General features: G+C 40.0%; 5 protein-coding genes and 1 long non-coding RNA gene across 20 annotated transcripts; 4 read left to right on the top strand and 2 right to left on the bottom strand.

Moving 5' to 3' along the window:
• Window positions 1-3,160: 3,160 nt before the first annotated feature.
• On the top strand, window positions 3,161-14,354 carry PSMA6 (proteasome 20S subunit alpha 6). Its single transcript, XM_039552742.1, has 7 exons — window positions 3,161-3,323; window positions 7,369-7,463; window positions 8,254-8,335; window positions 8,594-8,749; window positions 11,670-11,848; window positions 12,488-12,582; window positions 14,145-14,354. The coding sequence occupies exons 1-7, from the start codon at window positions 3,248-3,250 to the stop codon at window positions 14,200-14,202; spliced, it is 741 nt and encodes a 246-aa protein (XP_039408676.1). The 5' UTR covers window positions 3,161-3,247; the 3' UTR covers window positions 14,203-14,354.
• Window positions 14,355-42,920: 28,566 nt separating this feature from the next.
• Window positions 42,921-46,612, bottom strand: NFKBIA (NFKB inhibitor alpha). Its single transcript, XM_039553096.1, has 6 exons — window positions 46,251-46,612; window positions 45,821-45,929; window positions 45,108-45,318; window positions 44,534-44,622; window positions 44,154-44,414; window positions 42,921-43,674 (listed from the first exon to the last, which is right to left on the bottom strand). Exons 1-6 carry the CDS (start codon window positions 46,472-46,474, stop codon window positions 43,627-43,629), a joined length of 942 nt encoding a protein of 313 aa, XP_039409030.1. The 5' UTR covers window positions 46,475-46,612; the 3' UTR covers window positions 42,921-43,626.
• An 11,463-nt stretch (window positions 46,613-58,075) lies between these two features.
• On the top strand, window positions 58,076-64,024 carry LOC120410111. The gene is made up of 3 exons (XR_005602069.1): window positions 58,076-58,795; window positions 60,315-60,537; window positions 60,694-64,024. It is a non-coding gene; the product is annotated as an uncharacterized LOC120410111 (long non-coding RNA).
• A 23,911-nt stretch (window positions 64,025-87,935) lies between these two features.
• Window positions 87,936-92,859, top strand: INSM2 (INSM transcriptional repressor 2). The gene is made up of 2 exons (XM_039552245.1): window positions 87,936-88,011; window positions 88,076-92,859. The coding sequence occupies exons 1-2, from the start codon at window positions 87,936-87,938 to the stop codon at window positions 89,686-89,688; spliced, it is 1,689 nt and encodes a 562-aa protein (XP_039408179.1). The 3' UTR covers window positions 89,689-92,859.
• Window positions 91,792-222,625, bottom strand: RALGAPA1 (Ral GTPase activating protein catalytic subunit alpha 1). 15 transcript variants are annotated; one of them, XM_019280370.2, is made up of 43 exons: window positions 222,387-222,492; window positions 211,149-211,259; window positions 210,571-210,620; window positions 209,098-209,155; window positions 208,412-208,455; window positions 207,345-207,522; window positions 205,655-205,770; window positions 203,600-203,738; window positions 197,326-197,534; window positions 196,732-196,971; window positions 194,351-194,539; window positions 193,748-193,885; window positions 191,365-191,513; window positions 190,003-190,132; window positions 189,069-189,306; window positions 186,695-186,856; window positions 182,413-182,553; window positions 174,689-176,260; window positions 172,641-172,765; window positions 170,340-170,556; window positions 169,017-169,193; window positions 165,608-165,760; window positions 163,915-164,108; window positions 163,692-163,790; window positions 163,423-163,578; window positions 161,852-161,980; window positions 160,731-160,856; window positions 159,485-159,543; window positions 157,371-157,479; window positions 153,866-153,976; window positions 152,818-152,886; window positions 151,409-151,543; window positions 150,484-150,667; window positions 141,919-142,783; window positions 140,411-140,482; window positions 139,338-139,461; window positions 137,531-137,686; window positions 126,886-127,044; window positions 124,851-124,978; window positions 104,843-104,967; window positions 104,182-104,212; window positions 95,099-95,101; window positions 91,792-93,148 (listed from the first exon to the last, which is right to left on the bottom strand). In XM_019280370.2, the coding sequence occupies exons 1-41, from the start codon at window positions 222,490-222,492 to the stop codon at window positions 104,205-104,207; spliced, it is 7,650 nt and encodes a 2,549-aa protein (XP_019135915.1). In that variant the 3' UTR covers window positions 91,792-93,148; window positions 95,099-95,101; window positions 104,182-104,204. The 15 variants fall into 15 exon arrangements, with proteins under 15 accessions (XP_019135915.1, XP_019135889.1, XP_019135884.1 ...); XM_019280344.2 differs by lacking the exons at window positions 95,099-95,101; window positions 104,182-104,212 and adding an exon at window positions 104,387-104,389; XM_019280339.2 differs by lacking the exons at window positions 95,099-95,101; window positions 104,182-104,212 and adding an exon at window positions 94,729-94,843.
• Window positions 222,626-231,198: 8,573 nt separating this feature from the next.
• Window positions 231,199-253,971, top strand: BRMS1L (BRMS1 like transcriptional repressor). The gene is made up of 10 exons (XM_039552731.1): window positions 231,199-231,411; window positions 237,108-237,198; window positions 240,638-240,765; window positions 243,445-243,524; window positions 246,637-246,733; window positions 247,112-247,195; window positions 248,555-248,619; window positions 250,096-250,135; window positions 250,843-250,969; window positions 252,421-253,971. The coding sequence occupies exons 1-10, from the start codon at window positions 231,276-231,278 to the stop codon at window positions 252,542-252,544; spliced, it is 972 nt and encodes a 323-aa protein (XP_039408665.1). The 5' UTR covers window positions 231,199-231,275; the 3' UTR covers window positions 252,545-253,971.
• Window positions 253,972-288,358: the final 34,387 nt, after the last annotated feature.

Here is a 288,358-nt window from a genome sequence, read left to right as displayed (position 1 = left end):
TAAGTCAGAGAACTGCCACATCTCCTTTAAAGTGGAAATACTCCTTTCAAATTAGGTGTCTGCTCCTGTACAGGACTGCTTAGTTAGTAGCTACTGCTCTGTACGAGGCTGCCTCACCCTCTGTATGAAGTTCTGCATGGCATGAGCTGCTGTGAATCAGCGCTGTTACAGTCCTTGTTTGGTACTAGCTCTGATGGTCATGCAGCCCAAAGCAATGCAGAGCTGGGTCTTAAAAATTTCTTTTGGCTAGGTCAGAATTGGCATTGTTACACTCAACTAGCACCATTGCACAAGTACTGGAACCTGTGTGGGAGTGGGGTTCAAATGTCAGGCTGCAGAAGCTGGGTCCCTGCAGCAGCTCTGCCTTAGGTCAGCCCTAGCTGAGCAGAAACTTCACCTTCAGGATATCCATTTCATTGCCAGACATGTTCATCTGTTAAAGTTTGTATTTTACCTCACCCTGGTCATTAACAGACATGCATAATATCCATATATAACTGTAATAAATGCATCCTCTACTTCCTTTTTACTGAGGACATGTCCCTAATCAATCACATGGGTTTCACCTCAAAAACTGTTCGTACAAAGATACCGTAATGCCTCCTAAATAATAACAACACTTCCTAAATACACATTACTAGTATATTTAGGGAATGATGGAACGGAATATGGAATTTACAGTTGGAAGGTGTTACAACATTGGTGTCAGATTTGTGACTTCTTTTTTCTATGTTTGCTGATAATACACTTCTCTATAGATCCTTGCAGGGAATTAATGGCCTGTCTGGAACCAGAGGGGAAATATTAGTGATGAACATACAGACTTTATCAGCTGTATACCTGTTACATACATGCACATGGTATCCAGAGGCTCAGTTCTGACTGAGGTTAATTGTTTTAATTTTATTTAAGACTCTGTGAAATAACATTTTTGTGTTGCTCTAAGTCTTCAAATTTCAGATCACTGAAATATGGCATTTCAAGATAACAATGAATATGAGGATTTGCTTCTAAGTATCTAAAAGGAATTCTGAGGGTTTCACTGGCAATAAAAATTAATGTGAGAGCCAAACCAAAGCCAATAGCTAATAGCAGATCTATTTGACAGCTATTGCTGTTTATATAGTGGTACAGTAAAAATTCAAGGTAACTTATTACACAGATGGGTTCATGCTGAATGCCAGAAAGGCAACTCTTCCAAACAGCACAGCAATTGGTACCCCCAGATAGACACTGACTGCCATTTACTACCATACTGAGTGAGAACGGGAATCAGAAGGAATGTGCCCTTAGCTTAGCTTGCTGTGTGCCATGGAGACAGAGACACGCTGGCAAAATAGAGTTGAGAAGGACTGAACTGATTCAGCCTGCACTCCAGCTGTTATCACCTCCAAGACTCCCCACTTAATACTTACCGTGTTAAAAAGACTGTGAGAACAGCTTTCCTCAGGATCCTACAACACAGAATTTGACTGCATATGGTTGATCAGAAGTGATTAATGTTAAACCACAACCATGTGATTGCTCTTCTGAAACAATGCTGTACTCTGGAAGCTATGTCCTGAAAGTAGCATGACTTCCACTCCATCATGTCCATGGTATTGAGCAACTATTACTCTTTCCTTTATCTAATTCAAATATTGAGTCTTTTATTCCAAACTTAAGGATTTTCTTGATTACTATTTGGCAATCAAGCTGAATGCTTGATACTTACTTCAATTTTCTCATCCCCTTTTTCTCAAGGGAAAAAAAATCATTCTAGAGAATAAAAGCTTTGTAGATGGAAGAACTGTAAAGGTAGGGATCATCATCTTGGAGAAACTAGTCTTAAGAGACAGAGGTCATAAGAATCACAAGTGTTCTGGAGGGAATGCCTAGGGATCCATTGTTGGCTCTGTCAGTACAAAAGCATCAAATGGTACTGGCAGATAGCAGGTTCAGATAAAAGGTGAGGTTTCAGACAAAACCACACAACATGTTGTTACACTGAGCAACTCTTTGCCATGGCATGTCTTGGATTCAAGAAGTTCATGGGGGTTCAAGGGGAGACCAGCAAGTGCATGAAGGGGAACCAGCAAGGGTTACTAAATAAACAGACACTATCCCTGCCTTGGAAAGTCCCTCCAGATGGTTGGAAAATGGGAGAGGATTCAGGGAGTGTACCATTAAAGGATCTCTCTAATCTGAATACCTTGGGTATCCCCCCTTTGGCCACATTTGGAGACGCAGCATTGGATAAGACGGGCTCCGTGTCTGACCCAGCGGACGTGGTCATACATTTTCACGTTCTCTGTGTTCCAGTGCTTGCATTACACCTTTGAACGTTTCATGTGTGCCCACAAAGTCCTTCCCTAATGAAAGGGACCAACTCTGAGTCTTGTAATACATAGTGGGATATTATTCTCCCATAGTATTAACAAACAAAGAGAAGTATTTTGAAAAATTTGAGAATGCAGACTTTTAATGTGTGGCATACACAAAATCCACCTTTTATCTGTTATTTCAACAAAGAATAAACTCACCTAATAATTTTTAAATAGAGGTGTGGATACCAGAACGAAACTTTTCCAACTCCTTTAATGAGCAACTTTAAAAAAATGCCTTCCCACAAAGAGTAGGGGAATTCCAAGATGTTGAAAGGCAAAAAGAGCATACATTCACGAGTTTAAATTTGGGGAATTTCCCTTTGCACTGGACACCGACAAAAAGTCTTTTAAACATCGCATTATAACGCAGCTGCGGCAACAACTACCTATGACTATCTCAAACAAGTTTTTTTAAGTATTCGTTTTAAAGTCATTCTCATTGAAGAGGACAGGTGGAAATACTTAGTTTGGAACTTAAGGAGGGGTTTTGTTTTCTTTTATCCAGTGTTGATGGATGCCGCGATGATACTTTTATTCCGTTTCCTGCTGTTTCCGTGCGCATTTCCTGAGGCACGTCCGACGGGCTTTCAGGTTTCCATGAATCAGAAGCACCCGCGGAGCCGGACAGCCGCACCCGCTGCTGACCCAGCTCCGCACTGCGCCCGCCACGGGCGGGCCGGGCCGCGACGCGGCGGCCGCGGGGCTCGGGCATGCGCAGCGCCGGGGCCGGAGCGTGACGGTGCGGAAGCGGCGCGCGCCTCCGCGCCTGCGCGGGGTGGGCGCGTGACCCGGAAGCGCTCCGGCGGTGCCTGCGGCTGCGGCGGGGCCCTGCACGCGGACAGCTCCCCCCGGCCGCGCGCCGCTCCCGCGCCGCTCCCGCCATGTCCCGCGGCTCCAGCGCCGGGTTCGACCGGCACATCACCATCTTCTCGCCCGAGGGCCGCCTCTACCAAGTCGGTGCGTGTCCGGGCCCGCGGGGCCGCCGCCGAATTGCCCCGTCACGGGCCCGGCCTGCCCGCGCCCCGGCCCGCGCCCCCGCCGCTCCCCGCCGAGCGGGGCTGTGGCCAGCTCGGGAAAGCTCCGCCGAGCCCGGCAGCCTGTGTGGAGGGGGGAGACGCGGCCCCTCCCGTGGCTCGGGAGTCTCGGTTCCCACCTGGCCTGGTCCCGCGGTGTGTGGGAGAAGCCTGGTGGGAGCGTGGAGCAGCGGCGGTCCCGGTCGTGCCGGCGTGGGGCCCGGGGAAGGGGTCCTCGCATGAGATAAGGAAAACTTAGAGCCGTGGTGGGCTCCCTCAAGTGTCCCCCGCCACGGGGAGCGACCTCCTCTGAGTCCTCGGTGTTTGATTTCAGATGCTTGGAGACCAAACTTGCAGCTATCCAGAGGCGTTTATTCCCCCTTACGTGTTTCTTTCAGTGAATCTTGCCAGGCCTCGGAGCGCTGTGTTTTGGGATCTGGGAACTATGATAGCTGTTTGAAATGGGATTTGAACTGCCTCAAACCCTGCATGCCAGAGTGACAAAGTCAGTTCTTGGATGTAACTCATGCGCTTTCTTGTTAGACCTGAATGCCGTGTCTTCTGTGCACTGTGGCCTGTGAGATAGCAGCAAGCATCCTTTGTTTTCAGGTTCCTTGGAAAAATCTGAAGCCAAGCTTCAGCTCCTTCTGTAGGCCTCTGTTATTCCTGTTTTTGCAGTGCACCAGGTTGTACGGAAGCACATCCTGGTGCTCCTTGTGTAGAATGCTTGATGACAGCACAGTTCAGCTCACAGTCTGGCAGGACAGTAGTTTGAGAGTGTTTCTGGAGGATCCTCACAACAGGGACAGATGAACTGTTTTGCAGCATCATCCAGATGCTGTCTTCCCCAGCTGCAGTGGCTTCACTGCACATCCACTGCATGCTATGTCCTTACATCTGTTTGTTCTCCAGGAAAGGAGAGATCTTTTTTGCTGGGACCGGATTGCATGAATTGCCCGTGGCAGCCATACAGTTTTTCTGTGACTGCCCTTGAGTTTTTCTCAGGAAGAAGCCTGTGTGGATTAGGCCTCGTGGACAGGTGGCCCAGTCTTGAGCAGTCCTTTCTGCAAGGAAGAATTAGGAAAGTGCCTGTGTGTAGGTGTCTGTACACAGACAGAAAGTTACCTGTACTAGATACCTGCATATGGGTGCTGTCATATATCTGGAGCATGTATAATGCTTGCAAGCAGCTTGCATGGTGAGCCTTATACATAGGGGTGGTAGGGACAGCCCTTCCTCACACAGGGTGTCAGTGGTTCTGTCACAGAAGAGGCCAGGTCTCCAACCTTCCGCTGCCATTAAAACAGGCTGGTTGGTCTGCATCACTTTTCGCTGTCTCTGTCACTGTACTACTCGTTGGGAATGGTTTCTGCATTCTGTAGCAGAGAGGAAACCAAGCCTTGGTTTTCTACCTCTGGGATATATTTAGCCATTAGGTTAATGTATGAGAAGTGTGTAGTACCTCCATACCTCTTAATAGTGTCGTAGAAACAAGTATCTGCATGTGTATTTGAGAGCTTCTGCACACAGTCTGAAGCTGTCTTAAAGCTATTTTAAGTACCTATGTGCTATAGGAAGAAAAATATGTAGATGTGCATAGTTAACTTCAAGCAAGAATGAGCTCACTTTGCCTGCAGCCAGGCTGGTAACTCGGACGGACGTGGTGCCACATGGGTGTTGCTGTTTCCCAGCATCTAGCCTCAGGCAGAAATCTCATGTTTGCTTGCAGTCAAATGTCCAGGTCTAGGTGGTTTTGTTTTATCTTTGTCCCTGTGCTGGATTAAGATTAGCTGGGGGCTCTCAAGGATGAGCATGGACATGTGCTGCTTTAAGACTGCCTTAAAACTTGAGGCAATTCTGGAATTTCTGGAATTTGGCAGTATGGGAACAGAGATTTCCAGCATAGTGATATTGGACTGAAATGCCTATACTTTGTCTTAGGTCTGTCTTCTGCTTTCAAAGCTCAGAAAACTCATGTGCCTTTGAAGTGATCTCATATCAGAAAACAGTTATTTCACATTACTGTGGTTAAAATCCCTCAGAGCATCAGTGTTCTCCTGCTACCTGTTAGTTTCTATTTTCAAAGGTGATGTTTCTTCTAAGTGGAGTTTTGGGAGGTGAAGAAAATTACTGCAGTCAAATTTCTGACTGTTGTGATGTATTCAGGGAACTGCAAGGGGCTGCTGTTTTGAGAGAGATTGTCTGCAGTGCTATTGAAATACTTACATAGCAGTAAACAGACTTAAAACAGCAGTAGCAACTTGGACTTGTTACATTGTAAGAGCCACTTCACCTTTTGGCATGTTTCTTTGAAAACGAGGTGATAATAGTACCTAATGGCCAGAAGGGACTGCAGTTTAGCAAGCCTGGATATTGATAGTTGTGAGCAAAAACTAGTTTGTGAGGGCACCTATTCCTGCTGCCACCTAAGTGTCACAGAACCACAGAATGGCTGAGATTAGGACGGACCTCTGGAGATGAGCAGGTCCCAAGCCCCTGCCCAAGGAGGCCCACCCAGAGCTGGATGCCCAGGACTGCATCCAGATGGGTTGTGAGTAGTACAGGCAACCTGTGCCAGTGCTCAGTCACCATCACAGTAAAAACATATTTTCAGGTGTTTAGGTGGACCCTCCTGTGTTGCAGTTTGTTCCAGTCGCCTCTGAATTGGTCCTGTCACTGGGCATCACTGAAAAAAGGCTGGCTCTGTCCATGTGCTTTACACCCTCCTTTCAGGTGTTTGTACAGACAAATAGACAAGTGTTGCAAAGCCCGGGCTTGGGGCTTCAAGCATGACCAGTTTGTGGGCAGTGCTGCCTCATGCCTCACTGGGTTTTGTGCTTTGCTGTAGTCTGGCACTGATCATCCCAGGTGAGCAGAGTTCTACAGAGGGAAAGGGAGACCATCCTTTATGGCACGTTTGGGTAACCAGTAAATGCTCTGATGTCTGAGAGTAGTAAATACTGTGCCATAAATACAGAACAGTGAGCCCTTCCTTAACACTGACTCAGCAGATTGAATATTAAGATGAAAGATTTGACTTTTTTTCATCTTCAGATTATTACTCTTCTGTTGTGCAATCCCTTCCATAGATCTGAGTGCAGCTTTGAAAACAGACAAGTTTCTTGCTCCCATTATTTTAAGATAGTTTTAGCAATTTGCTATGCTGTTTGTAGACATGTTCTAAATTCTGGGTTCACATGCATAGCTAACAAAAAAATTCACCTACTTTTAGCTGCTGTCTGAAACTTGCCACTCACTTAGGAAGTTCTGAATGTTTATCAAATATCGCCAGGCAAACAGTTTTTAAAGTTGTTGTTCCTAAGGCTTTTGAAATCATTAATCAAGGGAAATTTTTTTCATGGATCATTTCATGATCATTACCTCAGTGTTTGCTTCTTAATCCTTACATGAATAAATTCTTCTTAATATTTACATGAATAAAACACTGTTTAGTTGGCATCTGTGTAGCTTTCATTATAAAAAGCAAATAAAAGCATTGTAGTGTTTGAATGTCAAGTCAGAAAATATGCTAGTAAGGTTAAAACCTGTCTCCTTTGCCTCCTGTGTCATCATATCAGTTTCCATCTATATCAGTAGATTAGAAGAGAAGTTTATATCCTTTAAAATACTAAACTCCATGTCAAAAATCCTGTAAGAATTTATGCTTACTGTACATTAAGGTTGGACAATTTTGATCAAGTTCAGAATAGCCTTTTTGTTCTAAAAGTTATTCTGTTATTGTTAAGCTTGAACTGAACAAAAAATCAAATTATAAGAAACATTTGAAGGAAGCAGTGGCAGTGGTTTTGTGAAGAGAGTCAATGCACATTGTACTAAAGACCGTAAGGATACAAAGTACTGCACAAGTATTAAAGTATTAAAAAGGCCATAAGTTGGCGAGATTCATGTGTTGGGGGAAGGTGTGTCAGAGTTTATTTTACTAGTGTCTCTGACACAAGTTTTTTACTAACATTTATATATTTTTCTAGAATATGCGTTTAAGGCCATAAACCAAGGTGGACTTACATCTGTAGCTGTTCGTGGGAAAGATTCTGCAGTAATTGTAACACAGAAGAAAGTACCTGTAAGTAGTCTGTTTTTGAGGGGAAGTCTGGAAGGAGAGGAAAAAAAACGTGGGGGTGAGACTCAGCAATACTGATATTATACTTATTAGCACTGATATATATAGCTGTTTGAACTGAATATCTAATTATCATTCTGCTTTTTACGAGTTCTAGCTCCATGTAGTGCTCAACTGTACATTTTCTCACGAAGTACTGCAATATTGCTTTTCTCTGTAGTTGTTGAAGGGGTAAAGCTAAAATAGAAGTTGCTCCTGCTGAATTGAGCGTGCATTCATTGCTCTGGCTTGTAAGCGCTGAGCTGTCCATAACCAGTTCCCTGATTTCTTTAATTCCTGCTGAGAAAATGTTATACCAATAGCATGTAGAACAGGTTTTAATGAGTGTTTCAGCTCAGTGATGATGTACTGTTGATAAAGTGGGGAAATTCTTTTATGTTTGAAGGCCAGCATGCAATAAGAGAGCAAGCTTTTGTATGTGGGTTCTCAAAGTTTCTTCAGAGAGAAGAGGACTGTGCTGTTGATCATGTTCTTGATCTTATCCTTCTCCAGATACTGTGGTTTTAATCTTCCCCGTTCTCCAATGTCTTCCTTCTCATGCCTACAGCAGTAAAAAGTGGAAAGCCTGAAAGACAGTTTTTAGCTGCTATGGGTCCTTTTGGGCCTTTCTGTAAAAAACAGAGCATTCAGAGTTTGTCTTGGTGTTTTTTTTCTTTTTTTTTTCTTTTTTGTCTTTTTTCTTTTTACTTCAAGGACAGTGTTTGCTATTACATTATTTCTGTTTCCCCTTTAGGACAAGTTATTGGATTCCAGCACAGTGACTCATTTATTCAAGATTACTGAAAATATTGGCTGTGTGATGACAGGAATGACAGGTATTTAATTCACCATCTTTTTTAAGTATCTAAAATATGTCAGATTTTTTATGTAGTTTACCAGCGTTACATCATATAAAATAAATAAGTGCTCTAGGAGATTTGTTCCACTCAGTCTGGTTTTGGAGAACTTACCTACTTCTAATGGATATATTTAAAGACAATGTAAAGTTGGACCTGGAATTTATATTCTCAGGCAATGCTAGAAATAAACATGGTACATGTTCAGTGAAATTAATATTAGTTCTTTCTGTCTAGCTGACAGCAGATCCCAGGTGCAGAGAGCCCGCTATGAGGCTGCTAACTGGAAGTACAAGTATGGATATGACATCCCTGTGGATATGCTGTGTAAAAGGATTGCAGATATTTCTCAGGTCTATACACAGAATGCTGAAATGAGGCCCCTTGGTTGCTGTAAGTATAGTGTATGAAAATCATCTTTTCTGTTTCTTGTCTAAGTTTGCAAATTTGTATATAAGAAATTCTCACCCATTTTCAAAATGAATAACTGAGGGAGTAAGAGGGCTGAACAGGTGAATGAGAAAGCAGTGTTTTAAGTCTTGAATTGGAGCAATGATGTTACCATTGACTCAGCATTTGAGATGATGTAGCCTCTCTGACACTATTTCACATTAGTCTTTGGGGACTGATCTGTTCACACTGCAGTGATGTCTGTGAGCGGGAGATGATCTTTATAACCCTGTCTGTTTGTGGTGGTTTGACTCTGGATGGATGCCAAGTGTCTGCCAAAGCCTCTCCATCACTCTCTTCCTCAGCTGGACATGGAAGAGAAAAAATACCATGAAAGGCTTGTGGGTCAAGATAAGGGCAGGGAGGGATCACCCACCAATTACCACCATGGGCGAAACAGACTTGCCTTGGGGAAATTAATTGCATTTATTAACAAGCAAATAAAAATAGGATACTGAGCAGTAAAACCAGATCTTCAAAACAACTTCCTGCTGCCTCCTTCACAGATTTAACTTTTTTCCTGATTGTCTAGCTCTCCCACAGTAGCACAGGGAGATGGGAATGGGGTCTGTGGTCAGTTTGTAGCACATTGTTTCTGCTGCTACTTCCTCCTCAGAGGGAGGACTCCTCACACTCTTCCCCTGCTCCAATGTGTCTCCCACGGGAGACAGTCCTCCATGAACTTCTCCAAAGTGAGTCCTTCCCATAGGCTGCAGTTGTGTTTTCAGACTGCTCCAGGAAGGAGTCCACCTTACGTGGGGTGCAGTCCTTCAGGAACAGGCTGCTCCAATGTGGGCTCCTTTCGCCACAGCACCACACAGGTTTCACATGGGGCCACAGCCTCCTTCAGGCATCCACGTGCTCCAGCATGGGCTCCTCCAGGGGCTGCAGGTGGATGTATCTCCACCATGGATGTCTGTAGGCTTCAGGGGCAGAGCTTCCTCACCATGGTCTTCTCCACAGGCTGCAGGGGAATCTCAGCTCTGGCGGTTCCTTCCCTCCTTCATTTGCCTCAGTGTCTGCAGAGTTGTTCCTTTCACATGTTCTCACTCCTCTCTTCTTTGTCTGCAATCTCCTTCTTTTTTATTTCTTAAATACATTATCCTGGAGGCACTATCACCATTGTGGATGTGCTTAGCCTCAGCCAGCAGCAGGTTGGCCTTGGAACCAGCTGGCTTTGGCTCCTTTGGACATAGGGGAAGCTTCTGGCAGCTTCTCACAGAAGCCAGCCCTGTAGTCCTCTCACTACCAAGACCTTGCCATGCAAGCCCAATACACTGGGTAAACATCACTGTTAAAAGAGAGATGCAGAGTGCAATTATCCTTGTGCAGGTTTTGTGGCTTTTTTATCTAAGTAGTATGTATAGGACAGATCTGCATAATTTTTGATCCTAACTTAGCCATCATATATATAATGTAGAGAAAAAGTGCCTAAAAATATTTCCCTTGCAAATATTTCTACATGTCTTGTTTTATAGCAAGCTTAAAAAAAAGTTGTGTGTTGAGTCATTTTTTGTAGATATTCCTGGTCATCTGTGTGTTCTGCGGTTGGTTCTGAGTTGTTTTTTCTCTTATGTTTGGCTGTAAGCAAATTATAACTGTGCTGTTAGGCTGTTCAGGAACTGAGGTAAAAGACTTAACAGGTTTCCTCAATTACTTTTTCATTAAACATTCTGTCTGGGTTTCTTTTTGGTTGGTTGGATTTTGGTGATTTTTTTTTTTCCTTTTAAGGAGAATAGTTTCAGAATTGATGAATCACTTCTTGTAATCATAGTAGGCCCTAAGACTTGTGACTAAAGAAGCAACATTCAGGGTTGCACCACAGTTTCCATGATGGGGCAATTTTCCTATGCTTGTGTGCTTGTAGTTTTCAGGAAGGATTGTTTTTTTCTTCCCTTGGCAATTCCCATGCCTTGATACTACTGGAAATTTCTTTTTTAAAATACATGAATAAAAATATATTTTTCTTAACTTCCCTTAGCCTTTTTTGAAAATATGAGGGGATTTTTTTTCTATTGTATTGCTGCTCAGAAGTTTATCAGCTCTAACTACTAGTTAAAAGTTACACAAGTGTAAATAATTGAAAACCATTACTTTGTTCTGTTTTGGGTTTTCATTGCAAGTATTGCTTTTGACTTATTTTTTTAATATGCATATTGAGACAATGCAGCTGTAAATCAAGAAGTGAGGGTGAACATAGGTGCATCTCAGTGACGTGGTCAGTTTGTGTTACTTGAAAACTATCCAGCTTCCAAGCACTTAGTCAGATGGTCTTCAAAGACTCAGTTATGTCCTGATGTTTCCAGTTTTCATTTCAGATTTTTTTTAATTTAAAGAGGAAAAGGTATGCAATGCAGTGTTTTTCAGGATTACAAACAAGAAAGATAAATTTGGTCTTTTAATATTTCTATTAGTTTCAGCATGTTTGTGAAGTTGCTTTCTAGAAAAAGACATGGTAATAGAACTATTGTTTACACTTTTGTGTCATATAACACAATGTGATGTGAGCTGTGGCTGGGTAAACTTTGTATCAGGATTAAACTGTTGTATTTCCTGACTTTGTGGTTCTCTACACACTGAGCATGGCAAAAACATTTGTATGTTTAGTGAATAGCCTTCTTTGGGAATGACGGAAACACAGTGTCTGCTAAAAGGAGTTGCACACCTGGTAATGTGATGTTGGTAAGAAATGGCAAATTAGGGATAAAAAGGAAATCACAGCTCCAGGTACGGGACTGATTCCCAAAGATGAACTGCTGTGCCTGCATGTTTTTTCGCAGAGAGCGGTATCCATTCTGTTCTTCAGGTGAATTAAATTGCTAAAGTTGGGGAAATAAATAAATTAACAAATTTTCTCTTCAAGGTATGATTTTGATTGGTATTGATGAAGAACACGGCCCTCAGGTATACAAGTGTGATCCAGCAGGTTACTATTGTGGATTCAAGGCCACAGCTGCAGGAGTTAAACAGACAGAGTCAACCAGCTTTCTTGAAAAGAAAGTAAAGAAGAAATTTGACTGGACATATGAACAAACAGTAGAGGTAGGCCAGCAGAAGGAAATGAAAATTTGTTAAAAGTATTTTTAATGAATATGCTGCATGTAGGCTTGCAATGTAGAGAAATGCAGTTAGGCATTTCCTCTTTTCCTACAGTTCTGTATTGCTGCCAGAGCAAATATAGCTATTCCGACCAGAAAATCGCTTGAAAGTATTCTCCAAGTGTTTGAATAGTCATCTAATCTGCTTTTTTTGCTTTAGGTTAGCTGAAGCAGATTCTATAATTGTAGCACTCCCACTATAGCTAATGTTTGGTTACTACAGTGCTTGATTTTGAGGATACCAGTATGACTTAACTTTTAGTAACATTTAAAACAATCTTCGTATTAGAAGGCATTTCAGACAGTATCTTTGCATGATAAAATGATTTGGTTTCGTTGTGTTTTTTCTGCTATGAAAACATGTCCCTTTGCTTTTTGTAGATTGGGCCTTTTAGGGAAATGGCTGGAGAGGGACTGTATTCTGTAGCAAGGGGAAACTATTTGGAACTTCTAAGCTGAGATTTTGAAGTGAAAGGAAATAACTTTAAACCAGAAGGAAGGGTAGTTGTTAATGCTATGTCTATTAAGAAAAAAAAGCCTTAGTGCTTTCTTTTTAATGATAGGGGGTTTTGTCATCTTTCAGACAGCAATAACATGCCTGTCTACTGTACTATCCATTGATTTCAAGCCTTCAGAAATAGAAGTTGGTGTAGTCACAGTGGAAAATCCTAAGTTCAGGTAAGTGGTCAGTGTTGATAAAATTTGGTGTGTTTCTCTGGTTATGTGCAATTAGTTTTACCTTCTTGTGTAACTGTAAATTGAGAAAAAGAGATAAATTTCAGAGGTTGAAATTTTGAAGGGTTTTTCACTTGTAACTCTTCAAAATGTGTAGGGGTGGAAAACATTGTCTAAAAAAACCCCCACAGTTTTAAAATATGTGACATGGGTAAAGGATTTAGTAGAGAAAAGTGTTCTCTTTCATTTCTTAAAAGGATATTGTTTCCTCTGGTGATTGAAATGTAGTTACATCTGGTGTAGAAGTGTTTTCATGCTTAGAAGCATAAAAATTGTTTGTAGTATTGGTATCTGGAGTCCACTCCCAAATCATAGTAATGCTAACTAATGCAGTAAAGTCTGGTTTATATTATGGAATATTTACAAGTCACTTAAATTCTTTAATCCTTTTCTAAATCGAATCTTTAAAGTATTCTTGCTCATCTTTTAATTGCTAGCATTTCTGAACATCTAAAATGTAGTCAGTAGATCATGGATTTGTATGGTTTGAAATACTGTATTTAAATTTGGTAAGATTAAAAGATCATGGATTTAAAAAATCACTAGTGATTTGAAAATGGCTGAACTATTTACTTTCTGAGTATGCTGCATTCCCATCTAGCATGAAAGCAAGGCACCTGCTATTTCTTCCCTCCTCCATTATTGCCTGCAGTGCACTGTGTGCACCAAAATTGCTTTGTCAGTGTATCAAGATACCTGGAAGGCTTCCTGCTGAGGGCAGGAAGGCTTCACATGGGATACAGTGTACTTGGCAGCCTTCTCACAACACAGTCTATAGCTGCAGAAGTATGAATTAATTGTGGGAGAAAAAGTTGGGGGGATTTTTTTATAATGCAAAAGAACCCTCCAAGTTTGGCTTACCTAAAGTTTAGGTAAGTCTGGCTTGCTGCAGAGGGATTCAGTTATTTCTGCTTTAGTCTTTTATTGTTTGTTTGTTTTTTTTTTTTTTAAAGAAAGAGAGGAACAGTTAAATGGGGGACAGAGTCCTCTGTTAGTGTAGTCTAACTACTTGGTAAGTGGGGATTGAAGAGAGGCTTCAAGCATTTGGGGTCCACAGGTTCAATCTTTTAAGTGCTTGCTTCCTAACGTTTTTAAGGTTGACACGGTGGTGATGGCTGGTTTTGCATTTGGTGGTGTGTGCTGAGGACAACAGAACAGCTCAGTGTTTGTGAGAAAGCACACAGGAGCTGCATGACCCCTTTCCTACTGCCACTCAAGGGTCAAGTGCTACCTTCTCACTAGGTCTCAACTTGCAAATGCATTACTCACAAAGAATTATTTGTTCATTTTCTATCATTTGTTACCTCCTTAATCTCTAGTGCCTTTGATTCTTCCTTTATTTTTCAAAAGAATTGGAATGTCAGCCTGTGGCCCTGGCAGCAGGGCTTTAAAGGGCAGAAAGATGCATTGCTGTAAAACTTATTTGTATAGATATTAGGTTGTAATATTGGAGCTTAAGGGAAAGAATCATTTAAGCTATTCAAGATTTCTTTTTGTTCTTTCAGGATCCTTACAGAAGCAGAGATTGATGTGCACCTTGTAGCTCTGGCAGAGAGAGACTAATTAGCGTTCCTGTTTCCATTGTCTGTGCTTCTGGCCAGGATGTTTGGTGAAAAGAAAACATTTAATAATGGTTTTAGATTATGGGTGGAAAACAGTGTTCGCTATATGATGTATTTTACTCTGTACAAATAAAACAGAGGTTTTTGAAATTCTTGGTGTCTTCTTTTAATGTTATTTTTTAAACTTCCAATTCTATGAAATTGTCATAAAAATGCTTGATGACTTTTAGTGTTTCTGCGATACTTGCTTGCCTTTTAATTGTATTTTTAAAGAAATTTTATACTCTGATCTGTATTTTTCATCTGAGCTATTTGGCTCCTCATGTAGAATTAATATCAGGTTTTGTGGTGTGTGTGTCTTGAGATAATTCTTACATTCACATTCATTCTCTCCATGGCCTGATGTTGAAAGCCTTACAACATTACTGGTTTAATTGCGGGGAGGTTAGGAAGACCTTACTTGCTCAGGTTTATATGAGGATATAGTGCAAAAGCTGAAGGAAAAAGCTTGAGCTGTGAGTCCCAGTCCTTTGGACTAATTTATTGGGAGTGCATGTAGTGCATTTAAGAGATGTCTTCTATAATTAAACAGCTCTAACCTGACATTTATTTAGGGAAAATATTCTATATGTAGTGTACTTTGGGATTTTGGCTGTTAGTCACCTACCAGGTTTTGAGGCTTTGGGCAGTGCCAGAAGCAATGTTTGGGCTAGATGGGGCCAAGACAAAGTCCATCAATGGCAGTGTTGATGCTGGGAAGCAACTCCCCTTGCTCCTGCAGAGGTTTTGGGTTTGGAGATGAGACTGCAAAAACTGCAGTGAAGAAAAATGCCTTTTTGTTTTGCTTCAGTTGAAGAGGTTCCAGCCTCAGCAGTAAATAGGGAGATGATGAAGTTGTGAGGGAGGAGGCACTGAGGAGAAGGGGAAGATTACCAGGTAGTTTTAGCTGTTGCACACGAGTCTCCTTGAAAGAATGCCAAGCTAATGTAACTTCTTACCTTCATTCCTCTGCTGTGCTTTTCCCATATTGGCTTTAATTATTCCAAAATTCTCTGATTTTTTTCAATGCATTTGGGAAAGGCCTTGTAAGTTGTCAGAAACTGGTTAATTTTTTTCTTTGTGCTTTACAGTTAAAGCCCCTTGAAAGTGTATTTTTCAAGTTCATTGTAGCAAAGAAGATGCAATTCTGTGTTTGGTGGCTTTAATAAAAGATAATGCTAACCTTATGTGATAACTGAGTTGAGGAGATTTGGATGTATAGTGGATTGTTGACTTCACAAAGCTACTTGGGTTTCTATTCGTGCCTCCAAATTTCATCTTCCCTCATGTCAGATAGTGTAGTGTAGATGGTAAGATAAGCACCCCTGCTTCTGGTTTTGGGTTGGTTATCTGAGAATTCTGTGTGGGTTTGTGCAACAGTTGGCACATTTGTGCAACTAATGGCACATTCAGAAAGATCTGTGTTGTTTCAGCTGCCAGTGATGGCTGTGTTTCTGAAAACCTGTAGGGCCTTTCTTCCTAATACTCCAGTTGTATAACAACCTGGAACTTGAGTAGGCTTAGGTCATGGTTTAGTCTGCCACAAAATACCATCCACTGGTAGTTTGTTCTTGATCAGCTTTAATAATGTATAGAATACTTCACTAATGACTTCTTGAACAAAAATTAAAGGGAAGATGGTAATCGGTGATCCATATGACTAGAGCATATTTGCATAGTATTCAGTATCAAAATTCCCTGCAAGTCCTTTAATTCTAAATTTTGGAGCTTGTATGGGGTTGTATAACACAAGTGGTGGTTCTGAGAGCAGTGAGTGTTTGTTCATACCTTGCCTGTTTTGCAACGCAGAACATCCTGTCTTGAGTTCAGAGATGATGAAATAAGCTGTCTACAATATATTGATGGTGAACGTTGCCTTTTTTTATAAGGAAAGTTAAAGTCACAGCAATTGAAATGGCATTTTTGCTAGTATTTTGCCCTGTAGAGAAAATTCATGGTTCTCTTTTCATATTAAGAATGGAGAAAAGTCAAAGCTTTTTGTTACTGAAGAGAAGGCTGCAATGCAGCTGGGCATACCTGACTGAATGGGAAACCCCCGTGTATCACACATAACACATAATTACATTCTTCACTCCCTGGAGCAGATATCACCTGCAACCAAGCTGTACAGCTGTGGCCGGTGCTGAGCTGTACCTGGTATCACCTGCTGTTCCAAACCTGGCACTTCCAAAGAAACTGGAGTATGTGTGGTATGGTCATGGTGCTTCTAGTTTGGGTAGAGCTTATCAAGAGCGATACCAGACTGGGGATTGCTCCAGGTATTTGTGGTTTGTTGTGCCAGTGCGGAAAACTGACAGATGCAGTTCCAGTGTGAACGCACAAGTAAGTAGTTAAACAGGAATAGGATCAAGTTTTATTTGCATACCAGACCCACGTCAGTGTTACCTGTACTAAATTTGAACTGGCTCTGCACAGCCTGGTAACTGTCCACATTACAATACCAGTGTTCTTTATCTGTGGTGTAGTGTAAACATGCAAATGCCAGGTACATGCAGTCAGCTTAGGTAAATCAGTATTTACTGAACTCTGAAAATCATCTGGATTTCTTATGAGTAACCTCCCTCCCCCCACGCAAGTGGGGCCTCAAAGACAGTAATGGTATGTATTATAAACAGAAGTAGCTCAATGGGGAGCCAGCTGCTCACCCATCCCAGGATATGTTTGTCCAGCTGTATGCTGGAACATTTTGTCCAGAAGGATCCTGTGACAGGCAGTATCGAAAGCTTTACTGAAATCCAAAAGAATTGTATCACCTGGCTTCCCCTGATCAACTGGGTGAGTCACCTTGTCATAAAAGGAAATCAGGTGTGACAAGCAGGACTTTCCTCTCATGAAGCTGTGTTGGCTGTGACCAGTGACTGTGTCCTTTAGGTGTTCAAAAGCGTTTTCCCAGGGGACCTTACTAACTAGTTTTCTGAGCAGCCTGACATCTGCTCTCCTCATGTCTAGAGTTTAAGTTTGCTGGCACTTCTCCTCATGTCAACACAGATTTTAGACTGTTGCTTCATGGTCACTGTGGCCAATCTCCACTCATAAGACCCTCTCTTAACACACAACAATCCTGTTAAGGCAGGCAGTAGTGAACCTCTGTGGGATTTCAGATATGTCTTAAGAGCATATGTGGTCCTGCGTAATGCACAATGTTTTGCCGTATCTTTTCACTGTAAAGCTGATGACAGTCTAAGGACGGGTAGATGGGGAGTTCAGATGGAGCGAGTACATATAGATAAAACAATTTTAATGACATGGAATAATATGCAGCATTCTTCTCTACCTTCTCTGTCCTGTTTTGCATTAAATCAATGTCCAGGTTTATCAAATAAGAAATATTTCGGTTCAGCACACATTGTTGAAAGTAAGATGAAAGAACTAGGTCTGTCATTTTCTAGCATCTGAAGAAAAAAGTACAAAACTTTCTCATGTTTTTCCCCTGACACAGAAGCAAAGCCTGCTATTTTGAGTTCTGTAAAACAGCAGCCTTACTGGGTCATGAGACCAAGTTTTGTAAAGCATATTCATGACAGTATTCATGTTTTCTTCTAGGAAAAAGGCTACACTATCAGGGTAGTAATGGTAGGGGCATTGCTTTTCATTTTGTAATCAGTGGATTTTTGCTTTTTCAGATGGGAATTTTTACTTGTTCCAGCCAGTTCTTGCTAGTAACAATTTGTTCTGTTCTGTTGTTTTGCTGTAACCCAAACAACTTGGAAACAATGCAAGACATCCTGTGGTTCAGGATCTGTTGGAACAGTGAAGCTCTCATGCCCAAACTAAAACAAGTATCATCACATGCTTATGCAAAGCTGTTTAAAATAGTCTGGACTCTGTTTGTTTATTGTGGTTCTCATATTTTAGAAAACCCCATGAAACATTTTAACCTGTCCTTTGTAGTATATCTATATAGATAAACTTGCATTTTTAAGTGACTGTCAAAACCCTCAGTTATTAGCAGTATTTGCTGCTCTTCACTCGGATTTTCTTAGGAGTCATCTTTTCTGTAGTGATAGTCTTACCTATGTCACCATCTTCTATGAAAATTCTGTGCTGCAATGTTAAAAATGGCAGCTCTAATGTACTTCGCTATAAACCTGATGAATAAATAGAGCCAGCATATCACTAAGTCAAAATCCAGCTAACTGCTTGGCAGAATTGAGTCATCTTCCAAGTAGTGTGTGCTTCCACTTTTTGGGGTTAGTGCTTTTCTCCTGGTTCTTTTTAGAACCTGCCAGCCCTGGCTGATCTTCCTGGGACTGCAGATGCACTACATGGCCATCTTCTACCTGTCATTGTGGCTTAGCTGATACGTTCATTGAACCACAAGCCTCTGGAATGAAGTTTTCTATCTGAGTCTTTAGCAGCATAGTATGCAGTGCAGATTAGCATACGCAAGCCAAGACTTCATTTTTTTTGCCAGCGAATTGTGTTTGTTTCCTCTTCCAGAAAACTGACTCTTGTGACACCCAGTGGCATAGAGAGTTGTGAACATAAGGTATTAATCCTTTATGAGATTCCTTAGACTAGAAGGCAAGCCTCTCTCAAGTTAGAGAGTCAAATTTGCGAGCTGATGGAGAAAAATGGCATGAATGTGCATGGACTGGGATTGCATGAGCATGAATAGGGATGCCATTCAGTGGCGTCTCATGTTGCTGTGATGCTTGCAGGTGTGCTCAATCTCCCTGTTGTTTTTTTTTTTGTTTGTTTGGTTTTTTTTCCAGCTCTTCCTTCAGCAAGCACTGGTGCTTATTTGCATTTGTAAAGAGCCATTCTCTTTACTTAATTGATGGGAAACATTGGGTATTTTCGTTCAATTCTCTGTTGCATAAGTGACCTGAATCGTCTTGCTCTGGGATCAAATTGGCTGTAGTGCAGGTGTAAAAGAGGGAAGAGGGAAATGGGATTGCACTGCCTCTGTGTTAAGCCACTGAGAAACCACAGCCTGCATCACCAAAGGAACAGGAGTTTCCATAGCTCGTAATCTCCCTGGCTAGTCTTTGACTTAAACCTATATGATGACACCTGGCTCACCAGAGTTGTGTTTGCCTTTGTCAGCAGGTGACTCGAGCCTTCACTTGGGCAGCATCAAGACTACTCCCATTTCCTCTGAGGAAGGTTTCTCTGGGGACAGTGCTGTTACAGCAGCTCCTCAGTTCCTCTGTTTCTGTAACAACTGTGTAGCCCAGAAATTTCCAGGGTTACCCAGGGAACCTGATATGGAAACAAGCTCATGTTTAAAAGAAACAAAACAACAAAACTGAGCCGGAGCAATAGCTCAGTGTGGACACTGATTTAACCTTGATACCGGTCCTGCAATAATAGTACCAGCACAGGGGGCAGTGCAGCACAGGATCCATAAGCAGGGTCTGGTTAAAATGGTGGCACACCTGGTAGGAGTGACAGTCAAAATTCTGCCTTGTAAGTAAATATTTTCTCCGGGGAAAGATGGGATATTAGTTCTCAGAATCCATAGAAACCTCCTTCATGAAATCTAACTGGAAGCTGAGATGGTTGGCTAGGCAGGGGTTCTCTCTGGGCAGTGCACCGTTAGGTCATTTAGGAAGCCAGAATTTTCAACAAGGTATCAAGAAAACCTGCAGCAAGCTGGCTGCCAGAGGGGACAGCAGCTGCCTTGCATTGGGTTTTAGCACAAAGGGGAAGGGCAGCCTTTCTTTATTTTCCTTTTCTGTCGCTGTCCCTTAAACCACTTGTAGCCTTGCATACCTTTAGGGCATTGTGAAGAAATGTATTTGGATTGAATGTTAGCCTAGTTTCAGTTAACAGTATTTGAAAATGCCTGCTGACAGAAAAAAAAACCAAAAAATGTTTCTCATCTAAGGATGTGGTGAACCTTGAAAATAGGCTACCACGTTAGCTTAGTTATTCACTGCCCCTGAAGGTAACAGGAAGCAGGCTGAGGATTGCTGGAGTCAAAGCTGTTAGCAGAAAGGATGGGAGAGAAGGGAGGATTTTCAGTGATGATCAGGAAGGCTGCCTGACTTGCCACAAGGTAGTGGCAAGTTGCCTGAAACCTCAATCTCCAGTGGATATTTTTCAGCCTGCAGCTCCAGGTTGCTGCGCCTGGTGGGTGTCTGCATGCATGAAATGTTTGTTGAATGCTTATTAAAAGATTAGGTGATGATGTTCCCCATTTCTGTCTCCAGGAGAAGTTTCTATTACTAACCTCGCTTACCTAGTAACCAAGCAAGTAAATAAAGTACAAAATAGTGTAGAATTGGCTTTGGAGGTGCAAAAATAGTTATATCCCATGGGTGACAAGAGTACTTACCAGGAAGTAATTTTTTTAACTTTTTTTCCTACTTAGAGTACCTTGCACTGACACCTACATCTTTCTCACTCCAATGCAGGAAACAGACCTGGGCTCTTGTGTAGGTAGGTAGTTCATCAGGGGACATCTGTATGAAGTGCCTTAATGCTCTGCAAGTTCAAAGTCAGGAGTTACAGAGGTGGGCTGCAAAGTAAGTCTGGATGGGGAAGAAAAAAACCAAACCCAGATGGTGTGAATGTCCTGGTATGCAGGTAAGGAAAAGAGAACAAGGTTGTTGAAAAAAGGAAGATAACAAAAGAAATTAATGATAAGTAGCATTACAAGTGGTCTGTATTACATGAATGAAGTAGCAAAGGCCAATTTCAAGAGGGGAATTTAGTTACTAATAGAGAAAAAGAGAATAGAATGGATTTTTCTGCTCACTGATGCTGGACATATTGATAAATAAAAGCATGTGCAATGCATCAGCAGGGCAATTGAGAAACTGCTTCTGTTGATGAAGTACATATTTGCAAAATGATGTTACACTCTTTATTTCAAATGCAGATAATAACGAGTGTGTGATGCTTTCCCACTTTGGTAGCAAATCAAAACACATACCACAACATTACACAGACACTTGTGCTTTGTAACAAGAATCAACATGTGTGGATAGATACCTGCTGTAATCCAGCTCTGCTGGGAACAGGGAGCTTTCAAAGGTGCTGGAAAGACCAAGATGTGCTGCAAGTGCAGAGTGGGCAAAGAGCCTTGTTTGAGCTTCTAGGCTCAGGTGCATGACATTAGGCTCTTGGTGTGAGCAGGGCACAGGGCCACAGAGTCAGAAACAGCTGCCTTCAGCCGCTGCTTGGTCTCACACTGCCTTTGTGCTAGCACTGGCATCCATGTGAATGCAAGCTGACACTGCTCAGGAGGCCCTTCTGGGCCAGTACTCATCCCTTTGCTGCAGGATTAACTTTTGTCTCAGCTCAGCTCACTGGCTCATCACACAGTTGCATGGGCTCCAATGCTCTTAGAACAGAGAGGGATAAGATCTTGAGGAAACAGGGAGGGTAGGACCCAGTTAGCACAGGCTGCTGTTTTATCATCCTGTCAGAGTGCAAAAAGCACACCCCTCGATTTGGTTGTGCCACATACTGTGGGTTGCTACGGTTATATTGTGTTGGTATTTGAAATATTTTCAGATGGATTGTTTCCTAGGAGAATAAACAATTGCTTTTTGCCAACATCACGCACATCACTAGCTCAGGGCACTCTCTAGCACTAAAGCACAACCCTCCAGATGGTGCTTCAGCCACTCTGTAGGTGCCGCCCCATTCACAGCCATACAAAGAGCGTGAAACTCCTTATGCATGTGCTTCGTTCAGTTTGCGAAAAACCGGTGTTTTGAAAGGGCTGCATTTAAGAGCTGTGGTTGCTGCCTGGAATTGCTCCAGCTGGTGAAAGTCTCCAGCTCCCTCCCTTTGGTCTTGACAAATACTGTGGAGCTGCTGAGACAGGTTAGTTGTGCTGCCTAGTGTGTTGTTTTCTGCTCTCCCATAATGTTCTGACTCGGATGTACCTTAAGGTCTGTTGAAAATAAATAAATGAAATACAGCAAAACTGTATTGTATTGTATTGTACATCTATGCTGAAAGATAGGCATCTAACACAACTAGTATTTACAATAACTGAACAAAACCTGGGCACTCAGTTTTGCACATCTCTTGGTTTCTAGAGCTGGGAAAGAAAACAGCATTGTCCTCAGTAAGCAGGGTCATGTGAGGATAGCTGAGCTAGAAAGGAAGCCAACCCAAGCACTGCTGTGCTCTCACAAGCCTTCTGCCACGGGCTGTGGGAGAGGATTCAGAACAGCATTAAATATAGTTGCAGCAGAACCTGCCTGGCTAGTTTCTCCTGGATTTGTGCTTTGAAATTTTCATTGAAAATGTCCTTGCATGGTGCAGTCTCACCAATAATAGCAGTGGGGTGGACATGTCTCCACCAGCCCCTGAGTCCTGGCTGCTCACCCTGGGGCAGGTGGGTCCACAGGACTTGGTGGTTTATTAACTCCCCTACAGCTACAGCCTCTCATCTCTGCTGGTTTCTGAAGACCTTCTGCCACTGTTAACAGTGAGAAATATTGCTACCCTTCATTCTTTTCTCTTCTTAATTTTAAATTATGATTATTCCAACCATTTTTTAACATGTTTAGGGAGTGGACTCTGCAAACTGGCCAACTTCTAGAAACAATTTTCAGTTGTCTTTAAAAACCTTTCATGCTCGGGTCACAGGCATGTTTTAAGATCTGAGAGAACGGATCAGTTCTCTTTTCTGGAGACAAAAATGATGAGAAGTTCTGCTGGAAGTAAATTACAAAAACCAGGATAAGGATAATTTGAAATTTGTTAAATCACTGCTAGTCCTAATCCTGTCCCCTCCAACTTCCATTTACTTAGCAGTTAATTACTCCTCTACCAACCTGGGGAGAAACATTTTAAGGTAATTTTCCCCACCCCCAGTTGCTCTGAGGCCCACCCTGAAAGAAGCAGGGAGAACCTGGGCTTGTTTTTATTCGTACACACCTACGGCACCAGGCTCCACCCTGGAGGGAATTCCCACGCTTGGTAATTGCACTTCGCAGCATGCCAGCAAACATTCAACTAGCTCCGGGTTGAGCTTGATTCCAGATCCTGTAAATACAGTGGAAATCTCCACGAACATGCATGGCCTTTTCAGAGTCCTTCCCCCTCTGAAGATTTTCTATGCTGGTGCCTGTGACTCTCCTGCAGCCCAGCCAAGCTGTATCTGCTCAGCACAGAGAACTACCATGGCCTTTGCGGCTGCCTTGGGACAGTGTGGTTTCCTTGGTTTTTTTTCCCTTCCATACAGTGAATAATGGGGTTTCCTCTGATAGGACTAGACTGGTCTGGTCTATGCTTTTACCTCTTGTGGGCAGATGGGCAGTGACATCTTTCCATCTGTAGCTCAAACCTAATTGCTTTTCAAATACCACAGTGCAGATAATGGCAAAATTCCCTGCAGATGATATGAGTGGCCCAGAAGCAAATGAGGCAGGAGATGGTTTGTGTGCCTCTTGCAGCTTACAGGATCCCACCTGGCTTGTGAGGGCCTGCCCGGTGATTGCCGTGGGCTGCCCACGGTGGGGACGTGGCCACAGCCTCAACTGGGATCTCAACTACTGGCTCAGCAAGGAGAAGTAAAGGTACCAAAACCCCCTCCTGGTTTCCCTGTTCCCAGACTTCTCCTCCATTCAAAAGTACCGTGTTTAAAGGCAGTGTCATAGGCTGGGAACCCCCTGTCTTGCACAGTTTCCTTCCGCTTTTCTTCTTCCTGAAACGCAGTGCCTTTGTCATCTCACAACCACACAGTGTCCTCTGAGCAACAAAAAGGGAGAGCACTCGGTGCGGCTCCATTCACGATAGCCTCTGCAGACTCGCCTCCCCGGGAGACCCTTCTGGTATGAGGAGGAGGGAGAAATCCTCCTTTTATCCTCCACCGCTCTGTCAGGACAACAGACAGTGCCTCTGGGCACAAGCAGCTTGTAAAACCCACAAAATTTCAAACTTTTTGGGCCAAAATGTTCTTGGTTTTAGGCAGATAAGGAGCAAGGGAAAACAAACTCAGCATGTAAATGGAGAAGAGGTGCTGTACAACCAGCACTTAACAGCATTTTAAACTTTAGTAGAAATATTATTTTCACAAAGAGGAAAATCCCTTTAAATACCACAAAACCCCTCAAGCCTGATTAGTCATCTGCGGGATCTGGAGAATTAGGACTAGAATCCTTGGTTCTCCTCCCCCTGCTTTCAGCAGGACAGGGACAAGGCATTACTGTGGACTGTGTGAAATAGTTCATTCTAGCAAAGTGCATTTGCCCCTCTTCTAGAGGTCAGGGATTATTTGCTCACTGCTGAAGGCATCTGCTTTAGCCACAGTGCCGATTACCTTCCTCTAGAAATCCCCCTGAGGAGAAGCTGAGTAAGCTGAACCAGTGGATGCTGAGGCCGTGGCAATACTTTCCTCCTAAAGCAGCTGTTGCCACATAGAACCAATCAGAAGAAAAAAAGGACAAAAAAAACATTTAAAAAAAGGAAGGGAGGAGAAACATGCCCAGGGAAATGTTATGTTACCAAGGTCTCTTGCTGTGTTCAGCTGCAAGGCAAAGCTGGCTGAAAAAATGGGAGGAATGTGCCTTGTTTTCACATAAGGACTGCAGACCATCCATCCTATAGTTCCCATGGGATTGGTTTTCATCCTTTTTTCCTAAATAACCAATCCAACTTACAGATGTGTGTGTTTTCCACCCAGGTCCTGCAGGCTTGTTGGAAACATCCTCAAATGTTTCCTCCTCCAGGCAAATGAGTGGGGGAGATCCCAACTGACACTTGGACTAGGGGAAGACAGCTCTGCTCAGCTCATGGACCAAACCTTCTGCTTCTGCAGTGCTTCAGAGCAGCAGAGTGCTACAGGGGTGTTAAAGGGGACTAGGATGGGGAGCACAGCTGATTGTCACTGACCTTCCAATCAGCATGTGGCCCTCTGAGGCTGTACACTCAGTAGAACTCAGGCCCCAACAGTGTTTTCCACTTTAATCACTATGAAAGTGGGTGAGAATAGCCTTAGAGAAGTTCATATGAACCAGAAAATGGCATAAGGCACTTTATGTGCCCTATTAAGCTGTGAGTGATTTTCACCTCACCCGCCTGGAGACACCTCAGTGCAGTGGGCATGGGAGAATCCTCCTCCTGGCCAGGCAGCTTGGTCCCAGCTTGGACTGAGAGCAGTGGAGGACACTGCCTGCTTGCACTAGGGAAGTGAGAAACTCTTCAATAAGAGCCATCAGGTGCACTGTGTTTTCTTTGGTCTGGATGATTCCCCAGAAAACCACAGTCCAGGCCAAATGAGTGGCTTGGCGCCGGCTCTGGCACGGCTCTGCTGCTGTAGTCTTCCATGGGAGCTGCAACAGCAGCTCTCCCAGCTCCTGCAGCAGCCAGGCACACACAAAGCAAAAAAAAAAAAGAAAAAGAGAGTGAGGTCAGAAATTCTCCCCAGTCTCTTCCTTCCAAACCCAGGAACAGGAGTTTTTCATTGCAAGTTACCATGGGAAACACTCCACTTTCTGAGAAAAAAAAACCAAACACCTAAAAGCAAGCAAACAAACAAAAAACTTTAAAAAAAAATTTAATTATCTGTGTGGCACACCCATTTACACTGAAATACAGTACATCCAGGTAGAAATTGCATCAGCTTGATCCAGGTGTAATTTTGCTGTGATGATAGTTATTTCAGGCAAAGTCTTCGTCTGTCCCTCTCTGCCCTGATCTTCTTTGGCTGCCTGACAATTGCCTTTCCCCATGTTCAGTTTCTGTGTTTCTGCTCCCAACCCTGACCCTCACTGAGAAGCTTTTCTGTGTTCTCATAGCTGTTGTGGGCAATGTCATGTAGTAAATTTCAAAACCAGGTTTTGTCTGGCTGCTTCATGGCAACTCCACACTGGCATTTGATTTTGGTCCTTCAAAGTGGGATCCTCTCCCATTTCAGTATTTGGATCTTTCTCCTCATAGCTCTTCTGCTGTGCCTGTGTTCAGTGCAGCATGTTACCAGTTACAGCGACTTCACGGCAAATCCACCCCGTAGCTCTCTGCATTCAAAGGAAATGGAATAAAGAAGGGACCGTCCGCTCAGATGTGACATAAAGCGTCCATGAAGCAGAGAAGAACAATCAGCTCAAACACTTCCCTTGCTGGCTTAGAGTGGAAGTGGTGAAGCTCTCCTTGATGAGCAGCAACAGGTCATGAGAGCTGAGTCACCAAGACACCTACCTGTCAGCAGGTGATTTGGGACATGTCAGCTGTCTCTCAGAGGGCCCACGTGGGATGGCACGTGCTGCTCACATTGCAAAGATTTAACTGTGCACAAGTTACTGAGGAAATGGAAGGTGGCTGTCACACCACAGTTAACATAAGAAGTGAAGGGAGCCCTGCATATAATGCAGGACAGGTACTTTTACTTTCAGCACTGGTTTTGTTTATACAGCCTGGGTGGAGGCAGGAACCCCACCAAAACAAGCTTGCAAAAGGAACATTTCATTTGTGGAAGGAACATGGAATTTCCCAAGGTAAGAGCAGCAGGTTTAAGTGACTGCATTTCCGTCAAGCAGCTGGCATCCTTTCCAGTGCCCCACCTCCTCCTCTCCAGCCTTGCTTCCTTGCAGGCTGAGGGCAGCTGTGGCTCCTCTGGCTCACAGCCAGCCCTGGAGCTCAGTGCCTGCCTACCTGGAGCCAGGCCTGTTTTCAAGGTGAGCCCTTGTACGTGAGTAGGGGTAACACCTGTGCACTGAGACAGCTGTGCTGCTCCTCCCCTCTCCTCTCCTCCCTGATGCTGGGTGGCCCCAGGGCCTGCAGGGGGCTGAAAATTGATTCTTCCATTTGCCATGGTAAAGCACTGAGAGGCAGCAGACTCTTCTCATTCTTTTGATTTTCTGTATTTCAGTAGGGCATACACTTGGTCGTGCAAGTTGCCATTTTCCCTTACAGTTTCTCATGGCAGCCCCATGTCCCAGCATGGGCAACATCTATTTCCCTGGTGTTCTCCTGACCTTGATTGCTCACTGGAGGGGGCCCCTCTCCTACCTCCAACCTGCTCTGTGCTCCCAAGTAATCCTACTGGCTTCTCTTGCTCATTCCCATGATAAGCCTTCAAGGCCCTCTCTGTCTTCTTAGATCGAAATTGCACAAACCCTACCTCTCCTTTCCTCTAGGCTCAGCAAAAGCCTCTTTGCCTGCTGCTAGGAAGACTTGCTGCTCCTGCCTGCCCTGGCAATTTGGTGGATTTCTAGGAGGGTTTTCTTTCATGGTTTGGGCCACAAGGACTTTTATTCTTCTAGACCCAGCTCTGGAAGAGGTTTTCAGTCTCCCTGCTCTCACTTACCCCTCCCACTGGAGGTTGATCCCCCTCAGATGGCTGGTGGAGTAATTAGAGTGAAATTCCCTGTGCTTGCTTTGGGCAAAATTATACAGGTTAATTTAAATTAAGGCGCCCTGGCTGGTTCTGTCTGAACCGAACTAGGGGAAAGCTCGTGCAATCCTCTCTGCCAGCTGTGATATGAGTGCTGTGGCAGCCAGGCAGACCAGGGTTGTCAGCTCTTCCACCTGCAAAGCTGGGGCTGAGCAAGCCATGTCCTGTGTTGCTCTTCTCCAAACGGGGCCAAAACCAGCCCAGCTCTGTGCTAAGCAGAGGTGCTCAGCTGGTTAGCTAAGGAGGTTGGCTGGAAGCACTAGCCACAGGTTCTGCTAAAATATCTGCCTATCCTAACATCCAGACTCCTGAGTCGGCTGGAGCTGGCTGTTTCCTCAGGTCCGGTGTGAACAGCACTGGCTTTCACAGCCTTCCTCTTTTCCTCCTGAAATATGCCAAAGGTAACACTCTGCCAGGTGAACATAATAAATTTCCAGCTAGGGAATCCACATGAGAAAGGGGTTTTTCTTGTCCTGCAGTGCAAAGGCTGCCAGGCACATTTCCATGCAAATGAGGCCTGACCCCCAGACAGGAGAGTGGGAAGAGGGGCCATGCAGTCTCCTTTTCTTCTCTAATGCCAGAGATTCAGGACAGTGGCATAGCGTCAGGGACAGAGTGCAAGAGTGTGGGATTAAGTTGCTTGGCCAGGAGGGAATAAAGATCCAGCAGTCCTTGAGTGGGCCCATTGAAAGGTCCTGCCCTTGGGTGAGGCATGCATCCACGCAGATCCCTGGCTGTTCAGGGGCTTCCAAGCCAAGAGAGAAGCCACTAGTGAGTTGTACACACTACAGGAGCTATGGAGCTGCTGAGCACAGGCTTTCCAGGTGCTGGCTTTGGATACAGGCTTTGGATAGAGGCTTTCACAGCCTATCAGCATCCCAATGTAGGGTTTTAAACCTCTCTTGGGATCCATGCTCAAGTGCTGATTTCCACTACTGGACAGAAAGTAATTCTTCTTGAAGCTGGGATGAAATAGCTGCTGTATTCCTGTGGCACTTTAGAATGCACTTCTGGAGGCCCTGCAGCATGAGCCCTGGCTGGGACTGGATTATATTGTTCCTAGTTCTCCTGCTGTTGGGTAGTTAAGATAGACACCAACATGGGCAGAAGCATCGCCCTGCACAGGCCTGAACTACTAGTTGCCTAAGAGCCCAAGCGATGGTGAGGTTATTTATATCCCTGCCTTTCCAGCACTGGTCATGGCTGAAGACAACACACCAGCCTGGAAAGACCTCTGGGCTGGTGATTGGGGTGGCCTTACTAAGTGTCAAACTCAGCCTGTTGCTCAGTGAGTTGTTTTCTTCATGTAACCCTGACACAGCTTGCAATAGCCTGTCTGGCAAATCGATTGCAGCACAGAGAGCAATGTGAGCAGCTCCTTCAGTGGCTCCATGTGGGCCCAAGGTTGATCACTCCTGGCATTAATTATGGGTTTGCTCAACTCTGAGGATGAGGCCTCTGTTTTGCAGTATAATCACAGGAGCTCAGATGGCCACAAGCACAGCTTTGATTCTCACATTGAGCAAGCATTCAGAGAACATGTGCAGCTGCTGCAGTGCCCGACAGGTAAACGTGCTGGGGCTGACGGAGGTGAGCGACCTTGGAACCTGTCACCACATCCTGGATGCTGAGGATGTTGTAATATCTCCTGCCAGGGGCTTCCCTGCTTGTGTAACTCCTGGCAGCCCCTTCCTGCAGAGCGGTCTCTGGTGGCCAGTAGAGGCTGCCAGCTCCTGTGGCAAGGCTTCTAGGAACAGGCCAGTTTATCACCTCCAAGTTGTTAAATTTAATCAAACAAAACACAAGAGTTCAGTGAGCTGAGAAACCTACTTTGCACAGGAACTTGTGTGATCAGAGTGCCAGCTGTCAGAAGGCTGGGAGAAAGAGGGAGATCACTGGGATTGAAACAGCAAAAGCATACCCTGGGAGCTGTGTCTCCTTCTAGGTAACTCCGCAGGCTGGATGGATGCCTGTCTCCAAGCATTACTGTGTGGCTGGAGTGTGTCCCTACAGGTGTTCCAAGAGCTGTAACTAGCCCGACAGTCTGTGGTGTAGGGAGGAGGTGACTTTATTCTGGTGATAGAAAGGTTCAGGGGCAGGGGAATTCCCAGCTTTTCATGTCATTTGAGTTTGGATGGCTGCAAATTTTTGACAACAAAGAAAGCTGTGCCAAAGTTAATGACAAGCTATTCCACACACAGACCACCCTGCTGAATTAGTCGAAAGTTTCTATCCAAACCAGGGCTCAGTCCATCCTTGGCAGGCTATGTGCAGGGGAGGATTCCTCTGACCTTTTCCCTGGACGAGATCCACTGAGCACAGACCAGTAACCCTGAGCTGACATTGAGCAACCCCAGCAAAACAGCAGCTGTGTCCAGTCACCTGAGTGTTTGGAAATCCTGGACTCTTGATTGCAGAAAGTGCAGCGGATGTGCCCTGGCTGTACCGGGCAGACTGTCCCCTCATGTGCTGGAGGTCCCAAGACTGTAACCTGCCAAGCTTACCACATGCATGCAGCTTCTCCCAGCACGGCAACCTTTCTGTCAGGCCAGGAAACCCCAAACAGAAATAGGGCAACCCCTGCCTGCCCAAGCACCTTGCTGGGATTTCTCCCTAGCAATGCACTGTGGGCTTTTTGCAACAAACTATGACCCAGTCACATGCTTCGCCTGGCCGCAGAGCCCGAGCCTTGTACTCGATCCACCTTTTCAGGCAGCATGCAGAGGCAGGCCCAGCAGCATGCCTGGCTGCCAGCTGCGGGGGCAAGGGCTGCAGCTCCCGGATGCTTTGGCAGGGAGCCATGGCTGACATGCTGGGCAGCCTGCCCTAGAAGATCTTCACGTTTAGTCAGGCAGGAGCAGGCTGAAGTGGTGGGGGGAGTGTTAGTGTAGAGTTCAACTCCAGCTCTTCATGCCAGTGTCACCTAAGCCTTGCTCAAAGCACATCTAGATTAAAAATGCTGGATTCTTCTAGCAAGATATCTATTCCTCTCCTAAGGGGCTGCATGCATGGAGAGTTGTGGTTATGCATTTTCTAGTAGATGAGAGAGGGTCAAAATATTCCAGCTGCTTCCCCCTGCTCTCTGTCCTTCTATGCAGTATGGGTTTCTGCTCCCTGTATTACAGTACCTTGGAGCAAGCCTTGCTCAGTTATTCTGTTACGGGAAAGGGACAGTCTGCTGTCCTAGGGTGTGCTTCTTTCTGCGTGCCTCAGATCAGGGGGACAAAAGCAGAGGCCACGGAAAACATTCTTCACAGAACAGATCTGTCATGACCTCTGATCTTGAGTAACCTCCTTTGCCCTGCTGTGCTGGCCAGCCTGAGGCTGGATGTGCACCTCTGGCCTTGACATTTCCCTTTGCTTGTGTGGCAGCCCCTTGCTCTATATTCTGGGCAGCAGATGTGCTCAGTGGACTCCTGCAAGCTGGCAGGTACACAAAAGTGAGGTGATGCAATGCTTATCATTGCCATGCTTACACCTTTCCAAGGAGCTGGTCTTTTATCACCCAGCTCAACATCCCATTGCCCTTTTACCTCTGTACACACAGAGAAGTTCTCTGTAAGGAGGAACTGGATTGTCTGGAAAGTATCCTGCGATTCACTCTGCCAGCTGGTTCTGGACAACTGCTCTGTGTGGCTCTGCACTTGCTAAGATGTGGTAAACAAATCTCCAAGGAGTAGCTTGAAAGAGAGGTGGGCTTTTTCAGTAGATATAGCTAAGTGCAGGGAAGGAGAGCACAGCAGGGACCTGAGATGGAAAGGAAACAGGAAGACCTGTCACTGCTTTATGTGTTTCACTCTCAGAGCAGCAGTCTTCTGTACTTCCCTTAAAAGAAAGAAAAGGCAAAGATGATTCACGTCCCATTCCCCAGCTCAGCCTTGAAGCAGCATCAGTGTGACTAAGGTCCTTGCTGCATCATTTCTTTCTCCATCTGATGCCGAGAAGGTTGTAGCAGGGCAGATTGTGATTAAGTGGAATTTCTCAATGTTGAAAGACATTCGAGATTTGTCCCGGTGATTAATAAAATTACTTGGGGGGCCATAGGAAAATTTGATCCTATACATTTTTTTCTGAAGAGCATGAACCCTTTGAAAGTCCCATGTGTGAAAGCTTCGAGAACAGCATTTGCATGGGGTGCCTCTGCCAGCAAAGCTGAGCAAAGGTGAAACCTGTCATACCGCAGGGCCCCTGCCAGCAAGAAATCCTCCTGAATTTCCACATACCTCTGGTTACTGGAGTCCACAGCCTTTTACCTTACCTTACTGCACACCACTGGAGGAAGTCTGCTAATTTAGTAGAGCCTAAAGCATGTGAGGGAGGCCCAGTGCACAGACAACAGCCCAAATCTTGCCAGTCCCAGCAAAAGTCAGAGTGGGTATGTTTGCAGCTGCTTTAACACTGTAGCTGATGGCTTTACCAGCTCATATTCCTCATGGCTCTGCAGAGGAGAGGACAGGCAGCGCATATGCTCCAGGCAGCATCTGCCCTGGGGAGCACCTGCTCTGCAAACACCTATTTAAAGGCAGTCCCTGCCCTGGGGAGCTTGCAGCCCAAAGCTTGGGCAGAGAAGCTGCAGGCCAGAAGCTTGTGTGGGCTGTGACTCCATGTCCTACAGCAACATTCTGTGTCTGCTGGTTTGTGGTGCCCCAAGGTGCACATGTAGCCTGCCTGGGTGAGGAGCAGCCGAGCTGGATGGGGTGGCAGTGGCTTTACCCAGTCACACACACGATGAACAGCAGAGATGGAGCCAGACCCTGTCTGTGCCACTTGTTACTAGAAGGTGCTTTGGAGAAAAGGTGATATTTTACTTTCTCATTGTCCTCAGTGCTTTTAAGGAGCAGACAGAGTCCTCCTATGCTGCAGCATAAATCACCGACTAGCTGTACCTCATTTTTCCCATTGGAGACTTAGAACATTTGTACTGTGAGTATTTTAAATGGCGAACACCACATTCGGTCAGACTCTGCTGTTATTGCAATTCCTAATTTACATTACTGGCTGTTTGCTAGCAAAAACATTTCTTTCCCTCTCCCTCATTCCTTTGGTATTGATCAGCCTGATCTGTCCTGGCTTCTCAAAGGGAGGTTTTCTCTCAAGACATCTGCAGCCCCAGTTGGCAGATGCTGGAAGCATACAGCTCTCGCGGAGGCCCCTTCTGGGGACTCTCAAAACTGTGCCAGCAGCGTGTCTGGCATTGTACATGAGTTCTGTGAGGTGCTGCCTACAGACAGAGGGCCCAGCAGGTTGCCAGTTAGCAAAAGGGAGATGCTCTGGATTTATGCAGGAGCAAGTTCATTAGGGATATGATTACAGCTCTGCAAGAAATGATTTAGCTATCAGCTGTAAGAGGGAGAGAGATACTGATGTAGCTGCTGCACTGCATAGGAGAAGAATCATACCATCTGCAGCTTGATGCAGCCCATGCCACAGACATACAGTTCAAACAATTTCCTCTTCCTTCTGCACTTCTTGTAAGGCAGCCATGTGTGTCAAGCTCTCACTTTCAAGGGCAGATCTTCAGTACGTATTTTGATCCTGTCTGAGCAGGAGTCAAAAAAAAGCCAGCTAGCGTTGATGGGATAAAGGCACTTCACTTTGCAGCCAGGGGAGCAGTCAGCCATTGCAGCAAAATTCACATCAATCATAAGTCATAACCATACATTTCAGGGACCACAGGGCTAAGCAGGTTCCCTGCTGAAGCTTTGATGCCTTGCAGATATTTGCATGTATCACCACTGCTTCTTTTTCTAACCTCTGCTTCATAAAAAAAGTTAAAATGAAATTCCATGCAAAGCAGCCCCATCACTATGCCAGCTTGCACTTTCCTTTCTGAAGAGCTCTTGGAGGCTCAGTTCAGGGGAGGTGAGCTGCTCCATTCACTGGAGATTAAAAGCAGGAGGAGCCTCTCTGCTTTAACCCTTTAAAGGGGACATTTTGCAGTGCTTGCTCTCATTTTGAAGCTTGCTTGCTTCTGAATGTCATGACTGCTTACATCCACTATGTGGGTCGTGCCCTGAAATCTGGATTTCCACCCTCCAGTGACAGACTGATGAGGTTCATTGGGACCATACTCTACACATTTCACAGATCTCAGACATCTTGTCTTTGACTTCCTACTGTGGTTTACTGAGGCCACTCCTCTATGGCTAGTGGAATACAGCTTGGAGTGCCAGGTACTGGAGGGGACTGCCTGCCCTGACCACAGGCTTTGATGTCAGGAGCACTTGTATCCAATGGCTGGTCCTGTATGCAGACTCAGCTGCCACCAGGAGCAAACAGCAACTGGGCCCAGCTGCAAATTCAGTGAAGCATGTGTCATAGCACTGCTCTTTGGGCTAAGTAGTTACTGAAATGTGATAAAAAGTCTGTCCTGTCATTAGGGCATATTTGCTTTTCATTTCACCCTGAAAATACCTCTTTGTGACGGCATGCAGCAGTATGCATCCATTCTCTCCTCTGGCTGGGCCAGGTCCAGACCCAGCCTGGGTTAAAAGCCCTCCATCTCCCTGCAGCAGCAACAGGCAGGCATGGGGGAAGGAGGGGACACTGAGAGGCAGGATCATTTGTGCCATTGCCAGCACCCTGCCCAGCAGCAGCATCCTCACTTACTCACCTGCACACCTCAGCTCAGGCAGAAGGCCAGCCATGGCCTAAAGGGAGGCTGCTCCCAAGTTGTTTTCTTGGTGTCTTCGGAGACAGGACTCAGAACCTCTGGGGACTGGAGATGAAGATGATACTTCATGTGCCATTTAGCAAAATTATTCATAAGTCTACACAGACCTGCCTTTATCCTGTGCTTACAAGGAACATGCAATTTCTATTGACAGCATTCAAGGGCCCAGCCGTAAATTCAGTGAAGCAGAGTAGCTACAGAGACAACATTTTTCTTACAGTGATGTTGAGAAGCCATCTGTGGTGGTGTTTCATGACGAATGTGCTTATAACACCAGGGACTTGCCTCCAGGAAGAGGACACACTGAGCTGCACATGCTTTGTTGCTGAATGAAAGCATCCACATGGGAAATACCTAACACTCCCTAGGTGATGTACATTGGCATCACACCATCGGTCTCCAGATATGGTCTGTCATGGGCAAAATATCTGGTGGCAGGACACTGGTTGGTGTCAGAATCAGCATCAGTTTACCATCCAAAGTCTGTACACTTGACACAGATTGCTTTGCAGCCCCAAAACCTTCAGCATAAAAGTGTCCTCAGGATCAATTTTGAAAATATCACCTCCAATGAGCTGAGTTTTCTTCCTGGTATATTTAGAGCAGCCAAAAGGTAGAGTCAATGGTTAGAGGGAATAGGATGAACATGTGTGAAGGGGGCTAGATGCTGTGAGGGTGAGAGAAAGCAGAGCCAAGCAGACCTGATGGAAGGCTGCTAGCTCTAAGGCGAAATGAAGATCTGCCCCATTGCAAGCATGAGGAGTTTAATAGCTATTATATAGATGGTAATTGGATGCAAATTTGAGGGTTGGCTTTTCAGAGATGTCATGGTAAGCCCCAGGATGGAGGTATGCCCAGTTCACATGACTCAGGAAAAGAGTGGGAGAGGACGGAAATTCTGCTATGTCACAATCGCAAAAGCTTAGGAGAAAACATTTTTCAGGTGAGTGAGAAAACAAACATCTGAAGTTTCCAATGAATAAGGAAAAAAAATGAAATAAATTCTTGTTTTCTGAGTGTAAAGAAGTAATCTCTTTCACTTTACAAGTTCTCAATATGGTTTTAGTCTTACATATTTTTTAAAAAATTCATTGTTTCTAACTGAAACAAAGAGCAAAACATCTGACAGGAGGAAAAGTGCCAGCAAAACCTCAACATGAGGAGAGCAGACTTCAGGCTGGTCAGGGAATTAGCAAGCAAGGTCCCCATGGAAAATGTTTTTGCAGGTGCTGGGGTCCATCAGTGCTGGTCACTTTTTAAGCACTACCTCCTAAGGGCACAGGGGCAGGCAATAGCAGAAGTTAAGGAGGTAAGGCAGAAGTCCAGCTTGGCTGAACAGGAATCTTCCCTTGGAAATAAGGGAAAAAAAGGAAGGTGAATGCCCAGTGGAAGCAAGGTCAAGTGACATGGGAAGAATACAGAGATATTGCTTGCCACCATAGGGAGAAAATTCATGCAGCCAAAGCTCAACTGGAGTTGAAGCCAGAACTGTGGGGGACAATAAAAACAGATTTTCAAATATGATAATGGCAAAAGCAGCACTGGAACAGGCTCCCCAGGGCAGTGGTCACAGCACCAAGCCTGATAGAGTTCAAGAAGTGTTTGGACAACAGTGTGACTCTTGGGGATGTTCCTGTACAGGGCCAGGAGTTGATGATCCTTATGGGTCCCTTCCAATTCAGCATATTCTGTGGTTCTGTGATTTCCTTTGCAAAACAGAATAAAAAAAGGCTATTTTGAATCATTCTACTTGTTCTTCTGATTTTGAGCAGAAAATCTGGAGATATTGACACTCGTTCCCGGGATTCAGCTGCGCTCGCATCTTCTACACATACACACACGTCTTTGGAAGAAATGTCTATGGTCCTACTTGTGGCATGGAGCTGCCATGTGCTCTAAAGAGATGCTCTAATTTTGTACGGTGCATGGATGCAGCTCAGTCCTCAGCCTTCTGCCCCTCAGTACAGCTGTTTTTAGGGAGAGGCTTCCCAGAGCACCATGTCTAGGTAGGCTTGCTTGGTCATGCCACCATATGCCTGGAACTGCTCATGGAAGGAACCCAACTGCCAAGTAAATGGCCTGGTTTCCCTCTTCTGCTTTGTGTGGACTTCTCTGAAAAAGGAAACAGAATTATCGGTTCCTTACTTTATGAGTCCCTCAGATACAGGAGTGTCTTGTGGAGGGAAGTGGGTGATCTGGTCACCTTGGCAGTCCAGCTGTGTGGAGAAGAGAAACTGGCTTTTTGTGTCATCACCCAGGGCAGGAAGGCAGTCCTGGAGTCCTGGCCTTCCCTGGACCAGCTCACCTCCCTTCCTCTGGGACAGAGTAAGAGGAGAGGACGCTGTGGGGAAACCTTTGAGGCCATGATGACGTTTTGCCTTTTCTTTTACACCCCTTTTATATAACTTTTTATAATTTTTTGTATTCTTAGTGGTTTTTAGCCTACATTCTTAGACTTATTTGTCAAGCTAGGAGACCAAACATCTTAGAAGCCTTGTAGTTAGGGATCAGAAAGCCCCAGACACCAAGGTCCTCTCCAGAACACATTTTGTAAACTAAGATAGAACCATCCAGGGGAAGGTTCCTCGGGGAGAGGGGCTCACTGGAGCCTCTCACTGGGGAATCTTTGATAGATATGCTAATTAATAAGACCTATAAGGTTCTAGCCGATCTATCGGGTGTGTGCATTGCAGGGTGCATTTCGGTGCATTCCACCTGGGCGTGGTGCACCTAAGGATCCTTAAAATAAATACCAAGGTAAAATCCCTTTTACCCTTCTAACCGTGTTTGATTCTTGATTTTAAGATCAAGAAAAGGCATCACCTGAAGCATTTCTGCATGAAAAGTGCTATGGTTGATCTAGGCTGTGAAGGGAATGAGACTGCCTCCACAGTGGACCTTATCTGCTGTTGTTGGTGGTGTCCCACCTAGCTTTTGCACCCTGGTGGCACTGCTGCCTTCTTGCCATTTTAGTTGCTGAACATGCCCTTGTTTTGTTTGATTGCCTGTTTGAACCTGGCTGACTGCAGCTGAAGCCTACCAGCCTCCCACACAGCTATAGGGCTAACCCTGTTTCCACCTCGTTATTCCAGTTTCCATAGGTCTGAGTGCTGTCTGCAAGAGTGGTTATCAAGGCAGGAGACATGGCGGTTTGAGAGCTATCCCCTCCCATGGTGGGGTAGTCCAGCAGACCAGCACCAGGTGCTTCAGCTTGCTACTGCACAGGCAGGAGCATGAAGAGGTCTGGGGTGGATGGACAGACAGAAGGTGTTGGGTACTCTATTGATTTTCTGTTTTATTCTAGCAGCCTAGTTCATAGACTGTTAGAGAAGAGGTGGAGATCAAGTGTGCTCAAGGGTCAGAGGGCGTTTGAATCCCCTGCCTTGGGAGTGTTTTCCCCAAGCTATGCTTGGCACAGCCTGGGGTAAGGAGCCTCCATGCAGCTTGGGGGAGGGCTTGTTTGTTTGTTTGCTAGGGTAAAACGTCTCAGAGAAGGTGCTGCCAGGGGTCAGATCTAAGTTTTTGGAAGAAATCCAGAAACATCAGCCTTGACGCACACTGGAATGGAAACCCATTCACTTAGAAAAAAAGGAAAGAAAAGAGTGCTTTCATTCTGTGTGCTGCACAGGCTGGGCAGCCATCCTTACCGACTTTCAGTCCTCCTCAGCTCACTATGCATGCACTTTGACTGAGACGTGGTGTGTCCTTCGCCGAAGCAGAGAGGAAAAACACCACACGGGTCCTCCCAGGCTGCAGGAGCAAACACCGTGGCCCGGCTCTCTTTTCCCACTGGTCCGTGCTCCTCGGGGGGGCTGCCTCTCACTTGACCCCGGGCACTCCCTGATGAGAACAAAGCGTTGCTGAAGCAGAGCAGCAGCACTCAGAGTCTTCTGCAGGGCCTTGGGAAACTCCCTCCTTCAAGCTACTGAAATCCAGGAGTAATAATTAACCAAGCTAAGTGTTGCACTGTAATTGTAGCTGTGTGCCCTTCAAGGTGTGCATGCATGTTAAAAAATATTTGTGTTTTAAGGCTCTTTCTTGAACCATACACGTGCTCACATTGTGCTTTCAGCTGGAGAGATGACAAGCTTCCCTTGAAAGATGCACAGGAAAATTAATCTGAAGTAGCTAAAACTGTGAATGGGAAAAGGATTTAATTTAAAGGGGTGCAGGCTTGTTCCTTCAGAGCAAGGAAGCCCCTGGGGCTGGTGGTGGGCAGGTAAGAGGCTGCATTTCTGCAGCTGGAGAGGCAGTGGAGCCCGGTGCTGTGGTTCATGGCCACTGTAACAGGGGAAAACTGCAGAAAGGAGTGAACGGGGAAAATCCCAGCTCTCTTCTGACAGGACTGGAAAGTCCTGTTTGGAAAATTGGATGAGGAGACAGTCCTGGGAAAATTTGAGCACTGGATCATGGCAAGGGCAGGCAATCAAACCTCCAGTGTATCAGGGGGAGTTTCTGTTTCAATCTCTCTGGACTTAAACTTCTTGCATTATGGCCTGATAAGTGTGTCAGTATTTAAAGGAAACCTTTTGTTCCTGTTAATGCTTCAAAGAAGGGACAAGGAGGTGAGTGATGCCAGAGCTGTGACAGGCAGTTGCTGGAGAAGGGAAGAGGCTGTGCAGCAGCTGTCCAGCTCACATTTTCTGTCCCAGCTGGCATGAGGGGACAGGACTTTCCTGTTCCCTCATCTCTCGGGATATTGTGCAGTTCCCACTCTTCAGCAAAGCGCTGGTGCTGGGAGCACTGCAATGCTGGAAAAAGCCCTTCCTCCACCCCCCTGAAGTGAGGGTAGCCATTTGTCCGGGGAGAGATTCTTTCCTGCCACACCTGCACTCTCTTCTTTTGCAATTCTCACTTCTAGGAACAACCAGATGCTTAATTATTTTCACAGTTCAGCTTCCAAAGAAAAATATGTGATTCTTGATATGTGCTGGGCCTCTGCCTGGCCCAGAGTCCATCATCATTGAAGATTTCCCATTAAAACAAATCACAAATGATACTTGTCCTCCCCCCTGGAGATCACAGTGTCTTTCCTTGGTTTTTTCTTCTGGATTCACCTTTTCCTTTACTCATCCAACCATTTTGCTCACCCAAATCTGAATGGAAGCTGTGGGACAAAGTCAGCAGCAGTGAGGCTGCCACTCTTAGGCATAAGCTAAGGGTCCTGGTGGCCTCACTGCCTTCTGGTGCATCAGGTCCTTGCAGGAAGACAGTTAGATGTCTCCACCAGCTGCATGCAGGACACATGGTTGATAAACACTGTCTGTTGGCCCCTGCCTTAACCTATAGTTCTTGGTGCGTAAAATGCTAAGCAGTCAATAGGGACCCCTTCCTAATGTCAAAAGGCTGAAGGAGGAGGAGAAGACAGTAAGGCTAAGGCCTCTAAGTTAGACCTCTCTCTGTTTAGGGAGCAGACACACCAACGTCTACACGTCAAACAGCTCACACAGCCCAAGCTGGGTGCAAGGAGCGTGCTGCACTATAACCCAAGAGTGGCAGAACAAGCAGGTGGGAAAGGATGGTGAAAGGGGTCTGCTCATGACTGCAGATAGGCTGGTGCTGGAGCCAGCACGAAGCCTCCCTAGGTGTGGGGTTGCCTTTTGCCCTCGCTTTTTACACTTTCCAAAGCTGCAGGGAATGGAAGAGAAAGGCTCCAAATTACTGGGGGAAAAATCAGGCCTTGGGCTCTGCTGTCCAACATCACCACCCTGGCAGTCCATATTTTATCTGTCACCACCGTAAGGTTCTTGACAAGTCCAGGGCTGATGCTGAGAAGGTTGAAAGGCATGGAAGGTGGCATCTTGGTTGTGGTTTGGATGAGAAAGGCCTTCAGTGAGCAGGAATGCAAGGAGGAAGAGGAGGGTGTGGGAGGAAATGAGGAGTTTTGTTCTTTGTCTGTAATACAAGGAAGTATGGGAATATCCCTGTGGGATTATCAAAGAGATTTACAAGAATGGGCAGCAGGGAAAGGCTGGAAACAAAATGTAACTTCATGCTGTGTAATGTAATGACGGGTGAATGAGCTGGTGTTGCAGGTGAAAAGGGTGGGGGGGGGCATGCGGAAAGGGAGGAAGGGAAAAAAGAACAGGCAGAGGCAGATATGAATGCCAAAGGCAATAAAAGCAGAGGACACAGGCATGGCATGGGCTGACAAAAGTGAGGAGGCTAATGGAGAGAGGGCCAGTTAGGAAACTAAATCTGAACTTCACAGGACCTTGATCTGCAGCAGCATGGATGCTCTTGAAGCTTGCAGAGGCACACAGGGCACATGGCAAAGGTGCTGAATGTGAATTTTGAACCCTGGACCAGTGTGAGGAGGCACTGGTAGAAACAAGAACAAGCTAGTGGGCTCTGCAAATAGGAGCCATGCTGAATAAGGAAAAAGTGATACTGGAAGAACAAATGCATAAGGAGCTCTTGCTCTGTCTCCTACAAATGAGACCATGCAACCTATCTGCCAGAATGCCAAGAAGACAGTATGAACGCAGGTCATCACCAAAACCACTCTCAGAAGATCTTTCTAAAGGCATGGGTGTGGAAAGGGCAGAGGCAGGGTGGACATGCAGCAGTTAAGGGCACATGTTCAAAACTGGGGGTGCCAGGGGGCTGTCCTAAAGTGGACAGTAGTCCCATATCATCTAGTGGACAGGCAAAGCTCTCCAATGAGTAATCCTGCATTAGCAATGCACAAATACACAACATGTCCCAACCTATTTTGCTAACAAACACACGTTCTCACATTGATCTCTGTCCTACTTGCTCTGCTCACGTTCCTCTGCGTTATGTTACATGGTTACTTTTGCATGACGGGTGGAGGCAAACAGTAGCAAAACCAGCATGTGGTATTTCAGCAATGATTTGTTTAGCTGCAGACTTCCTCGTACAGTAGAACATTTGCTTAATTTATTAAGTCATTGCAGAATTCTTGTAAGATTATAGCAGTGCCTTTCTAGATACTTTGTCTAAATACTGCAATGGGCAGCAGAGAATGTACCACTGCCTCTGAAACTACTCAGCCAGCCTGGTACTACTGATAACTGCATTTTTCTCCATCCCTCTGGCCTTCAAATGAGAAGTATTTGCCTTCAGATGGTATCTATTTAAATATTTGCATACCTGGTCCAGCTATGTACCCAAGGACTTTTAGACCACTGATAGCTATAGCTGGTGAATGCCTCTGCAGGGCCTTGACAGCATTTCCAGCTCTTGTTCTGCAAGGGGAAACTGAAATGTAGCAAGGCGAACACTGCAGTTTCTATTTCCAGCCGTGGAAGCACTTTGTATTCTTTGCTGGTGAAAAACCTGTAGCAGCAAGTGAGCAAACTCCCACAGTCACTGCTCCCAGCTCAGGTTTAATGGCTGGTCAGAGTGCAAGGTGAGTTCCCAACAAGAAAAAAGCTTTGGCAGATTCTCATCCAGCCCCACACCTGGAAAATGCAGCTTTGCAATGCACATGTGGCCAAGTCTGCCAGAAGGAAGTTTCAGTGCATATACCTGGGGTATGCTCATGCAATGAGAGTGGAAGTGAAATAAAAATTACTCAGGATGACAATTTTATATAATCCTTTCCACAGTGGCTTTTGGCTCCCATGCAAATTAGGAAACACACAGGCAGCTGGGGTGTTCTTCCTCATACCAGCAAACCCTCCTTAGAGCAGGTTGTGCGCCAAGAGCCCCTTGGGAGGAGCAGGGCAGAAAAAGGAATGGGTGTCCCTGTGCAACCTGGGGCCACAGTGTTCTCCAACAGCCTGAGCTGGGCCAGGTGCCAGCAGCACAGAATTCCCCTGGCCAACACTCCTGGCAGAGCTCCATCATCCTGCGTCAGCAGCTTTGCTGCTCCCTGTCTCCATCCAGGAGGTATGGCACACACAGGGCATGGTCACCTTTTACACAACCCACCCTTTACACAGACACAGAACAGGCTAAAATGTCTGTGGCTAAAAGTAGTCCAGCACTGTGATGCACTGCCACCAGATAATGAGGTGGAGCAGAGGATTTGGGCAAAGTGATTCTGTTTGCCTGAATGCTGGAGAGAAACTTGACGAGTAACTGAAGCAGTTAAAGCCACACCTTCATTGCTATGAACTGGACAAGAGCTGTAGCTCCTGCAGTGGGGACTCCCCCCGCCTAAATTTCAGGGGTGAGAGGCAGCAGCACGTTTTCACAGGACGTGTTCCCTCTTCTCACAGAAATCCCCTCTGGAAATTCCAAAGGAGTCAGAGTTCAAACCAAAGCTGGGCCAGGTGATGAACAAGAGGTGAGCAGACACAGGGCTGTGCTGCAAGCCTCCAACCTCCCCCGGCAAGAGTTGTGAAGTATTGGAGCTGGAACAAAAGGTGCCATGAGGGCAGGTGGGTGGGTGCTGCCAAAAACAGCCTAAAACCCCCTCTCTAGTGGGTGGTCAGCCTGGTGCTGGAAGAGAGGGGGAATCCCAGCCCCATGATCCCCCTGCTGCAGCGGGTGCAGGAAACACCACCTACGTCTGCTTCCAAAATTAGCTGCAGCAGAAGGGCTGAGAGCTACAAGCTGCTTAGGTGTCTTACCACTGCTAAAGTGAATCACCTAAAACCCCTGAGACTGTGATCCCAATTGGCTACTAGGTGTTAAACGTTTCTTAAAAAGCAAACCAGATAGATTCCCACAATCTCAGGGAGGTAGGCAATGAACCATTTCACAGACTAGGTATGGTAATCTGACTTTTTTTTAATAAATACATATCTCACATGTACCAAAATAATTATAAACAAAAAATGTACACTATTTACACAATATACAGTTGCTAAAAAGTGTAGCAATTATGACACACATGGTGTGAAACACACTTTTCCAATGCCCACAGTTAACATTATTGCTACTTTTGCCTAAGAGCCAAGAGGACATCAGTCCCTTGGTCTGACTCCTCCACCTGGGATGGCCCACTGAGAGCAGCTGAGGTCAGTCAGAAAGGACAGGGACTGCCACCAGCCCAATGCAAATGAATGCAGAGTCTCTGAAAAGGGGTGTTGGCATGAGTCCACCTTGCCATGAAAGGACACTTGCTCCATGTAGTACTTAATGCCACAAGAGAGCCTCCTGTAATGAGCAGGTTGGATGTGCAGTCTGTTACCTTCACAGGGCTGAGAAGATTGGCTATGTGGCTCTTTATCAGGTGGTGTGAATAATCACAGGTCTGTACTGATGTTACACATCCCACTCCTCTATTTAAACACAAGGCAGATCCTGGAACTGTCCTGTTAGAATCATGTGCTCCTTCTCCTCGCTGGGCAGCGTAGTACTTCCCTCCTCTTTTTTCTCTCCACATTGTGACTTTCTTTTTAAATGAAGAAAGTCAGTTCTTCTTCTATACATATACATGTATACAGTCACTTCTTTTCAGAGAAAGCTCTGCTTTAAAATGTCAGCTGTCGTCCTCCAATAAGGCAATCATCATATATAAGCTGCAAAAAAAACCCCAAAACACTGTTAATGCAAAAATATTACTTAAAGTATCATATCCACTCTGGGATAACAGCCAAATTCTGCATGCCCAGACTTCAGCAGTGTATAAAATTTCTACACCAAAATGGTTACATATGCCATTTAATGCAGAACTCAGAAAAACAAATTCTAGGGAGGAGAAAACCACCCACTAACTTGAATTTTCTCTGATGAATTTCTGTGTCAGCCACAGAATGGTGTCCAGAGAACCATGTCGCATGAAGTTAACTCCATTCCCTCATGTTATTTTTTACATTTTATTCCTACTCTGTTTATATGCTTGCTCCATCTGCCATTTTGCTGATTGTTGATAGCATAATCTTTTGTATACCTGTCTGTTATACAGCCAGAGGGGCGTGCTATCAGAGTGACACCAAAAAATACCCTGCACAGGACAAGATTTTCCCATTCTCTTGTAAAGATGAGAACTGCTACTTACTTCATCCTCTGTGAACTCCGGCTCCGATTCACTGCTCTCTTCATCCTCGCTTTCTGGCAACATCTGCAGGTCAGCTGTGGTCAGCTGCTTCAGCTGTTCCTGTATGCTTGAGTTGTCTCTTCCCCATGTGAGTTGATAGGGGGAATAGCCCTGATAGGTCACTTTGTTCACATCTGCCCCATGTTTCACCAAAAGCGACACTAGGTCTGAATTCTGCAGATCGACTGCCAAATGTAGTGCTGTTCTGCCATTGCATGGCTCCTGTGTGAAAATAGCGTAAGGTTCGGCATGTTAGGAGAGGCAGAGCCATTGTCAGATCATCATTGATTCTTAAGACTACAAAGCACCACTCAGTTAAATTCATGGTAAAAGTTACATACCTGTGCATTTACATCGGCTCCCAAGGACAGCAGATACTCAACAATACCCAAGTATCCTTGAATAGATGCCAAATGAAGACATGTATGTCCTGAAACACAAAGGGAAAACTTCAGTAACTCTAACTCAATGCCTCATCAGTATTAAAAGTCAAGATGATAGGCCAGGATGGTATCTAAATTTGCAATTCATTCACAGCAAAAGGGTGTTTTCCAGAAGAACTTTCCAGCTTCCAGTATGAATAAAAGGGCTGGATTTTGAGAAGATTTCTTGAAGGCTTTATTCCAGTGTTTGAGTGCAACTTATTACAACCAAAAAAAGGAGGAGCAGGGCAAAGGCACTCACTAAAAATGCAAAATTTAAAGCCATGAGAGACTATGATCAACAGTGGGAAGGCCTACAAGACAATGGCATTTTAGAAGAGTCAGACACTGCTGTATGCTTTGGGCTCCTCAACTCTCAAATGGGGCATAATAATCCTTCTCCACCTCTCCAGGGACCTTTGAGATCTACCAGAGACCAACCCTATCCTCAGCACAGCACACCAAGATGAACTGTTCAGGAGTGTGCCCATACCATTGTAGTTGGTTGCCTGCAGGACAGCGAGGAGGTGGTGTGGCTGGCAGTACTGCGTGAGCACGCTGACGCTCCTGAGGGAGCCCTGCTGGCAGGCAATGTGCAGGGGGGTGTTTCCTCGGAAGTCCCTGATTTCCAGGTCGCATCCGGCCTTCAGAAGATGCTCAGCAATTTCAGGCTGATCAGTTATCACTGCCAGGTGAAGAGGAGTCTGCAAGCGTAAGAGCAAAAGCAGACTGTAAGTTACACCACGAACTTGGCAGCAACATCTAGACAGCACACCTCTTGACCACTTGGTGATTTGTGCCAAATCACGAAAGCACGCCCCATAATCTCAGTTCTTTGTGCTTCCCAAGCTGTTGTATAGTTGCCCATTCATCTGGAAGTGATGCACTTCGGGCTCTCTGGATAAACCAACAGTCAATTGGTATGAAGGGTATCATTAACATCTCCATAAAGAGGGATGCAACCCATTGCATCATATTTGAAAAATGTGGGCGTTAAATGCCACTCTCTCGGGGGAGAGGAAGCATTGTACCAACACCGGCTGGAGCCAGCTGGGGACTTTCCTAAACGCAGGCTTTGATTCAATTGATTCCATCAATAAAACAAAAAAAAAAAATTAAAGGGACTTTTTGGAGGGAATTCCCCAGAGGGACTGTGTGGGTGTGGCAGGGGCTGATCCGGATTTGGGGCTATCGAGGTGAAAGTACCTGGCTGAGGTTATTCTGGAAGTTCAGGAAAGCCCGGTCACCGGCTGCCTGCTGGATCACCTCCAGGCTCAGGGCTTTTTCCTCGTGAATAATGGCCAAGTGGAGAAAACTGCAGGGGGGAGAAAAGGAGTAATGAAGCGACACGCGTTAACCCCCCCGACGCTGCGTTCAGCCCCGCGCGCGGCGGGCCGGGCCGGGTCACGCGCGGCTGTCGCAAGCCGGGGCTTTCGGCGCGGCCGGGGCTTTCCGCGGCCGCGGGAGCCGCCTCTGCCTGGCGCCGCTCCAGGGACTTTCCGCACCCCCTCCCTTCCCTCCCGGCGCGGCCCAGCCCGGCGCCGCCCCGCCGGCAGCACATCCTGTCCCGGACTGGTCGTGCCGAGTTCCCAACCGTGTCCAAGCCACCCGTGCCCCGTCTTCGACCCTCACTTACGTGTCCCCGTCCTCCGTCAGCTGCTGTGCCCAGGCGGGCGGCTCGCGAGGCTGCAGCCGTATGTCCTCCAGCTCCTTCACCAGCTGCCGGTACTCCTCCTCCTTCATGGAGTCCAGGCCACTGTCGTGGCGGTCGTCGAGCGGGAAGGCGCCCTGACGCTCCTTCTTGGGGTGCTCGTAGCCGTCCATGGCGGGCGGCTCGGCGGCGCGGCGAGCGCTGATCATGGCGGCGGAGCGGCGGGCACTGCGAGTGAGCGGCGGCGGCGGCGGCGCCTCGCATATACAGCGCGGCCGGGGGATTTCTGCGGGGGAGGAGCCGCCGAGGACGGGAATTTCCAGCCAGTCAAAGCCCGACCGACGGGTCTAGTCCTGCTCGGCGCCGAGGGCGCTGGCAGGGAGGGCGGAGCGGCTCGGGCCGCCCAGAAGGGGCGTCGGAGGGGCGGGAAGAGGTCAGGCCGGGAGAGAACTTGGCGTTTTTCCAGGCGGGAAGTACTCGCTTCCCCGGCGTGCCCGTCGGTACTTCCCTGCCGCGCCCCGGGGGGTTTTCCCTGCCCTGCCCGGTCCTGGGGCTCCCGATGCCTTCTCCCCGGCGGGGTCCCACGCCACCTCGGGTCCTTGCGCGCTGCGGGGCCCCTCGAAGGCCGAGGAGCGCCTCAGTGCTGGGCACTGCTGGCCCTGATTGCACCCTGCATTCCCCCGACATTCTGTCAATTTCGTAAGAGGGGCTGCAGGATCACAGAATCAGAATAATTTGGGTTGGAAGGGTCCTATAAAGAAGATTTTTTTTCCTGTCTTGCAACTGTTTCTGGCCTCACTGAGTGTCTGCGCGTTTTTCCTGCTTTGGTCATTTTCCCATGGGATGGCATTCCTTTGAACAAGAATTTAGGAGAAAATAAAGGCCCGTCTAGACCAACCAGCCTGCCATGAGCAGGGACATCTTCAACTGGATGCCCCATCCAACCTGACCTTTAATTTTTCCAGGGATGGGGCATCCACCACCTTTCTGGGCAATCTGTAACTGTTTCACCACCCTCGTTGTAAAAAATCTTCTTCCTTATATCTAATCTAAATTGACCTTCCTTCTGATTGAAACCCTTGTCTTATGGCAACAGGCCCAGCTAAAAAGCCTGTCCCCATCTGTTTTTATAGACTGCTTTCAAGCACTGCAAGGCCCCAGTATGGTCCTCACAGGTGTCTCTGGCCAGAGGGCCAGGCCGTAAGCATTAACACTCTTAGAAGCTTCATCACCCACGAGGTGCAGTGTAGCACACCACCTCTTTCTTCCACAATCTGCACAATGACAGATCCCTGAGCTTGTGAGGATCATTTTGAAGTCTGATGAGAGGGACCACCTTAGGAGTCATTAAGCAGCACTCATTAGAAACAAGCTTTATAACAAGCCCAGGGCAGCGAAGTCCTTCTAAAATGTCAGGGAATCAAATACCACCAGAGCGAAGCTGAGGCTGCTACTGCATCAGTACACTGTGTCTGCCCTGCTTGGCGGGGAGTGTCACTTGGAGAGATTCAGGCAGTATTGCACATGATGGATGTTACGCTGCCACAACGCCTGCAAGTGTACAGGTGTTGCCTGAGCATTTAGAGGATTTTGCATCTCTGGTGTGTAAGTTTTCGCTCTGTTTCAGTGCCGTGGGACCAGTACTGTGAGAATTCTGAGCCACTCCTGTATATCCAGTTCTGGTCCAGGACTGGACAAGCCTCTTTCAAAGGGTACATATCTGTAACAGAACAAATGTTTTAAAGAAGAAATTACATCTTCAGCCATTATTCTTACTTTCTCTGGCCGTTCCTAGTGACGCTTCTCTGCCTTTTTTTTACTGCTGTCATGCCATCTGTGGGAAATAAAGACTGGATAAATGCAGGATCCCACATGGATAAAAGGCATTGTCTGTCTGCAGGGCTGACAGCACTGAATTTTTTCCTGGTGAATTTTTGCTTCTGCTTCTCAGATGTAGGGGATTCCCAGGAAGAATTTTTCTTCTCTTGCAACTATTGCTGGCCTCGCTGAGTAACAGTGTCTGTGCTTTTTTTCCTTTTGTCATTTTCCCATGGGATGGCATCCCTTTGAACAAGAACTTATGAGAAAATCCAAAGATGAAAGGAAGAGCCAGAGGAGAGGAAGAATGCCTGGCTTTCTGTGAGCAGATGTTTCTAATTTTCAGCCCAGCTGTGCCATTCCTGGGCTTCTTTTCAGTGTTCATCACTTGGCCTGGGACAACCCAGTGGTGCTTTTGGGCAGTTTTAGAAAAAAGCCATACAAGTCTTTCTTTTTTAAGTTAAAGGTTATGAAAGTTTTGTAAGCTTTTTGAAACAGTTCCCCGTTTTTAATGTAAATTGGCAGGGGAAATTTAATTAACAAATTAATCTCCTCCTATCTGCTTCTCTGCAAAAAAGGACGATGTGAGTTGAAAAGCAAGCTCCTGCTCTGCCTAGCAGGGGAATGAGCCCAGCAAGGACCTTGCTGTCTGCAGTTGGGATTTTGCTAGAACCACACAGACGTTGAACTTGGAAACTTCTGTCCTAGCTGTGATGGCTGGAAATTGAGTTCAGCAAAAGGTATTCTTTGCCTCCTTCTATAAGTGACCTCCAGCTGCTCTCACAGGCCATCACAGGACTATTTTTAGCAAGCATTTGCCAGCAGCAGCCTCTTTTCAGAGGCACATGAGATGCTTTTATTTTGTGTGTGTTTTAACTTGGCAGTACTGCAGCCAGTTGTAGGTGGCAGAAAGGTGATGGAAAATGTTTTCTGGATGGAAAGTCATGCTGAGGCCAGCCCACTTCCTGCCCCAGGGAGATGCTGTTGCTCTGCAGCCTGGCCCTAGGCATCATGGGGGGGCCAAGACATGGGCCAGTAACCCTGGGTGTTAGGAAGCCAAAAGCACAGCTCAAGAAGGGATTTAGCCCTAAAACCATAAGTAAAGCAGCAGCCAGCTGCAGATGCAGGGGCAAATGGAGCCCTCATAATGATAAAGCAAATAAAGCTGCTGTCTTCTCTGCAACTCCTCATAGTTAGCATAGTCGTTGTACAATATTTGCCTGAAGGTATGACGTATAGAAGACAGCATAAAGCAAAGGTTTTGGAGTGGTGAAGGTCATCGGTGCTGCTTTGCGCTGTTGAAGTACTGTCCTTTTTCTTTTTTTTTTTGAAAACCATCACATTCTAGCAGTTTTTCTGTACAATTTTCTATATGGTCCACAAGAGGAAAAAAATAGAAAGAAACAAACCCAGATTTTGGGATATAGGGTGGAGCCTATCACAACCCTAGTTTCCTGTGTGGCCTCTCACCTAAGTGTTGCAGTTCTGGGAAGCTCAGACATGCCTCCCAGGGCATGGAGCAGCTGTACCTATCCAGGGACAGGGGTTGGCCCTGCTGAAACAGGAGCAAAATTTCATGAACACTGCAGTCATCTGTGCCAACCTGAACCTTCTTTGTCTGCTTGTGTATTCTGGTTTAATACCTCTGCTATGTCTGCATTAATTTCACAAGAGTGTTTTCTGTGCTTACCATCTTGAGAGGAGATTATCATTCTCTGCATTTTTAATTTGGGATTATGTTAACAGTCTCTGCTGCCTGGTCCAGCAGGCACTTCAAGGCCAATGGACTACCTAAAAGTTACTTTAACAATGTAAAAGACTGTAACCATGGGAGGTGGTTTTGCACCTGATACCTAAGAGCTAGGTTTTGCAAAAGTCTCCTCCACTTTAAGTCCTTGAGCACTCAATTGGCAAGGCTGTGCTGCTGCAGGGATGTCATGTTTGTTTTTATTCTACCTTGCAGAAAGCAACTGGCAAGGCTCCTAGAAGCAGCCTCAAGTGTCTGAATACTGAAAATGGGCAGTAGGGTTTTAATCAGTTTTAAAAGTACGTGAAGAATTCTTGTGCTGCTTCCTCCAGCAAACACATTAAATTGTAATTTTCTGATTGCCACGCTAATCATGACAACCGTCTAGTGCTGTTGATTTACCAGAGTTGGTCCCTCAACTTCATCCTTTCGTGATTGCTGCTGCAGATACCCATTAACTGTTTCCTCTCATTTAATCTCGAAGATTGTACATGGCTCCCAGTAAATGTACCAGGGAAACAGCATCCAGCAAGATCTTGGCCCAGGATGTTAAAGCCAAAAGCAAAGCAAATCAGTGAAGTAGACCTGCTGTCTGTACATGTATGTGCACATGCAGATACGCCTTGGAATAGGACTCTGGTTTGTTGCTTCAAAAGTCTATGGACTCTGCTAGTGCAAGGGAAGTCAGGGGACACTTGACATTGTCATTCTGATAATATTTTGCAGTTAAAATCCACATATCTCAGTTTCCCATTTACAGCTGCTACAGTCAGCTCCAAACAATTAGTCTGGTGGTAAATAAGGAAAATGTATTTCCCTCCTGCTTTCGAATAGTAATATAAGTAACTAATTTGAAAGCTTTAAAAAAACCAGTCAAATGAGAGAACAGAAAGTTATGCAAAGTCCATTTTTGTCAGCCAGGATGAGGGCCAAAGGTAGCCACATGTGCCATGTGGCCTGTATCCCTACCTCCTCAAACCTTTTTATCAGAGGTTATTATGGGATGGTCATATACTCCAAAGAACAGAATGGTGGATGCAGTAGGAAGCATTTCTGCACCTTATTTAAGCTGATATAATATCCAAGGAAATAGTGCACAGGGTAATTTTTGGCCCGTAAAGCCAAGGTCCAAATTAGGGCATTTAAAGTCCTACCCACGTGCCACGGACACAAAAATAGAGTTAGCTGCAGTGTCCTGACCAGAGTCTAATGGATCTAGAGTTCTGGTTGTCTACACTAGTCTGTTTTTATTTTTTGGCTGCAGCTTATTTTTGGCATGTCTTAAACTGACATATTGCATCCTTGGGAAGGTCTGTATTTCTCTGTGTGAACTGTGGGCTGTTTGCTTATCAGTTGGCATTTCTGGGGATACTTAGGGATGTGATATACTATATCAATTTAAACTGCTTTTGTTGTTATGCCTTAAGGGTAAATATAAGTCAAGTAATTTGAAATTTGCTACCACTTGGAAGACAAGTTTTCTCTGGCATCATTCCCATTTTTCATGCGGAAGCTTTGTTAAAGCATGTTGCTCAAAAAGCTTTAAGCCGATGCTCACTGCCTGATGCAGCAAAGCTTGCTGCCGCACGTGTTTCATGTAGGAGAAAAGAATCTTGGGGAGGGAGAAGAGAAGTAAAGGCAGGTCTCTTGAGCTTGTTTTACTACTTCCCCTCCAGCAATAACATTGCTCCCCATCAGTACAGCTCCCTATGTGGTTTGCAGACAGAGTGGAAGCACCTGATGTGGAAAATATGAACTGGGACCATGCTAATAATTAAAAAGGGACTTTCCCTCTGCAGACAGCTGTGACATTTGGTAATGTTACAGTCTCTAGTTCTTCCCAGAAAGTGGGGACATTGCAAAGGTGGAGAGGGCAGAACAGTGGGACCATGCAGAAAACTGAGCTGGTGAGCATTTGGGAGGGATAGCTAAGTGGCACTCACCTGGCAGAGTGGTCAAGGTTGTGCAGAGGGGAGAGCTACTTTCCTTTCTGTTTGGATTACAGAGAAAGTCAAAACTGGATCTGGATATAAATTTCTCTGTGGTACTAGATGGTATTTTGAGCAAACTAGGGACCTTAACAGAGTTACTCCAGGACTGTCAGAGCCTGGCTGCGTATGGGCAGTGAGAGCTGTCTGTTTCAGCATGTGGTTTGCTCTGAACCCCTAATGCTCCTGTGCAGCCTCTGTGCCTAAAGTTGGTGGGTGCAAATAATCCTGGATAAACATAAAAAGCCAGCACACTGCTCCTCTGTGCACAGTGGGAGCCCAGTGCAGCAGACGGGCACACGGCAAGCCTCAATTAGAAGCTGAACTGCATGTGGGCCCAGGGATTTCCCTGGGGACGGATGTGGCAAACACAGGGGCTAATGAACTGAGTGCTGTAGCTGTGTGTCTGAGCTAGCAGGGGAGCTGCCAGGAGAGGAAGCAGGAAACACTAGACAATACTAACGGCATAACCCTGAGAGGAAAAACCCACAACAACAGAAGATGAACTTTGGGCTGTGTGCTTCCTGAAAAAACCCAGGGACTGCCAGCCAAGGGACTGTCGGGGTCAGCTCCTCCTGTGCACACCCTCTTTGGAGGAAGGCAGGCTTTTTGCTCTCTCTGCCTTCTGTTGGTGAAAGTCCTCTGGAGTCGCACAGCCTGGCAGACTGCATGGCTCCGGGTGTGGTATCCCCAATCTACCATCCACGAATTGCCTGAGGCTGGCAAGGGGCGTCGGCAGCAGCTGCTGCTGAGATAGCTCTTAAGAGGGGCTTGGCTGTTAGATATCTCAGTGCAAAACACCCATCTGGGTGTTCTGGTGCTCTGCTCGGGAAGTTCCCAAGGTTTTAACCTAAGTTTTTTCTGGCATAGTTGTGAGCTGTGCTCAGAGCTGGATCATTGGCTGTGTCATCAGGGAGCATGCAGCATTGTCCAAGGGCTGGATGTGCTTCTGGTGCCATGTCCTGGTCCAGTCCATCCTTCTTCTAGGCGAACAAATGGCTGTTGAAGAGAGTGGGACTGCAGCACGTGGGGTATCAGAGCTATTCTTTGCAGGAGAGCAAGCTGGGAGAAAATCTTCAAAGGAGAGCAAAGAGCTAGACTGCATTTAAAGAAGTGTTAGGTGGTCTGATTTACACACAGAGAGGCTAAAGGCAGGCTGAGAGAGGTTAAATATGTCCCATGTTCTGCATGCTCTGAGTATTGCCTGCAGTCCCAGGACAGAGGTTCTCTAAACCAGGTTATAAAAAAATCCTAATTTTCTTGCACAGCTCTCGTTCCCTCTCATTTTCATGCAGCCAACTGTTTACTCTGAGCATGACCTCTCCCAGGGCAGGTGATGACTGGCAGCAATTTCGGGGCCACCATCACATGTGGGAGCCAGGAAATGAGCTGTGCCATCCTGTGGTACTGCTTCACTTCTGCTGCCCAGGCAGTGGTCAGAAGGTGGCTGTTTCTGCCGGTCCTGTGGTACCCGAGCTGCATGTAGAAAAGGGGAACTGGAAGTAACACTGCATCTTACAGAGTGGGCTGGGATCAGTGGTTCATTATTGAAGCTGTATTGGGAAGAGGGAGCAGATGGAGATTGCAATGCAGATTTTCTAGCCTCTATGGAGTTTAAATTTATCTCTCTCCAAGGCCATATCCATTTCTGGGGTAACTTTTAATTTAGCATATGCCTTTTAGGGCTCTGATTTCTTTGGATTTCATGGAAGTTATTTACTAACTTATGGTTGTAGTATTTCCCAGACAGAAATATCTCTCCAGGATAAGCTCCTGCCTTTCTTGGAAAGATAGTTCATGCATTGCAGTAAAGTCAGTTCTTCTATTAATCCCCCATCCTGTGCGCATGTTGTGGTGACATCTGGAGGGCCTGCCCATGGCATAGCCCTGAGGGCACATGGTGCTGGCCATCCCTAGATGTTCAGCAATCCTGTATAAATGGTGGAAACTAGTCCTCGAGCTCTTCCCAGACCAAATGACTGAGCAGGCAAAAATACAACTTGCTTGGGAAAACACTGACCTCTGGTAACAGGCTTAGGGTCATGGGCTTGGTTTTATGCTTAAGTCAGGAAGAGTTGTGGAGGCTCTGAAACACATTTGTGGGAAAGTCAGCAAGGGAAGTGAGGTGGGAGGGAGTGATTTTCCCCAGAGCACTAAAGAAAATCTCCATCAGCCTCTCTTTGAAACAACTGTTTGACTGTCACACTCTTTAATTCTTCTTCCTGACCTCACAGACGCAAACCCTTTTCTTGTCTGCATCCTCTGCCTCCCAAAGCCCAGCATCCCACTATTGCACCTACCAGCTGGCAGTTCTTTGGCCCTGCAGACCTGGGAGATAGAAATCATCACAGTCAAAGTGCCCTTGGATCCCAGGAGCCTGCAGGAACTCTTGCTGCTGGAACAGTGGTCTGCCCATTTGGGCTTTTCCAGAGAGCTCCAGGTGGGAAAACTTTAACATCAGTTCTGATCTCTCTACATTGTCATGGTGCTGTACAGGCAGAACCTTACCTGTGACCTTCTGAATGTGGTGAAGGACACTGTGGGAAGACACCCATGATCAAGCCCAGAGCTTCACCACTGCATGAGCCCTCCCATGTAGGCAGGCACTGTTGCAGGGCAGGGGCTCAGCCTGGCTTTGGGGGAGTGGGGTGAGCCTCTCTGTGGAGGAGGGGCAGGAGGGTAGCATGAGCAGGGTCTTAGCTCATGGGGCAAGGGTGGAGTGTGCTTAAGAGGGTGGAGTAGGAAATAGCTTACTGGGCTGTTGCACTGCTGCCCTCACAAGGTGGCACCCTCTCAAGTGGAGTTTGGAAGGAACCCCTTTCAGCTCAGTTTAGCTCAGGTTTTTTTAATCCTTTTGAGGTGAGCTGCTGTGAGAAATCACACCACATATGATCAAGCATGCATTGGCAGAGGCAGGAACATTTCCCAAATGGTGTCTTCCCTAAGGACCATCCAGAGGCACCAAAATGCATTGTCTTACAGGAAGGATGGAGCCCCTGGGAGGTGGATTGGGCAGATAAAAGCCTTCTCCTTGGGAGCCCAACTGCACATTAGTTTCAGCTGCATCATCAAAGTGAGGCATTCAATAAAAACAATTAGCTGAGGAAATATCACTAAACAGTAATAATTATCCAAACGTCCTAGCATTGACCATTTCAATGACTAAATCAACACAATCAATTGTGTTAATGAATGCTAATTCAAATCTAATAACTTTCTGGTTTATTTGATTATGTATAAAGAATTGACCTGCAGTGTTTGGACAGGATAGGGTAGCAGACCAGCCAGATGCTTGGTCACCTGTCTACCCTGTGGACTCTGTGAATGTGTGATCCCCAACCTGGCAACAGCACACAGCAGTGTCCCCTGCTTAGTCTGCAGAGCAGTAGAAGAGTGCTTAGATGATGTCTAGGTACATCATCTGGGCAGGCAGCTTTCTTGGACTTCAGAGAGACTTATGCCCACACAGAAATGTGGTGAAGCCTCTCAGGAGAAGCTACATTCTCCTTTCTGCCTCCTTGCCTTAAGGGTCTCACAGGGGTCTGAATTTCCTAAACTGGGTGACTGGACAAAGTCACACAACCACCAGATATCCATGTTGTCTGCCTGGGAACAAAGGGGTATGGAGGGAATTCATGCTTAAAAATGACAATTACAGTTTCAGTCAAGAACTTGTAATTCATGTTGGAAACTGACCCTCTGGCTCAGGTTTTTACTCTCTCCTCCTGACCTCGTCACTGGTACCTAGGCTCTGGAGGCACACAGGTCTTCCCTGAAGTGCTTCATGTTCTGGATGGACCGTGATCATTGTTCATTTTATTATGCATAGATGTTGTTTTGTTGTGTCTAGACATTGGTATGATGCTTGCCACCGCAGTATCTAGAAATTATGGATGTTATAGATCCAGTGGGATTCAGCTTGGTGCTGGAATTGCCCTCACGCTTCCCTTAAAGGTGCAGTGAGCTCCTCCATCCCCACTGCCAGCACACCAACCCTTCTTAGTCCATACTTGTAAGTTCTTGGAAGAGATTCATTCAGAAAAGTTTGCTCTTTATTAGCATTTCAAGAACGAAATCAGCAAAGGTACCAAGAAAGCAGCCTGCCCTGAAAACTGATGCCTGTTATACTATTTTCACATGGCTGTAGAAATTGTTACGTTTAGCTGTCCTGCTCTGCAAAGGCAGGAAGGAGTGAGTGTGTCTGGCATAGGGATCAGTGATGCACTTTTGCAACATGGTGGCTAAAACCCAGCACCTCTGAGGTGGGCAGCTGTCAGGCTGTGCTCATGCCGCTCACGCTGATGCTCTGTCCACTGAACCACACTTTTGCCTCAGGTGAAAAGCAGTGCAGGCACCAACAAGGTGAATTTCTCCTGCTGCCTGCTATCTGTTCTCACTCTGGCATTGAAGGGTTTTCTAAGTGGGGCTAACAGGCAGGTGAATCACTACAATGTGCTGCAGCAGGTTTGGCTCTGTCCCTCTTGCACTCACCATCCACAGGTCTAGCAGTGGGAACAGGAGCCATTCCAGGGAGCTGGGAACCTTTGCCATCAGCTGAGGGAGTCTGGCTATGCTGTTTTTAGGAGCAGCCCTTGTACCACAAGGACAGGGCTTCTTGGCTTGTTTGCTAGTATTAACATTCATTTGCTCTCTGAAACAGTCTTGGTTAATTTTTTTTTTTAGGTCATTCTGTGTAACATAATCATATTGGAGTAGAATTCTTCTGCCTAATCAAATGAAACTTCATGTAGTTAGTTTGTCCTTAGCATTTACTAATGAATGTGGTTGTGAGGATTTGGTTTCTCACATGGTTAATAGGAAGGCATTTAGATAATTACAGCTGTCTAGTGTCTTTCCACTGCTAATCGCTTTTACTGCCTGGCTCATTTCCAGACCAGCAAGTGAAACGCTGGCACACATTTGTGCAGGGAAACTGGCCCTGTGGTTATATATTGCTGTATTCCTGGTATGATGGTTTGTAGGTGTGAAGTCAGTTCCCAGCTCCAACCTAAATTTCATATGAGCTTCAGAAAATCGCAGCCATGCTGTGATCCTGCTTTCCCGCTTGTCTACACCATGCTAGGTCACGTAGTCCAGCGCTCCCTCCCCGACACTGGCCAACTGAAGACACTCAGAGAAGAAAAATATAAGCAAATATGTAATGGTCCCAGTCCTGGACTGTGCATCTAGCTTCCAGAGCTTTAGGAGCTTTCCATGTACCTTTGTTTAGAAGCTGCAGTGAATTTCTCTAATCCCTTGCTGGACTTTGCCACATCTTTGATCTCCATGACATCCTGTGACAATGATGCTGAACAGAAAACTGCACCAAAAATCCTTGGTGTTTGTTTTAAAACTAGTAGGTGGTATTTTAATTGAGAAAAATCAATACTTCTGTTCAGTGAAACAGGGAATGAGATTTTGTTCATCACCTTTTTAGGGCACCTGTGATGTGACTGAGCTGTCACCACCCTCTGCTGTCTCCTTTCCAAGCTTCAGCTTGTCCTGCTTCTATCCTGGTTATTTTTTTCTCAAATGAGAACATTTCCATACCTAGTTACCTTTTACAGACCCAATTTTTTTTTTTTCTGGCTATCATTTTAATACAGAGTGCAAACTGTAGTTAAGAAGGATTTACAGAAAGCTAAAGCGATGTTTTCTGTTTTTTTCTCTGTTTAGTCATATTAATTCTGGTAATTCTTCCTGGTGTTTTGCCCACTATGGAGCCTTCATCTCAGGTATCTGTCATGGCTCTGAAATTAATTTCCTAGTGAAACCAGTTCATTTAAAGTCTGTGGCACATATAGATTTTCCCCCTCAGGTTTTGTATAGTGTATTTGTTCATGTGGAATTTAATGCAAAATCTACCTTCTTATTGCTGTGCTACATGACATTATGAAATGTCTGTACTTTTTAGCTGTAGTTTAATCTTTTCTGAATAATTCTGTATCAACTGCAGCCTTTGCTGCTTTGCCCTTCTCTTCTTTTACTTAGATCATTTATGGATGTGGTAAACGACTTAGCATTGTTTTCTTTAAAGACAAGATCTGGGGGAGGAAACATGCTGTTACATAAGCTAAGTGAAGTGTGTTACAGTGATGATTACGGTAGTGATAATTCTCATAACCTTATTTGTCACTGCTCTGTCCTTTGATAGTTATCTTGTTGCTAGCAAACAGTTCAGTAGCTGTTTGGAACAGTACTACCTTCTTAGGAGCTAAATGTGTCAAGGGGTTTCTGCCAGCAGGAGAGGTTTCTGTACTGGTAAGATGAAGAGAACCAGGAGGAAGCCATTTTTGGCCAATATTAAATTAAAATTAGGAGCTGTGACTACTGGTCTGGGAGAGATGAGGGACCCTCAGAAACTCTAGCATCCCTCCCAGCATCCACTCCTCAGTTTATTATGACGGCATTTAATTTTAATTAACACATTTTCGTTTCTTTTCGTTTCGTTTCGGTTAGTTTAGTTTAGTTTAGTTTATCATTACTTCCCCCTCGTCCTTTCCTGGTTACTCCCCCCAGGGTTTTAGTGCAGGACCCCTCTCCGTCCCGCTCCTCCCCCGGTGGCGGAGTGGGGGAAAAGAGGAAGGCGAAGGGGAAGGGGAAAAGGGAAAGAGGCAGGAGAAGGGGAAAGCGCCTCCCCCCCGCCGCCGCAGCCCGGCGGAAGGAGCTTGTCCGGCCGGCGCAGCGCTGCTCTCGCCGCCGCTGTCCCCGCCGCTCGCCCCTTCCCTTGCGAAGCTCAGGGGAGGGCTGAGGGCGGTGCTGGGTTTCCCTCTAGTGGTGCCTGAGCTCTGCAGAGGGATGCAGTGTCCCTTCCAAGAGGCCGTCGCTGCTTGGCAGGAGTGGCCGGGTTAGGAGCTCGCCGAGCTCACCTTTCCAGAGGTACCCGATCCATGAAGATGGGGATATGTCTTCAGGCGAACAGCTCTGGCTTTATAGCAAAAACGGTACAGCCGTGTTTCCTCCATTAAGCTCCCAAGGTATGTCTTTACGAAAGACGCTTCTTCTCTCCTTGACCATGTAAAGTCAGCGTTCTTGTTGCTTTCTTGTTCGATAACGACACTGTTTGGTGCAGTCCAAGTCTGCTGGCATTTGGCACAGCATTCATGGCACAGCTAAAAAGCTTGTTTCCAGGAATCTGTATCCGGATGAGTTAGGATGCTGAAGCATCAAGCTTATTCCTGGTCACCTGATGCCTCTTTGGGGAAGTCCCTGTCAGGTTGTGTGACTCTCTCAGTGATTTGCTGCTATCTGGTATTACAAGCAACAGGCAGAAATTGGTAAAAATAACAGTAGAATTGTTGAAAATAACCACACTTTAAGTCTTCAGAAAACAAAGCATTAAACATATGAGAACTGAGGTAAAAAGCCTTGTATGGACAGGAAACTCTTCAGAGATACTCACAGTTTATCACAGAATATTCTGAGTTGGAAGTGACCCACAAGGATCGTTGAGTCCAACTCTTAATCTCTAGCCACTGCATAAACATACAGTAATCTCCTTCTCCACAGCTACTTGCAGGGCCTTCAAGTTTTCTCAAGATGTTCTGGGTAAGGGATTTTCATATTCTTTGAAAAATATCCCATGTCTCAAGGCAGTTGCAGGTGGATAGCTAAATCCTCCAGCTCCTCGTAGATCTAATATAAATGGCATCAGTGAGTGAATTGCAGAGATCCTGAATGGCAACAGCTCAGAGCAATACAGAGCATGCTGGCTTGAGCCCAAGGGTGGGGTGTCCTGCCTGGAGGGTGTCCTGCCCAAGGATGGGGTACCCTATGCCCACCTTCCTGAGAAGTTTGGAGTTACTCTGAGCAAACATCATGCCTGCTCCTCACTGCCTATTCACTGGGAATGCTAGAAAGCTCAATGCAGATATTTTTAACTTGTCCTGTTCACCATTAACCAAACCAAACACTTGGGAGGAGCAAGGTGCAGGACCTGCTGACCCAAGCCTTCAGGTGTGTCTGCATTGCATCATTACCTTGTGCCTCTATGTCACTGTGTTTCAGAGTAAACCTCTCTCCCCTTGCTCAGTCTGACCACATTCTCTTCTGAGACAGGCAAGACTGTTGAGGCAATGCCACCTGTTGTTGACCCTCATTTGACCATCTTGGCACCTGCATACTGGCAATACCACTTGCATTCTCCAGCACAGCCGTTGGCCTTGCTTGCTGCTTGTATTTCCTGCTAACCTGTTATCTTCCTCCCTCTCAGTCCCTTCAGCAGCAGCTGCTAGAAGCCATTACAGGGCTGCACTCTTCTCATCGTAAGTGGGTCTTGTAATGAGAAAAGGAAACGTTGTTTTGTTCCTTGACATCTGGTAGGGGAAACAGGTGATTCTTCTGATTATTGCCCTTAAAATGAATAAGCTTATATTAAGGATGCTTTAAAATGTTATTAGTGTGTTCAAGTAGCAATGTTAATAGTTAATTCATAATATTAATATCAATAATATTATGCCTTTTAAATATTATTATGATTATTGTATTGTCTTGTAGGAACAGCTTTAAAGGTTCTTCATTGGCTTTTAGTTAAGGCAAAGCACTAGCACTGGGAACGGCAGAGCAGTGACTGTGGATGTGCATCCAGCTCTGGGTGGGATACGATCATGGGGCTTGGGCAGGACTCAGACACTTCAGTTCAAAGCTGTGATGATGAAAGCTGCCCCACAATGATTATCTGACCCCGGCCTGAAGTCTGTGAATGCTACACTTCCATGTGGTGAGGAACTTCAGCTGCAGTGTGTCCAGTGTTTCAGCCCCCATGCAGACCCATGGTTCTGGGCATCTTCAGCCCATTATCCTACAGGGCCTGGCTGGAGTGGGCTTGGTATACTGGTGATTTCCTTGGAAACAACCTCTGCTCTCCTTTTTTCAGCAGGTCAGTGGCTATCGCACTGAGGACCTGGGTTGCATCCCTCCCTTCCAATGTGTCTTGGAAGCAGCTAGGCCAGTGAGCCGCTCATCACACACCTTTGGCAAGGTGCTGCTTCGTGTAGGCTCTTCAAAGTTTCTTTTGTTGTGGAAAAAGGAGCAACTGGGGAAAGATTTATGCAGAAGACGTGGTGTCAGCTCCAGTCCCTGGACACAGCTACTCAGTGGCTATTTCATGGGAAAGATAAACTTTCATTGGAGCTTGGCCTGAAGCCCTGGATGTCCTGCTCTCCAGGCGAGCACTCCTATTTCTTCACCGTCTTTCACAATCTCCTGAAGATGCTGAATGTTTGCAAGAGTTCAAAAGTGAATGAATGGAAAGGCCAATATATTAAATCTATTAAATAAAATGACACCACTCAGGAATTGCCTGAGCCAAAGAGGGCTGTTGAGAGAACATTTAGAGACAGTACCACTTTATGCTCTCCTGTTTCTATATTTTTCTCCAAGCAGCTGTTTTTGGCCACTGTAGGAGACAAAATACAAGATTAGATTGACTTTCAACAAGTAAAAAGGATATTTTTATAAAAATATACATCTATGAAATATGAATTATAAAATATAAAATGCATGTATATTTACAAAGGTACACAGGCCTTTTCTGTGCTGTCTTGATAGCATTTTACAAAATCGCAAGTTTTTTGTGAATGAGTTTTGGGCACTGACTCCAGTTGTATGAGAAAGCTTAAAATTAACCAGTAATAAAGTAATGAAAATGAGAATAACATTAAGGTTGCAAAGTTAAGCACTTAGAAGGAAGAAAGTGCCAAAACAAAGGGACTTGTACTCTTAGGATTGTAATTCTTTGAAAATTCCCAGTGTGATGCCCTGCTGTGTGTATTCGGAGATAGACTTGCTTTACACAGTAATACTCTATTTTTATTAGGCTTCCTCCCTGGTTTATATCACAGTGTGGAGGGTGACTAGCATTGAATAAGAGCACAGAGTGAAGGAGAGAGTAGCATGCAGAGTCCTACCTCCTCCTTCTGCCTGCAGGAGCTCATGGGCAGAGAGAGGAGCTGCTGGTGAACACTGACAATGGTCACCAAGTGCCATGAGATGGTCACCCAGTGCCCCTGAGGGCGTGCCAGTGTGATGTTGGATGTCTTCAGTGAAATCACATTTTTCAACAGAGGGTTTACATGGCTGCTTGTTCTGGGTGCTGACTGAGGGCACTTGGTGCTTAGCTGTAGAAATGTTTGTCCCACCTCACCTCCGGTGAGCTAAAGCTGTGCATGTCTGACAGCCCCACTTATTACTGGTGAAATTTCTATGTCAGGGCCTAGTTCTAAATTTTCTTTTCACCAGAAGCAGGATTAGCTCATAGTATACATAGGTACATACTTCAAAGAATGTATTTTTTTTATGGCAGTGTCCATGCAGACGTTTGTAGTTAGGTACTTTACTATAAAAATAACATGAGAACAAGTGTTTTGATACCAACAGCACCAATAACCAGGAAGTTATCTGATGCTTTACATGCAAGTACATGTAAAGGGTGAAAATTGGATGTTTTAGTATAAGAATTTTTCTGCTGTGATCAGATATGCATATACAGATAGCTTGTCATGCTGGTAACCTGATAAACCTGAGCAGACAACAACTGATACAAAGATGGTCTGTCCTCTAACAAATGAGCAGTATTTGTGGTGTGTAATACTGCAACAATGAGCAGTGATGGGTAATCCCTCTGCCCAGGACCTCCCTGGCCTTCTGGGCAGATGCTCTTGCAGACTTAGGCACTTGAAAGTGGAATCTGCTCTTCCTTAACCCCCAAATTTTCATGAGCCACAATGTTTTTTTCTTCCTGTTATCTCTCATAATTTTTTCAGTTCTTTCTTTGACTCCGGTAACGCTTCCACTTGCCTTAGCAGTTGCCTTTCTGCCTCAAATGTAACTTTTTTTCTATTGATCATGTTTGTCAGCATTTCCCATCTCCATCTCTTCTGCTCAGGTCGCATTTCCTCACTAGTGGCACTGTTGTTCTTTGGGGTGATGTTAGGGCTTAGGGCTGTGTTAGGAATGCCAAATGTCACTATGCCTGTACAGAATTCTTGGCCCGCAGTAAAACTAGGAGTTTCCTTAGGGACACTGATGATGTGGAAAAAATCAGAGACTAAGGATGGGTTTGTCCTGCTTGGGCTGAGTTGTTCAAGGGCCACAGAGAGACCAAAAAAAGCTGTCCAAAATGTCTCCAGGCTATGGTGAATTGCCCCTGAAAGTTATTGTCACATGAAAGGTGCTTTTTTCCCCAAAAAACTCCAAGCAACAAAAACCTAACTTTTTTCATAACCTATTAAAGGATGACTGAGAGTTAAGGAAAAGACTGTATTTTTCTAACACATTGTCACAGTTGTGCCTTGCCTGAGAACACCAGTCTGTGAAAAAATACACCTGCAACTCAGCCTGAAAATTGCCTCCCAACAGTTAATGAAAGTATCACTTTCCTCCGGGATGCGGTTAAAATATAATTAAGGTTATGTCACTTTGGAGGAGTTCGTTGGTGACATGGTGGGTAAAGGGAGGCAAGGCTGTGGAGATGAAATGTGCTGGAAATTAGCATGAGGTATTATGTACTTATATCAGTCTTTAGTGTGTCCTGGCAGTTTGTCATGAGAGAAGCTATTGAAGGAGGTGATGCTTTGACTGTGATAGCGTGAAAATGTGCAATGAACAGGAGGGCAGGTATGATGGGGAATTTTCTAGAGTATTTGGTCTAAACTTAATATAAACAGATTATTAGGGGTGGGGGGAAATGTGACTAAATAACTGTTGGCATCCTTTATTGGTGTGGAAGCATGAGAGAACTTCCCCTTGAAGTGAAAAGAGATATTTCTAAAGTAACAGCATCTGAAGTGTAATCTGCTCAGATTTTGTTACTTCCCAACATGTCTAGAGGTTACAGTAGAGACTGCATCAAAAAGAGTAGTCTTTTACTCTTCATTTTTATTGTCCATTTTTATAATTAAAATTGGAAACTGTCATTTAGCAGCAAATTTAAAATAAAAAGAATGTAACTTTCACAAAGTCCTCAAAGAAAACAAAAAATCGTATAGGTGTTGACACATCCTATCATCAGGTTTAGAAGGTAAATACCAGAAAAACGATTGTTATCAGGTGTGAATTAACATACAGTGAGTTTTCTCACAACTGAAGAAGGTGACAGATATAACATATGCATTAATAAAAGTCCAAATGGAAGCTATGGCCATAATTAGAAATGGTACTTGAAGAAATGCTATTGATTCCAGGAATTGAATTTAATTTGATGGCTTTTACTGTAATTAACACAATTGTTTGTATCAGCATAGATCTCTTAACATTATTATCTAAGTTGACAAATTATAAAATTAAATGTTCATTTAAGATGTAATTCAAAACTTTTAAACGTTTTCTTGAGTCAATGGATCTCAGTTAATTTCCTTAAAGCTAAAGGACCTATTTTTTTTTTCTGCCAGTTTTCTGCAAATGAAGCTACTCCTGATTTATATCAATGCTGCAATGAAAGCAACATATACAAAGGAAACATTCACAGGTTCTGATGAGCTCTTGACAGCCCCTATTGCGTATACTTTGCAAGCTTGAAAGGTATTTTTTTCGTAGCATTAGATTTTAATGGTACTGAATGTAACGAGCACATATAATAACAATAATTCACTTTTCTTGTGTTTTCCCATTTACCTTGTCATATGTCTGCTAGATGCAGGGTCTGGTTCTCTTCTGTTTTACACCTGTTTTACCCAAGAGCTGTTTATTTTGATGCAGTTACTCCTGATTTAGACCTGTGTATATGAATCTGTTATCTGCAAGAGGTAAATTAATGCTTTTAATCAAGACCACTCTTCTGCCTACTCATCAACATCAAAGCCTAGACATGCTATTAGTTATTGAGAAAGGAAGCACAGTGTGAGTAAGCAGCCCTCAGCTATCTCTGGATCCCCATTACCAGAATTTTAGCACCATTACCTCAAAACCATGAATACTTTTATCCTCACGGTCACTTGGAAAGGCTATATATCCCCATTTTACAGACCAAAGCTACAAAAGGACGCAGAATTTGGACAGAAATAAGGTGCCTAAATCCCAATGTAATCCTTAAGACCATTTTGAGCAGCTGCTACTTAAAGTCTCCCTACTTTGAAGGTAGCTCTCTTGTGGATCCCACATACCCGAAGATTTTTTTTTTGCCCATACATTGATGGACCCTGATCTTGTCAGGTCATAGCAGCTACCTGTTCTAAGCTTTGCTCTGTCAGAAAGTGGCCTCAGCAGGATTCTCTCCACAGCAGGCTGAATCTGCCACCATGTACTTAGAGTGCGCTGAAATCCTCAAGACAGATTTCACATTCAACACCACTGGTGTCACTTTTTTTTTCTTTCTCTTTAGTCAGATACAGAAAGCTCTGGCAGCCTTATCACTGGGCTTATTTGATCATTGAATGAATAGATCCGTCATGCAGGATGTAGGTGAGAGAGCAGCAGGCCATTTGGGAGGATTCAGGTCTGTCTGTGCATGCTTTCAGTTAAGTCCCCATGCCAAGAGCTAAAAAGTAGGACTTCCCAGTTTACTAAGATCTGTTAATTTCACTGAGGCCTGGTGAAGATGCAGTGCATCACCTGTTTCCACATGCCATCCACTTTGGTGGAATCAAGCCACTCTGCTGAGCTTGTTTCCTCAGAGATGGGTAAGAAATGTGGGGCTTCATGCTAGATTCCTTGTAGTCTGGGTAAAAGATTCCTGTAGGCAGCCAAGCTGTAGGGTACTGTACAGAACAACTGTTGAATGAAGTTGTATGAGCCATTCTTGGGAGCAGGGACTGGAACAGGTGGTTAGATTTTCCTCTGGTTTTCTTAGACACCAGCCAACAAAGCTGATCACTCTCTTCCCCCTTCTCTGTGAGTATTTTAATAATTCAAGAGCAGTGACTTCTTTCATACAGAAGGATTGGAGAGTGCCCCAATACAACTAACTCTCATCAGATGGTGAGGGACACTTAGAAAGGGGATGTGTGGACACTCCTTGGACAGATAAAAGAATTGGGTCTGCTTTTCTGTGTCTTGGGTGCATGTGATAAACTGTTGTATGAGGGTGTAAAATATGGTGTAATGCATTACAGAAGCTCATAATCCCTTTTTTGTTTTTCCAAGTACATGGCTAACAAGCCTAGCTTAAGAAGAGGACATAGGTCTCTGAATCAAAAGTGAGCAATGGCACTTACGTGCAACGCAGTGCCAGCATGCCCAAGTCCTAAGGAAGGTTGGAGGTTACCATGTAGCAGCTACTACAATGTTCATTGGCCCCCTTAGGTGTGTCCCTGCTCCCTGTGACAGCAGCTGTGAACCCAGCCGCGAATAGTCCTCGGCTCTGCAGGTGATGCTGGGCGCTCAGGTGAGGGCTGTGGCACCTGCCAGGGAAAGCTGGCGCCTGTGGGCTGGGCACTGCAGCGGGCAGCCTGCACGGTGGTGGCACCAGCAGTTCCCGGGTGCGCCGGGATTAATTAAGAAGCACATTCAAAAGTCATTTCGGCACTGCAAGATACAGATCGCGTATATCTAGCGGGATGGCGGGCCCACCCGCCGGGTCTGCCCCGCTCTCCAGCGCTCTGGTCATCTCCTTCCCTCTGGAGGGGGAACAGCCAGGGCAGTGGGACCCGCGCCGCCGGCCTTGGTGGGATGGCGAGAGGAACTCGGGGAAGGGCGGCGGAGCAGGGCGGGGAGGGACGGGGGCGGCTGGGCCGATGGCGATGGCGATGGCGATGGCGATGGCGATGGCGATGGCGATGGCGATGGCGATGGCGATGGCGATGCCGGAGCGGGGCCGCTGCCGTGTCCGAGTCAGGGGCGGAGGCGGCGGCGCAGCCCGCGGCTGCCCGGTGGAGCTGTCCCGCCCCGCGGTGCTGAAACACTCTCAAAGGCCTCAGTGCCGGCTCATCCCGGGCCGGCCCCTGCCCTGCTCACCACGGCTCCCCAGCAGGGACCAGCAAGTACTCGGGACGTGATGAACAAGGGCCAAGTAACTTTTTAAAATACACCGTCACACGTGTAGACTGCAGTCTCTTTTTATTTGCCGGCTGATTATAGCTGTAATTGCTTTGCTATTTATCTGTGAAGCATCTTGTTCCATATTGAGGATAACAACATTAGGAATCGTTGTGAAGAATTCTAATTAGTTAAACCCAAAACTTTAAATTTCATCCAGGCTGAGCAGTGAAATGCTCTGAGGCAATTATACATGCTAAGCTGCTGCCCTGAACAATATTCCTTACCAATGGCAACAGTAGAAGAGAAAATGTGGGAACAAATTGATAAGCAATTCAGCTATAGAATTATTTTAAGAAGATACCTAGAAAAGTGCACATTTTTCAAAACAAAGATCGTGGTCCAATACTGTTGTAATGTGAATTAATGAAAAATTAGCAGTAGTTTAAGAGAAAGCCAAAAGAGAAATAATTCTCTAAGTGTAAAAACGAAAAGCTGAACTCTAGCTTTACTTCTGCACGTGTGATTTTTCAGAGAAGTAATGAATAGAATTATAATTAATAATAATAAAGAGAATAACAAATTTCTATTAATGCCTATAAACACATCTTCCTTAATCAGATAATGACTAATAGAAGCATTCAGAAAGTAGTTAAGAGATATATTTTTTTTAAACCAAGTGGCTAAGAAATATAATCCTACTGTACCTTGGTAATTGTTAAAGGAAGGACCCATTATCATAATTATGTTTCTGGAACAAACATTATTTCAATGTGATAAAGGATGACATGACACTAAAGGTAAAGCCACAGCAGATGTTACATGAGTAACAAGACAATATGCCCACATTCTGGTAATTTCTCCCCCCCCCCCAGACATGTTCTCATTAATCTGTGATTAATAGGATTTGAGTATAGTAAATGATGTTGATCTATTGTCTGTCTTTGTCCCACACCATAGAGAGAGCAATTTGTCAGCTCAGCTTTTGTGTGACTATTTAATAGCAAAGAGGGGGAGAGAAAAGACGCTAATCTTCTAATTGGCATCTATAGAGAAAGGTCTAAGAACACTGCCTGCCTGGAAATAGCTGTGTGCAATTCCTATGCCTGCGAGGCTGAGGCAGACAGAGAGCTGCACCAGCCTGGGTACCCATGGAAAAGGAACAGAGTGTACCCATCACACAATGAGCCGCTGGCCAAAGGGAGAGTGGAGAGCAAGGTGCACCATAGAACAAGGTGCAATTGCTAACTCTTCCAAGTCTGTTATGTTGCAGCCTGTTATGTCAAGGGAGTACTTCTTGACTGGTATGACTTTATTAAAGACAGAAAGCTTCCTCCTTCCCAGAGCAGAAAGCAGAATGAGGCAGGGGAAAAACGGGGCAATGATGAAGACCAGAACAGTCCTCTCACCAGCAAAACTGGAATCAATGGAGAGAACACGAAGTGCCCAAACACCTTTCGAGATGTCAGGTGAACAATGGCTTTTTGCTAATATAGTGCCACTTCTAACCTAGCTGTCCTCCTCAGGTGCTAAGGTTACCTTATGAAATTACTGTCTTCAAATACAAATAATTTCACAATTAAGTCACTGGTCCCAATTCAACAAAACATGGAAGCTACTGCTTAAAACTAGTCATGAGGACAAGTACTTTGTCTTTCCCCCATCCTCAAGTATCTATTTTATGCCCTTCAAAAGGTCAGAATGAAGACTTGGGGTTTGGGTGCAGTTGAGGACTGGATCCCCCTGGCACATTTACATTTTATCAAAATGTGTAATGATTTCTTAAGTGGTGAACATAGACGAAGAGTTCCTTGTTCAGTTTAACCATCTGAGCCATTCTGACAGTACAATATTTAAGATAATGCAATAACTCTCTAAAAATATCATTTTTGAGACCTATGTAGTTTTTGTTTGTTTGTTTGTTTTTACAGGAGCAATTTAATGCACATTTCTTTTAGTAGTTTTGTCATTCCAGTGGATGAAACCAGTGAATTGCATCATGAAGGGTGGGACTACCTTAAATCAGCTTTATCACTTGGAAATTGTTCTGTGGACCTGCACATGAAGTTGTTTCCACCTATGTAACTCTTCAATGGATATAGCATAGAAATAGCATAGCATATAGCATGACTCTTTTTAATGCCAGTGCATAGAGTCAGGATTTAATGGAAACTGATGAAGGATAAAGATTGGATAAATAAATGTTTTGCTAAAGGAAAAATAAAACCACAGATAGAATTGAATTTGATTTAAAATGGAGAAGAGTGGAGGAAAAGCAATTGACAACACTGAGGTTAAAAAAAGGCTCTCGAAAGTGTGTGTTTAAGTTAACAGTATTTACTGCCAAATTACAAACAATCACATCTCTATTCAAAGCCACCAGAACCCACTGCTCAGGTGTATGAACAGCACTTTGGCATGTACTGCAGACATTGTGTTGACTGGTCTCTGCAGTGAAAACTGCTGCGATTTGGAGATCAGATGTGAGTGTGGGCAGGGACAAAGCAGGTGGGGCAATTTGTACCATCTTGTGTATGAATTTGCAAACCCAGAGCACTTCCCTGCTGCTTGGTGATGTTACTTGGCATGCTGAGCACAATTATCACCAAGCACAGAGTGTAACCCTTTTTCTGCCTTTGGGGGCGAGCACTGACATTTGTCCCCATTTCAGGCATTGCAGAGAGCATGCATCCAAACTATCCCTGTGGAAACACCCCAAAATTTTGCAGTGGAAAGAACTTCTTCAGTAGAGATGGTGGGGCTGTCCTGGATCTATTAATCCCACACTGGGGAGTACAGTGCCAAATCTGCCTGAGCCAGGGCCATATGAATCAGCTGAAGTGCAGTAGTATAGCTGTATCAGCATGAGTCTGTGCTCTAACTTGTCTTTCAGGGAGAGGAAAATGTCCATTTTGCTTCTGAACATGAACAAAATACCAGCCTGTCATGCAATGTAGATTTAAGGTCTGAAGCTTGGGGTCTCTCTGCCTTGTGCTCTGGTCTAGGTGAACCCTGATGTGACACTTGCTCTTTTTAGCTGCTTTGATCAAGCAAGAGATTTCATAATTCAGACCTGGAAGGTCTTGGGGCATGCCAAGACATATTTTGGACTAGCTGGTTGACTCCACCACCCTTCTCAATTCCCTTCACAGAGGAGAGAGGAGTCCTGCAGCCTGGTGGGACTCTACTCAACCAGTCTGTTTCCATACAAGTTTTCATAGATTTCCCTATAGTGATCACTGGGAGAAGAGGGGCAGAATGCACCCACCTTAACTCCAGCCTTCTGCCACCATTTGAAGATTTTCTTGGTGTCAGGACATAGTTCCACAAAAAAGCCCTCCAAGACTGCACACAACTCTCTGTGTGCAGGAATTGTGCAGGGACAGAGAAACCACGGGTAGCAAAAAAATGTAACTATTAGTTATACATTCCTTTTTAGAAGTTAGGGTGCTTTATCCTGCTCAAGATACAGTGAAAAATGTTCCAGCTCCTGGGAGTTTCAGTCTAAATCCACACACTTAGGGCAAGGTCAAACCTTATGTAACACTTTTGTACAAGTATACATTGTGGCCAGGTTCAAATACTGCAAGCTTCAGTTCTTTTTTAAAAATGACATTAGTTTTTGTTTTCTAAAGGTTCAGAGCTGTGAGAATGGGGAGGTTTGTTGATCTTGTAAGCAAATAAATAAGCAAAATGCCCCCAAATGCTTACTCTGAGTAAACTTGGAGGTGTTGGAAGGCTTCAGGTGGCCATCTGTGATCTGGGCTTCATCTGACAAAGCCCTCTGCATCAAGGCATGAATTTATTGCATCTGTCCATCACCACAGCTCATTATACGGAACATCAACTGTCACATATTTTCCAACATATTAATCTCTATCTAGGACATGAAGTTGTTGTGAGTGCTATTTGTTATTTGATATTTGATGCTCTCAGCCTGTTCAAAAAGCTGCTTAGTTAAGAAAGATCAAAATTCAGAGTGACATTTCTCTTTAAAAAAACCATTATTATAGAGACACCTGGACTGTTAAAATGCAAGAATACCATGAAAGTAACAAGTGTTATAAAATGTTATTTTAAAGCATGACCTGCTTCCTGCTCATCTCTTAACATCACTGTGCTTAGAGGAGGGAAAAGGCTGTATTTGAGACAGTTATCTCCTAGGCAGGCAATAGCGTCTGGTGATATTAAAATGTCATCAAATGAAAATATATGCAACAGTGTCCACTCATTTGAATATGAAATGCAAAGACAATCCAAGGCAGACAACTGCTTGTTTAGAGTGATATCTGGATACAAAGGCTGGATCATCAATAATAGATAAAGGTTTTTGCTTGTTGTAAATTAGAGGTAGGATGGGCATTGTAGTTTTGTGTTTTAATTATTTATCACATTAGCAAGGCTGGCTTTTACAAAGCACCATGCAGAGTAAAAATGTAAAATACAAAGTGAGAAGAATTAATTTTATAATCTGACACTAGAATAAAGCATCCAAGCCCTCTATCAACTACTCTGAAAATCAGATAGTAACATTCTGGTAGTTCTGTCAAAGTCAAATACAGAAGCAATTGTTAAGTGTTGATAGGCAGTGGATAGAAGGTGTAATCCACTGGGAAGGTTTTGATCCAAAATGAAACAGTTTCCTACCCCTGCTACTCAGGCAGAAATCTAATTACTCTCTTTTGATCTCTATGGAGAGGTAAACCAAAGAGTTATAGGTTATGGACAGTTTTATTGATTTTTACCTCAGAAATCAACAAGTGCAGGCTTTACACTTTACACATACTTGCTTAGCTGGTGATAGGATCAAATATTTCAAACTGGCTTTCCCTGCTACCAAGTCAATAAGCCTTTTAGTTGTTTTGTTCAAGTTGCACTGTAGATGTTAATATTACAGAACTTTTTTGCACTTAAATGCTTTGGGGGAAAAGATTGCCAGGTTTATATTTGGGCATTTTAAACAAAAATTGAAGCATTTTTTTTCCATCTTCTTATTTCTCTCTTGCAAGACTGCATTGTTGTATTACGGCTGTAACTGGACAAGCAGTTGTATTTTTAGCTCTGCATGTGAGAAAAGGATCTTAATTATAGAGGCAGCAGAACCACAGTCTAAACAGAAGTGAGTGCCAGTTTCTGGAGATTTAGCATCCCTTCCATTGACAAGGTAGAAAAGGACAACAGCAATTCAGCTGGTAACAGCAGCTAAAACCATTTCTGGAGCACTCACAGGACATTTCTAAGGTGGTCTTGGAGTGCAAAGGAGGAGAAGGCTTTCTGTTTCTGGAATCTCCAGTGCACCTTTGAGAAATCAGATACAAACTTCTCGGTTTGTATTCTAGCATTGACATATACCTTGGTCCTTTGTCCTGTCTCTGTGGGTGCAAACATTTCCACAAATGCCCACTCTCATCAACTACAGCTTATGGAAACATTTAATCTTCAAAAATGCTAGCCCTTCTTCTCCAAGCTACTTCCTGTAAATCCTAGGCAATTTTGCAGGATGAGTTCAGACATGGGCTGAAATGATGAAGGAGAGAGAATTCCTTGTTTTTTGTGAAGACCCTCTTATGGGCCTTTTTGATTAAGTGTAAATGTGTGTGAAAGATTCCACAGATAGTCTTACCTAAAACTTTGGCATGCAGTCATATCCTCAATCCAGCCAACAGGAGTTGTGCTATTAAGCTAAAAGATGTCAAGATTTCATGCCACCTTTTTGGAGGTATCATTAGTTTCGGTCTGTTGTTAATTCTACATATTCATGGAATCTAATCAGTCTCCAAGAATGTGCATCAAGTCAGGGTCTGCTTGTTCATATACATGAAAAAGCCAGTTGTTCTCATTTAACTCCAGTGTCAGAGCCGCAGGCACAGACACAGAGCCTGGGATGAGTGTAGCTTTGTGATTATTTTGATAGCTTCTCTTCTTCGTGTCCTGGGAGATAAGGCTGTTTCTCCCACAGCTGCACTTTTTCCTGAATGACTGACAACCCCTTTAGAGGAGATCACCCCCTTTTTGTGCCCTTTCACTCACTCGGAGGTTATCAGCTAAAACTGCACTCAGCATTCAATCACATGTTTCCCCTGTGGCTGTAACTCCTGTTAACACAATTAACCTTCTGATGGGAACATAAAATGAATCTAGGGAGGGAAAAAGAGCAGAAATACATTCCCATGTTAAGGATTAAATGGCCTTAGTGCTTATAGCAGTGTTTTTTCACCTCTCTCTCTTCCACAACATTGTGTGTAAGGGGCTGTTAGCAGGAAGCCGCCTGTCACAAAATTCTTCCTAGTAATCCCAGCAGCTCTTATTTTATCAGTGGGTTCTTTGGTTTTTTTGTTGTTCTAATTTTAAGGTTAATGGAAAGTATTATGGAACACAAAAATACATAGACAAATAAATACAAATTTGTATTTATTTGTGTTTTGGTTTGCTTACCTGCCTTGCCCTCTCCCCCCCCCCAAAAAAAAATCAAAATCGAAATCTGAAAGATTGTTTGTCAGCCAACACTCCCCTTTTCTTTGGCAGAGGGGAATGCTGGGGACAAATAATACCTGTCTTCTTTTGGGTGCCTTTTTCTATGGCAGCATTTTAAAATGATAAACAAACCCATTGTATATTCATGTTTGTTCTCGTTTCCTGGCTGTGTTTCTGTGCTGAGCTCTGTATAACTCTGTATGTGTCCCCCAGGTTTGCATAAACACAATAAGTGGCCAAGGCTAGCTGTTAAGGTGTGCCTGCACTCCTCCTCTGTTGGTTGAATGAGTTTTATGCAATGGCTCTGGTGACAGATCTAGGGGACTTTCATCATTGCAGTATCATGTATTTATCATGCAAGTGCCAGATTTGTATTTTCAGCACCATTCTCAGAGGCAGAAGTAATTGCTTAAACAGTAACTAAAGCAGGCAGAGAAAGACAACAAGCCACTCCTTAATCTGTAATTCTTACAGATTTTTGTACATTGTGATGCAATGGATAATATTATATGCACATTATAGAAAGAAATGGACAAGGCAAGATAATTATATTTTTGGGACAGACTTCAATAATGTCCAGTCTGGCTTGTATGTTGTTATATTCCCAAGTTTCTTCCTCAGTTCCTTGTTACAATCCTGTTCCCCAAGTAGGGGGTTAGGGGATGATCCGTATGTGTGTGGACTTTACAGGGTTGCTACTGTAGGTTTGTAAAAGCATCATGAGGCTAAACCTTATGTTGAAAACACCACAGTTAATAATGTTGAAATGTGTCCCCGGCAAAATAACAGAAAGTCTTTGCAGCTAGACACAAGTGCCTTGTGCTGCTGAACAAGAGCCAAGGGAACGCTGTGGAACTGCCAGTTTGCAGGTGAAGCTGCTATAGGGCTTGCAAAAGAAAAGCAAGGAAACACAGCTGATGGGAAAAGGAAAATGCAAGGATACCAGCTGAAAACTAAAGACTGGGCTAATTTTCACTGTAGTTTTTTATCTCTGTTTCATACCTTTTTTCCCTTTTCGGTTCAGATGCGTTAGTTGCTCACCTATCCTTGTCCTGACAATTGATTGTTGCATCCATGGGAGATTGCTGGCATGAAGAAAACACTCAGAGTAATTAAAGTGAGGAAGGCTGATGTCAGGATTGCTTCTCCCTTTCAAAAGAACTACAAAGTTCACCAGAAAACAGTTTTGTTTGAAAGCAAACTTCATTCCAGTGGATGCAGTATCCAACTGACCCAACTGAAACACAGCTTATTGTAGTCCTGTAGCAATGGAGCAGAACTGTGGAGCTCTGTGGTGATCACCCTTAAGGTAAGGATACAGCACAAGAATTGCAAATAGAAAGACCAAAAGGGTGAGGCAAGGTTAATAACATTGTGTGCCTGGCTCACACCAGGATGCTGTGGCTCGCTTTTCACGAGATACCAGTTAGCCATTGTCCTTCCCCACACAACTGCCCCAGTCCTCATCTTCTTACACGTTTCTGCTGCTGTATCTTCAGAGGACACAGAACCTGTGTGTGGTTGGGGGGGGTTGCCAACAAGTTGCATTGTGTGACAGGGCAAGGGCTGCACCCAGGATACGGGATGCAGAAATGCTTTCTGCTGGGCTGAGCCAGCTGGGAAGCCCATAACCAGCATGGTGGTGGGTCGAGGGCAATGTCATCAGCTTGGGCTTTCTCACTGGGGAGAGAGACATGGATGTAAACTGAATGGCTGTACAAATGTGAATGCAGGACATACCAAGCAGCTCTTATCCTCCCAAAAGACATGTGTGCTGGGGTGTTATGTAAATCTTGAAAGGATATAGCCTCCAGCTCATCCCATTGTTGAAAAGGATTAAGCCTCTGCAAGTGCTGGGCACTTAGGGATTATGGTTCAGCATCCAGAGAGGGATGCACCCGGACTGACTCGCGGTGTTTAAGGGCTTTATGCCTTCACTGAACACCTACAGCTGTTAGGATTTCTTTTCAGAGAATTCACAGAATGTCTGGGTTGGAAGAGACGTTCAAGATTATCGAGTCCAACCCATGCCCTAGTACCTCAACTAGATCATGGCATCAAGTCCCATATCCAGTCTTTTTTTAAACACATCCAGGGATGGTGATTCCACCACCTCCCCAGGCAGTCCATTTCAGCACTTTATCACCCTTTCTGTAAAAAACTTTTTCCTAGTATCCAACCTATGTTTCCCTTGACGCAGCTTGAGACTGTGCCCTCTCGTTCTGCCTGGTTTCTGGAAATGTCAGGACAGATACTCTTAATTTCCCCATATCCTGTTGAAATGCAGATCATCATGAACTCTCTTTCCCTGGATCCACACACAGGTGTGCTCCTAAAAAGCAGTATTTGAGACATGGCATCATGTCTTCTCTGCTAAACTTGGTCACCTTTATGCAGAGCAGCTACCATCTGTGTTCTCCTTCACTGCCTGAGACCCACAGCTATACCAGGTAGATGCGTCACCAATCCTCTCCCAGAACAGCCTCACTGTATTTTACAGTCCACAGCACTTCAGGTTCCTTCTTCATATAAAAGTTCAGTGTTGTGGTCCAGCCCTTGGGAATTAGTGTCTGAGCAGGCTCTGCACTGCAGGGGTGATGGGGTTATCAGTCCTTCTGATGGGGCTGGAGCAGTCACTGACTGGTGGGAGGGCTTGTGCATCCCTACATAATACATCAAACCTCTGGTGTGGCAGCTTCTTAGAAGAGGAGATAAATTTTTCAGTGCCCCATGTGCCTCTGTGCAGGGCTCTGTCATTCCACACACCAGGGGTCTGCTTACCAGCATCAGGGGACTCAAGCAACAGTGGAGAAGGTTAGGCTTGGTTATTCTGAAACATGTGATCTGCTTAACACAACTGTAGGCTTTTGTAAAGGAGTCTTCTCATAAAGACCTTGGAGAAAAAAAAAAAAAGAAGAGCTTAACTGGGAAATTTACTGAAACAGTTCTGTAATATAGATTATTTCCTCTTTCTCATCTTCTTCAGGTGGAAGTCGTGGGACAACCTCCTGCACCAGTGACTACGAGAAAGTTATACCTTCACTTCATCTTCTTTTTCATTGAGATGAACTTGTTCCGTTCCATCTCCAGAGTGTAACTGAGGCTGTATGATTTAGGCTGTCCACTGCTGTCTTACACTCTGCATTCAACAGCTCAGAGTCACAGTGGACATCAGTGACAAGTGGTGTCTCTCAAGGGTCTGTATTGGGACCAGTGTTATTTAATATCTTCATTAATGACAGAGATGACGGGTTCAAGTGCACCCTCAGCCAATTCACAGATGTGTGTTATTAACAATTAACAGCTGAGTGCTGCTGTTAAAGCACCTGAAGGATGGGATGCCATCCAGAGGGACCTGGACAAACTCAAGAAGCGAATCTCAGGGGAGATCTCATAAGGTTTAACAAGAGCCAGTGCAAGGTGCTGTGCCTGGGTTGGGGCAACCCCTGGTATCAACCCAGGCTGGGGATGAACAGATGGAGAGCAGCCCTGCCCAGAAGGACTTGGGGGTGCTGCTGGGTGAGAGGCTGGACATGACCCAGCCATGGGCACTGGCAGCCCAGAGAGCCAAGTGTGTCCTGGGCTGCATCCAGAGCAGCGTGGGCAGCAGGGAGAGGGAGGGGATTCTGCCCCTCTGCTCTGCTCTGGTGAGACCCCACCTGCAGTGCTGCATCCAGCTCTGGGGTCTCAGCACAGGAAGGACATGGACCTGCTGCAGCAAGTCCAGAGAAGGCCACCAAGATGATTTCAGGGATGGAACACCTCTCCTATTAATGAAAGTCTGAGAGAATTGGAATTGTTCAGCCAGGAAAAGAGAAGGCTTTGGGGTGACCTAACTGTGGCCTTCCAGTACCTGAAGGGAGCCTACAAGAAAGATGGAGAGAGACTTTGTACAAGGGCATGTGATGACAGGGCAAGAAGGAACGACCTCAAACTAAAAGAGAGTGGATTTAGATTAGACATTAGGAATAATTCTGTACTGTGAGAGTGGTGAGGCACTGGAACACATTGCCCAAAGAAATAGTGGGTGCCCCATCTTTGGAAGTGTTCAAGGCCAGGTTGGATGGAGCTCTGAGCAACCTGGTGCAGTGGAAGGTGTCCCTGCCTGTGGCACGGGGTTTGCAACGAGGTGATATTTAAGGTCATTTCCAACCCAGGCCATTCTAGGACTCCATGATTATCTAGTTTTGCTCATCTGAGCTGAAGCTCAGAAAACAATAGAGAAAACAAGGGAAGATGCTACTAGTGTTGAAACTGCTGTTTCAAAACATCTGCTGTTCTCCATTTTTCTTGGCTTCTGCTTCCCGCCCCTTTCATTCCAGAATCTCTTGACAAAACAGAAGTAAAATCCACTGGTCTGTATTTCAGAAAGTAGTCTTTAAACTTTCAAGCATGGTAGACATTTTCATCTGTATTTTCCATGCACAAAAACTGCAGTGGAAAAATATCAGAGCAAAATTAGCAGTGTGTGCCTGGAGGTCCCTTTGAAAAAAATGGATCCATTCAAAACTATATTTCACCCTTAGTCCTAAATAACTGGTTTATGTTCCAGGTGAATTTCTGCAGCAATTTGCAGTTCTACTTTTTCAATTATCCATTTTCCCCCTATTGAGATCTTATTAATTTCCATTTACTTCTGCAAAGTCTTTTTTCCTGTTCGTGGTGCCATTATGCCTTTCCTGACTATTTCTTTGAAATTAAGTGCTTGGTTCTTTATCTTTTCATCATTAATTACTGATGTCTTTTTGACCTCTGCTTTGTAAGCGGCCATGTCATATTTCTATTTCCTATCTTTTAGGCTTGTTTAAGACTTTTTTTTTTTTCTTTAACAACCTGCTCTGAATAGCTTTGTTCTTGTTTTTCAGTCATTTCCCAGAATGGCCACATAGCCGAACCTTTGCCCTCCTCTCTTGTTTTTCATCTTGTCTCTACTCTATCAATGGCCTAGTTAAAAATGTATTTTACAGCTCACTGAGGCCAAACTTCACTCCATTTTTAGAATTATGCTGATTATAATCTCAAAACCCTTTTGCTATGACTGTGCGCCAGTTAGAACCTCTCTTTTGAGGGGCAGATGTAGTTAGATGTGAACAGAAGGGGGTGCTGCTTTTAGACTTGGGGTTTGGTTTAGAAGAACATGAACAGAAGCCATGAATGTTGGATTAGTGAAATGTTAGTTTAAATGGCTGAGGACTTCCTCCTCTGTAAAGGTTGTGAACCCTTTTTTTTTGCAAGCTCTTCAGTGAGATGGGTGATACTTTGGTACTTCAGGAAGACTCAAACCTGTCGTTAGGTATCAAAATTATTTCTTGGACTGGTTCCACATATACCATTTCACCATGCCTTATAGTGGCATTTTCATTTGCTTCCTCCTTCTTAATCATTCTCCAAGGTTTGTTTTTTTTTTTTTTTTATTTTATAATTGGAAATATTCAAATAGTTCATAAATTATTTTCCTGTCTTTGCCAAATCTCCCATTAGCGTCAGTGGAATCTCATTAAGCAGGCAAGGTTAGACTCTATCATCGCCTCTCAGTATTCCTTTCTCGAGGAGTGATGGCAAGGAAGGAAGGCCATCTGTTTTTTTCAAAACTGTAAGAGTGCTGGGCCTTGTTGCTGAAATATATGTAATATATGTGTAAGGGGAGACATGATACAGGCAGGCATTTGCTGTCATTTTGTTCTTTTAAATAAATAACTGAGTATAATGAGTCTCAGCCACAGAATGAATATAATGAACCTCCAAAAAAGATGTTGTCTGAGAGCAATATTTACCACTGACGAAGGGATTGTTACAGAAACGAGAATTGTTTAGACGTTAGTGGGTGAGGTAAGAATCTATTAAAGGAATTAAAAGTAAAGATGACTCATCACACATTTCTGCTTATTTGTAAGAGACACATGAAAGGCAGGGATTTCAAAACATTTGTATTAGAAAAACATCCATAACAAAGCCCCCAATTTAATTTTTCAGTCTCACGGGCTTCAAAAGAAGATGTGACTTTTCCACATTTGCCTTGAAAAACACACAGCACTGGAAACTAGAAAAGGCTTGCTTTACTCTGCTACATTTCATTTTTAGACTGGTCACCTATAGGTGATATTTACACAATTTTTTTCTCTGCAAAAATCTAGAAACTGTTTTTGTTGCTTTGAGAGTGAGGTTTCTGACATGTCTCAAAGGGGAAAGTGCTTCTCCTGCAGCTGTGCCGAGGCTCCTGCAGCTTGCCGAGGAAAGCCTGCCTCACCTCCTGCTCACCACTCGCTCCCACGGACGCTCCACTTCTCCAGACAACCCAGTGCTCTCCCTGCTAAGAAAATCCAGCTGGAACAGGCATCTAGGAAGTCAATCAGCTCTCTGTGTTTTGCTTTCCCTGTCGTGGGCAGGAGATCCTTGCAATGGGGTAGTGTAACGATTTAGGCACAATACAACAGGGCCAGGCTTTTATGAGATTATGTGGGTACTGGAGCAAAGTCTCACAGCACAGCTGTGGTAGAAAATCGGTCTTAAAGTGTTTTTCATAGCAAGATACAGATAATATTGATAATATAATATAATATAATATAATATAATATAATATAATTACAGAATTTTTATGGGTACCTTTGCTATAGGAGGATAATAGACAACACAGGAACAAAAGCAAGAAAGAGTGAAAGAAGTGAAAGCATAGGAGAATGTGTACCTAAAGAAGCAAGCTGTTGGCCAGTGCAGTGACTATGTTGGGGAAAAAAGGAGTTACAGTTCAGCAGGTCTCAATCTCTTTCATTGTACAACTTAAGTTCTGCTAAACAATATTATTTCAGATGTGTCCGGCAAATCCATCATCTATTACAACAGCCCTTGAGAAGGAACTGGCTAGTACGAGCTCCTGCTATTTTGACAGGGCAGTCAGTAAAGTCCTGACGTGGTGCAAAGTGGCAATAATTTGCCTAGCACGGGAGAGGTACCTCAAGGACCAAACACACTTGTAAGGCTGTGCAGCAGTTGAGAAAGAGGGAGCCAGGGAGGAGAAGGAAGAGTGTGACCTGGCTGCTCCCCAGGTGAGACGGAGCCACTTGACCGAGCACTGCTGGGGAGAGTGGCAACACTGCTGCAGCTCCTCTCCCTTCCTCAGTTCCTGACTTGGCAGAGCCTGGTGAAACTGAGCAGCAATGGGCAGAGCCCTGCAGCTCTCGGACTTGGAGGAGAAGTGCCACACATCCAGGAAAATTAAGCTGTGCTGAGCTCAGGACCGCAGGGTCAGTGTCAAACTCCTGCCAGACTTCTCCAGTCTGCCCAATGGGCTCATTCCTGAGGATGAGAAGGGTAGGCAGGGGGAGAGAGGACAAAAGGGGCAAGAAGGTTCTGAGATCTCACATCCTTCTTTGAAAGATGCTCTTGGATCTAGCAAGGTCAGCAGAAAGTGAAGGGAGCTACTTCGGGTTGTGGAAGCATCCTCCCCATGCCGTGAAACAGCACCATGTCCTGCATGGGCTGGGTACAGTAGGCACTAAAACACCAACTGGCTTCTGGGGACTTTGCTTTTTAGGAAAGGGTGATCCCTTTCTGATGTGTAACTTCATGGGGAAAAAAAAGAAAATAATTCTCATTTTGAGAATTAAGAAAAACTGTTTATTTTAATGACACTTTTTCTCTTTACTGCATACCACTTAAAAATGCCAAACTACATTTTTCCTCCCACTTAAAGGTACAATAGGCCATATAAGCATAAACCGGACATAGGACATTTCAACCCAGGAACCAACTGTTTTCAGATTCATCATGCTCTAAGAAAAATGCCTTTATCCTAAGAAATACCACCTAGCCATGGGAGTCTCTGCCATGTTTGTTACAACACACAATACTTATTTTATAAGTCCTAACTCTGACATTCTTTGTTTAGATTTTCATTTCTGATACAGTTCTGTTTGTCTCTTTCAACTGACCATATCATGCTTCTGTTTAACTGTCTATTTATAGTCGTAAGAGGAATAAACATATAAAATAAATGCATCTTGATGCATAGCTGTGCAGCAGTACAGATGTTTTATTAATGAAAATGAATCCAGCTTTTTGTAAGTCATGGCAGCAATATAACGTATCATTGTTTGCTTCTCTGCTAGATGGTCCCTGCTGTTTTTACATAGAAATTCCTGTAATACTTAAAGGACATCTGGAAGAATTCAGCCAATTAATCGAATTCACGCAGGAGCTAGGCTAATGGCTGTCTGAAAGGCAGATTACATTAAATCAAACTTGCAATATGAATGAAAGTACTTAATCATACATGCAACATTCATTGGACGTGGCACAGCAAGTGTTTTGATTACTTTAATGAAAGATCAGGTAAAGTGCATCAACTGAACAGATTGAAGAGACAGCATGCTTACAAATGTTTGATTATGTTGACTATCAACAGAAACAGTGCCAGTAATTTATAGCAAAACATATTTGGAGGAGGAGGAGGAGAATAGAGCTGGTGAACTTGGGAGGCAAAGTGAAATTTAGGCCTTGCCTCCAAGCACTTTAATTAATATTTAGGATAGAAAGACTTTAATCAAATGTCACAAAAGAAGCACAACAAATGTAAGTGGAGAATCCTGCATGGCAGCTGCTAGGGATCATTATGTTAGCGGTACTTGGAGCCTGATGCTGGTTTTAAGTCCCCTCTCCTGGCTTTGGAGTAAAGAGGGCTAAGTCCTAAATGGAAAAAATATTTTCAAAACAATGAGATACATGCGCGATGATTTTGGCTTGGTGCTGCTTTTCCCCTGGGTTCTGCTGGAGACATCCTCCAGTCACCACTGCCCTTGCCTTCTATGCAGGCACTGGCACCCAGAGAGGGGAGGGAAGCTGAAGAGGAGCTTTGGCTGTGGATCATCCTGAAGCAGTGATGCATTTTCCCTTTTCCTACCTCATCAGCCAGCAGAGCATTTTGTCATTGCCCTGCAGGGTTGCCCATGGGTGTTCACCCACAAAAAACAAAAGGGGAGAGTCTCCATCCTGACACACCTGCCAAGAGCCAGCGCTGCAACCTCGCCTCTCTGAACCTTCGTGCACAGCGGGCATTTGCCAGGTCTCATTTGTGGATGAACAAGGTGGCTGGGCTCACAAGCTGGAGGTGCCCTGTCAGGAAAGGGCAGCAGGTCTCTGGCTCAGTGCTGCCTTTCCTTTGCCCTTCTCTGTCACAATCCCTGCAAAGAGATGGATTGCTATTTCCTTTTGGGAGCTATCATCCTCCTTGTTGCTTTTCTGAGATGCAGGCACCCAGCTCAGATGTGGTTTATTTCCCTGTAATGCAATTTTCCAGCTTGCTTCTTCTGGGTGCTGCTCTGCCCAGCTGTTTCTAGGCAGCTTTCTTTGTTGGTTTGCTTGTCTTCTCCCACCCCCGCCACTGGTTTTCTCTATCAGCATCTCCCATGCTCCATCTGCCCCTTGGCAATTGTTGCTGGCAGTGGTGGCTCCTGCACTGCCATCTATCTGCTTTGCAGTGGCCAGGCCATACCTCCACCGTATTCCACAACAAATCCTGCCATTCCTTTGCATAGGCAAGCAAAGATGCAGTAGCATACTTCTGTCAGGAAGTGCCTCCACTTCTGGCAGGAAAAGGACCTGGGAATTTGGTGTGACTGAAGAAAATGGAGGGAGAAATAGGGTATCATGGAGTAGGGATGGCAGAAAACTCTGGGGAATTGCCTGTTGCACCTCTGAGTCAGAGGAACTTTATTGAATAAGGGGGCCTTAGAGCAGGGGCATGAAAGAATTATTGGGGTTGGGGGGGAAAGAAAAAAAAGGTAAATATTTTCCTGAGGGCTCAGCTCCCTGCACCACATCCCTGCAGAACTAAATATGCTCCAGTGCTAGAACAAGAGCAGGATGAAGTGTGACCGTAACAAAATTAAGTATTTGTGGCTGTGATTCATCTGGTGCTGATCTCTGCTCTCTGAAAGCTTCCTAGATTGAGCCCTTTTGGGAAATTAGGCAACCAGCATGTTTCTCTGTCCTGCCTAAACTTTACTGGAGGCAGGCATGGAGTTTCCCAGCCCAGCATGCAGCAGAGGCATCCCTCAGAAACTTCATTTCTCCCACCCTCCTGCTGTCTTGTCTTCTGGTCTCTTCAGTTGTTGCTCTCTTTGCCTACAGAACCATCCACCTGTCAGCACACACACCTGCACCGAGCGCAGCTGGGACTCGGCCTCCCTGAAAGCCACTACTGATATCCACGTAATTAATAACCACTGCTTTCTGGACTAGGAGATCTTTTTTTCAATGAGTTGCAACATATAATGATGCTTGTAGGGAACAGACTGCTGAGCATCTCATGCCAAAAGAAGCCAAATCTTCCTATTTATGACATGGTCAGATCAATACGTAACTCCATTGCAGGCAAATTTGGCAAATGGCGAATGGCTTCAGCCTGTGGGGTATGAGCTGAAATGAGCTGAAATCTGTAATGAAGTAACAGAAGTCATAATGGTCCCATCGAGTCTCCTGTAACTTTTTTAGGTTTGGGACCATCAATCTGCTCCCTGGAGAGGACCTGGTTTCCCTGCAATGGGCTAATGCAGGTGGAGGTGGGGAAGAACCAAACCATGAGATTGTTCCTTTGGCCCTTATGCAGCTGCTCACTTACGGAGTAGGGACAGGAGCTGTGGCACCACTGTCCTCCCAGTATCACCGTAGTGATGGGTGATGTGATGTGACCAGTTCACAGCAGCACTTCATTTGCGGAAAAAGAGGAAGGTTAAATGTTTTCATAGTGTCTTCAAAACCCTTCAAATCCCTCTAACCCAAGTACCTTCACAGAACAGTGTTTTCTACTTTCCCTTACAGAAAGGTTTTTGTTAATATTTGAGCAATGAAGAAAACCTAGCAGCTGTTAGCATCATTTTCCTCTTGAAGCAGATTGTCCTTAGGTAAAACAAAACACAATTAAGATACTAGCAAGGTCAGTTATATTAGACAATCCATATCCTCATAATGCAGGTATTTCCTTCAACGTCTGTCACCAGCATCAAATCTCCAACCACAGCAAGATAATTGGCAGCCTTGTTCTAGGGGGAAGATGAAATGACTTGTGTTGCCACCAAAACCAGCCTGGATTTTGTTTAAGTGCTGGAGCCTGGGGGTGGTATCGCTCATCTAGCTGTATTGCTGGAGAGTCATGTATCAAGGACAGGCTTCTGAGGCAGCTTCTGTCTCTCTCCTATTTACTGCTCCATTAATTACAAACCAGATGTCAGGGCAAGATTTAAAAGTCAACTTTATTTGAAATCCTGCAATATAAAAACTCAACCACAACCATTTCTTTTTGTGGTGGGGAGAGGAAACATGAAGGAGAGAAATGCTCTTTAATCCTTTGCTTATAGTTCTTTTCTATTTTATTTTTAACTCTTATTTAAGTTGTGGTTATTTTTTTCTTTTACTAAGTGGCAAAAGGGATTTCTCTTTTTCTTTCTGTCAGCTCAGCCCCCAGAAGAGTTTTTAGGGTTTTCTCTGAGAACCAGACCTCACCCAAGACCTTCTCTCTGCCAGCTGGCATTTCTGTCATACATTCCTCTTGCTGTTTATGCCCCAAGACTGTTCAGAAACATAAATGCAGCTGCCCACTTGCTTGACAATGTGTCATTCGTGGACCATTGAGGTGCAGACCTCCTCTTCAGTGTCTGCACTCCAGGTGTCCAGGAGCTGCTGGAGACATGGCTGGGGCTGAAAGCAATGGGATCCCTGCCTCACAGGTAGAAATGTCAGTCCCTGGACAGCTGGGATGTACAAGGACCTGGGCGATGAGCTTCTAGTGCCAAACTCTGGAGCATCCTGGGCAATCAGATGGAGCATCCCCCAGAGTCACACAATCATGGAATCGATTACGTTGAAAAAGACCTTTAAGAGTTCAACCATTAACCCAGCACTGACAAGCCCACCACTAAACCATGTCCCTAAAAGAAGGCACCAACAGGGAAAGGTATCTAGAGGAATCTGAAGATTGTCCTCACTTTGGAAGGTCCCCAAGAGGTTGGCCCAGCCATCACTGATTCTGATTGCTGAATCTTGACAAGGTTGAATGGGGCCCTCAGGCTTATTTCAGCAGCAAAGTTATGAATAAGGTACAAGTCCCTTCACACAAAATGAGAAACTTTGGCAGAAAGGGGGGCAGAGCAGTGGTGCTGTACTACTCTTGCTTCCATTCCCTAGCACACCAACATTCAGCCTCATCCAGAGAGGAGGGAATGGACTGAGGAAGCAAAAGATGTCAGAGGAGGAACTGGCTCCTTTTGTTTTCACCCTGCCAGTTCCCCACTAGCTACTGCATTTTTCCACTAGAAGTTTGATTTCCTATTTACTGCGGGATTAACCCTTTGGTTAATCTCAGGTCATACAAGGATGACTCTCATGTAAGCAGCCAACGCTGAATCAAGGCCAACCTGATTTTAGCAGACTGTGGAGAACACAGCGTAAGGACAGAAGCAACAACATCATTCAGCTCCTTGCTTAGAAAAGCTTTGACCTTAAATAAAGTTCCCCTGTTGTATCATGTCCAGGAGGGTGAGGTGCTGTACTCTCAGCTATGTGATGGGACTAATGGAATGTAACAAGAGAGAGTAAAAAAAAATCCAGCAAATTTACAGAGGATTTGGGGGTGTGTCCACAAAACTGTTAGCTATTCTTATAAATTATCTGAATTTTCTAATTGTAAAATTTCTGGTAGGAGTAAAGGATGATGGCAAGAAGATAAACCCATGTAACAGTTTGGAAAGCTTAGAAGCTGTGAGAGTCAGGTGTAATGCCAGTCACTACAGTTACATTCTCTTGTAAATGTGGGATGGAGGGGAAATAATCCGTAATCACAGAATAATGACCCTTCTGAGTGGGAGCCAGGGCACTGGGAGTCAGCACTGGCACAGAGACAGCCTGGGACAACCAGTATGTTTATTGAGAGAAATGAGTCACAAGGTGGCTGAACTGACTTGAATCCACCAATTTTGCTGGGGTTTTTTGTCAGACATCTGTGGGCACTGGCACATGCTGCAGCAAGACCAAGCACGGAATGATGGGTTCTACAGCTAGGTCCCACCTTAGAAACTGATCATAAACTAGAGGCAAGTTTAGAAAGCTACAAGAGGGCCGTGCTGGAGGGCACTGTGAGCAAAGGGGAGGCACAGACGGGCCCCAAATCACAGGGAAGAGCCAAGAAGGGACAGCAGGAGGGACAGCAGCTGAGGAGATGGAGCAGCAATTCCATGTCTGTGACTGCAGGCTACTCCCCAAGTCTTCCCATGATGTCTGGGCCACGTCAGATGATGACACTGGGGGCCTGGAGAAACTCCCTGATGCAACTCCAGCCTACGGCTTTTACTGGAAAAATGTTTGGAGTTTCAGCACTCAGTACACCTGCTTTCCAACTGGCACTCTACCTCCCACTACTCCTGTGTAGGAAAAGGCATTGTTGGATTCCTCACCTCTTAGGACTAGGAACTGAACTGGACATTCCAGAACCGGACATTCCTACTACAAACTATTTTTGCAATGTGGCAAAAGCAAATGAAAGGTTAATGGGAACATTACAAGGGGAAACTGAAAGAACTATTTCCATATTGCTTTGAGGAACAGTTGATCTGTAACGAGAGATCCAGTTATTCAGTGAGAAATGTAGCTGGGAAGTCCAGCTACAAAGGTAAAAAATGTTGGGCAAAAATCAAGCAGCCAGTGGAGTGACCTAACTGCATGAAAGCATGGCTCATTGGTCCCAATTACAGTGGTTTGTACTAACAAAAGGTGATCTCTAGCCTGCAGAGTCTATAATCTAATCTGAGATTCAGTGCAACCATGAAAATGGAGGAAAATGGGAGAGTAATGTAAAACATGATTAAGACTTTGCTAAGCAAATATAATCAGAGCACTTACACAGAGAAGTGGTTGAGTGTTTTGAGCAGGTGGGGCGAGTTCTGGTCTTGCATGAGGGCTTCATACCTTTCTTCCACTTCTGGAAAGCCCCTCGAACCAGAGGTGCTGTTTCTCCCTTTCTCCTGGTGCTGTCTACTTCCTCCGGCCAGGCGATGTTTCCAGCAGGGTGAGTCCGACCGTCCTACTGTGGCAAGGGCTGTCTGTCCCTGGGCAGGAATGGAGCGAGCCTTTAGCGCGGTCATTTCCAATGGCACGCCATCCCGTGTGTACCGCGGGCAGCAGGTCTGCGGGCGGGACAGCACCGTCCTGCCCCCAAACCCAGGCTCGGGCTCATGGGCGGTCCAACAGGAGATGCTGGTACCGCGCCGTGGGGCCGGAGGGGCTGTTGAGACCCCGCTGCTAGCGCGCTTCATTCTCCTAAAAAGGCGATCAGTGCTTTAGCAAACACGACTCCTGCCGTGCTCCAGGGGCGCACCAGCTGCCACCAGGCTCATGGCACCCTTGAACGGGCCGGGAGGTGCATCGGGGCGGGGTGAGGGGAGGCTCGGGCGCTTTTGCAGTTTGCTGTACCACACCTCAGTCTTGCCTCCCCCGGGCTCGGGAGGCTGCCCGCGGGTGAGGCTGCCGAGGAACCAGTCATGGCCACTACGCAGAGCCGTGATTTAGCATTTTATGCGGCGGTGGCAGCCCTGATCTTGCATTGGGAGCGCGCCGCAATATCGGAGTTTTCTGGCTACTTCTGGGAAAACTCCTGATGTGGCTGTGCAGAAGGACGGGGCCAGTTCCCAGCTCTGGCTCCCTTCAGCAGAAGGGCGTGCGGGGCGGTCCGTGCGGCTCCGGCGGCGGATGAAGGCACCGGCACGAACACCCACGACAGACGCTCCTGCCCGAGCCCCGTCCGGCGCCTCGGCCGACGGGCAGAGCCCGTGACCCACCTCGGGGTCTCCCCCATCTCGGAGCCATTCCCGGCCCCACATCTCACCCAGTCCCGCAGGGCGTCGCGGTGTGCACTCTCCGAGACACCCCGCCCGTCCCCGCAGCCCGAGCGCGGCCGCCCCGGCGGCCGAACCCCGGCCCCGCTCCGGCCACCGCCCCCCGCCGCCAGCGCCGGCCCCAACTCCTCATTGGCCGCGGCCGCCGGAGGGCGGATGACGCCCGGGCGGGAGCGGGTGCCGGGGGTATAAAGGCCGGGCGGGCTGGCGGTGCCGTGCTCCCGCTGCCCCGCGATGCCGCGCGGCTTCCTCGTCAAGCGCAGCCGGCGCCCCGGCGGCTCCTACCGGGCGCGCCCGAGGGAGCGGGACCGGGACCCTCCGCCCGCCCCGCCGCCCCGCCGCCCGCTGGCGGGGACAGCCCCGCCGCTAGACAGGTAGAGGAGGAGAAGGGAGCCGTCGCCGCTTGCCCCGCGACGTGGCCCCCCGGCGGCGGCTGTGGCAGCTCCGGGCTTACCCCGCCGGAGGGTCCGGCCGCCTGGGGGGCGACGGGGCCGTGCAGCGCGGCGGGGCCGCGGGCGGCTCTCTTCGAGCGGTGTCTCAGCTCCCCCGCCTCCGCCGAGTCCTTCCCCCTGGCCGCGTCCTTCCCGCCCGCCGAGAAGCTGCTGCTGCAGCCGCGCACGCCGCTGCCCGCCCCGCTTCTGCCGTCGGTGCCCGCGCTGAAGCGGCCGTCTCGGGCCAAGGCGCCGGCCAAGAAGGGCAAGGCCACGCGGAAGCTGAGCTTCGCCGACGAGGTGACCACCTCGCCTGTGCTGGGGCTGCGCATCAAAGAGGAGGGGCCCGAGGGCCGGCCGGGGCCGCCGCCGGGGCGCACGCCGCTGGGCGAGTTCATCTGCCAGCTGTGCAAGGAGCAGTACGCGGACCCGCTGGCGCTGGCCCAGCACCGCTGCTCCCGCATCGTGCGCGTCGAGTACCGCTGTCCCGAGTGCCACAAGATCTTCAGTTGTCCCGCCAACCTGGCCTCGCACCGCCCGCTGGCACAAGCCACGTCCCGGCCCCAGCACCGAAGGCGCCGCCTCCGCCCCGCCGGGCAAGGAGAACAGCCCGAGCGGCGGCCCCGCGGCCCCGCCGCACCCCAGCCACCGCCGCCGACTCGTCAGCACCGCGGCGGCGCGGACAGCGCCGGCGGCGCTCCGGCCGCCTCCGGCTCCGGCCCCGGCCTAGCTCACCGCGGTGCTCCCGGTCCGGGTGGCGGCCCCGGCGGGGAGGCGTTCGCCTGCCCCTGCTGCCAAAAGCGGTTCCGGCGGCAGGCTTACCTCCGCAAGCACCTGGGCACCCACGGGGCAGCGCGGCCTGCCGCCTTCGGCCCGCCGGAGCGCGGGCCCCTCACCTTCGCCTGCCACCTCTGCGGCGCCCGCTTTCCCTCGGCGGACATCAGGGACAAGCACCGGCTGTGGCACGCCGTGCGGGAGGAGCTGCTTCTGCCGCCGCCGCCCGCCGGGGTGCCCGAGAGCGGCGCGGCGGGCGGCGAGCGGCAGGGCTTCCCTTGCAAGCACTGCCCCGCCACCTTCTTCAGCGCGCCCGGGCTGGCGCGGCACGCCAGCAAGTGCCACCCGCCGGAGAGCAGGCAGGTCCTGCTGCTCCAGGTGCCCGTCCGGCCGGGCTGCTAGGCCCGCGGCCGCCCCGGTGGGACTGCTCCGAGAGCCCGGGCTAGCCGAGCGAGCCCTGGCCACGCTGTAATTCCTATGGAAAGTCGCGGCTCTCACGGCTACGACGTCGGAGGAGCCGCCCGGTGACTCCCGCCCGCCTTCCCCGGCCGGTGGGTAGCGACGCGGGCACGGCGGCGTGTTCAGCCCACGGGCGGCACTGCCGGCAGCGCTCTCGCCGAGCCCCGCGATGGAGGGAGCGCCGCGCAGCCCCCCTGACACCGGGGCGGCCGCCGGCACGGCCCCGGGCTGGCGGCAGCAGGCGAGGAGCCCCGCCAGCGTCTGCCGGGAGGCGAGCAATGCCGAGGCGTCGGGTGGCGGTCCACCGCCAGTACATCTTCCGTAGCGACGGATAGAAGTTCAGCTGTATATAGGGTATCTAAAGAGAGGAATTATTTTTCGTGAGAAAAGGAGCCTGATCTAGTGACCTTGTTTTAATAGCCTTAGCCCCCGAGCTTCAACATTCGTGAGGTGTTTTGTTTGCTGTACTCTGTACTAATATAGCCGAGAAGGTAAATGTTCATACTGTCAGTGTCAAGTCATATAATAGCTAGCAAAACGTATGGGAAATTAATCGTGCTGTCTGCTTAATTGAAATACGAGGTGTTGATCTTCTATGGCTTCTCCTGCTTACTCTGTGTCTCTGTACTCTAGCAACCGTGAGGTAGGCAAAACACACATCTCTGGCAGCTGGCCGTTCCAAAAGCTGCTCCGCTCTGTTAGTGGCTTGTTAGTGCGGCACCGACAGTAGCCAGAAGGGCAGTTCAGTCTCACCAGGCTGGGCAGCGTGTGGCTCTGCCAGCCCCTGCATCGCAGGCAGGCGAAAAGGACCCTGTGTGCGGCTCGCCTTTTCAGCCGGCCTCCAACCCCTCTCCTGTGAGCTGCGCTTTCGATGTGAGCTCCTCCGAGTCTTGTGAACAGCTGAAATTAGGACATGAAGCAGTCTTTAGACATGTTCCTAAAGCGCAGGTGACAGGCTACCTTCCTTCTCCCTAATGACACCTACTTTTAGCAAAGCGACCCGCGGTGTGTATTCTTCTGGCTTTGACAGTGCTCTGGCCAAATGCTTTGAAATGCTTTGAATTTACCAGCTACTGACACCTCAGCCAGTATTTGTTTGTTTATTTATTTACTTACTTAATTTCTCCATGAGTGCTTGTTTCTAAATGTGATTGCAGATGAGGCTAAAAATAAGGGCAAGAAAATTCAATAAAAGATTTAAAACAAAGCTCATGCCTTTCTTGAATTCAGCAGGGCAAAGTGGGTCAGCTGGTGATTTCTGAAGAACCAAATTGATCCCGGTCGTAGTCTTTGTTCTAACACTCTCTCAAATGAGCACACAAAATATTTCAACCTCTTGATTAGCATCATCTAAAGCAATTATTTCTGTAGTTTCATATTTTGCTACACACAACAAAAGATGTATCATGCCCAAAGGCTGCAAGCAAGCGGTAAGTGATTTATGTTAAATGTGCTTCATGGACTTTGTCATTTTAGTTCCAGAACCTGGACAAATGAGTGAATACACTATAACCTAATGCAGCCAAGATTTGGTTTCTGACAAAGGAGGCTAAACTTGCAACTCACTAATATGCCAAAAATAAAGCATGTTATTTTAAGCTGTGCATTTTTCCATCGATTGTTGGCAAAAGAGACTTAGGTAAAAATGCCTGTTTATACAATTAAATGTTTGCCCCTGGAGAAAGTCACTATGCTTTTTTTTTAAAATCATGGTTCCTCTTTCTCCCCTTGTGTAGTCCAAGATGAAGGGCTCCAGACCACACAAACGTGGTGATTATTAACTGCTCCAACAATTAGCACTTGAACAACCAGCCTGCAGGAGGGAACGGCCTGTGCTTTGTATTACCTGCAGAGCTACGTGCAATGTATCTGCTAGATCTGGGGGAAAGCTTTCAGTTGTGCATTCTTGCAAAATTGTGTGTACTTTTTAATACAAATGAAAACTGTGTATTGCATTTAACTGGTCCATGTGCATGTAATACACAATTCTTCTATAAACTGGACTAAGAATCTAATCAGTGAGGTGAATGACTAATATACAAAAGGTGGTAAGAATAATTTTATTGGATTATTAAATAGCATGTCTTCTCTTCAACCATTACAAATTTGTAGATACTACATGAATGACAATACATAATTTCTTTTTTGTTGCCCGTATGATATATTTACACATGCAGTTAGTACCGATGCCATGCTACATTTTGTTAACAGCATTTTGTTGTTTACTAGATTCAAAATGTGAGCATTTCATTTTCTGTAGGAAAATACCTCTAGGTGGGTGGAACTCGTGTACTAATCTGCGCTCAGAAGGTTGAAATTATTAACATTTCAGGCCAGGCTCCCGGAGCATGTTCCCTTTTCTTCCTTAGTACCCATCATCACAGCAATGAATTTCTATCAGGAAAGTGTTTGTTTTAAATTTTTTTTTAATGTAAGAAAAAAGAATATACATCTAGATGGAGCAGCCTAATGATAACGGCTAAAACTCATGAAACTCAATGGCATTTACTGTCGATACCACTTGGAAAAGCAAACATTACAAAAATATTTGGAAGCCAAGCATAAGTAGGATTTCAGCACAGTGATTTTTTTTTCTGGCATAGATTATCTGCAGAGTTATGAAATGATAACATCGCTTTATGATGAAAGAGTTGGTGCTATGAGCGAATTATTTCATTTGGATTCTGTAATGCTTGAAAGGCCATGGAACTATTTTATTCTCAACATAAATAATCTGTACACATCTTGTGACATTAACATTGTGACATCTGACAAAGACTTTACAAATGCAACTTCAATTTAAAATTGTACATTCATTTTCAAATTGTACATATTTCTTTCTTTCTTACACAGAAAATTGCAATGGGGCACAATAAATATACTGTAATCCAACTGCAGTCTCCAATTCCATACTGACTCAAGATCAACCAGAGTTAAAACCCAAAGTTAATCATCCATGATCATCCAAGAAGGTAAAAGGTGCAGGATACAAACTGCACTGCAGAGAAAAAAAAGGCAAACTGGAGTTTGATAAAAAAAAACAAAGCTAAGATATTAAAGTAAAATTCCAGTGTCACTGTTTAAAATAAACATACAGAAAAGGAGTATGCAGGGCATGGGCGCACACACATGAGACACATTATCCTTGCATGAAAGGTGTGAGCAGTAAAAAAACCCGAAAGGCGGTGAGTCACTGCGAGGAGGGTGGCCAGTTGCTGTTCACTAGAAAGCTGCAGGCATCTTGCCACTTAGGACTTGTTGGCTGAGCCAGAGGAGCGGCGCAGTTTCATGGACATGCGGCTCTTGCTAGTCCGAGGAGACATTGGAGAGGCTAAGTCTGTTCCATCCACCTGTGCTGTTGCTGCTGCTGGAGTTTCTCCCAGCTGAGTCTCTGGGCAGAAGCCTGCAGAGGACAGCAAGAACCAGACGGGTCAGTGCTGCCTTCTGCATTTGCAGCACAGGATCTCTTAGCAAGGAGCAGAGAGGAATTTCAGTGCTGCTGTCACTGCCACAGCATCTCCTAGCCCTTTACCAGCTGTGGTTGATGATATTGCTCATGGAATTAGCAAATGCTACAAATCTACCTCTAGAGAAAAGATGACTCCAGAAACCACTGAGCTATGGGACTGCAGAACCCCCTCGGCTCTGAGCAACTGAGGCAGCACTGAAGTGGGAAACGTTCTCCCGCTAACCAGGAAAACAAACAGCTCCAGTTCCCTTGCAGGGATGGGGAATCATTAGTCAAACCACAACCCAGAAGAATCCAGTCTTTAATGAGAACATGAAGGTTAACAGCTCATTGCACATGAAGGGAGCTCTAGGAATGCTGCTGAAGAGGTGGAGTGAATTGGGGGCCAACTGAGAGAGCAAAACATCTTCTCCCATCCCAACTTTAGTTGGTGCTTCAAAAGACAAATTTCTACAGGGCCCACAAGGCAGAAGCTTGAACAGATTGTACTAAGTGGATGCACTATACGTTAACGTTTCTTTGTAAAAGGAACAAGATGAATTTGAGACAATGATGTGTAATTCATTAGCCCAGTGAGCTACACTCCAGTGGCCCCAAAGTCCTCATTGCAAGGGGACAAGGCTCTTTCCTACAAACAGCCTGTCTCCAAATCTTCTTCCACAGAAGTACAAAAGGAAAAGGAGAAAATATGAAATCAAAATTACATTCTCCTTCCCATAACACAGAAAATTAATACTATGAATTCCCATCCATAAAACTAAACTGCATTTTCATTAGCCATTTACAGAAACTGACAGTGTGATTGAACTCAACTACCTCAGTTGACTCTGAAGGCTTCTGACCCATATAAATTAGAGACAGAAGCCTAGTCCTGCAGGTGTCAATGGGGAAACCCCTGTGGACTGAAGTAAGCCAGAAATCACTTGCTATTTCTTCCACATCATGCTATTAACTGGTAATTTTTTTAAAATAATAATGCAATAATCAGAACTGAAGGTCTCTCTGCCTCAGTATACGTTTCACATACAAAGGGTGCAAAAGTCATTCAAACCTGGTCATGATTTATTTTGAAAAAGTCCTCTAAAATCGAATGAGGTCATAAGGTAAGAAGCCTAGGAGCACATTTAAAAGATTGTTATAAACCTGTGGTATTTAGCAACCTGGCTGTTTTCCTCACCTGGTCCCTCACCTGCCTGCTCCAGAGCAACAGCATGGTACTTTCTATCTTCAAACTGACACGACCCATCAGAGTGACAGGGGAGAGAAAGGGCTGTTATTTGTTCCCCAGCTGGTGACAGTAATTTTGTTCATGAACTAGGTACTTCACTGCCAAACAATCTGGAAAAGCATGATAATGCCTGACTCACTGCGCCTTATAGAAAAAGGCAAGCAGGGAAACATGCATTTGCATTTTCTGAAATTCTATCTTGTTCTGATTTTACAAGAAATTAAAGCATTTCAAATGGTGGAAATTAGAGAATAGAAAATAACCGTTGTTGTTTTGCACAGCATACCATTCACAGCTAGCGTGAAAGACCTTCCGTTTCAAGCCTTTGCCCTTTACCTTGATGTGGCCAATGCTTTCTAGTGGAGGTTTTGGAAGGAGAAGAAATATCACAGCATTTCTTTCTTTGTTGAGAATGAAGAAGTGATGAGGAAGGAGGAGTGGAAAGAAGTGAGGAAGGGGGAGGAGAAAAGATAAAAGATAACAGGTGTGAGACATGAGACACGAACCGCAGAGATTGAAGGGTATTAACAGATGAGCACAGAAAACGGAATTTCGAATTTCATTATGCAATTGCTGCTCATGCTACAGGTTAAAGAGAGTGATGAGTTAGTTATGTGCAATGAAGCAACAGCTCTGAAATCCAGCATCATACTTACCAACTAAGCATTACAAGAAAAAAAAGGAAGGGAGAGAGAAAGAAAAGAATTCTATAACATTATCCAGATCCAGCAACCTTATTAATAGCGACTGAGATACATCCTAAACACTGTCTGAAATGCTTGCTTAACATCTGTGAAAACAGCTAAATACTCACACACATACACACAGTTGAGAAGGAAAAACAAATGGCAACTTGATATATGGCTTCTGCTCCCCAGCTGTTTCACCAAATATTTTAAAATTATAGCCAGTCTTAACATGAGACTCCTGAAATCATGTAAAGAAGAAAAAGCAGCTAGTTTTAAGCTAGTTAGTCTGCATTGAAGGGTTAAACCCTAGTGTGAAATTTTATCATGTGCTGTTGGATAAAGAAAACCTCAGTCTGCCCTATTATTTCAATTAAAGTATTATTCCAGTCGTACCTTAAAATTTTGTTTCTGATTCCTGCAGACAAAAGCACAAATTCACATTTAACCACATTTTTTTAAAGAAACTTAGAGCCATTGAAGAACAGAAGTCATGTAAAGTGATTTTCACATCTGAACATACCACACCAGAAGAGTGAAGAATAACAGTACTTAAAATATATTTAAAGTCTGACAGAAATTAACAGATTAATTAGTAACTAAATTTCTTTGGATTTTAGATAAGCATATATATACATACATACGCTCATACACACATGTGGATATTAAACATGGTATATAAAAATTTTGCAGGTTTTGCTTCCCCTTCAGAGTTTTAAAATTTTCACTCTAAAATGCTATTATCTTTATCTCTCTCCACAATTGTCCTGGTTCTGGTCAGGACAGGGTTAATTTTTGCAGTAGCCAGGAGGAGGTATGGCTGGGACCTGGAGGTTATTCTGTACCACCTTGTGTCATTTTCTGGGGAAGGGCTCACTTCTGGGTCAGTGCAGTGTGGTGCAGGAAGTGGTTGGGTATTACTGGGAGGGGTGTTTGCTTCCTACATCAAATTGTTCACTTCTTTCTTGTACCCTCTGTCATTAGCACTGTTGTTGTTACTGTGTTTTCTCATCTCATTGCTGTTTCCAGTAAAGATAGTTCTTATCTCTCGAGCTTTACCTTTTATGCCTCCAATTCTCCTCTCCAGCCTGCTGAGGGGAAGGGGAGTGGGAGTGATGGAGCAGCACATGGTTTGGAGTGGTTTCAGTGGGAACACTGAATCGGAGAATACCATTCCTAAAACACAACAGCCTTCTTTGGTGCCCAGTGTGAGGCACAAAGGGTTGAGATAACAACAGATCTGCCCACAGTGAGTTGAAAACAAATTTTATCTAATCTGATTTGATTTGTTGTATTAGATCTAGATCTACTGGTCACAGTGTTGCTTGGTCTGCTCATGTGGGTGCGGTACCTAACCCTGTGCGTGTTTCTGTATATGCACTATGTGCTCATAGAGCAGGGAGAGGAATCAGGATTGCTTTGTTGCTGCGCTATGGGGTATCAGTTCATGACATGGTAAGATAAAGGGCAATGAGGGTAATTTGGGACGTGTATTCAGCATTGCTCTCCTATCCTTACTCAGGCACTAGCTCTGGGAGTCCATTAACAATCAAACCCAGTCTGTGGGAAGAACGGGGGGATGACTTTCCCCAGCTTTTCACCTCATTTTTCTCCTTCAGACCTGTTAAAACAGCTTTTGAGAATTTAGAATTCCTGCTGGATGTTAAGGAAAGCATGTCCTTGTTGCTAAGTCTGCCATATCTCCTCAGTGCAGTCTACACCGTGTTTAGAGTAGGTCAGGAGTCAGAGATTTCTAGGGAGGTCATTCAGAGATCTGCCCTGAGGGTGGATAGTCATGAGTGGATGGAACTTGGAGAAAATGTCCCCAGTTTTGGGGAAAATTCTTTGCTCCAATGGTTTGGCAGTTCACCTGCATGACCCTGATAAAGTGACAGAATATTTGCAAGGAGAATGCTGTGGCAGCTCCAAAGAGGAGCACTACAGAAGAAGTGTGTGCATCTACATGATGTACTTTTACAGCCAACTTCTCTACCCGGGCAGTGATGTCTTGCCATAGTTCAGTTGCTCAGATGGTTTCCTTTTGCACTGCCAATCGCTCTTTTTCCATCGTTCTAGCCACCCCCCAGAGCATTTGCCACCATCCATGAGTCAGTGTAGAGGCAGAATGCTGGCCATTCCTCTTGTTCAGTGACATGTGAAGCCAGCTGGATGGCTTTCAGCTCTGCACCCTGACTTGATCCACCTTGTCCCTCAATATCTTCTGTGACTTGCCATGTAGGACTCCATACATCACCCTTCCATTTTCGATGTATCCCTACAAAATGCTAGGAACCATCAATGAAGAGAGTGTATCCTTTTTCATTTTCTGGTAGCTGATAATATGGGGGGGTTGGAGTTGGGCTACTGAAGAACACTGCAACAATGGACAGGTGGATCAGGTTGCCAAGATTAAAGTGTCTCAGGTGGATCTGGACTGGCAACATAAGGGTGAATTATTTCTGACTTGGTGGGCCCGTAACACCTCAGGTCATGGGCTTGTGATTGAGTGGTGGACACTATATCCTAGGTTATCCGTAACTGTGAAACATGCACTGCAATCAGCCAGGCTAAATGGGTAAAGCCTCTTTGGTGTGGGGGACGATGGTTGAAATATAAATGTGATGAGGCCTGGCAGATTGATTACATCGTACTCCCACAAATCTGCCTAGGCAAGCGCCATGTGCTGACAATGGTGGAGGCAACCACTGGATGGCTGGAGACGCACCCTGTGCCTCATATCACTGGCCAGAACACCATCCTTGAAGAACAGCTAATGTGGTGACATAGCACCCCCAAAAGAATTGAGTTCGACAATGGGACTCATTTCAAAAATATCCTCATCGACACCTGGGCCAGCATGATATTGAATGGGTACATCACATTCTGTATCCTGCGCCAGTCTCTGGGAAAATGAAACAGTACAATGGACTATTAAAAACCACATTGAAAGCAACGGGTGGTGTGACCTTCAAACACTGGGATCTGCCTTCAGCACAGGCCCCCTGGTTAGTTAACACCAGAGGATCTACCTTGCTGGCCCTGCCCAATCAAAACCTCCCTGTACCTCCCTGTGGAGCACATGAGAAATGTGTTAGGGAAGACAGTTTGGATTAGTCCTGCCTCAAGCAAAGGCAAACCCATCCATGGGATTGTTTTTGCTCAAGGACCTGGGTGCACTTGATGGGTGATGCAGTGGAACAGGGAAACACAATGTGTACCTCCAGGGAGTTTGATTTTTGGGTCAGAACAGTCTGTAATATTGAATTGTACAAAAGTGGTTGCTGAATGACACTGCCACCGTATGCCAGAACTACCATGGACAATGAGTATGAACTGCACCAATTGTGAGCTCCTGGTGCAGCTTGCTTATTTGACAAGTGACAAATACCACCTGACAGCACACCAGCCCTCCTGCCCTGGAAGATATCTAGGACAGATTGAACCCACAGTCATTGACTAATGGAAGTCAACAGACACCTTGGAGGGATGGTCATTGACTATGGAAATGATACTCATGCTTACGCATATAGCTGGAAGGTGTAGGATCTGTGTATCAGCAAAGGATGATGGAGATGGTATAGAGTAAGGGGTGAAAAATGTCCTGGTTCTGGCCAGGACAGGGTTGATTTCTGCAGTAGCCAGAAGGGGGCATAGCCAGGACACATAGGTTATTCTAGATGACTTTTTCCAGGTATGGGGGAAGGGCTCGCTTCCAGATCAGTGTAGCATGGCAGAGGGAACAGTCGGGTATTGTTAGAGATGGGGTATGTCTGTGCCCATGTGAATTGTTTGCCTCTTTCTTGTACCTTCTGCTGCTGTTCATTTTCTTATCTCATTGCTGTTTCCAGTAAATTGTTGTTATCTCATCCCATGCCTTTTATGACTCCAGTTCTCCTCTCCAGCCCACCGAGGAGAGGGAGAGGGGGAGTGATCAAGTGGCACATGGTTTGGAGTGGTTTCAGTGGGAACACTGAATTGGAAAATACCATTCTTAAACCACAACAACAAAATACTTAGTTATCTAAAATATAAACATAGGGTTATATATGAAGGCTTTATGGACAAATGATGTGAAGCCAGAAAGTTCTATTAAAAAAATAAAATAGATATCTGTGGATTCTTAAGAGGCTGAAAAACATTAGGAAGTGATCCGTATTTTTCTCCTCTTAGGTTTGACAAGTGACAAATACCATAGTCTGATGAGCTATGATATTTTGGGGCCATAATGCAAAGCTACTTCAATTGCTTCTAAACTAGGAGGTGGGTCAACAAAGTTGAAATGCGACATTTTTCACACTCCATTTGAAAAATTTTAGAATCTTTTAATGATAGTATGTCGGTTATTTGACTCAGAAATTAACTATTTAAAATGGAATCCTAACTATACAAAGATTAAATTAGAAGTGAGGTGAGATGGAGGAATCTGGAGGTATCATAACATATGCACTGCCATGACTAATCTCGCTCATCAGTGCTGACTTTCCAAGGTGAAAAATTCACCAAGGAGAAGCCTGACAGGTTGCTGCATGGTAAAACTACTCTAAGCACTTCCAGCTTTATCACACATTGTTGTCTCGATCAGTGCAGTCCTGAGTGCTGTCTCTGAAAATGACCACAGAGTAAAATACAATTTGTGCATGTTGGTAAATTTTGATGGTCTTCTAAGATACTTCACCACGTCCCATCTGACCTTCAGGAAGAGGGCAATTATTTTTGTACAGCTTATGCCCTTCACCACTCTTACAAATTTCAGTCCAAATCTGGCCAGGTTGTCTGTCATGCTCAGCAGCTTTGCTAGAGTCAAGTCAATCAAGTCTCTCACTAATTTTGTGAAATGAGGAAAGGAAGTGAGAGCAGATTTAGAAAGACTGCAAAAGCAGCTGCAAAGCAAGGCAAAAAGGTGAGGAAGAGATGGTCTAAAGGCCTGAGAGACCAGAACTGGGTAGAAGAGAAAGAACTAAGAGGCATGAGAAAGAACACAGCAAAAAAGATTAAGTTTATGGCAAAACAGCAGCCAAGTCCAAGGCCAGTGAATAATGCTCTTCAGAACCTAGACTGAACCATGTGTGTTAGGTAAGCCTATTTCCCTCTGTCAGCCTACAGTGAAACCCACTGGCAAAATTCCCAGTCTTTCCACTACAGAAATTCAGGCAGAGCTAAGAGAGCTTACCATTCCTACCTACTACTGTCCTACCTCAGTCTGCAGGAAGTGGTGGTGCTAGAGGTTGCAGTTTGCTTATGTATCCTGTTAATCAGTGTTACAGAATTTGTTTTGCCCTATACTTTATAACAAAAATGGAAGTAATTACACAAGGCAAATGTCACAAGAAAATAAAGTCAAAAATTCAAAAACTAGGAAAAGTCAGGATTAAAATTTAGTTTTGTCCCCTTGTGTGTATGCATGGGATGCTCTTTAATTGAACAATCCTACTCTTTTTTTTTTCAGTAGATCCATTTCATTAAATGTAGGAAGTTGATCTGTTTGGGTTTCTAGCAGTCCACACCGAATTTACTGTCTCAAAATGCTGAGTGGACCTTCACCCAAGTAGTTGACTTTAGGACAATAGTTCAGAAATGCTTCAGCTGTTCCAATACGAATTCTGTGGAAAATGTCAGTAAGTTTTGAGCTTTTGCTCTGATTTGGAATAAAAAAAAGGCCTTCTTAAGTTTGGACTGGAGAAGAGATAATGAGAAATTCTTCCAACCCTGCCAGGCACAGAACCCTCACTTCTGTATTTCAGCTCCACTTCCAATCACAAACCACCACCACCACGTGTTACTCAGATCCTTCTACAGTGACAAAAGCACCATCATTCTCATCTGCGAAGGGGTAGTACAGGGACAAAAGGATTATTAGTTTCACCATTTTGCACCAAGGAAGCAGCGGAAGAAAATGCAAGCTGTTGAACTTGATCTTTAATTGTGCAATGCTAAAGCATCATTACCTCTACATTCTCCTGCTTCCCTGCCTGTATGGTGGCAACCCCACTTACTTTGGGAGTGGGGCAGCAGAACTGTTCTGAATGCAGGCTTGAAAATACAGGGATGATTGTTGGGGCCAAAAAGCCTGATGCTTTTGTCACAAGGAAAATACTACGATTAATGTAGAAGGGCCTCTTCTTTAGAAAATTTACTGTAAAAAGGTACTAGTCTTAGTAGGAAGAAAGGGAACAAAAGAAGACAGAAAAAACAAACCCAAGACATTTTAAAGATCAGAATCTTAGCATCATGAGGTCAATATGTTCTTCAATATAATTGAGCTTATCATTGACAGTTCCCTCAACCTATTCTGGTGTCACAGAGATCTGGTTCACTCAATATCTGCATAGGACGAGTTACTCTATTTAGCAGAGTATTTGCAGTTACTCAATTTAACAGGAACAGCACAAGGTAAAAAACACAGAGGCAACTGAATTGCATTCTGTGATTAAGTACAGGTAAATCTCAATTTCTTTAAATGTACACATTCACTACATTGGTCAGGTTCCCAAACATGGGAAGGTAGATTTGTCAGAAGCAAACTAAGCTTCTAGATAAAACAGCAGCTGCCACAATCACATTGTACTGAACGGTAGTCACAGAAAAAAGGAACAGCCTTTGCTGATGTCTGAGCCTTTGATAAAATAAGTCCATCTGAGAAAATACAGTTTGTTACTGAATGGCATGTTCTCTATTTGCTCTAATTCTCATAGCTCAAATGAAAAAAAAAGGCCAATGGGTCACAACAACAACAACAAAATGATAACACCTGGTGATGGGCTGTAGCAGCCTCATAGTTTGTAAGACCTACCTTAGATGAAAAAAGGTATAGAATATTTTATAAAATTAAACATATTCAGCAGTTGTAATCTTGGAGATCATGATCCAATAAAAGAATTAAGTCTGTAATATCTAAAATGTAGATTTTTTTCTTAGTCTCTTCTGGTCAATTATTTTTTATTAAAAGAAGCCCCATAAATAAATGAAATATTTTGTATTTAAAAAAAATGTAAAGTATTCTTAGAAGTTGGTTAGAAATTTTCAGATGACATGGACACATCTGGTAGGAAGCTTGCACAGTTTTGTCTGAGTCATCTTGAGGGTGATGAATGCATGTGGGTTCCCAGGCAGGACTACAGGACCACTCCTATGTGTAATCCTGGCATGGTTCAGTGCTCTGTACCTCCTTCAAGAAATTCACCTGTTGCAGGGGCCCTGGAAATTTAGGGGTATCTATTTTTTAACAGCACTGCTGGTGGACTCTTCTTGTGATCATTGGTCCATCAGAAATGTGGGTCATCTGCAGCAACGTAGCTCACAGATCTGCCTCTGCTAGAACTGGAAACCAGTGGTTTCCAGGCTAACCCCAAGCCCTGGGGTAACCTTTCTGGCAGGTGACTGCAGTGTTATTTTATACCTGCCTCAGGCTTTAGAATTTGTGCCCTCTAGAATCAGCTTGGAGGCAGATGGCTCCGTGCTACTCCAGGCACTCTGTCTGGAGCTCAGTATCAGAGTTCCAGGAGCCCCAGATGGAACAGGTGCCAGAGCACCTCCAGCTTCCCCGGGCTGAAATGAAAGCTGAGAGTCAGGCAGATGCAGGGCCAGGTTGAATCTGATGCTGGGTCACACTGTGCTGGCATGTCTGTCCTAGGAAGCTGCTGGCTGCTCCTGACACTGATGTCTCGGTCAGTTCCACTGCACAGTGCAAGGTCCAGAAGAATGTGGCTCCCAGGACAGGACATCGTGTTTCATGGTATGCAGACACACATGCAAGTGTGCAGATGTGAAACATATCACAAGCTCCTATTAATGAGATTCCTACAGAAAATTTATTAACTTTGATAGAAAGGTTAAGTTAAAATCAAGTTTCTAAAAAATCATAACCTCATTTCAGATCATGCTAGAAAATACCAAATTTAAAAGAATACAAGAATTGCCACTGTAGAGCAGTGTACTCTGGTGCACCAAACTAGCACAGAAAAGCAGCTTTGCTTCACCCTGAAAAAATGAGTTAGAGGAAGAGGGCAGAACGACTTGGCTTGGAATGAGACTTCTGAAAATGAATAGACAGAACTTCTACAAGTGCACTAGAATATAGAATATATACTATACAAAAAAGCCATACAAAAATGTCTGGTGCTGAATATTCACTAGGTCCATTAGGCAGGAAATGTGGCAAGGACTGGTATCCCTGGTTATTGTTTTTAATGTTTATTTGTTTTTAATGTTTATTTGTTTTTAATGTTTCTAGTTACAGATTTTTCATATTCAAATGTTTTCATACTTTAAATTATGTAACTAATTTTTATACTGCTTTAGTTAAATTACTTACTTTTAATTTTGTTTTCCTTTGGTCTCAGCTATTTCCACTAGCATAATTATACCACTTACTATACTTTGAAACTGCACCTCATTTCTAGTTATTGTTTATACTTTAAAGTAAAGGAGCCTCAACATTTTAACATCTCTCAGTCTTCTTTCTGTAGTCCTATAATAATTCTTGTATAATTTAGAATTGATTTCTGTATATAATTTTGGAATTGAAAAACAAATTTTCAGATAACAACTTGCCAAATTATTCTTACAAAATTTATTTAATTTAGATTTACAGTTTTTCCATGGAAGCACTTTGATTATCATTAAATAAGGTTTTTCTGAACAGGGAATTTCAAGTGTTACACATTTTTCTTCTCCATCTCTCCTAGGTTATCACTGCAGAATGTCTTACAACATGAATGAAAGACAGTACAGGGTACAAAACACACCACTGCCATCCAGTACTACTTGTTCATGCTGAGAAACAAAGGCCAACACAATAAAGTGTTACTCATTCAACAACTGTCTCTATCATTAGTTACCTTAATCCCAGAACCAGTGTTAGTGCTTCATGCAGACCTGAGGTTAGTAAAAGACTAAAACTTTTAGATGATGTAGTGGTCATTTTTCAATCAGTGTGAAATTCTTTTTAGTGTGAACAAGGGCAACAAGGAAAGTTTGCATACAATTTGGTTACAAGCTTAGTGCTCTAGTAAAAGTAAGAGGAACAAAGGGTTTTTTTGGACACTTTGTCTTACCTTCAGATAAACAGAACTGATATTTAATGATCTAAAAAGAGGGGAAATAAAATAATGAAATAATCATAAGGAGTTCAAGAAATGTCAGAACAGGAAGGCCTTGAGTTACTCATTTTCTTTTACCGATTTTCTTATTAGTAACAAAAAATGCAGTATCCTCTTATAAAACAGGTATTTTACTGGAAGGTAAAAATTACCTTAAAACCAACTTTGTGACTAATAACCTGGGAACAAAATTAAGATTGCGAGGCTCATATTTTCAGTTTAAAACCTTACATTCTAAACATGTAGCGAGCCTTGAAACTTTCTTATGAGGACGGTGTACCTAAAATGTTTCTACCTGAACTAGCCTAAATGCAAGAGTGCCAACGTTTCCATGCAGATTTTATACAGGGGATTGTGATAAAATTTGCTGCAAAAATACAGGATCCGGTTGCTATATTAAAGCATCTTGCCAAATCTTAATGCCAAGCATTGGCTCATGATGCCAGAAAATAGAATAAAGATTTAAAGTCAACTTTGCCCACATTCTCAAGCATGTATGTTCTTTCCAACTAATGGTAACTCTTCATGATGTGCAAAGGTCTGAATTTTAAGTCTTTATAAGTAAGGATACTGCATTTCAAGCAAAATTGTATAAGAACTGTTTGTTATTTCTTACCCGTCTCTGAGGGCAAATGGTGATAAGGTGCTGGACAGAAAACCTGAGCAGCAAAATCTTCAAATGTCGTAGGCTCTAGATGATGTTGAACAATTGTTTGCAGGTATCGTGCTCTCTCCTCATAACTGATTTAGCCAAGAATTAAGGATGAATTTATACCACGTACTGTAACTGCTAAATATCAGTATCTAGTAATTCAGAATTCTTGTTTTTGTTAAATATATATCATGCATTTCAGCAACTGTACACAGTTATTTTTAATTCTTTACATGACTGTGATATTGTCTGATGCATTGACATAATATTAAGTGTAAGATAAACATGATTAATGTAAGTCTTTTGATTCAACTGTACTTTTTTCATGTCTGATGCAAAATTTCCTGAAATTGTTTACAAACAACAGCAACTTAAATACTCTCTTAAGTAACTAATTTGCCTGTACTCTGGTCACAACTAAATATAAAAACATTTCAATTTTTAGGAGGTGTAGCATGAAACATACCTTAGCATTAACAAAATAAATGACTTTGCACTTTTCCATAATAAACAGCTTTCATAATCCCTAAACACGCACATACATGTTTAAGATAAATATAGTGAAATTTCAGTATTGGGAAAAACACCTTGTCAATTATGTCATTAAAACAAGTAAGAATATCTGTAAAGAATCCACAGGACCCTTAAATACTGGTTAACAGGGTGTTGGCAGGGTACTGACAGTAAAATACTGTACTTCTTTTTTCCTGTGTTCTCCCCCTCTAATATGACTGACAAGAGACTGGTATCTTGAAGTGTTGTTTTTGAAGAACCCTCTCCAGGCTTCTTGTTCCAGCAGGCCCAATTGTGCTGTTAGCACAGAGAGAGTGAGAAAAAGAGAGAATATTTCTGCTGTTCATGAAAGCAACTATGGAAATGGCTGTCAAAATGTAGAGCAGCAGGCAGCAACATACAATTATCAAGAAAAACTACCATGCTGACTTCATGTTGTATAGTTGCTCAACTGAGAAATCAGTTAACCTTTTCTCACACAACTTTCAGAGTCCTCCAGCTGGACTCAGTATGTTGAATGAGGGAAACCATCTCCAGTTATCTTACAGAAACACAGAATGATCAGAAATTTCCCCTGACATTTACACTTGTGCCCACTTTTTTTCCCATATTTTATTTGCAGATAGTGAGATAATTTTCTCCTTACATAGTTCTGTTTTCTGGAAAAATACCCCAAACAAATCAGCATGCTGTGGAGGAATGCACTCAAAATAGGTTTCTTTAAAGTTCTGGGGTTTGATTTCAGGTCTGCTGCTCTTTTTGGGGGAATCAGGGAGAGTGAGGAAACTACCTTTCTGACTCAATTTCACCACCTGTGAAATGGAGATAATACTCATCTTGCACATATTTTTTAGCAATCCAAACATAAAAACTGTATTACATGTGATAAACACTTTTAATTACTAGTGATAATGTTTAAAATAAATAATGACACCATTTTCAGTTATGATAAGCAATTAAATTCCCAACACCAAATTAAAGCTGGAAACAATAATCTTCATATTATCTTACAAAACTACACTTCTACAAATACAGAACTTTTCCTACTAAATTTTTTGCAGTTTTTCCTGTACAATATTTACTGTAGATTTTATAGTCTATCTAAATATGAAAAAAAATAGAGACTATATTATCTGGAAAAAAGTTCCAGTGAATAAAATTATTTCTGTCATATTTCCTTAGACCATAACTTGGTTACATAGTGAAACCGGGAAACAGTTTTCCCTCCAAAATCCATGCTCTGAATTATTTCTGAATCCAGAGACAGCTAAACCACAGCAGAAGCCTCAGTTTGGAGAAGCTTTAATAGAAGCACCGGGACAAGAGAAAATATAAAAATCTCCCATTGTATCGATTCTTAGGTTGGGGGATAAACACAGTATTGAGCCTGAACAGAGGACAGTAATATAGCACAGTTTTTAAGAGGCTATGTATAAGTGGTAGAGGATGAAACTGATGGTTGAAGTCCAAATAATACTACGTATCTCACAACTTGTTGAAAAGCACTTTTTTTTTCATTGGGGGAGATTCACAGCTGCTGAATTTTCTGCAGTTAATAGAGTCCTTTGATTCACAGCAGTGCCCCTTGCACAAAAAATACTGGCCTTTGTGTATTACCAGAAACTAATTTTCTATTTGGCTGAAAAGGGAAAAATGGGGTTATTGCTTCTCCCTCCTACAGAGCTTTTCATTATGCCTGATGCACTCAACTTCTAAGCTCTTCTGAGAAAAAAAAATAACTGAAGAGGCAAGAGGTAGAAAAATGAGCTTGTTAGCACATTAGAAGTGAAGTATCTTGGTGGGCCCTAGAAATTCCCAGTGGTGTGTTAACTTATCACTCTATGCATGCTGGCACTGATAGTCTCCCAATTGATCACTCTCTTTTCGCACCAAAGGTGCTGCCAGGAAGCAAAGGCTGAAGGCCCACAGGAGAACAGGCTGCTATCAAAACAAGCTGTTTTTAAAAGTCTGCTTGAATGGGTAAAATGTTTCATGAAAAAGTAGGGTAGAGACACCTACTTGCTTTTAAAATGCTCTACTTTCAGAGGTCTCTAAAGGAAACCTTTTAGTTTATCCTATTATATCCAAAGCTTATACACAAATAAGGCAAAATGAAGGAAAGTTACTGCTTTGAACATGACAAGGACATTCTCATTCTCCAGCCTTGGTATATATCTCCTAACCAAATACAGAAGTCTTGAGATAGATGCTGACTGAGGACAATAATGATGTTTTTGTTACCCAGTGAAGAGGATATGCTTGTATCAGTTCTAGAAGTCTAATTCAAATGCACACTTAGTACACCCAGAGTAAAGTAATTCAGCTAGCTGGGTTGCTGCTCATCCTAACAATCCACAAAACCATCTGCAGCTTGTTAAAAACAAAACCCACCTTAAAAACAAAACAAAAATCTGAGGCAAATGCTAAGTCCAAAGCTTGCTCTATTCTGCACTAAGAAATTACACACTCTCCTCGGAAGAACTCTGTTTCTGTATTAGAGACTGCATAGATGAGATACTTTTATGTTCTATACATTTATATTTTGAGAACATCCTAGTAATTTTGAAACTCCAATTCTGTATGCTTTTCTAGCTGAGATAATCTAGGGCTACACTGTATTTGAATGCAACTGTCTGCAAGAGTGACCATAAACCCACTGTAGCTAATTTCTACATTACTTCTAATAGGCTAGACATTTATTTCTTTAAAACACTGCTCTCTAGGAAAGACTTATTAGCACTTACCGATTGAGTGGCACATACAAACCCAATGGCTAGTAATAACAGCACAATGCAAGCTGTATCCTTACTTCGAGTGCATGTTGCCACTGGCATCAGCAATTAAGATGGAATGGGAAGGATGCATAGACAAACCAATGGAGAAAGACTGGCACAGAGAGTGACAAAACACTTAAACAACAGTGAGTATTTTGCTTCTGAAGAAGGTGCTAACTGGAACAAAACAGAATGGATAAAAATGTAAGATACACGTTAATTATACAGGCACTTGCCCAAATGTGTCAGCTAAAAACTTGCAGATTCATAACTGCAAAAAGCGTAACAAAAAAAATCTAATTACTTCATTATACTTTCTCAGAAGAAACTATTCTGAAAAATAGAATCAGTACCAGAAGGAATTAGGAATCATATCTTTACAGGTCACTCAGGTTGTAGTCACTCCAGGTAATATTTAATTTGCATTATGATCCCTTTTACTTATTCTCTAAATCTGTAATAATTTATATTAATAATTATCTGAAAAGATCTATTATCTGAAAATACTGTACTTTCCATTATTAGACCTGTTGACTTCCACTTGGGAACAAGCACTGAAAGCCTGGCTGTCAGATCACCTACTTCTGCCTAATCTTTCTGAAAAACTTCATCTCATGTCTTCACCTAATAGCTCTCCATCTCTGTTGATTGTATCACTTCCAAGATTCCTATGGCAAAATACATCTGCATCTAGCCATCTACCTGAACAAATTACCTAGGCTCTCACCTCACATCTAAGTTACTGCCATATCCTTTTCTCTGGCCTAAATAAATGCATTTTTAATCCTTTTATAACCTACTCAGAGAACTGCAGAATCCACTTTCTGGATATACTACTTAGATGGTGCATTCTCTCATATATTGCCACCAGTCTGCCACTCCCTAGCACAAATGCAGGCTACTGATTTGAACTTGATAGCCCACACCTATTCCATCAATTTTACCAAAACCACTTGCCTCCAGTCACTTAATGCAGTCACTCTCACCAATCTTGACATTTTTGGAAAGGCACTTTTGCACTTTCTTCTATGTGTCTTCTTACGTGTGGCATCAGGTCTCTGCAAGTGTCCACAAACAATCCCCTCCACAAACTCTCCCTTTGCTATGATTATTGATTTTTTACAATTTACTGTGTCATTTTGACTACAAATTTTCTTTCCATTCTTCTTTACACTTCTCAGTTTTAGAGCTGACTAAAATGCATTACAATAAATCTATCTAGTATTTTTTAGTTAAGGAGTGGATGCATGATTACTGCTACAGTCATTGATGGAATACCAATCCTAAAATGACATTAACCTGAGGCTGGAAAAAATGAAGAAAAAAAATAGTTTAAACATAGAATAAAATTTCCAAGACTTTATTCAAGGATATAGCACTTCACAACAATGTAATCTATTACCACAACTACTAAGTGTTAGATTCCCAAATGGGCTGGAGAAGAAATTCTACTGCCTGCTCCATAAACCATTTGATAACAAATGCTTCCTGAGCATGGACTGGAATCTGGGGACTCTTCTCTCCCAGAAAAGTATCATAATGATTAGACTACATAGATGAGCACTTTTCCTGTGATTCAGAAAAAATCTTACTTTATGAAACAACCCTTTCAGCAGTGTCAAAGTAAGACACTTTCATGAAAGCTTTATTCATAAATCTTCCCTCCTCATACTTGCGTATTTGTATATATGTGCAGTATACATGCGCAGTATACCATAATATTACTGTATATTGGTATGTAGATGCTTTGGTTCCAGAGCTAGGAAAAAATGACAAGGTTTTAATGATTGTCCTGATCTTACAAAAAAAGCTAGAACACATAATTCTAAATAGCAAGATGGATTTTTTCAGGTTAAATTACAAACTACTCTCAGAAATACATGTGCAGCTGCATCCCTGGCAGTTCCAACTGTTAGCAAAATCATCTAAGAAGTCAATATATATTGATATGATTGTGGAGAGTATGACTTTGTCAGCCAGGCATTTGGAAAATAATTTAAGACAAGCAGAAACTGAACTGCTGCTCCATCCTTATCTGGAAAATGAAAATCCTGCACCTAGAGATACGTTCTTGTAGGATCAATGGACACCTGCAACAGGTTTTTAATTGCACATATACACAATTTATATAAAAGAGTTTAACAATATTTTAAGAAAAGCTACGTAAAAAGGAACTCTCTTATTTACTACATTTTCCCCTTCAGCAAATTTAGAAGCACACATCATTTTTTATAGAAAAAAACCACCAAATCTGTAGTATTGTCAACATACAAAAGTGCTCGTGGGATAATAGGGACCAAAGTAAAAAAAGAAACAGTAAAGCACAGTGAATAGCATATGTCGGTATGAGATTTTAAATTTTTTGCTCTCTGGCCCAAAAAGGTGTGCAAACCTCAGAATTTATTTTATTTGGCACATTTTTCCTAGTAAATTTCAATTCCTGACATCAAAGTGTGAAAGGAGAATTGCCTCCCCTATAAAAATAACAAATACAGGTTAGGATCAAGATTTTAAGCTGAAAGGAAAACTTAGCCCCAGCAGAATTTGACTTCTACAGGAACACTGGACAAAACCCACACATCACAGAAATGGAATTTTTTTCTGGGAAATCTCACTCTAAAAGAAGAGACTGTGCAGTGGTTGTCAAACCAGCTGAACTCATACTGAGTCACAGCAATTTGTAGTCTTTGTTGGCTCTCAGAGTTAAGGATGTAAGTTGGGCTGCTATTGATCCAGTGCTGGAAGCCCTGCAAGTAGCTGCGTTTTGTATGTAGGTGGGTGATGAGTATCAACTGGCCACACTGAGAGGAACAGTTAAAGTTCTCTTATATTCTGAAAAGTTACTCTGTAGAAGTGGTATCATGGTGTTTCCCATTTATTGCATTTCAGTAATTTCCACATCTAGTTTGCACAGTATACAAATAAAGAGGGTTTTTTTCTTCCAGCTGTATCTTCTGTTTACTCAAGTCACCTTGATATCTCAAAGTCAGTCTGGGTTCTTTTTTTTCTTAACTACTACCAATATTGAAAATGGCAAATAAGTATTTAGCTAGGTACATCTGTTTAGGCAGCTATGCTCTAAATGAAAGAAGCTTCTGCACATACAACTGGACTTAGCCACAGCATGAATGATTCATAAGACAGAATTCAGTTAATTCTCTTAATCTCTCATGCAAGTTATTTAGGTTAAAGAGAAAAAAAAATTACTATGCTTGACACTACTAAACAGGTGAAAGAATTAAAAATTTTACAGTCTTTTAAGGTGATTTTTTCCAACTGAACCATATTTTCAAGACAGCTCTTTTGCAATAAAATGCAACAATATATTTTCTTACTCATAAAAATATGAGATAAACCTCAGAGAAATGAAAGGTGTATTTCAAAAGTAAACTTGTTGCATTTGGTGAAAACATTTTAAAACTTCACAAGGGGCTCTACTAATTATCCAAAATCAGTAATTTAGTAAGTAATGTATATGTTACAATCTACTAATTAATGCAGATATCTCTCTAATAAAATGAGAATGTATATGGAAAACAAGTAACAGACCAAGACTGTAGAATTTAAGCAAGCCTAAAATGTATTATCTAGTATATTAAACGACATTCTTTTTCAACTCCAGTTGTAACTGCGAAGGGCTTTTTGAAGCAATTTCTGAGGTATATTTCTTCATGAAGAGAATAAGGGAATATATAATAGATAAATCTATACAAACTAATCCCATCATTCCAGATATTGCAATTTGTTTCCAAAACATAGTTGCATCATTCTTTGAATAAATATAATGAAAATTACTTCTAATTTTTTACACTACTAAACAGTTAAATAAATCTGTGATAAATTAAGTATTATCAGGCACTTTTGCCATTTGGAGGAGTTTTTTGTTTAAGATTATTTATCTTGTAGTTAAAGGAGATAATTTACATTATATCTACTCCATGGTTATATGGTTAAAAGTCCTGCAAGGTAAGTGTAGGCTAGATAAAGTTGCAGCCATTGAGTGTTTCCAAGTCAATGGTATTGTTTTCTGCCTAGTTTACTAACACACTACATATTGAAAGGCATTGACTTTATTTGAATTTATGTAAGAATCTTCATTTTTACAGTGTGGGCAGTTTCAAAATTGCTAAATTACTGCAAGAAATTCTAATTGATGCTTGCATTTTCATTAAAAAACATTTAACATTCTGCAACACTGTCCTTCTAGGAAAATCCTTGTATTGTTTACTTTTATGTTGTTCCACCAGATCTTACAGCTTGCTAAATTCATCAGTGGTTTATAACATCTTCTAGGAAGAAAAAGCTGTGATTCATCAGTGCAGACAAAGCTGGGCTTTAATCCATTTCTATAACCATATTGCCAAGTCTATATTGTTTACATTGCGTCTCAATTAAGAGACAGGCAGGACACCTGGTACTTCTTTATCTAAGTCCCACGGGCTGCCAGATGACTCAAAATCCATAACAGGTGCTAAGGCAGTGTGAGTGGAGCACCATTAACACAAGCTGGAATTGGATAAAATTTGGATTGTGCTTAACCACTTAAAACACTCAATTATGAAATGAAAAATGTAACCACTCTGCACCAAGCTCCTTTACAGAAGGCTTATAAAGATATGTAGAATTAAAGTGCAAGTGAGCTGAACTTAAAATAAATTTTAATTTCAGTATATTCTTTAGAATATGAACTATATAAAAACCAATTATATAAAAAAGTTGGGGTTCTTTTTAAGAAAATCATATAAAAAGAAATACTGAATTGATTATAATTCTCTTCATCTGATTAGGCAGCAAAAATGACAAAAATTATGCTCAGACTTCTAGCAATTTCAAAGTTAAGGGGAAAAAAAATCAAAATAAATACTACTTATCAAATTCTTCAACTCTGTAGAACCCAGAAGTTATTTTATTTTAAGGACTTTGGCAAATGAAAGCATCTTATGGAAGGATTTAAAAACCAAGAAGTTCAAGTGAAAACCTGTATGACAGAAGATACGCCTTTGCACCGAAACATCCCACTGCAGATTTCTTTTCAGCAGTTTTTCATCTAAAGTGACTGAACTACATATTAAGCTTAGACTCTGACAGAACACACTGCATGAGAGAAAAAATGAGTATCAGAAATTTTACAGTGGACAATTACTTAAGAACTATCTGTATCTAAATGTGCAGTAATCCAATTAAGTTTCTATTTAATATTGTAATTATCAAGAACACAATATAGTGATTTTATTACCAGAGTAAGCAGCTACAAAGTACAGTAAACTGTCATTTAAGACAGTGTCAGAGTATCTATGATAAGCAGCACATTGGCTTAAACTAATGCACTATATGCCTCTAGGGAATGACAGGCTCAGAGACTGGGTTTTAACATCAGAATCTATCCATTAATCTCGACTTAAATATAATCTACTCTGCAGTAAGAGGAAGAATGGGCATTCAATGAATTATCTGTTTGAAATATAGCAGGAGCATACTAATACAAACATATAGCAGAAAGTACCAGTTTCGGTACCATTTACAGTGTATTGTTGGTTCTACAAACCATGAACTGCATTTTAACATGGAGTTAAAAAGGAAGATCAAATGGCTAGCAGGATTGGAAGGACAACACTATAACTCTGGCTGGGTGGCTAGATGAATGATGACAGTATTTAAAAATACTCCACTTGTCCATGTTTTAGTAACAGGCTATGGACATGAAAACAAAGCAGTGAAGAAAACCATGCTGAAGCCCATATGTAGGCAGAATTCCCATCCCGACTTAGAGGGAGGATTTGTCTTACTAATGTATCCAAGATGGGAATCAATGAATCTATAAGGTATGTTGTGCTAATTGTTTTGAAGCCCATTACAGCTGCCACTGCTTCAGGCTCTCTCTGGAGTGATGGAGCGCTGATCCTGTGGTCAGACAGAAGCGCTCACCTGGCAGCTGTGGGTTTGCAGGAGGCAGTAGGGGAGGCACAGGGCCACCAGCCATGGGACTGAAGTTTATTAAAGCTGTTGTACCAAACAGACCAACGAGAGATGTTAAGGTGTGGGCTGAAGTGATAACTGCAACAAACATGGAATACTACAGGCCAGAGGGGAACTGCAATCACACAAACTAACTCCTGATGTTGGGAGAGGGATTTATCCTCATTTTGACATCTGGCATTACATCAGTTTTAACTCAAGTAATTAAGGTTGATAGGTGTAAAGAACACAGAAGCAAAACTAGTTCTCTTCTCTCTGGTATTAGCATGAATGCTTAAGCTTACTGTTTTCATGCATTCAAATATTTAAATTTCTACTTTAAATACCTTCTCTGCAAATATAGACATATTAATTGATGAGAAAAACAGCAAGTGTCTTTTCATGAAGAAATCACTACAAACTGCAAAATTACACAAAAATTATATTAGTATTAAATACTGTCCAGTAAAAAAACTGCACATACAGGTACATGTTCATTTGCCATTCCACACTACTAGTAACAAAAGAAACTTCTCTAATGAGAAATTCTGTCATTAATTCCAATATGTCCTTTAATGAACTTTACAACTACCTTTTTAAAATTTTATAGTTAATGAGAAGGTTTTCTCTTTACCTTGGGTTGCTGCAGTACCAATAGCAGATAATCTACTTACAAGTCTCTATGGAGGGCAGCAAAGTCAAGTTTAAAAATCATTTTTAAAACTCAAAGTCAGGCTTCTATTTAAATAGAGAAAACAAATACGAATTTTCAGATATTTCTCTCTTTTTCTATTTTGAACAGCAATTAACAAAGCAGCCCCTTCGCCCTCCTCCCAAATGCTGTCAAGCTGTTGAGAGCAGTCTGCAGCACTACAATGGTACTATTGTGAACACAGCCTGGGCTTCCTTCCCACAGAGAGTTAAGTGGGCAGTTCCTGCTGCCCATGATTGGTGTCCAGTGAAACAATACTTAAGAGCCAGGTTTTATCAGTTCCACGCCAAAGAAGTGAAGCCAGGGAACCCAAGCCTTCATATCATGCTGAACCATATGCCAACCCTGCTGGCCCCTAAGGTTTATCACTAAGAATCAGGATCCATCGTGTCCCCTGTGAAATTTCACTTCACATACCTTCTGTGAAATGCATGGCTTTGCTGAAAACTGACCTTTTTCCACAATTGGCATGAACAGATGGATGGTAACTATGGTTTAGCAAGCCGAAATTAAGTGATTTTCTAATAGCATGCATTCTTCTGTGTTTGTGAGGAGAAGCATTCAGAAGGAGAGAGATGTATTTGTGACCCATGGATCTATTCAGATGCAGTTAATCGGCAATTAAACTATTTTCTCAATGTCTAGAAAGTATATTGAGATTAATTTGATTGGCCAGGCTATGATTAGGACTCATGTCCTTCAGACTGCCATATGGTAATTCCAATTACTGTAACACTAACTTTTAATCCTTGCTTTATGTTAGCTTATTCCATTTTCCTACTACGTCTGTGGCACATACGGAATAAACTAACCTTTGGTGTTATAATTTTGACCCTGGTGAATATTTTTACATGAAGTACATTCAATCTCCAGCTAGATATTTCCACATACCACCAGGTATTATATACAAGCCCTTTTTTCAGTAACTGAAATAACAGACCTGTAGGAGGACAAAGCCAACCAATGTGCTAGTTTCTACTAATCTATTTTTTTTTGGTACCTATCATCTTCTAATCTCTCTGTTGGCACTGGAAAGCATGCCCCAACTGTTTTGATTACCATATGCAGAATGATGCAGAAACAGTTTGCCAATATCTTATTCAACTCATCTGAAAACATTATCTCATGTCCATTACGGTTTTGCCAGTTTTGATTGTTATAAATAATCTCCCACATTTCCTACCAATTTAAATATCAGAATCAACCAAATGCAATGCCATATACTTATTTTTATATATACATGGGTTTTTGTGTTTTAACATACAAATATTGCAAGTTGTTTGCACATCCCTTATCTATTATGAGAATTTATAACAAGAAAGGATTAAATCAATACACAATGCTGGTTTTATGCAATGTAAAAACAGGGCTTAAATAGTTTAAAAACATTTCTTTCTTTACATCTTAGAAATATCAGGAAAAATTGTTTAATCTTCCAGGCTTTTATTCACAGACTTCTGAGAGGCATCAAATAAATCTGTATGAATTTTAACACCTTAAGGGGGCAAGAGCCATAACATTTTAACAAAGGGCTTTTGTTACCCCAAATATTTAATTAATTAATAAGGTTAAGTAGGTATTAACAAAAAACCTGTCACTTTGTGTTACACACAAGGCAATCAACTCTGTGTAACAATGGATTAGTTTATCTTTTTCATTCCAGTTTAAGAACTTGTAGCCTTCTCTCTGCAAATTTTTGTTTAAGAAAGGGATTTATAGACTTCTAAAACACATTTTATAATGAGCAATTTCACTACTAACTTTCAGCTTACAGTATACAAAAATTTTCTCCCTTAAAAATATGTTGTAACAAAGAAAAATTCCCTTCTGTCAAGTGATCTGTACTGACATATCCAGACTCAGAAGTTCTAGGAGGCTGATAAAGCACATCACTGCTTTTCAGGATAGCTCACTGTCCTCCTTCTATGCTAAAGGAGAATGCCACCAGCTTATTTTGTAGAGAAATCAGTAGAACCAATATTTCTCCTTCAGTTGGATGAATTATATTTATGAAAGAATGTAGAAGTAAAAGAATCTAGAATGTATTTTTCCAAACAGTACAAAAATATTTGAGTCTCCCCCACAACTGTCCACAACATTAACAGAGCACTCAGGTCTTTATAAGTGCAATTAATAGTATAAAACTACATTACTACAGTCAATCAGTTTTGCATACTTGGTATTTTGTGTTTTTACCACTTTGAGGAAAGTCCCATGCATTTCATTAGGGAAGAGTAGCTAATAAATAAAGTGGTACTACTAATTAAAATATGTTGTAGATATCTTGTGATAACAACAGCATTATTAAACCCATGCGCTTAAACTGCACCTCTTTAACATGTGCTTCAGGCCAGGCAGTTTCACCTCAGTGCCCGTCAAGGTCATGGAACAGATCTTTCTGGAAGCTATACTAAGACACATGGGAAATAAGGTGGTGATTTGAGACAGCCAACATGGCTGTCCTAAGGACTAATCATGTACAAATTTGGTGGCCTTCTACTACAGTGTTACAGCACTGGTGCATGAGGCAAGAGCAACTGATGTCATCTACCTGGATTTGTGCAAAGCATCTGACACTGTCTGACATGATATCCTTGTCTCTAAATTTGAGAGACATGGATCTGATGGATGGACCACTTGGTGGATCAGGAATTGTCTGGATGATCACACTCAAAGAGTTGTGACCAACAATACAATGTCACGCTTCCACTCACTCCTCAAATTAAAAATGCATGAAAACCAAGTGAAATTTTGTGAAATTATGTTCACTACATGAAAATGTAGCAAACGCAGCAGCTTGGTACACACATCTGCAAGTATTTCTCCAGCAGTTATTTGAAGTGTCTATATGACAAACACTAAGGCAAGAGTTTAAAAGCCTATCACAAATGCTGGCTCAATCAGTTGTCTCTAGTGGCTAAAATCAAAGGCATTTAAAGTGATGCTTTGGAATTATTCATTGCAAAACAATCCTATTCTTTCAACAGGTAACTAATAAATGATGGCTGAGAACAGGCTTGCACTACCTCTGAGGTCCAATTGTTACTCAGAACACTGCCTACTTTTGCTCCCTGGTGTTGCATTTTAACTCTAATTGCATGATCAAGCCAATAAATTGGACTCAGGGGACAAAAAACCCTACAAAAGTACCTACCCTGACAAAACCAGAGGTTTCAAGAAAATGCACTTCAAACAGAACTGAGGCAAGACGAGACAAGCAAAAGGAGAGGTATCAAGGCTTGAAAGACAGTCATTAATACTGACAGATTACTGTAATTCTGGCTGTCAAGGTGATCGATTTAAGCAGCATATGCCAATCAATACTCTTCTCATTTACTGAGCAGCATGAGATATATAGTTAGGCAAGATGTCCCTAAGACAGGATTTCAAACCATACTTAATGAACATAAATAGCACAATTTATGCTTTGGAATCTTAGCTCTTTTTTCATTTAGCCTTTTTTTAATTGGGCAAACTTCAACGTGATGTTATCCATACAAAAAATTTAGATTATCCTATTACACTGCATTGTCATTGTGTATACAATTCTTTTAGATAAGATATTTCAAACGGTACTAATTTTCTGTATAACATATTAAAACATTAATCTTGAGTGTGAACATTCTTAAATGCAGCAGTTATTTAACTACTGTGCATTTTGCTTTTTTTGGCATTAGTGGTTTGCCATTCTGAGCACTTTAGCCATTCATGGTCACACAAGTAACTTGGTATTATATCTTCCTGGTGTTTTCCCAGCAATTTTCCTTAAAACAGTCTCTTTTTGTTCAAAAATACTAGTGAAAACACAGGAAAATACATTAATTTGCTGTATTACTTCAGAGGAAAGGTAGTGTAAAGGTAATAAAGATATAGCTATTACAGGCATTGCAAGGAGACACACAGACACACACAAACACAATTCTATAGAGATATATACAGATACAAGACTTTCCTCTTATATTTAGGTTTCTTATCACGTGCAGAAAAATTGTTACATGACTCCTTGAAACTGAAATACCTGAACAGTCCATTTAAACAATCATATACTCGTACACGTCTTGGAAATCTTTGGTTTTTCATGTTGCATCATTGTATGCAGGCATTTCATTTATCAATCACATTTATAATTACTAAAATATCAAATAAGTTGTCAGCGGAACTAGGATTTGGGAGAACAGAATAACTGAGCAATTTGAAGTACAGGAAAGACTGAAAATCATATTCTGTACCTTATGATTCTTGCTTGAACTAGGAAAACAATTTCCACTGCTAAGCAGTAAAATAGGTTTCAGAAATAACTGTATTTTCTTGTGGAAAAAACAGCAGGGGTCATATGATGAACTCATCCATGGCTCTTACTTGAAATCATATCAGATAAGGCTACAATGGCAGGCATCAGGGATGGAATAAATATTCACTGAAATTCTGAAATTTTAAATTATTTGTATAAAATACATGAAGTAGTTTTTAAAAAGTTTATCAAGTGTTATTTTAATGTTATCTTCTCAGCTGTGATGACAGAAAAAAAAATGAGGAACAGCTATGTTAAAACCTTATTAAATGTCCTGTATCAAAAATATATCACCAGAAATACAGCAAACTTTGCAGTCTTGGCTTATGGCAGATGAAAAAAATTCTAAACCAGAAAATACTAGAAGAGCAACTATAATTTCATGCATTATTCCTTTCACTACACCAAAACTAAAAGAGTGAGCAATCCTTATGCCCCTCCCCTTTGATACACAGTTGTCATTGATGCAGTATCACTCTATTCACTTTTTTTCTTACAGATGCTCATGGAGCTTTAAGATAGAAAACTTATTGGAAGAAGGGAAACTGGCACTGCCAAAATCAGTGCTATCCAGTTTTAACTTCTAAGTTTCTGTACTAGTGAGAAATCTTCAAAATCCTCATAAGTTACAGTTTGAAAATGCAAATAAAACAAATATTCTTAATTAAGTGAAACAAATGTTGCCAGAAATCTGAAGAATACCCTTTTCTCACTGCATGTCATTAATAAAGAACACTTTCTTCACTTTTCCAGTGCCTGCAATTCTATCTTGAGGCAGGAGATGGTCAAGCAGGCACAACAGACAGCGACACTACCAGTTCTAATAAAACCCTTTCTTGGGGCAGTTGAGTATCACCTCAAGAAAAAAAGCTTTTTCTGAGCAATCAGTTTCTAATACAGAGCAAACTTTTAACAAACCACTCATAGACATTATTCATAAATAAGTTACTGCCTTGTCAGACACCACATGGGATTAATACCTTCCCTTTCTCTGGAAGACAACTGTCAAAAGATTAGTTACAATACATCAAGTACCAACTGATAAGTCATACAATATCAAGAAAGTTAGAAGGATGTCAAATTTTCAGTTTTGATAACAAAGATTAATTTATCTAATCATTCAGATTAAGATTTACTCTATAACATTTTTTAGATGGAATAATTAAAGCAGCATTATTTTTTTTTTTTTGCTATTTAAATTAATTGGTTTCATGTGACCAAAAAAAAATCTCCAAAAAGAAACACCAGTTCTTGGCAATAGGTCAAAGGCTGCAGATTATTAGAAAGAAGTGAAAATTATGCTATGATGATTACGGATAAAACAGTCATGCATTTTCCAGGTATTCTAAAATGTCTATAAATTTCAGATTTAAAAGATGTTAAAGAGGATTTCTTACTGTGTGTCTAGCTTCTTACTATGTGTCTTAGGTAGCCTCTGTAATAGGGGAATACTAACTAAGACAGAAAGCACAGTGTCTGAATTGCACTATCTGAAGTGTAGATAGTTTGGAATAATTGTTAACACTCCAGAATTTGTGTACAATGAAAAAAGTGACACTAATTGTTTCACAATTGCAATTTCACTCCCACAAGGTTTCTAGTATTTGTCCTGCTTTGTTGCAATAATTGTAAAAAGCTGAATCATTGAAGGTGCCTACCATGTCAAGATGTACCTCTTGGCATCTGGCTGACATCTGCTGTTTATTCAGGAAGTTCAAATAAAATTTTACATGAAGCCACAATTTCTAATGTTCCAAATATTTAGTATTGATCCATTTCCCACACATAGTTGATTCTGAATTCAGAATGTGACAAAGTGCTTGCTCTGAGACATAAGCCATGAATAAAACTATTCATACAAGAATTTCAATGCAATGTAGTAAATAAAGAATATTTAACAATCCCTAAATATTGGCCTTCTTCTCCATCTTAATGAAAATGTGATTGTTCTCAACATTTAGTTCCATTATTGCACCTGCATTTATGAGTGGTAGAAGTTTTCCTAGCATATATGCAGCTGGAGCATACTCAGGAGATAAGCATGCACTTCTTAAGACAATGGTAAATGCAATGAGAAGAAGAAACACATCAGCTATGAGACAGGGAGGGGGGTTACTGCTGCTTCACTAGCAAGACACCAAAAGTATTTTGTCTTTGTCACCTCCTTCTGTGTGCATGTGTGCCACCTGTTCCTGAGGGGCTACTAGTATGAGAGAGCCAGGCCACCAAAAATTATTGGGGGACCAGAGAACCCCTGAAGCAGAAACTAAAGCAAATTCTACACACCAAAGCAAAAACTCCACCCAAAATAGCAATATTCTCTTCACACAGCTGCAGCAGTGAGCGTGTCAAGAACCAAATAAAGAAGGACACCTGCCATGCATGACTAATGTTTGCCAAAGAATTTAGTAAATTTTTAATCTTAGAACATGACCATACGGAAACATATTATAGTATTCTGAGCAAACAATAAAACCACAGAGCAGATAAAACCTTTAAAAATCATTAACCAAATCAAACCTTCAAAGTGTTTTGCTATCTAAGTATCCTATCAGAAATGTCAAAATCATGTCAGAAAGAGGAAGCTGATTGACAGAATATGTCAGTCTCAGAAAGCTACTTCAGACTGTACAACACATACTCAAAGTTGGAGACGGCAGTAAGAGGGAGATGAGCAGAATTTCTGGTATCCATGCAACCATTATTATACCATTCACACATACTACCATTGCCACATTGTGATTAACAGACCAGCGCATTAAGGAAAAAGTTGCAATCAGGTTACGTGAAGAGGTCTGAATATCCCTGCTGATTACAAATGACAGATGATTTTTTCAGTCAGGTCTGCACTTAGAAAATGCACTGTTTCAGACGGTAGATAAGCTCTCCTTGGAAGTAGGAGGGCCAACCTCAGTGCCAATTTTTTCCCATCCCATACGCAAGCAAATCAACACAGTCTTTAATTAAGAGTTTACAGTGATCTGTCACCACAAGATCTACAATGTGATACTATAAACATTCTTCAAAAGTGGATAAGCATAGGCCTACATATATATCTTTAAGTCTGTACTACGTTAAAAAGTGCCCACCATGTATTACACAGCACCATAAAACAAACCACATACCTGCAGACAGAGAGATATCTGTACACTGATGCTGGCTTTCAAATTAACTATTTCTGCTGGTCTACTACTGTAATAAGAAGAGCTAATACAGAAATGTAGTGCCTGACATCTGTTTTGTTTGACAAGTCTCAAGTACTCTTGTGCCCTTAACATCCACATTCAACTGGATATCATCATCTGAGTTCCTAATAAGCTAACACTGCTCAGTATATTAGACACTCATAAGTAAATGAAGATCAGTTTCAAGAACATCATGTCCAGATTCTCTTTCACTGACACTGTTATGGTCCTGGACTTGTGCAAATCCTTGATCATCAGCTTCAGTTTTCCATTTCATGTACCTTTTGAAACATAGCTTTTTTGTTCCCTTTTCCCTCCCTCTTCAAATGTATTGTTTTCATCACTCTGAGAGCTCTTTTTCTTTGCTCTGGCAATACTCCAACATGAGGAAAGGCCACCTTGATTAGTGAATCCTGTCTGTCTTCTGCAAGAGACATTAATTCCAGTAGTGTCTCCAGAAAAGCTATTTAACCACAGACCATAAAATATGCCTGTTCCCCACACCCTTTAGTCGACTACAAACTTAAAAGCCAGTGGTGAACTGCTGCAGCCATAGCTAAAATATCCCGGAGGAAAAAAGCAGGGGACAATAAAGACAGTCCTTGATGTCTTCAGCTCTGTGCTATCGCAGGAACATAATTAGATTCAACTTTCAAATGTTCCTAGATAACAGACTATGTCCATGTTACAGGAAACATCCACCAGTCTTAGCCATTCTTGTATGAGGGAAATTCCTTCTTGGCCTCAAGTCTGGCCATAGGTTGAACACCAAGAGCATGTCCATGACATTTTTAATCAAGAGGTTTTTAAACTACTGAGACTTAGGCCAGACTTTGAAGTTAGCATTTTTTGCTGTTCTCCAGTGACACAACTGACTCCACCAGAGCCTAATTCAAGCCAGGAAAGTTTGAGGTTTTTTCTAATTTCACACCAAGCAAACAGCTTTTAAAGAACTTCCCACAACCCCATTTTAATTTTTAAATTATTACACCAAACAGTAAATCTAAGATTCTCCAAGCCAGGTGGAAAAAGAATTCCACTGACGACTCAACAAAGTTTAGTATTAGTGCCCAGCCAACTGGTACTTCGTAGGCTTACCAAGTGATGACATGAAACCCACCAACCAATGCTACCTAAAATCAGATACACATAATGCTTTCCACTTACCATGCTAACCATACTAGGAGACATATCAGCATTTTAATGGAGGCCACACTATGTCATAAATGACATACTGTGCTTTGATGCATATTAAGAAGTGCAATTTGGAAAACTGAATTAAAAACGCAGTGCACAGTTCTCTGGAACTGGCTGATTCCTAGACATTGAGCCGGCAAGCTACATCCAAGGAATTTAACAAACCTTTCATATTCTGTGAAGTTTAAACCTACAAGTCTGTGGGGTTCTTTTGGTACTGCAAGTTTACTGTTTCAAAGTAAATAGTTTTCCAATTGCTCATCACTATACATCAATATAATGCTCTAAACCATCACTTTTGATGGTTGTTGATGACGATAATACATTTTAAATTCTTTGACTGAGCTACTTGAGTAATGACAGAAAGATCGGACCTTTCCAAACATGAAAATACAATGAATCAACGTGTCATCTACAGAAATGGCACAAACGTCACTTAATGTGATCACATAAAACACATCCATCATTCATCTGTAAATCCATTTCATCATATCTAATCCAAAACTCTGCAAGTATTAACAGTCACCAATAGAAAAAACAGTATTTTAGCAACAATCTATCACATGACAAGTATTAGTATTTACAGCTTGGTTGGAAAATAAGCACAGAATTCTTTTGGATCAAAATTTAAACTTATCTTTCAATTTATGAAATACAAAAACTTCTTGTTGTTTTAACTAATAAGTATATAACAGAACTCAATCTTAAATAGGGAAAAGGGTATAAGTGACTGACTTACCTTATGTTTTTTAATTTATGGTTGATAAATCTATTCTTCCAAGAGCAGCCCCTCCAAAAATACAGTTACAACAACAACAACGAGACAGCCTTTTCTGACACATTTACAAAGACACTAACATGATTTCGACATCAACTTTGTATTCTGAGCTGAGTAACAAAATCTGTATGACAGAAGTTTAATAAACTTCTCGCCTTGAAGGAAAGCAGCATTCTTGGAACTCGAAAATAAAACTAAGTCACACTAATACTGGATAAATACCTAATATCTTAAGGAAAGAAGGATTATTAACATCATGATATTGCTATTTTAGAAAGACTACTCACAAAAAAATAATTTTGTTAACAAAAAGTGACAAGTTCATGTTATAAAACATTAGGAACAGGCAATTATTCAACACTTAATCTATTATTTATTTAATTTTAAAAAGGTGGTCTTCATCTGAATGCTCTTCTATGGGTTTAAGTTCCCTAAGGGCACCATCACAATTTAAATACAATATTTTCCCTATATTAATCTAAAAAAAAAAAAGAAAACATGAAGATAATATCTGTAGAGCTGCAAGGGAATGTATATGCCTTGGAAACCATTTGAGTGAAAGGATACAAGTTTTGGTATAATGGGATTAATGATTTCAATGCACGGCTTGCATTTATAGCTGTTGCACGAACCATAATAGGCAGAATTTTTCCATTCACAATAGCACCATCAAAGAGTGGACCAAAAAATGGAACCTGAATAAAAAATTAAGAAGTTCAACATAAAGTAAGATCGTAGCTATAACAATTAGCAATCAACATTAACAATAGAGCACTCAAATATATGTCTTTTTCCCTCCTCATTGCTAGATAATCAAACCAGTTATTGTGTTGCAAGTCAGACCTTTTCTCTTGTGGAAATATACAGCCATATAACTGCTTGATATCCTTGGCAACAGATACCACAGCATTTGAAAAAAATTAAGCAACTATTTGAATACTATGTCTCATCAAAGATCATTTCCAACATCTGCTGCAAAAGTCCTAGGAACAGTCATGCATATGATGTGTATGAAGTTGAAAGGCTAGATGATAATATTGTAGATGGTAGGAAGCAAAAGAAATAATTCAAATCTTAAAAAAATTTTTATCATGGCTCTAGTTCTTAACATGTCTATAAGGACCAACTTACATACAATTATTGGTGTATTGACCCTCACCTCCTATTTTCTCTTTTTTTCTTCTATCTGTTCTTCTTCCTTTCTACATTACCTAAACAAAAAGACTATAAAAGCCCTTTAGAGAAGAAATCCGTGGTGAATGTTTAACCTCTCTGAGGACTAACTGTAAAACCTTATTCGTGAGATCAGTGGAAAACCTCAATATTTAGTATAGCTAGCCCCCAAAAGGTGAACAGAACAGATAGATCTTATGTTTTGGCATCACATTTCTCTCTAATCAATCATCATTTTGCAATTATAAAAAAAAAAAACCAAAAAAGCATTCAGTATTAAGTATCTTCATTTCCTGTACATGTGAATAAAGTTCTGAAGCTGCTGACGTAAAGCAGGAGAAGAGCACCAAAATTTGTGCATCAGCTCAGCAAAGGGAGCAGAGTGTACACTCAATATTCTTCCTGCTAAGAGGAAACAAATGCTGCAAAGGAATTTTAGACCCCTGTATTATTTTTGCCATTAGTCATTTAACGTAGTTTTGAGAATACTGAAATCTAATGGAAGGCACTTTTTTCACATACAAGGACTTATTTTTGGGCTAATAATAATCCCTGTTTTCAGCAGTTTTTGCTTTCCTTCTTAACCTGCATGCTCCCAATAATAGAACTATTTGTACTTAAAGTAGTAAAAGAAAGAATATACTTATTAGTTAAAAACGTAAGTAATCCAACAGTAACAAGACTGATTATCATTTTGGGCCTATCAATAGATAGAGGCAATCATCATAAAGAGGTAATCCTATTTATGTCATACCTCATTTATTAATATTAGTGCTTGTAGTAACAGTTTTAATATTTAAAGTATAGAAATTCATGGCAAGTGACAGCACACACAGAAGTTAGGTAGTACAAAATACTCATGACTACTTTTACTCAGTCAGTGCTCACTACCCTAAACCACTGTTTTAAGAAGAGGGTCAGCACTGACATTTGAGGAACAGTCATTAGAAAGAATGTGTGTTCATATGCCTAAGGGCTGAATGGTCTTGCTTTACTGAACTCATCTCCAAATTCTTGTGTGGAGTTAAGAAGAAAGTAAAAAATAGGTTTGAGAGGAAAAAAGGGGGAATATGATGTGGATGGAGGAAGTTGGAACAGGCCATTATTCAACTACCTCAGTTATGTATCAAATTTGATAAAAGATTTGACAAGTTTACTGTAATATTTAAATTATTATGCAGAATATTCTAGCTTTGTTTCCAGAATATGTTGGTAGCAGATATACTTTACAGCATCAGGCCTTTGCAATTTCAAGTTACGTATTTTACTATGCACCGTACTCACTCAGCTCTTCCTTTTCCCTCCTACCACCACTGCAACTGTCTATCACCTTGTTCGATCAATCTATTATACCAAAACCTCCAATTCTAAACAAAACTCAGTTCATGTTAAACACATGAAAGGAACACAAAAGAAAACAAACTCTTACCTCAGGCTTTTTCATGATCTGGATACTGAACATATGGTTTTTCATGGGATAGATAACTATAAGAACATCACCAAATTCTGTTGGAATTATTCCTCTTCTATAATCTCGAGTATGTTCTGACCAGACAATGTGTACTTCATCATTTCCTAAATGTCTTAGCTGGAAAACCAGGGATAAAATGCCATCAATTTAAATATTCTTAATTAATATTCTATAGCCACACAGCTATATTAAATGTACATATTTTAAAAGGACAAACCCACTAAAAACACATGAAGAAAAATGAGTAAAATAAGCAAAGTACAGTACAGTTCTTTTACAATTTCAGTGTACTAGTTGAGAGTACTGGTTTGTGCTACAGATTTTTATACATTGGTGTTAATTTCCCTTTAATTTAACATATATGTGAATATCCATTTTCTGCTGAAAGCTAACATTTTGTTGATACTATCTCAAGAATGCAGAGTGGTTCAACCTGATTTACTAAAATGTGTTCAAGATTGCCATCACTGATAGGCAGAAAACTATTAAATTCTGTATGAACTCCTAAAGTATACGAATGAACATCTGTTTAAAAGCTACATATCTGAGAAGTTAACCTCATCATTCTAGCCAAATTCCAAAGTGCCTACCACAAACAAAAAGCTTTTAAAGGAGAATAGCTACTGCATTCTCCATAGCCCCCAGAATAACTAAGATAAATGCTCCTTTTCAATGAAATCTGTATACTTTTGTAAAATAACACCCTGCTCCCCCACAAACTACAGAATGGCTCTTGATCTGGCTCAGAATGGCTGAATGGGTTCCTCAAAATCCATGCTGTATCCTCAGATGTAATCATATAACCAGATTAAGGAATTCCTTGAACACTCTGGAATTATCCGCATTGAAGATCCAAAACACTCCTGATAAACATTATCATCTGACAACAAATATTCACATCATGGAGAGAGGCTTTATGTATACTGATCAAATACATTCAGATTATTAAATGGGAGATTCTTTCCAGTAAGGGCTACTTCTGAAAATTCAAACTTGAATATCTTTTTTATCTCCTAGTGCATCACTAGTTATTGACAAATGTCTTCACCCTCAGTTTTCAGCTTGTTTCCACAGCTTTAGGCAGGTGGAATTTGTCAAACAATTGCCTTGATATTATTCAAAGGACTGCACTGTGAACTGCTGCTAACAGGTAACATAAAATTCCAATCTGAGCACATACAAGAAGCTATTCTATATAAAAAGCCAACAATTTGCCATAGCACTTTCAGAACACAACTGCACTTTAAATAAAAGCAAAACACATGCACAGTCTTCAGAGAAATTTAATTGCAATTATTCACTTGTTTATTTTATGAAACCTCCTGGAATGCTACCTTTGTCTTATCGGAAAGCTTACACCAGTTGTCAGTAGCAGACTTAAAAAAAACAAAAAAAATGAAAAAAGGGAAAAAGAAGCTGTCTCGGCTCTTCTCTGTTAGCTTTAAATTGTATCAGACTGAAGAACGGGGTTGTATTTCTACAAAAAAAGGATTTTCTTCCATGTTGGACTAGGCAAAGGACAGGTGGCTTCAAAACCCTATCTCTTCTTTGATGCTCAACAAGTCATTTGTTTTGCCTGGACCAGACTGTACATACACCTACACTACAATGGCTGTGGTGCCTTTGAAGTCAGCTGTTCTTGCATCTTGTGTAGATGGCTGAATTATTTTGAACAACACTTAGTTAGGGATGCTCCTGCACCAACACTTAAACCAAACTCAGCAAAAGAATAGGTTATAACAACAGTCACTACACTGAGCTTTATTCTACTAGATTAGAATAAAGCCAGACAGCAACCTGAATGGCTGATGTGCAACATGCAAACAGCAGCTGCAGGAACCTTGGATAATACTTAACAATGACAAACATCATAAAAGAAAATTAACTGCAAAATTGAACCTCTCCTACCTTAGAATCATAGAATCATTTAGGCTGGAAAAGACCTCCAAAATCATGAAGTCCATCTGTTAATCTAACACTGCTAAGTCCATCACTAAACCATGTCACTAAGCACCACATCAATATTATCTTTTAAATAACTTAAGGGATGACAACTCCACCACTTCCCTGGGTAGCCTGTTCCAATATTTGACAACTCTTAAGAAGTTTTTCCTAATACCCAGTCTAAACTGCCCCTAGTGTAACTTGAGGCCATTTCCTCATCCTGTCTCTTGTTACTTGGGAGAGGAGACTGACCTCCACATCACTACAACCTCTTTTCCTGTAACTGTAGAAAGCAATAAAGTCAATAAGTACAGTAAGAGAGTGATATGAAGCACACTTAGTTGTTTTTTTCTTTCCTGGCTATAGCTTGGAGGACTTGATAAGATAAACTTCAAAATGCACAACAAAAAAACCCTCCAACCCCCCAAAATCACCAGAAAAGCAACTTCGCCTTCTAACCTTTTCATTTTGTAGCAAAGCATTAATTAAAGAAAGCTTGCACTGTGGCACCAGAACAGCCTCATCCATTGATTTTCATCAGGGTAGAGTTCTATCTTTTAAGTTTACACAAAGCTCAGCTTCACTTCAGTCTCCTCCAGCATTGCTGTCTAATAAATTGTTATCCTTGGCCTCCTCTCCTTTGGCCACAGTTAACCAATTTCTCTCTTCAGGCATGAGGTAATTTTTCAAATGGATCACAGATGTGATCCAAGTGGGGGAAATACATGCCAGGTTTTTGTTTTAAATTCAGCTCATTTCACTGTACTGGTTTCAAACATAGCCCAAGAAAACAACTTGTTGGCACCTTTTTTTAAAGCATGACAGGAGTGGAAAGCAGGGTTGTCACATCTCAAACTGGTTTTATCACCAGAGAAGTCAGTGAGGAATTGCACCTCAGATTAAAAAAAAAAATTCCCATTTTGCTTCCTCGGCGAAGTGATGGTCAAAATAGCTGTTGAAATACGACAATGATAAGGTATCAGGGATTGACTGGCTTGCACTTAGAGCAAGCAAAAAGCTCAAGGAGAACGAGGCTGCCTAGCCAAAGAGAAAGCATGAGGCAAATCAGTTTGGACATGAAGTGTTGTGGAATGTAAAAAACCCACATGATCTTGAGGGATGGCCATCTGGAGCACGGACTGAACTCATTGAACCAACTGCCAAAAAGCAGAACTGGCACCAATACACCATCACTGCACTGCACCATTCATAATTCAGCAGTATTGAACTATTTACTAAAGTAATTATTCCTCCTTTACTTGCCATCTTTGGACTCAGAGACAATAAACTCATAGACTGTTACAAACAAGTGATGGTGACAATGTACATGCCAAATAAATAGCTTTTAACTCCAGAACATATAGAGAGTTTAGATATTGCAGCTTCTTGAGGGCATCACTACCTCTGAATTGAATTTATCAGAGGTTGCCCCTGTGTACCTGTTACTGATACCTGCAGTTAATCAGATAGGACACGAGTTCTTGCACTTCTGTGAAAGCTACCCAGATGGAGCAGCACTACTGATGCATGCTTTCACATTAGACTGATACAGATTTTGCTGGGATAAAAGTGTACTGTGTGGTTATTTCAGCAGGATTACTGACAAGGGACACATATTTTTGGATGCCAAGTGTACCAAAGCCATCAGCAACTTTTCTTTCCAATTTCAAAGTTTACTTAATACTCATATATATGTGTGAGAATACATTCCAGGCTAAAACCAGAAACTTCTTTAGAGGAAAAAGAAAATGAATCAGATTATTTCAGAGTTCCAAGTCTTGTCAAATGTATTTCACCTCATGATTACTATCCAGAATGATCTGGCAAAGACCCAGTTTGAGTCAAATGTAGAATGGCATCTCTGTGACATGTAGTGGATTAAGAGTCAAAATCAGAGGGTGCAAGTAGGCGGATGATGGTATAAAGTATGAATGGTGGTATATAACAAAATGAAAAGTACTCAGGATCAAAACCTTGCTTCTATTATAGGTGGTCACATGACTGAAAAAAATAATAGACAAAAAACCAAGGTTGTGTGTTGCTGATTTAATATTTATGTTTGGAGAATAACTAAGTTCTAGATAAGTCATTCTGTTCTTTTTTCAAGATTAGATCAGAATCAGCTCTGACACTACTAACACAGTACTCCTTACTGCTTCTTTCAGATGTCCTCGCCTCGGTCAGCAAACAAAGCTTCTGAAAAAGCATGAATGGTGGTAACTTGAATCGTCAACAACACTCGATTCATGGAAGAGATCTGATACCTGAAATTGACTTGAAAAGCTTTCCTGGCTTACTTCATCTGCTAAGTTTTGCATAAACTTTTTAGAAAGAAGAATTTCAAATTTCTTCTCAATTTTTCACTTGAGGACCTTGAAATTCAGCAGCGCTAAACAACCAAGATCTCCTACAAGCACAGCAAACACTTTGAGAATCCATCATTCACTGTAATTATTACACCACATGAGAGCCAGGGCCTGACCTCTTTCAACTTTAACCTGGATTCTTTATTTCTTTGTATTGAATTGGAAGCATCCCAGAATTCAGTGCCCTGGACACAAGTAGGACAAAGATACTGAGCTACAACCACCTCTGCTCATTGAAACCTTAAGGACAGACAAAACCATGATTTCCCAAGAAGGTGTGGTCCCAGTGTTATCTAACAGAATAGGATTTAGTGCACACAGAATAGACAGCTGTCAAGACTGAGTTCTGTGTTAATGGTTATTCAAAACTCACCACCAGTTGTATTCACACTTATTTCCTGACCTTGCTTTCCTGAATTTACAACTTCTTATGTACATACATCACAGTAAGCCTAACAAAGGGCAAACCAGTAGCAGAGACATAAATCACTGCAGTAACATAAATAATAAAAAGTCCTAAAATAATGTTATACTTTGAGCAACTGATAATACACTGGAAACACCTGGAACTATAGGTTACACACCAGTATCCTAACACTCTAAATGCAGATCAAACTGCCCTAGAGAGTTTATTACCTAAGCACAAGACATGACACAAAATGGAGATGGACAAATGCAAAGAAGCTGTAAAAGGTGTTAAAGATTACGAAAATGTCATTTATATCAGCATTCTTCAAGAATGAAAGTGTCAAGACCAGAGAAAGGAAGGTTCAGCAACCAAAACAACACTTTACGATATAGAGAATAAATTTTAACTGTGTGTATGGAAAGGCTATGTTGGAAAAAATATTACGTGGGAAAAAGAAGAGTTGTAAGCACAGAATGAATGTAAGAATCCAGAAAGTGGACCAAATTAAAGATTATTTCAGGCTATGGGCACAAGTGACAGGCACAATGGTCATGTTATCTGTGATGATCTGGAAAGGTGGCAATGAGAAATAGATTAAGAGCTCTGTTTTAGCCATTTTAAACCTGAGCTGTCGGGAAGACAGCCCTGAGGAGATAAAAGAGAAAACAGATTTTTTTTTTCAGGCTTGGTTTGAAACTCTACTCCATTAGAACAAATATATAAAAATGACCGACTGTTAGGTTACCTGAAATTTCAAATTTAACTCAAAATACTTTAAAATATTCTTACTCTATAACCATCATCATGTGTCAGCTCTCCTAATACATTTATGTTAACTGAATACAAAAGAAATGTGAAATAAATATAACCAGGAGGGATGATCAAATCTAATTTTGATACATTAGTGTCATATGCTGTACATGTTACAATAGCAGCCAGACTTTAAACTAAGCTCCAGGCTATACTGAAATTTCCAAATGGCAGATTGTTCTAAGCGATACCAAGTATAATTGAAGTAATAAACGATAGTAAAAGCAAAGCACACTGTCAGGAAGAATTTAAGTATTTACTTTTTAAAATTAAATGAGTTAGGTTTGGAAAGGCAAGACAAGTGAAATAATGCAGGGCTCAATTTACAGAAAATTCCTTTTATTTATCTGTTACATTAACCCTTGAACTCTTGCCAAAATTACTGTAATTTCTAATACCCACTTACCTAAAGGAGGGAGAAAAAAAGCTATTATATTTTCTTCTGATAGAACAGCTAGCCTCAACTTCTTTCTTCTTCAAAAATGGAAGTGTTTATTACAAAAAGAACAAAAGCAGCAGAGATACATGAAGTAATGGCTTTATGCAGCTACTTTTGCCCATTAGATATTAACAGTACTACTGTCTACAGTCATGTACCATCCAGATGAATTTTTCACAAAACTTTGTCTCAATAACTATGGTGTGTTTGGGTATTTTGTTTGGTTTGGTTTTTTAGCAATATGTGTATATAATTGTAACTCAAAAAAATACTGTACTAGTAATTCACATCTATAAACCTTCAGGTACCCAATACATGTTAGCAACACAATAAAAAGCCATAAGTACTGGGAGCTGTAATGATTTTATGTGGTTAGGATCATGTCATGCACAACTTAGAATCGTGTAATACACCAAAAGCTCAAGATGAATTAGTATTCAATCATTAACATTACTACTTTTTATTTACATACTGTGTGTATAATATTCTCACTTACAATGCCTTCGCTTCTTTAGAAAGTTCCTCCTAAGGAAGGAGGAATTAGACAGGTGATTGCTCATTTATGTGCCTCTACAACCTTTCTCATTCTGTGAACTGAGTCTTCACATTATTTAGTCCTGATATTCTCTGCAAGCTTGCTCTTGTAAGCTTAGTGTAAATACTTTTTACTCTAACCTTTAATTGTAAGAAAACCAGAACAAATTGCATTATCAGCATTAAACCTTTGATTTAGTATTTGCAAATTAAATATTTTATATATGTATTTCAATGTTAAGTTCCTTTTCACAATCAGAAGTTTTTTATTGGTTCTTGAATTCATGTCTTTTTTTGCTCTTGTTCACATCTTCAGAAACAAATGCTTGTTAAGTGTATCAAAACACTTAAAAGTTGAATTTACTACTCTCTAAGAGTGATGGAAAATCAGTTTAAAAATGGCTTAGCCCCTGAAACAGCAGAATCTTGATTTTGCAGTGGCTCAACTGGCAGGAAGAAGTTTTGTTTTAATTTAATTTAATTTCCATTTATAAGAGGAACTATCATGTACCTCTAGGCACATTTACAATATAAAAACCAGCAGCCAAAGCCAACTACTGCAAGTTTGCTTGTTTTTCTCCCATTGAAAAAAAAGACAAAAAAATCACACTGAAGACCTGGAGAGAAGCTCAAATCTCGAATTTCTCTGAAGGTCATGAACAGTACATGCATTCAAAACAATTAGAACTGTTAGCACTCACATGGCTCTCAAATAATTTTGATAGTGTGTGTGAGCTGAACAGTATGTCATAAAATACAATCCTTTTGCTGATGTGGTGAGTCCAAGCAGCATGAGTAGTTGCAGAAATAGTAAATGAATTGAGACTGTTTTGTTACTCATGTCTCCTGATAGAACTTGCTAGTTTATCCCAAGATGTAAACTTCAGCTGATGTTTCTCTCAAGTTTAGGATGAATTTCTTAACATCTCTCTTTGCTGCTGGTTCTTTGATATCTATCTAATGCTTCTTCTCACGAAGTCTTTACTTGCAGAGTAGGAGCACTGAAAGTCCCACCCACTCTATCTCCTTTACTTAGCCTATCATCATTAAACATACACAAAATGAACACCTTTGAAACATGTTTCTATTAGATTGGAATGGGCCAAAAACTATTAGGGAAGGGAGGAGAGAAAGAGAGAGAGGCTCCCAAGCCCCTGTTCTTGGGAAAATGTGCTTAAAAATAACAAAACCAACATACTGAGGAAGAACAGAAAAGAAAGCCACAGAGAAATAAAGTAGCTTGATTAAACAGTCAATCAGTTGCTGAGCCACAAATATAATCTCAATCTATTGATACACGTATTGATATCCATATCAATTGATATCACTTATCCACTTCAATTCATATCATATCCACTTATTGATACACTTATTGATATCCATACAGATATTTCAAATTACTGACAAGTGACATTGTTGGTAAAGTAGGAGAGAAACAGGCCTGGGGCACACTGGAATTGTTAAGAAGCCCAGCTGACACAATTTTCACAAGCTGAGTCACAGGAAGCCTGGACCAGCACTGAACCTTGCCTGGCAAGAACAACTATATGTAGATGCAGGGTGCTCTGTGGTGGTGTATTCCTCCCTACCCCCTTGGACTGCACTGTCATTTTAGAAATGCTCGTTAGGCCTTGGCCTTGACAAACCACCTGGGCTAAGCTCCTCTTGAGCTGATCAGAAACAGAAATCACTGTCTTGTCCCAGGAACTTGTGCTATCTAATGAGCTTCTGTTTTTTAATGAACAACCTTGGAAACTTATTTTTCTTGAATACAGCCCAAGTGGAACTGGTAACTGAAGTTGTAATCGAACTTTCAAAGAAAGTTACCAACCCAAATTGTGGACAGAATGGAAAATTACTATGACTAAATTCAACTCCCTTGCAGCCCTATAAACAGCGGTGGGAAGTGAGACCCTTTGAGCTTTCCTGGACCACCAGTCAGCTGCAGCCAGCAATCTCCCTCTGAGTGACACACCTCTCAGAGGCAGCAAACTCTCAAGTTTGCTGTACTCAGAGGACCATTGGAGCCTGGGCTGATAACCCCCACTGCTCGAGGATCAACCCCTTCACTTGTTGAGAAGATGCAAAGGCATCTGACATGAGTAGTTCACTGAACTCAAGGGGAATTTTTTACAGGTATATAACTTCTACATAGTCCTTTAGATCTGTGTGCATGCAAGTGCAAATGTGCTATACCAACTGTACTATGAATGTTGCTCTTGGATTAAGTACTTTAGATTTGCAAGTAAGTTAGGCCTATAAGTGAGTTAGTGTTGTGCTATAGTAAATTCTATAGAATCTTTTGTTAAATTGTTTAAATTAAGCTATCGATGTTAGGTGCTGTTAAGTTTACATGCTGGTAAAAGCTTTAAGCCTAAACCATCATTCAAGTCTGGGGCTAAGCTTAGCAAGGGGGTCCAGTCCAAACCTTGTGACTCATTTGGAGGATCTTCCTCATTGCTTTTTATCCTTACCGTTTCCCATCCTTACCCTTTTTTCATCCCCAGCCTCCACATAGATCATACTTGGTTGATTTTAGTTTTAGATTGATTGATTTTACATTTTAGTCTGACTTTTCTCTGTGTGCTTTAACCATCCAGTAGGCAGTAGACCAAACCTTGCCAATGAACTGTGTCACACTTTTATTTGAATATTAAACCTGCTTTTGCTAATGCCTTTGCTGGTCATTCTTTGAGGTACCTAAAACACTCATTCACTATATGCTCCTAGAAACAGACAGGAGACCTTGTCTCTGTGTTCTGCTGAAGTCCATTGCATTATCAAATTATTCACTTTTAATTATTTTTCACTGTGGCCCATCTTCCCCCTTTTCAACACTCTGTAATGGTCTAATTCAAACAGATTACAAACAAACATTGTGAGGTTAATTACAAGCTGTATTTTATAAAACCAGGTTTTTGTTTAAAAAATATAGAAGCCAGTCAACTTAAACCCCCCACCAATGTTCTATACTAAAACAGTAGCAATAATTGAATTTTTAAATTAGTTATTTTTGCTATTAACCACTTTTATAAATAATTTAATAACCTAAGTATTACCCTGACTCTACTTCAGGAAATAAAGAACAGAAAGGATGCAGCATCATAGGCATACAAGCAAAAGCATTTTTAATTCAAACACCCCACACCAACCAAACCAACCTGAGATGAACAGTGAGAAGTTAGAATTCATAGTCAGTCTATAATAAGAACAATAATATTTTTTCTTCAAGTTGAACACAAAGAAAAAGAAGTCATTAATAATTTAAGCTTGCCAGAGGCATGGCTATTTCTCTCTTTACTAAATGTCTACCATCTAATTTAATTACAAGTATTAAAGTCCATGCTGAGGTCAACCAGCTTCAGTTCCTCCAATATTACACTTCAACCAGTGCTCATTAACGTGTCTAGTGAATGGATTAGCACATCTGAAGATGTATGTATGCAGGATGGGGGCACAGTCTAAGGATGGCTAATTGTTCATTTATAATAGGACACATGTTCAAGACTGTAACTTATTATTACTAATGTGGAATTTATTAAATTCTAAAGAAAAAAAATACCAATACAGAAACCCATTTTTTTCTTCATGCAGCTATAAGAGATCATATCACTGTTGAGCGTCTGTGCCTCCTCCAAGACAAAACACCTTATATACAATAAACATTGTCTTCATATTTTTAACTTTTTTTTTTTTAAAGGGAAGATTATGTTAATAACCAGCACACGACCCGTAAGTACATAAAAAGTCATCTCAGAAAGTACTCACCACATATACCTTAACGGGCATCCCAGGTTTCAAAAGTACTAAGATATCATTGGGATGTAATACTTTTTCTTCTACACCAACCATTACTTCCCTGCACTTTTCCCCACTTTACAATATGTTCCTGCCAACAGTTGCAATGGTGGTACAAATCACCAGTATGGTAAAATCAGAAATTGGTAGAGAATATACCAACTTAGCAGGTAAGGATGTTATGATATTTTATGGTGTTTTGTTGTTGAGTTGGATTTTTTTTTTAAAGTTATTGGATTTCCTTTGACTCTAATTTGTCTAGGTTTACTACCAAGAGAACACTATTTATTCAGAGACACCTACCTTTTTTGTTAAAGAGTCATCTGAATCAGAAGGCATTCTTGTTGACACATGGAACATTACTTCTACTGTTGAGGTAGCAAAATATGGAGTGGTCAATCCAGTGCTTTTGTTTTTTTGCAGTCCTCCCATAAAGCCACAATGATTTGTGAGATTTACCTAGAAATAAAGACCAGGAAACTTTACAAGAAAAAATTATCAGGTAATAAATAAACCCTTTATATGTTAAAATGCACTTTCAACTGAACTTTAAAAGTGAAGATCCTTTTCACAACAGTAGAGTTACGTTTTTTTTCTAAAAGAGCTCAGACTTGCTGACTAGAATGGAAATCAACTGCAGTGCACTAGCATTCTATATTCTGCGGTCACAACAGAAGCTACTGGAAGGATGAGGTTAGAGGAAAGGAAAGGTTGTGCAAATAATATTTACTGCATTATTCCCTGACCATTTGAGTGCGGTCACTTACATGTGCTTTCTGTATTTTTTAAAATTCTCTGATACTACGTCAACCTTGCCCTGAGCTCTGGAAAAACTCTGTGTAAGAGCCAGGTAATTTATTGCCTTCCATATATTTTTTTGAGAAATTTTCATTATGTGAATATGAAAAAAAATTCACATGAAACTAACTGATTAATTTGTAAGTAAGTTTGTAAGTCTTAGATATATGGAAAATAGTCTGACACTGAAGTAAGTAAGCATGTTTAATGTGCTGCTTCACCTTTAAAACAGTGACTACAGAAAGTTGTATTTCAGATGTGAATACATTTAATCTCTGCCCACATGGGATATATTCGGGTTTTTGATACTAAAGGATGCAGAATTTAATGTTAAGATGTTAAAATACTAGTTGTCTCATTATAGAATATTAATCCAAATTAGCAACTCTTTAACTAATAATGCCCAAGAGAATTAAACCACTAAAGAAGGATATTTGATGGTACTAATGTGGGGGTTTTTCTCCTGAATGTGGGAAATAAACATCTATGTTCATGAAAGTCAGCAGACTTGTAGCTATTTTCCTCTGTTCCTGTGGAAAAGTCACGAGTCATTATCCACACAGTTAATCTAATAGTGCCCTTTTATACCTAAGGAGTAAAGAAACACAAAGAACAAATAAGATAGACACTCATGTGGACACTCCTGATGAGCACAAGTCACAAGAGGAGCAAAAAACCTGCAGCTTCTTATACACTCAACCAGGACCAGAAGCCATTCAGTGCCAAATTGAACTTTACAGTAGTAATTAATCCTGTGCATTGGAAAGAAAGATGAAAAAAAGGAAATCCTTGTAACAGTATCAAACAAGTGACTAAAGAGCTGCAGGCCCACACAGATAATGGGGTACATCACAATATTTCTGACTGCTGGAAGAGAAGTAGAGTGGAGTGTGTGAACTGATACATGCCTGCAGTGGAAGGCAGGAAGAAGAGAGTATGTCAGAAGCTGCTTGTCTGTACTTTTTGAAGTCCCAAATCTGAGCAAAGTTCAAACTTCAATGGACTTAACACTTTACAAGCTAACAGGGAAATCAAGATGCCTTCTAATCAGTCCATGAAAGCCAAGTACAGGACTGCACATTAAAGAATTATCTTTGCCTGCACAAACTTTCTTCAATTGTTAAAAGCTTAAATTTAAATGGCTAGTATTGCTAATGAAACTAAAACAGGAATTCTTCTCTGAATCTCATTTTTAAACCACTGTATTTCAGTGCTTGTGAGTAATGCTGAAGAGCCAAAGACTTGTAATATATAAAGGGATCCGTAATTTTCTTTGTAAAAAAACCTAGGATAAAAACATTTTAATAAATACCTCCCAGCCAAGACCAGCTACAAAATCCTCATAGGCTTGACTTCCCCCAGTATTCGTAAGAATGGAGTGTTTATCTTCCTGTCCTTCAGCAACATAAAACACTGCAATCTTGTGTGTCTCTCGGCTGTAAAACAGAATGGTTACTGCATGACAGTGCCTTAACTAATATGAAATGAAAATATGCAAACAGTACACACAGAGCATGGCTTTCAAAGCATAGAAAATGCATAGTGGAATTACAGTACAACTATATGGCTTCTTTTTGGATGCCCTCTATATTTTCATATTCTCATTCTGTCTTTTCTAGTGTCCTCTTCTCTAGGGCCTTAAGTTTTGCTATACATGAGCAGCATTTACCCCTTTCACCACTTCTAAGATCCAGGATGGTGCTGGCTGTACCAATTGCTAATGGAATAGCTGGGCTTTTGACATGGGCAAAACCTGTCACATGGGCATTATACACACCGCACTGCCCATTAACAACAGCTTCTGAACACTGTGAAAATGCAACTTGTGCAACTGAATGAAGAATCTTTACATTTCTTTTAAAGATCATCATCATTTAAATGTCCTCTATTGACAGGTTGCTGTTAGACATTGGAACAAGTGGAGGTGGTTTCTCACACTTCTAAAACCTCCACGGGGTTTTGTTTCAACTTCTACAAAAACAAGTCAATTTTTAATTCTGTGCTACAATTCCCACTAGAGGTCTGTGTCTTCAAATACCGGGACCATTTGAAAAAGCCAAACAATCAACCAAAGCTTAAAACGTGGAGACTTTGATATATCAAAGTTTTAAAACAATTCAATCTTATGCATATAAAAATGCTCATAATTTTACGTTATTTTGAAATTTGTTTATCTCATAGTATTCTACATGCAGATTTCGACCCTACAAATAAAACCAATGCAACTTCAATGTAACAGAAAAAACTACAATACAATGCAAAATACATTAATAATTAAAAAAACTATTACAAAAGTCAGCTCAACTCTCACATCTATGCAATTAGTGCCATTTGAGTAAAAGCACACTTAAAACAAGTAAGTAGGCAGTCATTAAAAGAATTTACCATTGTCTTGAGTCCAAATTTCTGAGTTCTCGAAGTAACTTCTCATTTTTCTTCAGGAGATGAAAGCTCCTTCTAAACAGAGAAATTTGTAACTCTTTTATCACCTCTTCACTGATGGATACAGAACAGTACAAGAACAGTACAAGAACATATCCAGGTCCACTCAGGAACAGTCAACAAATGCTTCTGCCTTTTCAACAGTCCTTTGTTAATATTTAAAAATTAAGACATCTTTAAAAAAATATACAAGCAATTTTTCTTACTCCAGCAAATCTTCTATACTCATTACAGCCCTGAGTATAACTTCTGCTTCACTCCACTTTCTTCTGTCAACCTGTTGGATCTGACTAGGATCCATTTCTTCTCTGCAGAAGAACAGAACTCCCTTTGATGCATACATAAGCCTCACACTTTACTAGACCATAATATATATGCTTAGTGACAAAAGACACTCTCATTAATCTACTGTTGTAGGGAGTTGGTGCATTCAACACAGAACTTCTGCTATCCTGAACGGCACAGCAAAACTTAGCTCAGTGATCACCCAGCCAGTTTTAACAATTAAAGAAAAGACAAAACCAATATGTTAGAGCAAGAAAGACAGTTTTCATTTCTTTTCAACTGTGCTTAAGATGTTTCCCACAAAATGCTGTGGAATTAAGAGCAGTCCTGTCCAAAACCAGACTGCCTTGAGGAATGAAAGACCCAAATAAGAAGGGCTGTAACACCAACATTTTGTCTGATTCCAGTGATATCTCAGTGACACAGATTAGTTTTGTTTTACAGAATATCCATTTCCCTTCATAGTAGGAAAATATATCAATGATTCTAATATGGAATTTGACAGCAATGGCAAAAAAGTTCAGAAAGACCCATAAATGCTAGGATGCTAATATTTGTACATATCCACATGTATATGCAGACATGCACTTAACGACACCCACACAAAAATAATAATGTAAAGAGACATTATTTCTGTAATTGAACATGGCTTCTCTCCTGTTGTTCTAAACCATATTCAAACAATACTCAAGCACAGCCAGTGTTGAAATAAACACTAGAGGACACATCTTTCTCATTAGCTAACACACATGCAATGCTTTGAGGCTGCATGCAAGCATGCTTTTAGCAGACAAAGCAGCAGGACACTGTCCAGCGACACAATAGCTGAGAATAGGACACTTTCTGAGTATTATTCTGACATAGAAAGGTAACCATTTTTGCAGCAACATACATGGGAAGCAAAGAAAATACATCACTCCTTCAATTTGCCTTCAAACACTTTCTAAGGAAAGAATATGAATCACAATAAATGCAACAGATTCCTCCTTTCTGTCTCTCTAAACGACAGGCTGAAAAGCAGAAGAAAGCTGCTATTTTGCTCCTAGTTGCACATCCGCTCTCTTTTGTTAGCTGGCCTGGAATATTTTTGGCTTAACAAACTCTATGATCAAGGTAAGAATAGAACAATTCCTTAAAAAAAGTTCTTAAAATATGAGTCGTTTTACCTTTTATCCCATGAATTCATTCCCAGGATACTGAGAAGTAATCTACAGTAGTAAAATGCTGACTGTGGCTTTTGTGAGGTTGGCTCATCCTGCTCCATAGCCCTCATATTTACATCATTGAAATGCTTTTCAACAAACTCTTTCTCTTCTGTGTGCTGTTTCAGAATTGCATTGATGACATCGTTCTCCTGCTTTTCTGAGATGCAGACTGGTTGAGGAGCAGGGATGTTGAGTGAAACACCAGTTCTCTGTAAGCATTCAGGGCTTGTAACACCTAAATACTGCAGTAGCTCATCAAGAGCATCTTCTTCATCCCTAATTGTATCCCATGTTGGTACAGTGTCTCTAAATTTCCTTTTAACTTGGAGTGTAATTCCATCTCTTGCTGATACATCCTCCACATGCTCAAAAGATGAAAGAGCATCTTCTGGTTTATCTTGCTGAGATAATGGAAGTGCAAAAGACGTTTGTTGTGAAGATCCACACAAAGATGATGGTCCGTACAAAATGGCCGAATCCCACGAGTATTTGCCAGACAGATCACGCACTATAATTCTAACATTTGAATTAGCAGACGCAAGTCCAGCAGACAGTCCTCCCCCAGGCATGTCGTCTTCTGCTTGGATTTGTATGCAAGACACCAGGGAAGTATTGTTTAATACAAAGAATTGAAGATTTGGGTTCTCAAAAAGTTCAGGAGAAAGCTCAGGACTTTCACTGTATGGATTGTCATTGTTTTCACACACTTGACTGGTCAGCATAGCAGGACCTCCACTCATAGGATAGTGGCCTAAGTGGTTGACTAGATGTGTTATCACAGTGCGAGCAGCAACAGAAATTAATCCTTGCTGCATGTGAGTTTTCACTGCAAGAGAAAGAGCACAGGTTTTAAACGAAGAGTTCAGAAAACAACACTGAGATTTATGTATTTCTTTTGGTCTCTTACTGAGTTTTAAACAGAGAATGAGCAGTGCAAGCTGAGGATACATGCAATTCAGTAAGGGAAAATATGTATTTTGATGATCGTTCTCTTGTATATAAATAGGATGAAAAATCCTGAAACAGTTAAAGAAGAATCTTCATTATTTTATAGCCAATCATACTTCCTTTGCTGTAGCTTTGTTATCAGCATTGTTCTTCTAAAATATACTATTTCTTATCTAGTGAAAATAAATCTTGAACTGCTGTTGAAGTAGAGATCATAACTGTGTTGCTAGATGTCCATTCCAACTGCACTGTATTTTTATATTTATACACATCATTACATTGACAAATACAAAGGAAGATAGATGCACAAAAGGCCTAATCCATCTTAATTTCCCTGGGGAGCATATAGCTGTAGGTTAGCTTGAGAATAACACTGGATAATTTTAAAGTACAAAATCAAAAACCGGGCTGTCTATATTGAACACAATCTAACATTATCAAAATATTCAAAAAGGAAATCTCATGCCACAACTGCATTTTAAGAAGTTTCAGGTTAGAAAACCTTGGGAGGGAGAAAGAGGAGTTAGTTGTGCCCATTTTATGTGAAATTCATCCTGTGAGATGCACTGGTATTTCAGTATGGTTTTTGCCACCTCCTTCTTTGCTGCATACCTTTCACTTGCACATTATGTCATCTAAATACACAAAAGATATTTCTAATGTTTATATCACATCCTGCTAACCCAGTACTATATTGTTATTGAATTATTTTTATCAAGTCCAGTCTACAGGATGTACATGAGCAGAACAAAGTGACTCTCTCAGGCAGAGAACTGTCAACTGGTTCAGGGGATCCACTGAAGAACCCATACCCAAAAATATTACACTACAGAATAAGACTGCTAGAAGAGGGAACAAAATCAAAATGACAGAGTACCTGTTTTCTGTATCCTCTCTCTTGTAACTGGGCAAGGATGCCCTGAATTTGGGATTTACAAAGAGAAGATAAAATACTGTATTCCTCAGGGTTACATGACGTATTTTAAATTACATTAAACATTGAAAACTGCTGCAAATGCTTCCCATCTTCTTTCTCACTAAAAATGCATCAAACCAGAATGTTCTGAACAATGTTACTTTTTCATTCAGTATTTACTGAGAATATGCAACCTCTTGGACACAGAAGTAAGGTATAATGAAACCATCTCTCTTTATGTTGGATATTTATAACCTGCAAAACCTAATGTTTAATAAACAAATTTCTTTTTGCAGTTTCAGATGTCTTAATTGGCTTAACTGGAAAAATAAAGGCAAATTTGTGCCGTGTACTGACTACCATTATAGATCTTCAGTTTCTGAAGATGGATGCATTCAGCATCTGCAAAAATAAACAGGTAGTATATATTTGCCTTTTTTTTTCCCAAAAGGTTTGGGTACAGCATGTAAGAGATGTTTGGGATTCTGGCTATTGTCTTCCTTTAGGAAGCACTACATCCGAAAAGGGAAACATTTCATCCAGTTAATAGGTGGCAAAATCAACATAATATTTACACAATTCCAAAACTCATGTCAACTCAAGTATTTTAATAAATTAATGCCTTGACAACTAATGTAAGAAAATTAGAGATTATATTTTTATTGTCTATAGCCTTCTTGAAGTTTAAAATTTACAAATACAAAAACATTCAGTGATGCTGAATTAAGTGTCCAGATAATGGCAGCATACAAGGAAATTAAGTTATAGCGCCATCTGCTGAAATACAAGAAGGAGCTGGAAGCAGATTTTATACAAAACAAAGAGAAAATAAGCTGGGTGCTCAAAGAATCATTTATCAGCACATTATTGACTAGCACCTGGACAATGCAGGGGGTGGCCCATCTTTGTCAGAATATTTATACCAAGTATTTAGCACTTGCCACTGCACAGATAAATAAGGTAATACTTTTCTCAGGTTCTGAGGAGCAGAGACATACAAGCTTTCCAGATACCTGAAGTCCCACTCTATAAAGGTTAAATGTCCCCTGTTAAGTTCTGCTGAGAAACCTGAAGAAATAAGAAGGACCTTCTAGCATGTAAGTTATTACTATCACTGTTGTGTGGCAAACCCTAAAGACCTCAAACTTGACCATGGTTGTTTTGTGCCTCTGTGTGTGAATTTACTCCCTCAGGAGCCCAAGGGACATATGGAAAAGGTGACACAGTAGTACAAAGAGGGGAACATTAATTTAAATTTGGAAGATCCATTCTCTAATACAGCCTTTCCCTGAAAACTTTGCACTTGAATTAAAATCATAAATCTGTCATTGTTTCTTTTATAAAATGCAAACACTTGTCTGAGTCTTCACTCAGTGATGTTGATCTAAAAATGACACAGAAAACTTAAAAGTAGAAGTATCAAGAGAAGTATACTGAAAAGCAAACTACAAGATGCAACCTGTTACGTTGAAATAAAATAAAGCAATCTTGAAACATTTTTGCCACACAGAAAATCAGATTTTGGTGATGGTTTCCTCAGGAATTAAAAAAAAAAGAAAAAAAACAATCCCAAGACTAGTAATGCATTTTGAAATTATGAAAATTTTACATTAATTTTGCAACTTAATTTATTCCTTGAAGCACATTTCCTCCATCAGGCATAACTGGACATTCAATATATTAAAATCTTAAAACATGAGTATCTAAACCATGCTCTTTGTTTCTGGAGGGCAAATGAAAATATGTAATAATGCAAGCCATCACAGCTTTACCACAAATTCTACAAACTAAGTCTATCATTACACATTAAGACAGTCCAGCTCACTGTTTGTTGACCTGTCTTTCTGAGAGAACACATCGCTGCTTTCTTTACAATGGTACTGTCTCTGGCTTGGGCAATGTAATTTAGACGTGTACATGATCATCTGGTTATTTACTAGAAGCATGTTACACTATTTATTTTCCTCAGTCTTGAAATTACCTCTTTTATGGAAAGGCTGAAGGTCCATCACTACTAATCTGTATCTGTGGCATGAATGAAGGATTCCTGAATTTCCTTCAGATGTGTTATTAAATTTTAATTCAACTTTGGCTGAACAGTTTTAAACAACTATGGTTATGTAGTAGAAGTAAAAAATAATGACTGAGAGTGGAGTTTAACTCTCCTCATCCTTTTAGCTGTCTAAAGAATGATGACCTGTACAGACTGATTAATCTCAAATTGGAGCAATGGGATGAATCGCTCTCTAAAATATCTTTTTCCTTCATTACATTTAGAGAGAGCCTAAGAGTGCTCCTCTTAGCTTAGTTTCCTGTATTTTACATTAGTTTAAGCAAGTCTCATTCCTTTCTAATTTTAAACTTCAGCTATATAGACATGCAGGTACAGAGAACCCATCTCTAGAATATTCCCCACAAAACACAAACTGTGTTAATCTGGATGCACTACGTATAAAGTATTTTTTTAAAGTGTGCATTTTGTGTCCTTTCAGTAAAATGGCAAACAGCAAAGCCTTAAAAGAAAAGTACTTTATATTTCTACTTTTTAAACAAAAGCTAAAACTAACCATCAGGCAGGGAAAACTTTTTCATTAGAAATTGAAAAATATTAGAAAAAAATGATCAATCTATGCAAAAGAGTTTAAAATATGTTTGGAGAAATATGAGGAATGGGGGAAAAAAATCAATCAAATCAATAACTGATAGGCCACTGTATCTATGTAATGTTACTAGTACCTTCCAATCACAACTATCTCTAACATCTTTGTGATCTACGAAGAACAGCTTTCCAAATGTTTTTGTCTATAATTGCAAAAAAATTCTCCTTCATATATGTTTACGCTCCTGAAATGAAATGGAAAAGTTCAGAAGTTAGCAGATAGTGGCACTATGCAGTCCAGGTTGGCTTGTGAAAATCTAAGCTGGCTAGTTAGGTGCAGTTAATTAGAACAGTGGGTTTGTGTGGCAAGGTTTTGGTAGTGTGGGGGTTACAGGGGTGGCTTCTCTGAAGAGCTGCTAGAAGCTTCCCCTGTGTCTGATGAAGACAATGTCAGCCAGCTCCAAGATGGACCTGCTGCTCACCAAGGTTGAGCTGATAAGCGGTGGAAGTAATGCCTCTGGAATAAGAGTTAAGAAGGAAAAAAATTATTGGGCAGAAGGAAATTGCAGCCAGAGAAGAGCAGAGTGAGAATATGTGAAAACAACAACTCCACAGACACCAAGGTCAGTGAAGGAGGGGCAGGAGGTGCCCCAGGCACCAGAGCAGAGATTCCCTGCAGCCTGTGGTACAGACCATGGTGAGACAGGATGTGCCCCTGCAGCCCATGGAGCTTCACAGTGGAACAGACATCCACCTGCAGCCCCTGGAGGACCCCATGCTGGAGCAGGTGGAGGCCCAAAGGAGGCTGTGATCCTGTGGAAAGCTCACACTGTACCAGGCTCCTGGCAGGAACTGTGGTGCTGTGGAGAGAGGAGCCCATGCTGGAGCTGGTTTGCTGGGAGGACTTGTGACCCAATGGGGGGGACCCATGCTAGAGCAGCCTGGGCCTACAGGACTGAGCCCCATGGAGGGGACCCAGAGTGGAGCAGTTCATGAAGAACGGCAGTCCGTGGGAAGGACTCATGTTGTTGAAGTCTCCTGTGTGAGGGCCCCCATGCTGGAGCAGGGGAAGAGCATGAGGAGTCCTTCCCCTGTGGACGAAGGAGCAGCAGAGACAATGTGTGGTGCATTGACTGCAGTGCCCCAGTCCCCATCCACCTGCACCACTGGAGGCAAGGAGGAGGTGGAGATTCACAATGAAGTTAAACCTGGGAAGGAGGAAGGGGTAGGGGTATGGTGTTTTGAAGACTTGGTTTTATTTCTCATTATCCTATCCTGATTTGTTTGGTAATAAATTCAATTAATTTCCCCAAGTCAAATCTGTTTTGCCCATGATAGTGATTGGTGAGTGATCTCTTCCTGTCTTTATCTCAACCCAGGAGCCTTTTGTTATATTTTCTCTCCCCTGTGCAGATGAGGCAAATAACAGAGCGGCACTGGTGGGCAGCTGGCACCCAGCCAGGGTCAAACCACCACCGACAACACTTGTATGCCAGTACTATAGCTAGAGCAGGTTGTTGCCAACACTAGCTAGAGGAACAGTTAATCAGCCTTCACACAGACAAGCCTGGTAATTCTTTAGATGTATGAAAGCATCACAGACTTGCTGTCTGCATGTTCTGGTGGTGCAATAAAAGCTTCCTACTGCTGTCCTTACTGAGAGCTGCTAAAAGTTCATTCTGGTTTAAATGTAACAGTTTAATATGCTTAATCCCTAATTTCAAAATTATTCTTTGTATATCTCATACTAAAACCTACCACTTCCAAGCTACAGAGAGGAGAACAAAGACAATTTTACAGATAATCCTAAGTTAAGAGCTTCCGTGTGAGAGACAGAACTTGGAAAGTTACTGAAAAACAGAAGCCAGTAATCATCTTTCTCAACACCTGCTCCCAGAGGATTTAAGGAATCTTTGCCCTGCTGTTCATTGAATGGCTTGCTCCAAACCTCCCAGTAGATCCTGTCCCCACTACAGAGCTGTGTCACTCTAAGTCCTGTATCTTCTTGGTCTCATACCACATTACGCTGTGGCTAAGTATCCACAAAACTTGCGCTGGATCTGACCTTGAACAATGGGAAGCGTAACAGGGTGAATCAATTACATCTGTTAAAGCACCTTGTCTTAAGAATTCTGTCATTTCAGTACTTTCAGCTTTGCTTGTGACCTAAGGAAAGAGTCTTGCAATTCCTACCCTGTCTTTGTAGAACTTCTCTGATTTCCCTACAGCTCCTGCCCTGCTCATTTCCATTCCTTCAAAAAAGATACTATGATAGCCCTTTTACTCTACTGAAAGATGTTGACCCATTGGCATACTGTTCTGCTGGTAGCTTGTACTAATTGACCCTCTGTCTTGATAGAGACCCAGACTGGTTGTTATCCACTAGTTTTACTCCTCTCACTCCTCCAACAATGCCAGGGCGAACAGATGCTGTGCAATTGGTTAAGCACTGCCAATTTTATTCTCTGCCTGGCAATGGGGACTAGAAATGCCAAGGTTGCAGGACCAGGGTTGCATTATAATGCTGTAGTCTGCCAATTAAATTTCACAGTCTAACTTACAATTCCAGAGCCCTGAAACTTAATTTATCTGGAGAGATAAAAGGAACATCTGAAATTACTTTTATTAAGAAATTTAACAAGAAATCATAAAAGAAAAGATCATGGTTGGAAATGCAAAATGAAGATATTGATGCTAAGGCTTTGTGCAACCGTATTCATTTAAAGAGAAATCTATTCAGGGTTGTCTTTTCAGATTGTCAGATTAAAAAAGCCACACAGCATTTGCTTCTAACCCATAATTACAGATTATTATGGAATACAAAAGATGCCAGGCATAAAAAGCTACTACAATTCACTACACTGTAATAGAACATGCAGTGGAAGTAAATTTTGGCAAATGCTTTAAATATTAGCTTTACATAATACGTATAGGTGAGACTGTAATTAGGACAGAATGAATCCTCCGAAGCCTCTTTCATTCTGACCCTGCAGATGATTACTTTTTACTAATAAGGCCACAGCCATTTGACGAAAAGCCAACTATAGTACCTTGCTTCATTCTTCAGTAAATTTAATAATTACAGCTCCTCCTGCCAGTAGTTCTCAGATCAGACTTGTTCAATCCAATACTGAGCTTATTAGGGGACAGCTCTATGTTTAGAATTCTTTGGCCAAAAAAGTACTTGAGGATGATGAAGCATGCCTTAGACAAGGGCACAATGATTAGCCATTTTCTCTACATAAAAAACAGCACGTAGTCACTACAAACCACAGAATCACCTGCTGTTAGCACACAGCTGCTACAAAGAACTGCTGCATTTATCTCGTTCTTAATACCCTTAAAAAAGCCTAAATGGAACAACTTAATACAGAGGCAGAATAGCACTACACAAGAGTTCCTTGTATCTTAATCTCATATTTTTCAATTTTCTTCCCTAGGTAGCCATTTGATATTTGCTAGATACACTGCATAATACATGACAGTCCTCTGTAGCTGAGATTCTTGATTCTTTATTTTTATTTTTGAGTTGTGAAGCAAACGTTAATTCCCAGCTCTCCTAAGGTTCTAACCAGACGAGAGAAAATTTCTCTCTTTTTAGACAAATCTGTGGTTTTAAGTAGTGTAAAAAGAGATCAACAACAGATTATGATAGCCTAAAAAAAATCACAGAAAGCATTCAATATTGCAATGTCAAACAGGAACAAAAATCCAAAATACTCCTATTTTGAAAAAAAAAAGCAAAATTAAGAAAAAAATCAAATTAATTTACTGAAAGTAAAATGAAAAGCAACATTTATCCATGTTGCAGTACTTAACACTTCTGGTGATACACAGAGCACGGAAGAATCCATATCATATTGATCTTGGTGTTGTTCAGAACATACTTATTTCAGTTAATCAAATGGTAATAGCTCAAAATTACGTTTGCTCATTCCATACTAATGGTTCTTACCTAGTGTCTACATGTAGCCAAAAACCTGTGCTTTAGACCAACACTTCAATACTGAAAACCAAGATAAAATCTTTTTGAAAGAAAATGTGCTTAGGGAATTAGACAAACCTTCAGTGACTGGCTGAAGTTTAGAAGACCTCTCCGAGTCTGGAGAATGCAGTGGTTCTGGTTCCTTTAAGCTTTCTAAATGCATAAAAGGATCATAATCCATACATGCCAGATCAGAAAGGCTTAGAGGAAAATATTTAGGGTTGCTAAAACACTGAGACCCATAGACACATCCATGTAGAACCTAGAACAAAACCAGAATTTCATTACATTAACTACTGAAATTTATACTTGATAGTTTTACAAGAAATGAAGTTTATTTTTCTTTACATTTTAAAAATTGATTTGTTAGAAGGAACATGACAAAACGTTGGAAAATTTTAGATGTTTAATGTTTACAGAAACGAACTCTGGTCTGCAAAGAAAATTATTAAAACAGAGTCTACACCAAAGTGGAATTTAACAATAAAGAAACAAAACTTACAAAAAATCATTACGCTACCTTTATTTTTAGATCTCCTATCTTCTTTAATTACATATGCTAGGTCTAAGCTGCTAGAGGTTTTAATCCCCTTCCCTTGCAAAAAAAGATAAAAACCCCTATCTTTCTTCTGTGTTCCTAAAGACACTAATTATAACTTACTGCTTTTTGCTTTGCTTGTTGCTAAATGAAATTGCTTGATATATAAAAGTTACATCCTTTTGTATTAAATGTATAGCTAGTCTTCTACAATACAAGCATTTGCAATCCATGACATACAAAAAAAGGGCTTGGTTAACCATCCAAAACGTAAAACAAAATCTACTATTCCAAATACACCAAAGGTCAAGCTGTTACAGTGAAACATGCAAGAACTGAGCCAGCACTCCATATTTCAGGAGCAGAATGGAGGTCAGCTTACAGAAAACTTTTGCCTTCATTTCCATGAAAACTGACTATCTCCATACACAGAAATTCTTAATAAGTGAGTAAAGAAACATGTACCTTATATATACAATTAAGAACAGATCTTTCAGTCTTATCATTTTCTGCTCCTGTAGTGTGAAGAGGCTGCAGCAGAGTCTTTAATGGCAAGGCCATTATCCAGTCCAATAAGCACAGAAGTAAAGAAACCACCAACTGGAAAAAACACTTTCCATTACAAATCAATTAAGCCAGCACCTGCTACTTCATATTTATCACTTTATTTTATTTCTCTGTTTTGCTTTCTTTTTTCAATTCAGTAAAGTCAACTTTCTGCAGTAATGGCAGGTCTCACTTGTTAACCACTGTATCTTCAAAACCTATGGCATCAGTGAAAACTTAGGCTACTGAGGTATTTAACAAAGGTCATCCATTCAACAGTTTCTCATCAGGGTAAGACTATGAGCAGATACTATACTTAGGAGGATACCCAGAGTTTTCAAAATCGATTGTAGAGTGTTGTTTTTAAAATGACAGATAACACAGGTCCAAATAAGGCTGATGCGCCATTCTGTACATAAATTTCACTGTAAAGTGAATCAAGGATTACACAAAATGGAACTCTTTAATCTGTATTTAGTCCTTTATAAATAACACAGAATGTTTTTTACAACATATCAAGAAAGTTATGCAGCACCAGGTATCATCTGAAAGAAATCCAACTGCTTTCTGTATTGTAGGGTATTCAGTTAGCAAAAGAATCAACTCCCTCTCGGGATGTCTTGAAAGACTCTAGAACAGAATTAGATTAAGACACACATCCACACCAAATTATTAATAACTTATTGACCAAATAATTATTTTTGATTTTTAAAACTCAGCTGTGAAGAGAAGATGATTCAGATAAATAGCGGCAAGATTCTCTAAAATATTTCTCAAGTTAAATAGATGTCTTTAAAAAGAAATCCATTTACCTAATTTACTCATTTCACATAATGCACGACAAGTTTGTCTCTCAAAAGTATAATAAACCTAACGATGAAGGGAATTGAAGGGCACTTTTTATTTTTAACCAATTTTTAAGAAACCCATTAGGACTACATTTGTCAAAATAGCAAAGACAATTTTTTACATGATATTTGATGTCCAATGATCCACAGTAGTTCATGGGGAAATGTGGTCAATTATGGAAAGCATCCTCAAGTGAAAAAGTGGCTAGCTTGGCATATGAGTGTAGTCTACAACAGCCCATGACTTCTTGCAAACAGAAACAGGAGATGAAACAGAGCTCTGAAGGCCAAAATGAGCAACAGATGATCTCCAGCTCCTTGTGGGAAAGGTAGCCCAGAATGATGGAGCTGTCAGCAACAAACTGCACCAAAGTGCCCAAATTTAAATGATCCAATGAGCCCCAGAGCAAAGCTAATTCATAAGAGACACAGCTTTCAGGAGGCAAAAATAGAAATTTCATAGAAATGAAAAATACTTACCCTCTTGTCCTGCTCATAAGAGGAAGCTTCTGTACTGGGTAGCAGATGTGTAATAGTTGCTATCAGAATCTGGGGAAATATACCATATTTCTTTTAAAACGTAACCTAAATATTTAAGTTTAAAATAATTTTTAAGCAGGTAAATCTGACATAATACTAGCTTCTCGGTTAAATTCCATTACAATTATTTTGAGACAAGTTACAGTATTCCTTCACAATTTTTTTAAAAATAAAAACACTTTTAATTGAGTTTTGCAAAATACATAGAAGGACTATGTTCTCTTTGACTGACGTAGGTGCCTGAAGGACAGTGAAATTACACAGCTGCCCCAAATATTCAGGCATGAAGAGAACATAACTCAACACACTTGTAGGATGTGGGAAGAAATCTGATACTGGTTTGCGTAGGGTGCTATCTGAGCTACATTATTTCTTAGAACTACTAATATATACTATATACTATACTACTTGTATATACCCTATCTCTACTTGATCAAAAATATGACTGCAGAGGAGCACAGAAATGCTTGCTGTATCTCTTAAGAATCTTTTACATGAAAAGAACCTGGGAGACTTGTGTCTTTTCTCTGTGGTTCAGACTCAGAGAGGTTCAGACTCAGAGTCTACCTCCTGTTATGGGTAGCGTATTCAAAATATTATTTTTGCTTTATACTAAAACTCTTTCATGGATATGCAAAATACAACTGCAGATCCATATTTTAGGCAATCATTTTTCTCTCTGAACATAAATAAATATGTCTGAAGGTATCTAATATTAAAAAAAAAAATTGTACTTTATTGGCAACATTCTCATGACATTTTTTCTCTGAGAAAAAGCAGGCATGATATAGACACATTACATGTCAATTACTGGAGTGAGGAAGTTAAGTGTGCTGCAATTCCCTACCGCTAGTGTTAAGTAAGACTGTTTATACTAATTCAATGTTTTGCAAAACATGATTCTCAATATACAGGTGTTTAGAGTAATACATTGTAGTATTTCATTTAAAATAATTGAAAATTTCAAATTTAAAAAGAAATTACTTACTTGAATAATTCTTAAAGGTGAATCAGCTTGATACAGTTGAAGTCTATGCACATAATGTATCAGCATGTTCAGCATACTGCAGGCAACTTGGGCTACTGTTTTATTTGGAAACTAGAAAAGAGAACACAGCACAGTAACAATGAGAAAATGATTTAATGTAAGAGTACATTAGGTGGTAGGATGGTCACAAATTTCACAGGTAGTTTTATACATATAGTTCCTTAAGTACCTATTTACCAGAGGAACAGAATTAAATTTTACAAACTTAAAAGGAACTATTTTATATTCATAAACAAATGTTAGCAGCTAACACCAAAGTTTTGGGACAGACATCCAAGTGAGTTGCACACCGGAAAGGGGAGAGGTGTTGCCTAACTAACTTCAGACTGGTTAGTACAATATCACGAAGCCAGGAAGAAAGAATCAATTTTTTGTTACCTTTATGATTATTAATATTAATGAATCACTGCAAAACCCCTCAAGGATCTAACTCTGAAAACAGAGGTCTTTGCTGAGAATCAAGGCAGGTGAAGAGCCACATGCCCAAAATGCAGCCTGTAGTACTAAACAGGAGATTAACTGTTCTGCTATTTGCCATCAGGGAGGAAGTTTTGATCAAGAATATGGGGGTTGGTGAAATAGATCGGACCCTTCATCTGCTTCAGAAAGCTGTCCTAGCATGGTCAATATATCACATTTCAAAAGAATGCTGTCGCTAGGGTAGAGTTAATTTCCTCTCAGAAGCTGTTGTAGTGTTGTGGTTTGGATTCGGAAAGAAAATGGTGTTGATAACACACTGATGTTTTGGTTTTTGCTGGGCTGTGTTTATCTGAAGTAAAGGATTTTTTTTTTTTTGTCTCACGCTGTGCCTGTGAGAAGGTGAGCAAAAGAAACTGGATGGAAGCATAGCTGGGATGGGTGACCCAAACTGACCAAAGGGATATTCCACACCATAGAACATCATGCCCAGTACATAAACTGGGGGGAGTTACCTGGAAAGGGGGTCAGTCTGGGTCGGGAAGGGAGTATTGGTCAGCAGGTGGTGAGCAAATGTATTGTGCATCACTTGGGTTCTTTTCTTCCATTCTCTTTTTATTATCATTATTATCATTTACCATTTTTACCCTGTTTTACTTTGGTTTTGACTATTAAACTGTTCTCATCTCAAAATAAAAGTTTTGCCTTGGTTCTCCTCACCATTTCACTGCAGTGGGTGGGAAAAAAGGAGATTGAGCGAGTGGCTGTGTGGTGCTTAATTTCCAGCTGGGTTTAAACCATGACAAACACTCAGACACTTTACAACAGACAGTTACGAGAGCTGTGGGTTCTGGAAGGACATTTTCCTGAACTCAAGTAATGACACTGAGTATGTGCCAGATAGTGAAACTATTCACCCCAGTCAATTTGGTTCTGACTTTTCCAAGAACTTTCAGAGGTGGCATGTAAACACCTGTGTGATGCCATAAACATTCCACCTGCCATTCTTTGTCTCTGGAAAATGCCATATGTTATAAAGCATAAGAATTCACTACTTTTATATTTAGTAGTGTAAATTGTGGACATAATTTTGGAACAGTTACTTGATGGGGGGAAAAAAAGGTACCAATGAACTGGCACTTTCCCAGCTCTTAGGGTTTTTATTGGAAAGGTAGTCTTACCATCTTTGCAAGGATCCATTCCTTCTGGATGTTAAATCGGGAATTTAAACTTGTCCATACTTGAAAATAACCTATATTTAGCAATCATTCAACTAAGTCTGTACAACATAATTTTGTGATGTATCTGCAGCATTTTTGAGAGAAGCATAATAAAATCATAAGTCTGGACGGCTGGTTAGGATCCTTTGTGCTCAAGCTTCAGCGGAGGTTGATGCAGACAGAGTGGTATTGCCATACAGCTGGGAGAAGCACTAGCTATGTCCAAAGCAAGCTGCTGAACTGCAGTTCTGAATACGCTACTGGTATTTCAAAAATAAGCATATAATTGCTGCTAACATTTCTATTCAATGTTATTTGCTCAATTGAACTTATCAGTAAGTTGGACTAGGCCTATAGATCCCTACCCATTCATTTCTCCTGAAAATAAGAAAATAATCCATTCTGGGAATTCAAACCTCTGACTACTTGGTAGCCAGGAGATTGCTTAGGTAACAAATTAGAGCTAATTTATTTCTCCCATGACACAGTAATGAACTTTTCATTTCATTATTAAACTCAATTGTGAATGTATACCATTGCTCAGAACTGGAAAAAAAGACAATGTGCACAGGATGGTTTTGCCACACAAAGCAAAGCAAAGCAGAAATACAAAGATCTTTGTTTTCTCATTCAAAAAGTAATTTATGTTTAATATAAATGAGATACAATTAATTGGTTTAATAAATATGTCAGAGAAAAAGAAGATAAACCACTATGAATTTCAGGATTAAAAATAGCTCAAATATTGATAAATTGAAGCAGCAAGATAAAAACCTCATTTGCCTCGTACCAAACTTGCACAGGAACTTGATAAAATGCAAAAGTTAAGTGTTATTAAAAACCATGGGGAAAAACCTGGAAGAGGGTATTAGTGGAGCTGCAAAGAATGAATGTGATTTTGCAAAACAGGAAATTGCAATTTAGAGTCTAATACTAAAAGCCCTGCAGCTAGCTTATATAGAGACTCAAATCCTGCTTCACTGGATGTGAGCAGCTGATCTGCTAAGATATTTTTCAGATTCCCGTTGCTTAAAAGAAAATAATAATCCCCAACATCCAACAGAAGTCATATGTAACAGGTGTACACTCCAATTTTTATCAATGTGTATATACAGAAAGACTATTCATAGAATTTTGATGCAGACAAAAAGCATATAGAAAGGTTCTGAAGATAAACTGGAAAACATTTAAAAACTTGAAGCTATTGCTCACAAACATGCAAATTTGAAAACTGCTTAAAAACAAGATGTTTTTACTAATATTCTAATTATTCTATAAAATAAGAACAAATGCAAAAAGATTTAAAATAGTAGGAAAGCAAAAGCACTCATCAAGGAAAAAAAAGCCAAACAGATGCAGCTCCTAGAATAAGCATAGAAAAGGACTCTGCCACAGCAAATTAAACATCCCCCAGTGCTTCCATGCATACAGTGTAAGTACCTTGCATTCCTCTCTAAATATCTAGCCATACCTAAGAAGCAATACTGCATAATGCAATGACTCGAACTCAGAAGTGAACACACAGAGAATGTTGCGAGAATACCATGGTAGGTTAGAGCGGCTAGGGATACATAGTAAGATAAAGATCCACTATCTTATCTCCCAGCACACCATTCCCTCCAAACTTAAAGAAGGGTAAAGAACTTTGGACATTTCAGAGACCCACTCATTAAACTGAGTTCTCTCTTTTTTAAGGATGGTAAATGAAACTGCAAAGTAAGGACACTAAAATGTCATCATGACTTTGAAAATGCAAAGTATCTTTACACATAAAGGCAATACACATTGTAAAAATTTAATTCTCTCACCTTTAAAGAAACACAAATCACATTCAATGCTTCCTTGATCTGAGGATGATGTGATTCATGAACTAGCTCCTCACAGATCCAAATACCAAGGCTGCAAAGAGCAACACATCTGTAAAATAATGTTGGAGGGCAAATGGTTGAGAAACATCTTACAAGAATATGCAATTTTTATGACTCATTATGTCTTGCTAAAGACATATAACAACAAATATGCCTTTAATATTTCTAAAACAAGTCCATGAAGACCTTTACAGTGCTGTAACTTATTTAAAAATGAGCAAGAAATCCAAAGTATGCTGGTGAAGGCAGAGGAAAGGGCAGAGGAAAGGGCAGAGGAAGTAGCAGAGGAAGCACCCATCTGAAAAATCCAAAAGACATCAAGAACTCCTGCATCTCTATGTGTGTTTTGATTAAAAATATTACCTGAAATCAATGTATGGGAAATTCTTATATTTTCTTAAAACAAACTAAAAACTGGGGTGGGAGCTTCGTCCTTCCCAACACAAGAAATTGCTCATATTTAGAGCTTCTGAGACACAGAGATTAGAGGGGAATGTTACTCTCTCACAGACATTCCCATTGCTTTAGATTGACAATAAACAACGATGAATAGAGGAGGGGTAAATGTATCCTATAGACAGTATATGTATCATGACTAAGCACATCAACTTTTGTTGTTCCTTCATTTAAAATCAGGAAATAGAAAAGAAGTGCAAAGGTAAAGAGTATTTAGATATATGCGTTCAAATCAGCAGGTGGATTAAATTTGTTCAGAAATGTCAAGGAGCTAGCTTAAGCAATCTCTGAGTCATTAGTCATTTTCTTTGGGAACACAATCTATAAATATTTTGGAAACAACTTTGAAATTCAAAATCCTAGATAAAATTGGAGTGCAATCCAAAATTGACAAGAAGAAAGCTGGTCATGTGACCTGCAATGCATTACATCTGGGAAGGAAAAATTGTAGGCTAGAATAGAAACAGAAGTAGCTATGAAGCCTGTGCTGTAGAAAAAGGATTTTAAGGCTACACAGAATCACGAAAATGCTTACAGATAGCAAAAATACATACAAGACTTAATTGTACATTATAGTGTAAAACCACCCTATTTTGTACATTGTCACTGAAAGAATAACTGAAAAATGGAGTGTTATGCCTTTTAGAAATCAGTTTTGTAACATGAAAAATTAAATTAATGTGATCTCAGGATATTCCCTCCTTTTCCTGTGTTCACAATATTATCAGCTCAAGTGAAGCAAGAGGTAAGTGGACTGATGAAAACTGCTCTTGGTTTTCCAACAAAATGTTTAAAGGTTCAATAAGCTGATCTTTCCAGGTTTGTAGTTTTTCAGGTATGTAGTTCTAGTATTTTTAAGTGACAATATATTAGTTGGACATATATATTCTTTCCGGATATATAAAGCACACAAATGTGCTCTTCCTTGGTGGGCATTAGGGATTCCTGTTCCAATCCCATACACAGGACTGTGTAACTGAATGCCTCTGAAGATGGGTATGGAGGAACAAAATCCTAAGCAAATCAAGAAACAGAAGAGAAAACTGGTAACTATCCTCTCTGAAATCATTTATTTGATGAAGATGCTTGGGTTTAAGCATCAGAGCAACCATTCCCAGTTTAATGCTTAGCTCAGTTTTTTCTGCTTCTTGTCCATACCATAAAGAAGGGCGCATGAACACTGGACTGTTTCTGTTTTTCAAATTAAATAATGTGATCCAATAAAAAATAACTATCCCTCCCTCATAAATAATCTTGTCCTAATCAAAGTAAAACATGCCTCTCTAGTCCAGAAAATCCCTGAGCTGAACAGCAGGGTAAGCTGGGAAAGCTTATTCTCTTACCCATATTTACACCCTTTCCCATCAGCCACTACCACAGAAAGAACACTGGACTAGACCAGCCCAGTCTGTTCTTTTAATATCTCTATTACAAATCATTTCAAATTCACATCATGGACCACAGTTTCGATAGTGGTGAAGAAAACCATTAATAAAATGCAACAAACTTTTACTTTAAGCTCTCTAATATATTCACCTCAAAACAGTCTAATAAAGAAAAGAATCTATTAATCTAGAAGCTCTTTTTGTATGACCTACCGTGCAGGACCAGATGGCTCCTCTCTTGCCGAACTTAACACAGTTTTAATTATGAGTTCCTAAAATGAAGAGGAAACACTCACTGATTTACAGATAACTCAATCACATAAAGCATCAGAATATTATTATAGTGCACACAGGCATACTGCTTAGCTGAGTCTCTAGGTTGTGGTCAGGTGAATTGTCTGCTTACCACTACTCTAAACATCTAGCCTGTCCCAGATAATCATTACTGAACTACCCCAAGAATATCCTACAAGTTACTGTCCTAATTTCTGCTGATGAGCCATTTATCCAATTCTTGTCAAAACACTTCCATAAAATATCAAGGGTAAAAGAAGAAACAGCAAAGGACTCCCTGAAGCTAGCTCTGTGAATAGTGCTGAAGGCTATAACAGAAAGAATCTTCTACTTTGAGGTTTAAACAAGCATTTTTAAAAAAATTAATCGATTTAAAAGGTATTTTCAACTAGTTGCAGAATAAGTGCCTCCAGTGCCCTAAGAACGCTGTCAAGAAGAATTTTGACTGAACTACAGTGAAATGTCCCTAAAGCTGTAGGCTGCCCTTAATAAAATTCAAATAAACAGCCATTCTACAATAGAAATAAGAAGGAATGCAAAATCATTCTCCAAAAGGGAGCAAGGTATAAAGCAGCTCTCAAGTCATTATTTCTCCCTAAATTGAAACAGTTTGGAAAACTTAAGGGGAGCCTTTCTTAGACACACAAACTGAGCTCTGTGCCATTTCAGTATACTGTCACACTACCTAATTCTGTGTTATGATAGACAAGGAAACGACTCCATTAATATTTGCCTTTTGGCTAAAAGCACTGCTGTACAGAAATTTTTTAAAGCCTCTAGGAACACAGGAAGATTTCACCAGTTGTGAAGTCTTAATAAATTAAATAATGAATCTTAAGCCTCTCAATCTTCTCATCTCAGCTACTTAAATCTGTGATACCTGCAAATAGCCCTAGTGAGAGGAGGCTTGAAAGGGTGAGATAATGTATTATTTCCTTCTAAAAACATAAGAAAACACTTAATTATTAATTTAACAGCAATTATAAAGTATGTTTAGAAGTATAAAGTTTGACAAGACCTTATGGGATCTTGAGTCTTATAATCTATTTGAAATTACTTTTGAAAAACTTTAGGATCTTAAAAATCTTAGTATTTTCTGGGAAAGCACAATATTAAACATGTATTTGGTAACAGAATACTACCCATATATTCTTAAAATTCCTACCTTAACATCTGTAAACTGAGACACAGCAATGTCAGGAATATTTGGGTGAAGAGCTGGTAGTTCACGATACAAATTGGGAAAACAGACTAGAGATCCTAAAAGAACCTGTGCTTCAACTCTTGGTGCCTAAAAAAACAAGAAGAGGTGGAGAGAAGTATATATTCTTACTGGTATCAGGAAGCTGACATTTCTAACTGCCTTAAAAGAGAACAATGGCTGAAACGGTATAGAGCTATTTTCTTTCTCCTGCAAATTCTGAGCTCCTGCAGAGCTGAGTAAACAGAGACCACAGCCCCTTGGACTGCTACTCATGCACATCCCTGCTCTCATTTTCCAAGACAGTCAAAAGGAGGCAGAGGAATTGTTAGAACTACAGACAGACTGAGCTGCTAACTAGGCTGAGGTCTAAGGTTGTGCTAATTGACCAGAATATGGAAAACTACTAAATGTGACATGAGGCATTGCTGAACAGGAAAGGCTACAGTGTAAGAAGCTGACAGAGGCTTCAGACAGTACCTTGAGGGAGGGCTGGTTTTTGTAACTGGTTAGAGGGGGATTGATGGGAGAAACAGTCAAAATTCACAGACAGTTGGAGGAGACTGTGGGGGATTTGAGAGAGTACAATATGCAAGGCCAACAGCACCTAGGTAATCACATCAGTATTACTGTATAAGTCTAAACTTGCCTGAGTAAGAAAATCAGAAACGTGAAAAAAATTCCAAATAGTGCAAACACTAGCAGATTTGAGTTCTCAAGCATGACCATAAAAGTCATTGCATAGCAGAGAGATGAAGGAATAAGTACGTTTTTAAAATGAAATCACAGTCAAAGTGGACATTTACTTTAAAACAGCCTCAAGCACAGAAAAATGGCAGTCTCAATTTTTGTAACTCTAGAATGAAAGATTCTCTGCTTCAACAGTAATTTTTGCGTTCTTCACATATTTTCTGGAGAGGCATGTGTAGTGTTCTAGAACAAATCACTAACATTATCTGTATTTGATAACTATTAGATTGAATTTTGGGATCAATTTAACACCCTAGTCAAGGAAAAATATACTGCTCAGTATTCTCTCAAATTCTTCCTCACCCATAAATGAGAGTTAACTGATGAATACTTACATTGAGGAAAGAAGAAGCAGCCACTCTTCCTGCTGCTACAATGAAATCCATAATAAGCATGGTAGCACCAGGCAAACCAAGTGAAAAGAACTGAGGAGAGCAGTGCTTGATGATTGTATTGACAATATCCTCGCAGAAAGAAAAGGAAAAAAAGGAAGAGTATCAACACGAATCAAGATGAAAAATGAATGAAAGAAACCAGGTATTTAACAAAGGTAGAAAGTAAAAACATGAGAAAGAAAACTCATTGTGGCCAGTAAGACACTCATTAGTGAGTGCAGAGTAGCACAAAAAGATGGAATTCCTTAAGTATACTCATATTAACATAAGTAAACTGTGGTATACTTTACAGATCAATTTAAGCTTTGACAATAGTTCATATATTAATTTACAGTCAGCTTTTAAGAGTTCTGTAACTGATTAACCATTCATTTGGATAGGTACCGAAGAGACAGAGTAAGATAAACAGCTATTATACCTTAACAATTGCTTAATCCTCTCCAACAAGTATTGCCTGACTATAACTTTAAAAAAGGCATTAGCCTCTTACATACCCATATGGAACCAAAATTTAAAGAAAGATAATAAAATGTTTAGTAACATTTCTGGTATCTAGTTAGTCAGCGCAGTATATTATGTTCTGGTAGACTTAGTAAGGCACTTTTTAAAGTTATTGTACATGATGCAATTTTTTCAAAAGCACTTGAAAAAGTGTAATATGTTTTAATTGTTAAAAAACATCCCAAGTTTACAGATAGGCACCCCCCTCCTTTTCTCCTTTGAATAATTCTCCACTAGTAGTAATATCCAACTAAATGGCAGTATGTCATAGGAAGATCTTCAATCCAGCAAGAAAAGCAGCATTAATGGTTGTTAGAGGACAGAAGTTGGAGATCTGTCCTATGCATAGTCATCTGTGGAATACTTTTGGACTAATTCTATTCCTCCCAGTTAGAGAAAACTGGGTTGTTTGAACCTTTGATCTCCCCATGCCTATCATCATTCCTCAAAAAAGTTCACAAACCCAATCTTTTTACACTTCTGATGCAAACCTTTAAAAAGTATTTAAGCCATACAATATTTTCAGACTTCTTAATATCAAAACCTATGAAAAAGGTCTACTCCCACTGATTAGATATGCTCAGTACGTCTCAATTTACTGGTTCCTATACTTGCTGTAGAAACAAAGTCCTCCAATGTAGTGAGCACAATTTACTAGCTAAACTGTTGCATCAGGGAGCAAGTAAGAAGAACAGTAGACTTTAGAGAGATCTGCTTCCTTCTCTTTCTTGCATACTTCAATCTGTAACATACAACCAATAAAAAATGAGAAAATACCTTTTCTGCCCTCATAGTTGCTTGAAATGGACTACAAAAAAAGCATTTCTGAATACAACCAAGAACATGAGGATCATTTATCAAAGTTTTCTTTTTAGAAAAAGTATCAGTCACATCACTAATTTCAAAAACAAAGTTAAATTATCCAGATGAAAATACAGACTATTTTTGAGAAGAGAATTTTATTTTCAGTCATAACATTTATATTATCTTGAATTTCATAATTAACTTACTTGATCAACATGAAGAAGTCCACAGTGCATTATATTGTAGAAATGAGTTAAAAAATCCCTGTTCGGAGAAACATCTTGTCTTCGTTTCATTGTCTTACAAATAAGCTTATAAGCATGTAGTTTTCCTTGTTTGTATTTATCAGTCAACATTGTTGCCTACAGTTTTAGAACAATTTTTATTATTCATAAATTTAAAAAATGACATTAAACACTCTTCTATGTTTACGTTAACTTTTATTTCTGTTTCACAGTTTAGTGCTCAAATTTACCTTGAAGAGCCATGGTGTTAGAATTCTCAGTGGTGGAATTAAAACTGGGGGAGATGGTGAAGTTAGGTTATCTGTTGAAATACCAAGATTGTCTCTTATCTGCGATTATTAAAAACAAAACAAAAAGAGAATTAATTAAGGGAAATATGTAAGGTGGTGGTTTTTTCTTTTTGAAAATCCTGCCCAAACAGGTCAGGTTGGAGAAAAGGTTCCGTTCTTTTACCTTGGCCAGATTCTGCCACAGTTCACACAGATAATCAAAAACCTGGGCATGAATCTCTGGATCCATGATGCTGTTGACATCTCCCAGAATTCCTAGCATCCTCCTCCACATCACAGTAGCAACATCTGCGTGCCATCCTGTAAGTGTTCCCCCCGCCATCACACTGCAACATTCTGAGGGGAATTCACTAGTTTCTGTAACAGAAGAGAAAAAGTATAGTGAGATATATCTCTTCAGAAAAGGAAAAGTTCTGATACAACTATTAAATACAGAGTCTTCTTAAAACTAAAAGATCGGGCTTTCAGAATAAGCTATTTTTTACCCATTCAGCCACCTCAGCACTGTATGTGATAAGGTTTGTCTTTTATAAATTCTGTAGAGGAAGAATTGTCCAGTTTCTTATTCTTTCATTAAGTAACATCTAAGGTCACTACTGGAGCTCTAATACAGATCTGATGGACCCAGTAAGGCCACTCCTTTTGTAAGTCTTTTCTTACATTCTTTGAGTCAATGAATCTCCAGAACTCCACTTGCCTGCTTTCAAGTAAAATTCCCTTTCAACTTTGCATTTTTCCTAATAAAACATGAAGACTATTTTTCTTAGAATCTACCAGGAAAGCATGTTATTGCAAATCGAAGAGAAAAGTATAAGTAAACTTGTCTCTAGCTACCATCCTTTAAAATGTAAATTTGTATGAGTGGAGAGGCAACATTCAGTAATTTAGCACCACAGTCCTAACACCCACCTAGCTCTTGCCACACATCAGTGCTATATGAATAAACATTCTTTTTTTAGGTGGGAGATGATTAATCTAGACTGTCCACATAAAGAAACCTTCAATAGATTATGATGTCTCAAGTCTACTCAGGTCATGCTTAACTACCTAAATAGCCACAAAAAAATAGATAATGAGCCAGTTTTAAAGCAGCAGGCATTCAGAATCTTCTTTCCACCCCCTCAGATGGGTAATTCGCTGGGATCTTCTGAAAATCTCGTAGCTCCCATAGGCATACCAAATCAAAATTAAATCTGAATTCGGCCTAATCACATAGCCTCTTCTTTTGAACTTCTGGGCCACTGTGGCAGAGACACTATTGGTTTCTAGGATGTAGATTTTAAAGTACAAAGCAAAATGATAGTATTTCTGTCCATCAATAGGCTACTTAAGGAAATAGGGTCTGAAATGCATATCAGACACTCTTTTGTTTCCAAGAGACCAAATGCCAGAGAAATGTGCACATCGTATTTACAAAGAGAATGAATCTTAGAATTCAATAGCTAAGATAGTTGACGTAATTACAAATTTGTTTAAAAATGAAAAGGAAACAAACCAAACTTACAAGGAGAAATGATAAGATTACTGAAATTGTCTTATTATTCGTACATCAATGATAAAACAGTCCATGGCAGGACCACAATTAAGCTGCCACAATTCTAAGCAACTAAAAGAATAAATATAAATATGTGGACTATTAATCCACTGCTAAAAATTCCAATGAGATCCAGGTTAAAATGCAAAAGGTTTTTGTTTGCTTTTAAAAGAAAGCACTATAATTAAATATTCTTTGAAGTGCAGATGAAATAGCCATGTACAGGATTGTTTACAATTCATGTGATACTAGCTACTTCATTATATTGCATTAGAAAGAAAGAAAGAAAGAACAGGTTTGTATTTTCTGTTCCAGATATTGCCTAGGTCATCTGGCGTCTGTAAAACAGAGTGGTGGAGCTTCTCATCCAGCTGCAGATCCTTCTGCTCAATATGATCTGCATGAAGAGTGGCAGGAGAGGGTGTCTGTGATCGGGATCCAAGAGCAGATTGGATTGGAGAAGCACTTTCAGAGCCTGCAAATGCAATTTTTAACAGTTACCTTAAAAGCCTTTTCTATTTTCTTGAGCTATTGAAATGTTGTCTAAATACAGCATTAACAGAAAACTGAACTGCTTTTATGTATCAAACTGGGCCAAGAAAAGATATAAAACAGTAAGCAGATCTCCTTGTGAATGGTGTTCTGAAAGAAAACAAAGTACATGCAGAAAAGCTGAAAGATGAACATCAAAATCGGACAGGTAAGTGGACTAGCAGACCTCTATTTTAGGTCCAAATAATTCTAAATGTGTTTGTTTTGCAGCACATTCAGTGTTCTGAAACAGCCAAATCTCTCATCACATTCCCTCACCTAAATTTCTCTCCAGCAAAATGTTTAAGCAAAAATTTTCCCGGAACAAATCCTTTTCCAGGATTATAGATGCATGCAAGTTAATTTATAAATAAAAACTGAAACCAGTAATGGATAATCTTTGATGTTTATCTACTCATTAAGCTGAGAAGATCCATATGATGGGAAAGTTCTGTATAGCCAGAGGAGTGTTATTTCCTCTAAAGCAGTGCTACAAAGGCATTTTTCTGTGATTGTCTCTGAGCAACCTCTCTAGGCAATTACGTGGTCTTTACTGAGTAATCTGTGGAGAGGGACTAGGTACTTGCATTTTTCTTCTATACTATCTTATGTTTCACATCCTGAATTTGTCTAAAGATCCTTATAAATAGCTGTGGTTAGCCAGAACAGTCACATGGCAGACAAAAAGAGAACAAATATTCATCACAGACTTTTCTACACATCAGCACATATTAAAATGGAAGAATTCCTATTAATTTCAATTCTTAGATAAATGTAACAAGGACACAAAAATATTATGTGTGAAGTTCAGTATTAGTGATAAAGTGAACTTTAGGGACAGCAATTGAAAAGTGAGTCTTTTAAAATAGTAATTTTCCCAAATTACTGTGAGAATAATTGAAGAACACTTCTCATTTGAGAGGAATGTTCTTTCTTATAAAAAGAACAAATTGTTTAAAGAACTTGACAGAAAATGTTATCGGTGTTATCAGAACAGAAATTGCAGTAAACAATCTTTATTACATAGTTAAACTGCAAAGGTCTCTATCTCCTTTAAATGACTAAGACAATGAAGCTTTTACTATCAATTTAAATCAACATTTCTATTCAGGAGAGAGAGACACTAGTGCTTCACATACAGACTATTGCTTCACATGACAGGTAACAATCCTCTCTTGCTACTGACCAGTAGTTTTCCACACGCTTACAAGGATAATGTAAATACACCCTTCAAAGATGTTCAAAGAAGTATTTTCTTACTTCATTTTCATTCTGCTCATTAGTTGGGGACAGATAAAAGTAGTTCAAAAAAAGCAGCAAGAAAGAATGATAGGGAAGAGAGAAAGTGAGGGAGAGTGGGATAGAGAGGGAAAGAAATTGAATGAGATGGAAAAGAAGACAGGCAGGGAAGGCAGGGATCAAAGGAAGAAGGGGAAGAGATCTTCATATGATGAAGAGAATGGACAGAAACAATCATGGAAAATTTGCAGAACTACAGGAGTCTGTCATTAAACGATACTCCAGCATATGAGGATCTGACTTTGACTGAGACTTCCATGGGTACAACTTGTTCTAGAACTAGTAAACAGCAGTCAATAGTCAACTTTATCATTTACTTAGAATATGAAGTAATGACCATATACCAAAAAGAAATTTTCCTTCCAAAACCCTTCAGATTTAGAAAGAGTAGTTTTCTGATCAGCAGAACCACTGAAAACTTGTTTATTATGAGTGTGTTTCAAGGTTGAGTTTCTGCATTGATTTGCCAGCATCTAATACAGTGAAATTCACATTGCAGCTTCCATCATGAGAGTCTGCATACATAAAATTTTCACTAGATAGCTGCCTATCTTTCATAAAACATCAAAGCAAATAACATCCTTCTGTTTTCTTATATGTCAATTTAGCAAAAATTAGACAATAGGCTCCAATATTGTTGGGGTGTGGAACAGTCAGAGACAGACAATACAATTGCACAAGTATTGCTTCCTCAGGAAACCCAGCTAAATGCATGTGACACACAAGAGCTGCCTCTTTAAAATGGTGGTCCAAGCAAGAAGAGATAACCACAGAATCTCTCAATGGACAACTCAGTCACTAATTGCAATCTTATCAATTCAATTATAGTGCAAACTTGGACAAGAATACCAAACAGTAATGAAATTATTAACATATAAAAACATACAAACAAACAGAAAAAGAACAGATCTACAGCAAGGACTTTCAACAAGCACACAGCAAAGAGAAAAATGAAGAGAACACAAGCTGAACATTGTCGAACAAGCTGAACAACAATGTCCATGAAAGCTAATACCATGGTTCTTTCAGTGGAAGGGCACTTTTAAAAAGTGAAAATTATGGCAGAGGAAGTAAAGATGTCTTTCCATGTCTCTGAAAATGCAGAGGTTGATTTCTAACAGCGAACAAGATAAAATATGGAGGTATAAGCTTTCACAGAAATATAGATACTTGTTGCTACTTGTTACAGCTAGGGTTGTAACAGGAATGGTAATGTATAACAGCTATGGAAGAAGGAGTATGAAAATGACTATGGACATCTTTACTTCTCATGTACAAAACCTGGCAAGAGACCATTCTTTCAAATCATCCTCATAGAGAAGCATTCTCTCTTTGAGACAGGAGCCCATTCAATTTCAGTTAACTGCATCACTTTTCAGTTATACAAATGGAAAGTGATGTTACATGGCCAAATAACTAACATTTTGAATAATAAAAGCTCTCAGTTACACAACAGACAATATAAAGAGATATTAAGATGGATGCATATAAAAAGAATCCCAAGATACTTCAGTGTGATACGCTGGTTTGAACAAGCACTGTGAAAACCATCCAAAGCAAAAACATTTCCTGAAAATTAATTATTTAACTACCAGTAATAGAAGGACACTTGTAAGAGATCTAGCATACATTATGTGGTAAGAGTTTCTCCTTGGTAATTGTATAGATTTTCTCATGAAGGGTTTCAAATACATTTAGGACCATGAGTAACTAAGTCAGACAAAGGTTTTCCACTTACATTATTTCACATACTACTTTTCAATAGCAATCAAAAATAATTGAAATAAAAGAATCATTTAAAATAGAATATAGATTCTTGGCAGAAGCTGGAAGTTGCATTCTTCAGGATGGGTGAAAAATTCCTGAAATAAATACTTTTTTTTTTTTTAAATCTACTTTACCAGTGATAGTTGCAGCTTCAGCAGACAATGGTTGCTGATTGAGACTACTTGTTTCTGAGTCTATGTGGAGTGTAGTTAGACTGGCCACTTCTTGTTCCTCAGCACTCTGTTGCTGTCCTGAAATTGCATCGATGTCAGTAGAAGCTGGCGTCCCTGCCTCAGTGCCAAAGCTGAAATCTGTATGAGGAAAGCATTGTATTAATTTACAACACAAACCCACCACTAATACGTAAAAACCCCAGAGGCCCAGGATCTCCAAACCAAACAGAAACCTTGTATGTGCATCTTCTGTGCTACTAGCACACTGTTGCAAAATTTAAATAAAATGCAACAGCAGAAAGTATTGACTATTATGAATATTCTCTTTCCTGTCATTAACCCATGACTTCACATCTGCAGAAGACATTCCTGTTGCATGTCTGTGTTCTTAGTTGCTGTTAAGTGCAGCTACATACGAATAAAGCAAAAATAATAGACTCATACATTAAGGAATTTATTTACAGGCTGGAAGAAATATTCAAACTTGTTGTAAAAGCACTAACTTCAAAATAAAAATATTACAGCAAATGGTACTCTAACAAACATTACTTTCAACACTAATGAAGAAAATGTCAGGCTGAAATGTAGGTTTAAATACCATAACTTATTTGCATAATGGAGACATATATAAAAATTGTAATTTCTTCAAAAAATTATACTATATTAACATTATTTTTATCTTACATAATACATGATGTTATAATTCCTAGCAACCATAATGACCCCTTCTGTTAAACAAGAGTGGGAATGGATAAATAAAATGAAGGAAAAGCATTATGTTATTAAATAAAACACAGTAATTTTAACAAAGCATACTAATTTTACCATGATATTACACTTAATATCTTGAGTAATCTATAGCTACATAAAGACCACTGTAAAAATATCAGAAGCCCTTCTTTTACGTTTTACCTAAGTATTTTCAAAAGAGTTAAAATAATTTCCAAGCTTTAATTTTTATATTTGGTGCAAAACAGATGGATACACTCCACAGAGAGACAATATTGCTTTCTAACTTCTGTTCAATTATGTTCTGCTCTTTGCATAGTAGTATTCCAGGGCTCTTTTTTTTCAGTATACTAAAAAAAATAGCCTCTCATAAGAACTATTCTTGCTCCATTAACTTGCTAATGATTTCAATGGAAAATCAAAACAATCTCTCTCTACAGAAAACTGCTGGCATACAACTTTATCCAGGGGAAAAAAAAAAGACAACAAACAAAACAAAGGAAATTTGCAATACATTAATCAAAAATGCTATTACTTTTGGAAAAATATACTTGCTTTCAAATTTGCGGCTCTCGTACTGGAAGGCGCTGAAGGAGTCAGAGTGGCTGTCTGAGCTGATGAGGTCACTGCTGCCCGCGCTGGCAGGTGACGTCCACTCGGACGGCACGCCTGGGTCATCTACAGGACGCATTTGGTTCTGCTTGTTCAATATATCAGGTAGGTCTTTAGGAACTTCCAAGCTGCCAGGACTGCTTCCTCTTCTTGTCACATTCTACACATTGAAGATACATAAATAATCTTAAAATCTTGGATGGCTTATTTATATAAAATGGAAAAAAGCAATTCCACATTTGCTGAAGTCAGAAGCAACAAACAGTTCTTAAGTACCTAAGCCAGAAATTGCCATCATACTAAACACCAAGACTTTCCATATCCCCACATGAAGAACCCACGCAGTCACAGAATTTCATAACTACAAATTTTATTTGCGCAGTGGACTTTTGGACACATATCGCAAAAGGCTAGGATTCAGACTAGTACCGGCCTCATGGTAGCTAAGATGTGAGAGAGAAAACTAGTTAAGTATATTACATCTAAAGAAAATTACTAAAGAAAACTTGTTTACCTTGGTTTCAGACACAATGTCTTTTCCGGCCTATAGGCCACCATGCTATAATCAAAAACTTAATTTATAAAAGGAGAAAATTAACATACTAATTAATGCATTATTCCTCTTATGATTAAAACACAAAAGACCACATATAACAAAGGTAAGGCATGCAGATTTACTCATGTACAAGTAAGGTGGTGGTCTATTTGAAGTCTTTCTTTAAGGTGCATTTTTCCACAGATAAGACTGTTCGCTTGAAAGGGAAGAGATATCAAAGTAGAAAAGCCATTTTATGAAATGGCTTGAAATTTGTATGCATTATGAGACTAAAGATGCCTTCCTTTTACACTAGGCCCAGTCAGTTCTGCATTCTTTTACTACTCTACTACTAATTAGAAGTTAACTCAGACTTACAAGCTTTTCATGATACGGTTTAAGCATTCAATAGATATAGCAACCTAAAACTAATCTTAGTAAGTTGGTACTGTTTAAAGAAGGCATATCTATTCTTGTGCACTAATTAAAAAAATGAGTGGTAGTTTCAGAGTATTTACCCAAATTTATCTCAGCTCTTTCCTGCTACCTGAGGAAAGTACCAATTCTCAAAACAAAGAGTAATCCCTCCCTTTCTCTCTTCTAGAGCCAGCCGTGATGACTTCTGTTTCATTAATTTTCAGACTAAGTTAACCTTTTTCATAGACTACAAGTTAGCATTTTGTCGTGTAACTCAAGACTTACTAACAAGAATACTCTGTGCGAACAATCAAGTTTCATAAACGAGTTCAATACAAAAGACAAAAGTACACATATCTATATACATCTATAGATCCTCTCTTGCCATTTTTAAAAGGTGATGATAAATAAACAATTTTTTTAATAACTTAGAAGAATCTTCTTCTGCCCCTTATTATCACCAACTCCTTACTGACAATTTTCTATAGGAGTATGTCTTATAGGAGCATGTCTTAAAATGACCTTAAAAACTTCTAAGAAAAAAGAACTAAACAATTTTGAAACACTATCTTTAAATTGTTACCCATTCTGTTCTTAATTTGAAACTTTTTTTTAGTCTTTTCCCTTTTGTTACTCCTTAATAAGCACTTATCTCTTCAAATCAGTTGTCTCCTTTTGTAAACATTCAACAGTAACCAAAAATTCTTGACTTAAAATTGATTAAAATTTCTTATTATGAATGCAATTCCAAACAACATGACACTTCTGGAAAAGTGTAGGAAGAAAGCATATGAAAAGTTGGTTCAATTAACAGAGCACTATTTACAGGAAATTATTCAACACTTGCAAGTGAAATAAAAAAATAAAATATATTTGAGTAGTTTTGTAGTGTGTTGCATTGACTATACCTGTAGTAAACAGTACTGTACTACAGCATGTTATTCAATTACTTACCATGCAAATTTACATTTAAACTAGTACTCTGAAAATACAGTATTCTATGTACAGATATCTTTGCAGGTGCAATTAAGGCTGTTTAATTCCATGAGACTATTCATCAGACAGTAACTTCTGCATTGCTTCCATGATGAAGATTTAATAAATACGAAAACACAAATGGTATAAAATGGCATGAATCTATGTCAAAGGCAAAGCATAATTAAGCAATATTCTTAATTCTGATTCATAAAAGCCAGAGAAATACTTTTTAGTGAACTGATTTATCATGTCATTGACAAGTTCACACATAATGGAGACCTAAGTATTGAAATGTAGCAAGTTTAAAGGCTTACCAGTGCATTACCACTGCGGAGCCTCTCAGCTATAAATTCATCCATGAGGTCAGGAACATTTGTACTGCTACTGCCAATATCACTATCAATAGGGTGCAACTTCTGACTCATGTCCTCTCTATTAGCTAAAAGCAAATGAACAACCATTTATAGTAAAGAATGCATCAAGACATTTTCAAAACAAAATGTAACAAATGAAAAAATCTGCTAATTAACAGAAATTAAAAAATCAAAATTGCCAAACATGCATTTTAAGAATGTCCCTCTTTTAAAGCAGATTCTACTTTCAGAATTAGTATGGCTTCTTCTTCCCACTAAGCAGGGGTTAGTTGATTTCCAATTCCACCTTTAAGAGCAGGAAGCTTATAGGTAAGCACTACTCAAAGTTGTTAATGCTTGCTTTAAGGATAAAGCATATGTTCTTCCTCCATATCACAAGTAAGTAACAAATTCTTAAAAAATTATGTGACTCCTTCAGGCTCCTTCTTCATTGCATTCCTGATGAAAAGCAATGTTGTGGAAAAAGTAAACTAGGTTGTAATATATACTAATGACAAATGGCAATGTGGCACTGTATACAGTTAGTATAAATAGTGCAAAGAAAATGTTACATAATAAAATTACATGCTAGTAAATGGAATGAAAGTTCTAACTCTAGACGATCAATGGTTATGAACAATTAATGAAGTTCACTCCTTTATTAGTGCTATATTTTTGATATAGCTACACTGTTCAAATTTAGCTGTGGCTGTTACACCTCACTTTATGATATCCGCCTTTAAAGTCTTCAAGCTATTCCAGTTCATGTTCTCTTTATACAAATTTTTCCCTCAGCATCATCTCTCATGAGACCACAGTTTAGTTTACTCTAACAATGAGGCTCTGTTAAATGCTGGATTTTAAATAACAGGTACTTCTAAAATTGGTGCTTCCTAGATATCTCTTTTTCAGAAGTCTAGTTTCTGAAGAGCAGCAAATCATTTTTGTGAGACCCATGACAGTACCGCTCTCAGGTGCTGTGCTTACAGAGACTGCCCTCAGGTGGCATTAACATCTCAGTGCAGGATGCATTGCAGACTCCTCTGTTAATCATGCCAGCATAACAATGGAAAAAAAGGAAAACCTGCATTACTGCTGAAAGTTAATTTATTGTTCAATTAAGGTTATGTGAACTATGACAATGTATATTAGTCACAGCCTTCTTTTTTGATCAGTCCACAGAGGTCTCACAGTTAGCAGGAGAAAGACTATCACAAGACCTTCATGAACATCCATGATTCCAAGAAAAAAAGAAAGCAATGGAAGATGTTGCCAAGATGTAACTGCAGCCATTTTGATGAATGAATATAGGAAGGCCTATGATATGTTTTGAAAAAGACTCAAACAAAACCTTATGATTAGACTCAGAGAACTGCTGTAATGAAATCATTCCAGTAACAGCAGATTGCTATTTCAGACTATTTTTTAAAAACCATCTAAAATGACCTCCAAATGTAAATTTGAGGGGCTGTTTTTGTTTTTGTTTTTGTTTTGGAGGAGGAAAAGGAGGAAGAGAATGAGGAGGAAGAAGAAAACACACTAAATGAACCAGAAATACAATTAGTTCAACCTAGTTGGTTGAGAGCCAGGTCCTTCTGACAAAAAAACTACACTTAGAGTGGAATACCACACTCTGATAAAATATGCAATGCCAATCATTCAGTAGGCTTAATTTGAAGACTCTGCATGGTAGATGAAAATTCTAAAGTCTCAAGGCTTAATCCTTTATTAGGTCATTTACTGTCTCTTCCTCTTCCCTAACCTGATGATCTTCAGCAGCAAAGAGGTTCAACTAAGTATCTTGAAAAGAAAAATTAGTAATTTAAAGTATGTAAATGTAACTTATGCTGGGAGAAATATCAGCTGGCTATAGGCGCATGCATAACCAAACAGGGAAAGCAGTGATCATCCCAAAGCCTTTTGATTGCTATCAGAGCTTGCTTCAGTTGCATTAAGCCAAACTGGTGCTGCCTTTCTCCTTTTGCGCTCTGCACACTGTTAGTGCTCACCTGCAGCTTTCCTTCCAAAATAGCCCATTACATGACTGTACAGATCCCTCAGTGGAGCCTCTGCTGGCATTCTGTTCTGCCTCTGTGGGGAAACATTTGCCTTCGGCTTCGAAAGAGCATGTACAACAGTTTTATAAACACCACCCAGGGAGCCCTGCTGTTGTGCCGACTCCTGACCTGATGCTCTAAAGGCACTACGAGATTGGAACTGACTAACTGCAAGACTTTCTTTCTGCAACACAGCTGCTTGAGTTTCTGTAGGTTCCTTAACTTGCTTGCTGCCAGCCGAAGCAGCATTGATTGCATCTAGATGTCTATATATTCCAGGTCTAACCAGCTCTGTGGCAGCTGATGAGCTAGTGCTTGCACTGGTACTGTTGTTGCTGCTACCACTACTGCTACTACTGAAGCCACCAAGTTTACGAAGTCTTGCTTTCCAAGCAGCCTCTTTGTTCTCAAGGGGATTGTAAAATTGAACCGATTCTGTAGATGGCCTAAAAGTAACATGAACGCTGTTTCTTTTTTTAGTTGTTATTTTCATGATTTTGGCCCTATGAGTTACGGTTTCAGATATACTTCTTTTAGTTGGTGCCAGTTTGCTCGTGCCTGTGATGTGAGGCATTTGAGGATCAACTTGTGGTTTAGGAAGAATTTTCTTTGCATGGACAATACACGAGTTGGTCGCTTTTTCATTAAACTGGGCACTTTCATTCTTTTCAGCTACTGCTGCTTCCACAACTAAATCTACATCAGCTTCAGTGGCTGCTTGCCTGTACAGACATCTCTTCCCTTCTTTACTGCTAGGACTACTTGACCCATGATCAAACATGCTTTCATATTGTTTATCAATATCTAATTGTCTGGCTTTATTAAGCGCTTGATTTCTTGTAAAAAAGTCTACTTGAGTAGGTGCAATATTACTTATGAAGCCACTTGGGTTTTGTTCTAGGTGCAGCTCTGTGTTATTGGCTCTTTCTGTAACAGTGATGCTAGTTGTGCATTGACCAGTCTGATCTCTCTTTTCTAATCCATCCAGGGGTAATCTATCGTTCCTACTTACTGATGTATCAACTTCATGAGCAGAAGCCTCACATTTATCTATCTCAACGTTACCGCAAAGTTCTTCTTTTTCTTTAATAAGATATTCTCTCAGAGAGGAAAGGAGATCATCTTCACCTTCAAGGTCAACACATTGGCTTTGTTCAAAGGCAGTGTTTGCAAATTCTACCGGCCCTATTAAATGACAAAGATGGTCATAAATACTATCCCCAACTTCCAAGGAGGACTCTCTGCTATTTGTATCAGTGATATGGCTTTCAGTGGATCTATGCATTGAAGAGGTCTCAGTGGAACTCTGTAAGCTTGGAGCATGATGGGATGAACTGTCAATGACAGGAACTGCACCTTTGGCTCGTTCAACTGCGAATGGTTCCAGGATGTCAGAGGTGCTGCTGCTTCGTGGCAGTGGCTGTTCTTCATTTAATGCACCAAAAACTTCACTTGGAGCATCCTCACTCTGAGAAAAATGTCTGACTCGAGGCGGACGTGGAAGAATTTGAGTATCATCAATGTCTGTAGGAAAAAAGTATATGTAACATGCACAAAAATTTACGAATAGAGACAATATGTATTTACCACTACATCCTAATTATGTGACTTTAAAAGCCAGAAAAATCCAGAGCCTTGTTTTCTTAGGTACAACAAAAACACTTTTTCCAATACTAGAGTGTTAAAAACACACGCACATAATATCCAGTACAGAATGTAATATGAGTTAGACCATCAGAACACAGTTTTAAATGTTAACATGCATGAGAACAAACAGTGAGGTCATGGAACGTTTGGAAATACAGTTAAAGCTAGAGCTGTGCCAATAAGTTCAATAATTCAACCAATATTATTCCAGCTAGCTTGTTCAGGAAATGGTTACTGGAATACAAATTAGCTTAACAGTAGTATTCCCTTTGTGGAATTTACATCTTCAGAAAAATGGGCAACTCCAAAGAGAATAAGGATGTTTTTTGGAAAATTAGGGTTGTTTATTGAAGTCGCAAACCATTAATTAAAAAACATATATATATGTATATATACAAATTACTTAAATATCAGAAAGAATACTATCATACCATTATAAATATTTTGGGATATGCAATATAGTGTATACCTAAAGACTAAAGCTTTTCAATTACAAGGAAGAGCAGGTCCTATACAGAAAAGATGACTGTACAAAATGGACAATTTAAAGATATACCCTTCTTCCCTAGAAGGATGTTTTGTCTCTCGTCTTCAAAATATGAAACTAAATACTTAATGAAGGCTTACCTCTCCCTCTTCTTCCAGTTTTACTCAGCCAAATGTAACATTTATGAGAATTACAGAATTAAGTACTCTGATACCAAAAAACATCCTGCAGCCTCACAACAGTTAACATTAGAGTAAAGACACTTTTGTTTATGAAAAGACCAGAATTTGTTATTACCATTTAAATTAGTGATTCCTTGTCTCTGTTGAGACTCTTCCTATGTTAGTGTCAGTACATACCATAGTTAACTGTAATGAAAGCTGCAGTTCCAACATGGATCACCTACAAATTGTATGGAAGTATCAGCTGATTTCACATTATCCACAAAAATAAAGAAACTTCATGCATCTCTTCAGATTTCCTACTACGTTATAGGAATACTATATACTATCAAATCACCAGTGCAGGCAAGACTAAATATCCCTTACAGACAAGTCAACTAACTGCTATCCCTTGTAGTCCTTTTATGAGATAAGCACTTAAACAGCAAGGTGAAACCAGTTTACTCAATTTTCTGTTGCTTTCTTTTTGATAGAATCCTTTATTCCCCAGACTAATTTTTTACTACCTACTACTTAAAAAGTTGTAGAGATGCTTTCAAACTCAGGAATAACAGTAAATAGCTTAAATGAACACCAGCAAGAGTTATTTGCCACAATAAACAGACTTACCTTGTTGTTCTATCTAGAAGGTTTAACTTCATGAGTGCAATGGTGAATTTACTTAATATCAGAACAAAGTTTAAGCCCCTTTCCCTCCCCTAACTTTTATGTGTTACAGCTAAAATAACTATGTGCATAATTACATTTTAAAATATTTCTATTATTACTAAATATTATATACAAATATTACTAAGTATTTCAAATTATTACTACATTGATCTCTCTATATATATAATCTGAAGTCCCCTTAAAACCTGTTTGAACTGCTTACACTTTTCTGAGAATGTTAGAAATGGAGCTGCATTTTCTCATATCCTCCTTCTCAACAAAACATATAAACCAGAGGAATGAGATATGTTGTACTTAACTAAACATATGTGTTCCAAGATAATGAAAAATGCTATTTCCATGCTCAATTTTTCAAAGAAGTTAAAATTTGGAAGTAAAAGTTTTACCTCATGCAAAGTTTACTGAACTGTAAAGAAGCTATTAGACAGGAAATTGAGAGATCTATATTGGAAAAAGAGAATGACATCCAAGCTATCTCAGAAAATAAACATGAACTGAAAAATCATCGAATACAACACAATCTATTATTCCTTTTCTCTTCAGCTTTGATAAACAACAAATGTCCCATCATTGCTCTTGTTCAACTTATTACTAACTACACGAACTAACACCCTCTGAAACGAATGGTGTCTCTCTCTAGTTGGAACTGTTATTTCAAACTCCCTACTGACTTAGGCAGAGATTTTATGCTAACATAGTCTCAAGCTATTTCTTACAGCTGCAAAGAAAGGACCACAGAATTCGGTCAAAAGTGTGCATGATGATATATATGAGATTAATACATGCAACTATGATACAGTGATCTCAGATTGAGCCCTCAGTATGCATTTTTTGTATCTATTATAAACTCAACCTTATCTAAAGCAGCAGCCTAGAAATCCCATGCTGTGCATGCATGCAGTGATCATGACCTTCTAGGATGTTAAAAACAATTGGACAGAGAACTCAGAATGCACAGAAAGCAGCTCCACACATTGAAATAAATTCAGCTAGGTTTATTTCAATGTTGATCCAGAATTAATTTTAGGTGCTCACATATTCATGACAAGTGCATACAAGTACACATCTTCAAACTAACATGTGCTTGTGCCAATGAAGATTTCTTTTTTGTAGAACAGGAGGAAACGAAGGAAATGAAAAACATTACTGCAACACCAGCACTGAAAACACAGACAGTACTTAAAAACCCAAATGAACTGCTTCTTTTACAATCAGGGCTCACCCTTGCACACAGGTATTACAGTCAGACTGGGACACCATAAGCTCTCAAGGAGTTTGTACATTGCAACTGTGTGCCAGCAGGCTGACCCTGGGTATCTGACCCTGCGCACCCTTAGGAGAAAAATTGCCGCGGTTCCTCATATGGTACAGTAAGGAAAAGCTATTGGTACATCTGGCCAATCTCAGCCAATCACAACTTTCCTAAATCAACCTTGCCTCTCCTTTTGCTGCTAGAAGGCAGAAAGAGAAGGCAGCTTTTCAGCATCAAGTGTGAGATAAATATGCTAAAATACAGACCCATGGAGAGACACATTCTGACAAGACAGCATGAGTGCTAATAGAAGATCCCTGTGTAATGCTGGGACAGGTTTTTATTTCATCATGCAAAGTCAATTTGGGAAGTGGAGAAAAAATAACATTTTGCTTCTGAGTTTTCAATAGTTTGTTGGGGATTTTTTAAAAGAACACAGGCATTCTGTGAGTTTCTGAGATTAAAGAATAATTATAGCCATACTGACATTACAATTATGATTTCTTTATATTTCATCTTAATGATTACTTAATGATTTGGGAACAAGGTTGTAAAGGCATAATATGGATCTCCCTTTCAGGTTAATATTTGATTCTTTTAGTCCCAGTGGATAAGGAAAAATCTCCCACCTGCAATTAATTAGTTTGCCCACTGCTTCTAGGAATCTTGCCTACATCTCATTGACACTTTATTTCAGGTCTTGTACCTGAAAACCCCCAACAGTTCCAGAATGAACCATCATTTTACTAGTTATCTTGTACATGTGTAGGACTGGAGGAAATTCTTTTTAGAAATATTTCAGATTTGCAACAAATATACTGTAACAAATCACTTTACTAACTAAACACCTTAAAGCATAAATCACTTTCACTTTCTGGATACTACTTGAAAAGTTGCAAATATTCTGCACATGGAAATACAACGTTACAGAAACGACATGAAGGAATTACAATCTTAGCAAAAGCATCCTCTATGACACTAGATGACTGGATGTCAATATTGAACTTTTGCAATATATTTTATCAACCTACTGATTGATCTTCAAGCAGAAATACTATGTCTCACAAATTATAGTCAGGTTTTCTGCCTTACTCTTGAAAATTAATATACAGTACATAAAGTAAAAGTTTGGTCATGAATGCTTTCTGTTAGACTACCTGTCCAGATTCACGAGTGTTCAGTGGGTCCACCTTTCAATTATGAGTTTTACAGCTAAAAAGGAGCTGAATACTACTTCCAAAAACTTAATATTAGTCATCCTATTATTCTGGAATAATTTGAAATGTCCTCTCCTTCAAGCTGTGTTGGATCGTAAAGTCATTTTGGATAACAGGGATATTCATATAACCCTGTAATAAGATGACGGGCTGTCACAACTAGCTAAACATCATTCATTACCTAGAACGCACTTACGATAGAAACAATTTGATTACTTTCCAAATTACATGCTGTACATCTGGAAACAGAAGGCTTTCAGAAAATAATATTATTTAATGTAAGAAGAAAAGACAAGGAAAATGAAAAAGCTTCATGTTTAAAAAAAAAAAGGAAGAAGAAAGAGAGCACAATTTAAAATGTGGAAAATTAAAAGAGCAAAGTGCACTCTGATCCAGTGGACAGTGTTTCCCTTTCTCTGCTACCTCCCCATCAACACTCTTAACAGCTTGCTTTTCTTCACTAGAGGTTTTTAATTTTCTGGCAACGTTCAAGATTCTTGGGCACATCATGAAGCTGCTGCAACACCCATCTGTTTGAGAAGACATCAAAACCAGGAAGGGCCTAGGACTTTTTCTATGTCAGAAGTGCAAAGGTCTGTAACGTCACTTTACTTTTATAATTACATTTGTCATACAGTTTTTCTATTGGATGACTATCAACATAAAGGATAATAGCAAGAGAGCCATCAGGTCTGGGACACATTAGAAGTAATATGCAAGCCAGGACTTTTCAGAAACATGGATGATAAAACTGACTACAAAAGCACTTTTGCCTTGTTTAAGAGAAGATAATTAAGTATCAGCAATTATGTGATGAAATAATAGTCCACTGTGAAAGCTCATAACCCTTCTGTAGGTGTTCTTAAGGTCTCCATTAAGCATTGACTGTTTCCAACAATGCTATGGCCAGGTAGGACCCATTTTCTAAAAGGTTGTTCACGTATCATTCCTAGAAAAATCTCTAAGTTATAATCACTTGTATCTCAGAAGAGATACTCTTTGCACTCATACTTTTATTAATTTATTACATATTATTTTTATTTTATTAAATTTTGTTTGTGGTGTCAAGAATTGCATTCAAATATTTCGTAACTGTTCATTGTGAAAGTCTGGTCTCTCTAGAGTGGGTTCTTTCCTGATTGTCCATTAATGTTTTCAGACTGAATACTAAGGCACCAAATTTCTGTTTCACAACAAGAATTCTGTCACACATGACACATGACTAAATACAATTATGAAGATACAGTTCTTGGCACTTCTCAGGTAACAAAGGCAGGCAGGAGAGACAGAAAAAAAAATCTTTCATAAAACAAATACTGTCATGAAGTCCTTATATTTGTATGCCATTTTGACTATGTCCTCCCACTGTGCTTTAATTTTTTTTTCCACTCATTGATAAAAAGGCAGAACATGATTGTCAGCCTTAACACATTACTAATTTATACCTATGTAATACTTGGAAAAATTACATTATCTTAAAACATGCATTTTTAAAGTCTGTGCTAATTCTAATTTTTGAATCTATTTGTTCAAATAAAAGTATCCAAAGTAAGCTACTGTCCAACTTGTAGCCAAACACCCTGCTGGATGAAAGAGAATGTTGAGGAAAGCCACAATCCTAAAAAATGGATCATTTGGAACATAATACCAAAACACCACACTTGAGAATTCCACACTACAGATTTTTTTCATGGTTTTATATAGTAATGAAAACCAGTCACACTCCAAAGCATATTATATGATACCATATTCTTTTTTCATTGGAGCTAAAGTGTATCATCATGGTTGTTCACACCACGTCTATGACACTGAATTAAAAAATTTACACAGAAATATGTAAGTGGCAAACTAAAGTAAAATTAAGTTCTTCCTTTCCCTCCCTCCCTCATCAAAAATAAAAATTTTAGATTAGTTGTACTCTCTGGTAGACAGATATTATATTGCTGCTTACCAATAAATTGGAAAAGTGAAGAGATTTCTCAAATTTTCTCTTTTATGATAGTAAACATTGGCACAGCACTAACTTCTAACAGTTCCAGAATGAATTGTAAAATAGCATAGTATCTTACAAAACTCAAAATATTAATTCTTTATCTCTTCCCCTCTCCCACCATCCCCAAAGTATTTTTACTTTGAAAAATTTAATGGTTTAGCAGAATTTGAAAGCAGAAGGTTTAAAAAAGTGATAAAGGGGGTGCAGAAATTAGCAGAGGTGGCACTACCTGAAAGCTCATCAGAAAGGGGAGTGAGAACAATATCAGGCAAGAAGGGTTTGGAAGTATGGATCAGAACAGGAGCACTTTTAGCACTGCGTATATAGGCCGATGGCAGAGCACATTCACCAATGGATCGGCTTCTCATGGCTTTAAAAAGGAAAAGAAAGAAGTGGGGAAGGAAAAAAGAAGAGTGACTATAATGAAAGGCTTGTGTCACAGAAAAAGCAGCAACAGAGAAAACAAAGATAAAAAGGAAGAAAATTCAAAAATTAAAACGTTTCAGCACGGCAGATATTGGCAGAGCTGTAAGAAAGAAAAAAATCAGTGGACACATAAGACATTCTGAGTTTTCAACTTTTATGTAAAGCAGCAACAATGCCTTTATTATGAGGATTACAGAGATTTTGCATTTGAAATCAATAAGGTAATTAACACATTTTCCTACTGCATCAGGGGTTGAAAAATCAAAGTTAAAGTTACTCCGCACGCACTCTGGATTTGATTTTTTTTAAACAGAAAAAGTAACTTGTACTACATTTGCATTTTTCTAATTTCCTTTGATTTTATCCTGAAAATGCATCTCTGTATTATAGAAATACCCATACTCTTGAATTCATCTTCTCCAGAAGAGATTCAAAATCATAAGGAGAAAATGATCAGTTCTGTGTAGAGAAATTTGCAATAAAGCTTGTTATAGCTCCACATTAAAAATGAAATGACTGAAGTGAAATGGTTTGACAATGAAAAGCATTAAATTGTTTTATCCATGGGGCCTGGCTTTTAATTGATACTGGGTAAATCTTGCTAAACTAAGGTTAATTCACCTTTTCATATCTCACATCCTGCCAACATTCCTACAGAATACAAAACATACATAAGAATTGTGGTATTACAATCAAGGTTATACTGATACTGCATTCAACCTCAAGGTACACTGAAGGTCTTCAAAAAGTAATATTCGTTGCTTCAAGCAGCTTCCTTTCAAACTGCTGTAAATTTGCTAACTTTTAAAAAAATTATTGGAGATAAAATTATTGTTGATAAAATTCTTTAAGGAAATTTCAGAGTATCTTACATAAATATTTTCAGTGCAATACTTAATTAGTCTGAACTTTTCTCTCTATATGTGTATTTTCAAAACAACATGGAATATAGACTTAGAATCTTAGTGCTCCTGATCTGCATGGCAATCAAATGTATGTGAATAGAGTGCAGTGAAAGTTGAGCACATCACACTTCTAAACCAGGTTAAAGAATTGTTGCTAATAAACACATGCAGATAACCTGGAGGTCACACAGAGCAGAAAATACATTTGACAAATGCAGCACAACTTAAGTGGAGTCTTAAATTCAGTTTGAAAAAACAATTCAGAAAGACAGATCTTTTAAGACTGAAGCAATGCTCTAGTAAACTTTATATGACAGAAACTATTTTTTTAAAAAAGGCAGTTACGTGTAAAGCTTTAGAGTCAGTTTAAGAGATACAGTAATAAAATTCAGGATACAGTTATAGTTAGATGCATTACATTCATCACTGGGAATCTTACAGTGAATGAAGGCAAGAGAAAAAATAAAAACTACATAGTAAATGTTAAGGAACTTTTCCAGCCTAAATTATCCTAAATAAATCAAGTTCTTGATATTGGATACTGTGTTGATTATAAATCTTAACATAAAGTGTCCCTTTTAATTTGACTAGATTTTTTTTACACCATATTACATTCAATTAAACAGTTGAGTGGAGGCAGACAATATCAGAACACGTAGATATTTGATAGTTTATAATCTTCCACTACTGTCTATACAAAAGCAGAATAATAGGTAAGTAAATTCTTTCTGATACAGTATTTTTATAGGACTAGAACCTGCCTAAACTCCTCTATCTAACCTTACAGATTTTTCAACCCATATGCATACTGTGTTTAAAGGCCCTTTCCAAAAAATCACTTTACATAAGTTCAGGCTAAAAATGTACACACTGCATATCAAAAAAGCTGTGATTTTTATTTGAGTAACACGCACACACACATATTTGGTGCAGCAATAAATGTGTGCTGGCATGATGATGACTCAAAAAATAGAGGTGCAAAGATGTACACAAAATGTGTACAACATAAAACAGATGAAAAAGAAACTCCAGCTTTTTCTTACCATAAAATATTCAACATGCACATCCCCCTTACTCAGATATTAAGAGTATATGTTACTCATAATCAAAGGGAATGTAATACATATCACGTATCATGCAACATATTTAAGGTCTGACTCAATTCCAGACTTAGCTTGCAGACCTAGTGATAAACTGAAGGAGAAGATCTGACCAGCAAAATGTTCTAGATTTTACTTATTGTGGCTATTTTTTTGTAATTTGACCCTGAATTAATGGCACAGATTAAGAAGCAGCTGAACAGCCCTCTTGGCAGACCTGAGAGGCAATAACAAACAACCGTTTGCAGGCAGTTAAGATATATGTAACATTTTGTAACATTTTGCTCATTAACATTTAAAAAACCTGAAGTTTGGGATTCTAGTTCTGGCAACTCTTTCTGGACTTATGGTCTTTTAAAATCATCCTAGCAATGCTGGGATGCTTGTCCACAGTTGGTATTTTGCAACACAAATACAGTTGAAATTTTAACTGGTTGCAGTGATGCAAACTTGGCTTATTAATATCAAATATGTAAGATAATTGGAGGAAAGAAACAAAACCATGGAAGCTAAAGTGCAGTGAAACTAAAATCAGATTACTTTGCTGCTAACCAGGTCAATAGAAAGCTTGATTAGGATAAATTCCAGTCATTTTAAGGCTAACATCATATAAATAGCCATCTTTTCCATTGCAGCAAAACAAAATCATTAATAAATAGACCAAACAACATAACCTTCTGAATATCTGAAATATTAACAATTTGTAAAGGAGAAATTTTAACATAAGCTTTATCTTTTAAAGACAATTAAGATTTAAAACAAAACCACCATTACTGTTAATCACAGACTATCTACAGAGAAGCAGAAATTACATTTAAAGGATCTGTGATCCATCAGGAAAACTAGGTGCTGTCAGCATGAGATACAGGAGAAGCTGTGTAGCATTTGAATGTGCAAAAAACCCAGGAAATTTTGGAATCGGGACTTCATTTTTTCTCATTTCTGTATGCCTTGGAGGACAATTAATTCTCCCAAATCAACAGGAGCCTTGGGAGAGAAAAACTTTTTAAAATGGAGAATTTTGAGGCATATTCAAATAAAAACTTTGTCTAAATAACCTCTGTGACTTAGAAAAATTATCTTCAAATATTTTTGGAAAAAGAAGGAAAATGTCAGTTTCTGAAACGCTAGCACAATTACATATTCAACTGCCAGTATACATCCCAAATTTTTAAAACTGTGTCAGAATGTACCTACTTCCAAGAAGTATCAGTGAACACACAACACACAATGACCAAAGCTACTACTACCATAAAGATAGTAAAAATGTAAGAGATATTCCTTAGAAGGTTCTTCTTTTAAATACAAAATTAGAATCAGCTTAATTTTCCTTCACATAAGGAATAGCACTGAGATTATCAAGATGAGACAACAGAGTAAAGAAATTTGTAGTTCAGTTCCTGTTAACATAGTCTAAGAAAATCATATGAACATAAATGAGTCTTCTTTTGAGGAGTTCACCTAAAGCATTGTTCAGCATAACTCATTTGTAACACAGCAAAGAGTATCTGCAAGTAATAAAATTCAGAAACAGGTGACTTCAGAAATGGAGAATTGCACACATCTGTGTCAATCTTTCATTATTGCAATATTCAGGGTATAGTAAAAGACAGCACATTTTACAACCTATGCAGACTTACACATATTTTTCCCAGTTTCCTTTGCACAGTTTGAGAATACTCAACCCATCTTCTGCAGTTTATGAAAACACATACTTAAGAAACCTTCTCTTACCCACCTACCAGCACCATTGCTCAAACCATTCCAGCTTTTTTCTCCTTCATATATACACAACAGTATTATTTCCCAATCCAGCTTAAGCACGTGATCAGACTCATTAAGAATTAATACAGCAACTGCATTACTTTCATTTGCAGTAACTGTAATTCTAGTAACCACAAGCTATTCAGCTACCCTCAAAGCACATAGGGCTGCGTAATTTACACATTTAACTAATGTGTAAATCATTATAGATAGTATACCATTGTGGAAAGAAGCTATCCATACTGCTATAGAAATCAGTTATCAATTCCTTACCCTTTCTCAAATGTAATTTTTATCAGCTCTTACAGATACTTACCAACTGTTTTCTGCCGTACTATGCTCCTTGCCTTTTCTGTTCCTGGAGAGCCAGTGGTTGTAGCACTGCGTTGTCTCATTGGTGCTTGTCCAGGCTGATCACGGCTCCAGCCTCTAGAAAAGGACTTATCAACAGAAGACTTTGGGAATTCATGCCCAACTCCTGCAAAAATAAAATTGCAAATCTATTCACTTCTATTCTGCTATCACCAGATGATTGTAGATGTGCTCTTCCAAACAATTTTAAAGCTTTAAATTAAGTTACCAAAGCGAGCATGAATTCAAAAGCTAAGCCAGCACTAACACTGAGGGATACCCAAACTTTTTCAGAAATGTTGGTGCTATTAAACCACTGTAATTTTCTTTTCTGGAAAAAGGAGCTTACAAAGGTTGTAGTCTGATAATATATGTAACTTTTTCTTTGCTGTTCCTACCAGATAAGACACACAAAGTCATACATTTCAAAACATTAATATTGTGGGGGGGTTTCCAAATAATTTTGCAACATTGAGGAATATGAAATAATGATAGCATAATTTTACACAAAATGCAAAAGGAAAAAAAATTTGACGATGGGCTCAGAGAACAGGGCTCTTCAGAAATTGACAGAAAATCCTATAGTAAGATTAAGATGTAACAAATCAGATTTGATATTTACATTGAAGTAAGTAAAGCTCATATGAGAAGCTATCAAAAACAGCTAGACACAAAAAAAGAAGTGAAGAATATTTGCAATGTATTTCCTTATCCAGACTGAGCTCATTAATAATCCAAACTGACACAATTACAATCATTAAAGGGGCATCTTTTTGGAAAAAGAGAGCCCTAGTCCAACATGTTCATTATTATTAGCAAACAAACAAGGACAAAGAAATTTGGCATAATTTGTATGACATCTATTAATTCTAAAGCTGGACTTGACTCTGCAACTCACATTTAGCAATGGAGGCTTTCTCTGAAACTCTGTCACTGAAGGTTAACATAAACTTTTCTCATTTGGCTCAGATGATTCAACATGCTTTTTAAAGCATATATTCAAATAACTGTACACGTTCTTACTACACATTCTTATCCTATATCAGACTGCCATTTTTTGTTTCATTTTTGTTGGGTTTTTTGTTTGTTTGTTTGGGTTTTTTGTTTTGTTTAACCTGTGTTTTTTTAGTAAGAAAAAGAAGAAAGCTGTGTAGTACAGGAAAACAAATAATGCATGGTCTGGAACAACCTCTCAAGGTTGACTACAGAGAAATGTATTTCCAGTTGTCACACAACAAAAAACCAAACCAAAACTGTGAATGATGACTGGTTAAGATGAGGCATAGAAGCATGTGAAATGTTTTAGCAAAAAAAAAGCTTGTAGCAACATCCTCTTTAAGAGAAGGAATCCATATACGTTACTTCTCCATGACAAACCCTATGATAGCACTAGGAATTACCTTCCCTCAGGTTTGACTGGAGAACCACATCAATCAGAACAGAGAGAGATAAAAAGTAGACTAAAAATTACATGGTTTTACATCTTTATTACTCACCCTAAATATAATCCTGCCTCTCATTATTAGATCACAATGCACTTTTTAAAGCAGAATATTATCATTATCCATGTTTTACAAAAGTGGAACCAAAGTGACTTCTAATGGTCACATGCAGAAGGTCTGTCTCCAAACTGAGAAAAGAATCCAGGTTTTGCAATTTTCAATCCAGTCCTCTATCAAGGAGGACAAACTTCCTGTGCCTTAACAATTCCAGAACTGCACCATTATAAGCCACCTCCTCTCCCCATATTCTGTCTTACAGACTATTTTATGCATTTTTTAGGAATCATTTCAAAAACAGGTACCACTCATATGGATTATTAAAACTATACTTTCTCTTCAGTAGTCCACAAGGTTATCTTAATAAAAACTGTCTTCACAATGGGCTAGTGATCAATTAGTGCCAAACAAAACTATGTTCACCTCACATTTAATCTTCTAACATTTCACGACCAATATTCCAATTGTGCTTGCAATGGCTTCATTTTCACCAGATGAATAGCCTTTTTTATTTTCAAGAAGTTATGATTGGGACTCAACTATTTAATTGCTTTGATAAAAGGATAAAGGTATAACCCACTACAGTGCAACATTTTAGTTTAAATTCAACACACTTTCAAGAACTATATTTCATATGCACCAATTTGCAGAAATGAATCTTAACGTGATGATTTTGTGGTAGTTCTAAAAAGCAGCTTTACCTTAAAGAAACAGGGCTATTTCAGGTGATATAGATGCCTAATTAGGTATACAAAAACAGCTAAGACCAAAATTATCCTGGGCCCAACACCTCATTACACCAGTTCAAATTCAAATTATGTCTATACAGTGTTGTCTTACCTTTGCCTTTGTGTTTTTTCTGCTTCTGCTCACTTAATTTATCCAATGGCAGGTCACTGAGGTCCAGGCTATACAAGTTTCTAGCTAATACTTTAGTAAGTGTCTCCATTGTCAGTGACCACTCAGTGGCCAGCTCTTCCCAGTACGTCAGGGATGACATTACAGACAGCAAGTCATCCCAAAGTTCTCGAGAAATGTACACATTTAGATTTGCTTTGATCCAAGCTACTATAAGAGTCTAAAAGAACAGAGAAAAGTTGGATTGTGAACATAAGTTGACAACATTCAAATGTTACTATTTAAAAGGAAACTTCAAACTGCCACAGAAATTTCATTGTAGTCCCAACATTCTTTTCCTCACCAGTACACACAGATTTTTAATGAATTATCAAGTGTTAACACAGGGTTCTGACTTACATACAGAACAACTGCTTTGACTCATTATCTTCTGTATTCTTTTTTGTTCCACTAAAGAAACTGGAGGCTCTACAGATCCTAGTCACTGAGAACCCACCAAATGGCACTTTGCAACTAAAAGCTTTGAAAGGATTTGCTACAGCTTTTTGTGAGGAATTACAGAGTTCTCTAAGAAATAAAAAAAATCCATCGATTAGGCAGGGATTCCACAGAAGACTTCATGCCGACTTGAGCTAATTTTGCTACGGAAGCAAGCTAAAACTGCACACACTGCCAGTTATCCTTGCCAGTTACTCCAACTCAACTAAAGAACAGCAATTATTGAATTTTACAGTACCTCAAATACTGTAGTCACAGTGTCACTAAAATATAGGACAGAAAGTAACAAATGTAACCAGCTCTTTGACCCACACCACTCACATTATCTGGGTAATGTATCAGCCAACAGTGGTTGCTGTATCTAATGTATTCATGAAAATTAGGCTGAATTAATTAAAGTGAATTTATGTTTACTTGCCTGGAAAAGAGGTCCTGCAAGTCTTCCAGCTAAAGTGGAGTTTTTTCTTCCTTGATATTGCAAGAAAGTTTGGGGTGGTATTTTCAGCACAGATTCGGTCACCCTGAGCAGCACAAGTAGCATCTGTTCCCTGCAAAACAGTATTAAACTTAGAGTTATAATTTTGTTATTCTTCTGTATATACCAAGGTATTTTTAAAGGTAATAATCAAGCCTGATTTGCTCAAACACATTCCAAAAAGGAAATAATGATTACAAAGGGCCTAACTTGGTTCTTGCAAAAGAAATTATTCCAATCTTTTTTCACACTTAAGAGTGAGGAATCCCTGTGGCCCTCTAATACCCTCTTCCAAGTCATTCAACTGCTACCACCTTCAATGGCCTGAAATTAGAGGCAAAGTTTTAAATGTATTTTCAATCTGAGCTTTTTCCTCCTATGTATTACAGGTTTTGGCAATTTTACATTATCATTAACATCATCAATTATTTCATGTGGCACAATCTTTTCCATCGTGGTCTAGAGTCACCTCTTTACATTGATGTGAAACTGAGAAAGAAAATACCAACCTAGTAGAATCTGTTTTCTATTATCACTCCCAAATTTCCCAGTGGCTAGCTTGACTGGCTCCTCAGAAGAGGAGACAAGCTTCACATGACAGATGGTGCCAGTTGTACTTACTCAGAGCTCAGGAAATACTACTGACAGATTGAATACAAGTCAAGTTAAAATTGAATAAATCGGACATTTGAAACCCCCTTGCTACTTCTTCCTTGTAATGGAGAATGGTGGCAAATACCACCTGATTACAGACTACTATTTAGAAGAGTGGGAAATGATAGAAATTCCTTTAAAGCAGGGTCCCTTGTACCTGCTAGGCACTGTAAGCACTGGAAAGGAACAACACAGTTACACAGTACACAGACTCCTGTATACAGTTACAGGTCAAGAACAACACACGCCTGATTGTAATAGTTATCCATGCTTATCTGGGTTTTTTTGTTTATTTTTAAATAAGGCTGTGAAACTTCGTATGTTTTCATATTTTAATGCTTTGATACATGAGTAAAATGCCCTGGAAAAAATCATCAGTAGCTCCTTAATAGCAGCCTATATATCCCCAGCTTAGTCCTTTTTGCACTGAGGGCTAAGCTGCCACAAATTAACTAGGAGCTTACTAGAGGCTTTAAGAAAGCAGATAACCTCCCCTGTGCTAAGTTGTCTGTGATGTTCAAGTTCATGTACTTCCTGATTTAGAGGAACTGGTTCATATAACCAGTACTGCTCTACTGTGTTTACTACCAAGTAAATTTTCACATTTGTGTTGTGAACTAATAATCTAAGATAAAAGCATTATAATTTTACCATGTCTTCTTGTCCATAGTCACTTGGACTACCATGTGGCGGTAGATATTGAGAATGCGTTTGCACATATCAGTGTGTTCATCCAGCAGAGCTTTAAATTCATTTGCAGGTTCAAGAAAAAATATATTTGAAGAATTTATTATAAAAACCTGCAAGCAGAAAAGAGTGGATGTTATGAGACTGAAGCACTTTGATGTTTTCAGCAATTCAGTTGACAGAACCAGGAAGAAAAAAATCTATAACAGAAAATCTTTATCAGAAAAGGTTGTGTATGCACACGGAAGTGTATGTTTAAATATGTTAGTTTGCAGTATGATTAAGCAACAAAGAGACTGATCTTTTTCCCATTTTTTCTACAAAATCTATTTGTATATTTTTGTTCTCATAGACAGATGGTACAACAGACTACTCAATATGATTAGTTTAATATGATGGACAAAAATGTCCCAGTAAGAAATCCACTGCACAAAAGTTCCACCTGTAAGCCAGGAACTGACTAGTACAATATATGCTGAACTACTTGAAATACTCCTGGTACACAGCATGTGTTTCAGCATGACACGGCCTGTATTATGTTCTGAGAAACTAAAGCATTCATCCCACTGGGATCAGTGAGGCTTACCAAAAGCAGGAAACAGGACACATTCCCCAAAGTGACTGACTTCAGTGGACAGTGAATTAGGGCCTTCAGAATGAAAATTATGGAAAAAAAAGTAGGCAAGGACATTGTAGGAGCTAGAGAAGCAGCTACTGAAGTGTTACTATATTTTTATGAAAAGTTTAGAAAGCACTTGAATCTCAGGTCTAGATTTTCAAGTATTTTTGTGTCTTTTCTAATCTACATGTACAGGAAGTCATTGGTACTAAAGTCATAATTACCCTCTACTGACAGCCTTGGATTTTTAATAATTAAAAGCTATTAGTATGCAGGTTTACATTCACTAGCCTCAACTAATGAACCTAACCTACACTAAGTGCCTAGAAATAAGTCTATGGAAGCATTAAATGGGAAAAAAACTCAAGACAGAAGTCTTGGATTATTGATTCACAGAGAAAAATCAAACGTGGTTCCAGGTCAGGAAATCTCTCAAACTGAGACATGGTACTGTCTTAGAATGATGTCTTGACTCTGTTTCAGGCTAAAAAAAAAAAAGATATTTGGTAGTCAAATGAACCTTTGTCTAAAAAAACTTCAACGTGAATAGTCTTCAAGACATTGTCAGAAGCGTAAGCCTTAGCAGTATACTGCAAACCAAGACACCTCGTACTTCTTTTCTCAGTAACACTTTATATTCTAAAAAGTTGTTGAAAACAAAGATTATGAAGCTTAAGTTATTGTAACATATTTGAATTTAAAAGTGATGTCAATTACAAAGTTAATTTATATATGTAACAGCGTACAGCACAAAAGAAAACCCTATTCAGAAAATCATTCAAGCTGTAGTAAAAATGAGTTGTACTTAGCATGGTCACACACAGCAGAAGTGCACACAATAAAGTGGCAAATGCACATGTCTATTTTATTTAGTTCAGAATCAATTTTCTGCTGCATAAAAGAGTATTATGGGGGCTAGAGTCATATATGCACCTATATGAATGCACGTACACACACATATACATAAAATGCACACACTTCATTTAACCGTAAGAACATTTCAAATACCCTCAAATTATACCCTCTTGATTTTCTATAGCCTCAACATCAGTGAAGCATTTTGCTTAACATTTGAAATTAACACAATTTCTACCCTGTCAAACTTCTTAGAAGCAATGAAAAAACTTCTGTTAGGGTACAACTCCAACTCTTGCTTTCCTTAATGATATCACTGCAGAGTTATGGTCTCTCATCAAATTTTTCAAACGTGCTGCAAATTCAGAAAAAGATGAAAAAATATCCCTGTACACCTTATTAATCAGACTACAAAAACTACAGGATCGGATGTTTTGGGTTTTGTGACTAGTAGTGTAAAAGAAAAAAGCCTCTAAACATTCTTACAAAACACTTAATTAGAATTATTTGAAGATATTGAAGTCACATAAGGATTATTTTTTCTGTAATATAATGCAGAGCAGAATGCATGTTCTGATGCAAAATTAGCAGATTTTTTTTTGTGTGTGTGTGTGTTATCCAATACTGGTCTATACATTGTCCTACTTAAGGTCAATAAAGATTTAGTGAACCACTGTCATTAGTCTAACATTTATCATCATAATTGTTACATTTTAGAAAATAATTTTAAAATTTAGAGATGCTTTAGCGATGCATGGATTCCCTGGCAGAAGTATTGCACTACATTCCACTCTTTATGTGCTGATAACAAGTATTTTAGGTAATTTTAGATAGATAATTTAGAAAAAATTAGGTATCAAATCTGTTTCATACCTGCAATATTGACTGCACTCCAGCTCGTACATTTTGCTCTTCAGTATCAATTTCAGATGTTTTATGCAAAGTGTCTTCATAACACCCATTTCTTGTCCAGTTTGAATTTCGAACATGACTGGAGTTCATCCCTTTTTCCTGAAAAATATTTTTTCTTAAAATTCCACAGATATTTAGACAAGAATTTTGGCTTTATATTAAAGGAAAAAGGATATAATAATAGACAACGGCAGGCAAATGCACCTAAGACACAACAATATTTCATGAGGCTTGTAGCAATTATCTTAAAGTACCTGAATCAAGTAAGTACTATTTTTGTCATCCTTTTATTTGTATATAATTTTTACACAGTTGAAAGGTGGCATACTGTATAATCCACATCTCGAAAATAGTTCATAAAATGATATAAAATTTTAAATTGAACTAAGCCCATTAAAAAGCTACAGAAAATGGATAAAATTGGTAGCTCATTCATACAGTGTTTTACCATTGATTTTCCCCAGAAATGCTCTGACATCAAAGTAAACCATGTAAACTATCAAGGAAGCCACTTCTCTGTCTACTGGCATATTAATGCACAAATATTAACCAACAATATTTTACCTCTTCTCTTTCTTTTCCTTTCTCTGATGAATTATGGTCAACATTTTCATCACAATCTACAGTTGTGCACTGCATTATTTCTTCAGGTTCTTTCATAAATAAAGGTTTGTCTTCTTGCTGAATCCATTCCTGATACACCTTCACCACCTTCCTCATGGCAGCTGCTTCACATATCGGCAACAGAAATGCCTGCAAGTAGAAGAAAAAAGAAACAAAACACAGTTACAATACTTGAAATAAGTTGGGCTCTATAATGTGTAAGTTCTAAGAGAAAAGGGTGGAAAAATACAGCCACTGTAGGATCCTAACATACAAATGATTGCTAAACCTAAATGTTTGCTCACTTTCTTCATATGTAAACTGAAAACATGAAAAAACCTCCACATTTAAACAAGAAAACTTACCAAGAAATACTTTGAAAACTTAATTGCCAAAGAGAGAGAGAGAGATGAGAATCCATGCAGGCTTAACTGCTTAGCACGTAGCCTGCTGAACTTAAGACCCATACACTCATCAAAATATGCAAAATGAATGAGCAGAAGCTCCCATTACAACATCTTCCATTCAGAGGATTTGGAAGAATGGAGTTAAACCAATTCTAAACGACTAAGAAAAATTCAAGTGACACACAATACTGGTAGTCATCTATCTTATTTTTAGCTAAGTAAAATTTTACAAAACAGTATCCTTAAAGTAAATGTCTCCCTGAAAAGATTTCAGAATTACTGTTTCTAAAAATCATGCATTTGAGTTGGTGTGATGGCTGATCAGTGCCCTCTTCAGAAGGTTTTCTGTATTGGCTGTACTGGTAACAACTAGTCATAGACCAGAAACTTTTAACATTAGTCAGATTTTAACTACCTATAAATACACTTACCAAAGACCATGATGCCCTAATTATATTTTTAGAAGAACAGACAAACTACACTAACACACAACTTTACTGGGTCCATGCTGTGACTGTTGAAAACTAGTTGCCCATATCTTTAAGGAGGGCCCACTTAACACCAGTAGTATGTTCCCTCTGGAAACAGACATTTCATACCATTTTCACACTAAAAAGAATTCAGCTTCAACTGACAAGCTCAGTCATATACTTGCTCATCAAGTCTAACATTCTTCTGCAAGCCCATATACACTTTTTTGTACCCTCAAGTCTAAAATGGATAGAACTTGTTCTCTACAGACAATCTTTCCATCACTCAGTACCACTGAAACCTTCTCTTGACTGGAATAACTTAGCCCTAGTGTTTTACAAACATTACAAACACCTTGTATATTAGAAATTAATTTACACTGAAAACTCCTGGCTAAATAATGATGTAAATAAGATCTCATACTTGCACATGAAAACAAAATAATCTACATAAATTCATGGAGTGACTTGTGAAAAGAATGAAGAAAACTGCCCTTGCTTCTTTTCACTGTGGGGACAGTTTCTACATAGACCATTGATAATTTAGACTCTACATTCAATGCCTCAGACTCTGTAAACTCTTGAGTGTCAGCTGAATTCTGGTAACTCTGCCATGTCCTTCAGTAATGTGTCCAAGCTCTTTAATACAAGGGATGTGGATAAGCTTCTGACATTTATTTGCCTCATTCAAAAATACCTATTTCATCCAGATAAAAGATTTTTAAAATGTTCCGCTTTCTGCTGTTTAGAACAATGAGTGTTGTGCATTTAACTTGAAACTTAGTGTATTTTTCTTTACTATTATTCAGAAAACTCTCTTGATCTATAGCATGGGGCATAAAGAAAGTTTATCTTGTTCTATTCTCCCATATTGAACTCAAAGTTACTATTAATAAAGACTCCATATTCTGGCATATGTTCTCAGTTTAAATTTGTTCAATAGTTTCCAGTAGAGAAACACTATTTTGAGTATGCTCAGCTAACATTTCTGGTTGCAGTAAAGGCAGAAACAGAAGCTGCTACCTTCTACAGCCACCTGTCCTACTCTTCTGATGAACACTGTCAAGGTAAGGACATTTAGATGCTCCTAAAACAGCTCTTTAACAGCTGCAGATGCCCACAGGAGGCTTATGTTAATATGGTTGGTTGTGAGTTCTAATACTTACAGCTTTGACATATGAAAAGATTAAACATTCCCGTCTATGGGGAACTGTGAAGTCCAACTTAAATGTTGTTAAACTGGTTATTAAACATATAAAATTAGAAAAATCAGGAACTGGGGATATTCTACACAGAAAATATTTCAGAATTTTAGTTTTTCGATTTCTGAAGGCAAGATGACAGAAGAAACCTGTAATTTGGTATAATGTCCTGCTTAACAAGTGCTCTAGAAAGAAAACCATGACATAATGAAAACTTACAATACAACAGTCAAGATTCTCGCATTTAAAATAGAGTTTTTTACCTGTCGAAAAATCTCAGTTAGAAAATTAACATTGCTTCTTTTAGAAGAAAAGACTTTCCGGACAATTTCAATATCAGTTAAATGCTCTTCATCAATACTGCAGAGGCTAGAAGAACTTGGTTCTCTCTCTGTTAGAGTGCTTGTGTTAGAATGAGATTGTTCTGGTTCTGCATTTCTATCCTGCTTATCAGTACTGTCATTTTTGCTGTCCTCCCTTGAAGCCATGCTGGCAGCTGCTCTCTGAAACAAAATTTTAAAATATTCCACAGTTCATTTTTAGTACAGCAATATAACAGTACAATTTAAGTAGAATTTAAAACAGCACAAAGAATTAAAGAAAACAAACAAACAAAAGGATTTACTGCATTTTAAGGCTTCTAATGGCTAGTTGATTAAAAACAAATAGCGAATTTGAAAAAAGAAAGCAGCATTGCAGGTCTTTTCAAAGTGAATTCACAAATATACACTTTGTTTAGAAATTCCTTTTTTTAAAAACTTTTCATTAGTTGTAATTATTGGAGGAAAGCATACTGCTGACATAACAATTAAGCCAAAAACACGAAAACAAATACATTTTTGTGTATTTAGTTTTACCTGAATATTCTTTGGCACATTTTCACCTTCCATCCCAGGAATATGAGGTCCTATATGAGGTTTTGGCTCAAGCCAGAAAGACACCAACCATCTAATGACAATAACACGAGCCTTGATGAAAGGTTCCTTTGTGCAATATATTGCCTCATTGGTTTCAGCATCTTTCTTAACTATTACGTAGTGTGGCTTTGGTCTCATTTGTGGTATATCTGTAAGAAAATAAAACATCTCAAAAATATGTGCAGAGAGAAAGATCTGCATAAGAAAGAAATCCTAAAACCATAACCAATACATATGAACTTTCAGAGGTGTAGTTTTGTTGCATTCACTGTTGCACCACTCATTCCAAGATGCACTGGAATGGATGCAACAGAGAAAATGTCAAGAATTGTAAGACATCAAAACAGTTGAATTTTCTCCTGAAGGGAGACAACACTGTTGATCCAAAAGACAGACACTTGTATCTGTTATGAAGAACCTTTAATTTTTTTATCTGAAAGTCATTTCTACAGCCTCACATTTTTGCTTGCATTTCTTTTCTATGTAAGTAAACGCATTTCATTATTTTCAGGTTCTTTTAAGCTACATCATACTCAATATTTAAAGATAAACTTCAGCAAACTCACTACTTCAAATTTTTACTGAAAACTACAAAGTTCCAAGTAGCAAAATAACTGTTAACTAGACTATGACCTATACAAGAAAACTACTTTCATATAAAATTAATATATTGTCAAATTTCATCATGGCTACAATGGGAGATATATAATTCCAAAATGCAAATGCAATAAACACAGCCTCTTCTGGCCCAGCAAAAGGTGAAAGATTAATAGAACAGAGAAATCCTGCTCCGAAGCCACATGAGCTTTGCAGCTTCACCTAGCGCCCCATCTGCACTGGCTAATTTTGCTGGACTTTGCTGCCAGACCACAGGCACATACATTCTCCTATGATTTAGCCGCAAGATGACTCTGTGGCAGTAGCTTCTGTACTGGCTTGTAGGGAGTGTAATGAAGGATGCTCAGGGGCACATCAGCTGGCAGGAACTGTGGTTGTTTGGGGACTGTAACTGACAACTCCATTTTTGCCATCCCATGTTCTACATGATGGTTCAGAACTGTTTAGCTTTTCTGGTTCTCTACTGTGCTAGAGACATCAGTACTCTTGACTCTACTTCAGAAAAAAACCCTATGACAGTACTTAGTAACTTGGTGTGGATGGAATGAACATGTGTGTTAAAAGCACTACAAAGATGGGAATACACATGGATCTCATTTTTAAATTGGGCATTTTTCTGTGACTTAACAGTACAAAATGTTATTTCTGGGTTTTACAACCCAAGACATGGTGCAGAATAGTTCTGCATTACCAATCATCAACCTGAAGCAGCAACGGTACTTTCATGTGCAAATGACATTTCTGTGCAAGCGGCATGGCAACCAACTCTACTCCTTGTTCTAAAAGGGCAAATATGAGATGTGCTCCAAAACAAAAAGAAGATGAAGATTTGTGTGAGTACTGATTATGGTATGTGCTGTCAGGACACCCTGATGCTGGCTGATGTTTTAGTACCATGATTTTCATCTAGTGAGAGCAAAAAAAACCCCAAGAAACTCAAACCAAAACAAACACAAAATGAACAAAAATCCAAACCAAAAAACCAACTAACAAAAAGAAGGAAGCATGGAAAATAATGGTCCTATCCATATACAGAGAGTGACAGATTGGACAGAGATGGTATGTAGGCACCTCAACTCTTCTACAGCCTGCAGTACATGAGCAAGAGAGAAGTTCCATGGTTTTACAGGCCAGCCAGAAGGCAGTTCAAGGATACTAATGGTGAAAGTCAAAAAAGATTTTAAAAAGTCACACTGAACAATATAAAATTATTCCCTGACTATATCTTCCTAATGCAAAGTCAAGAGTTGTTTTAAAGGATCCTGCGTAACTTTGCCAGTTTATGGTGTTAGAATCCAAGAGGGACAAATCTGGACAGCAGTGAAGAAATAATCAACTTTTGTCTAGGCAATTATATTATGATAGCCTTTTTAAGACATCTAAAGTGAAACCAGCCAACCTGCCAGACTGCTGTAAAGATTTCCTTGTTATCACTACAAATACACAAAATCCAGCACCTGCACTGAAGATATCCATGCTGGTCTATCTCGGTGACATTTCAAAAGCCACATACGTAAGTAGTGATAAACCCGTCACATTGCTGCTAAACCGAGGAATGTTTCCTGTACAGACTTCAAAACCACATCCACACTTTTCAATGGAAGCATTATTATTAGAGGAAAAAATCCACATGATTCTTGCATACCATCTACCTACATAAGTAACAAATGCACAGAATACTCTTTGACAAGTTTACAAATGGTTTATTTACTGCAAATAATAAAACCCCAGTATATTGTTTACATTCTGTGGAAAGGAGCACGTTAATAACAAAATTAAAAACTATGATATCTTAAACAAGCACGTATAACAGTACAATCTGTGAAAAAGGAAGCAAATGCCTGGTAGCACAGCATTTAAATATGCAAAAATCAGTGCTCTCTGGTATCTACTAGCATTCAGCAGAGCACAAAGACTGCAATACTGGCAGTATTTTCAGAAGGACTAAACATGCAGTAAACACGTTTTTGCAGCACACTGTCTCCTTCTTGTTTCATGATAACCTCTCAGAACATCCTCTTTCTATAATTTGTTTCAACTGCACTATGTGCTGCAGCTGCTTCTCAAATGTATCCTCCTTCCAGCTGCTTCTCGTATTTTCACATTTCTGTCCATCTTGGAAGAAGGTATCAAGGCTTCAGATGAGACCACAGACATAAAACCAAAGCAAAACAGAGCTTGTTAGATGGACTCAAACAGTACAAGAGGAAATATTCCCTTCCCCCAACTTTTCATTTTTTCTTTCTACTGTGTTTTGGGCTTTCCCCACCCCCTGCCCTTCCCCCTCTGGGAACCTGATGTGAGCTGATGGCAAAAAGGGCAGGAAGCTGCAGGTGGTGGAAGACATACACAGGGTAGAAAATTAACAAGCTAGCAAAAACACAGTGAACACCTGTAAGCTTTGACCATGCTTAATTTTTAAGACAATAAAGGGTTCATAAGGAATGAAGAGCTGAAGACAGCTGTAGGACAGCCCACTTTAGTGTTTCCCTGTAAATGAAGGAGCCCATCTAAATGGCTTAGAAATGGCTATGATGGAAGAAGCAACGCCCCGGAATATTACTGCCAGATCTATAGTTCTTCCTAAACAGCTTTTAACTCAATCTCAACAGATATTTAACAAAGACATTACAATCAAAGTAAACACTAAGGCAAAAAAAAAACCCCAAACCAAAACATAATAAAGCAAAAAACTCTAAACAAAACCAAACCAAACGAAACAAAAACAAACAAACCAACCCTCTCAAAAAACTCTCTCACGGGCTTTTCTAATGATGTATTCCTCTTCTAAGTCTGTAATACTAAAGCCAGAATTTGAAGGAGGCACAAACTAGCTTTCTTGTAACTGGAATGCTTGGTGATTGTTGCTGTAACCAACATATTTATCAGGAAAGAAGGAAAGAAATCTCAGTCCAATATACTATCTCCAGTAAAGCCTTGTATCAATGCTTGCTTATTAAAACTACTGTTCTGATTTGTACCTCATGACTTCTCCTAAATTAAACATTACACCAGTAGCATGAGAACTGTTCTTAGTAGCAGGCTCAGTGCCCAAGTTTGCCCTGCTTTCAGCCTCAAGGCTGTAAATTAAGAACAAGCACAGGATTATTTCCAAATAGGGTGGGAAGATGCATGCCAGAGAACATCTTAGAGGAGAAAAAAATTATTCAACTTACCGTGCTTCTCTTCTTTTCATCACTGTATTGTTCCAAAAATCCTCATTATAGTTGCTCACTGTGCACAGTTATAAGGCACTCACAGTACTTTTGGAGATCTGTGCACATTTCTTCCTGTTTCTCATTGTCCTCTTCTTTACTAAGGCCTTGGAAGTTTCTTGTTTACAGTTCACAGAAAAACAGAGGACTAGAGTAACACTTCTATGGAAGACTCAATCAAGATCTTCACAGAAAGAGAAAAATAGCATTTCCATATTTCTTGTTCTGGAGCATCAAGCAATGGTAGGTTTGCTTTCTCAGCACTGCTTACCATCCCTCGTGTAGCTATTTTATCGCTGAACCTCTTCAGCATCTGCCCAATAACTCTTATTCTACTGTTACTTATGGCTGTATTTATACTGGCTCTTCTCCCCTAGATGAGAAGGCCCACTGTTTGTCTTTCCCAAGAGAACACTATTTTGACACAACCATCTCTGAAATCTAAAATAAATAAATAATCTGAAATCTAAATAAATATACATGGACTGGAAGAAACTAAGACCTTTCCAACAAACTTCCCCAACGGCCTGATTTTAGATTATGGAACTGTGTCTGGAGATCGCTACTAGTTCCTTTGAGATGCTGCATCAACAGATAAGAGGAATGGTGATGTGACTGTATTACTCAAGTGACGAAATGATAATTTAAAGCCTGTGTACAAGGTATTGCTTTGCAGAGTCTTGAACTCTGTTGGCCTACAACCAACATGTGCATGAGTGCATGCAAACCTTAGATAAAAAAAAAAAAAAAAAACCAAGATTTGCAAACAACATTCTGGTTTAAAATGAGCTAAAAACTCTAAGTAAACTCAGGTTTGCTTAGACAAAACCTAACATTCCACTCTCTATATGGAAAGATACATTCTAGCACCATCAGCTCTGAAGAGTGTGCTAAACCCTAGCTTCTTTATCCTACTGCAAGCTCCTGATAAAATGCAGTTGGCACAAAAATGTAACTTTGCCCTGTCAGAACTGTGAGCAAGCACCATGTAATCCAAACACTGGGATTTGTACAGATAAAGCCAACACACCCAAAGAACAGCACACTAACACCTTTTATTTCAGCAGCAGTAGCTCTCTTCAGAGCACAACTGAGATCAACAATATAGGTCCCATTAAAGAGCAATTTTACAAGAACATTTAAGTTACCTCATTGAGGCCAATATAGCAAGATTGACTCTAATGAAAGGGTCAGAGGCTTCCACAAACAAAGAACTGAAAACCACAAACAGGAACCTTAACATGTTCTTTCATGACAAATACTTTTGGAGAATACCCTTCATGGGCAACATGACTCAAGCTAAAAACTGCTTTGCTATATTGTCTTGTTAGGAGTTAGAGAGCACAATTACCGGTCTCAAACATTGTTAAGGCCACAGAAGGGAGGAATTTGTGACAGGAAGTTGCTAATTCCAGGCCTGACAGAGGCAAGATCTGGTTAGCACATCCTGGTTAACACACTTCCAACTGTAACAGACTGTGAGAAAAGAAGCACCTGCTTATACGCATATCACCAGTCAAAAAAGCATCATCCCAAGTTATAGGACAGGTGGCATCTGTGGCCACCAATGGCCACCAAAGCTCCCCTGAATATGCCTCCATGGACACCCAGAATTTGGGCTGTATAAACACAGTACAAGATGCACTGTGTTAGGATCTAGGGAGAGGTTAACAAAGCTTAGGAAGAACAATGTATTACTGATAGTGGAAACATAGAATACAGAATTTAGGGGCCACAAGGACATTTGCCAGAAGGTAAGGAAGAAATTATTAAAACCATCTCAGCAATTCTGCTGAAATCAGATCCAATTGGGTAAAAGGTAATTTCGCTGGGGGAGATTGCGACCACTGACTCACCAACACAAGAAACCCACCATCTCAGAAGAAGAGAGAGACTGAACATGCAGACTAACTACATGAGCTGCATTTAACCAACAGCAGATGGAATACTAATTAATAAGAGAACTATATTACTTGTAGCCAATAAGTATTAATTCCTTTGTTTGCTAAAATGTATAAATAGTGAAAAGATTTAATAGTCAGCGGCAAACCTTGTGGAACCAGCACACCTTTCAGCACAGAACTTACTAACAGATGAACAAACCAGGACCTGCACCCCACCACCAAGCCCAGGGTGTAGAAGGACCAACAAGACACTGCTGGATGCATGGGCGGTGACTAGCTTCTGCTCACACTCTCTCTTTTTCCCACTCTCCCTCTCCCTCTGTCTTTTCTTTCCTCATGCACTTAGTGTCAGTACTGTTGAACCAGCATTTGGTCTTGTTGGCACCCTAGGTTGGGTAGAGGCATCTCTCACTAATCAGATCATAACATCACTATCAGATAAAATGTAATGATCTTATCAGCTGTGTTAACACTTACCAAGTATAGGGTTATACAAGCTCGTCTCCTTACAGATGTTTGGGAAAATAGAAGGTAAGTAGTACTTCTTAAAATTTGAGAATAAAAATGAAAATCCCTTTTCCTGGTTTTCCTTGTTCTTCCATTCTAAACTCTTAACCTTAAAAAAAGAATTTGGACAAAGTAAATATCTACAAATAGAAGAGACAGGTAACTGATAAAATGTCCTCTTTATAAGGTATTTCTTTGAAACAAAATCATATATATATTTTAATAAACAATTTTAGAAAAATGAAACAGAAACTAGCTGGGAAATGTCAATGAAACAAAGACTGTTCTCTTCCAAAATACTGTTTGAAAATGAACACATAAAATACTGAAACCAACAGAAATACATTCGCTTTTGCAGACATCTTGCCAAATCAGGGAGTAAGCCCAAACTGACTGTTTTCAACAAAACTGTTTTTATACTTCAAAAAGTTTTATGAAAAAGAATAATTACCAAATAAATAATTCCAAATAGTTCTTCAACAACTTTTTCTAAGACAATTTGACTAACAAGTGTCCATATAGTCATTATAATAGGTACTTGGATCCATTCGTGTAATTGGCAACACAAAACAGACAAATTTTTCAACCATAAGCAGCAGAAGATACAACTCTAAAGTTGAGTTACACAAATGTCCTTTCAAGGATTGTGATTGCTAAACATTCCCCATTATGAAGTGTTTTCCTACATGGGTAAGTACTACCAAGCATGGTAAGTTCTCCTCAAGAAATCCAACATGCAGTTTCCATCTTTGTTCCTGAGAATCCATCTGCCTGCAGAGCTAAGTGACCTGCCAAGTCTATCATAAATAATATAAAGGAAGACTTCCCTCTCTCTTTTTTTTTCCCTTTCCCCTCTACTTCCCCATTTCTTACTCAAAGGCCACAGTTCTATTATGATCCATTTTCAAGGCAATGGGTAACTCAGTACAACAGGTGATACATATCATTCAGTGACACAAAGTCCTTTAGCAGACCTTTGTATCAAAGGAGCTAGCAAATATCAGTGCCTCTAAAGGGACTTCAGCAAACAACTTCAGAACTCACATAGTGAACAAGCTCTCTGACACCTATCTCAATGACTTACCTGCATTTAAATATAATACTAACAATTTATTACAGAAAAATCTTCAAAAATATAAGGGCTATTTTTCTTCAAAGTAAATAGCCAGCATTAAGCTTACCCTACAGATCACAAGTATGAAGACCTCTGTTCAAAGTGGGAGATGCTGGAAGCAATAAAATGAGGTTGAAAATTATTCCAGCATGGCAAGTTCACAGAGAAAGATAGATAAAGGGAAGCCATGAAATGTTTAACATTTGTCATACATGTACACTGTCCATCTTCTCTAGTAAAACCTGCAAAAGTGTGAAGAAAAACTTACAGATAGCCGACTGGGTTCTGTGGGACAAGTCTGACCCAGAAGGAAGTATGCAGGAATACCTACCATGTCATGCAGCACATGACAGCACAGCAGGCTCAGAAGCAGCACATGCTAATTGGCCAGCAAATCAATTACATAACATATAACAGCTGGGCCACAGTTTTTGACAGAAGCTTTTGCTATGCCTTGTACTGACTGAGATCATGGAATTGTCAAACTTCAAAGGGAAGAACAGCGTGTGTGTCTGAGTTGCACACCATGGACTAAATACTCATTCAACTCTTCATTTTCTGCACACAGTTGATCCAACTGTTGGTTGAAGACAACAGGACAGGGAAGGGGAGATGAAAATTAGAAGGGAGCTGAAATCAGCATTGCTAGAAGTGACTGAAAGGTCTTGTTTTGTCTCTATGCCACAGTCTGATAGAAGATCCTGTGGTAACAGATCTAGGAATCTTCACACAGAAGACAGGGGAACATTCTTCTAGAAGAATTTGCTTTTTACAAAAAAGGGAGCGGCAAGGAGGAAATCTTTAAAATATTTTTATATACATTTGCAGTGCTACAAGTAAAAAACTTACTATAAAGGACGAAGAGGTGTTACTTGTTTCATACTTGTTTGCTTGCAAACTATAGAACATACCTGAATTACCATGTATTTCAAAAGTGCTTCTAAAAAATAGCTTGTTAAATCTTCTTGTCCTTTATCTCCTGATTGTGGAGGAACAAGTGGAGTGATTTCTTCTATAGTTACTTGAGCTATTTAAAGAAAAACAGAAGTACATCTAACATTTAGACCATTTCTTCTCATGCATAAACATCTACCACGTTATGAAAGTAGAAATGCACTGCAGCAAGCAGAGACAGTTACAGGTAAAACAGTCCACCCATAGATTAATGAAAATCAGGAAATTTTGACTAATAAACCACCATGGAACTAATTTCTTACACATATAAAAAGCACAGCAGACAGTAAGTAGGTTTTCTCTATGCACTTTTGGAATCTACCTGCCAAACCCAAATTTTTCCAAAAGGTGTAATTAATTTCTTCTGGAATTTATGCAAACAACAGTGTAACACTTATGGTACACAAATGCCAAATCTTTATTTACATCTTTTACCATTTTCCCATTTAGCAGTTGATCAGTTACATTTCCTTTAAGTTTTACTAGCTGTATCCTTCTTTGCCACGACAGTGAAGCTAGTTCAGAGTTGATTTTTCTCCTGTTCCTGTAGTTAGATGTTCACATATAATTCCTTGCACTTTGAATTACACAAGATAATAATAAAAAAGGGCTTAAGTAGATAGCAAAATTTTACTTGCAGAGCTATCCTGCCATGAAATTTGTCTGCTGTGTTTCAGCAAATTTAATTGCTAGTCATGGAGACACTGCTTTCCTCTACAAGCAATAAAATACTCAAATACTAAGAGAAGATGGAAAGAAGGCAACAGCACAACATCCAGGGGAAAAAGCGTTCAAGTTCTTATTCCCATTTATGTGAGTGCACAGTTTGCACTTACATTCAAAGACCCCATCTAACTGCAATTCATTAATAAATGAGTTTCAAATCCCACTATCAAGAATAAATTGAGTTAGGAAGCACTTAATACTAGAGTGAACAAAGGAAAAACTGTCCTAAGAATCATCTTAAGAGAAAAATCATCCTCACTCTATTGATTAGGGCCAAGATAATGACCTTACCATTAAGAAAAAAACATCAGAAAGTATAAAAACCTAATTTCAGCATGCTCAAGCTTTTCCACTGATGCAAACCTTTAGCACCTCAAGTTTTGCAATTTACAAGGTCTGATTATTTTCAAAGATTCCAGGTTGCAAGAATAGGACAGCCTTAATTGCCTGGTCATACACAGATGCATTTGTCCTTACACATTGCCCTAACAACCACTCACTCTCCTGAAGGCCACACCAGAAACTGCTTTGCACAGCCTGCTCCCTGGAGTATGAACAAAGCCAGTGCAAATGTTCGACACAAGCAGAATTCACCTGTGCAAGTTTGCAGTAGATGCAGGATCTTCTTGCAATTCTTAAGAATTACACACAATTGGTCAGTTTATTTTCACCACTATGTGTTAAGCTACAATAGCCTACCTGGGGGGAAAAACCCCAACAACCACAAAAAACAATTCCTCCTGAAAAACAACAGAAAAGACAGAAATTGCTGCAGAAAGAAGATCTGACAAACTGCTAAGAAACTCATCTCAGCTCCATCACCTCCCTGGGTACATATGCATGTCAGTTACTTCAACTTGCGTTGTCTGTGACAAGATTTGAATTATGTCAAGAATTGAGTAATATTTCCGAATTACTTACTTTCTTGGACATTAAGGGGAGGGTTAATGAGATTATCTAGTGTTCTGGGTCCATATTCAGACTGTGGTGATGAAAATCCAGGAATCAAGCAAGAAAACATCCATAATTGTTCTTTACTACAGTTATTCTGAAGTGCTTGCAGCCACAAAAGAAAGAGACGCACACCCTCTCGACGTATCTTAAAGGAAAAAGCATGGAATAAGTTATCTTGTCCTAGAACAAACAAAAGCATTTCCATTTGCCCTGGAGGGAGAAGGGGAGCAATAAAAAAATGAGAACAGACAGTATGACCCCCAGCAATCAGCAGAGCCAAACTAACATATCTGCTGCTCCTGATGAAATGCAAGGGCAAGCCTGGCACCTTCACTGCTGTTTGCCTCAAAGAATTTTTCACAGGGGTTTCTCTGAAAGAAGAGAAAGAAAACCAACACATATCTAATCACTTGCTTGACTACAGCACTGCGAGATGCCACATTAATTTTTCAGAAAATACAAAGGTCAACATAAAATTTCTAAAAGTGTTCATGAATTGTAACAACAGAGTGAGCTTTCTGTATCAGAAGGACCAATTCTACCTTCTTCCATTTCTCCTTCAAAAAAAAGGTAATGGACTCCTAGAGCATTCCCTTCCTGCCTCTCACACTGGAGAATTTCAGTACCAGAGGAGCCTGCAGGTGGTTTACAGAGGAGCTGTACAGCTGTTTTGTCCCATGGTCAACCATTTAAATTACTCTACCCACCAGCAGGTCTCCCTGGCATAGATAATCTTCCAATTCCAAGGTAGCCTGAGCCCTAGCATCAGCTTCTTTGCCTCTAACAATGAACAGTTAAGGCTTACTATTTTGTTAATGCAAAATCCTTTAAACCACTGGCTACTCTATATAAACACTTTACTACTGTGAGTAGTTTTACTGAGATAAAGCTGATGATTTGAAGTTATTCTTTCATGACACACAAGTCATGATCTGATTCTCACTCCTATGCTTTTACTGTGAAAATTTGTCCTTATGTTCTTAATTGTATTTTTAAGTATTGTAGGTAAAAGACCATGCAATTTTTTGCAATACCTTTAATGAATTTCCAGTGTGAAGAAGCTTCTTTAAAATCAACCCTAAAAAAAAAAAGAGAAAAAAATTTGCTTTTGTTCTTTCTTTTTATATTAAGTAAGATGTCAGAGTTCTCGGTCAGACTTGATAGTCACTTTTAAACAAGTCCTTGGCAATCTCCAATTTAATCTTGGTGACCTTGATACCTTCAAGCAATTGACTCAATGCCAGAAGGAAAAATAACCAAATATCACCTTTCATAGCTTCCTCATATAATATCTTTCCCCAAAGATTTTTGAGATGTGCACATTAAAAGTAAGTAATCACTACGCATAGAATCAGCATTCCCTATTTACAAATACCTCATGTGAATTCTGAAATGTATTACTAAGAGAAAAAAAATAAGGAAAAACATAATAATTAAAACTTTAAACTTTTCACCTGTTCTTTCTCAGCCACTCTTCTATTTCTATATTCCCAGATTTAAATCTATCTAGAAGAGTATTCACTACATCGGTGAGGTTTTTTGTCTGTTTCTCTTATTTTCTTTTTTATTTTCCTTCACCCAGCTTTTTTCAAGACCAAAACCCCTGTTAAGCCACTTTAAGGAAATGAATGGCATAGTAGCCACTAATTAGTAGCTATAAACAAAAAGTAAAATGAAAAAAAGAGGGAAAGAGAGAGGGAGAAAGCAAAAATCAACTTACCAATACTATGAAATTGCCATCTCTGATGAATCCTTTCAGGGAGGAGTTGTAAAATTTTCTATAAAAAACCAGAACCCAAGGATGTATGTTGTAGATATCACTCTTGAAAGACCAAACAGCCCTTTCACAAAGGCTACAGATCAGAAGCTGAAGCATCAACTTAGAAAATTCCCACAATGTTTTCCTTGGAAGCATTATTGTCCTTTCAAGATGATCCCATTCCTAAAGCTAAGAAGCCCAAAGGCTCTGACAGACTGTCTCTGAGTCCTGCATTGGAGACTTCAGATGTTACTGCAGGTCATTTGGCTCCACTGCCTCTCTGATGGATACTGCTGCTTACAGCAGAGGGAATGGGATGGAATGGGATGAGTGTCTGTCTCAGTTGCCCTGGTTCATAACAGATTGCATTAAGTTATTCCACCTTTCTAATGGCTTCAGCTAGGATGTTCAGCTGTCAACTTGCCTCAGTGGCACAAGCAAACATTTGCTTCAGCCTTCTCAACCAAGGGGTAGTGAGCTACAGCAAAACAATGAAGACGACCTCTACAAATAGAATGATCATTTCCAGAGACAAGAAACAGAGCACAGTTAAAAATCTATCGTGTAGGACTTGCAACATTTACACTAGACTCATTTGCAACTTGTAAATAACCCGATTTCCCAAATGAATTTCTGGCTGTGGCCCTCCAGCACACTGTGCAAATGCTTCCAAAGCACAGATCACCTAATATTCCTTTATGCATGAACTAGTGAACAAATGAACTAGCTCTCTTTCAGATTCAGCAATGTACCTCACTAACAAATAAATAATAACTGAATTCATATTCAACCATGTGATAAACATCAATAAGCTTTTAGTTTTGCAGATTTTTAAAAAGCACAATGCTTGTTCTATAATTATAGAAGCCTCCATCAAAAAGGAAAGATGAAAACTTGACAAATATAAGCTGTTTCTAAACTACAGTGTCTGCATAGAAATGTTCTAATTTTGCTAAATTATTTCATTAGTATCTAATTAATCTTGATTAAGATACGCTTTAAGAAACAATATTGTGAGATGCAATTTTCAAGTAATGAATATATTTTAAAATAAGGAATATTTTTCAGAAAGGATCTAGAAAAAAAATGTGCAGTAGCAATCTGTTATGAGAGAAATCAGAGATAATATGCAATCAAAAGGTCAAAAATAAAATGATTAAACAGATATCACCTTTCTAAGAATTTCAATGTGTATAATACATTATGCAGAAATACCACCACCAAAGACTAATCAACTATCTAGAGACACAGAAACATCTTTTTCCAGTTAAGATATCTTCTTGCAAAACTGCAAGTCAAATTTTTATTTTTCACACAAAGCACATAAATGCAGCTCTATGCAAAAGGGAGAAGGAATGCAGTTAAATGCAAAGTGTATTTACAGACAACTGTAGAATAACAGGACTTAAAGCAAAAAAATTCAAAATATCTTACCTCAAAAATAAAAAGAATAGAATCTAATTCTTCTCTCTGAGACTTGTGACCTAGTTGCAAAAATAAATAATTAAAATAGTTAAATAGTTAAAAATAATCAGAAGATGCACTTTCTTTATCAAAACAAAGACCCTTAAATGTGTAAAATGAAAACCTGCATTTATACAACCATAACTTTGCACTGCTTCTGCAAATAAAAATTATACTCCATAAATACAAGTTTATAGCAGCTACAATTTGTATAACTTCCTATTATGGCATCTACAGCTGGGAGAGATTAAGTTACACAGTATCTTGTTAAAGAATAATTCCACAGAACACAAAGTATAACACCTTAAGAACCCTCACTTTGCAAAAGGGCAAACAGAGTCATCAGAGAATAAACACTTCTTCCTCACCTCCACTGAATGCACATCTCATTGCTCTGCCTTTATTTGCAAAGTTAGTTCTTAGACATATTTCTGCATAGCTAATGTTATCATTTGTGACCAAACAGAGCTTTATTTATAGCATCCTGCTTTATTTTATAACAAAAACACAAGCATCAAGACAAAAAGAGTTCTATCTGAAATACTTACCTTTTTGTTTAAGGTTCACTTCAATAGTCACAAAGTTTTCAAAGAACACATAATATATATGTGAAAAATGTAGGTCAAAAAACTGTTTGAGATCAATTGATTCTGCATTCTCTGAAAAACAGAACAGAACACTATTTATATTTCTTTCAAATATTCAGAGTCAACCATTATCCAGTGGTAAGAACTGAAATATTTAAAAGAAAAAATACTGGTTTTTAAATAATTAAATAACTAAATAATTAAAGAAACTATTGACGTTTTCATTCTTTACACTGAGGCTAATGAAATTCAGTATGGCATGCTGTAAGCGCCTAGTGAATTTTAAAGCAGAAAGCAGCATCTTCTTGTACACCCATTGTCTGCATGACAGTAATGCAAACAAAAGCCTGCCATGAACCCTAATTCCATCAAGACTAGCACTGTACAGATCAATTTGGTTTTAATTGTCAATTTAATAGAACTAAAGCTAGTGACACCGCCCAAACTCTACAACAGAAAGACCATCACAATCCCCAACAGTAATTACTAAACACAACTAAGCTTAAAGAACGTGGAAGAAGGATGTTAAGTGAGGAACACATCTGCTCTGTAGAGAAACAAGCTGGGAGGACACAAACTGCAGCACTGAATTCCCATTGTTGCTTCCTTATTCCCTCCAACTTCCAACACACACTTTACTTTGTAGTCTGGCTCAGTCCCCCACCCTCCTTTCATTGTGTGGTCTCAGGAGATCAGAAGATGGGACCTCAGGGATACCCTCAGGTATCACTGTATGTATAGAGGAATGTGCTTTCTTGTGTACCCCAGGAAGGTTTCCAGACTCTCTTCCCACAACTCTCTAGACGGTTTTCTGCAAATTCCCAGTAAAGAAATACACAGTGACTTATCTTGATTAATTTTAAAGTGATCATTTTAAACAATCAAGCCTTAGTACACACTGAAACAAAAGACATTCCCTCTCCTGTTATTCAACTACATAAGACTTGAGAAACTAGGTGGACAAAACAATACCATGGAAGCACAGAGGAACAGGAAGACAGCATTTCAAGTGGCAAAACTCTCCTCTTTTTCAGAATACTCATGGGAAACAAACAAAACCAAACAAAAGCAAAACATGAAGAAAAGTGAGGCAAACAAAACTTTTATACCCTTTCACCAGCTGTATACACTGAGACATCCTCTTTCACTGTAGATATATCTTCTAAACAGCTCCTTCTGTGTTGGATCACAGGGTTTTTAACCTGTTTTAGAATTACATCAATCTGTATCATCTCACACAACTGGATATACAAAAATGGCAGAGTATAAAGACAGGAACAATCAACTGAAAGGATGGCCAAAAGCATGGCATATTTTCAGTTATGTTTTCTTATGTAGCTCTAGAGGATTATTAACTCAATTTTAACACAAATTTTGCCATAAAAGTTTCCAGTACAGATTTAATTTTTGCTGTATCACAGCATTCTGCCAACATCTTGCATAATGAGCGTAGTAGAGCCAGGGTGCTCTTGGAGCAGTAGGGCTATATCAGCAACCAAGATCAACTCAAGCAAGGCAGCTCAGCTAGGAATAAACAGCGGTCCAGAGCAGTAAGCGTGCGCCTGACCATCTACAAGCTTACCAAACCCCCGGGTTTGCAGAAACTGCCACATCACCTACAGATCAGCAGCTCAACTGCTACAGTTTAGAGACACAAATGCTAAATGACAACAAAAACCAATTCCACTTGAAACAAGCTGAATGAGTATTTTCAGTTGATCAGGGAAATGCACACGAAATGGAGCTATGACTAGAGCATAAGCACAACAACTACAACCATTTCCGCTCGTGGGCAGAGCCTTAAGTCAGTCCTAGGCTAGGGACAAGTAAATACTGGAAGGAAAATAAAGAGTTTGAGATGGATGGATTAAACAAAAAAAAAAGAGAAAGCAATGATTGAGACCTTCAGGAGAAAGAAGGGTGACAGAAGATATCTTGTAGTCCATATGTTTATAGGACTGTACAGGAATTGCACGTAGAAAGCAGTGGAATGGTTCACTCAATGCAAAGGTGCAGAAAACACTAGTTCCAAATGCTAAAGGGATAGGAAGCAGTTAAACAGCGTCCCTTCCAGTCAAAACACAGAAATGCTGCATTTTTGCAGGCATGTTAAATGTTTCATTTCCTGAAATAGGCCCTCATTCTTTCCTCAGACATGGGTCAGCTCTGAAGCAGACCAAAAGAAAAAACCCGAATGCCTAAACCAAATGTATTCTTTAAACACTCAATCTTAACACAAGAGTCAGTATTTTTGGAGATGCTATTCCTAAATTCTTCAGGCAACAAACTGAAGACTTGTCTACATAACCAGCTGAACACTGACTATCATTTTACCACATAAGTGCATATGTACAACTGGTACTGTGGTAAGGCATTCCATCTTTGGGGTGCGGGATGAGGAGGAATTTCAGAAAATTGTCCTTTTTTAAATTTTTTGTTTGTTTTCTACTTATTTAAGAATAATATGGTGTCAATCATCTCAAAAAATGCTTGAAGGAGCAGTGGTAGACCTGTATTACTACCACTAACACCCAATTAACATTAAAAGCATACCCTCAGAATACAGTTAGAGCTTGCAAGAGTAGGAGGAGAGTAAAAAATTCCTTGACTTTGCAATTTCTATAGCAAATGCGTTTCACTCTGATTCCTTCCTAAGAACACACTTGAGAGCATAATCAAAAGCAAGTTTTTTAAATTGAAACCAGTTAATAACTGAATTCTTGCAATAAATACTATTGCTTCAGATGGAAGAAAATGTAACATTTTATTTAATGGGAATTTTATTCTTTTATTACGTGAAAATAATACTTTTTTAAAAACTCACTAACTATTTCTGTTAATGCTGAAAAACAGCTTTCCTCCTAAGGGAGGGAAAACACAGTTATTCATCTGACAGGCTTGCCACCTACAGCAAAAGAGAACATCTGCTCATCATCAAAAGGCACCTGTAGTGATTCAATCAGCTGCTAGTGCAGAAATTTGGAACCTTGCATTGGTCAAGAAGTTTGGAAGTCATTAAGAATACCCTGACATGAATTATGGCAAGAAGAAGGAGGGGGAAAATAGCAGATACAGCATGGAGATAACAATGTAGACCTTAAGAGAGCTTGATATGGCCACCTGTAAACATCATTCCATTTCACAGCTACCTCTACACTGAACACAACCCATAAGACTAATACATGTATGGAGAGACTACTGCTCTCCTTGATTGCCGTACCATTAAAACTTCCAGTTATATGCTGCTGTTACAGCTTTCTTCCTTAATCAAGGATTTGATCTTTTTCCTAATGTCTCTAAAATTTTCAGTTTACCTCTAACCTTGTCATCAGCTAAAGGAACAGCTCCTCAACTCTCACATCATAAACCATTTTCTCCAACACCAAGTCACTGTCTCTTCTCTATGCTCTCTTAAAGTATCATGCATATTGCATACAGGTAAAAATCATTTCTTCTACAAGCAGCATAACCTTTTCAGACAGCCTTGAACCAGGAATTTGCAGGAAGTTGCTTGTCTGCTTTGACTAGCTAAATATTTTCTGGCTTTTTAAGAAGAGAGACAGCTTTTTTTTAATGTAAAGTGTAATTAAACAGAAAGAGGCTTTTCTCTACAACTTCCCATGCATTCCTCTTTTTTAAACAAAAGAACTTTACATTTTTCTACCACAGGTCATGTAACTAACACAAACTAAAGTATTCCTTCTGTTCTTGCTTCTAAATCTGGATTGGGAGGAGAGAAGGACTCAGAAATAGAGCTGGCATCATATGAAATAGTTGGAAAAGTTCCTCAGAATGTGAGAGGGAAGAATGGGATACTAGTGTATTCCAAAGGGATGTAAAAACTAAAGTTTCTACTGTACAAAGCATAGTTTCAGTACACTAAAATCCAGATTTTCAGCAGTTTATGAAAGCTGGTTGTCAAGAAAATGCAGTTTTCTTCACAACAGCAATAAACATGGATCTTTGCAGTTTTTTCCTTAATAATTTTCTGTAACTTAGAAACTGGTACCAATCTGATCTCCATACTAACTCTGTGTTCGGTGGTGCTATTTTTTGTTAAAAGAAAAAGCCCAAATCTGTTTTGGCGGGGTCCATTTTGTTTTAAGTTCAGTATTTAAATTGTTTACCTTTAAAGTTCTGTCCTGTGCAGAAAAGTACTAGCTTATTTGCTTTATAATATTTTAATGTCACACAGTATGCTGTTTCTTTGTGCTTAAATGCAACTTTCTCCTTAAAACAAAGCAAACCCCACCAAAACAGATTTTAGACATATATTTTAACTGTTCTGAAGAGAACTTTCATCAGTTCACACCACATCGCAGGAATTAAGAAAATAGTCTGTATGATTACAGATTAAGTTGTGGTTAATTTCATGCTCTATTTTAAGAGTTTTAGAATTTAATACTATGTTTATACATAAAATTGTCAGAGCAGGTAGTATAATGAAAATATCCTGCCTCCTTCCAAGACTTACTGGCTTTTAAGTCACTTTCCCTTGCCCTTACCACAAACCAAACTGACAACTGCAGCAAACAATGACCTGGAAGATGGCCAGACTTCTGGATCTATTTCTGTAAAGCAGAGGCCTGCTATGAACTGACAAGGTCAGTATTAATCCCTGTAACAAACTGGTGCCACTAGAAAGCAAAGGTTTCCATGTCCTCAATGGATAATCAAAATTATTAATTCTTAATTCTCCAAGCTGAAAAATTTAAGGGTGTAGTGAGTTGAACCTGAATTGATGGACAGACTTTTAGACCAATACTGTTTCTTTACAGCAGAACAGTAGAGAGATTTGGTTACATAGGGACTGTCTCGAATAGAAAAGCATGTAACTGAGAAAGGTTAAGTGGAAAACCTCGGGAACTAACTGGTAGCTTTGGCATAGTTAACAGACTGTCAAAGTGAAAGAGCCCTGATAACAGACCACAAATGCAAATCTATTAAACAAAGGCTTCACGTTAGCCCTTACTGTTTCACATCTAACTACAAGCTATTTAGCAAAACCATTTTTTTTTTTAAAAGGTAATTCTGTCAAAGAAAATATTCTTGAAGGTTTTGGTACTGAAAAAGGAACATGACTTAAAGAAATCTTCTAATGGACTTCTATTTTGCATCCGACAAGTCTGAACTCCTGATCACAATCTTCTAGATACAAATGAAAAAAAAATCACAAATGAATAAGCAGGTTAACAGCACCAATGAACATCATCTGCATACAAACTCTTACTATACCAGTGCTCTACAGGAACGAGCAGAAGCAGCTGCCAGCTTTCCAAGCTAATTCTCTAAGGGTGCTTGCAGAGTCTGAGAGTTACACTAGCAAACTTTTAAGAAATACTTCCACAACAATTCACGTGTTCCAGAACTTCAGCTTTTATTTGAGCAGCCTCAGACACTTCCATAGTAATGTACTTATCTTCATTCCAAACCGTCAGAGCTAAACCCACACAGACCTTTCCTTTGCAACCAAGTGGTCAGAGCCTCCCTTTTGTCTATCCTGGGGCTTTGATCTGGCTCCAGCCCTTAGCCTTGCAATTCAGCAGCCCTGGCCACTGCTGAACTCTGCAAGTCGAGTGTAACATTAACCAAAATACTAAAGCAGAGTAAATCTTCCCCCTCTGCTCCTGACCAAAACATAACATGTTCAGGGTTAAGTCAAGAGTGACAGAACATAAAGACCAATTTCTTACACTGCATGCAACCCACATCCAGATCCGTGAGTTATATGAGCAGTGACATGACCTCTGTAGTTAGACTAACCAGGAAAGAGAAAAAAAAGTCTACAACTCTTGCCAAAAATAATACATCTTTGCACATCCACAGAAACTCCAGGCAGCTAGTTTTGTTGCATCTTCTCATTTGCTGTCACTTTAACAATGATAAAACATTTTTCATTTATGACTGATGTTGATGATGTGCAACACCAATGAATGCCATCCAGCTGAAGCATTAGGGCTAACTGCCAGTGAAATAGATTTCTTAAATTAAAATCCCTTTAGATGAATACAATCTCTGTTTAAATATATTGTTTAATATTAAATGATATATCAGAATGGTATATCATTTGACTTTGAATGTGGTCCATTTCATTCTATCCCATATAATTTGACTTTTCCCTATCAAAGACTATTTACATGAGATGTCCAGCACTAACCAACCACCAAGAATAACAAAACAAAATAATAAAATAAACAGCCTACACTTTAGATACTCTGTTCTCTTGCATTTTACAAGTATTCTTTCCATGGTTTCAGAGATAAAAGCAGTATAGTTTTAGATATCAGATACAAATATAATAATTCATGAGAAACAATATATTTCCTTTTTTCTTTACTCTGGATTAACAGATCATAGGCCTATAACTTCTACTCTACAAAAAAAGTGAAAAAGGAGGGGGGAAAAAAACCCACCCAACAAGAAAACAAGTATCTTAAAAATTCAGGCCTATAAGTAAATTTTAAACCAAGTATATTCATTTGACTTACTTGCACAGTAGGATTTCACAGAAATCATTAAATATTTAGAGGTTTTAGCTTTTAAAAAAAATACATATATTTCCAAATTCTGACTGAAACTTCAAATTCAACAGGCAGCACCAACATATGTGATATCAAAACAAAAAGTCACTATTATTAAAGTATGATCTTATGAAAGGTCACATACCTAGTTGTCTTAATTATTTATAGAATGCTCAAACTCAAAGCACTGTTTTAACAAAGGACAAATAAACCAAGATCTCATGCTTGAAAGATTACTAGAACAAACTTTTATAAAAGACCATTTTAAAATCATAGAATTTTAGTTTGATGTTGAAGTCTGATTAAACAGTGCAACATTTTAAGAATAACGCCATATTATTTCCACTTCAATGATCCTAAAAATTGCAATCAGCTGCTAATTGACTGGGGACTGCTAAAAATATGTACATATATATATAGATATCTTTTCTGGAAAATCATTGTACAGGCAATACCTAACTCTGTAAGGTACATGATGTGCCTCCCTTCCATCAGCTAGAGAAGCCTCAGTGATCACACCTGCACCAACTGCAGCTGGCAGCCTTCCTTCCAGCAAGGCCTCGCTGCTGCCACACAGACCCCCAGGGAATCCTGTCCACCATTCCCGCCCAAGGTTCGGATGCTCTAACTACCGCAGTCACACACAGCAAACAAAACTTACAGCATTTCCAGCATACAGGAGCAAGACAGCACAACAGTTTGTTAAAGAGTCACACACTGACCAAATGAGCACTGGGGAACTGTATGAGACTCTAAGGCACTTCCCAGAACTGAGAAGGAAAAAACCAAATGGAGCAGGGTGGGGTAAACGCTTCCCTATGCGAAGAAACTAATACATCTCAGAAGAATAAAATCTATTAAACCAGATAGCTGCAGTTGTTTCAAGAAATATACTGCAGCAACATAACAATGAAAAGCAGATTACCTTTGCTCATATACTGCTAAGTCCCAAGATATGAGACCTCAATCTTTCCAATTTTTCTTAGCATTTCTTAGCAATAATAATATTTCTTACTACTCAGGGGTCTCCTAAAGGCTTTAACTTCTACTAAAAAAACCTTATACCTATGACATGCATAAATTTATCATATATTGTACTTACTTTAACAAATAATTTAATCAATTCTGAATTAGTCACCTGAATTTCACATAATTTTCTCGGGTTCCCGAATGACAAAAAAGGCTGAATAGAGCCAAACTGAAGCAGATCAGAGAATCAGAGACAGGATATGGGACTGAAGTGGAAAAGAGCAGCTATCTACTAAAGAGTTTCAGAAAAAAAATAAAACCGAGAAACAAAACCAAAACCCAAACCACAAGAAAAGCATTTTCCCCCAGTATGCCCATAACTGATTGCTAGCCTAGCATTCAAGAGCTTCCCAAGACAAAAATCATTTACTGTAACTTGTAACTTCAAATTTGATAAGCCTTAATAGATGTTATTTCCTAGTCTTTTTCATATAATTTTTCACCCTCTGTCCCTACACAAAGGAATTGTAAAGCTTTCAGTGTCTTTCCACATTAAAGTTTTACTCTCATCTAAGTCATTCCCATACCTAAATCTTCTATATACTGACTATAACAACAAGACTCCTAAAGCTGCAATGATATTCGGTACAATGGAACACCACTGCTTTACAAAAGACACACAATTTTTTATATACCCTTATGCAGACTCATTTGCATTTTTTACTAAATTTAAACTGAGTTGTCACCAATGACAGGATACTTTTTCTTAAAAGAATACAACTCACTTCATTCTAAGCTATCTTCTAACAGACATTTCAAAAATTCCACCTAATGTACACTACTTTTAATTTGTTAAAAATAAAAGTCACAGCTCTTTGTGCTATCCATCCACTTAGCTTTGTATTGGGTTCTTTGATATTGTTCAGTCTCTTCTCATCCTCACTAAAAATGGCATTATACTAATTTAAATATTTTTAGATATGCCTGACTTGCACCATTGCCTTGCAGGATGCAACTCTCAGCGTTTTCCCATAATTAAATTTTTTTGATTTCTCTTTGGCTAATGGACAGCCATCAGTCTATAATTCACGAGCACTCACCTCTATTCATGACTATTCCATTATTTTGGCTTACTGGTGAACTGCTGCTTTGGATGCCTTGCTAAAATAGCAGGGAAATGAACTAAAACTCCCTTTCCTCCACTCAAGTCTTAACCATGAATCCAAGGCCATACCTGTTTATTGTTGCTGAACCAAAGACTAAAATGTACAGCAAAAAAAATGAACTCTGGTCCAATACGCCTTGCAGGCCTACTGGAAAGATTATACATTAAAGAACAAGAGAAAATTCTCTCCTTCTCCTGTATGTGAAACCGCAGAAAATTCTCTTCTGGGTATCTTTTAGTCTCCAGTGTGCAGAGGCTAAGAGCAATAAACAAAATAAATCATTTTTCCTTCATGAAGATGCTGAACAGACATGACCTAAGATTTCCTGCCCATCCCCTCAGATAGTCTGTTGGCAATAGCTAATTTGGCTCCCCTGAACACACGGAAATATGGCAATTATTTTTATGGGGGAGTTGTCACTGAGGACAAAATGATACACAGCACTTCACTGCTCAAGCTGTGGGACGGTGCCTGTATGAAAAGCCACCTCAGGGAGCAGTCTGTCTTATGGGGGCTCCTTAATTTTTTTTATCTGGTCCTGAAGATTAGTCAAAGAAACAGCTGGAGAAGAAAGGCCATAGATCTTATGTTTTGGAAGCCACTTTAGGCAGTAGAGAAAGGATTAAGGTAAGGAGCTGATCACAGCAGAAGTCAGACTTCAAATACTTCTCTTGCATTACAGTAGGAATATGTATGGAAATACCTTATTCTTCTGCCCTAAAAAAACCCCTGGTTTTGTACCTCATGAACCTAAGAATATCTGCATAATGACAAAATCTTGTAGATGTATCCAAAACAGACAAGCTGAAGAATACTGTTACACCTTTGCCTAATTACGCAGTCACTCACACACTGTGTTCTCCCAAACCTGGAGAAAGGATGTGTGGGAGCCGTGCTTCAGCAGCTGAGATATACACATGGTGGGGGGGTAGGGCATCATATGAAAACATCCCCAGCAAATTTAGTCTGTCCTACAGCCAGTAAACAGAAACCTTAGATTAGATAAGAATGTCCGCTTGACATTGCTTATGGCTTGCAACTTACAGAAGGCACCCAATTATTACGAAAACTGAAGGAAAAAACCTTGTTAATAAATTGCAAGCAACATAAATACAAAATCTAGAACAGATCAGATCAAAATCATTCAGAGTGTTTTGCAGACTAAAGCAAAACTAGAAATATTCAATATACTTTAGCCAGGAAATCTAAATTCAGAGGTACTTAGCTTCTTTAGAATGTTTTTTCCTCTTAAGTTCTAACTGAGGAAGTAGCAAAAAATCAACACAGAGCAAGCTACAACTGGCTCAGTACAGCTAGTTAGGAAGAGTGGTACATTCTGAGTGAGGCAAGAGGGTGCATCTGACTACTGAAGTCTCTTAGATAGCTAGCTACAAAACTATGCTCCATTTCAAGTCTAGATAATTACTATGTTGCAGAAAATAACTCATGCAGAAGCAGATGGTGCAACATGGGAACACCTGTTCCTTTAAACACCAAGGCAAAAAAAGGGAGAAATAGCCGTTTTCCTTTGAAAGGAAAGAATTCAGCTTTGGAGGACAAGATACATAAATACCACCAGACTGTGGGCAGAACCCAGAATAATCCATTCAGCATTCTGTGCTAAACACGGAATGCAGTTGCCCTTGACCCAGCCCTGCTCACATGTTGATAAACTGTCAGAAGCAACACACGCATTTACAGGACTGAAGCGCCCAGAAGAGACTCCAGAGCAAGCTTCTTCTTTCAAGGACAGCTTGATGACAATGACTTAGATTTTTACAAACACATGCAACTAACAGATATCTTGGCATGGTTAACTCGAGGTTTGTTTTTGTTTCCCCCTGGTTTTTTCATTAGGCAATTATGCTGTATAATCACAATTTCTAATTCACTGGTCAGGTTAAATGGCAGCTCACATGGAACTGCAGCAGCATGTAAGGGCTTGTGTGTCCTCCTTTACCAACCGGCAAAACAAAAGTGTTTTAAATCTGGCTCTATAGAAGCTCATTCACATCTACGCTAGTGAGCACTTACTGCTGTAGTTCTTACCTTGAAAACGTACCCAAACATAAATTGTTACTGTAAGAACGTAGGGGAAATGGATTCGGGAGTTACAGGCATCATTTGCGCTCACCAGCCACTTTTATTCATGCGCACCAACTTAGCAGTTTGTGTATTCTAGAGAATAATTCACACGCGAAGAACACTACTTTTTCGCCTCCTTCCACAGTTACCAAAGCAATTCCACCTTCAGACGGAAATGTCCGTGTTTCAGTACAAAAGCGACGAGCGAAGCATCCCGCGCCGCGCCCGCGGGGTCCCGCAGCCCCCGGCACATTGCTGCAGTCTCGCCGCCGCCGGCCCCGCCATGCCGGGCGCGGGGTCTTCCCCTGCTCGCCGGGTGGGGTCTCCAGCCGGAGCTGAGACCCGAGTCCGCCTCCCGCCCCAGCGCCCAGCCGGTCCCTCCAAATTCCCGGTCTTTCCCACGCCGGCACCCGCGGCCCCCGCTGGCACACTCCCTTCCCCCCTCCCGGCCACCTCACCGATGAGGACGCGTAGGTGCTTGAGTCGGGTGAGTGGGTCCTTGCGGGTGTCCAGCACCTTCTGCGTGGATTTCCGCACGTCCCCGTGCGGCTTCTTGGAAAACATCCCGCCGGGCCCGGGCCCGGGCCCGGCCCCGGCGCCGCGCTCCAGAGGCGAACAGCGGCCTCCGGATCTGCCCGCTCTGGGGCCCCTACATAGCCAGAGGCGGCAGCGCCGCCTCCTCGTCCTCCTGACTCCGACTGCGATGCGGCGAGGGCGGAGGGGCGCGGCGCGGAGCCAACTCCCCGCGGGCCGGGGGCCGGGCTGGGCCTGGACTCCCCCTTCCTCCTCCCTCGCTTTCCTCCCGCTGCTTCACGACAGCCGTCAGGTACGACCCCAGGCGTCCCCATGGCAACCGCGTCGCGACGTCACGGCGGCGCTGCCCAGCGCACCTCCGAGTCGTGGTGGGTGGGGCCGCGCCATCTCTCGAACCCCTCGCGGAGGATGGAGAGCGGGCCCCAGGGCAGGACATTTAGGGGCTCGCTGCAGGATCCTCTGAGCAGCTCGGCAACAGTACCTGTGTGGGAAACTGTACTTATACTGTTTGTAAGTAAAATGTAAAGTTATCCCATTACACAGCTACTCTGGCTGTACAGAGACACTGCAGTGTAAGGGGGCAATCCTGTAAGCAATAAGGAAATAAAATCCAGGTGGGGACGGTATTCACCACGGCAGCGACTCCAAACCTTTACTCAAGCCTCAGTTGTGCAACCAGCAACGATGTGTCTCATAGTTCCTCTTTCCACACTGGTCCTCAAAGTGCTGCAACTCCTCACTCCGAGCTCCTGGCCAAAGTTGCTTCTCCCTGATTTCACTGCCCACGCCTTCAGCTGCAGTGCTGGCATCGAGACTGAACCATCAGGCGTGTCTGGGTCCATCACCATGATCTAAGGCATCCTCATTTCTTCTGTGCTGTAGGACGGTCCTGTCCTTCTGCTCCTACAGCAAAACCAGATGAGCTCAAGAGACCACGTTCGTTCCAGTTCCATGCACAACCTCACCAGTGAGGCCCACAACACCCAAGGAAATGGATGAGGTGCCATATCAATTCTTGCTGAGAACTGAATTACTAACATTGGAAAAGTCACAAGTTTCTCCTAAATGTTTGTTTGCATTCATGAGACAGAGAATTCTCAGACTTTCCAAAAGACATCTGCTGTAGTACCATTTAAGACTCTTTCCAGTATCTCTTTGCTTGGACATTTTTAAACAGTCAGTGGTGCTCTGTTTTGGATTGAGGATATCCGCTTCCCTGAGCTAAGAGTCTGATTGCAACAGCTGGAGTTTTTAATATCGGCAATATTTAATTATTTGAGACTTGTTTTAAAATTCCAAGAGTTGTCAACATTTACAGACCTATCACATAAATAACATAACCCAAGTGTTTAAATTAATGACAGAGAACAGTTAGTATTAGAAGCACAAGGGCAGTGGGATTTAGTCAGCAGGCCATCAGTGAGGGACTCAGTGTTGTCTGCCTGACTATATGGTCTGTTCCCCAAAAATTAATATTCTACCATCTCTGTAAATGAGATCTGAAGATTAGCAATGTTAGGTAATAGCTAGTATTACAATTATTTGGTTTACTATAACACAGTATATTTTAGCTGTTTAAGATCTGACAATGATACATTGATTTATGTGCTTTGTTTTCTAAATTTCATTAATTCTAAACACAATTTTGCATATTTAAAAACTTTGAAAGATACCTTTTCTTTGGAGAATTTGCTTGTTTTTCTGTTAATTTTTACATCTTTAACTCAAGACGAGATTAAAAATAATAGAGTAAGGCATCACGAAAATATTAACTGACAGGAGGGAGTGGTGTTAACCAAGATAATAATGACTTCTATAGATAACCTCCTCGTGCAGACCACACCAGGCATGTTCTGTGCACAGGAAAAGCCATGATCTTGCAGAGGCTTGACTTTGAAGCATGTGACTTCGGTTCCTTTGAATATGCATGGCGGACAAAGTTAGAAAATGGCAGGATTAGTTAGGCAGAGGTTAGGTTCTGCTGCATTCCAGGCTGCTATTACTGTGCCAAATTCTTCGCATTTCCACTTTAAAGAAAGAACTTTTAAAATATTCTTGTCCAGGTGCAAGGGGACTGTCATAACTAAGTTTAACTGAACTTTTAGAGGAGTACTGTAGACAATTAAGTGCTGCAGAACTTTATTCCCTCCTCCTATTAACTGTCATCAAGCCTGACAGAATTCAGAAAGCATTTGGGTAATACCCCCAGGCATATGATGTGACTCTTGGGGATGGTCCTGAGCAGGGCCAGGAAATGGACTCGATAATTCAACTCATCAGATTCTGTGATTCTGTAACCTCTACAGGATCCCATAGGATAGTCAAAGTAGTGGGGGCAATTGGGTCACATTCATACCATCAAAAAACTTCTCTCAGTTTATCTAGGATTTATGGTTTCCTAAGATTTTAGCTGTTGCCAAATACTTAAAAAAAATACAGGTATTTTTTAATATATCCTAGAGAGTGCAAACCCTTCAGTTGCAGCCTGATCCAACAGTTCAATGGATACATTGTTTTGAATTCTTGCATACACCTACAGATATCTAAGTTTCTGGAATTCTTGCCTTACTATTATTTAAACCACATAAGTGTACATGATTAAAAGTGAATTAAAATTACTCAGATTTTCACTAAGTATTTCCCATCTTTCAGGTAGCTAGTATAAATCTTAAACCTGACCCCTCTAAAGTGCATGCACTGAAGAGATATTTGCCCACATGGTCCTTCAGGAGAAAAGAAGAAATTTAAAAGAATTTTTAAAAAGTGTTTCACTGCTTCTGATAATTTCATATTTAGCTCACAGTGTCCTTCCTATGAGGGTTGTCTTGCTTTTGAGAAAGAAGGCTCTCTAAATTCTGCTGTGGCCATTGGAATGGTGTGCTGTGAACCTCTGGCTTTACCTGTGCAGCAGTATTCCTGTTCATCCTGAGTAACAAATTTTTACTTAATTGGCAACTATTTACTTTATGAAAAAGGCGCCCAAAATTAGATATTTAAGTTTTAATAGTCAAAACCACAGTTCTGTACAATTTAATACTCTAGTGTAATGTGTTGATACTAGAGATGTTTACTACTTTCACCTAAGCAGTCAAATATCAGGATCCTCTAATATATTTCTAGTATAAGAATCATGGAACAGCTAGCTGTCCCTTCAACAAAATCCTCTTCCTATGAAAAAAACCCCATAATTTCCCATTACATTTGCACAACTCTGTGTCTCACAGATGTAATCTGGAATTTATAAACTTCTGTGTTTAAGGGAAGGAGCTTTTCATGAGCTTATACTCTGCTTTTGTTTTGTTAAGCAGTGTATCAGCATTAATACCTCTGTGTGATACAAAGTCAGAACACTGCAGTCTTTCCAACCACCAAAAATCCCAAGTTTGAATAAACTCTTCCAAGAACTACGGAACTCATGAAGCCAGATTTCCTCCAAATTTGTATTCTAGCCACTGAAAGCCATGAGCCACCTCCCTTCACAACCATAAGCCTTCCTTTGTTTAGTCCTCCCCTACCTATTTGGGATGGGTAAGAGGCTGGACTGCAGTTAAGTCTTAACTACATGCGTATGGGTTGGCAAGCTGTTGTCCCTTGGACAAAAGCTAAGTGAACACATATCCCTCTCTGGGACATTACTAGTTTTTATTTGTTCCAAATGCTGTTTCACAAAACATGCAGACATCTTTAATATTCATGCTCTCATGTAATATAAGATCTAAATCAGACAATGGCTTCAAAAACAACAGCGAGAGTGCAATTGAAAAAAAAAAAACAAACAACAAAACCCAAACCAACCAATCAAACCACCAAAACCAACCACGCAATCATTACCTAAGCTTTGTTTCCTTAGCATGCTAGCACTGTGTCAGCCATGCTCAAAGAACAGAAGGGGTATACGGCCTATCATGATGAGAAACTTTCGGACACTTGGAAGTTATTTAAAACTGGTTATTAAATTCATCATTACTAATTTGTGGCCATCAGTGCCAGAGAATTTAGACTTTTGCTATGTAAAGTCACCTCCAACTCACAATGTTTGAGTTCTAATGTGAGCACTAGCACCCATATCTGATGTGAAAGAGCTTTTGAAATGTGAATACTCTGATACAGTGGAAGTTGCAACAACTTTTCTTTTAACCAGAAGTACTCAAACACTCTCTCAACCACTGAGATGTTTTATTTTTCTTTCCCAACTTATGAAATAGTTTTGCAATATTGGCAAATGCACAAAAGAAACCCTGCATGTCTGCCAGCCTCTCTAGGTGAGAGACAATTTTGTACAGATTATTTCCTTTCTATCAAAGGAAATATTTTGCCCCGATCTCTCCTGTTATGTCACCTGCAGGAGTAAAATGGATATTTTAGAAATAGGTCATATCTTTTTGTGTTTATTTTGATTAGTACAACTTTACACCTTTTGCAGCACATATCAGAGTATTTTGCCTAGAAAAAAACATGATCTGAGGAAGGAACATCATCCAATAGCCTTCAAACATAGCTCATAGCTTGCACCCCATGACTGCTACTTTAAATTGCTGCTGATCTTGACCTGCATGCAAAATAGTATTTTCAGAGTTCTTGTGACCTACCTCCTAATATTGCACTTTCAAATTGAGGGTGAAGAGTTAGAGTTAATAAAGTATTCAGAGTATCATTTTTTAGTGATAAAAAGTGGCATAGTCTGGTTTGCTAGAGTCCAAACACCCCAGGGCTGCTTTTTTCAGCTAATATGTTGCTGTTCTGTCTCCTTTGGAGGACCTCACACCAGCAACCAGACCTGTGATGACCAGTCCAAGACATACTAAATCTTTGAAATGGGAGAGACTCCTAATGAGAAGGTATTTCTAACACATGCTAAAAGCTTTTTCATCCCTGCTTCTCAAGGTGTCATCTATACCTGTATCCTAATGACTCACATTATAAATATTTTCGGTTTCTCCCTTTACAATTTTCTTCTTGCCAGAAATACTCAGTTACTATGCAGTTACTCACTAAAACAAAAGCTGGCAATCAGGTTTATAATCAGAAAGTTAGTAACTGCTTTTCAGATTCTAAAGGGATACATGTTTCTACTCACTGCCTCCATGCAATAAATTAGGTGTCAAATTACAGCTGTACTTCCTAGGTTTTCTGAAGGTGTCCCAAATTGGGAAAGGAGATATCACCATCTGTATTAGCCAGCATTTTATTTATAATGATTGTTATTGCATCCAAATTTTTTCAATGCCAGTTTTCAACAGAATTTCCAGTTTGGAATTTTTACATTGTTGCCAACTGGCCCTGTTAATGGTCTCTTTCTAATTGTTGGAATATACCACAAAAAACTCCCCCGCTGTTAATCCCCACTTCCCCATTAAATGCAGAGCTGAGCAGGTGAGGATGATGACAATCACCTTCTTAATGGTTATTTTACTTTAATGAAGGGCATAAATCATGATTCAGAAAAAAAAAAAGCCAAAACAAATAACACCTTTGTAGGCACCTAACACTTTCTTTCACTTATCTTGATGAAATAGTCATTCTACAGACTGGTCCTCTGGTAGCTGGCTGGATTAATAGATGTGTGTATACACACTAAGCAAAATTATTTGCAAGTCCTCTAAAAGGCTGGATAGAATTTCTTCTTTTCCCACTCCTAGCATTTGCCTCTAGAGAGCTGATTAAGATAGGTGTTGCCACTTTATATGTTAAGGGCTTATAGGTGATCTGATAAATTAACTTTATAGTCTGGAAATAAATGATAAGCAGCCATTAGCACTATGCCACCATATGTAGTGCCCAGAGGTACCCTTTTCTCTTAGGTTTTCTAGCACTCTATTTGGGCAGTCAAGTTAACTTCAACGAGTAGCTTTTTTTTCTCTGCACAACAGTAGATGTCTATATTGCTTGAGCTGGATAATCCCCCCCTCTCCTGGCTATAAACAGAAGAGAAGCATGTAGAATTGTGTGTTATTAAAAAAAGTTTCTGGCTTAACTCGTCATCTTGGTTGCTGATTTCCACCAGGGCATGGGAACTTTGATTTCCTTCTAGGGTTTATTTTTAGCTCCTTTAGACCTAGTTCTAACTGTTTGAATAGGAAATGACAACCAAGACAAAGGTTTCCTGTTTTCCTGCCATTCCTTTCCCGGCAACTGTTTCCAGTAGCTTTTTTTCGAGTCCAGAACCTTTGATTTCTAGTCTTTTTATCTTGCTAGTCCAAAAGGCAGCACTTGAATTGGGGATTGTTAGGCATTTTGATTTCCAGTTTTGTGGTTTTTTCCCTTCTGAATCCCTCTAGATATCTTAAAAAAAAATTCAGATCCAGCTTGTGAAATGTCCTGGTTTTCTTCTGGGATGTGTTCTGGTCTTGTTTCAGGCCGTCTCCTAGCTCCTTTGAGCCATTTGACTATCACCCATCATTACTAACACTATTACCGGGCTACCTCAAAAGAATGCCAGCCTGGGGGAGAGGGAAGGGAAAAAATATTCCTTGATAACTGCCTCTATCAGTTTTTAAAGCTATATGAACCAGCACTTGCCCAGGCTTCGAGGACTCACAAGTTCCCCGGGAAAAACCTAGGGACAAGGTCAGCTGCTGCTGCGCCGTCAAGTAGCCAGAGACATTTAAATACCCTGGGCCGCGCCAGCTCCCTTCCGCCGAGGTCCGGCTCGGCGGCCGGAGCATGCGCGGCTACCGCGGCAGGGCCGTCCCTTCCCTCGGCGCCGTGCTGGGAGCCGGGAGCAGAGACCCCGCGGAGGGGCTGGGAGGAGTGCCTCGAAGGAGTGGACACAGAAGAAAGAAAAGCCTTCCGCAGCTGCACACTGCTGCGGATCTAGGAAAGGACTCGGGATTCCCATGTGGGCTACAGTTCTTTTAAAAATCGTAGGTTTAGATTAGATGTTAGGAGGACATTCTTTACTGTGAAGGTGGTGAGGCACGGTAGTGGATTATCCAGAGAAGTTGTGGCTGCCCCGTCCCTGAAGTGTTCAAGGCCAGGTTGGATGGGGCTCTGAGCAACTAGTGGAAGGTGTCCCTGCCCATGGCGGGGGGGTTGGAGCTAGATTATATTTAAGGTCCTTTCCAACCCAAACCATTCTATGGATCTATGAAAAAAATGACGAAAATTGTAATGGGTATGGAGAATGCATGCCAAGTTTTGCTGTGTCCCTGGTTGACTATAAAGCCGGAGACAAGAAAAAGAGAAAGGATGGAGTTTGCACACTGAAGGATGGGAGGTTAATTTTGTCTACTATTTCTCTCAGTGTCCTTGGAGAAGAGGTGGCACACCTACATACACTGCTCTTGGGGGAGATTCAGGGAAATTATTTGCATTGGATATACAGAGATGTGGAAGAAAAGAAGTGACTAATGTACAGCAATGGTTATTGTGGTTGAGGTGGGCAGCTATTGCTACGGAGGTGGAAATCCATAGGGAAACTCAGAAGTTATTAACTGCTTCACAATATAGCCTCCATAACATCCATCCACACAGCAGAGAGGGGCCAAATTTGGATCTCAATATGAAGAACTGCTACTGCCAGGCACAACCTGAACTTCTTTGGAGCAGCACATCACATCACTGAGACAGACTGTGCTTTTCTACTACTTCAGCTGGCCTAGATTTCCAGAGTGAGCCTGTGCAGTACAAGTAAGCTCACCTTCGCCCCAAAGATATCACCCACATTGACCTTCAGGCCACCACCAGCTCTGTATTTCAGGACACTTGAGGATCCCTGCCAGACATCCTTGTACGTGCGTATGTCCTGAGGTAAAGCTAATCAGTCCCTCAGAGCAAGGGGACAGTTGAAACAGCTTTTTCCAGTAAGTGTCACTTGTATTCAGTACATCTTCTGTAGCACAATTAACAGCAATTGGCAAATGAACAGAAAAGTACTGATACTCAAAGCCAAAAAAAACCTATCCCAACCCTGCACAGATTGCAGCGTATCTGTTTAGTCCCTTCTCTTATCCACTCTCAGTGGACAGCTGTCAGCTTTAGTTAAGTCTGATTTAATTTAAAGCATATCACACTGATTACAGGACAGCATATAATGGGAAGAAACAAGTTTTGCTGGGGAGGCCACTATTCATAGAATCATAAAATGGTTTGGGTTGGAAGGGACCTTAAAGATCATCTCGTTCTAAGCCCCCTGCCATGGACAGCGACACCTTCCACTGGTCCAGGCTTTTCAAAGACCCATCCAGCCTGGCTTAGAACACTTCCAGGGATGAGGCATCCGCAGCTTCTGTGGGAAACCTGTTCCAGTTCCTCACCACCCTCAGTAAAGAATTTCCCCTTAATAATCCCAAGGGCCTCTCTCCTCTGAGATCCGAGCCATAAGGGACGTCTTGCCAGGATGCTCCTCCTCGATAGGAACCAGGCAGGTGGTGGGGGCACACGTGAGGCCCCGCGTCGTCCCTCCGCTACTCCGGCCCGGAACGGCAACGATCGAACCCCGCCGCCGCACAGGGCCACAGCCTCGCTCGGCCGGCCACCTGCGCGAGACGCGGGCAGGTACAAAGCGCTCCGAACTCTGCTCGGCCGCCACGAAGCCTCTCCCGGTGACGAGCAGTCCTGTGAGTGTCCCGAGACGGGAGAGGGGCGCGAGGAACCCCCGCTACGCGCCCGACCCCTCGCAGCGCCTCGCCAGCTCTCTTTTCTCAGGGCGGACCACAATTCCCAGAACGCCGCACGCGTGGTGACGCCGGACGGCGGCGGGACTCGGCCAATGGGCGGGCGCGCAGGCGCCGGGCGGGGCGGAGCGGCCGGTGGTAGCGGCGGAGCGGCGGCGGGAAGGGCGGGCTCGGGGTTTCATAGCAGCGGCGGGGACGATGCCGGTCCATTCCCGGGAGAAGAAGGAGAATAATCACGATGAGATGGAGGTGGACTACGGAGAGAACGAGGGCAGCAGCTCTGAGGAGGAGGAGACCGAGAGCTCGTCTGTCTCCGAGGAGGGGGACAGCTCAGGTACCACGGCCACCCGCAGGCAGCGCCGCTGAGAGGGCGCCGCGGCGGCTCCCTCAGCGCCCGGTGCTGCCCCGGGGCACACCGGTTCCGCCCCGGTTCTGGTGGCTGTCGGTGTCACCCCCCCTTCCCCTCCCCCCCGTGACCCCGCCCCGGCCCAGCCTCTGCTTCGGCTCAGCGGCTCCTCTTCGGGCCGCCGGCCGGGACGCAGGAACGGGGCGGGGCGCATGGGCAGGGAGCCCCGCTGAGCCCCGAGCCGCCGGCTCCGCAGCAGGCTGGCACTGGCCATGGCGGACTGGGCCGCGGTGCTCCGCTCCGTGGAAGAGCTGTGGGTTGTGCCCTGCTGGGCTTGAGTGCGTCCTCGCAGAGGGACTCCTTGCTGAGGTCTGCGCTTAAAGGCGTGTGCATACATGAACAAGTGTGTACGTACATATAAGTACGTATTTCCATGCAAGTTCATGAATTTTAATTAGGTGTTTTGAGACCTGTCTTTGAGGGGATATTGGAAGCCCTGTCAATACCACTGGCCTCTTTTGCCGATCACTTCAGGCTCTGCTCAGCTGAAGGTTCCTTCCTTTTTCCGTAGCTTTCCTCTGGACTGTAGATTTTGAATTACATTAGTAGCTGAAATCAATCTTTAAAAGGATTCCTTTTACTATGCTCAATTTACACTGTGTTATTAAGAAGGTTATTATTATCTGTTCAAGCTTTCCTTGCAATTACTATTTTCTGTCTTTGATCATAAAACATATTTCCAGGTGATAACTGGTAGAAGTTTGTGGTGCCTTATTTGACTAGTGATGAGATGCAAGCCGGTGGTTGGAAAGGAAGGTGGACAGGGTTAGTGAAGTGAGAAAAGTCCTGATATGGATGCGGACCAGGGCCAGCCCTAGTCCTGACATGTGGTTCTGGCAGCGTAGTGATTTAGTGCTGAGGCCCCTATATCACCAAATTAAAACCATAGAATATGCTGAGTTGGAAGGGACCCAGAAGGATCATTGAGATGAACTCCTGACTCTGCACAGGACACCCCAAGAATCACACCATGTGCCTGAGAATCTTGTCCAAATGCTTCTTGAACTCTGTCAGGCTTGGTGCTGTGACCACTTCCCAGAGGAGCCTGTTCCAGTGCCCAACAACCCTCTGGATGAAGAACCTTTTCCTAATATCCAACCTGAACCTCCCCTGACACAATTACAGATCCAGTACTGGGGAAGGCTGATCAGTTTTTCTTTACCCCCATTCTCTCAAAGTGATTCTGTTGGAAAACAGGGCCAGAAAGATGTGCTCAAATGGTCTTGGCTCGTTTTGGTGAAACCTAAACTAGGTAGCATCTGTGTGTGCTGGTGGTTATGCTGGAAAAAAGGTGAACTTGAGTGAGGCTACCAGGGCAAGCAGCTGGAGGTAATCGTGTTGGAAAAGCATACCTGATTTGGATATATCCTTGTACATGTCCTTGTTTGCATAGCAACTTGCGCTATTCCTTTGAGATGTGACTTATGAAAGCATGCTTCAATTCTTCTATTGTCAGAATTGTACAGGACCTGAAAAAGGAATACTGTATTTTGGATAAGAAATTAATGGAGATAGCTTTTCAAGAAGTTCTGATACATGAAGTTACACCTTTCGGGGAAAACAGAGAGAGAAAAAAGGAGGAATATACAACCTTAACGGGTGGTAGGTGGGTGAGACACAGAGTTGCAAAGGTCTCTTTGATGAGGTTCAGCAGCAGCACTGCAACAAAATCCACTACTTTCTTGCCTGATCTTAGCCTTCCAGTTTGTATTGTAGCTAGATACCACGTGGGAATGCCCTTTCTTAATTTCTTATTCTAGCCAATATTTATGTCTGAGGAAATGTAATTTTCTGTATGAGGGAGTGAGTTTGGTATAACATATGTAAACTTAACTTTTTCTCTCCCAACTCTCTGGCTCTAGTGAAGAGAGAATTGTCTCTGTTAGTTCCAGCCTTGAAGTTTGCTCTTTTTCAAAATTTGTCTTGTTTCCTGTTTGTAGTTCTGTTATTTGCTATTTTTAAAGAAAACTTTGAAGTTTACTTGACGTCTAAGACACTTTGGCTGATTTTTATTGAAGGCAAATATTTATATGGTTTTGTCCTTATCTTGGTTTCTTCTGGGATTAGGAAGGAGTGTGTTCTAAGTGAATGTAGTCTGTGCGTGTTTCTTTAAAACAATACAAGAAGCTCTCCAGGTAATTTCTTTTGCATTCCATGGAGAAATGATTTTAAGGGAGCACTTAAAATGTGATGATTACAGAAAATTACATGCTTGTCTCAGTGTCTTGACCAATATGAACATACTCCTTGGACGCATGTTGTTCCTACAGACTTAAAATGATTAGCACCCCAAGAAATAAGTCATAACTGAAATTAGTAAAGATTTTTTTTGGTTAAATTTGTCATTTGCTTAACTTGCCTTCTGTTTTTGTTTTTTTTTTCTCCAGTAGATGCCTGAGAATACAAAAGGTGCAGTTAGAGGAAGCATGACTCGTCCTTGAGAGCTGGCACTCTATCTATCCTGTTCATTTTGATCTTATGTATTTAGTACAGGTGTTTTATTGACTGGGGTATAGAATAGTTTGTTAGAGATGAATTAAAAAAGCCACAAGTTATGCTTACCATCCCAGGGGAGAATTTGGCCATTTTTTGAAGCACTTTATACAGGCCACAGCTTATTAAAAAAAGCTATTTTAGGTGCTGTTACATTTCAACTGCTGTGTGGATTTTTTTATCTTTAAACCAGGTTGCCCTAATTACTGTGTTGGACTGCTTGAGTATAGTAGGAAAAAACAGCTGTGATTTTGAAAGTGTTTAAAAGTAGCCTAAATGCTTTCTGCAGTATGAAACTTTGTGGTAAATCTGAAGTTTTGAGACAGAATGGGCCTATCAGCAACTGTTTTAATATGAAATGAGCAATCTTCCCCCTCCTGTCATTGAAATTTTCAATTGGAAAGCCATGAGATTTGATCTTAAAACATTTTACCTTTTCAGCAATGCATACATATTACATAGTCTGTATGTTGTTTAAGGTCGTGATGAAGAAATTCCATAAGTGGGGAATTAAAGATGTTTCAGGACTCTGAAAATCTTCATCATTTTATGAATCTTATTGGAGGAAGAATAAAGATGAAACAATTGAAGAGCAACTTGGCATGTGAATTGACATTCAGTATGAATGATAGCTAGAATGTAGACTGCAAGGCAGAAAATCAAAGACTTTTGAGGGTATTTGCAGCTGAGAGGAGATTGGAGAGAGCTATGTGTTATTTCTTTATCTACAAGAAAATCATCTATGCCCTCAGATGCCAATGAATAGCAATTTCCTTGCAACACAAGTTGCAAGTTAAAATGTAAGATGCAGTCCCCTTCTGCTCCAGCAGTGGATGTGCACTGATCCTCAGCCAGGGTTACAGTTGTAGCTTTCTTTGCTTTGTACTCCCTAAACATACACAAACAATAAAATAAATCCACGTTAATTTAAGAAAAGCTTATCAATGAACTCCTTACTAAAACATACTTAGAATCAAAAGCATAGCAGAACACATCTGAAACATGTTTGAGAATAAAGGGGAAAAACTGTAGGTATCCCAGTGCTTGCTCCTGTTTGGTTTTACAGGGAGGTACCGTCAAATTTTAAAGAAGCTTTAGTTTTGTAGCACAGAAATGCTTTAGACAACTGAGTAATATGATTGCCACATTCCTAAATCTGGCCAAATTATAAGTTGCTAAATCGATTTTGGCTTGGTTATTGTGTTAAGCAGTCAAATAAAACTTTGTTCTCTCATATGGTTTTCAGCCTTATTTTGGGTTTATGGTTCTGCCTGACTTTTGAGAACAATATTTTAATATAAATAATATCTCTTAACAGCCTGATATGCTCTTCCCCCACCCTCCCCATTCAATGTATTTTTTTAAAGTTCTGTCTTTAAATTTTCTTGCTCTGCTTTCAAATACTCCAGGTTATATTGTGTTTTAAAACTTTGTACACTGTCTTTTTTGATTGTACTAACAGTAGTATGACAGACTGCACTGGGTCTTTAATTTGGACTCATAGATGCCATTGTAATACTGACTGATCTTGCTGTGCTGACTGCTGGTTTTCATATCCAGGCAGAGAAGGCTAGTGTCGTTTTTAGTCTTAAAAGCTTGTGATGATTTCAGGAAGAAGTTAAGTGCAGAGAGCTTCAAATATTGAGAGGTCTGAGTTGACAATCTGATTTAATCAGATCCTTTCAAGTAGCTAGTGGCCCTGAAGCTACTCCTTTCACCTCATGAGCTTTACAAATTGCCATACTGTTTTGCAAAACAATAAGAATGGAGACTTGCACACTGCATTCTGTAGTTGGTGTAGGAGACAGCATAAAGCAGTTAAACATGTTTGTTGGAAAAATGTGAGTGAGGAGGAAGCAAAAAGCTCAGAGTTGTTTATAGCCTAAAAGAGTGATTCCTGCTCAGTTTAGGATCCTACTTCGCCTTTCTGTCAGGAGGTAGGGTTTTTCTTGTCAGAGTAACTGCTTACATAAGTAAGGGCTCCTTAGGACAGTGCTTTCTCTCGAGCATTTGGCCTGTTTGCACCAGTTCAGTCACAGTTCTGAGTGCATGGCCATTCCTTCTGCATGCCTTCTACTGGTTGATAATGGGTCAGTTGTAGTGTAACTGTAGAGAGCTAATTCCTGCAGATACTGCTGTTATAAAGCAGTTTCACGTATCTGACTTTTGAATATGGCTTAACAAAGTCTCTTTTTTCTCTTCTTCTGGGAGTCAAGAATTTTTTATCACAGTTTCTCAGTTTTCTTGTCTAAGAAAGGCCAGTGGAGGTAACAACTGATGCTTAGTAACATCAGGTGTTTCAATGGCAGTGTCAAAAGTTTTGGCAAAAAATTGTATATTTTTGTTGCTTTATCTTCCCTAGGTAAATTAAGAAAAAAAATCAGGAATATAAATTAAAATCTGTGAGAAGAGTTTAATATTAACTACTCTTGCTGCATAGAAGCATAGAAAGTTAAGTATCTGCAATGTTCTAGACTTTTCAGGTTAAGAAATGTTTCATTAGAGTCATTTCAAATGGTCATTAAAATGAACAGCAGATATTTTTACGTTAATATTTCAACTTCAAAGAACTTTTCCAACTGGACAGGATGAAACCTGTTTCAAAATTATGTGTTACTTTTTCTTTAAAGAATATTAATAAAACAAATCTTGAATTTTATATGACAAATGTAACACTGAACCGTGCTTGCATTCCAGGGATTGCTTTTGTTTGTACTAACCCAGGATACACTTGAATTTTCAGTGGTGGCTGATAACAGCTCACTCTTAACAGTGTCTTTCATCTGGTGTGATATGCATTGTTTAGTTTTTCTGTTTCATGCATTCTTATGTATTCTTTGTATTATCAGGCATGAAATACACCTCTTGAGGTCTTACAGTGCTGTTGTTTCCTGTTTTGAGGAAGAAGAATTGCTGTTTATGGGGTTTATTCTAGAATTATATCGAGGTTTCTAACTTTGTAGCTTATGTGCCAAGTGATTTCTCATATTCTGCTTTGTGAGAATAATAATAATATGAGAGAAACTGCTCATGGCTATAATTTGGGTTTCTTTCACATTCACTAGAAACAAAATATCCAGTTTATTTGGTTATATATTACATTGTTAACTTTTTTTTTTTTAAATTCTTAGAAATGGATGATGAGGACTGTGAAAGAAGAAGAATGGAATGTTTAGACGAAATGTCCAATCTTGAAAAGCAGTTTACAGACCTTAAAGATCAGTAAGTATTTTAATGTTTCAAGTGCCTCATTTGAGGATCCATTCCATGAAAATATCGTGCAGCTGGTGTTTCTTGTCTTTTGTATATGTGGATGCTACTTTTGGAGAAGAGTAGGAACTGGGAACTCTGAAATTACTTGCAGCAGAATACTTCTATATATTCATGTATTTTTTGTTTTGCTTTAAGGATGGTTTTGAAATGTTGTTCCTGTGAAGGACTAGTCTGGGTCTATTGCATCAAACTCACTAGTAGAACCAAGGAATTGTGATTTTAGGGAAATTTGAGATTTTGTTTAATTACTTATTCATTCAATATCATTCTCATACTTTGATATATGTGGGACAGACCTAAGTGCATTGTCTTTGCTAAGTAAGAAATTAGGTTTGGTTTTTTTTCAGCAGTAGTTTTTATAGTTGGTACTAATGAAAGTTTCTTGTGATTACTGCAAACCAGATACCACTACTAGATAAAATGAAAATACTGTTATCTCAGTCTGTAGTTTGCCATAATACCTGCATAAGTAGCTAGTAAAGACCTACTTAAAAGAAGAGTTATTCAAAAGTGATTGTCGTTTGTATTACAGCCTATCGTTTGTGTCATAGAATCATTAAGGTTGGAAAAGACCTCTAAAATCATGAAGTCCAACCATTTACCTAACAGTGCCAGGTCCATTACTAAACCATGTCCCTAAGCACCACATCTATGCATATTTTTGAATACTTTTGGGGACAGTGATTCCACCATTTTCCTGGGCAGCCTGTTTCAATGCTTGAATACCCGTTCTGTGAAGAATTTTTTTCTAATATCTAATCTAAACCTCCCCTGATGCAACTTGAGGCTATTTCCTCTAGTCCTGCCTCTTGTTACCAGGTAGAACAGACTGACCTCCACCTCGCTACAAACTTCTTTCAGGTAGTTGTAGAGAGCAGTAAGATCCCCCTTGAGTCTCCTTTTCCCCAGGCTAAACAACTCCAGCTCCCTCAGGTGCTGCTCACAGGACTTGTGCTGTAGACCCATCACCAGCTTCGTTGTCCTTCTTTGGACAAGCTCCAGCAATGTATGTGAAGTTAAATTTGTTTTCATGCATGCACAGACAAGGTTTAAATTGGTGGCAATTTGGTAACTGTTAAGTGAAATTTTGAGAAGACCTGGTCTGTGCTTGGGCATATGCTTTAATTGAAAACTTAGTCAGTTGTTATTATGGTTCAGATGCTTATTTATATTGTGAGATACTTCTTTCTGCTACAAAACAGAGATATATAACTTGCTTTGCATAACAGGACACTATGAGGTCTGGAAATAATAGGGTCTGGAAAGAATTGCCCAACAAGAAATTCCTTGCCGTAGTGTCTAGAGAGGACTGTTTGTCCTGCTGTTCTTTGGGCTGAGCATGGGAAAACCTGGGAAATGCAGCCAGCTGATGAGTACTGAAGCCAGTTGGCACTGATTGGTTTGGCATTTGGAAAACTGTCAGCTTTTGAGTTCAGCCCTACTCTTCCATCTGTTTGACAGCTTGGATGACTGAAAACAATTTGTGGAAACAGATCTTTAAGGAGTGAATATGAAAGAGGGTGGTCTTGAGAGGAAGGAAGCAAGTATTTTTGGGGGCTTAGGGCTTACGAATGGTATTTGAGAAGTGGTAAGGCTGTGGTATATGGAGGAAGGCGTTGTGTAGACACATTGGTTAGTTGAGAGAGAGGTATTTGTGTGGGCTGGAAGAACAGTTGGTGGAAATACTGGAAACAGAGCATTAGAATGGTGGAAGAAGGATTATAGGGAGAAGTAGCTGTGAGTAGGGAGGTGATGATGTTTGGGAAGTAGAAAAAGATGCATAAACAATGGGATTTTTGTCGCACCTAACAGCGGAGATGATGTAATGATTGGGTCTGCCTCCTCATCCATTTCAGGGAAACTGAATTTGGATGTTGTAAGTAGCATTTACAGTGGTTTGGTAGCATTTATTCACTTTAGACAAATCATTGTTTGAAAGTACTGGATAAATAGTTGTAGTCCGTCAGCTGCTGCATGGTACCAAGTGCTGACAGCACCCAGTCCATAGCTGCTTGCTCTTATGTAGCTGGTACTTAGTGCTATGTAATCAAACTTCAGTGACTGACCCAGTCATGTGCACTGTGCACCCAGGCTTATGTTTGAGCTAAATAATTCTGCTGCAGCTCTGTGTTAACCACCATGTGCACAGCATGCTCATCAAGGGTTAAGCCCAGCAAACTGGGTTTGATCAGCTGCAGGCGATGTCAGTTGACTGCAGGACAGATTGTGCATATCATACCCTTAACTTCTTGCAGGTAAGAGGGAGGGCAGTGATCACTGATGACAACTCTATAGTGCAAATGTGTGTACCTAACCTGGCTAAAGTCAGAGGATGAGCAAGGTGGTGGCAAGATGAACAGGCAGTTATTTTTCAAGGAGGTCTTGATGTGTCAGTATAAATGAACTTTGTTTTGTCTAATTAATTACTTAACCTGTGCACTTTAAATAAGTAAAAAGCAGCATCCTTGTCCTGAGGACGTCTGTTTATGTCTGTGTAAACAGATAACATCTGATGTGTTCGTAACAGAGTTTGTACATGTTTGCTTTAATTTTACACTTTTTGATTGTGGGGTGCAAAGTGAAAAATGAGAACAGGAAAAGTTAGTTATATTGATGATTCTAACATGGAACACTATCAGTTACAAGTAAGCAGACCTTTATTGAGATTGAAATGTTTGTAATTGATATTACATCAAATTCTTCAAAGTGCAGGCAGATTTCTTCATTGTCTGCCAGCAAATACCAGCTTTTATGGAATGACTGAATTTCAGGTAAAATAAAAATATTTTAATTACACTTCCTTTTGGCAGGACTGTAATATGTGAGTTAGAAATTATCTCATGATATTTATAATCGTATGCAACAGGTAGATTTTCACAGGAGATGAAATGAGAGTTGCTTCATTAAGTGCCTGCATCTCTTTTTCCTTGGTTTATGATAGCAGGGGAGCAGATACATGAACAGAAACGTGAATGATTGATTGTTTCCATCCACAAACTTGTCTTTCTCTCTCATGACATAACCCAATTTGTTCTTACATACTGTAGTACTTTTTTGTGTCCTCTTCCATGTTGATTTATGTCATATTATTAACAGATGTACAATTTTTTTTTCTTCTTCCTTAGAGATGGAGATATGTTTAATTTTATCCTGACTTTCTGCACTTCTGATTGTTTGCATTTGCTTTTCAGAAAGGCTTAATAGACATGAATAATGTTGTTGTTCAAAAAGAAAAGATGTATTGCAAAATTTAAATGCTAGCAAATCTTCATTTTATTTCAGTGTTCCATAGCATTAATAAAGGGATGACAAATAGTTATTTTAAAAATATTTATTCTAACTTCTGTTCTATTTTAAATAAAATCCTAATAATTCCTATTATTTTAAGACTTTACAAAGAAAGATTAAGCCAAGTGGATGCAAAGCTACAAGAGGTCATAGCTGGAAAAGCACCTGAATATTTAGAACCATTGGCAGCTTTACAAGAAAATATGCAAATCCGAACCAAAGTGGCAGGTAGGCATGCAAAATGAGTATTGCTGTTCCAAAGTATAAACTTGCTATGCGTTTTAAGGTCAATCTTCTCTTTTCTTCAGAATTGTTGAAGGAGTGTGTTTTAAAGTTAGAAATTCTGTAGCATAATTTTAAATATTAGGCGGTTTTTAAGTCAAAATGAATAAGTTGCTTACCTCCGTGCATACGTTGCCTGATAACATCACGCTAAAAGTAGATATTTTTTTTATCTTTCATTTAACAGCTGCCTGTCTTTGTGCAGTAAGCACAAAATTACTGAGTAAAAGCTAATGATTTTTTAGCCAGAAGGTTTGGGATCAGGTCTACACAATGGTCACTGTTGAAGAGATATGTTGGTGCTATCTCATGACATGCTTACTATCTAATATGATCACATTTTTTCGTGATCTTCTAGTCTGTGTCTCTTCTACTCCTCTGCTTCTATCCTTCTGTTATGTCTAGGGAAAGAGGAAAAACCTCTTGTCCTTGGCGCTTTTCTCTAAGCTCAATTTTAATTATTAAAATTAATGTTTAGACGGGCTTTTGTGCTCAGAAGAAGGCGGCAAGAATATTCGTCTTCTTGTATACAACCATATAACCATATGGAATGGTAATATAGGAAGACAAAGTTCTGCACTTCCCTACTTTACTTCCCTAAATTTGTTTCATGTTACAGCTTGACTCCTTTAGGAGGATTCAGCTAAGGGTTACCTAACATAGGCTGTCAGGGAGCCAAAAGACAGACACCTGTGATCTCTGTAGCCAGAGAAGCTATACGAGTGTCTTTTCTAAAAAATTTAGCAGAAATGTGGTGCAGGCAAACTGAAAAATGACAAACCAACTTATACTTTCTATAATACTAGTGCTTTTTCAGTACTACTCAGTATGTCTTCATTGGTACTTCTGACTTTGAGAATTTGAAATCTTTTGATCTACTGCATTTCTTTCCCTCCAGGTCTTCTCTGGAATGCTTTTTCCCAGCTGCTGACCCAGCATTTCTGGGTTTTAAGTTCTTAGCCCAAATTTACATGATTAGTCCTAAGTAGCCCACTTGGGCTTTGCAGAAGGATCTCAGTTGAACTTGCAAAAAGGTTTGCTATAAAAGCAACCTTAATCCAGGCTTTTGATTTTAAGTTTTAAATGTGGCTGTCCATCAGTGCTTTCATGTAGGTGGGTATGGGATATGCAGCATATTACACATTCTCCTGATTGGTCTTCAGCAGCATTGAAGAGCCATGTTTCAATGTAAAAAAAGCCCAGCTTCAAGTTTTCTTGAAGTTGTGACTAGAAAACAGGAGGTTATTTCCCTTTCATCCCCAACTGAATAAACTTGATGAAATTATTCCAGAGAAGGCAAGAGCTTGCAGAACTGGCTTATTTGCTTTTACTGTTTGAGAGCCTTGACAGAAGTTGGTAATAGCAAGACTTGAGTTCCAGCAGGTAACCCATAAGGACCTACTGTTACCTGAGAGAGGGGAGGAAGTGGTGAAAAAAAACCCCAAACTAAACTATATTTAGCTAAACCTTGGATATAATTACATCTGTGGTAGAAAAGAAACTTCTGTTCCTCAGCTCTCTAAGGCACTATTCAAACAAAATGTGGATCTTGGCTATTATAGCAAGTCAGAAAAACAACTGTTTCTTCTAGAACTGTTGATACCTATATTGTTAAATTTCAGGCAAGTAAACAGTGACCCAAATATGCCAGTCAGCCCTAAATACTAAAAAAATAAAAGAAACATAACAGCAATGTAAGAAAATAACATTTTGAATTCTAGAATAGCTTCACTGTGGAAAGATGATTGACGTAATACTTTGTGGTTTGTTTTTCAGAGGAAGTGCTGGTAGTAATACTGTTCCTCTAGTACTGTGGTCATTTATAGTCAGTTGAATTATAAGGGAAGTTGATTTTGAAAGTTCTTCAGTTGCAAGACACCACTACTGTGTGTGCAAACTTAACTCCTCATGTTTCTAATCTGAAGTAATTTAAATATTTTGTGTTGAATGAATTGAATATATTAAATGAAGTTTTATCTATGCTTGCTGGGTATTACATTTCAGATATGTTTCAGATTTTTTTCAGCTGTTTAGTGGACACATTTTCAGAAATGTCTAAGAATGCTCCTAATACTTAGAATCAGTATCCTTTGTATCACAAGGTGATTATTTTTAAGAATGGATCAGTCTTGTTAATTAATTTAATTTATTAAGGTCATGTATTATAAAGTAAGTATTATTCCAAATACTAATTTGTAAAATCCTTTTCTTTCAATCAGTTTTCTAGCTATTTTAAAACCCCAAAACCTTATTTTAAACTCTAACTAGAAAATAGAAGAGGCCATTTAGTACTTAAATTTGGAAACTGATGATATTCAGGATAGCTCGATCAGAAATATGAAATGGACATATTTTCTAAAGTTAGTATGACTACTGGTGTACTTTTTGACTGATGGGAGAAGGAGTTAAAATATCATTTAGTTTTGCTCAGATCTTCAGAATTAAGGATTTACTTGTTCTTATTTTTATTCTTTAAAGCAGCCAGCCACTCTAAGTGCCTAATGTAATATATCTGTATTTTCCACTATGTGCATGTGTTGGGACTTGCAGGCAGTCTTAAAATAGAATTCTGAAGTTGGATATTTGCTAAAGAAAGTAATATTGCTGTAATTTGTCTGATTACAGGTATCTATAGAGAGCTTTGTCTGGAATCTGTGAAGAACAAATACGAATGTGAAATTCAAGCCTCTCGACAACACTGTGAGGTTGTGCCAGATGTTTCACATTGATAGCTAATCTCATCTGACTTTACTGTCTGTCATGCTTTTCAGGTTCAGTGCATGTTTTTATTATTTTAGTTATTTGCTATTTGAGTGCAATTGCCATGTAACATTTAAGCCCATGGAAGAGTTTATTCAAAGCATCTGAAAATTAGAATCGTAGAATATGTTGAGTTAGAAGGGACCCATCAAGATCATCTACTCCTGGCCCTGTGCTGAACATGCAAGAATCAAACCATGTGTCTAAGAGTGTTGTCCAAACACTTATTGAACTCAGACAAGCTGGTACCACTTTTCTGGGGAGCCTGTTCTAGTGCTCAGCTGCCCTCTGGGTGAAGAACCTTTTCCTGATATCCAACTTAAACCTCCCCTGACTCAGCTTCATGCCTTTTGCTCAAATCTTGTCCCTGATCATGAGAGTAAAGAGATTGGTAACTGCCCTTCTGCTTCCCCTTGTGAGGATATTGGAGACCAAAATGAGGTCTCCCCTCAGTCTCCTCCAGGCTGAACAGACCAAGTGACCTCAGCCAGTCCTCATACAGCTTCCTCTCCAGAGCCTTCACCATCCTTGTGACCCTCCTCTGGTCACTCTCTAGTAGCTTAATATCTGTCCTATATTGTGGCACCCAAAGCTTCACACCGGACTCAAGGTGAGGCTGCCCCAGCCCAGAGCAGAGCAGGACAATCCCCTCCCTTGCCCACCTGGCAATGCTGTGCCTGATGCCCCCCAGGACACGCTTGGCCCTCCTGGCTGCCAGGGCACTGCTGGCTCATGTTCAACTTGCCATCGACCAGGACCCCCAGGTCCCTTTCCATGGCACTGCTCTCCAGCATCTCATTCCCCATTCTGTCTGTACATCCAAGATTACCCTGTTTCAGATGCAGGATCCAGCAGTTGTCCTTTTTGAACTTCATTTTTGGCAATTGCCCAGCCTTCTGATTTGTCAAAATCTCTCTGCAGGGCCTCTCTGCCTTTGAGGGAGTTGACAGTTCCTCCCAATTTAGTGTTGTTGGCAAGCTTGCTTAGTCCCCTTTGAGTCCCGTGTCTGAGTCGTTAATGAAGTTGTTGGAGAGATTTTTATTAGTTTGGCTTTGCATATATATATGTATAGCTAAGTCTTCTTATTTTTCATTATCAAATTCTTATTAATAGATTCCCACATGATTTTTAACCTTTGTTTTAAAAAGATTACCAAGAAATTAAATAAATATCTGACATAATTTTAGCAAGAAACACCTTACATTTTAATAACAAAACCAAAGAAGTCTTTTTGAGATGCATTAGACAGCTAGTGATAGAGTTGTCATTTCAAAAGCAGTTACAATAAAAATAATATTCCTCTCCTTGAACATAAATATTCCTGTTCACATATCTAAATGCTGGATACTGTAGTACAAACACTCAAGTACATGTATGTCCAATGCTGTACATAGCTGCTTAGATCCTGAGTTTTTCATCATAGTACTCCTCAGCCCCCTTACAGTTGCTTAAAGGTGTTTTCTTCTGAGTGGTTCACCATATTCCTGAATTCCTGGTTCCTACTATACCAATAAAGCAAGAATATGCATGTGTACTTCTGAAAAGCTTTCCATTTTCTTGATGCCTTGGGAAAGAATTAGGTATTATGAAGGATGACTCGTTATTGGCTGTCTTTGTTCCTGTGGATACTCCTGAGGCTTGACAGAATCCTGTAAGACTTGCAGGGTCTCTTATCCATGATTGAATGATTTGCTTTGGCTATGTATTATTCCTCTTTAAGGTGGTCTTTGTCCCTTGTTTTGCTGTTATGTGAAACATTCGGAATTCAGATATTCACCATCCAATAAAAGGCTCTTGGGGGAAAAAGCTCTATTAAGTCAGAAATGCTGCTTGTAGAATCACTGTTGCACTGGAGTATAACCATTCAGCAAGAATGCCTCTGATGCCTGTAACAGCTTTTCACACCTTATTGGTTACCAGCTACCTGAAGCAGAACACGTCTAAACACAAATGCTATTTAATTTTAAAATGGAATTTTAAAATGATCTCAGAAGAGGTAACACTCATTTGGCACTTCAGATACACATAAAGAGGCATCTGCCTTTTAAATTCACCCGGGAAATGTTTTTTATAATGAGGAGTTGAAAAATATGTGAAAGGAGGTTTTTAGAATTTGCATATTTTGTAACTTGAAGAGAATGGTAAGCACGACAGACATTTAGTGGAATAGGATTCTTTGTCCATTCCTCAGCTGATTTGCTTCATTCCAGAAAACTAGCTTGAGCACTGGTAAAAGTAAGTTTCTGTTACTGTGCTCTGCTGTGGGCAAGAGCAGTTGAGGTGCAGACATCTGCTCATTTGGCTGTAGGGAACTGCAGCTTCTGATAGAGACACAGTAGCAGATATCTGGATGCAGTGGCTTGAGCTGCTTATGCTGTTTTTTCAGTAAGTCCAAGCTCTCTGTTTTCCAGAGTTGTTGAAGACATTGCTCACTGAAAGTGAATGTTAAAATCTAACAATTGGCTGTATTTTCTACTCATATTTTTGGAAATGTGCAAGCTTATGAAAGAGTAGTAAAGGTATTTCCTTGAGGCTTGAAACTCAGCTTAAGTCCAAGTTACTCTTTTAGAGAATTCAGTGGGTTTTGATGCTGCCTTTAAAAGAGTAACTGTTCTGTATAGATACTGTGTAATTTAGTATAGGAGGTAGCTTTATAAAAAGCTTTCCATGAAAACATTAGCTTTTGTAATTTGTAATGGAAGGTGGCATAGATGTCACTACTTTACCCGTTGTGAATAAATCTTTTCTATACAGAAGAAAAATACTGTGTTTGTGTCAAAATGCAAACAGTTTTTCTGGAGAGCTAGCTGCATGCTCTTAATTATTCTTGGTACCAATAGTTGATAAATATGTAATTATATTTTCTCTTGTGCTAAGTGAGTGTGCTGTCTTTAAGGAGCTAGGATCTCATGCTAAGGAAGTGGATACAGGGAGATGTGATATGCTTGGTGGCTTCTGGAAAATCTATTCTTACGTTTCTTCCACTGATGCCTTAAATTGTCAATATTTAGATTATTGAACTTAGTAATGTAAAGATCTGCAATCTTGCTTTTTTAGAGTGAGAAGCTTCTCTTGTATGATACTGTGCAAAGTGAACTGGAAGAGAAGATTAGAAGACTTGAAGAAGACAGACATAGCATTGACATTACCTCAGGTGGATGGAAATTCAGTTTGTTTTTTTAAAATTTGTTTGCTTTTAATCTTCTGCTGGCTACTGATTAGTTGACTGTACACATAGTATGTCTGGTGAGTTTTAGGTGATCTGTTAGAATGCTATTCAGCTGTAGACTTCAGGCAGAGGGTTGAATTTAAACTTAAATCAAACTTTGCTTTAATAATTGTCAGCATCCCTTGTGTGTTTTGAGAGTATTAATCTATGCCTACATAATCATGTAACACCTTTATTCTGTTCAGAAGCAGCATCTCACCAGAATATGTTATTTTTCATTTTTGGACAATGTTTTCTGCTATAAAAAGAGCTAAACATGTAAATGTTTCTGATTCATAGCATGTTCTTATTATATCTTTTCAGAATTATGGAATGATGAGCTCCAGTCCAGGAAGAAAAGGAAGGATCCATTTAGCCCAGATAAGAAGAAACCTGTTGTTGTATCAGATATCCTTTTACTGAAATCGTTGTTCTCTCTGGTAGTGTTTGCAGTTTTCTAGCTAATTTTATTACATGTGTGATTAATATCAAGTTGAAGTGATAATGAATTATCAAAACTGATTTTTGCATGGCAGACATTATTCTAATTCAGACTAGAGAAACCATGTTGGCACATCCCATTATGAAAATTGAAATTAAGATTCTCTTACCTAGCTACTAGTTTTATGTAGAAAATGTTTCTAAAAGTTGATTTTTCTAACTCTTAAAGAAAAATAGAGTTACAAGACAAAAGCAGAATTAAGTTAGGCCGCTTGAGCTTCACCAACTGACCATATAAATAGCATCGGATTCTGTGAATTATGAGCTACCTCGCTATTTTGGAGTATATTCCAAACCAAAAATACTAATATAGTGTTAAGTATAAAATCTCAGCAATTTCACGCAGTTTATAAAGCTGAAAATCCTTTCAGTCGTGAAGTAAGTGAATTTGTTCTTTTTTATTGTCGTTTAGAAATAGTTATGAACTTGTCAGATCTGTGTAAAGAAAATACCTAGACATTTTACATGTCTTTTGATTTGTAATTTTTTGCTATTTAGAGAAAAACAGATTTGAAAGAGGTTTAAGATTTTTAAAATTTCAAATGGAATTTTAAGTTTAGGCTTGGTGTCCATTTTAGGAGATTTTTTTTTTTTTAAACATCCATAGCACCTTTTTCTAAACTTGTTTTTCAGAGATGAAATGGGGAGAAACAAAGTAAAAAGTGAAGACTGTTGTAATGGAATAGCTGTACTATATGGAATTTTGATTTGAAGTTCATGTATTGTTCTAATACACATTTTTTACTTTGCAGTTGATAGTTTAAGGAAGGGGGCTTTGCCTTTCTACTTCCTGTGTTTTGGATATTTGATATTCAGATATGTGGTGCTGACCATACTTTTTTTTCTAAGATATATGATGCAGGGTACTGTAAAAATAATTATTTCATTTAAGCTGATACTAGTGTAGGTGCTGTTTTGCAGTGGTACGTTGAAATTGCAATGAATTTTAATTGTAATTTGAATTATTGTGAATAGAATAATTTTTGAACTGTTAGGAATGGAATGATTATATCTCAGTTGTTCATCTTATCCCTTTGTTGAACTCCTGTAGTCTGAATATCTACATGCTATTATTACCTCTTTTAATACTTCTTAAAGTGCATTTCTAGGTTGCGTAATTCAAAGATGGATGTGTTTGCACGGAGCTTTTACTTCATGTGGGTACTCTTTGTGTGAAAGACAGGCAGAAGAGAGCTATTAATATCTTTCTACAGTTAGAATATTTTTATTATTTCTGTTTAAAAGAGTTTTCCCTAACATTTCCACGCCCGTATATAGTTTATATGTTACAAGACCTTGATATACTTGAAGACTGGACAACAATAAGGAAGGTAAGATGAAAGGATGAATGCCAATGACTGTGGATTTAGTTGGGTTCATATCTAGTCCTTTTGTTACTTAAAAATATGTAACTGGATTTCTTACATGATCAAAATACTAAGTAGATTTTTATTTCTTCAGTAGTCAGTTAGTCCTTTCAATTTAATCTGTGTTATTGCTACTTCTTCTGCTTCTACCTAAATCATACAGAGGAATCCATTAAAGGTGTGCAAGAGGATATCTCTAAAAAGGGGAGTCCATAATTTTCCATGAAAAAGCGAGCCTAAAGCCTGTGTTAAGTAGATCTGCTTTCTCATAGTCTAGCCTAATTGGATAGAAACTCTTATAGGATAGTCTGGTAGGATTTTGCTTTATATGAAAATTCTAAAAAATGTATCTCATATGGCGTGTTTTCATATAGTAAGTTTTCTATTTTAAGAAGATTTCTGTCCTTGGACCTCTTCTTACATATTTTTACATAAAATGGGAAGCTGTGTTTTTCTCAGACTGTAATAGAATCATGGTTTATAGGAAAAGAAATTTGTTTGATCAATTGATATATTTGAAAAAATACATCCATCTTTTAATTGCGTAATGCCTTTTTTAGATCTTTGTAAGACTGTTGAAGGATCTTGCTGTAATGAAATGCTATCCTTGCCTGGCACCTGCAGTCAGAAAGCTTCCCCTAGTATCCTAGTGCATCCCAGCTTATGGAATAGCAAACTACTTAGGTGAATTCAAAAACTTGGTGAGGAATTGGCTCTGAGTCAGTTTCTATCCTGTTTTTTACCTTGTACCTATTTCCTAAACAAGAAGTAAAATGTGACCTTTACGTGAGAACTTCTCTGACTTTTCTCTTTCTGTTGCTTCAGAGGAACAGACATAAAATATCTTTCCCTTGAGTTCTTTTCCGTAGTTTTACATAGTTTTAAACAAGAGCAACATACCCAGGACCTACTAGGGATTTTGCCTTTTTTGGAAATAATTTTAAAAAACCCCAAAAAGCAAACAAAGAAGTGAACCCCCAAAAACTCCTGAGTGCTTTTTTATTTTTTCAAGTCTATGTGTGATCTGGAGCTTGCATGAAGTAAGTTGTGAGCTTATAACATATAAATTAAAAGACTAGATTGTTCATGCAGCATTTTGTTTTTCAGAATGAGTTAATGTAATTTTGTGTTTTCTTGACAGAATTACGTAAGAGCAATTTTGAGGATTTAATTTAGAAAAACTTCAGAGTTACTTGAAATCAAAACTTATTAAAGAAGGTGATTTTTTTCACCCTCAAAATGCTTTTTTGTTTAGCTACCAAGTCACCATTGAACACATTTTTATTTTAGAATTCTCATTGTGTTTTTTGCATGTAAATGCAAGTGTATACTTGCATATAAGAGTAAATACCACTGCACGTTACTTCACAACTAAAGCTGGCAGTTAAGAAAAAATGACTATGCTTGCTGACTAGCTTTAATTTTCTTTTGTGTTCCAAGGCAATGGCTACGCTGGGGCCGCACAGGGTAAAGCCAGAACGTAAGTAAATATAGTCTGGTTTCATAAGACAGAACTTGCCATGTGGAATGATGCGAACTGCATCCAGGCAGATTGCATTTATTATAGTACTGGTATAGTGATGGAGGATGAGGTGAAGTAGCTGGAAGATGTGGCTGTTGTCTTTCCCCTCTCTCAGGTGCTGATACCTGTAGCTTGATTGCTGTTGTTTCTGTTGACACAAATTCTAGAAATTTAGCATCAAAAACTCAGGCTTCCAACAGTGGTTTACAGCAATTCCTATGAGCAAACTGTGCCAGTGTTTGCACAAGGTTAAGCAGAAAACTGAGAGCATCTGGACCTTAGAGGTGCATTTCAAAAGATGCTCAAATTGACTTCAAGCTACAACCCTGAAAAAGCAGAGCTATGGGAAAGGAGGGGTATTCATATTTGGCACTGAAGTGAGAAGCATGTTCGTGCTAAGTAAAATCACATATTTGGAGGTGAGTAAGGAGGAAAAGGGACAGTAGGCAAGTAGGTGATAGTTTCTATTAGAAAATTAAAATATAACTTTTAATTATCTGGCTGGAAATAAAAAGGTATATTGCTTCCAGTTTCCATGCAATTATTAAGAGGCGAACTGTTGGAAAAAATGTGTATTCTGTGTAAATAACGTGATGAAAGTGTATTTAACCACCTAACTGATTTCTGTGAAGTCAATATTAAATCACTTTTATTACTTAATTTAGCACCTGTCAAATTAGAAAAGCATCTACATAGTGCTAGATCTGAAGAAGGAAGACTCTATTATGACGGCGAGTGGTATGGACGAGGGCAGACGATATGCATTGATAAGAAAGATGAATGTCCTACAAGGTAAAGATTATTTAGTTTATGCAGCTCTGTCCATTTATGTTAAGCAATAACTAGGATGATGGCATTGAAGAGTAAGGCCTATGTGGAAATACTGCCACCTCAGTAACATTTACTAGTTCACCTTAATTATGGAAATTCATACTTAATTATGGAAAAACACTTTATACTGTTTAAGATAAGCGTTGTTTTCTGTTGATTAGTGGTCTGAAAGAAAAGAATTGGACCTTTTTAATGGTATTTCTTTCTCTTAAGAAAGGTTCTACCTGGGAACGGTCTAAATATTAGAGTGCAAATTCAGTTGAACGTTTAAATGTATTTTCTCTATATGGATAATATTTGTAAATTCTAAGAGTCTGAGTGTATTTAAAATTAAATGTGTATCTTACCTTTTACTGAATGGGGCAAATAAGTCTAAGCCCAGTGTTGATTAAATAGGCATGTGTACTCAGGAAACTTGACTTTAATTTCATATATCAGTAGTTTACTGTAGAACTGGCTGTTTCTCTTTTTCTTTGTGTGTTGTGAAGAGGAACAAATTTTGGTGATTTTGGTATTTGTTCAGGGCTGAAACAGGAAGGTACTTTAGTAAACTATAGATTGTGTCTGAAATTTAAAAAACTTGGAATTAATTTAGCAGAACATAGCGGTTATACTGGGCCAAGTAAAGATCTTAGTATCTAGTGTCTGACAAAAGCCAAAAGCTGATGCTTAACAGGGCAAGTGTGCAGTGGAGCTTTCCTGGGCTTTCAAGATTCCAGCAGCTTCTAAGACTAGAGGGAATTGTCATGCTCAGTAAGCAATAGATCTTTATTCTATGAACTGTTTTAATCTTTGGTTTTGTCCTTTCTGTTTTCCCCATCAATCTACTTTAAATGATATTTTTTCTGTGGGGTGTGGGGAAGGGGTTTTGTTCACTGTTTGTGTTAAAGGTTACCACAAGAAGCATAAAAACAGGGCTCATTTAACAGTGAGTTGGTAAATCAGTTTTCAATTTATTTCTTATGGGCTTGGTATAATGAGTAAGAGTTGAAGACATTTTGTGCTTTAAATTGTGGCTTCAGGTTGTTCAACTGTTTTTCAAGTACTTCATATTCGATGTAATTTCAAGGCTTTTCTTGTTTTTTTACTATGGGTGGTTTATTGTTGTGTTTTCTCTATGTGACTGTTGTTCTTTTAAACAATTAAAATATTTGTACATGTTAGGGTTTTCTTGTGAGAGAATAAAATAGATAGCTACCTTCACTAAAGACACTTGCAGTTGCCAAGGGATTCTGTTAAAACTATCCTTAGAGTGAAGCCAGTATCTTTGGGGCCTAGCATTTAGAACTAATGTATATTTTCATTTACTGTGTGGAAATACAGCTGCAGTTTTGAGGTTATTTTTAGCTTATAAGCTTTCTAAATTCTTCTTGTTTTTCTTCCCCTGACCCTTCTTCCCTCATTTTCTGTAGTGCCATAATTACAACAATTAACCATGATGAAGTTTGGTTTAAAAGACCGGATGGAAGCAAGTCTAAGCTGTATATTTCTCAGCTACAGAAAGGAAAATATTCAATAAAGCATAACCACAACTGACCATTGCTCACCGGATATGAAACAAGTGGTGTTGCCATGCATGATGTGCCATGGGGTGAAAATTGTATTTAATAGTGTTTTGTATTCCTTATATATATACAGCAGTATCTAATGTGTATCGGTCGTGCTGTATGTAAACTTCGTATGGACGGCCTTCAGAAACCTGAGGAGAGTAAATCCTGTTAACAGACATTTTGCCTCTAAATTGGGTCCAGTGCCTAAGATATGAAGTATGCTCTTCAAGTATAATGCTTCAAAACTTACCATATTTGTAAAATGAAAAAAAAAAAAATTCTTCTTTTTCCATTGCTGACCAGTTGGTGTGAAAAAAATGATAACCATAATTACCAGCAACTCACTTTATTTTCAGTGACTGTGTCATGCTTCTCTTGTGGATGTAAATTTAGCCTGCTCAGCTGTTGCTTTTGAATAGATTGTAACATGCATAAGCATTCTTTTATCCAAAGTGTACTGATTTATTAAAATTATTGTCCTCAACAGCTCTGCTAGTACTGACTGTGTTATATTTTGTAAGGTTTAATGTATTGCTTGTAATGAGACAATGCCAATATTTTGAACTATATTTTTTGAAGAGCACTCTTCTAGTGTAGGACCCTATTCTATAGCAGACAAATCATTGGTGATGTTTTTTCTTGATTGCCAGCAAAATTTATGCATAAGGTAGACAGTGTTGCTCCAACCTGTGTTACATGTAGCCCTCAAAGAACGACTGCGGGGATGGTTACATAAATGCTGTTGCATGGCCTGCATGTTTGGTCCACAGTTGTATGAAATATGATGAGTTTTTGTTAGAAAAGGAAAATATTTCCCCAGAAATCATATATCTGGGAGAATTCACACTGAGTTTTTCACCAAACATTATTTTCAAAATTTCTGTACCCCATTTCATCTTATTGTACACCGGAAGTATTTCATGCAGCTTAGGAAGCTGAATGTCTTTTAAAGTCTTGCTCTTTTAGCCACAGAGGAAAGTCCTAAATCCTTGATGTTACTGTGATGTGCTTCAAGCATCTAGAATGGTAGATGGGATTGTTGAAGAATTGTTAATGCATTGGTTACGTGCACTTTAATCTCCACTTATGATGATTCTTCTTGGAGAAAAAAAAGCATCAATTTGCTTTAAATGATCACAGCAAATAAATACTTTTATTGTAACATATAAATTAATCGTCTCTTCTAGTGCAGGGTGGTAAGTACTTTCCAAATGCCAAATCAGTTTCTGCTGAGTGATGCTTTTCTACAATTGTATGACATTATAAATCAAATGTACATAAAGTATCGATTGACATGTTGGCTTTTAACAATATGAACTGTATGTATACAGTTGTTTGATAAACATTTTGTAATTAAATATTTGCATTTTTTTAACTTGGTGTATAAATAAATGATCTGTGGTAGTGAACATCTTTTATGTTGTTTCGCTTTTTGATTTTCTAGTCTTGTTGGAATTGTTGATCTACCAAATGGCACAGGGAAATATTTTTAAATAATCAGAAGGCCTAAAGCTTTTTAAAAACTTTGGACCTTCACTTTTTTCTTTTGATTTTTGAGAGTTTGTTTGTATAGATTCTGTTTGTTTTTACAAACTTTTACAAAATACTTTATGGCAGCTTTATTCTGTGACATTTATAAATCGAACATAAGCACTGTTAAGAATTTCATATCTGTTGACATGCTTGAAATCATTTGTATTTAGGCCATGCTGGGCGCTCTAAACTGTTTTTGTGATTTACCCCTTCCCTTTTTCCTCTTCTGTATTTTGCATCTCTCTAGCTGCGGTTGATTATTCCTACAGCTTTTGCTGATCTGATCTTGTACGAAGCAGAACTTTGCTTTGTACGGCCCTGCAGTTTGGACTGACACTCAGTGAGTGTGGTTTCTTAATTCAGAATAAACATAATTCATATCAACATGAGAGGTAATAATCATAGCAGTATGGATTAGTGATCAGGCAACTGGGACCTACCTGTTCCATTACTAGAAGTACAGGAAACTGAGCTTTAGCTGTCCTTTTTGACATGTAACCATTTCTGCATATGTGATGGGAAAGCTGTAAGGTTGGTCTTTCTTTATAACTGGTTAGTTGTTTCATGATTAGGTGAATATTTGGTACATGCTTTGTATCTTTTTAATATTTGAATAGTTAATGTTTTGCTTGATCCAACATAAAATGTAAGGGGTGTCTTCCACAGATTTTAGTCCTTTGAAGTACAGACATTGTTAGCCTCTTGTCATCTGTTTCATCTTTTATGCCACTACTTTTCAAGCCTTGGTAGCATTGCTTTAACCTACAAATTGGATTTAGATCTGTAAAGTGCTGAAAGGAATTCTGTGATATATAGTGCGTGAAAAGGGAAATGAAGAACAAGAGGCACTTAGTGACAAAAGTAACTTTCTATACATGTGTAGAAAAGGCTTCTCTATCAATAGTTATGTTTCAGAGGAGATGCGCTTTGGTTTTTGGTAAACACAGCAAACTGATCTGCTCATCTTTCCCACAATGAAGTATCTGGTATATTTAGTTGGAATGCAATTGATCTAACCTGACAATACTTACTGTGTAAGTATAATGTGGAATTTAGCTTAGGTATTTCATAATAAGCAGGTCTTAAACTTCCCAAATGCATTTGAATTTTGGCACTTTGTTGCAGTGTGTTTGTTTTTAAACTATAAAAATTGACTATTTATAGTCCAGGAACATCTTGCTCTATATTTGTAAGCCAAGGCCTGCGTAAGTAGTTCGCCACCCCCATCAAGTGGTAAGAGATGATTAAGTACTGAAATTTTCATTCATTTTGAAAACCTGTGCTGTCTTCCAACAATAGGTTCAGTTTGTTTTGTGCGAGGTTTTGTTTGGTTTTGTTCTTTTTTTTTTTTTCTTATAAGTAGAAAGAAAAAAACAGGCTTAGACTTCTATCAAAAGAGAGATGTGCTAATACAGCTTCCCGTCTCCTGGAGAAATTCTTCAAATATTACTGTGGGAAAGAACAGCCTTCTTTCCCCTCCTTTTTTAGAGGACAAGGGAGAGGTAAGGAGAAAGAAACTATGTGTTCAATAGACTTTGCATTTAAATAGCTGAAATCTTCAGTGCTTTAATCCATATGAGGCTTTGAGCAACCTGGTCTAGTGGAAGGTATCCTTGCCCATGTCAGAGGGGATGGAACTTAGATGATCTTTAAGGTCCTTTTTAATCCAAACCTTTCTATCAATCTATGATAACAGATTGACAGATGCCAGCCCTGTCCAAACAGCCTTTACATGTGGCAAAGGAAGCTCTATTCTGAGGGCATGTGATCGTTCCTAAGAAAGCTCTTTACTATGCTATTCTCAGGCAGAGGCACAGTTACTGCTGCAATTCAGACCAGGTAGCCAGTATATTACCTCTGGAATGGAATTTGCAGTCTATAATTGAATCAAAGGCACAGCATGTATTCAGTAAACCTGATATTTCCTGCCAGCCTAAATGTACTTGCATGGCATTATGTATGCTTTTGTTTCTCTGTATGGAAAATGGTCGTGATGGATCAGATGTGTCTCTCACCATTTAAGACTCATTGCTGTTTTTTTCTGGAACTACCAGCCTGGAAAGCTGAAAATTGATGTTTTGAGTTGACTCCTGTTTCAGTGTGCTGGCAGTCCTGCAGACCTCACTTCTAGAAATTTAGCTTTACCGGATGTGGCATGAAGGGTTTGAAGGCTGGAAATAATGACAGATTCACTAGCAGACAGAGGACCCGAGGTTAAGTGTGGTGCTGAATGCAATGTTAAAAGGAAGAAATTCCTACTGCAGTATAAAGATTGGTTGGGTAAATAGAATAAATGAAGGCATGAAGTGTGCTTTAAGCACTAACATTTTAAAAAAATTGGTAAGATGAGTAATTTAGCCCTAGTTACCCTAGGCACTGAGACAACATCAGTTTCTGACAGGAGAAAATACTGTATGATTTTGTAAGTTAGGATTGTTTCAGGTGGTAATGGGTTCAAAAACAGGCCTTGTAGGTAAACTTTGTTTGATATTTGTAAGATTTACAAGTGTCAATGTTGCTCTTTCAGTTTGGTTTTCTTTATGAAAGAATATAAATGTATAGGACTGAGGCCATTTCGTAAGGCAGTAATCTCCAAATTTTCCTGGAACAGGTATTTTAACCACAGACATGATATTTTTGTAAGACTTGACTTGCTAGATTTTTTAAAAAATCTGGCTTAAATTTTAGAACATAGTAATTCCTTTGAAAAATAGAAGAATACAGAAAGCACACTGTTCAAGAGGTGGTTAGCAGCAGTAGAATGTGTGTCCTTTATTACAGTGTCAATTCAGAAGGAAGATCTTCAGACATTACCACGATCTGCATAAATAGAAGCAAGCTGGAATAGAACAACAGAAATTAAAATAATCTGTATTATTTAATTAAACAGGGCAAGATTAGTGCATTCTCCTTTTCCTATACGTAAAATAAATCTGAATCAATTGGCCAGAGTTCGAGCATGAAATTTGCTTTCCCTTCGTCCCCATGCTCCCGTGCTCTGGAGATCCGTGACAGTGAAAACCTACCTGCAGGTGGCAGTAAACTTACGCTGAAGTTACTTAATGGTAGTTTAGAGTTTTCTGTCTAGATCCTGTTAGATTTTTTCCACCGTTTCTCTTAGTTATGGCACAACTACAACTGGTTTTAATCCTAATGCATACTAATTAAGGTATATTTGGAAAGAACAGTACTAGGAGTTCTAAAGGAGGATTATCTTTTGCTACTACACTCTGAAAGGAAATTGCTATGTAAAGGCTTAGGAAGGAACAGAAATGGATTAGATTCTGTCTAGTTGCCATAGAAACAAAATATGTAATTAAACAAAATGAAATATATTACATCTCTTACACTGATGAAAGTGCTTAGGAAAGGTGGGACAATGGAATGTGTGTTTTAACCTGCAACACCAAACCCAGGAATAAACAGAGGGTTCAGGTTTATTTTTCTAATGCAATTTTCACTTACTGTACTTTTTGTGTTTGGTTAACTGAAACCAAAAATGTTTTGCTTTCTAGGGTGAGTCTATAAAAAGGAATGTCAATAATAATCAACAATAAGTAATGCAGTGAAAATTTACATCAATACTGTGTCAGATTAATAACATTAATTTTATGTGATACTAATAATACAATTAAATGAATCTTAAGCACATGCCTTTTTTGGGAAAAAAAAAAAGCCAAACAGTATGAACAGTTTAATTACACTTTAAAATAATTTTTAACAGATCACTTCAATGCTTCTTATTCTATAAGATTATCTGAACAGTTTCATGCCCTTGCTCTATAGCTAATAGAGACAATTTCTTAACAAAAAATGTGTGTCAAAAGAACTTCCTTTTAGTCAGGTAGTAGGTGCTGCGGGTTTAGGATGTTTCAGAGCCGCAGTTACTGCCAGGTGCCAGGAGAGGGCACTTAGAGGTTTCTCTTGAAACGCTATTTTACTTAAAAAAGTTTAACTCGAGTTCTCAGACTTCTCTTTTTCATTCTTCTATCGTAAAATTTCACTGCTTAAAGTTCAGAAATGTAGCAGTGACTTTTACTTCTCTTTGTTAGCTTAACTCCTAAGGTGACTACATTCTGCTGTTTATAAATCGAGGAGGCTTATTGCCGTGGTAAGGTCTCTTATTTAGCACATCTCAGTGTGTGGCCCTGGGAGGTGGATGGAAGGAAATTGGTTAGCTTTGTATTTCACACTACCAACGCCATCCTTCCAAAAGAAAAAAAATAGAGAATTATGGTATATAATTCTTACCTTTATTGGTCAGAGTGAAGGAAAAGAAGGAAAAGAAAATCCTGCACTCAGTTCAATGTATGACTTCAAGTTCACGTGATTATGCCATAACCTGGCTAAAATATCAGAATCTACATTATACAGACAATGTTGACCTTGGAAGTACTTTATGTGGCACATCTGCATTTGCTTGCTAGGCTTCTATGTGGAATGAATAATTTCTTACAATCCTGCTGAGGACGTGGCAGCCTTGATTTAGCACACCTATTTCCAGGGCTCTGCACCTCAGGGTGGAAACAAACAGGAGGAAACATTGAACAGACACAGAGAGCCAGCTCTGCTGCAGAGGCAAAGTGTGTCCAACATCCCTCCTCACTCAAAACCAAAAGGAAAATAGAGAAAAGGGAGAAAAAGACTGAATTCTTAGCATTTTCTGGGGTAGGAATTTATTTGAGATCTGCCTGACTTTTATTCCTCAAGCAGACTGTTCCTTCATCCTCAGGTGAGTGTGTTGTTATGTTTGGCTATATTTACACTGATTTCTAAAGCATCTGAAACGTTAGTCCAGCTAACAAACCCTATCAGTGTAAGTATGTTTAAAAAAAAATCTCCCCAAGCCCTAGAAAAGTGCATTGACTTTCCTCCCCTTTTTTTGGAGGAGGGGGGAGCAAGGCTAGGGTTAGGTTGGGGGTGTTTAAGCACATTTAAATCCGCAATATTTTTGGATACCTGCCACTGCTAAGACTTCTGAAGGCACAGTTCTTCAGGTTTTCAACAGACAAAGTTGCTTGGAGTTTTTCATAACTACAAAGCCTACTGTAAGTGATAAACTGTTTAAGTGTTATCACTAGAAATTTTGTATTATCTCACAGTAATGAAAAATTGTCACAATTTACCTCTTGCCTTATATTAACACCATGTTGTGCTCCAGCAGTGTGCTCAGGATCTGTAAAATACCAAATGCCTCACTTTCTGTGGCTAACACTACACTGATGTTCTTGTGCTTACTAATGTTATTACAAATTACTTGACTCCGAAACCATCTACAACTTCCTAAAGTTGAATTGAGACATTTCAATGTTCTTTTGATCCCTGACTTTGTTTTAACCAACCAAATAATTTCTAACCTTTCTAATCTTATAAAATGAGAGGTAGGGAAGGGCACATGCCCCAGCCCCCAGGGGACCAAAGTTGAAGGTCCTTTTTCAAGCCTCTTTTCAGCCTCTTTTTCAAGCCTCAAGCAGTTGTGCAGCTCAATCTGTTCTCAGTGCAGCTGCTGCCATGCTAAGTTGCCTGAATACTGGTGGTGCACTAGAAATTGGAAATTTAGGGGAGGCTCAATCCCCAAAACGTGTGGGGTTTGTTTGGTTTTTTGTTTGTTTGTTTATTTTCTGCCTAACCCCACGTGGCTTGTTTCTTTCCTCTGTTGCCAGGCTTTCTGAAGCTGGAGACAGCCAGCAGAAGGTGTTGGGTGCTGTCTAGTGGCAAAATTGCACTTTCACTTGTTGAAGTTGTTGCATATGTTATCATTAATGTTTACTAGAAGTGCTTCAGTATGTGGTTACCACCAGCATGTAGGGCTTTTGCATATTGAACAAGTCCCTGAGGTTTGGTGCTGATGACATTCCCTGCAGGTCTGGGATACACAGCCTCACCTCTTCAGTACCTGTCCAGAAACGGGTGTGTGTTTGAATCAGAGGTGTTGTAGTCACCTGCAGGCGATGACTCCATCTGTGTCCTTGCTCTTGCCTCAAAATTAGGTAAGGCATTGCTACTCGGTTCCTAGGTACTATTGAGAGTTTGGCTCTTAACCTCTGCACTCAGCTGTCTCCACTTGTAAAATAGGACTTCCTTGTGGGGAAGCCATGAGGTTTAAGGTGTTTGACATTGATTTATCAGATTATGTGGTTGTGGGGAATCCTAGAACTAACAAAACCAGACAGTTATATTGCGCAGAATGTATTTTGAGCCCAACATAATAAATAAGTCATTTTTCATTGAAAACTGTGAAGCAGAATCTAGTTTTAGTCACTCAAGGATTATTTTATTGGAATGATTATAGGATTGAAGAAAAGAATAACTTCAGCAAGGCAAAATCCGTGCATGGTATGTAAACAATAGCTGACTTTTTAAAATTTTTTACCATTTTAGCAGCAAGAATCAAATCACAAATCTGTTTTGTGAGTGTATAATTTCTGTCTCCAAAGCTCACTTGTGATGAACAGCCTAAAACTCACCACCTATGGAAAAAGTTTTGAGAACATGTGTTAAAATATATTATTAATTGCACAACAGTTACTAAATTCTCATCTTTTTCCAGGGTCTTTCATTCTCTAATTATGTGGTCTTGCTGCTTTTATCACTGGAGTATTCATTATATCTCTAAATAGAAACCAAAGGAAAGCTTTTTGGGATGAAATGCATTTTTGGTTTATTTTGTGGGGTTTTTTTGTTTGTTTGGTTCTTTTTTTTTCCCCAGTTGTTCCAGTGTTTGCATTTTAAATAGTTTGAGATGCATATAAATATTCCTAATGATTAGGCAGTAGTCAGCCAACTCCAACTTGTCTACAAATGAGCATTTTTAATCAGGCTTCATCTGAATGGGGCTCTATCATAAAAATTTCACACACAAACTTGTTTCTCATTTTAAGTAATGCTCATTCTTTGTGGGTTTCTGGTTGGTTGGTTGGTTTGGTGGTGGTGGTGTTTGGTTTTTTCCCTTCCTGGGATATAAATAGCCCAGTATTGTTTGAAATTGTATAGAATAATCTTTTTTCCTTGCTATGTAGTATTGAGGGTGTGGGTTGCTTTATTACTCTACTTTATAATGCAAGAAAGATTTTTGTTACAGAGGACTGACCATATCCCACTCATATTTTATTTTATGAAGAAGGCTTTCACAGCAAGGGCTATCTCCTGATACCTAGTATCAGGCTAATGTCATTATCTCCAATTTTAACTTTGGAAATATACACAACCAGAATGTTACCAGTCATATTTGGTGATAATAATTTGGATAAATTTTCAGCATTACCAGCTTTTGGGATTTGGCATCCCTTCCTCAGAAGGAGCAATTCCAATGTGAGTGGGAAGCCGCTTCCCTGGCCTTAAGGTTACAACCCTCTAGCCAGGACTGGGCAGCAGAAGCACTCCTGATGCTTTAAAGGCGAGAAGTGGAAGATGTTGTAGTTGGTGGAAGAGGAGCAAGAATGACATTAGCCTTAGCCCTCAGGTCCCCTCTAACTGCCTCCAAAGGGAACAACAACGTAGGCTGTTACCTCCTACCCACATGTTCTCACTCACTGTAGCAAAGTGCTTTCCCTGAATCCTCTTGCTGCCTTGTCTGATGTAATTAAAGCTGATAAAGAACATTTTAGAGAGAAAGGACTGATGGACCAACAGGAGGTGTTGAATCAGTTGAATCAGGCTCATTTGCTTGGAAAACTGCGCTAGGTATGTGTATTTATTATCTAAAATAGTGAGCAAGGAAACCGAAGTCAGAAATAGGGTTTTGTTCCTTTTGCATTTTTTTCGTAACTTTTATAATGATTTATGCGTTAAATATAAATTTAATCCTAAATACTCAAAGTATGCCTGCTATTTTATTGGTATCTTGTGGTCTGAAAGTTCCTACAGAATATATCAATTCTTTTCTAAACTGCTAGGAAGTAATCTAATTGCAAAAAGAGTATTATGGCAGTATTTTAGGTTTTCTGTGCACATCAGCGTATTTAGAAATTTGGTTTTTATGGTTGGTGCAAGAAGTTTAAATGTGTATAATAGATAATTATTTTCTTTGAGTTTTTTTGAGTGCTGTGAAGAATTCTTTAATAAAGCAGAAAAGTAAACAGGCTTTGGTGATGCTTGACCAAGTGATGGGAGTTTGCCTGAGGAGCTGCAGGCCTGTGCTGCACCTCTTTAGCAGCTTACATACTGCATTTATAGCTTTGCTTTCAGAGCTGCATGTGCACCTTGGCCACAGGATAAATGTTGCCAGTGAACTGTGATGATGGAGTGTGCAGGCAACTCCCAGTCAGTACCAGTGATCACACCACCCCGGTGTCTGTGTCTTTACCTGAAAATGTGGCAACAAGTTCTCCTGTGGATGCTCTTTTTGTTTGACAGTACAAATGAATAGAAATGTTTGAAGGAAAGCCCATAAAAGCTTAAAAGTCCGAAATGGGGTAGAGATCAGTGCAGCATACAGAACACCGATTGGATCCCCGTCTGATGCTGTGTAGCTCAGGATTCCCAGTATCTGAAGAGATGTAAAATCCTTTATACTATCCCCAGCTTTTTTATGGTATTAGCTCTGCTGAGTGGTATTTTAAGTGATAAATCAGAGTGTCTGGGTGCCTATCTTATTGGGATCATAAGAAACCAGGACCTCTTGGCCCAGAGCAATGGCACGCTAATTTTGAGAGAGAAATGTAAACTCAAAGGATACCGGTCTGTGTTGCCAGTATGACTTGCAGAGGGTAGAGAGGACTACTACTATAGTTGTTTTGAATGCCTAGTATTAAATTCCAACCATTTAGCTTTTATTTTTTTATGCTGTAGATAAGCCTATTGATGTTATTTTAGTTCTGTACATATTAGGCACTGTCAAAATAGGAGGCCTATTCTCTCATACCTGAGAATACTGTGGATGAACTTTGCATTCCTGGAAGGTCTTGCTTACATAGAAGTAGAACTGCAGAGGTATAAAAATGGCTTTTGTAGATGTGTGAGTTCTGGAGGATTAGGCTTTTGGTGTATAGGAAAGAGGGAGAGCTATCTGCCATCTGTCTGATTTTATATTTGGAACTTCTGTACTGCTGTGATACCAAAGCTACTCTTTGTGTCATTGATAATATCCTTCAATGCTGGTAGGTACAGGTGTGAGCTATGGCACAAATCAAAATTTCTGTTGACTTTGTGTAAGATATAATTTATCTTTTAATGCTTTGCATAAGATCTGTGTAGGAAAGCTATGTTTATTTGTTCAGATTTATTACAGCTCCAAAATAATCTTATTTCAAGAAATGAAGTGTTCTTTCTGTGACTGCATGATGGTTTAGGACATTACTATGAGGACTATTTCATAAGCAAAGTTACTTGGTGCTGGATGTGCTTGCCTGTAGAACCACAAGTTTGGGTGCTTCTTGGTGACTCCATAGCAAAATCCAAGATCTCTTCCCACAGGTACCTCGTGGTGCTTTGCCTTTCACACAGGCCTTTGCTGACACATGAGCCCCCACCTGAGATATGGGCAATGGGAATGGTGAGCTTTTTGCTGCTGTCTGAATTTGTCACAGGTGAGCTAGTGAATGCTCTGACAGGTGTGGAATGGCAACGGTGCCCAGCTCCAAAGGGGCAGCAGATCTCTGCCCTGGCTGATGACTGTAGCAGGAACACAGGAGCCTGCTGGTGACGTGCTGTTTTCAACACGTTGAATGATGTATTGCTGTACAATGTGGTAAAGGGATGTTTAAGTTAATGTTGTGTTGATCTCACTTTTTTTATTCTTTTTTACCTTAACAAAGTTTGAACATACTCCCTCCTTTGCCTTACCTGTACAAGCTAAAGGTACAGCCTATGTATAACTGTATCTGAAATTTACTCATCAATTTACTGCTGGCAGCAAAGGCCATGTGTTCTATGAACATCCCACTCCTGGGTGCAGTACAGAAATTTATAATATAAAAAAATCCACATACATGGGACTTACATTGGCAATTTATAGTTTAGAACAACAGTATGTGGCAACTTCATATTGGAAAAAAATGAAGAAATAAATATGTATGATTTTGCTCTTAGACACATGCTTTTCCTTTTTAGAACTATTTCATTTTAACAGTCAGTGCACATGCTGCTACTCAGCTAAAGAACACTTGAAAAAAGTTGTGTGGCACAGGTATTCTGACAGAGGACTTTTGCTATTTTTTGTTATTGGATGCTGTATTTTCACTTTTATTTCCAGTATTACAATGGTTGCATTTTTCTATGAAGGACGACTAATGTACTAAGCAGTCAAACCCAGGGCAGTAATTGGTCTGGGAGAGATCGAAGGGTGCTCTTCTAAATCCCAGCAATTTGATGGTGGTGAGCAAAACCCACAGTCTTTCTTTTGCCTTGGTCTCCTATTAATTTTCATTCTTGTTTTCTGCAGAGTAGGTGCTTTCTTGGCAATCCAGTGCACTGCTTGAAAAAAATCCATTTGGATGTAACAAATGTAATTTCAATGGGCTTAGTAAAACATCTATTCTTTCACTTAACCTTTCTCTTCTGTGAGTGACTTGCAGGAAGAAGAAATTCCTTGAGCAAAGGTGTCTCCAAAACCCATCAAAATGCAATACAGGAGGAAAGTGTGTCTGAAGCCAGTGACATGTTCTGAGATATGTATTAATCTGGGGCTTTGCTGAGTGATAGCACAAACTGTGTGTGATTTAAACGGGGAAAAGAAAAAGAGTAAATATGAAGAACCCAATACACTGATGAGAAGTTGCAGGGCTAGAATGGTAGTACTAACAGCCCCCCCTAGTATTGTCAGCAGAGAGATTTCTTCCTTAATAATGTACCTTGCTAAGCTAGGTAATTTCTTGAAAACTATTTCAGCCCAGAATTTTCATGATTTCATTACTTCATTGATTTGATTTCATGATTTCAGTATCTCAGTCTTTTGGTTGCTACTTGAAGTCCTGTTCTCTCTCCTTTCTCTGCCCTATTGTCTTGGTTTGAAAGACAGGTCAAGGAAGGCAGGAGCCACCCTTGAAATGGAAAATGTAACCCCCTTCCCTCCGAATTATAATTTTGAAAGGGGCTTTCAGGCAGAGATATGAGGAATAGGAATAACAGTTCTTTACTGATATATATGTATACATATATAACAAGGCAAACAAACAACAACTATGGCAGTAACAGAGCTACAGACTCAGTGACAGCCTCCTCGGCTGTCAGGCACTTTCCCCTTTGGTGTAGTTACTGTCGCAGCCGGCAGGGGCGCTGGCGGCTCCCGGTGAGCGGGATGCGATGGTTCTGTCAAAGCGGTGATCCTGGAGAGAGGTCTGCTCTTCCTCGGAAGGTCCAGTGGCGGCTATGTAGCTCCTGTCCTCTGGGAATCCAGTGGAAAGGTTGCCTGTGGTGTTCAGAATCTCTGACTATATCCAGGATGGAATGCTTGGTTCCTCCCTCTGGGTGGAGCATCTCACAATGGGAGGATGAGTCATGAGGCCAGGTGTTGATCGGCTCATTAACAGAAGAGAGTCCGGAGGGAGGAGGCAAGGAAACACTGCCCCACCTGGTTTCAACAGCTCATGAGGATGGTAATGGAATACACTGCAACCCAGGACGCTCATATTGTCAAGTGGGTAGGGCAAGAAAAGAGGTTTGATTCAAGTTCCTTTTTCTTTAAAGTAGAGGCTACTGCTGCACTTTGCAAGAAGAGAGATGATGGGAGCATGTCTGTGTTCCTGTCTGGTGTGGATGGAGAAAGAAGTGACAGAAAAGGAGATCCTTGCCCAACAAGGAGGAAAAGGTAAGATCACCAATAACCCCAATGCTCCACTACGGGAGGAAATGACACAGGGAATTTTGCACACTGGAGCAGAGGATGGCACAGAAGTTGCAGGATGCCTTAGGATGAAGTGGGGTGAAAAGAAAAGAGCATCACACTGCAAAAAGCATTCTACAGCCACAGTGTTTCCTTCCCTTTACTGGTTGTCTCTCAGCCTGCCTAGTGAAGAATATTTTGATAGTCTCTTGCGTGTGAGCGGGAGAAAAAGAGATGGGGATGGCTTCTCTATGGGCTTAGACCTCTGCTACTACATGCTGGTCTGAATTTTGATCCCTGTGGGATTCTCCCACTCTCTGGTTTTATGTAAACTGTTGGTAGATTATAGAGGCAGTGAAAGGCCCTCAGCCCTTGCCTGTCTGGAAACTGGGTCAATGGCTTACTAAACTAAGACAGTGCTTGCTTGCCTCTAGTATTGTTAGAAGAACTGTTACTCACTCCCAGATTTAATTCTTTCAGGACAGAGTAGCTGGAGTCAAATACTTCTCCCTGTTTCAAGTTTGCGCTGGAATTAGGACCTGAAAGTACTAACAGTTTGCAGTTAGCTAAGTACATGGAAAAGCCCTCTGGTCATCACATCTTTCCCACAGAGATCTGTGACCATTTAAAAGTCTGCCCATTTTCTTAAGTATTTTGTGAATTATAGAAATCCACTTATGTTTTTCCTACAAGTTATCCATAGGCATTCTTTGCAACAGGGTTTTTTTTTTTGTTTTTGTCCATGCCTTTGTATCACAGAATGTTCAAGAATGGGATCAGCCCTGATTTGACTGGTCTGTGCTGATGGGAGAACTGCACCTTCCCCCCAGTCTGCAGCATGTTTGTATCCTGGAAGGCCAAAAAACTTTTGTTTTCTGGACACTGTCAGATTGGATACAATTGTTTTACGGTTGGAGTGGGGTTGTTTTGTTTTGTTTTCTTTCCCATTGAATGCAGATATTGTACACCATTGAACATTGTACATTGCATTGTCAGATGCTGGGGCAGGGGTTACTTTCTTGCTCTGTATCAGGTGGGCTGACTGAATCCTTACGACGTGAGACAACCTGCAAATAAAGTCAAATGGAACTGAACTCTGTCACAGCTACTGTTTCAATGGAGGTTATTTCAGCAGGGATACCAGCTGTCATTTTCAACTTATGAACAATCTCTTTGAGTTTAATTTTTGAATTATCAGACAATTGTAAAGACATTTAATTCCGGTAGCCAAAATGCAACTTTTTTAATGTGATATGAAGGCTTTTAAAAACAGTTCTTTAAAAAGGAGTCCATTTGTATTAAAGAAAGAGCACATTTTCACTTACTGCTTAATTTCTCTTTCTGCTTCTAATCTGAGCTCCTTTGAAGTGACAACATCTGAGATCTATGTAAAGCTCAAGTGCTGTGTATGTTTACATGAATGATGTGATATTAAGTTGTTGACCTGCCTATTATAGAATTTGTAAGGCACAGAATTTTTTATTGCACAGAGATAAATTTCACACTAGGGAGAACTGAAGATGCTGCTTCCCAGTAGAAATGAAGCCATTTGTAAGCCAGCTGTAATATTTTAACACAAATATTCTTTGCTTTTTCATTAATATAGAGAGAATTAAATCTTGATTTTTTTTTTCTCATCTCCTCAAGGTACCAACCAGTATTGTAGGAAGGGATCTGGCTTTATATTTGAATATATTAAAAGTACATTAAAAAGTGTAAGAAAAATTATTCTAGCCAAAGCCTGCTGTAGTTAAATGAAGAATTCCTTCAAGTGTAAACAGACAGTGTTAAGCATGTTTGTAGGGGTGATACAATACACATACAATCTTCCAGGCCTCACTATATGTTCTCTTGCCACGTAACACAGTGAGAAGACCTGGGTGAACAGAAGCAACCAGCACTGTAAATCCTAACATTCTGAAAAGCAAGTAGGAGCTATTAGTTAGTTAATTGTGAATTTTAGAAAGACTAAAAAAAAATAAATTAAGAAAATAAATGTTGTCCTGTAAAACACTTTGGCATATACATTAAGACCAAAAGTTGTGTAAAAAGGGCCATTGTACCAGCTAGTACTGAAGCCTGCTGCTCATTCCTCTGGGAGAGGTATCAGGCTCCTCAGTGTAGAATTAGAGACGTGGAAGGAGAAGACCAGCTGTGAAACTATTGCAGTTTGTGGTTTTGTACACATTTATAAAGACATCGAAGACTAAATCATACAAAACAGCAGGAGTTTCTTTCCTGATTTAAAGTTCCACAGAGGTCTGCAGAGCCTTTATGGTCATAGGCATAGAGACAAAAGGAAGGCAGAAATAATGAAAAGCAGGTGATTCTGTATTAAGCGAATGGAGTTTTCCTTGGGGAAAATTAGTTCGAGAAAGTTTCTTGTGTTATTCTAGTAGAATCTTTTATGACATCTCTTTGAAATTGTATAGCAGCATTTAAGGCCAAAACATGAAAAAAAAATTATACTTTTTTCTGGATTGAAAACCTCCGAGAAGCTCCAATTGTAATGGAAGCTATTGCAAAATGTGTAATGACGATGAGCACTGCTTAAGGGGTTCTTGAAGTCTGCAGGTTAGACATCTTCTTAGACAAAATTTCTGTTAAATTTTCTTGAACTTTTTTATGCTGGATGTGAAGTGGAAAACAAGTGTTATCAATTAGCAAACAGTAAAGTACTAGGGAAACCATTTTTTTTTTATCAGAATATCTTTTCTGTTTCCTTATGTCTTTTGAAAGCTTAGAGAAAGCAAGCAAACATGTCAAGTTTCATGCAAAGGGCTGTAGAAAACCTGATGTAAATGGAAAGATGTCTGTAAAGGGCTCATTTATATCTTATGGTGATTTCTCTATATACTTATAGAATTTAAAGCAAAACCTCCTTTTATTCAGTAGATCTTCCTACTGCTTTCAATAGGTAATCATATATCCCACAGACAGGTTGACAATCATGATTTGAAAATGTTATCACTCTGTATCACAATTTTTAATGTTATCAGCCTGAGATTGTAATAGTTTAGTTATCCACAAGTGAAGAACACATTAGTAAGTAATGCAAATCATATTCAGACTGTTAAACATAGAAATAAACTAAAATATTAGTTCAGTGATTGCATTGATATAATGAATTCTGTATTTGCAATAATGGATTTTGAAAAAAGTTACAGCAGCTCGGGGAAAAAAACACCTTCTGATGGTAAATCTATGCACCAGACCACGTGATGCCAATGGGAATATCCCACCTGCGTCTTGTTAATCTCAGCACTCTTTCTCAATTCTGTCATTATAGTGGATTTGCTTTGCATTGGAGCAGAGAAATGTTGAATCTGTTTCCTGTGCAGAACTGGCTACTTCCTACTTCATGTTTCTGGTCCATAGTTTCTCTTCTGTCTCCATAGAGTGGAAGGTGTCCCCTGCAAGTGATTCCAATGAGAGCCAAAGTCCAAATAAGAGATTTTTTTCACCCAGGTTGGACTGCTGTGGAAGTTTTCCTCGCACCTTTGTAGTTCTGTGCTTAATTTTCTTCCTAAAATCATCTGGGGATTGTGCTTAACCAATTCACTGCAAAGACCTAGAACACTGGTATGTTCTTCTATTTCTTTGTGTGATTCAGGGTCCAGGGTTTTGGTTTTTGGTTAGTTTTAGAGTTGAGAAAAGCTTTCTGGTGAGTGGTCTGTATCTATGACCTGTGGCCTGTCCTGACTGATTGCCTGTAATTGTGGGAACCCCTTTTGGAATGAATCCTATCTCACACTCTTTGAGTGATGGAATTTCCCCAGGCAGAGGAATTTTCTTTAGTGTTTTTGTTTTCTCCCCTTCTGTCTCATATGAAGGATTTGAAAATGAAAGCAAGTCTTTAGGCCTAAGCAAGGAAGATGTCTGTCTTGTTCAGGAGTAATGTGTTTTGTGGACATGTTTACTTCCCTTCTGCTGCACATTTACCACCTACTATGAACACAGCAATGGAAATTCATAGACAAAGTTATGAGTTGTTAATTAGAGGAGAAACTGTGGCAGTTCTTTGCCTCAGATGTGCTTTGCAAATTCACTTTGTATAGATGCTGCATTCAGAATTGTTAGAAGCTCTGTTTTTATTGTGTTCTGTTTTGTCTCTGTAACATTAGAGGTGAACATTGTACTCAGCCGAGAAGAAAAGATATTCGTGCTCATAGTGGATGTGAGTGCAACTATGTTTTGATTTAATTTCTTTTTATTTAAATAATCAAAATAACTTAGTGTTCCCTCTAAGAATGAATCAAATGGTGTAATAATGTGTCCTGTACTGTTGTGAGTACTAAAGCAGTTTCCATTCTTGCTGACAAGGTCCAATCTTGCAGCTCAGAAAAAGTATGGGAATTTATTTATGTGTACATTAAAACCCAAGTTTTCTGCTTCGCACAAAATGAGAATTTAACATTGCCTACAGTTGGTGTGAATAGTAAAAGGAACAGGAAACAAAAACGTCTTTTGGAGCTTGGTTCAAGGGGGTCTGACACACTACAAGAGATCCGCATGACATCTGCACATTTTTCTGTATGTTAGCACTGGAAAGAGGATAGAATTACCAGGAAATGTTGCCCTGTGGTTTCTGCATTGAAGTGGCTCCATCTGTGCCACCTGTGGATGACATGATTGGAGCATTAGTTCTTGCTCTGCCTTAGCACTATTGATAACTCTGCTTAACATCGCCACAGGGGAGGCTTTGTTGGAGGCTGCAGTCACTTCGCCTGAGCAATGGTGTACATTGGCTCCTCCATTCAACCCTTTTTTCTGACATTATCGCATTTGAATGGGCCACCAGTGAAGCCATTCAGTGAGAACATGCAGTGGGGCTCCTGGGTGGCCCGGCACTGAGCCCAGCACCCCCGTTAATGGACTGCCGGCCGCAGCCCATTGAGCTCCATGAACTCCGTGACCAAAGAGAAGTGAGACAAAGATGTCCCTCAGCGCAATGTGTAGGTCAGGGCTGGACAAAAGCAGATAGTGACAATCAAACCTGTTTGATTGCTCCACTAAAAGGGGACGCCTACCACCATGGACCACCGTTCCTGCAGGGGCTGCGCCCTGGACTACTCTCTGCCCATCACCCGAGCCTTGGGGCTGCACTGGCACGGCAGCTCTGAGCACCTAACTGAGCTCTTGCTCTGCTCACAGCAGGCTTTGCATTCTCCTTAGGTTTGCAATCAGAGTAATTATCGCTGCAGTTTGCTTCTAAGCATGCATATAACCCTCTTGTTTGTTCACCTATACAGTGCACACACACTTGTTCTTACATGAAAGGTCAGAGGCAGCTGAGTTAAGTACAGGATGAAATTTCTCTCATCTGGCTATTGGTGCGTATGATTTTGATAAAGGTAGCAATGTTTTTCAAATGTTCACCCAAGATTGGTGAATTCAAGATGGAAAGTGGCAGATACTGTGTTGTATCTCTCACTCCCTTAAATAAAAAATACATTCAATATAAAAATCCCTTCTGCTGAAAGAGGGGTTTTACTGCATTTTGCTGGTGATCACAAACCACAGTTTTAAAAAATTTCATGGTGGTTGTTTTACTTCTAGCTTACGTCTGCTGAAATTACCAGCTGCTATTTACAACTGTGTTAACTATTCTCTATTCTGTTACATTAGTTGGACAGCAGGTAGTGAGAGCTTTTCCTCTAACAATTAAGGAAAAAAGTTGGAGGTGGGAGTTGGTGGCTCTGAGCTCTGTACTGGCCTACATCTGAGATAGTCTGATTTGGATCAGTGGCTTGAGAACTGTTCCTTGGCTTGGAATAAGGACAGTATGAAAGACTACACCTGTCCTTGCATCTTTGCAGGCTCTTCCTGTACTACTTTGGACAAGAGAGAATGGTTTTCCTTGAAGATTAACAGAGCTGTGTTAGAGCAGCTAACAGAGCTGTGAAAAACATCCTGAACTCCAAGTAGAGGTTGAAAGTTCAGTTGTCAAATTTTTTTGTTTGATGAACTGGTTGGAGATACATAGCTTCTATTTATCTATGTGTATCTTTGCTTTCAACGTTGTGAAAATAGCCCCTCAAAAATTTGTATGGGTGATAAATGTCCTGCAGCTAGGGGGAACCATGTACCTGCCTCTTTATATTTCATATCCGGCACCTCATTTCCCACTTGCTTCAGAAAAAACCCTTAGGGCTGAACTGATACCCAGATGATGTGTATTTGCTTGGTGTAATCCACCTCCCATGGAGCTAACCTTGCCTTTTCTAGATCACTTGTCCTGCCTTCAAGGTGCATGTGAGTTTTCTGCTGCAGCAGATAATATGACAAGCGCTCAGCCTCTCATTGGTATCAAATTTCCATTTTGATTGAAGATGAAGGACAGGAAATAAATGAGTAATTTTCATCCCTTGATATTATAATACCTTATAATATCAAATATTCTCTACCAGGGTTTTCTTCTTCTTTTGAGTTTTACCAAAATCGATCTAGCCTTAAAGACCTCAGAGAGAAAAAGGGAGGAATGTGGATGTAGAGGTGGAAAAAAGATGCTGAAGTGGTGAAACTTAGTTGAAAAATACTGTGGGCATTCTGGCTCCACACTTCATTAACTTTGAATAGACTTTGGTTTCTGGACTGTGAAACATACATTTGAAATTGACAATATGAGAAGAGAGTTCTAGGAAGAAAAGACAAGAATTGGAAAGAAGTCCTTTCAGATTTCTGAAAAAGACAAAGGGAAAAGGGGACCAAAATAAAGACAGTGAGACAGATAAAACAGAGGAGGAGACATTTGAGACTTCTTTTCTCAGAGGAGATTAGAGATATCTAATGAAAAAACAAATACATGTAGAATGGCAGGAATGGCTGAGACAGTGTGTCAGCTGTGTTTGAGCCCAGAGGTCTTGCATCCTAGCCCTGGTTTTTTAGTGATAAAACAATTTCCTCTACTACATAAGCATCCATGACTTTGTACGCCTTTTGGTGCCATCGCAGTTGTGCGAAAAGCATTTACTGCGTTTTCCAGACCAAACAAATACTTAGCAAGAGAAGATTTGGAAGAATGAGTGGGAAGCCTTCCTCACCTTGGTATGTTTTGATGATTGCTAAGCAGATAAGATGCCATCAAATCTCTCATGCTATTATTTTAAACACAAACAGTAAAAGCACTATGGGGGCATGTGGTTCTGTATGAGAAAACAGTAAATATTTTTTTTTTTAATGACTGCAGGTAAATTGGTACCTTCAGTTATAGAGTAACAAAAAGCAGAGGCTACTGCATCTATCTATTGCCTTTAGAATAAAATTTCAGCTGCAGCAGTAAAGAAAATTATTCCTTTCCCTCAAATGACTATTGAAGCATACAAAGCTCAGAACTGACTAGATTAGAGCTGTTTGGGCCAAGGGCAAAGCAAGGAGGCAAGATTTTGCTGTCAGTACTAAAAAAAGTCAGTGTTAAGAGAAGCAGTGCAGTCTCTGGGGGGCAGCACACTACCACCTCCCGTGCCTGGATCTTACAGCACTTCAACTGCATGCATCAACTTAGAGGAATAATTGCTTCTACTGCTAAGTCTTCTGAAAACTTGGCTTTGATTTCACGAGACTTCCTACCATAAGTACCTTGAATTTATTTTTATACATTGATTGTGGGACTTTGTTGCTTAAAATCTAGTGACTTTGCAAATATTACCAGTTTTATGCATGCAGTTCTGTTATGTTCTTGCCTCCTGTAACCACTGTGGTATAAAATTACCTGTCAAAAATGTTTCTGGTAATTTTTTTCCTGCTTCATGACAGATTTTTTCCATTAGGGTCCTGACACATGGAAAACCATCCTTTAGAAAGGATGGGGTTTTTTCACTTCTTGCCAAGTGGTTTTTGTATTGGGTGTTATGAGATCTCTTCTGCACACATTACTGGAATCCCAGAGGGGCAGTTTATCTGCTTGGCACTCCATAAACCTAGTTAGAATCAAATGGGCCTATGGGATTCCCAGCATATATTTGTTCTTATGGTGTTATCAGTAATCTAGAACTGTGCAATGAATAAGGAAGGATCCAGGGGCTGATTTAAGTCAGATTTTTTTTGTTGTTATTATCAGCTATAACTGAAAAGGATAGGAGATGAAGAAGAATTCCTCTTCATCCTTTAGTACTTCGGACAGTAAAGCATCCTGCTATAAAATAGTAGAACTCTCTTTGTACCTGGATATTTCTTCAGTTATTAACCATGGTTCTTAAAGCTGAAAATGAACACAGAGGGTGCTGTCTCTAATTTGGTTAATAATGCATATGCCCAATAGGATAATTTTTTTCAGTTGAAATTTTCAAATGAGAAGAAAGTAGAAAGTGGAAAGAAAAACTATGCGCGTTCCAGTGAAATTTGATCCATTGGTTTTGGTTGAATACAAATTTTAAGGTGTTAGGGAGCATTCACAGGAAGACCAAGGAGAAAACTCCTAAAACTATTTATAATCAGTAACCAAGACTCCTACCAAGAATGTAGAAACCTACATTCTGATCTCCATATTGTTTGATTTAGGAAAGAGGTTGCAACCCAAATCTCCTCCACTGGAGACCTCTTAATTACGTGAAAAAAATCCCTCTTTCATGTATGAATGCTACAGAGATTTTCTTCAGAAAATGTAATGGACTCAGGATTGCTCTTTTCTTTTGAAAAATATTGCATTTCAATATGCAAATTAATTTGAAAATAATTTTAAAATGAGTAATGTAAAAAATCTTTTGTTTTTCTGTGAATGACTGTAAGAATACCTCTTCTGTTGTGAGATCAAGAAAACATTAAAAAAAAATTGTTCTTTAAAAAGTGGATTTTATCTGGACATATAAGCATTAAAATCCCTCACCATCAATGAGCTCCTTTACAGTTGTGGAAATTTTTCATTTTCTCATGGTCTGCTGTAGCATCTACTGTTACACATTTAAGAACAAATTCTCAAAAGTCTATACTAAAACTCTAATCTTCAATATCACTCCATGGAATAGCTGCAGGTCTCTTAACTTGGCCTTGACAACCATATTTGCCAAATCAGAATCTCACGATTATTAGTTTGTGTTATTTCAGGCCAGTGTGTAAGGCCCTTCAATACGAAAACAAAAGGCTTGTAACAATACCCTAGATATTTTCACATATTTGGATTTATTTCTAGTGTGGTTTACCCTGATTTTCCAGGGGTTTATAAATCTGATTTTTAAAATGGTTACAATTCAGCCCTGTAATGATTTTACCCCAAGTCATTGCATCAGGTATCTTAACTTCAGCTCCACCTTCCCAGAGTTTTTATCTGTCAACAAGCAATGATGTCTGCCTCAGAGGGAGGTCCAATGCATGTAGGTTTATGTATAATTTGCAACATGAAACCCTAAAGACAAACACAATTATATCTAAGATTTTTATAAATCTAGACTGAGACACCTTTTTGTTGCTCAGCACCAATCTTGGTATGGAACATGTGTTGTCCAAGGGTACTTTTTTCATAAAGGTTCTATGGTTATAAGCCAAGACTTCATCTTTAAGAGCATGTTGAGGTGGGACTTAGCATTCTGAGAGCAGACATATGGTAAAGAAGAAGTTTGTAGAATGTGTCAGAGAAGAAGGATGAATAAGGGTCAAAAGTTAGACTAGCAATGTGAGGTCTAGGACCTCAGGACTAGAGAGGGTTTGAGAAAAGGGACAGGCAGCGATCAGTATTGCAGGTAATTTGGGAGGGATATATGTAGGTATCTATACTGGGAAAAGATTATGATGCCAAGTTCTGTCACAGTGGAAGCTGGAGCAAGCAGGCAAACCCAGAAGCTGTCATTTTGGTTAAAGTAGGAAGACAACAAATGAATTTGTTACTGAATTAGCAACTTCTCAAACACTAAATCCCACAATTCATGAAACAAAAATCCTTATGAATGCTGAACAGCTGGTAAAGGCAATTGTTTTTGCCAAAAAACCCACAAAACAAAATTTCCCAATCACCTCAAACTGCTGCTTTGTGTAACCCAGAAAGGCTGGTTTTAACAGGCAGCCTGCCAGTAGGGAGAGCCCTAGATAATAAGCATAAAAGATTCAGATGTGTTAGTGTGATAGTTGCAGGATTTTTTCCAATTGGAGACTTTGTGAGCCTGACTTGTTTGGATTCCAACTCAGCTCTGGCTCATGGTCACATCTTGGCCCAGGTTTTGGAGGTGCAAATAATAAAAGCTGCATAGGATAATTTGGGGGAGCTGATGTGTAGAGTCTGTCTGCTGCATTTAGTATTGCACACCTTGTATCAGACTGAGAACTTCATTTTAAGCAGGGATTTCTTTGCCATCTGTGCTGTGATGATATGCCTCCAGGTGAGAAGCCAAAGCAATGGATCCCACTGGAAACCCTGCTACCCAACAGTACTTCTGTGAGGGGCATCTGACAGAGGAAACTGTTGGTAAAATATTAGCTCAGAGTGCCCACAACTTTGAGCTCTAGAAAAGCTGTGCTAAGCCAGTTTGTGGGGTCTAAAAGGAACTGATGCTTCACGTTTCAGTGGAGAGGTTGGAGTGTCTTTGCATCAGAGTTAAGCCCATGCCTGCATTCAAAATCACTGATAAGTCACAACCAACATACATACAAAATCTGGGCTTCACCACATCCTTGAGATGAGCTTCCAAGTGGAAGCATAAGGTGAATTTTCTTTTGCCTGTCCCTGGCCCTACCTCAACAGCAACATATGTGCACCATGTCTGAGTACAACATTCCTGGCCCATCACCAGTGCACACGTAATTTCCCCTTGTTGCAAGATAAAATGTTTCAGAAAAAGGATGTGACTTCAAATGTCATAAGGCAAACAGGATTCACAGAAAGCTTGGATTCTGGCTTCTGCATCCCCATGCTGGCAGTCTCTGCCTCACTCACTGGTGCTGCATGGGCATGAGGACAGCAGCATGGAACTGTCTGGGGGAGTACAACAGGGTTTGCTCTCCTAACTCTCCTGGTTTCTATGGGGCAATGAAGTAATGGCCTAAAGACTCTTTCTGTGGACCATTTCTGGTGGGGAGCAGGCTCACACACAGCACTCTTGCAGATGTCTAGCAAGGAACTTGTAGCAAGCTTTGTGGCACTGTCATCACTTAAGAAAAAGATAGTTAACATATTTGTTTTACAAAATGTGCTGTGGCAGTCTGGAGAATATGAGCTAGTGTTGTGGCACTCTAGTCTTTTATTTGTGGTAGGTAACATTTCCTCATATGCCTGACTGTGGATATAAAGGAGGACAAAGATCAGCGCTTCTCTGGGAATCTGAGTTCAGAGCTCTCCTGTCCCTCTGAGAGTCTCTTTTGGAAAGCGATGGCTGGCATAGGCTGGTAAAATGTGGCAGTGAAACCTGTCCCTATTGGCAGCTTCTTAAATTTCCAAGGGGTTTTTCCAAGCTGCAAAATAAAACTGTAAAACCAGGAAGAACAGAACTGTTGTAATCAAGTTGGGAAAATCTCAAGCAGTCTAGTTTTCATTGGGACAAGGGAGCCACCATAACCCAATTCTGCAGTTCAGGGTTTGCAGAGGAAAGAAAAAAGGTGCCAAAGCTCCTTGGGACAAAGTCCTTGAGTGGATTTGCCATGTCACTGCCCCACTGTGCTGCACAGGACTGATGTGAAAGGTGGGTTGGCAGCACAGCACAACAGACCAGGTCCTCAGCAGCAGGACCAGGTCCATCAGACCACGCTCGCAGAAGGAACATGGGATCAGAAGCACCTGGAGGAGGACAGGGTCAGGTAAATTGCTAGAGACTCCATTGGGGAGGTGGTGCTGGCTCTTGTGAATATATTTTTACTTTTCCTTTTTTCAATTTTTTTTCCACTTAAACAAAGCCTGTTTAACTCTGCACATCCCACTCTGCTTGATAGTGGAGGTGGATTGTCCAGAACCCAAACAGTCCAGGGTGGTCAGGGTAATATTTGATGAATATTCTCTTGCAGTCTACCCTGCAGTAGTTTTAGCAGCTGTTCATGCATTTCTAAATCTGTTGAGATTTGGAAACTAAAATAGATGTTTTGAGTTTCAGGATAGCTGTTTTCTTGAGCTCACTCCTGCCTGGCCCCAGCAGAGTGCCCCGGTGCCACTGCGAGGAAGGAGAGTGCAGGGGTGAGCCTGCAAGGCACAGGAAGGGCTCCATGTGGCATTGTCCCTATCTGTCAAGAGGTGGCCTTCCTGTGCCAGGTTTCTGTGGAAAGGAGAGTCTGGCTTGTTTAAGTGTTTCAGTGGTTTGGGAATTGAACCTGGCCCTTGTGGCTGCCAGGCACCAGTGTCAGAACAATTACACAGAAAACTGAATCACTCAATTGAAACACCTCCTGAAATGGTTTCGTTCCTCCCATCAGTGCAGTGGGAATGAGGCAGTAAATACCTGCTGTAAAACCAGCACAGAAGGTATTTGAGGGTGAGAAAGTTTGGATTTCCTCTCTGATTTACTGCTCTGTAGTAGTCATGGGTGATGTTTTGCCCATATTACCCTCTTTGATCTGTTCTGAGTAAATTGCTGCTGCCTGCTGAATCACGAGTATAAATTTCTTTCTTATGACTGTAACCCTAATTTTTTCCATCTAACTCTTTATTTGATTTAACTTGTTGAACCGTTATTGAATTTGTACTATGTAAACATCTATCTGTGGGAGTCAAATCTGACAGAAGAGAAATCAATTAGGGTAGGAAAACCCCCCATACTTGAAGAAGTCTTGAAGGACACTCAACTATATTTAATATCCATTGTGGGCAGGGAAGCTTCTATAAGGTGACTGTTCCCTGACATTGGAAGTGTATTTACTATTAAATCATAATTGGAATGCGAGATTGCGTTTTATTATCCAGATCTGTTAAAATGTAGAAAGGTTTTATTTCTACTGCAGGTCAGAAAGGCGTAATAGTAGGTCATACATTTTGGTACATTTATGTCTTGAAGAGAGTAGATAACAAATATATTTTAAATACTTTTCTTCCAGATATTGTATTGAAGCCAAACAGTATTATCCTAGGTTCATCTGTATTCACAAAAGGGCTGTATGTTTACTTGACGATTTGAATTTGCATGGCATATATCCTATGCAGCCTTATAGAAGAAATATTTCCATTTTAGAATTCAACTTTTGTAACCTTTGGCAACATGTAGTATCAATGGCTCTTTGTTGCTTAAAAAAAGTGAAACTGTAAGCTATCCACAAGGATATGCAGGGCATTGCTATAGCAACACAGCCTCCCTTCCAGCACTAAGAGAAAAGTCATGAATAAAAGATGGAGTTCTAAAGACAACAAAATAGAAAAGGTTGTTTCAACCCTTCTAATACCTGACATTTGCGGTTATTTTGTTAAATGCAAACCAAAAAAATGTTAGGAAAGGACATGCCTTTGTTGAAAGTATGCATTTATATATTGGGAATGTCACCAAGTAGATATACACTTTTTGCATTAATCAGCTTAGAGAAAGGAGTAGAAAGCATGAAGCTGACAGCATGCAATTTCTTAAAATTTACATAAAAAAATAAACATCTTAAACATCTATCTGACTTGAAAAACAGTGTTTGCTTTCTATCCGAATTAGCATAAAGAAAATATAATGTTGGAGAAACACCACCATTTTCTGGTGCATACTTGAGGTTTTTAAAAAATTGAAATGGAAATTGTACTTCAGGAAAGGAAAGACTTCCAGCCTAACCAAATTCGTATTTTCCTTTAGCTGAATAGAGATTATAATGAAAGTAAAGCTCAAACTCATTTTCCTCTGTGCCCTACTCCACTTTCTGGCCCTTAGTATTTTTCATGGAAATTATTAAAGAACTAAGTGTGAGGCATAAGGACAGCTGTATGGTTTGAAAAGGTCTTTTTAAAAATGCATGTTATTTGTAACTGCATTTCAATTCAGATTAAATCCAAAAAGGACAACAAGACTGTTTCCTGGCTATGGTCTTGTTTACTAAAATATGCTTATAAAAAATATATTTTCTTTAGAATAAGAATGATAATCTTGGTTGTTTTTTTGTTTGGGTTTTTTTTTTTTTTTTTTTTTTTGAGTAATCTGCAGTGTTTATCTGCACCTGGACTTATTCTATTTGAAATGATACCATAGTGAGGGATGACTGTTGGTTATGCTGGCTAATTTTCACTGAGTAACTGCAAATGCGATGGAGGGAGCAAAGTGATCCAGTAGTGTTAAAACCCTCTCATCTGTCCATCCCACATCTTGGCTTCAAAGCTGGGAAACTCACTTCCTGCAGTGCATAAGTTTAGTTTGCTTTGGGGACACAATTTGCTTATAATTAAATCCTTCCACTGAACAATACAAGTATGAAGAAAGATATAGAATAACATTGCTCCTCACCACTAGAAAACCCAACTAATTGGCTTTTGTTCTGTTTTTTTCCACCCATTCCAATCCAGTCACTTTTCTGAGCTTTGATATAGAGCAAGCAGATGAAATATCATCCCAGAGGATCCTGAGAAGTGCTTTAAGCACTTTTATAACCTTTAAATATGGCATTAATGGTCCTTGGGCTTGCCAAAAAAAAAAAAAAAAAAAAAGCTTTTGCGGGGAAATGGTGAGATAAGTCTCCCTTTGCATCCCTGCTGCTGCAGAGCTGCTGGTTGTTTCCATTCTTCAAATCCTCTTTGTTCCTCTTTGTTCTGCTTGGTGGTTCTGTGGTGTGTCACATGTTGCATTGAAAGCCTTGCCTTGGCAAGACTTGTGGCTCTTTCACAGCCCTAGACACAGGAGTAAAACTCAGTTCTCTGTGTTCCTGCAGAATTCTGATTTCATGCAAGTGACCTGCTATAACACAAACTGGAATGGAAAAAGGATATATCTGCATTTAATAATTCTGGAAATATTCAGCCAATAAATTTGTTTCCATTTGGACATCTCAGGATACTTCCTTTAATCACAAAACTTGTAAAGGGTGTGTTTTCCCAAAGAAATATCTCACCATCCATCCCAGATAGCCTTCACCTACATTATTGAAGTTTCTCTAAATGAAAAGAAGCACCTCCCATCTAACTCCGGCAATTCTGTTATGTGACAGCATTACCTTGGGAGATGAGGGAAAGGGGAAATATCACTGACAGGACTGGTGGGGGGGAATTAAAATCTGCAGTTGCTAGCATCTTATTATTCTGATCAGCAAAACTGTGCAGTGCCACTGTCACAAACAGTTACCAATATGATCCCATGCCAGTTGTTAAGGGTATTTAAATACTCTGTCTAGTACAATTTCATGATGATTCCTCTCTCCAGCCCTTCTGGTGACAGGCATGCTCAGACAAAGAGCAACTATTTCATGTTCTCTTTGCCACTTTGAGCAAACTTATAGTTATCTAATCCCACCATGCCATGTTAGAACTCTGATTTTTGGACAGCCCAAAGATACTTCCTTGCTAAAACTGTCAAAATTAGCCTGTTTAGACTATGCTGTTGAGATTCAGTTTTGTTTTGAGCAATTTTCTGTCTAATGCACATTAAAAATGATCTGTTAGTTTATTTTTTTCTCTGGAGATATTGAGAATGTTTTTGTGTTGATCTTCTATTTTCTATTTTAACTGCAGCTTAAGTTGTCCATGCCTGTTTTGTGACTTATTAAAAAGGAGATACATACTTTTCATCTGCTGTCTCCTTTTTTCTGGCCTGTCTGTCAAAACAAGGTCTCCTGAGCACTGAGAATGGTCACTGCTCTGATCCCACTGTCTGTGTACGTGAACACTAGGAAAAGACAAGACAAACTACCTGTAAGCATTGAAGTGGACTAGCAGATCCTTTTTCATATTAGCCGTTGCTGCACAAATTGCTTTTCCAACTCTCTTTGTGGGAAAAATGATTAACACTCATCAAACCATTCCTCACTGCTACTGAGTGAGCCAGCTCTAACATATGTTCCAACAGTGCTTCTTAGCTCATGGATCCCTCTCGTAGTTATTAGTAGCCTTTGTAAGATGTGATATGGTTTGCCTATGTCTTACCTCTCACACTCACTCATTTAGCACTGAACCTCCTCACATGGTTGTGTGGAGCAGATGCTTCCTTCTCTGGGTCCAGAGCTCTGCATGTCCTGGCACGCTTGTCCAGGGCAACTTTCTTCCTGCCTCCTATTGGATTTCTAGGTACATCACTGTCTTCTTGTCTGGTGGGATATAATAAGCACATAGCCATATAAATCAGCTTTGCATATAGGTAATAAATAACACAAGAAACTAACAAAAGATTTTTCAGAAACTTCTATTAGTGTATTGGAAAACATGTTGCCACATTCCACGTGTAGCTTCTGCTTCCAAGGCCTAATAAGTTTTGTTTTAAACATGAAACTCAAAATAAATCCAGAATTAAAGTCTCTGTGGGAAGCAAGATATACTTTTCTTTCTGGTGCTAGGCTGCACCTGAACAGAGGATGATTACTGCTTCTTTGTCATGGCATGTGGCTTCACTTGAAGAGTCTCTAGACAAAAAACATGCCATAGCAAGTAGCAGAGTAGCCAAAAATACTGCATCTAAAAACTGAAAATAGACCACATTTGAAATTAAGGCTAGGTGGAACAATGAGACATAACTTGAAATGTGGCAAATATGTACAGGTACCTATTGCAAAAGTAAAGCTGTGTGGGTTTTCTGCTGTGTCAGGACAATTCTTTACCGAAAGTATTCCAAAATAACTGAAAAACCCCCATTATATCAACACAAAAGAAAACTAAACTGTTCTGACAACATAACAAGAACTCTAAAAAGAAACAAAATGTGATTATTTAATCAAGTAGTAAAGAATTTTATTTATGGCTGCATAAATAACAAGTAATAAAGGCCATGCAGTGCATACTATTTCCCTAACTCTTAATGGCAAGGAAATTTCAGTCTAAAAAAGCTGGATAAGTGTGCAGAGAAGAATTAAAATATAACCTAACCTGCCTGGCCACAAAAAAAAAAAAAAAAAAAAAAAAAATTCAGAAAGGGAATCAGTGGCAATCCAACACTTAAACCAAGAAATAGGCAAAATAAAAGGAAGAACTCTGTTCAAGGAGTTTATCCACTACTTTATTGCCCAAATGGCTAACAACCAATCTTGTTATGGCATTTACAGTTTGAGTTATGACTTTGATGTTTGTGAAGATTACAAATCTATTAACAAAAGATTGGGCCAATTATTCTATTTTTATGGATGTATTGGATGGCTTGATTTATTAGTAAGTGTCAACAATGAAGTGATTCCCAGTAGAATTCATGGTTAGTTTTGTTATTAATTGAAACATTTCTGAAAAAGAAATCTCATATTTACAGGAATTTCATTTAATCTTTTAAAAAAATGCTAAAAATTAGATAAACTGACAACTATAATATTCTAGTGATTTCACCCCCTAAAAAGAGTACATTATAATGTGTTTTCTGATTAGTGAATTTGTGGGTTTTTGGCTAAGAGAAGCACTTTTACCTAAACGTAGACAAATGCAGGGTTTCTCAAGCTCATGTACTTCTGGGATGCAGAACTTGTCACAAGCTAAGGCAGATTGTTTTTTGCAAGAACCTCATGGAGAAATAATTGGCAGAGTATGATTGAGAAGGCTTCATGAATGCTTTGCTAGCACTCTGTTAAAAGAACTTCCTCTTCTCATCAATAGAGTTTAATAGAATTGAAGGTTAAACATTTAAATTACAGAAAGTGGAGCAAACACCTGTTAGCTTCTGTGAATAGATGTATATTCAACAACAAAAACTTTCATTTTAATGTTTTGTAGACAAAATCTCTTCAGAGCTTCACAGCTACATATCCCATTAATTACGATGTGAGTTAATTAGAGGCAAGAGTACTAGGATGGAGTGCTGTCCTTGAAAACCTCATGATGTTGGAAAGAAAAGATGTGCAAATGATTGTTTGATTCCTGGATAACTTATCCAGCTTTTGTCTCAACTGGAACCTGGGTCTGTATTTGTGTGAATTTCTCTGTGAAGGATTGCATCTGCAGGCATTTCAGTGATGTTAACGTGGCTTAATATCCATCACAGGCTGTCTCTTTAAAAATTAATTCCATAGAACCACAAACAAAGTTCAGTGGTGAAATTGTAAAATAGGGTTTGCAAAACAAATGTGGTTTTCATTCTTCTTTCATGGCTCCATGTTCTCCTGGTCGCTGTGTGGGAAGTACCTCAGTTACAGATGAGTGGTCCAGCACAGTCAGGAGGAGGACATAAGAAGCATCACTTGGAGAAAAGGGACAACCAATTTTATTTTTTTTTTATAACAACATAATATTGAACAAAACAAATGCAAAACCAGAGAAGAAAGAAGATATCACAGTAAGATATCTATTGTTTTCTGTGAAGGCAAGCAGGTGTAAAGATCCCTAAGCCATTAAGTCTCCCATTCTTACTACTTTAAGATGACTCTATGACAAGATTATACCTGGATACTGAGGTATCAGGGAGAAGGGCCTTTATTCCCTAGGTACCCTCTTATGAAAGAAATGTGTGTAAATTAGCTGAGGTTGGCTTAGGCAGAGGTCATGTACCAGGTACCACTGTTGTTAGAACACAACGAAATGAATCAAGAGAGGCTAAAAAGAGGAAGAAAGTCAGGTAGACAAATAAAAGAATGCACAGGGATGTGGAAGAAGAGAAAAAATAATCTAAAAATGTCGGGAAAATCCCAACAGAGCAAGGTGTAGAGAGATGGAGAAAAAACTGTGTTAATTTTGAAGATGGTAAAGAAAAAAAAAGATTTTTTTGTTTTCTATTAATGAAAGTTTGTTGCAAAAACAGATTTACATGTAGTTGAAGTTATTTTCAATGTTGTGTCCATAGATTTATGGATGCTTGTCTATATCTTAGAGTCACTAAATCTGATTTCTCTACATTCTTGCAGAAGGTGGTTTTGTGCAATATTTTATTGCATTTTAAGTGTATTTGAAAGAAAAATATTGCTTTTCTAGTGTAAGTGCATAGAAGAGGGTTTTGGTTGCAATCCATGTAATTACAAGATGGAAAATTCCTCTTGGCAGTAGTGCTGACATTCTTCTGCTCCTATCATTTAAATTTCAGGCAGTCCTGGAAATTGTTGCTCGTTTCATACTCACTTAATAAAGTAAGAAGCCCAAATATAGTCTTTAGTCACCTTTATTCATCCTTTAATTGTGTTCAAAATTTGCCTCGTGACACAGTGGTTTTAGATTGTTCAATACATGTTTATTTATACGAACCTCTTCTCCCACACACTGACTATTCCTCACTGTGCTGGGGTAGCCTTAGTGAATTTATCTCTGGGTTAAACAAGCAAATCTTCATTCTGATCTTATTTCAAGGGAGCTCACTGAGCTGGGAAAAGACCCCAAAGCCACTCTGGGTAGCAAAAGACATTGAGAAAAAAATATCAAGCACTATTTGTATCCCTGAATCAGTTTCATTGTGATCTGGGTGAACCTGGTTAACTGGGGAGGTCCCAGATGACTGGAAATTAGGCAGTGTGATGCTCATCTACAAGAAGGGTAAGAAGGAAGATCTGGGGGACTATGGGCCTGTCAGCCTCACCTTGGTGCCAGGGAAGGCTATGGAGCAGATTACCTTGAGAACCTCACAAGGCACATACAGGACAGGGGATACGCAGCAGGGGATCAGGCCCAGCCAGAATGGGTTTAGAAAAGGCAGGTCCTGCTTGATCAGCCTGAGCTCCTCTATAACCAGTTGATCCACCTAGCAGATGAGGGAAAGGCTGTGGATATTGTCTACCTGGACTCCAGCAAAGCCTTTGATACTGTGTCCCACGGCATTCTCCTGGAGAAGCTTGGACAGGTGCTCTGTCCTGCTACTGGGTAAAAAACTGGCTGGATGGCTGGGCCCAGAGAGCAGTGGTGAAAGGAGCTACATCCAGTTGGCAGCCGGTGACCAGGAGGGTTCCCCAGGGCCAGTCCTGTTTAATACCTTTGTTGATGATCTGGATGAAGGGGATTGAGTGCATGCTCAGCGAGTTCATAGGCAACACTGAGTTGGATGGGAGTGTTAATGGGCTGGAGTGTTAATAGAAGGCTCTGAAGGGTTTGGGACAGGCTGAATCCATGGCCTGAGGCCAACTGTGTTAGCTGTAATAAGGTGAAGTGCTGAGTCCTGCCCTTGGGTCACAATAATGCCAGGCAGTGCTGCAGGCTGCGGGCAGAAGTCAGAGTGGAGGGTAGCCCAGGGAAATACGCCAACAGCTTAAGGGAGACCCCTCAGCTGGTCTTCCCACTTTTTGACCCCTCAGTGGGTTTTCCTCTTTATTTGCATGTGTTACCCCCTGCCAGGGACTGCCAGCACCTGTGAAGGACTCCCACCAACAGCTTATGGAATAACACTGTTTGTAAATATAAAATTGTGACAGGTTAAGGTTCGGGGATTGTCAGTGATAGTACCTGACTGCAAAAACATATTTAAAGCAATACACAGAGAAGCTCTAATCCCCAGTAAACGTATTCTGCATGCATAGAATATGATTGTTACCCAACAGGTATCCCCATGGGGGAGAAGACAGGTTCAGCCTATCGACAGATCCCAGCAGTTACGATGGAGGCTTCCCTAACTTTTTCCCCATTCTCGACTTACTTTTATACTATTTCTTTATGTTTAGGTGGAGCTTGAGTGACTTGAGTCATAAATACCTTTGTTACTGATTGGTGTAAAATTCTCTTGCTTTGCTGTTAAAGATACTGTCAAAACAATATAGAGCCCATGCCCAGTGAGGGGTGGTTGTACCGGTTGTACCTTGGGGGTGGGTAACTTTGGGGTGGAGGTGTGTGTTAACATTACAGTTAGGCTATAATGAACCAAGTGCATCTAAGGAGAGAGATTTCACCACAGTTGTTGGCTCAGCAGCAGGACATCTCCTGTCTCCCTTGGCTGACAGGTGGTAAGCAGTTTATCAGCTACAAAGTGCCATCGAGTTCCCTTCCCTGCAAGGATTCCAACAGAGCCGGGCCCTCGATGTCTCCAATCTGCTCCACCTTCCATTCCATCTCCCTTAGCAGGTGCTTACTGTTGTATCAGGAATCATTGTGGACCATGCCAACCATTTTCCATCCAGGGAGTAGCAGCTACATTTTACCCTATAATTTCCATAGCATTGTAACTCCTGTTAGGATGTGAATATAATTTCTCAGTTTCCCCTGATTTTACTGCCAGCTGTCTTTCCACAAATGGGATAGGGAATAAGTTTCTTCCTGAATTAGCAATGGGTTAAAAAACAGGGGGGAAAAAAGAGCATAGGATAGATAATTGTTTTCCAAAAGATTTCATAGATGAATGGATGGAGCTGTATGTCACTCAATATATTCTTAATTGATCTAGCAAAGGGTGCAAATAATGAGACAATTTTTGGCTGATATGAAATCATTCAGGATAGCCAAATCTTACTGTAAAGAGTTTTGTAAGGAATTAGTGTTGAGTGGTTGGGTGAGAAAAGACTAAATTAATGCTAAGTAATCCTCCTGAGGGAAAAACAGTTTTAATGATGAAGCTCACAGTGGTGGACTCTAAATTAGCAAAGATCTTGAAACTCTTCTGATTAATTCCTTTAAGACATCAGCCCAAATCTCAGCAACCATCAAAACAGAATATTAGGAAGCACTGGGAAAGAATAGCAATTAAAAAAAAAACCATCAGGAAGCTTGATTATGTGTACATCGATGAGATGGACACACAGTAAATGATTTGTGGAAGTGTAGAGGCAAACAGACCTAGAAAGGGCAGAGAGAAGAGCAGAGAGGGAAGGTTAAAGGTATGGGACAACTTCTGTGAGACATATAACTGTGTAGCAGTTCTCTTCTGCTTGGAAAAAAGACAACAAAATGTGGGTGTGAGGGAGGAATAGCAAATTATGAATGACATGAAGAAACTGAATAGGGAGTGATTACTCACTGTGGGGTACCCAAGGAAACTATTAGGCAGCAGGTTTAAAACAAACAAAAGAAAGCCCTTTCCTGCATAACAATATTACATGTTGAGATTAATTTTCATTGGACACCAAAATTACAAGTAAGTTTAAAAAATGATTAAACAATTTTGTAAAGGAAAGACTGTGAAGAGCTATTAAACATGAGATGGATGATTTGAAACAGAAGTAGCTGGCAACTACTGTTCTACTTTCCCTCTTTCATATGTTCTTTTTTTCTTAACATCAGCTGCAGGCCACTGGCTGAGAAAAATCTTTTGGTTTTTAGTTTGATCTAGCATATCTGTTTTTATGTAAAGCAGCCTAGAAAATATGGTTTATTCAAACTAAATATGTAAGCTCTGATTCTGCTATCCTTTCTCCCAGCCTATTGTCAATATAAAAGCTAACCTGGTGTCATTTCGGTGGCATGATTAAATGTCATATAACTGAGCACTTCTGAATCGATAATATGTCAATAATAATCCAGCCAAAACTTTCTATTAAAATGATCCTCTTTTAGACATTTGTCATGTATGTAATGGTCTACAAATATTTTCAATGTTGCTAAGAAAAATGAATAGATATAGAATATAAAACTTGAGCCTAATAAGCGATGCCTTTTCTTGGTCTTAATATCAAGAG

The sequence above is a fragment of the Corvus cornix genome, chromosome 5 (assembly GCF_000738735.6).
Source record: "Corvus cornix cornix isolate S_Up_H32 chromosome 5, ASM73873v5, whole genome shotgun sequence".
NCBI classification, from domain to species: Eukaryota; Metazoa; Chordata; class Aves; order Passeriformes; family Corvidae; genus Corvus; species Corvus cornix.
The sequence above is the reverse complement of the archived record's forward strand: the minus strand, read 5'-3'. Positions and strand labels throughout refer to the sequence as shown.

Coding starts and splice junctions, on each gene's coding strand:
- PSMA6 (XM_039552742.1), top strand. CDS start 3,248: ATGTCCCGCGGCTCCAGCGCCGGGTTCGACCGGCACATCACCATCTTC. Junction 3,324..7,368: donor GGGCCGCCTCTACCAAGTCG/GTGCGTGTCCGG, acceptor ATATTTTTCTAG/AATATGCGTTTAAGGCCATA. Junction 7,464..8,253: donor TAACACAGAAGAAAGTACCT/GTAAGTAGTCTG, acceptor TTTCCCCTTTAG/GACAAGTTATTGGATTCCAG.
- NFKBIA (XM_039553096.1), bottom strand. CDS start 46,474: ATGATCAGCGCTCGCCGCGCCGCCGAGCCGCCCGCCATGGACGGCTAC. Junction 44,623..45,107: donor GCAGGCAACCAACTACAATG/GTATGGGCACAC, acceptor TTTGTGTTTCAG/GACATACATGTCTTCATTTG. Junction 44,415..44,533: donor GAGCCGATGTAAATGCACAG/GTATGTAACTTT, acceptor ATTTTCACACAG/GAGCCATGCAATGGCAGAAC.
- INSM2 (XM_039552245.1), top strand. CDS start 87,936: ATGAAGGCACCGGCACGAACACCCACGACAGACGCTCCTGCCCGAGCC. Junction 88,012..88,075: donor CGCCTCGGCCGACGGGCAGA/GCCCGTGACCCA, acceptor CATCTCACCCAG/TCCCGCAGGGCGTCGCGGTG.
- RALGAPA1 (XM_019280339.2), bottom strand. CDS start 222,492: ATGTTTTCCAAGAAGCCGCACGGGGACGTGCGGAAATCCACGCAGAAG. Junction 211,260..222,386: donor GCACCTACGCGTCCTCATCG/GTGAGGTGGCCG, acceptor TCTGTTTTTCAG/AGAATGCAGAATCAATTGAT. Junction 203,739..205,654: donor TGAAATACATGGTAATTCAG/GTATGTTCTATA, acceptor TCTTTTTTTAAG/GTTAAGAGTTTAGAATGGAA.
- BRMS1L (XM_039552731.1), top strand. CDS start 231,276: ATGCCGGTCCATTCCCGGGAGAAGAAGGAGAATAATCACGATGAGATG. Junction 243,525..246,636: donor CCTCTCGACAACACTGTGAG/GTTGTGCCAGAT, acceptor TTGCTTTTTTAG/AGTGAGAAGCTTCTCTTGTA. Junction 248,620..250,095: donor ACTGGACAACAATAAGGAAG/GTAAGATGAAAG, acceptor TTGTGTTCCAAG/GCAATGGCTACGCTGGGGCC.